This window comes from Musca domestica, unplaced genomic scaffold, assembly GCF_030504385.1.
Source record: "Musca domestica strain aabys unplaced genomic scaffold, Musca_domestica.polishedcontigs.V.1.1 15, whole genome shotgun sequence".
In the NCBI taxonomy this organism is placed as follows: Eukaryota; Metazoa; Arthropoda; class Insecta; order Diptera; family Muscidae; genus Musca; species Musca domestica.
In genome coordinates, this window is record NW_026712207.1 from 1,958,794 (window position 1) to 2,247,151 (window position 288,358).

General features: G+C 34.8%; 3 protein-coding genes across 5 annotated transcripts; 2 read left to right on the top strand and 1 right to left on the bottom strand.

Annotated features, from left to right (window-relative positions):
* Positions 1–6,949: 6,949 nt before the first annotated feature.
* On the top strand, positions 6,950–15,381 carry LOC101893101 (tryptophan 5-hydroxylase 1). Of its 2 annotated transcripts, XM_059119849.1 has the most exons (9): positions 6,950–7,222; positions 7,319–7,528; positions 11,950–12,100; positions 12,155–12,320; positions 12,399–12,449; positions 12,521–12,802; positions 14,275–14,401; positions 14,473–14,705; positions 14,778–15,381. In XM_059119849.1, exons 1-9 carry the CDS (start codon positions 7,097–7,099, stop codon positions 15,100–15,102), a joined length of 1,671 nt encoding a protein of 556 aa, XP_058975832.1. In that variant the 5' UTR covers positions 6,950–7,096; the 3' UTR covers positions 15,103–15,381. The 2 variants fall into 2 exon arrangements, with proteins under 2 accessions (XP_058975832.1, XP_058975831.1); XM_059119848.1 differs by having other exon boundaries at positions 6,950–7,528.
* Positions 15,382–18,225: 2,844 nt separating this feature from the next.
* LOC101892924 (uncharacterized) lies at positions 18,226–24,721 on the bottom strand. Its single transcript, XM_059119499.1, has 3 exons — positions 24,272–24,721; positions 24,098–24,184; positions 18,226–18,718 (listed from the first exon to the last, which is right to left on the bottom strand). The coding sequence occupies exons 2-3, from the start codon at positions 24,115–24,117 to the stop codon at positions 18,337–18,339; spliced, it is 402 nt and encodes a 133-aa protein (XP_058975482.1). The 5' UTR covers positions 24,118–24,184; positions 24,272–24,721; the 3' UTR covers positions 18,226–18,336.
* A 22,181-nt stretch (positions 24,722–46,902) lies between these two features.
* On the top strand, positions 46,903–160,716 carry LOC101899928 (protein bric-a-brac 2). Of its 2 annotated transcripts, none has more exons than XM_059119500.1 (5): positions 46,903–47,500; positions 66,318–68,479; positions 154,691–154,751; positions 154,999–155,429; positions 159,310–160,716. In XM_059119500.1, exons 2-5 carry the CDS (start codon positions 66,428–66,430, stop codon positions 160,366–160,368), a joined length of 3,603 nt encoding a protein of 1,200 aa, XP_058975483.1. In that variant the 5' UTR covers positions 46,903–47,500; positions 66,318–66,427; the 3' UTR covers positions 160,369–160,716. The 2 variants fall into 2 exon arrangements, with proteins under 2 accessions (XP_058975483.1, XP_058975484.1); XM_059119501.1 differs by having other exon boundaries at positions 155,002–155,429.
* Positions 160,717–288,358: the final 127,642 nt, after the last annotated feature.

Sequence of the window (288,358 nt, forward strand, 5' to 3'; positions counted from 1 at the left end):
TAATGAGCTGTCACTGGAATAATTTTAGCAGCTGTCCGACGTGTGGCTTAGTATTGACAGCAGTCTGAAGTTGGTTCCAGATTTTTCATCTCACCCAGTATATTACTGATAATACCTGTGTTTGATATTCGGCGGTTGTTTGGATATGCATCCTATAATTGTACGAAAAGTACTGAATGGCTGCAATCCTCACATTTGATATTTAGGTCAATGTTCGTATCAGCAATTGAGATATAGAGATGTGCACAAAAATTGCACGAAAAGTACTAAGTAGTAATAAATTTGATATTGGGTGTAGGAGCATAGCTAAAATCCTGAATCTTCATATGAATGTCACGGTTGGTGTCTACTATTGGAGATATGAAACGGTTTTGCAATAGAGTACTAAAATTATACGAAAGGTACTAAATTATACCAAAGGTACTATTTTTTTTTGCTTTTCTCTGACGAAGTAGCGGCCACATTCTAGTTTGTTATAGGACCAGTCATTAATCTCTTCCTACATTTCACACATAATTCAATACCCGCTAATAAAATATCGATACATCAACACTTACACATCGTCTTTCAGACGTCTCACGGCAATAAGACACAAAATACGGTCAATCAATTCAATTAAATTTATACGTGCCGCACACCGACATCCTGAGATAGACACAAAGGCAAAACACCCTCCTGCCGAAGGGCTCCACAAAAAAAAGAAATTCCGTAAATAAAAAGGATGGCCAAAGTTAAACGTTTGCCATTCATCTGAACAAACACCACTTGTTACTCAGTTGTTGCTTCGGTAGCTTCCTGAAACTTCACACTGGAAGTTACCTCCTTCCTTATGTCTGCCCATCCATCCGCCCCTTCGTCGGCCTACCACCCATTCCCATTCCCATGCTCACTGTCATTGCCATTGTCAGTTAACGACAGGCCATCAACGCTGCCACGCAGCTCTTTATCATCGCATTGTTAAATCAAATAAATCCTCTGGAGTGCAAACATAAATGGTTTGTTGTCCTTGTGGCTAATGTTGTTGTTGTTGTGTCTTTTATTGGAGGAGTTGTTGGTGTTGTTGTATTTATACAAATAACCGTTTTGCTATTCACTTTCAATCACTTAAAAACTAAGGAAAAAAGGAAGACGGCGACGGTAAACAGGACATGAGAACTACTTAGCTATTGTTCTCCGTAAACGCACGCAAGGCTTTAGCTTTTTGTCGGATTTTTTTCCTTCCACATTTTTGTCCAACGGTGCCAGGGAAAACTGGAAAAATGGAGATATTTTCCGTTTCAACTTGTTGACATTGAAATGATTTTGGGATGTTGGGAAATGATGTTGGGCAGGGCGTTTTGGGATATTTTGATGCGGTACACAAGGAGACCATGATAACTTCTTTTAGATAAACGTCTACAAATACTCCCTGCTTTCAACTAGTCGAAACTAGGCTTCTGACCTTTAACTCGTCTTAAATTGACTCTGGCTTAAGCTCCTCAAAAGTGAGACTCCCTGGCTTCAACTTGTCTAATGAGAGACAAAAGGTCACCTGCCTTCAGCTCGTCTGAAAATAGACTACTTCCCTTCAGCCCACTTAAAAATAGACTCCCAACCTTCAACTCGTCTAAAATAGACTCCCAGGCCTTCAGCTCGTCTAAAATATATTCCCTGCCTTCAGCTAATCTAGAATAGACTCCCTAACTTCTGTTCGTCGAAAATGAACGCCCTGCCATCAGATCGTCTAAAATATATGCCCTGCCCTGCCAACTCGTCTAAGATGGACTCCCTGCCTTCAGCTCGTCTAAAACAGGCTCCCTACCTTGAGCTCGCGTGAAAGAGAATTCCTGACCACAGCTCGTCTATAATAGACTCCCTGCTATCAGCTCGTCTAAAAGAGACTTTCTGCCGTCAGCTCGTCAAAACTAGACTCCTTGTCTGAAGCAGATCCTTTGACATCAACTCGTTTAAATCAGACCCCAGCTCGTCAAAAATGGACTCCCGGACTTCAGCTCGTTAAAAACAGACTTCCAAACCTCAGCTCCTCTAAAATGGACTACCGGTCTTCAGCTCGTCTAAAATAGATTTCCTGCCTTCAGCTAGTCTAAAATAGACTCTCCGCCTTCAGCTCTTTGAAATAGGACTGTCCGGCCTCAGCCCGTCATAAAAAGACTTCCTGCATTCAGATCGCCTAAAATAGACTATCTGCCTTCAGCTCGTCTAAAATATACTTCCTAACTTTAGCTCGACTCCTCCCTGACTTCAGTTCGTTTGAAATAGACTCCATGAAATCAGTTTGTCTAAAATAGGCTTCCTGCCTTCAGCTCGCCTAAAATATATTTCATGTCTTCCGATCGTCTAAACTTAACTCTCTTCCTGCAGCTCGTCCAAAACAGACTCCCTGATCTCAGCTCGTCTAAAACATACTATTTGACTTAAGCTCGTCTAAAATAGACTCCCTGTCTTCAGCTCGTCTAAAAGAGACTCCCTGCCTTCAGCCCGTCTAAAATTGACTCCCTGCCTTCAGCTCGTCTAAAATAGACTCCCTGCCTTCAGCTCGTCTATAATACACTCCCTGCCGTCAGCTCGTCTAAAATAGACTCCCTGCCTTCAGCTCGTCTAAAATATACTTCCTGCCTCTAGCTCGTCTAAAATAGACTCCCAGTCTTCAGATAGCCTAAGGTAGACTCCCTGCATTCAGCTCGTCTAAAATAGACTCCCTGCCTTCAGCTAGTCTAAAAATAGACTCCCCGCCTTCAGCTCTTCGAAATACTACTATCTATCGTTTAAAATAGATTCCCTGTCTTCAGATCGTCTAAAATAGACTCCATGCCTTCAGCTCGTCTAAAATATACTCCCTGCCTCTAGCTCGTCTAAAATAGACTCCCAGCCTTCAGATAGTCTAAAGAAGACTTCCTGCATTCAGCTCGTCTAAAATAGACTCCCTGCCTTTAGCTCGTCTGGAATAGACTTCAGCTAGTCTAAAAATAGACTCCAAGTCTTCAGCTCTTCGAAATACTACTATCCGGCTTCAGCTCGTCTAAAAGAGACTCCCTGCCTTCAGCTCGTCTAAAATAAACTACCTTCCTGCAGTTCGTCTAAAACAGACTATCTGAATTCAGATCGTCTAAAATAAATTCCCTGGCCTTCAGCTCGTCTAAAATAGACTCCCTGGCCTTCAGCTCGTCTAGAAAAGACACCATGCCTCCAGCTCGTCTAAAATAAACTCCCTTACCTTCAGCTCGTCACTTCAGCTTTTTCACAAAAGACTCCCTCCCTGCTTTTCAGCTCCTGTTTGGAGCTCGCCTAGAATCGACTTCCGGCCCTCAGTTTGTCTAAAATATAGTCCCTGGCTTCAGCTTTTTAGACTCGTCTATGGATTATTTTCAGCTCGTCTCCCTTTAGCTGGTCTCTATATTACCTTTTGACTTGTCCTTAGCTTTTGCTTTAACTCCTTTGATTTCAGCAAATCCACATGTTTAACACACATGCACATACTTATGTCTGTATGTTCGTAAATTAGCTGATTCTCATTCAGGTGTAACAGATAAAACAACAACTGATTAATATTCAATAGCTAGGATGTTTTTTTCACTTCTAAAGGACGAGGGCGACTTCAAATCAACTTAACACCATATTTCAATGTCTGTCCTGACAGAAGTAAATATTTAACAAATTTTTGGTTAACCTTTAATAGCTCTAAGGAAAAAACCTTTATGAAAAGTGCAGGAAATGCTTCTGGCCAGAGTTAAAATTTTCATAGACTATTTAATTTTTGCAAGAAATGGGGGTACTTGAATGTTTTCGATTTCCGCTCAAATCTCAATCCAAGGCATTCAACAAGTTTCATATCACTTCGCATCGGAAAACTTTCAAACCCGTATACTTAATTGTGTCACTTTTATTCTGAATGAGAGAAAAGTCACTTTCATGTCCTTCATTCAAATACAAAAGGACGAAGGGGAGGAAGAAGAAGAAGAAGAACAAAACAAATAGAAAACTTCACAAACTACTACTGGTCTATATATTTACATATGTGCATGTGGTTGTGTGTGTCCGTGCCTGAAGAAGAAAAGGAAATGATCCGCAACGGAGACCTGCAGCCGCAACTGTGTCTCTTTCGCTGACGTCACGCCAACAATCGAATCAAAGCACCGAAGTCAAGTTTTAAGGAGAGTCTGCTTTTTCCTGTTGATTTAGCCAATCAAACATGGTTTACACCCCCACTTCATCTTCCACCCACGCATTTAATGTGGAAGGCGGCGGCATTGTTGTTGGATGGTAAATGGCAGCGAGGCGTATGAGGTCGATGAAGAGAAAATATGTAGAGCAACAGTCAACAAGTGGTACTTTTTTGGTGGTTTGGTGTGTGAGCGTATGAGTATATTTTTTTTTTTTTTGAAAAATTTAACCCATTGAGGGACTTGCTGAAAAATAAAATATTTGTGCGGGCAAAATTCAAAAACTCAATTGTAGACGTCCTGAAGAAAGTTAAAAGGTCTTTGAAGAAAGTCCTAATGGGCAAACTGAACGGAGTCAATAGATGGATAGACAGTCTAGTTTCGTCTATTTTAGACGAGCTAAAGGCAGGGATTTTCTTTTAGACGAGCTGAGGGTAGGGGTCTATTTCAGAAGAATTGAAAGCAAGGAGTCTATTTTAGACGACCTTGAGGCAGGGAGTCTATTCTAGGCGAGCTGGAGCCATGTAGTTTATTTTAGGCGAGCAGGAGGCAGGTGGTCTTTTCTAGACGAGCTGAAGGCAGGGAGTCTATTTGAGACGAGCTGAAGACAGGGAGTCTATTTTAGACGATCAGAAGGCAGGGAGTATATTTTAGACGAGCTGGAGGCAGGGAGCCTCTTTTAGACGAGCTGAAGTCAGGGTGTCTATTTTAGACGAGCTGAAGGCAAGAAACGTGTCTATTTTGGACGAGTTGAAGGCAGGGAGTCGATTTTAGTTTCTATTAAGGCTAAGGAGTCTATTTTAGACGAGCTGAAAGTAGGGAGTCTCTTGATGACAAGCTGAAGGCAGGGAGTCTATTTTAGACGAGCTGTAGGCAGGGAATATCCTTTAGACGAGCTGATGGTAAGGACTCTATTTGGGACGAGCTGATGACAGGGAGTCTATTTTAGAAGAACTGAAGGCAGGGTGGCTTTTTTAGACGAGCTTAAAGCAGGGTGTCTATTTTAGACGAGCTGAGGGCAAGGAGTCTTTTCTAGACAAGCTGAAGGCAGGGAGTCTTTTATAGAAGAGCTGAAGGCAGAGAGTCCAATATAGACGAGCTCTAGGCAGGGAATCTCCTTTAGACGAGCTGATGACAAGGACTTTTTTGGACGAGTTGATGGCAGGAAGTATTTTCTAGACGAGCTGAAGGCAGGGAGTCTAGTTTATACGAGCTGAAGTCAGACAGAAGGTTTATTTTAGACCAGCTGAAGGTAGGTAGTCTATTTTGGGCTAGCTGAAGGCAGGGAGTCTATTTTAGACGAGCTAAAGGCAGGGAGTCTATTTTAGACGAGCTAAAGGCAGGGAGTCTATTTTAGACGAGCTGAAGGCAGGGTGTCTTTTATAGACGAGCTGCAGGCAGGGAATTTCCTTTAGACGAGCTGAAGGCAGGGTGGCTTTTTTAGACGAACTGAAGGTAGGGACTCTATTCTAGACGAGCTGAAGGCAGGAAGTCTATTTTAGACGAGCTGAAGGCCAGGGAGTCGATTCTAGACGAGCTGAAGGCAAGGGAGTCTATTTTAGACGAGCTAAAGGCAGAAAGGCTATTTTAGTCGAGCTGAAGGCAGGGAGTCCATTCTAGATGAGCTGAAGGCCGGAAGTCTATTTTAGACGAGCTGAAGGCAGGGAGTCCATTCCAGACGAGCTGAAGGCAGGGAGTCTGCTTTAGATGAACTGAAGGCGGGGAATCTGCTTTAGACGAGCTGAAGACAGGTAGCCTATTTTAGACGAGTTGAAGCCAAGAAGTCCAGTTTGGACGAGTGGAAGGCAGAGAGGCTATTTTAGACGAGCTGAAGGCAGGGAGTATATTTCAGAGGAGCTGAAAGCAGGGAGTCTATTTTAGACGAGCTGACGACAGGAAGTCTATTTTCGACAAGCTGGAGGCAGGGAGTCTCTTTTAGACGAGCTGAAGGCAGGGTGAATTTTTTAGACGAACTGACAGCAGGGTGCTCCTTTAGACGAGCTGACGGCAGGGAGTCTGTTTTAGACGAGCTGTAGATACGGAGTCTAGTTTGGAAGAGCGCATGGTAGGGAGTTTGTTATAGACGAGCTGAAGGCAGGAAATCTATTTTAGATCAGCGAAGGTCAAAAATTCTGTTTTCAGAAGGATAGGGATCTCTTAAAGGCATGCTGAGGATGGAAGCCAATTTTAGACTAGTTAAAGCATAACAGTTTATTTTAGACGAGTTGAGGGGTGGGCAGGGAGTCTAGTTTCGACTATCTGTATTCAGGGAGCTGACACGAGTCCTTATAGGCGAGTATAATAGAGTTTTTCCTAGGTGGCTTACTGGACGACCCGACGACCCTTATTGTACCACCCGAATGCAGTTGTTATGGGTCATTATGGACCTGCTTCTTAAACTATCCCTAAGCGATCCTGATTCATTAATCTTATCAATCAACGATAGAAATGAATGAATCATGACATGGAACTTGCAACAAGTGGCCCAAAAAAAAACCTACTCCTAACCAACACACACACATGCCATTAAACATATCCACAATACTGTGTCAGGGGGTGGGGATTCTATAACGCCAATGAATATTTATATATGTATGTGAGTACTCGTGTGTATGGGAAAGTTTAAATGCTAACGATAGATATATTGTAACAACTTATGTTATCTCAGCTTTATATGTGTGTCTGTGTATGTTTGAGTGTGTGTGTGTAGAATGAAGTTGTGTGATGCTCCAGCATGGGTATAAAAACCCAACAGGCTATGCAGGACTCTTTCAGTTCTTGTTGAAAAGTCGTGGCGAACGTTGTGGTGTTGTTTACGGTTGACGGTGGAAATCAGTGCCCAAAGAAGAAAAAAGAAATTTGAAAATAAAGTTTCCAAAAAAAATTGAATTAAAAGAAGAAAAAAAAAAATAAATAAAAATTTCAAAACCCCAAAAATGAGTGCATCCGGCAAAAGTCTATTGGGTCTCTGGCTCTATCGAAGTGGTGAACAGGAATGGGCTGTCAAACAGGGCAGTCCATTGCATGGACCACGCAATAAAAAAGATTCCATCGATAATCCTGTAAGTGATGCGAACAAAGATTTACAACCCGCTACAAAGATACAGTCCCGCAATGGCACTGATCGAAGTAACATTGTTGTCTTGTTACCTCCCCAGGAAAATCCTGGATTGCATAATAATAAATCGCTGATGAATGCCAATGAAAGTGCACCGCCACCACCATGTTCGCCCGGCGATCGAGTTTCGATCATTTTTACGCTGAAAAATCAAGTGGGAAATTTGGCCCGAGCTCTGCAGGTCTTTCAGGAGTTGGGCATAAATGTGCTGCATTTGGAATTATCGCCATTGGAGAATACCACCAATCAGGTAAGTGGGAAAACGGAGTGAAGTGGAAAAGGAGAGGAATTTCAAGAGATAAAATTGAGAAAATTGCTAAATTTGGTGTCTTGGGTGCTACACTTTTTTGTGAGTGCAATTTTTTTCCAGAGTCGGATATAAAAGCCGATAAAAAATCTGACAGATCATGTATAGGGATGTAGATATGGGGCACATTAATTTATAAATTTTAATTCTTTATTTAGGAAAAGAAAGGTCGTAAAGTAGTTAAAAAGAAAGGCGAAATTCTGCATTTCGCTTCTAGACCAAACTTACACTGTGAGTGTTTTTTAGAAGAGCTTATGTTGCGATTCTATCTCGACGAACGGAAAACAGATCTTAAAAATCTACTGAAGAGAATTTAATCTAGACTACATGAACGCTGAGATTCTCGTTTATGCGAAGTAAATTTTTGGAGTCTATTTTCAAAGTTGGGAGTTTATTTTTGAAGACCTTGAAGCTTGGAGTAAAATTTCTTTATGTTGGAAATTAAAAATGAGGATAAGAGAAAATATTCCGCATTTGCCTATAAATTTAGAATTTTTCATAAAATATTCTTAGAAGAAAAGCTGAAAATGAAATCTTGAACAATTATTCTGTTTAAGGATGCTAGGTTTTTATGTAACATATAGGAATTTCCCCAATACACAATCTTAATCCTAGGAGCACATTTTAGAGGAACAGAAAGCTAGGGCTCTACTATAGGTGGGTTGAATATTAGAGAGGCACTGAATGCAGGGTATCTATTGTCGACTACCTGTCAAATCGAAATCATTTTCGAACTCCTGAAGGTGGGGATTCACATTTGGAAAAAATAATTAAGCATCAGAGCATCAAAAATTAATTTTTCATTTGTTCAGAAATTTAAAATTTTTCATGATAATATTTCTGAAATAGAGAAGATAATTGAATCCTTGAAATACAAAATTAAGAAAATACTATAATTAGCTGACAGGATTTATCTTAAGGAATCTAGGATGGCAGGAAGTCCATTGTAAACGTTCTGGCGGCAGATTATCCCTTTCAGACGATGTAAAATTTGGGAGTCTATTGCCAAACAACTGAAGGATGATTGAGTTTCGCTAAGAGGGCATAGTGAAGTTTGTAACAGGACTTCTAGGCCTAGAGTCATGGATTTTCAATCAAGTCTTGGCCAGAGGTCGTAGATATTTTACGAAACTGTTTCAAGTACCTCTTGACCAAATGTCCTGGATGTTTGGGAACATATTATGGTTAAAAACATATATGGTCATTTTAAGAAAACTTTTTTAGAACTGCTGACCTTAAATCAAAAAAAAGTTTTTATAAGGTCCTCTAGGCCATAAATCGTGGATCTTTATGAGTTTTTTACAAGGCTTTCATCTCTGAATTTGCGGATTTTCTAAAAATGTTTCATGTGTTCCTCCTGACTAAAACTTGTGAAGTTTTTAAAAATATTTTTTACAAGGACCTCTCGACCAAAAAAAAGAGCAGGAACACTTTTTTCAAGGAACGCCTCTCAAATAATGTCTTGGCCTAAAATCGTGAATTTTGGACAAAAAAATATGATCTCAGAACCTTTTGACAATAAATCGGATGTTACCTTTTTTTTCCAAAACCTCTTGAGACAAAATTGTCAATTTTTAGGAAGGACCTCTAAAACGAATAGTTTTCAAGAATGGATTTTTTATTTATAAAAATTATTTTAAGGACTTGATACTTTAAGACAGTTTCTTTTCAAGGACATTCTTTCCAAATATAGTACATTTTTTATGACTTGGTCTTAAATCGTGAATTTTTGAAAAATAAAATATTCTTTACTTACCTTTTTACAATAGATCAAATATTATTTTTTTTAACCTGTTGAGCAAAAATAGTAAATTTTAAGGAAGGTCTTTTAAATCGCTTTTAAACTTTTAAAAGTGGGTTTTTAAATATAAGAATGATTTTTTAAGGACCTCCAGACCTGAAATTATTTTAAATTCCAAAAACTTCCTGAATAAAATTTTGTATTATAAGATTTTTTTCAGAATCTCCTCACTTAACTCATGGATATTTAAGAAAACTTTCTTGAAATAAAGACTTTTTAAAGAAACATTTTTTTAATATTGTTTTTCAAGCACCTTTTGGTTTAAAACTGTGAGTTTTTAAGGATATTAGTAAATTTTAGAAAAAAATTTTAGATACATCGTAAATATTTGAAAAAATATTCTCTAAGGAGCTTTTGGCAATTAATCGGATATTACATTTTTTTCCAAATATCTGAAGAAAAAATAGTCAATTTTAAGGAAGGACCTTTAAATACTAGTGTTTTAAGAATGATTTTTTTAATTATAAGAATTATTTTTAAGGACTTCCTGATCTGAAATCATGAATTTCAAAAAAAAAAAAAAAAAAAAGACAAGTCTCAAGGACTTCTTGAATAAAATCTTGTATTTTAAGAATTTTTTTGAGGTTATCCTGAACAAAATTCACGTATTTGTTTTTGCGATTTTTTAAAGATTTTTAAGCAAACTTTTTTCATTGACCTTTAGACCTAAAATCACGAATTTTTAAAGAAAAAAAATTTGAGATTGCTTTTCAAGGACCTTTTGACTAAAAATCATGGGAATTTTAAGGAGATTCGTTAATTTAAACAAAAAAACATCTTTAAAGACATCGTAAATGTTTGGAAAAAGATTCTCTAAAGACCTTTTGATAATAAATCGTATATTAAAAATTATTTTTTTTCCAAAACATTTGAAGCAAAAATCTTTGGTTTTTAGGAAGGGCCTCTAAATCGTGGAGTTTTAAAGAATGTATTTTTAAATGTAAGAATTTTTTAAGGACTTCCTGGCCTGAAATCGTGAATTAAAAAAAAGACAAATCCCAAGGTCTTCCTAAATAAAATCTTGTATATTTAAGAAATTTGTAATAATCTGCTGACCAAAATTCATGTTTTTTTTACGATTTTTCAAGGATTTTTAAGAAAACTTTTTTTCATGGGACTTTAGACCTGAAATCAAGAATTTTTAAAAAAACATTTTTGAGATCATTTTCTAAGCACCTCTTGACTAGAAATAGATATTCCTGAATTATTAGGAACCTTTTTTAAGTGACAAAGTATTGTGTTTTTTAGGAATATTGTTTTTCTTATTTTTTTATTTTTAGTGTTTAAGGAATTGTAGATTTATTATAATTTTGTTTCAATCAGGATTTTGTTTCAAGACCTCCTTATCAAAAATGGTGGTCTTCCAGGAATATTTTTTTTAATTTAATGCACTTTTTCCTTATTAAACAAAATTTGTCAGAAGACCATGAAAAAGACTTATCTCAAAATCATATGAAATTTTAGTGCTTCGATTTTATTACTCCATTTAACCCAAAAAAATCAAGAAAGAAATAATTGAAGGAACCAAAAAATCACGTTTACAATAAAAACATATAATTTAAAAAATATAGAAATCTCTCCTTAAAATTTCCAATACATAAAAAAAGATAACAAATACGTACATATTCCCGTTGGAATTATCGAATCAATGTAATTTTCATATGGAATTTATCGATTTCAGTTGTATTTCAAATTTGAAAATGTTGACTTAACATTTCAAAATTATGTTTTTCAAATTATTTTTATTTTATTTTTAAATTTAAGCTGTATTCATTTAAAACTCGGATTTTTCTATTATGGTTTGGATTTTTTTTTAATTAAAACTAGATTTATTCAAATTCGAATTCTTATTCAAATTTTTATACCCTCCACTATAAAAATGAGAGTATATTAACTTTGCCATTCCGTTTATAACATGCCTAAATATTCGTCGTAGACCCATAAAATTTATATATTCACGATCAGCATAAAGTCTAAGTCGATTTAACGATGTCCGTCTGCCTGTCTGTTGAAATCACGATACAACCCACATTATTTATTAGTGCTTCAACAATTTGTAACATTGTTGTTACAAAAAAAAAAGATTGTCTTAATGAAAATTTGAATCTAAAATTTAATATAAAAAATTTTTCTTGAAGTCAATATATGTGCTTTTTAAGAATAATTTCTAAAATATGTGTCGAAACTTAAAAAGAATTGAAATAGAAAGTGAAAAAAAAATTAAATTACAAAATCTGTGTTTTAAATTGCAAATGAAATTGATATAATGTCTATTGAAAAACGATTTTTTATAATAAAATTGAAAAATATTTTTTTTATAATAAATCGAAAATGAAATTAATTTAAACTGAGAAATGTTTCCATAGCGTAGCGGTAACCAAAGATTTCAGTTGTTTTAAAGGTCTTGGCCACATTTTCCGGACGAAGTGGTCTCAATGGAATGTTTTGAAATTTCTCCATGCTATGCCAAAATCTTAGGGAATTTGAAAAATATGTAACCATTCACTGAATATTTTTTATTAATATTTTTATACTCTACACTACATTACGATACATCTTTCAGGCCGATGTTGTGGTCGACGTTGAATGTGATCCGAAACGTTTGGACCAGGTGCTGCAGATGTTGAATCGTGAAGTGCATTCGGTAAATTTCACATCAGTGGACAAGAGTGCATTGGTTCGGGCGCCATCTTTGTCGGCATGCTCAAGCTTTGGTGGGTATTTAAATTCTTTTTTAAAGGATGTCTTTATGTAACCCCTTATTTCAGACTTTGGTGATATGATGTGGTTTCCTCGCAAAATTGCCGATTTGGACAAAGCCCAAAATGTGCTGATGTATGGTTCCGAATTGGATGCTGATCATCCTGGATTTAAGGATCCCGTCTATCGTAAACGTCGTGAGAAATTCTATTCGATTGCCATGAATTTTAAGCAGTAAGTGGGAGGGGAAAATTGTTGTGAAGGTTTTTAATTGTTTCTTTGTTTTTTTTGTAATTTTTTGTATATCCTAAGTGGCAATCCCATACCCAGAGTCCAGTATACTCCTGAGGAGGTCAAAACCTGGTAAGTTCATATTTTTTTTATCAAAAAAAGTTCCTTCATTTAGAAATGTTTTTTTTCTTCTCAAAATTAAGGGGTACCGTTTTCAATGAACTCCATCGTCTGTATGTGAAGTATGCGGTACCCGAATATATGGAAAATTGGCCAGAGTTGGTCAAATACTGCGGCTATCGTGAGGATAACATACCCCAATTGCAGGATGTTAGTACATATTTAAAGCGTAAGACTGGCTTCCAGTTGAGACCCGTGGCTGGTTATCTGTCGCCCAGGGATTTCCTGTCTGGCTTGGCTTTTCGCGTGTTCCATTGTACCCAGTATATAAGACATTCGTCGGATCCGTTCTACACACCAGAGCCGTGAGTATTGAGAGAAAACATTTTCACGCTTAAATATAGATCCACCTTAAAGAAAACCTTTGGTGTTCTTCATTAGGAAGACCAGGGTGACCTTCTCCGAATCAAAGACCATTATTGGTCCTCTTTTCCATAACCATTGGTGAACTTCTTCGCGGAATTGAAGACCGTTGGTGATTTTCTTCTCCGAATTGAAGATCCTTCTCTACGAATATTGGTGGTCCTCTTCTCCGAATCGAAGACCATTGGTGGTCTTCTTCTCCGAATATCATTGGTGATCCTTTATTCCGAATCGAAGATCACTGATGGTCCTTTTCTCCGAATCAAATACCATTGGTGGTCTCCTTTGTCTCGAAGACAAATGGTGTCTTCTTTACCGAAATCGAAGACAACTGGTGTACTTCTGCTCCGAATCGAAGACCATTGGTGATCTACTTCTCCGAATCGAAGACCATTGCTGGTTTTCTTTTCCGTATCTAAGATTATTGATGATCCTCTTCTCCGAATCGCAGACCATTGCTGGTCTTCTTTTCCGAATTGTAGGCCATTGGTGGTATTCTTCTCCGAATTGAAGACCATTGGTGATCTTCTTTTCCGAATCGGTCCTTCATATTTTTTCCGAAAATAATTACATATTCTCCGAATCGATGACCTTGGTGGTCTTTTTCTCCGAAAAGAAGGTTATATTCTCCGAATCGAAGACCTTTGGTGGCCATTGATTGTCTTCGTCTCCGAATCGAAGATCACTGGTGGTCTTCTTCTCCGAATAGAAGACCTTTGGCGGTCTTCATCTCAGAATCAAAGACTGTTAGTGGTCCTCTTCCCCAAATCAGGGACCATTGGTTGTATTCTTCTCCGAAAAGAAGACAACTGGCTGCCTTCTTTCCCAAATAGAAGACCATTTCTGATCTTCTACTCCAAATAGAAGGCCATTGGTGATCTTCTTCCCCAAATTGAAGACCATTGGTGTTCTCATTTTTCGAATTGAAGACCATTGGTGGTCTTCTTTTAATAAAGGACCAATGGTGGTCTTCTTCTCCGAATAGTAGATCACAGGTCTTTTTCTTCGAAAAGAAGACCACTGACCACTTGCTGACAATTGCTGGTTCTCATTTTCGAATCGAAGACAATTGCTGGTTCTCTTTTTCGAATCAAAAATTATCAGTGGTCTTCTTCTCCGAGTAGAAGACCATTGATGGTATTTTTTTCCGAATCGAAGACGATTGATGGTCTTGTTCTTTGAATCGAAGACCATTAGTGGCCTTCTTCTCCGAGTAGAAGACCCTGGGTTTTCCGAATAGAAGATCCTGGGACCGAATACACGACCATGGGCTTCTCCTCCGAATAAAATACCACTGTTTTTTTCTCCTAATGGAGGACTATGGGTCATCGTCTTCGAATAGAAGATTACGTGTCCTCTTCCCTCTTTTATATAAAATCCTGCAACTACGTTTAATAAATCTCCTCCTTCTCAGCGACTGTTGCCACGAACTGCTGGGTCACATGCCTCTTCTGGCCAATCCCAGTTTTGCCCAATTTTCCCAAGAAATTGGTTTGGCATCTTTGGGTGCCTCTGATGCGGATATTGAAAAGTTGGCCACGGTAGGTGTTGATTACCCCTCCCCCCCAAATATCATTCGTATTATTTGACATTCTACCCCCCTCTTTTGTAGCTCTATTTCTTCACCGTGGAATTTGGCCTGTGTCATCAAGCGGATAACTCTTTCAAAGTCTATGGAGCAGGTCTACTAAGCTCCGTGGCCGAACTGCAGCATGCCATTACAGCCAAGGAGAAGATAAAGAAATTCGACCCCGAGGTGACCTGCAAAGAGGAGTGTATCATCACATCCTATCAGAATGCCTACTATTATACGGATTCTTTTGAGGAGGCCAAGGAGAAAATGAGGTATGGGGAGTTTTTTTCTCTCAAAGAAAATTTTTCAATGAAGTTCTCTCTCTCTCTCTCTTTTTGTTACAGGGCCTTTGCTGAGAGCATTCAACGCCCATTTGGTGTGCGCTATAATCCCTATACCCAAAGCGTTGAGGTCCTGTCGAATGCCCAGAAAATCACCGCTGTGGTCAGTGAACTGAAGGGTGATTTGAGTATTGTCTGTTCGGCTTTGAGAAAAATCTCTGCCACCGATGAGACCCTGGATGTCGATAGTATTGCTAAAATGCTGCAGACCAGTTTGAATGTCAAAGGGGATCGTAGTCCCCAGAATGCCATAAGTCCTGATAACTCGGATACTTCACAACATTCGATAATTATGAATCCTTTGGAAGAGGAGCTCAATGAAAAATAAGTGGGAGATGATAATGAGTAAAACCTAAAACGTATTGAAATGTGAGACTACTTGGGACCAAGAATTAATAATTTTATGTATGTTTTTCCAAAACAAAAAATCGAAAATTTTAGATTCTCATCCTAGAAAAAATTAAAAAAATAATAAATATTTCTAAATGTTGTAAATTGCTTAACCAAAGACACACACACATACAAACTTATAAATGTTACAATTTATTCAAATGTATTATACCAAAATATATATATATTTACATACATACACAGACATACAAATATACATGGAATAAGAATTGAAAAACTTCAGTTTTATTTACTACTCCACAGGTGTTCCGGATATAGAGGACCTTCGCTAAGCTTGGAATGGAAAATATTGGAAATTGAAAAAAAATAGTTTCAATTATTTTTCCAATATTTTATGAAGTGTGAAAATAAAATTTGAGAGGCATTAGTGAAAATGCATCCTTGGCCTCCTCAAAGAAATCGGTATTAGAGTAGGCATTCTGATAGGATGTGATGATGCACTCCTCCTGGCACGTCACCTCGGGATCTAATTTCTTTATTTTCTTCTTGGCTGTAATGCCATGCTGCAGCTCGGCCACGGAGCTTAGCAGACCTGCTCCATAGACTTTGAAAGAGTTATCCGCTTGATGACACAGGCCAAATTCCACCGTGAAGAAATAGAGCTACAAGAGAGAGAGGTAGAATGTCAAATAATATGAATGATGTTTGGGGGGGAGGGGTAATCAATACCTACCGTGGCCAACTTTTCAATATCCGCATCAGAGGCACCCACAGATGCCAAACCGATTTCTTGGAAAAATTGGGCAAAACTGGAGAGGCATGTGACCCAGCAGTTCGTAACAACAGTCGCTAAGAAGGAGGAGATTTGTTAGAAATAGTTGCAAGATTTTATATAAAAGGCGGAAGAGGACAGGTTATCCTTTCTTCGAATAAGAAGAAGACCCATGGACTTCCGGTCGGAAAAAGAGATCAGTGGTCTCCAATTCGGAATTGAAGATATAGGGTCTTCTATTCGAAAAAGAAGACTCACGGTCTGCAATTCGGACAAGAAGAGCATCAATGGTCTTCTATGCGCAGAGAAGACTATCAATGGTCTTTGATTCGGAAAAGAATGCCAGCAAAAGTCTTCTATTCGGAGAAGAAGACTTGCAATGGTGTTCGATTAGGAGAAGAAGACCACCAATAGCCTACGATTCGGAAAAAACGCCACCAATGATCTTTGATTCGGATACGAAGACCGCCGTTAGCCTTCGATTCGGAGAAAAATACCATCAAAGGTCTTCGACTCAGAGAAGAAAAACGCAAAAGGTCTTCGATTCGGAAAAGAATACCACCAAAAGTCTTCTATTCGGAGAAGAAGACTACCACTGGTCTTCGATTCGAAAAAGAAGACCACCAATAGTCTTCGATTCGGAGAAGAAGATTACCAATGATCTTTAATTCGAAGAAAAGGACCATGAATGGTCATAGATTCGGAGTAAAAGACCGATGGTCTACTTTTCGGAGAAGAAGACCACGAATGGTCTTAGATTCGGAGAACCAATGGTCTTTTATTCGGAGAAGAAGAGGACAAGTCCACCATTGGTCTTCTATTCAGAGGAGAAGACCACCAATGGTCTTCAGTTCGAAGAAGAAGACCACCAACGGTCTTCGATTCGGAGAGCCAATGGTCTTCTATTCGGAGAAAAGGACCACCAATAATCTTCGACGCGGAAAAAGGACCACCAATGATTTTCGATTCGGAGAAGAGGCCTACCATTGAGCTGCAAAAGAGGGTTTCAAACAATACGAGTGATGTTTGGGGGGGAGGGGGTGTTTAATCAATACCTACCGTGGCCAACTTTTCAATATTAGCATCAGAGGCACCCAAAGATGCCAAACCAATTTCTTGGGAAAATTGGGCAAAGCTGGAGAGGCATGTGACCCAGAAGTTACTGGCAACAGTCGCTGAGAAGGAGGAGGTTTATTAGGGAAGAGGACCCACAAATACCACTTTTTAGACATATTCATGGAAAATGTGAAAAAAAAAATCATCAAAATAGCGAATAACGAGAGGTACCGCTATATGGGACTATATAAAAACGTGGACCTATACATACAATGTTTCGGCACCGGAGCTTGAGTCCATTATTATCCAAAAAATACCAATTTTTAATCAAATCGTCAACAAAATGTGGCGAAAATCATCCAAATACCGAATATCGGGAGGTACCGTTATATTGGAGCCAAAGCATGGACCTACACATACAATGTTTCGCCACACGAACTAGGACCCATTTTGAACCACAAATCCCAGTTTTCAGAGCAATCCGTGAAAAAAATGTGGCAAAAATCAACAAAATAGAGCATATCGGGAGGTACTGTTATATGGGGGCTATACCAAATCATGGACCCATACATGCAATGTTTCGCCACCGGAGCTGGGACTCATTATGACCAACAAATACCAATTTTTGGACAAATCCGTAAAAAAATGTGACAAAAAAATTAAAATACCGAATATCAGGAGTTACCATTATATGGGGACTATACGTGGACCGATATATCTCATTTTCAATACCCACCATCCTAGACACAATACAAATTGTTCTGCTAAATTTTGATGCTCTACGTCAAATAATGTGGGCTGTATCGTGATTTTAACAGACAGACGGACGGGCAGACAGACAGGCGGACATCGTTTAATCGACTTAGAATTTTATGCTGATTATGAATATATACATATTTTGGGGTCTACGACGAATATTTAGGGATGTTACAAACGGAATGACAAAATTAGTATACCCTCCTTTCCAAAGGTGAAGGATATAAAAATATATAATATTTCGAATACCAAAAATCGAGCATTTTTTAAAGCTTTTTCAAGAAATTAAACATTTTTTACAGAAACATTTTTTTAGGGAACAATTTTAAAATTTTTGATTTTTTTAAATCTTAAGAACCCTCTGCCAAAATCTTGCGTTTTATAAGTCCACTTTCTATTAATAAACCCTCTGATGGATAAAAACACATTTTCATTTCAGTTTTTCTTAAAAAACTCCTTTTCAAAAATTGTGTGTTTTATAAGTCCTACCCCATAATAGATTAAAACACATTCTCATTTAATTTCTCCTTATTTATGGCACATTTTTCTATTTTTCACTATTTTAAGCAATTATTTTCTATTAAAAAATTGTTTTATTTTAATTCTTAAAGCTATTATCTTCTCGATTCATTTATAAATAACATCACAGTCACTGTTGATAATAAATTTACGACAAATGAGATTTGTGGAAAAATCAATGACGTAACTGGGCAATGCCCACAAGCTGAAGTCGGGCAAGTGGGGGCGTATGCGCGTCTTGATGCGATCCACCATGTTGGTTAGGCTAAGTTTCGGTAACCATCCACCTCCACCTGATCCATTTGCACCTTTCTTCTCCACACTGGGTTTATCTTCAATGGCAAGACGTGATTTCTTTTTCGCTAACTGTTGCTGCTGTTGTTTCTCTTTCATTTCAACGCGTGGTGCGATTTGTATGGAGTCGACGGTTTCGCAAATATCGGCATTGCTCATCAGTATGCCGGCGGCCATGTAGATTAGTTTAAAGTATCTGGAGAAAAAGGAAAAGAGAGAGGAGAGAGATTACTAAAGTTGTATCATATAAAGGTGGAAATATATAGAACAGGGGGTGGCAGGGTTATTATAGGGGTATATGGAAATAATCTTTTAAAAATCTTTTCGTTATTTTTTAAAATTTTTTTTTCAAAAATATATATTTTTTTTAAAAATAGGGAAGATTTTATGAAAACCGACTTCAAGCACCTATTGTCCCAGAATCTTGAACTTTTTTAAAAAAATATTTTTTCAAAAATTTTAAGATATTTGATTTACATTGCCTGATAAGATATTCGTGAGAAGTCTTGGAAGTCAAGCATCGATCCAGGAGACCTCGTCTGGATTGTACGGGACTCATGCTAGGCCTATTTAATAAAAAAAGTCGTAAAGATAAAATTTTATGAAGGTCCATATATATAAAAGAGTAGTTAAATAAGTAAAATAGCTGTAAGTTCGGCCGGGCCGAACTTTGAGTACCCTCCACCATTTGAAACGAATTTGACAATTTTCAAAAAAAAAAAAAAATCCGTTAAAAATTCTGTTAAAATCTTAAAAATACCTAATTCTGCCGTCATATTAGAGTCTAAACGATGACGTGGACCTGCATAGGCAACTTTTGTCATAAGCCATTACAATATTCAAATGCGAAACTTGAAAAAAAAAATCAGTGAATAATGTAGCTAAATCACCAATATAGGTAGGTGCTATTATATGGGGGTTATACCAAAATAGGGACCTGCTCAGACACTTTTCTGTCATAGGCTTAAGTATCCATTTCGAACTTCAAATACCAAATTTGAAACAATGACGCTAAAATCATGGAAATACCGAATATCGGGAGGTACCGTTATATGTTGGACCTACATGGCCCATTTTAAATATCAAAAGTCCTCCAGACATAATATGCATTTGAGTAAAATTTTATCAACCTACTTCAATTCGTTCGAAAGCTAGAGTGATTTCTACAGACGGATAGCTAAATCGACATCGAATTTTATGCTGATCAATAATATATATACTTTGTGGGGTCTAAAATGTATATTTCGAGGTGTTACAAACGGAATGACAAACTTAGTTTACTCTCCTTACTATGGTGGAGGGTATAAAAATATATTCATATTTTACAAGAATTTCAAGAGATTTGATTTGAATCGCCTGCTGGGTTTTGGAAATCCGTACTAAAATGGGACGAAATTTTGAATAGGAATCGCTGATGCAGTGCAGGATAGATCTACCAAAGGATATTTGGATATTTGTACCAAATAGCTACTAAAAGTTTTAAAATGGTACTAAAAGTTATTTAATGGTACCATTTGGTATTATGTGAACGGATAGAGCTAAAAACTTCAAATTTGGTACTAAAAGGGTACGAAATTAGGAGAAGGAGCCACTGATGGAGTGCAGGATAGATGCATCAAAGGATATTTAGAAATTCGTACTAAAAGTTTACGACAAGTACTAAAATATACTAAAAATTTTATACTTGTATTGGACAAACGGTATGAACTATGAACTGACATTTAGAATGAGAGTCACTGATGGAGTGCAGAATAGATCTACCAAAGAATATTTGGAAATTTTTTACTAAAAAGTTATCAAAAGTTCTGAAATGGTACTAAACTTGTAAAATGGTACCATTTAGTATTATGTGAACGGATAGAGCTTTGGAATAAGTCATGGAGTGTAGGATAGATGTACCAAAGGGTATTTGGAAATTCGTACTAAAAGATTAAGAAAAGTACTAAAATGTACTAAAAATTGTATACTTTGTGTTGGACAAACGGTATGAATTATGAACTGAAATTTGGAATGAGAGTCACTGATGGAGTGCAGGAAAGATGTACCAAAGGGTTTTGGGAAATACGGAAATACGTAGTCAAAGATTACGAAAAGTTCGAAATAGGTAACATTTGGTATTATGTGAGCGGATAGAACTAAATACTTGAAATTTCGTATAAGAATCAAGTTTGGGAAAATACGTTTGATATATTACGGTGGTTTTGAAAATTTGTACTAATTATGCGAAATGTACTAAATGGTACAAAATTTGGAACAGTTTGGTTTAGGGTGAACGGGGGAAGCTGGAATATTGAAATGTTGTACTGGGGCCTCTGTTGGTGGTAGGTTTGTGATAAAGAGGTGGTGTGTAATACAAGTGTATGAAAAGTACAAAGTAGTACCATATTTGGTACAATTTGATATTGGGTGAGCAGATAGTTTTTGAATTCTGAAATTTGGCATAAAAATCGCTGTTTATGTGTTGGCTGGACATATGGAGGTGGTTTTGGAAGTGTGTATTATCATTGTACGAAAAGTACTAAATGGTACTAAATTTTGTCTTTGTTGAAGGGTTAGAGATAAAATTCTGAAATGTCATATTTATATTACTTATGGTATCTGTGTTTGAGATGTGGAGGTGGAAAATGGAAATGTATTCTATAGTTGATCAAAAAGTACTAAATTGTACTAAATTTGGTATTGGGTGAAGAAATAAAGCAGGTATCCTGAAATTTGTACTATAATTGTACGAAAAGTACTAAGTGGTTCTAAATTTGGTATTGGGTGGAGAGATAAAGCTGGAACCCCGATATTTGATATGGATGTCACTGTTTGGTGTTTGTTGTTAAGAGAAGGTACTAGTTTTAGATATCCCTACTTTAAATGTTCAAAAAGTACTAAGTGGTAGTAAATTTGGTATTGGGTAAAGGGAAAAAGCTGGAATGCCGAAATTTGGTATTAGGTCTCTTTTGGTATCTGGGTTTGAGAAATGGATGTTGTTTTCGAAATTCGTACTAAAAGTACCAAATAGTAACAAATCCCGAAATTTGGTTTTAATTCCCTGTTTGTATCTGGTATTGAGATATGGCGGTGGTATTGGAAATGTGTACTATTTTTTGTACGAAAAGTACTAAATTTGGTATTGGGTGAAGAAATTGATCAGGAGTCCTGAAATTTAAGATGGATGTTACTGTTGGTGTTTGTTGCTGAGAGAAGGTACTAGTTTTGAATATGTGTACTTTAATTGTTCGAAAAGTACTAAGTGGAACTAAATTTGTTATTGGGTAAAGGGATAAAGTTGGAATGCCGAAATTTGGTATTAGGTCACTTTTGGTATCTGGGTTTGAGAAATGGAAGTTGATTTGGAAATGTGAACTATAATTGTACGAAATAGTGCTAAATTTGGTATTGGGTGAAGAAATAGAGCTGGAATCGGAAATTTGATATTAGGCCTCTGTTGGTATCTGGAATTGAGATATGGAAGTGGTTCTGGATATGTGTACTAATAAATTAAATAGTACTAAATTTGGTATTGGGTGAAGAAATGGAGTTGGAATCTTGAAATTTGATATGGATGTCACTGTTGGTGTTTGTTGCTGAGAGAAGGTACCAGTTTTGGATATGCGTACTATAATTGTTCGAAAAGTACTAAGTGGTACTAAATTTGGTATTGGGTAAAGGAATAAAGCTGGAATGTCGAAATTTGGTATTAAGTCTCTGTTGGTATCTGGATTTGAGATATGGAAGTGGTTTTGGAAATGTGTACTATAGTACTAAAGTACTAAATAGTACTAAATTTGGTATTAGGTAAAGGGGTAGAGCTGGAATCTTGAAATTTGATATGGATGTCAGTGTTATTGTTGAGAGAAGATAATTGTTCGAAAAGTACTAATTGATACAGAGTTGGGTATTGGGTGAAGGGCTATATCTTAAACCGATAACTGTAGGTGTCTTGGATTGCGGAGTACTAAAATTATACAAAAAGAGCTTAATGGTATTCAGTAAATTTGGTATTCAGTAAATGTATAGAGCTGGATTCCAGAAATTTTAAAGTGAGGTCTCTGTTGGTATCTGGTTTTGAGATCTGCTGGTGTTTTCGCACTTGCGTGCAGTGATGGTTCGAAGTACTTTTCGTGCCCATTTGGTACGAATTTTCAAAAAAAAACCCCATCCTTATCAGTCACCTACGGAACAAGTCATATCGAAGACCTTTAGGTCCCCTTCTATACCCAAAAGGCTTCTATGCATCTGAAACCTCTGAAAATGTCTTGTATAGACCTTTGGAAGGTCTTCTAAGTTCACCACACCTTCTGGAAGGCCTTTAGTGCCTTGAATACTCACACTCAAACAACTTCTATTGGCAACAACTCTTTTTTTTTTGGTGGATTATTCTAAAATTTCGTAGATTATCGCTAGTTTTGAGATCTCGTGGTGTTTTTTGAAAATGGGTACTATGATTGTTCGAAGTACATTTCGTACCCATTTGGTACGAATTTTCAAAAAAAAGCCCAGCCTTATCACACGCCTACGGAACAAGAAATATGAAGGTCTACATATGGAAGACCTCTAGGACTTCTTCTATAGCCATAAGGCTTTTCTGATATCTTGTAAGCACACAAAGCCTCTTTTAGAGACCTTTTGAAGGTCTTCTAAAAGCAAAAGAACTTCTGGAAGGCCTTTAATGCCTTGAATACCTCTCCAACGACTTCTATTGGCAACAAATTTTATTTTCACTTTTTTTGGTGGATTAGTCTAAAATTTCGTAGATTATCGCACCATACGAAGATAGCTTCTGAAGGTCATCTACATATGGGAGATCTTTAGGTACTCTTCTATACCCAAGAGGCTTTTTTGAGGTCTCGTATGCACACAAAGCCTCTGAAAATGTATTTTATAGACATTTTAAAGGTCTACTAAATGCTAAAAGCTTCTGGAAGGTCTTCAAAGCATTAAAGACCTCTCTAACGACTTCTATTGGCAACAAATTTTACTTTTTTTGGTGTATTATTCTAAAATTTCGTAGATTATCACACCATACGAAAATAGCTTCTGAAGGTCATCTACACATATGGGAGATCTTTAGGTACTCTTCTGTACCCAAAAGGCTTCTTTAAGGTCTCGTATGCACACGAAGCCTCTGAAAATGTCATTTAAAGAACTTTTAAAGGTCTACTAAATGCAAAAGAGCTTCTGGAAGGTCATCAAAGCATTTAAGACCTCTCTAACGACTTCTATTGGCAACAAATTTTACTTTTTTGGTGGATTATTCTAAAATTTCGTAGATTATCGCACCATACGAAGATAGCTTCTGAAGGTCATCTACACATATGGGAGATCTTTAGATACTCTTCTATACCCAAAAGGCTTTTTTGAGGTCTCGTATGCACACAAAACCTTTAAAAATGTCTTTTAGAGACCTTTTAAAGGTCTTCTAAATGCAAAAGAGCTTCTGGAAGGTCTTCAAAGACCTCTCTAACGACTTCTATTGACAACAAATTCTACTTTTTTTGGTAGATTTTTCTAAAATTTCGTAGATTATCGCACCATACGAGATATGATTTTGTTGCTGTTGTCGTTATGTGCAGGCAATACTTACCGTACGGTACGTGACATCATGCTACTGTTGATAATTTGGACGGGACTTAGGTTATATTATTTGCATCAAGATTTATGAATTTTGAACCTAGAACAAAAAGAGATCAGCTGTCAATATATATTTTCAAACACATACACATACACCCATACAGGCAAAAGTTGAAAACACACATACCCAAGAAATTGTTGGACCAACTAAGTACGATCTCTTACAATTGAGGTAACTTAAAAATTTGTAATTAACAACAAATGTATGTTAATTTGTAATGATTTGAAATATTTTATTTTTTTATTTTTAGGAATTTTAAATTATATCACAGTCAGAAAAAATTGAATTCTTTTTAAATTAATTTTGTTCTCAGTTTCGATGTTGTTTAAATCCGTAATTCCTTTTCTTAGCCCTTGACTCTAGTCTGGCTTTTGTTTATGTGTGTCGCTCTTAAAAATATTAACAACAAAAATTTCAAAACTATTTTTTTCCAATTTCGTTGTTGTTACTACAATTTTGAATTTTGAACGGTACGATAACGCGTCGATTTCTAATAAAACCAACTGGCGATTAAGATTAGATTTTTATTTTGTGTTCTTTACTCTCTCGGCACCTGCAACAGACTAACGTTGCGACATTGGTCGCCACTCTCTACTTGTACCAAAAAAAACCAATTCTATCTGTGTTTTTTTTTTTTCGATTTTTGATAAGCATTGGTGGACCTAGCTTCAAATACATGTGCTTGTTGGGAATACACCAACATATACATAGCTACAGATTTGGAAATTCGATTTGATAGCAAAGGTATGTCGTGATGGTGTGTTATTTTTTTTTTTTCGTCTGAAGAGGCCAGAAGCGACCCTTGATCATGAGTAAGGCGTTGCATTTGAAATTTGTATTTTGTTGGAATTCGAAACTTAATTTACTCATGCTCATGGTAACATGAGATGGGGTTTATCTGTACTTGACATTTTTTTTTTTTTGGTTAGAAAATAAAAATATCAACATTTTTGATGGAAAATAAACAATGGACGACTAATCGACATAGCGATTAAGGATTATTTATCAAGCGATATTGGCTTTATGGTATTTTGTGTGGAAAATACCTAGGCAATTGCGTTCTTAGATTAGAAGACTCCCTGGAAAGCCTACTATATACTGAAGGCTGAAAAAATACGTTTTCCCAAAAAAAAAAAAAAAAAAAAAAAAAACAGTAAAAAAAGTCCAAAAGTCGGGCTTGGCCGACTTTATGATACCCTACACCACTTTGCTAATTTAGTAGGGCTCCGCATAACAATTTAAAGTTTCTATGGGAGAATTCAATCATACACGTTATGATTATAATTACGATTTAAAGTTCAAAGGACTAAATATGCCGAAGCATTTGTATCTTTTAAATTCGGATTTGAATTGCCCATTTGGTGCACAATTCATTTGAAATCAGATAAAAGTATATATGGGAGCTATATCCAAATCGGAACCGATCTCGATAAAATTTGGCAAAGATATTTCTGAGCTGTATTTGATATATTTCCCTGAATATCGTTGTTACGGAGTGCATAATACGGCTGTGGGTAACAAATATAACAAATCGGATGAACAGCATATATGGGAGCTATAGCTATATCTGAACTGATCTTCACCAAATTTGGCATACTAGCTTCTAGTCTCAATTCGGTCGTAAGTGCCAAATTCCATCCCATTTGGACAAATATTAGACGTTTGGTGGACAATAAAAGGTAAATCGGACGAAGTTATATATGGGAGCTATATCCAAATCTGAACCGATCTCGATAAAATTTAGCAAATGTATTTCTGAGCTGTATTTGATATATTTCTCCAAATATTGTTGTTACAGAGTGAATATTACGGCTGCGGAGGACAAAAATAACAAATCGGATGAACAATATATATGGGAGCTATAGCTATATCTGAACCGATTTCGATCAAATTTGACATACTTATTTTCAGGCCTAATTTGGTTGTATTTGTACAATTACATACTATTCTGTCTGATATTACACGTTTGGTGCACAATAAAAGGCAAATCGGACAAAGATATATATGGGAGCTATATCTAAATTTTGACCGATAATCTCCAATGTCAATAGGGTTCGTCCTTGGGCCAAACAAATGATTTGTGCAAAATTTCATCTGGATAGGGCAATAAATGCGAACTGTACTTTGTTTACAAAAATACATGGACAGACAGACGGACGGACATGCATAAATCGACTCAGAATGTGATTCTTTGCAGATCATCAAAAGGAACTATGGGTCTATCTCATTTCCTTTTGCCTGTTACAAACAAATGCACAAAGACATAATACCCTGACCACCTTGTGGTGTAGGGTATAAAGACTGCTCGGTAAGAGTAGAATGTGTTCGATTTTGAACGAATTTTGCTCCACCTTAAAAACGAGGAAAATATGCACACTCCTATTCGAGCGACATTGAAAAAAGTTGCTTTTCGATTTTTTTCTGCTCCCAGGAGTCCTCTCGCTCCAATTGAAATTAGCTTCACTCTTTGTAAAAATTCGAGCGAGTTTTTTTTAAGGTCTGGAGTCTCTATCTCTATTGGCTCTAGACGATGAGGGTAAAGACGACATCTATAGGAATTTATTGTTATTATTAAAATGGCGGGTTGTTGTATTAGCTATTGTATTATTGGCACAATTAAAATGATAAAGTGCGTTTTACAATCAATAGATGGCGCAGCGAAGGGAAATTTATTTTTACACCCTCCACTGTACGAATTGAAGGCTAAATTTTGCATTCATGCATAGTTTACCAGTAGGAAGGTTAAGTTCGTAAATGGGTCCTGTCGGTCCACGTTTTCGTATAGCCTCCATATTACGGTACCTCCCAATAGTCGGTATTGTGATGATTTTAGCGACATTTTTACCGAAATTGTTTCAAATTCTGTACAGGGTGAGATAAAAAACTGCAACAAAATCAAACGGCATAATTTTTACATTTTTTTAATTTTATTGAATAAAAGCAAAAATGTCGGAAATATCATTAAATTTTAGAATAAGTTTAGATTTGTTCGAATCTAAACTTCAAACGGCCAATGAACCGTCACACGCTGCCTGAATGTTGCTCTGCGGTATTTTGGTATTTTTTAGTGCCAACCTTGCTTTCCAAAATACTTTAGACACAATGTTCCAAAGGATTGGTATCCGGAGATTTTGGTGGCCATTGTGCGCTGGAAATGAAGCGTGGCGCGTGCTGAGTGCGATGGTACATATTAGAAAGTCCAAGGTCTCCGGTCAAAATGTTGACATGCCAAAGGCTTTAATACACCCTCCAGAATATTTTCGATTAATACGAGCGGAGAGCGACCACGCCATCACCATGGCCGGCGGTTGAGTTCTGGTGGCCAACCGAAGGTGCACATTTTCAGCTGACCTCTTTGGCAAGTAAACACGATCATTTTGTTTGTTTGTTTACAAACTTGTGGACAACGAATGTTTTCTCATCGGAGAAGACCAAATTCGGCAGTTCACAACTTTCGGCCAAGCGAAGCATCTTTTTTGCTATTTGAGTCTATTTTCTTTCTGTTGCGATGTAAGTTCTTGCATAGCGGCTTTACCCCGAGCTCATCTTTCAATCTCTAATGATAGCCACTTGTGCTTTTGTGCGCTGTAATAATTTTAACAGCTGTCGGCCGAGTGGCTTAGAAATGACAACAGTCTGAAGTTGGTTGCAGTTTTTTCATCTCATCCTGTATTACCAGTTTGCAATGGGTGCTACAATCTATGACGGATTTTTTTTTGAAACTTTTCACATTATGTTATATGATTAAATATTTTCAAAATAGCTTCCTTGCCCGAATTTTTTTTTTTTTTCTTAGTTTAAGGTATTTCCAATTATTCCATTTTTAATATTTGAATTTTGATTGACTTTTATTTATTAATTTTAACTTGGCAAACACGGATTTCCCCTTAAAACTATATTTTGTGTCAGTCACATCCACTGGCCATTTCAAGGATAACAGACACAACTAAATTCCTAATGAGCTTAAATGGAATGAACTCGAAAAAAAAAACACTAAAATAAAAAAGACCGAATGAAAACGCTAACATCACTTCTAAAATTAAACCCTTTACATATCCGTCATCTATATTTGTTATAATGCCTGGTTAGGGTTAAATGTTTGTTTGTCTGTTGTCCATTTAGCCAGCATCAAATTGTTGATAGTTGTCTACCTAATGTCAGCAGAGCAGACAGACGAAATGGTCTTCTTTTTTCATAACTTCAATCAAAATAAAAATTTCCTAATTTAGTTACACTTATCAAAAGAATAAAAGCATTCAGTCAAATAAAAAAAAAGAAAAAAATGACAAAAATATGGATAAAGCTCAGAGCAAAACAAGGACAAGTCCTTCAATTTAGAAACATAGGTTTGAAATACTGTAATATTGAAGATAGTTATAAAGGATTCAATAATTTCATTTAAAAAAATATATTAAAAAAAATAAATTTAAATATTAAAACACTGAAATGTCAATATTTAAGGAGTTATGGCCATTTTAAAATAATGAATAATTCATGCCTAGAAAAGTGATCACAAATAATAGCTAAAAACGCTGAAATGTCAATATTTAAGGAGTTATGGCCATTTTAAAATATTGAATAATTCATGCCAAGAAAATTGATCACAAATAATAGCTAAAAACGCTGAAATTGCAATATTTAAGGAGTTATGGCCATTTTAAAATATCGAATAATTCATGCTTAAAAAAGTGATCACAAATAATAGCTAAAAACGCTGAAATGTCAATATTTAAGGAGTTATGGCTATTTTAAAATATTGAATAATTCATGCCTAGAAAAGTGATCACAAATAATAGCTAAAAACGCTGAAATGTCAATATTTAAGGAGTTATGGCCATTTTAAAATATTGAATAATTCATGCTTAAAAAAGTGATAACAAATAATAGCTAAAAACGCTGAAATGTCAATATTTAAGGAGTTATGGCCATTTTAAAATATTGAATAATTCATGCCTAGAAAAGTGATCACAAATAATAGCTAAAAATGCTGAAATGTCAATATTTAAGGAGTTATGGCCATTTTAAAATATTGAATAATTCATGCCTAGAAAAGTGATCACAAATAATAGCTAAAAACGCTGAAATTTCAATATTTAAGGAGTTATGGCCATTTTAAAATATCGAATAATTCATGCTTAAAAAGGTGATCACAAATAATAGCTAAAAACGCTGAAATGTCAATATTTAAGGAGTTATGGCCATTTTAAAATATCGAATAATTCATGCCTAGAAAAGTGATCACAAATAATAGCTAAAAATGCTGAAATGTCAATATTTAAGGAGTTATGGCCATTTTAAAATATTGAATAATTCATGCCTAGAAAAGTGATCACAAATAATAGCTAAAAACGCTGAAATGTCAATATTTAAGGAGTTATGGCCATTTTAAAATATTGAATAATTCATGCTTAAAAAAGTGATAACAAATAATAGCTAAAAACGCTGAAATGTCAATATTTAAGGAGTTATGGCCATTTTAAAATATCGAATAATTCATGCCTAGAAAAGTGATCACAAATAATAGCTAAAAACGCTGAAATATCAATATTTAAGGAGTTATGGCCATCTTAAAATATTGAATAATTCATGCCTAGAAAAGTGATCACAAATAATAGCTAAAAACGCTGAAATGTCAATATTTAAGGAGTTATGGCCATTTTAAAATATTGAATAATTCATGCCTAGAAAAGTGATCACAAATAATAGCTAAAAACGCTGAAATGTCAATATTTAAGGAGTTATGGCCATTTTAAAATATTGAATAATTCATGCTTAAAAAAGTGATCACAAATAATAGCTAAAAACGCTGAAATGTCAATATTTAAGGAGTTATGGCAATTTTAAAACATTCAATAATTCATGCCTGGAAAAGTGATTAAAAATAATAGCTAAAAACGCTGAAATGTCAATATTTAAGGAGTTATGGCCATTTTAAAATATTGAATAATTCATGCTTAAAAAAGTGATCACAAATAATAGCTAAAAACGCTGAAATGTCAATATTTAAGGAGTTATGGCCGTTTTAAAATATTGAATAATTCATGCCCAGAAAAGTGATTAAAAATAATAGCTATAAACGCTGAAATGTCAATATTTAAGGAGTTATGGCCATTTTAAAATATTGAATAATTCATGCCTAGAGAAGTGATCACAAATAATAGCTAAAAACGCTGAAATGGTAATATTTAAGGAGTTATGGCCATTTTAAAATATTTAATAATTCATGCCCAAAAGAGTGATCACAAATAATAGCTAAAAACGCTGAAATGTCAATATTTAAGGAGTTATGGCCATTTTAAAATATTGAATAATTCATGGTTAAAAAAGTGATCACAAATAATAGCTAAAAACGCTGAAATGTCAATATTTAAGGAGTTATGGCCATTTATGGTTAAAAAAGTGATCACAAATAATAGCTAAAAACGCTGAAATGTCAATATTTAAGGAGTTATGGCAATTTTAAAATATTGAATATGTTATGGTTAAAAAAGTGATCACAAATAATAGCTAAAAACGCTGAAATGTCAATATTTAAGGAGTTATGGCCATTTTAAAATATTGAATAATTCATGCCTAGAAAAGTGATCACAAATAATAGCTAAAAACGCTGAAATGTCAATATTTCAGGAGTTATGGCCATTTTAAAATATTGAATAATTCATGCCTAGAAAAGTGATCACAAATAATAGCTAAAAACGCTGAAATGTCAATATTTAAGGAGTTATGGCAATTTTAAAATATTGAATATGTTATGGTTAAAAAAGTGATCACAAATAATAGCTAAAAACGCTGAAATGTCAATATTTAAGGAGTTATGGCCATTTTAAAATATTGAATAATTCATGCCTAGAAAAGTGATCACAAATAATAGCTAAAAACGCTGAAATGTCAATATTTCAGGAGTTATGGCCATTTTAAAATATTGAATATGTTATGGTTAAAAAAGTGATCACAAATAATAGCTAAAAGCGCTGAAATGTCAATATTTAAGGAGTTATGGCCATTTTAAAATATTGAATAATTCATGCCTAGAAAAGTGATCACAAATAATAGCTAAAAACGCTGAAATGTCAATATTTAAGGAGTTATGGCCATTTTAAAATATTGAATAATTCATGCCTAGAAAATTGATCACAAAGCTAAAAACGCTGAAATGTCAATATTTAAGGAGTTATGGCCATTTTAAAATATTGAATAATTCATGCCTAGAAAAGTGATCACAAATAATAGCTAAAAACGCTGAAATGTCAATATTGAAGGAGTTATGGCCATTTTAAAATATTGAATAATTCATGCCTAGAAAAGTGATCACAAATAATAGCTAAAAACGCTGAAATGTCAATATTGAAGGAGTTATGGCCATTTTAAAATATTGAATAATTCATGCCTAGAAAAGTGATCACAAATAATAGCTAAAAACGCTGAAATGTCAATATTTAAGGAGTTATGGCCATTTTAAAATATTGAATAATTCATGCCTAGAAAAGTGATCACAAATAATAGCTAAAAACGCTGAAATGTCAATATTTAAGGAGTTATGGCCATTTTAAAATATTGAATAATTCATGCCTAGAAAAGTGATCACAAATAATAGCTAAAAACGCTGAAATGTCAATATTTAAGGAGTTATGGCCATTTTAAAATATTGAATAATTTATGCTTAAAAAAGTGATCACAAATAATAGCTAAAAACGCTGAAATGTCAATACTTAAGGAGTTATGGCCATTCTAAAATATTGAATAATTCATGCCTACAAAAGTGATCACAAATAATAGCTAAAAACGCTGAAATTTCAATATTTAAGGAGTTATGGCCATTTTAAAATATTGAATAATTCATGCCTAGCAAAGTGATCACAAATTATAGCTAAAAACGCTGAAATGTCAATATTTAAGGAGTTATGGCCATTTTAAAATATTGAATAATTCATGCCTAGAAAAGTGATCACAAATAATAGCTAAAAACGCTGAAATGTCAATATTTAAGGAGTTATGGCCATTTTAAAATATTGAATATTTTATGGTTAAAAAAGTGATCACAAATAATAGCTAAAAATCCTGAAATGTCAATATTTAAGGAGTTATGGCCATTTTAAAATATTGAATAATTCATGCCTAGAAAAGTGATCACAAATAATAGCTAAAAGCGCTGAAATGTCTATATTTAAGGAGTTATGGCCATTTTAAAATATTGAATAATTCAAGCCGAGAAAAGTGATAACAAATAATTGCTAAAAACGCTGAAATGTCAATATTTAAGGAGTTATGGCCATTTTAAAATATTGAATAATTCATGCCTAGAAAATTGATCACAAAGCTAAAAACGCTGAAATGTCAATATTTAAGGAGTTATGGCCATTTTAAAATATTGAATAATTCATGCCTAGAAAAGTGATCACAAATAATAGCTAAAAACGCTGAAATGTCAATATTGAGGGAGTTATGGCCATTTTAAAATATTGAATAATTCATGCCTAGAAAAGTGATCACAAATAATAGCTAAAAACGCTGAAATGTCAATATTGAAGGAGTTATGGCCATTTTAAAATATTGAATAATTCATGCCTAGAAAAGTGATCACAAATAATAGCTAAAAACGCTGAAATGTCAATATTTAAGGAGTTATGGCCATTTTAAAATATTGAATAATTCATGCCTAGAAAAGTGATCACAAATAATAGCTAAAAACGCTGAAATGTCAATATTTAAGGAGTTATGGCCATTTTAAAATATTGAATAATTCATGCCTAGAAAAGTGATCACAAATAATAGCTAAAAACGCTGAAATGTCAATATTTAAGGAGTTATGGCCATTTTAAAATATTGAATAATTTATGCTTAAAAAAGTGATCACAAATAATAGCTAAAAACGCTGAAATGTCAATACTTAAGGAGTTATGGCCATTCTAAAATATTGAATAATTCATGCCTACAAAAGTGATCACAAATAATAGCTAAAAACGCTGAAATTTCAATATTTAAGGAGTTATGGCAATTTTAAAATATTGAATATGTTATGGTTAAAAAAGTGATCACAAATAATAGCTAAAAACGCTGAAATGTCAATATTTAAGGAGTTATGGCCATTTTAAAATATTGAATAATTCATGCCTAGAAAAGTGATCACAAATAATAGCTAAAAACGCTGAAATGTCAATATTTAAGGAGTTATGACAATTTTAAAATATTGAATATGTTATGGTTAAAAAAGTGATCACAAATAATAGCTAAAAACGCTGAAATGTCAATATTTAAGGAGTTATGGCCATTTTAAAATATTGAATAATTCATGCCTAGAAAAGTGATCACAAATAATAGCTAAAAACGCTGAAATGTCAATATTTCAGGAGTTATGGCCATTTTAAAATATTGAATAATTCATGCCTAGAAAAGTGATCACAAATAATAGCTAAAAACGCTGAAATGTCAATATTTAAGGAGTTATGGCCATTTTAAAATATTGAATAATTCATGCCTAGAAAAGTGATCACAAATAATAGCTAAAAACGCTGAAATGTCAATATTTAAGGAGTTATGGCCATTTTAAATATTGAATAATTTATGCCTAAAAAAGTGATCACAAATAATAGCTAAAAACGCTGAAATGTCAATATTTAAGAAGTTATGGCCATTTTAAAATATTCAATAATTCATGCCTAAAAAAAAGTGATCACAAATAATAGCTAAAAACGCTGAAATGTCAATATTTAAGGAGTTATGGCCATTTTAAAATATTGAATAATTCATGCCTAGAAAAGTGATCACAAATAATAGCTAAAAACGCTGAAATGTCAATATTTAAGGCCATTTTAAAATATTGAATAATTCATGCCTAGAAAAGTGATCACAAATAATAGCTAAAAACGCTGAAATGTCAATATTTAAGGAGTTATGGCCATTTTAAAATATTGAATAATTCATGCCTAGAAAAGTGATCACAAATAATAGCTAAGAACGCTGAAATGTCAATATTTAAGGAGTTATGGCCATTTTAAAATATTGAATAATTCATGCCTAGAAAAGTGATCACAAATAATAGCTAAAAACGCCGAAATGTCAATATTTAAGGAGTTATGGCCATTTTAAAATATTGAATTACTCATGACCACTAAAAGGACTCGGGTTTTAAAAAAGATAATAAGAAACTGCAAAGAAAAATAGTATCCGTTAATTTGTTAGCAACATCCGGTAATGATTTTCTATTCTCATTATTTTCCACAAATGAGAAAAATATACCCCCAGACCCCCTCCGCACCATGGCATTTTTGTGTGAAAGCGTTGTCCACATCCTGTCTTGCTTTTTCCTAAGTGTGTTTCCTTTATATAATTTTAACATTTTTTTTCCGATTCATCCATTTTTCGCTCTTGGTTTTCTTTTGATGGTTTTTTAGTTTTAACTCTTTCTTTAATACAAAGGCTGTGGGGAGAGGAGTGCAGGAAGAAGAAAAACAAACGTTGCGGATGTCCTTCGTTCGTTTGTTATTTCTTTGGTTTATTGTGGCCAGTGGTGGGTGGGTGATTGGAAGCAATCTGCTTGGTCGTTCGTGTACTTCCCCATCAGGACGAACATATTTTCTCAGAATGTTAGAGTTGTTGTTATTTTTTCTATCTTTCGTCCTTTCTTTATGGTCGAATTTCAATTTGTCCATTGTAGGTTGTGTGATGCAAATTTTCAAATGTCGCTATTCCCATTCCCCTGTTTTTTCTCGTCGTCTCTTTTTTTTCCTCCGCTGCTTTGTGTTTTTGTATTTTACCCATTAACGTTTCCTCGGAAGCCATTCTTTAGGCGGAAACAGTTTTCATTTCCCTTTTTGTGGCGAAATGAGAAGAGAGTTCGGGGAGGGTGGGGGTTAGCTGAAAGACGAACATTGAACTGTCACAAAAATTCAATTCTTAAGTGGCCAGGAAGGTTGGTTGGATGTTCAGTTCTTTTGTTTTGTTTTTTTTTTTTGCAGAATTTTGTCTTCACGTGGAGTTTCTTTGGTTTTAGCCGGTGTTTAAAAATTACGATATCTCTTTTAATGTTAATTACCAAACAATTTATTCAAAAGTACGGGAAAACATGCATTTTAGCTATGAAATATTTATACAAATGGAAAATAAGATATGTTCCAATATTCCGGTAATAAATTTCAATTTTTTTGATTTCGTATAAATGTCCAAAAGGTCGTCAGATGGTAGACAATAAAAAACAATAAAAAGAAAAGGATAACTAAAAATCGTTCAGAATAGAAGCCAAAAAAAAAAAAAAACAACAATATTAATATTTAGTTTTAATAAAAATTGAGATTATTAAAAAACACTACCTTATTTAGTGGATAGTTTAGAAGCGATAGATAAAGAAATCTTAATATCCATAGTAAAGAAAATAACGATAATTCCTATATTTGAAACAAAGCAAGTAACAAAGCTTTGAATACCCTCTTTATGAATTTGGACATTTTCATAACAAAAAAAAAAAATCAAATAAATAAATAATGTACGTTCGAAATACTGACCATTACAATATTCAAATACGAAAATTGAAACAATTTCGGTGAATATTATCATTAAAATCATCAAAATACGGACTATAGGGAGGTACCGTTATATGGAGGCTATACCAAAACGTGGAAGTATATACCTCAATGCCAAAAGTCCTGGAGATCAAACATACATCTCAGTAAAGTTTTATTAACTTTCTTCATTTCGTTCGGGAGCTAGAGTTAATTCTACAGACGAACGAACATCGAATTTTACGACATGGAATTTTATGCTGATCAAAAATATATTTCCTTTTTTGGGTCTAACATGTATATTTCGAGTTGTTACAAACAGAATGATAAACTTAATGTTCCCTCCATACTACGGTGGAGGGTATAATAAAAATTGTAGGTGGCGGACAAAAATCAACCATTTTCGACATTTTTACTACCAGTTGATTTATAAATTTGAAAAGTTATTTACGTTTTTTTACGTAAGGTTGTACACAGAGGTTGTTCTGTTGATGAACTGTAAGAATGTAAAAAGTTTTACTACGAGAATCGATTTTCCCTTTCAAAATATCGAAAAAATTTAAAAGAAAAGTAGATTGTGTAAGTTTTGAAACAGAGCAATTGATATATTGGAAATAAAGTCCGAACAAAAAATGGAACAAAAAATTATGTAACACCTCGAAATATTGATTATATATATGGATATTCCTATCTCACCGAGCTGAGTCGGTCTAGATATGTATGTCCGTCCGTCTGTATATCCATGTTAATTTGTAATAAAGCTACAGGTCGCAATTATGGCCCGATCCTCACGAAGCCTATTATTTTTGGAGATGATCGCAATACATTTAGCGGTTTCCTGATTTTGCAGATTTGGGGGCAGGCTTCCGTCTAAATGGTAACTTTTTACCATTTTTATATAGAGTTGGTGTACCAGTAGTCGACACTTTTAGAATTTTTCCATCTTTTATCATCTTGATGGGATTTTTTAATTATAACAACGTTAATTTATTCAGATTCGAAATTTTGTTAAGTTTTCGAAGTAATAAAAAAGTTTGAATCACTTTTTTTTAAAAATTTGTAAAATTTGCAATTTTATTGAAATAGTGTTTTGCCAGTAGTCGGCACCACGTTCCGACGGTCGGGATGACTTTATAGACGGCATATCTATTTTTAAAGCAAAAAATAATTTTAATTTTTACTTAGTAAAGCTAATTTGACATTGTTACTGTACATTTTAGTCCATATAACATAAATTAAATAAATAAGATGACAAGTCTCATATCCTTAAATCAGCAGATCTTCCATACTCATTTTTGAGAGACTTTAGTTTTTACATTGTCCTATTTCTGAATAAACTCTCAAAATTCCTTCAATTTACAATTAAAATTAATATATATTTTAAAATTTTTAATTTTTCCGACTTAATTTTTTGTGTACAAAAGTTGACATCATAAAAATTGCATAATTATTATAATTTTGCAATAATATTCTTATCTAAACAATTCATTTGACTGTTCTTTTAAGTTTTAAAAGAGATCCTGTTGAAAAATGGTTAATTTTAGCATAATTACGAGTCTTTTGAATTTGACGTCTCCACTATTTTTTGTATCCTCCACCATACATTGTAGACCCCACAAAGTATATATACTCTTGATCAGCATAAAATTCTATGTCGATTTAGCGATGTCCGTCCGTCTGTTGAAATCTCTCTAGCTCCCAAACGTAATGAAGTAGTTTGACAAAATCTTACTCAAATGTATATTATGTCTGCAGGACTTTTGGTATTGAAAATGGGCCATGTAGGTCCACGTTTTGGTATAGCCCCCATATAACGGTACCTCCCTATATTCGGTATTTTGATGATTTTAGCGACATTATTTACCGGAATTGTTTCAAATTTGGTATTTGAAGTTCGAAATGGATACTACAGCCTATGACAGGAGATTGTCTGTGCAGGTCGACGTCTTCGTACAGCCCCCATATAACGGTACCTCCCCATATTCAGTATTTTGATGATTTTAGCGACATTATTCACCGATGTTTTTTAAGTTTCGCATTTGAATATTGTAATGGCTTATGACAAAAGTTACCTCTGCAGGTCCATGTTATCGTATAGACCCTAATATAACGGCTATATTCGGTATTTTTCCAATTTTAACAGATTTTTTTTTTGTTTTTGAGAATTGTCGAATTCTCTCCATATGGTGGAGGGTATTCAAAGTTTGGCCTGGCCTGTTTACTTGTTGTTTTTTTATATGCATAGTCTCGTCGTGATGGTTGACCTTAACAGACAAAATTGTAACTTAATCATTGTAAATCATATTTTCTTAGCGACATTTTACATCAGGATAGCTGGCATTAGATTCGAACATATTATAAATTTCATTTTCCACTTAGTTATAAAATTTTTTATTTATTTGAGTTTGAATATAAACGAGTGGGAAATGTCAAAAGTAGGGCGGGGACAACTAAATACCAATATTCGTATTTAGCAGAGCTCCCGAATGAAGAAATGTTTATATTGGAAATTTGTGTGAAGTGATCATACCAGAGTAGTCACAATTTGGGAACTACATCAAACTCTTAATCGATTTTCAACCAATTTACACCTCTAGTATCAAATAACATTGTTGTATAGTGAATGATATGACTTCGATATGGATTATATTAGAAAATATTTATTAGAGCAATAGATATACCGGACAGAGATTCACCAAGTGGAAAATCGATTGATTATGAAGAATTTTATCCAATTTGGCCTTATATTTCATATATGGCGAACAATAATCGTAAAAACTGATGAAAATGTATTTCGAATATGGCAGAGGTATTTTCGAGCTGTATCAGATGTCCGGAACCAAATATCATTCTTGTGGAGTGCCTATTACGAATGTAAGGGACTTAAACACCAAATCGGATAAAATATATGTGGGAGTTGTAGCTATATCTGAACCGATTTTCACCTAATTTTATGTACTTGCTTCTAGACTTTATTGGCAAAAATTCATGGACAGACAGGTGGACGGACGGACTGACATGTATACATTGACTTAGAAAGTGATTCTATGAAGATCCTCAAAAGTAACTATGGGTCTATCTCGCTTCCTCCTCCATGTTACAAAAAAATGCAAAAATACATAATAACCTTACCACTATGTGGTGTAGGGTATAAACATGCAGACTGCTGGGACATGCCGAACTTAGGCGCACTTAACATATTTTACATGGTAAAGTTAATTGTTCGCTAGTTGAAGCCCTTGGTTTTAAATGGATTCTGTGAACGTTTCTGTATATGAAAGTGGAAAGTGTTCTAAAACCATATCTTTAATCGGGAGCTATATAAAAACATCTACAGTTTTCTAAAGTTGGTTGGTATAATTACATGTTGTTTATACTAAAACATGGACCGATGCTTCCAATTTCTGATCCCGACCTACTTAGAAACCGGTAGGTTAAGTTTCGGGCACTTCTGTTGGAAAATTTGCCTAAAAACTACACTTAGCGTAAAATTAGGGTAGAAGTACCCCTAATAGAAATATACCGACTAACAGAACCATTCGATTTTTTTCGATCTACAGTACCATTCGATTTTTGGAATATTAAAGGTTTTAGCTACATCTCTTAACTGAAACGGTTGTTATTTGAAATTAGCAATTTTAAGGGGTTAGAGTTCCTCTTGACCAAAAAATTTGAAATATCAACAATGACATATAGCATCTATAAAACGATTCCTATACAGAAATACCACAATATGCGGAGACGTACGTGGACATACTTTTCCAAAAAATGTGATTTTTTCCTTGCAAAATAAATAATAAAAAAACGGTAAAAAGTAGCAATTTCAGAGGGGCTCCAACGTCCCTGGTAATATGGCAACTATAGCCAATATAGAAAAATTTTACAGTTTATAATAAAGTAATGTGGAATCTATACGGATTTTAAAAGGTAGAATTAAAAAAATACAGTATGTGCCTCTATACCATATGCGTGCGAATCGAATCAAAATTTCGAGATATAAAACGGATTGACAAATTAATTTCATAGAGTGGAATGTATTTAATCATTGAATTTTGACATCAATTGGTTAAAAACAAAGCTTTTTTAAAATCCTCTTCTTCCTTTTTTCTTCCTATTTGCATTATATTTCTTCCCCTTTAATTTCCGTTTCCTTTTTAACTATTCTTAAAAAATTATCAGTAGGTATATGGTACAAAGCAATTAAAAAACTGGTGATGATAATGGTAGCAAAGTGCGTATAATTGAGTTAACTCTTTTATTTATCGTTCCTTGTTTATTTTTTCGTTTATTTTCCTATGCTCTCCATCATCCTTAACTTGAGAAATGCGTCAGTTTATTTAATTACTTAACATTAAATATATATAAAAAAAATAAAATAACAACAACCATTTATATGCACCAAATACTAGAAGTATATAATTCAAATGTGTTGGGCTACCAACTACCAATGACAAACAAGTGGGCTGGAACCTTACAGAAAAATGTGACACCAAAAATATGTGTGTTTGTGTGAATGTGTATTGCACGATCTAAAAATACGAATGAATATTTTTGTGTGTAGGCTCCCCACAAGTTAGAGACATACAGCCACTCACATAGTTACAGCCAACCTAGGCGTTTTTATAAAATATAACAAATATATATATATAGAAATGGCATAGCTCAAAGTGTGTGTGTGTGCGTGAGTATTCTACATTTATTTATTATTGTATACATACCTACATACTAACATCATATAATATAAAGCTCTTTTATTCTATGCTCTGTGGCCTTGAGGGTGTGTGGTGTAGAGATTTTGTTGCTAGTTCTGCCTATATTTTTTCCCTACAAATGTGGCTGGGTGTGTGTGGGGCAGTGTTGTTTTTTTTTTCCTACCATTTTTGTAAGTATGAATCACGTGGTAAGTACGTGTGTGTATGCCTTCGTTGAGACAACAACATTTGCATGCGTTCAAAGAGTCGTTTATCCAACCAAACACTCAGCTGAGTAATACATTTGCTCTTTCCATTCGTTTTTTCCTTTGCACACACGAGTTCGTGTGAGTGTTGCCCATTAACTGTCCCATACACGACGACTCCCAACGAGGCCCCCTATAACACACAAACGCACACACACACAAACAATACTCAACTCAGAGAAGTGGAGAAGAAAAAACGAACAACACACACAAAATGTGGCTCCACCTCTCGTGTGACGTCACAGCAAATTATATTGCCTTAACATTGGTTGTTTTTGTTGTTAGCTGTTGGCTTAGTTGTTTGAGAAAGGGAAAATATTGTTGGTGTTTTTTAGCCGCTCACTTACTCATGCCACCCATTAAGCTCTCCTAATTTGCAAAAACCCCAGAGTGGGGCAAACGAAAAAAAATGGAAAATTTCAAGAGAACCAAAGTAACTCTTTTGCTCTTTCATCTGGCCCATATACAGAGAGATTGGACACTAACTTGAAAGAGTTAAGAGAAATTCCTTTACAAGGCAAAAGAGTAAGAAAACCCCCCTCCCCCTCATAATAACTACATCAAACCATGATAAAATGGGTTGTAAAATTTCCAACAAAAAATAAATGGTAAAACAAAAACAACTAAAAAGACGACAAGCTACTCCAACCAAAGGCGAACACAACTGGTATGGCGTGTGTAAAGAAAGAAGGCGGAGCTTCTTCACATTGTGCGGATGGATATTCTTTAGAAATATTCCTTTGACACGACATGATTATGCATAGGGAAGAAGGAAGAGGCAGAACAAAAAAGAAACAGGAGGATTGTTAGGCAGGAAAACATTGGCCAGATGCCTATTCTCATAGGCCTGGAAATACATAATGCAAGCACACTCACACATACACATATGAAAATGTGTATGCACACTCGTACACACATTTATTTGTTATTGTTGCCATCAAGAAACTAAGCCCAAGCAAGCTTCGGCACCCATTAATTCATTTGTCAATAGGCAGGACATGCATGCAAAGACACTGTGGGGGAAGGTGGTTGACTGTGAAATGTCCCGTTTTTTTGCCCGCCTTGCAAACTCTTAAGCTTTATTTGATGCGCAAAATTTACGCAGAAAAAAAACTATTTGGAGAGTCATTTCATTTTTGTGTTTTTTTTTTCTTCTTTGCAACTTCATGCATGTCTTATCGATGTTATTTTGTGCTGTGCGGAGTTTTTTTTGCGTAGCTGTTTTTGTATACGCTCAGGAATTGATAAGAAAAACAAATATTAAAACATGTTCATGTTTTAGATGAGGCAATAAATTGATTGAATTTGAATGGATGTGGGGAAGATTTTTTTAGTTTGCCATATATCTTAGCATTATTTGTTTGTAAATCTTAAAAATAGCAAAAATTAGTAGTGTATGCGTTGTTTCATCGTAGGTTCCTAAGAATACTTTAAAAGTAAGGAGCAATGTAAAAATATTTATTTATTTATTTCTTTATTTATTTATTTTTTTTTTGAAAAATTGAAACATTAATATAGATCCTATATATAACAATATGTAATTAAAAATTGCTAAAAGAAAACAAATCGCTCTTGAACGGGGGATAGATATGTCTTGTGAAAATCGTTGAACTCAGGGACGCATGCCTGGCCTGAATGCCTCTTCGGCATTGAATCTATAGGACAAATTATACACCTACAACTTGAAATTTTATGATTTTTATAAAACAGGTCCTTTGGGATCCGATAAAATGACAACAAATCACTCTTTTTTAAGCAATTATCATAATAATAATATTTTCTTCTGGTTTTTCGTTTGGCTTGAAGTCAGAATTTAAAAATAAAAAAAAAAAACGGAGGAATTTTTTTTTATTTTCATATAAATAAACAAAATAAATAATAATAGTAATAATAAATATTAAATACAAATAATAATAATAATAATAATAATAATAATAATAATAATAATAATAATAATAATAATAATAATAATAATAATAATAATAATAATTATTATTATTATGATAATAATAATAATAATTATAATAATATTATTAATAAAAAAATAAAGATAATACTATTTGTAACAATAATAATAAATATTAAATGCAAATAACAACAAGGATAATGTTAACAATAATAATATCGTTAATTATAATAATAATAATAACAATAATAATAATAATAATAATAATAATAATAATAATAATAATAATAATAATAATAATAATAATAATAATAATAATAATAATAATAATAATAATAATAATAATAATAACAATAATAATAATAATAATAATAATAATAATAATAATAATAATAATAATAATAATAATAATAATAATAATAATAATAAGCACAATAATAATAATAATAATAATAACAATAATAACTATAATAATAATAATAAGCATAATATTACCAACAATAATATTGTTAATAAAAATAATAAGAATATTATTTATAATAATAATAACAATTATAATAATATAAATGACACTCATTAAAAATAATGGAATAATAATTAAAATAAAGTAAAAATAATGATAAAAAAACAATAATAATTATGGTAATAATAATAAGAAGAGGAAGAGTAAAAACAATATAGACAATTATAACAACAATTAAAACACATACTTCTATTATTCCCTAAGAAGGGCAGAAATCTTCCAATTTTTTTATCGCATGCGATTTTTTCATTTTTTTTAAGTATACAATTTGTAATATATTTTCATCTTACAACACAGGATGGGGGTTTTATATACAGATTGCAATTATCGTCCGATCCTCACGAAAATTTTCACAAGGGTAGGGTTAGTCTCAGAAGGGCTAGGCCTATTGTTTTCAAAGATGTCCGCAATATATTTAGGGATGGAAATGGACCAACAACTAAAAATATTCCTGATTTTCAGCCGTTACAAAGGTCACAAAAAGAAACCAAAAGACACGGAATTTCGCATGAAGTTAGAGTTAAGGACAGCGGGTTGAATGGGCCACTACTTTTGTGTGAAAAATATCAACATTTCCGAAATGCTGAAAATAACTTACAGGCGTTATCCAAAATATACAAAAATCATATAGATGAGTCTAATTTAGAGATACAGAAGCGCCTCTTGATCGAAAAATATTTAGGGGTTCAAATGAACCGAAAACAGAAAAAAATCCTGATCACACAATTGAAGCAAATCGACACTCCTGAAAAGAGAATTAAATACCGGGAAGAAATCTAGAATTTTGGATGATCATTGGATTATATTTAGTTGTAAAATGGACCACAACCACTAACAGCAGGACGGAGTGTGTAAATATTGGGCAAATGTCCCTGGTCAAAATGCTAAGGGTAATATCTGGGCAGTGTTCTATGACATAATTTCAAAAGCGAAATCTTCCAAAATGGATTTGAATATAAAGGGGCTTCTAACATATTGTAGTGTTGTAGGGTATCACATGGTCGGTCCCTCACGACTATTTTTAATTTTTTAAATAGAAACAAAACATAGCAACACAAATATATTCTTCCATACTATTTTATCAATGGATTTTTCTGAAAAATGTTCTTGTTATGATTTTTTTAGCACGAAAACCTGAAAATTATTTTGAAAATAGTTATTTGTTGTTGCAAAATGGTCAGGCTTATCGCTTTATTGTTGTTTTTATAAAAACAACGTTTGTTTATTAGTGGAGAACGATGTTAATGTTTACCAGGGGGTAAGGCATAGAATACCTAGGTTTCGGAAAGAGCCACCAATCCTCATCAGTTCCCTTGTTTTTTTTTGTCTGGGATATTCTCCCCAGAAGTTATTTTAAAAATAACTTCTATGACAAAAAACATTTTTTACCAAAATTTCATAAATTTTTTAAATTGAAGACAAACTTGCGAAAAGTAGATGGAAAAACAATGATTTTCGTAGCATCGAGTTAATAGTCTAATACGACATAAATTTGAATTCATTCAACAATTCAATGTATTACTCATTTAATTCTTTAAAAATTCGCTGTAATAACAATTTTAGACAACATTCGATTAAAAAAATATGTAAAATATGGTGAATAATGCTATTTTAATTTTAATTAATGCTATTTTCTCAAAAAGTCACATTTTTTTGCGGTTTTTGGGCTAGTGGAGGCATTTAACCGTGCGAATCGTAAAGTACCTGAGAATGGTGGGCGCTAACATGAGATAATATCCAACTTGTTTTGCCCAAAATGCAACAACTTGATTTGAATGTCATAAAACAGCACACATAACAATGGTGTTATTGGAAGGCAAGTTTCGTGAAATTTTAATTTCAGATCGGGAAGCGGTCAATTGGCCGCCAAAAAATTGCGATTTAACGTCTTTAAGCTCATGTCTATGCATACGAGCACTCTTCAGTTGACGCATCGAAAAACAACATTTCAAAATTTTTTTATGAGATGCCGGCAGAAGTGTTAGAAAGCATCAGCCCAAAGTTTGACTGGACGGATGGACATTTTGAGGCGCATTTACGGTTAACATTTAAATGAAATAATCTTCAGACAATAAATTATAAGGACCACAATTTAAAAGTCACCCTTTATAAGTTCACACGGTAAGGTCGGTTGTTGTGTGCTTTAAATGTCAAATTACAATGTTTAAAACAAAATTATACAATAAAAATTCTCAAGGTACAATTATTTCAAACCAGGATATGCAGCTCTGAATTGTAACTTGAACTTACCCTGTCAAATTTAACAGCATAGAAGACAAGTTCCCATCCCAACTTTGAAAAAAAAAATTAATATATGATTGCACAGGATTACCTTGGACATTCTACTACGAATTTTCCTTTTTTGACCAAAATGGAAGTTTACAAACTTGAAGTGTAAAATGTGTGAACTAAATAATTTTTTAAGAGATACACTCGGAAAGGCTGTTAGTGGGCAGAAAAGACTAAGATCTGAATTCGCTTTCTTTTTGACCCTATCTAATTGTCCTTGCCCAAAACTTTATTTCACACTGACGCTGTAATCAGCTTCCTTATTTTGGACCATACAAGTATTCATATTTCATTTTTCATTCCAAAAATCGTTTCATCTTTTCGCAAAAAAGTATTTAGAAGTAAAAATAGTTTTAAAAATACTAAAATCGCTTTATTTTTAAATTATTTTATTTTTTAAATATGTTATCCAATACATAGATTCAAAGCTGAAATATTGTAAGCATTTAAAAACAAAATACTGTTAAAATATGATATAGGGTGGGTGTTCCAGTACATACCATAAAAATGATATTTTTAAATTATTTTATTTTAAACAAAATGTACATAATTGTCTAAGCTGAATACTTACGACATCTATTATGATACATTTTATTCGAATACCTAATTCACCAAGAATCTAAAATATAGGTGCAATGTGTTATAGTTCAAACACAGTATTAAAACACAATTACAAACAAATGACTTCATAAGGAAATCATTTAACCAAATGAATATCAATAAATACCTCTACAAATGGATTTTCTCATGTGCATTTCCGTAGCATTTCATTACCTGCTGAAAATGAAAACCTATCACTTTAACAGTGACTAATTAATATAATATCCGCTTGGTTACTAATGTTATTTTATCTGCCATCAAGACACGCCCCCATTTGCTATGGCTTTAATGCAGCAGCAAGACATTAGCCTCAAAACTATCATGAAATGATAGACACGATCGAAATCTCACAATTGATCGCAAGAAAAATAAAATAAAAAAAAAAACAATAATAAAAAATAGAGCTACATTTGATTATCAAGCAGTTATTATTAGTTTGTGTTCTCTTTAAATAAATTACTCTTCTCTTTTGTCAGGTGTTTGTCGAAGAGAAAATTCCATGGCCGATGTTGTGTTTCACATTCCACAATGTAACGCGCAATGGAATTGGGAACAAAAACGGGAAACAGGAACCAAACAAAAACATTCACTTGTTCAATTCAAACAACAACGATGAAATTCTTGCACCCTCCCCCATGATGATGATGAGGCTGATGGTGACGACGATGATGAAAGAAAATATTAAACAAAACAAAGTCTGTGTGAAAAAAACCATTCTCATCATCAGCCTCTCCTGCTGCATTCTCGTTGTGTGAAGAAAACTAACAACAACAATATTGTTGGTGCATATCACGTTTGCCAACCCATACATCAAAAGAAATGTGTTATGTTATGATTTTCTCCGGCCGTACGTGAGTGGCCGTGAGAGAGAGTGGTGTGCCTCCGCACTGAGGGAGAGCGAGAGTCCACCTTACGTTTGCAGAGTCGTTAATGTGTACATCGACGTCGCTGCTTAGCAGCACAGCAAGAACACACGGTGTTGTGTTGACCACAATCGAGTTTCATTCATGGCACACAACGTCAGTTCACATTCAACCGTCGTCTCCGTCGTGTGTAACAACAGTTTTGTTTTGTAAGACTGTGTTGTGTGTCAAATCAAATGGCTGGGTACTGTGTGTAAATTAAGCCGCCTGCCACACACAGAGCTCTCGTTGTAGCGCAACCAACCAAGAAAGCAAAGAAAAAATAAAAACAACAAAGTAACGCGAGTGCAAGTGCAGTTAATGTTGAGTTCTTTTTTTTTGTATTTAATTAATAACTAAATTAAATGAATTAAAAATAAATAAACAACAAGAGGAAGAAAGAAAAAAAAAAAAACAAACAAAAACTGAAAACAAACAATTTGTGAAGAAAATTAAATTTCAAAAGAAAATTGTGAAAAAGAAAAATTCGTGTTTGTGGAGAAAGAAATATAAAGAAGAAAAACAAAACGGATTGTTATGAAAAAAATAATAATTTTTTGAAAAAGAAAAACTGGGTGATTTTTTGGAAAAATTTGTGTTTAAAAAAAAACTGAAAAAGTCAAAACAATTGAAAATAAAAAAAAAATAAAACATTTACGCAGTGGAAAATCATAAACAAAAGAGTGAGTGTTGAAAAATTAATTATTTAAATATATTTTAATAAAAAAAAAAACAAATTATGAAATTATTGAAATTCAAAGCAAAACATTTGATTTTAAGTGCCAAAATTGCATTAATTTTTAATATTAATTTAAAAATTTTCATAATTTGAAATGTGAGGCCCTCGAATAGGATTAAATATAAATTAAATATATAAATAAATAAAAAATTACAAAAATTCGTATAATGACATATATGATATACGTTGCCTCATGTGACAAAGCAGCAGGCGCCAAATATTGTTGTTTGGCTCCCAGGGAACCCCAGACATCCATACCAAACTGTTCTGATTTGTAAATGTTCAATTGGAAATTTCATAGTTTTTGTTGTGGAACCCCTATATAATTTTCGATATTAAATGTGAAAAATGTTTTCACCTGTGGCGCCCAACGAAAATAAATTCAATATTTTTTTTTGAATTATTTTAAAATTTCATATTCATTTTTAAAACCTCAAGTTTCCATTAAAATTGTAATAATCTGTCATATGTCATTTTCAATATTTAATATGAAAATATTTTTTTTAGCTGTGGTGTCAAATTTTAATTATTTTGAAATATTTTCAAACTAATACAGTTATATCAAGTAGCTCCAGTTTTGTCCCACAGGACCCTAGTTTATATTCAAACACAAATTTCCGCATTAGCCCTGTGAACCTCCTAAAAATATTCCAATATTCAAGAAAACAAGTGATATTTTGACCTGTGGCGCCCAATGTAAATATTTTCTATACCAGAGTTTATTTATTTAAATTGGTTTAAATTAAAATATTCATCTATAAGGCCCTGTTTTCGAAGAATGGGTAGCCTCAAATGTCTTTGCTTGGTCCCAGAAGACCCCAAACACCACACAAAAGTGACATGATCTCAAATATTCAAATGAAAAGGTGATAATATGCCCTATAGAACCCATCAAAAGTTCCAACATATACTTTGAAAAACTATATTTTGTTCAGTGGCGCCCAAGTGGGTGGCCTCAAATGTGTTTGCTAAGGTCCAGAACACCCCCGACTCCAAACAAAACTATCACAATCTCGAATATTCAATTAAAGTATTGATAATTTGCCATATCGAAACCCTTGAAAAGTTTAAATTAATGTACGAAAAAATCATTTTGATATGTGGCGCCCAACAAAAATTATTTCAAAATGAAATTTATAAAACTATAAAAAAATATTTTTTATTAAAAAATAAATGAAATTCAAATGTATTTTGACATGTGGCGCCCAATAAACATTATTTCAAAACAAAACTTTTTATTATCAAAATTATATAGTTCCAATTGTCTCTTATTAAAAACTTGGGTACTCCAATAATCCTCGGTCATCCCAGTAGAATTTCAGGTTTCTGAGAATTTTGTCTGAAAATGTAATATTCGAATCAAAATTTTATACTCGACATTTTCGATTCGTCTGTGGCGCCCAACAAAATTATTTCCATGTCAAATTTGGGGTGCCAAATGCATTCACAAAATAAAAATAAATAATAATAATAAAATGATATTGACTTTTGACGCCCAGCAAAATTGTTTATAAAATATATTTTTGTGGCGCCCAACAAAATTGTTTATAAAAACTATTTTTCACCTGTGATCGGCCGCCAAAATTATTATTTAAATTAAAAATTTCAATTATTTAAATTAAAAATTTTTAAAAGTAAAATTCAAATGCCCAATGTTCCTAGGGTACACTAGCCATCAAAAATTATTATTTCGAAATTAAAATTAAATATTTAATTTTAAGAGATATGTTCGGAAGTCCCTCTATGTTGTTTCATAGTCCCAAGGGTCCCCTGACTTCTTTATATATATAAATATTTTTTTAGTTTGACCTTTAGTCTTTATTATTTCGAATACAGTATTGACTTTTGTATAAGTTGCGCCCAACATGAATAATTATTATTTTTTTTTTTAAGTTTTTAAGTTTTTTCTTGAATATTGTGTAAGTTTTAACTTATGCAAAGCTGGCTTAATAATGAAAATCAATAAAAACAAACAAAACAAAAAATAATAATAAAATTGTCATTATTATCAAAAAAATAAAATAATAATAGCAAGTGGCGCCCAATAGAACAATTTCATGTTTTCCATTTTTTTACAAAATTTCTTTCTAAAAAACTAAATTTCGTTTTACATACAGCGCAGCTATTATTACGATTTTCTGTTCTTAATCAAGTCGTGCTGATTGAAGAAGTGGCGCCCAATATGTTTTTTGTTGAAGTATTAAATTATATTATGATGACTTGTGGCGGCCAAAGGGAATAATTTGGAATTTTCCAATTTTATTCGGTAAATTAATTGTTTTACAAAAATGTCTAAATTTTACAAACAAATCAGTTATTTATAACAAATTAAAAATATGTACACAATTTTTTATATTAATTTTAAATATATATTAAATTATGCTATTTTTATTTTTTTAAGAATCAAAGCTGTCGTAATTAATAGAAATTAAATTTTCATGGGAAATTATAAAAATGTTTTTTGGCGCCCCATCGAGTTTTTAATTTTTTTATGAAATTCTCGTTCTTATAAAACAAAAATTATTCAATTTTTAATTTAAAAAATTATTTAATTACCAGTGTGTGTCGCTAAAATCATGAAAATACCGAATATCGGGAGGTACAGTTATATGGGGGCTATACGAAAACGTGGACCGCCATACCCCATTTACGAACTTAACCTGCCTCTCATTCTTAACCTGTTCTCATTTATGCTCCTACTAATTTTTAAATATGGAAAACAAATTAATTTCGATTTGGAAATAATTCCAGCAGAAAACTATACCGACGTTTCATATATTTTTTTAACATTAAAATTTCATAATTTTTTTGAAATATTTTGTCAATTTTTTTTTTGATTTTTTCCCGATTTTTATTTAATTTCCATTTTTTTCTAAAAATTCCCTTTAAGAAATAATTAAAAAAAAAATTAAAAAATATTTTGCTTCCTTTTCACCGTATTATTAATTAATAATGAAACAGTGGTTTTAAATGTGTCTGTGTGTATGAAAGTAGTAAAATTTCATAATTTTTATTTATTTTTTTAACTTTATTTTTTTTGGATTTTTTGAAATATTTTGTAAATTTTTTTCCAATATTTTTTTTTTGATTTTTTCCATTTTTTTCCTAAAAATTCCCTTTAAGAAAATGTTTCTTGGCGTTACTCTAATAATTAAAATATATTTTGCTTCCTTTTCACCGTGTATTAATGAATAATGAAACTGTATTAATGAATAATGAAAATGTGTCTGTGTGTATGAAAGTAGTAAAATTTCATAATATTTATTTCTTTTTTAATTTAATTTTTTTTTGAATTTCTTGAAATTTTTTTCTTCAAGTTTTTTTTTTTGAATTTTTTCCCTATATTTTCAATTTCTATTTTTTTCAAAAAATTCCCTTTAAGAAAATGTTCCTTAGTCTTTTTCTAATAATTAAAAAATATTTTGCTTCCTTTTTAGGTTTTTTAATTTTTTTATTTTTTGGATTTCTTGAAATATTTTGTCATTTCTTTGAATTTTTTCTTTAATTTTTCCCGATTTTTTTTTTCAATTTCCATTTCTTCTAAAAATTCCCTTTAAGAAAATGTTCCTTGGTCTTTCTCTAATAATTAAAAAATATTTTGCTTTCATAATTTTTATTTCTTTTTTAATTTTATTTTTATACCCTACAACACTATGTGTTGGGGGTATTATAAGTTTGATTGGGCCAAAAATTATGTAACACCACGAAATATTGATTTCCCACATAGGAAAGTATATATGGATCTTCCTATCTCGCCGAGCTGAGTCGATCTAGCTATGTATGTCCGTCCGTCCGTCTGTCCGTCTGTCCGTCTGTCCGTCTGTCCATGTTAATTTGTAATCACTCTACAGGTCGCAATTATGGCCCGATCCTCACGAAATTTAAAATGTAGGTGGGGTTAATGTCAGAATAGAACCCTATTTCTTTTGAGGATGATCGCATAATATTTAGGGGTTGAAATGGACCAAAAACTGGAAAATTTTCTGATTTTGTTGTTGCTCTACAGGTCACAATTATAGACCAATCGAAGCGAAAGTTAGCATAGGGCTAGAGCTTTTTGCTGGGCATAAGCCTTCCAATTTTGATGGTCATCGGGTAACATTTAGTGGTTGAAATAGACCAAAGCATTTGTGATAAATAAAAGTCAAATTTTCCATTAAACCGCGAATATTTTTAATCCCGGCGAAATCACAAATAGACGAACAGGTCAATTCTGACCGTTACGTAGATGCCGATAGTAAAAATATTGGATATATATAGCGAAATATATACAATGTATATATACCAAGGAAGGGGATGTTAGCTAGAATGCTTATATCTCCAGAATGGCTGGAACGATTTTGACAAATGTTGTCTATTCAGAATGCCTTATTGGCATAAAAGTATAAAATCTAAAAAAATCGCATAAAAAGATACCAATAATGATGTTAATATAGATTTTGTAGTATTTTGTGACATTTTTTTCTTTTTTTCATATTTTTTATCGCATGCGATTTTTTCAATTTGACTTATAATATTCAAGTTTAAATTTTGTAATATTTTTTCACCTTACAACACAGGTTGGGGTTATTATATACAGATTGCAATTATTGTCCGATCCTCACGAAAATTGTCATAAGGGTAGTTTTAGGCTCAGAATTGCTAGGCCTGTTGTTTTCAAAGATGCCCGCAATATATTTAGGGTTTTAATGGACCAGCAACAATTAAAAATTTTCCTTATCGCACAATTGAAACCAATCGACACGAAATTTTGCATGAGAAGAGAGTAAAGGACAGGGAAGAAGTGTAGCATTTTGGATGACCATCGGATTATATTTAACTGTTACTAACAGGACGACGGTTTGCGTAAGTATTGGGCATATGTCCCTAGTCAAAAAGGTCTATGACACAATTTCAAAAGCGAAATCTTCCATAATGGATTTGGACATAAGGGGACTTCTACCATTATGTAGTGTTGTAGGGTATCACATGGTCGGCCCCGCACGACTATAGCCTTTGCTTACTTGTTTTTTTTTGGATTTTTTGAAATATTTTGTCAATCTTTTTTTTTAATTTTTCCCCATTTTTTTTTATTTTCCATTTTTTCTAAAAACTGCTTTAAGAAAATGTTCCTTGGCATTTCTCTAATAATTAAAAATATTTTGCTTCCTTTTCACCGTGTTATTAATTAATAATGAAATAGTGGTTTAAATGTGTCTGTGTGTGTATGAACGTGTCTGTGAATGTTTTCCTTTCTCTCTCTCCGTGTGTGTTTGTGTGTTTCCCCCCACAATTATTCCCTCTCATCATCCCTCCTTCTCGGCAAAACAAAATAAAACAAATAACAACAACAACAGCAATAACAATAAAAGTTCCTTTAAGAATTCTACCAGCAAATGTGCGAAAAACTGGAGGCCAGAACCAGAGAAACGCGAAACGCGAAACGAGAAGAAATAAATTGTTGTTCACATAATGAAAATTTAATTTCTCCTGTACGAAAAATCGATTTTAATGTATAAAACTCGGAAAAGACACCATCACCTCCAGCAGACCCCCAGCCCTCCTTCTGCCATGTCTTGGGTTGTGGTGTCAAGCTGAAAAAAAAAAACTTTTATTTTTATACTGTAAAATTCAGCTTCAGCAGTTATACATAAATTGTAATTTATTAATTTATAACACTACTCTGCCATGTGGGGGTGGGTGGGGGTGAGAGTGTGGGTGTGGGTGTATGATCCTTGCCACCCAGTCAGCCAGCCAGCCAGCAAACCATTCCAACACACAAACATCCACAAAATATACGATGGCGCCCAACGTAGGGCCCTTTTAACGCCACACTCTCACACTCGCCCGTTGGCTTAAAATTTATAAACTTTTGCCATTACCAACTCAATGCCGCCTTGTGTGCTCTCTCTGCCCAAGAAGTTGATGACAAACAACTGGGATCGACAAACACACACACACATGCCGCGACCGTTTGCCCACAATGCCCCCACACCACATTACACCACCCTAATGCCCACCGCCCGCCCGTCACCTTCTTCGTCTTAACATAACTCCAGTTATCAATTGAAGTATAACGATGTGCCCACAATGTGTAAATAAATGTGGGTGGCAATAAATATAATATGTATGTGTATATGTAAGAAATACCCGCACCACAATAAATATAAATATAAACTAAGATGTTAAGTGCGTGTCGTGTTCCCTCTGCTCTCTCGCGATGTGGAGGTTAGAGTGTGGTGTTTTTTGGTTGTCTTTGTTCCAGGAAGAATAAAGTTTTAGAAGTCATTGCCGCCCTCCCATACTACGGCTCTTCGGAGCTTCCTTAAGTGTGGCTAATTTGGTGATTTTGGATATTTCTGGATTAGGTTTTGTTTTCTTAATTTAGAGATTAGGCAATATTTTCCCTCAGAAATGTAGAATCAATCTAATAATAATCTTCATAATCTCTTCAATTATTTGAAAGACCACATTTAAATTTAGAAACATTTTAGGATAATTTGAATAACTCGACAGATAGCTAAGGGAAATTTAGGCATAATTTTCTAAGATATACTCAAAAAGAATTCAAAAATCTTGATTCATTTTTTGGGTCTTGAGATAGCCGCGTAAAAGACTTTCAGATTTCTAATTATTTTTATTATTTCAATTATTTTTTTTTCAAAAACTCTCATATTGGCATGCAAAGAAAATTTGAATTAAATATTATTTTTTTTTATAAAATATAAGATGTTGCAATAATTGGCGCCCAACGTAAATTATTATTTTTTTTAAATTCACTTTTTTGAATCATGCAGGAAAAAGTGTTTGGACCACGGAAACCAAGCTGTCTTCGTTATTAAAAATTAAAAAAAAAGAACATAACTTTCAATATTTTATAAATGACCAGTGGCGTCAAAATAAAATAAAATAAAATATTTAATTTCAAGAGTTATATTTGGAAGGCACCCATTTTGTTTCATGGTGCCAAGGGTGCCTTGTCTTTATGTCTTTGTGCATTTGTTTGTAACATGGAGAAGGAGGCGAGATAGACCCATAGTTACTTTTGAGGATTTCCATAGAATCACTTTCTGAGTTGATTTATGTGTGTCAGTCCGTCTGTCCGTCTGTCCATGTATTCTTGTGAACAAAATGCAGGTCGCATATGATATCCGATTGAGATGAAATTTTCCAAACAACATTTGTCTGGCCCAAGGACGAACCCTATTGAAATAATCGGTAAAAAATTTAGATATAGCTCCCATATATATTATCGTCCGATTTGCCTTTTATTGTTCACCAAACGTGTAATATCAGGCCGAATAGTATGGAATTTTGCACATACAACCAAATTAGGCCTGAAAATAAGTATGCCAAATTTGATCGAAATCGGTTCAGATATAGCTATAACTCCCATATATATTGTTCATCCGATTTGTTATTTTTGTCCTTCGCAGCCGTAATATGCACTCTGTAACAACAATGTTTGGGGAAATACATCAAATTCAGCTCAGAAATACCTATGCTAAATTTTATCGAGATCGGTTCAGATTTGGATATAGCTCCCATATATAACTTCGTCCGATTTACCCTTTATTGTGCACAAAACGTTTAATATTTGCTCAAATGGGATGGAATTTGGCACATACGACCGAATTGAATCTAGAAAGTTTTATGCCAATTTTGGTGAAGATCGGTTCAGATATAGCTATAGCTCCCTTATATATTTTTCATCCGATTTGTTATATTTGTTACCCACAACCGTAGTACGCACTCCGTAGCAACGATATTCAGGGAAATATATCAAATATAGCTCAGAAATATCTTTGCCAAATTTTATCGAGATCGGTTCAGATTTGGATATAGCTCCCATATATATCTTTATCTGATTTTAAATTAATTTTGCACCAAATGGGCAATACAAGTCCGAATTTAAAAGACACAAATGCTTCGGCATATTTAGTCCTTTGAACTTTAAATTATTCTTATAATCTTAGCGTGTATGATTCAATTCTCCCATAAAAACTTTTAATTGTTATGTGGAGCTCTACTAAATTAGCAAAGTGGTGTAGGGTATCATAAAGTCGTCCCCCGCCCGACTATAGGACTTTCCTTACTGGTTTAGTTTATTTCTGAGGGAGTTGGGGAAGGCCCGTTTTGTCTTTGCCCATATCCTATGACTTGGCTCATTTTTGATTATGTCGATGATGAGGTCAAAAAAATATCCAAAGGTATTGAAAAAATATCATTGCCAAATTAATTGTATGTTCACATTTTTATATGGCCCCATATAGCTGTATCGTCAGATTTAAGGTGTTTTTGGCTGTTTTAGTCATATTTTCAACAAAATGTTCTGTAAATTGGCCGTTTGAGTTCCCTGTATGTGCGAAATATATTTGCAAAGAACTGTTCATAGAGATCCAAGTTTGGGTGTAGTCCCCATACAACTGGATCCCCGATTTTGATAATTTTTGTTAAATTTTTCAACGGAATTGTATGAAATTTGGTATTTGGATTTGGAAGTGGATACTACCTTTACCGACATAAAATTGCTTACATACGAGTAGTAGGTCTACGCCCTTGTATAGCCCCATACAACGGCACCTCCCTATTTTGATGATTCTAGCTACATTTTTCAAAAGAAAACTTGGTATTTGGTGTTCGTAATAAGCTCCTTCTATAGCCCCCTATAACTGTATAACACATGATCGTCGGAATTTCGAATATTTTAGCGGAATTTTTTAACGCTCCACAAATTCCTTCCATATTGTGAAGGAATTAGTTGTTTTTTACGTGATTGTTTTTCTTTCGAATTCGGGTACAAAACTCGCAGGATCCTTCTTTTTTGGTCGCATGACACTTGATGAAGAACCAACCAATGCTCGGCGACATGTAAACAATATTTTCAAATGCAATATCCGACGGAGTATTCACATCTTCTCGATTCTTCAGATGCAACAGTCAATCAATTGGTGAATAATTTTTTTTCAGAATAAACTAATGTTCAAAATTAATAAAACCATTAAATATGGTTTGGAAATTCGTCACATGCGTGAACTGTTTTCACTGATCTACGCTATAAATACCTGATGAGCTGCCTAAATAAAGTCGAAACGCATGGCTGCCAGGTGTCTCTCCTGCTTTTTCTTCAATGAAGATTTCAAATCATTACAAAAATTTCAAAACAAAAATAAATTTGATTTTTGAGAATTCAAGTGAGGATATTTGCTCGGTTCTGATGTAGTTTTTGGAACAGCATCGAGTTGAGAATTGCAATTATATGCTATCCAAATATTTTTCAATGGTCTCTACTGTGTGTGCTGAGAGAATAGCATTTGCAGAGAACATGTGTAAGGACATTTGATGAGCAAAATAATAAAAAAAATTCTTAGAAAAAAAAAATTAAAATTACTTTCTTGTGTTGAATTTGTACTTATTTAATTAATAAAATTAATATTTATATTTAATTAATAAAATTAAAAAAAAAATTAAAAAAAATAAAAATTAGAAAAAAATTATTTAATTAATAAAATTTAAGAAAAACAACTAAAAAAACAATTAAGTTCGACCGAGCCGAATTTTTAATACCCTCTAGCATTTGGAAGGAATTTAAAAAAATTTCCAAAAAAATCCGGAAATATACGAGGACTTGGACTGCATAAGTAATTTTTGTCACAGGCTGTAGTACTTATTACAAACTTCGATACGAAATTTAAAAAAAATCGGGCGAATGATGTCGCTAAAAACATCAAAACACTGAATATGCGGAGGAACCGTTATGTGGGGGCTATACGAAGACATAGACCTGCAATTCCGGTGAAGAATGTCGCAAAAATCCTGGGAATACCGAATATCTCCTGGGATTAGCGCTATATGGGTGCAATACTAAAACGTAGATCTATACAGACAGGTCTCTTCCAGGGTGTAAAGTACTGAGTGGAAACTCCAGGTGTGGATTTTCAGATTACTCCATTGAAAAATGTAGCTAAAATCATTTAAATACCCAATATGGGGGGGCGGGCACCATTGCATGGAGGCTATGAGATTTCGTGAACCTATATAGGCAATTCTCTTTCAGGGGGTAAAGTATTCACAGGGAACTACTTGCGTAGAATTTCACACAATGCCATTGAAAAAAGTAGTTAAAAAATATCAAAATACCGAAAATCGGGGGTACCGTTATTAAGCGACTATACGATATCGTGGACCGATACAGCCCATCTTCGAATTTGATCTGCCTGCAGATCTAGCGTTATTACAACAAATGGACGGTCATACCTAAATCGTCTTTAGGTTATATATATACTTTGTTGGGTCTAAAACTATTATTTCGATGAATTACAAACGGAATGACGAACTTAATATACTCTGCATACTTCGTTTCGGATATAGCTGGCATATACCTATATAGAGCGCAGCTTCGAAAAAAGGTGCACGGGCGAACTCGAAAAAAGTACGCAGACAATCAAAAGAGAGCACACATGCAGCCTTTTTCGTCTAAGACTGGGGCGCCGGGAGGTCGATGAGAAAATTTACTTCTTTTGATTAATAACTTAAGTAATGGCTAAGCTATCACGATTTTCATTTGGGAGATCGATAGAATCTTTTGAAAAGTTTCTTCTTGAGCAATACAAATTAAAGAGTCTATTCCACTTGGATCCAATGCTGAACAGTGTTGAGGAACCTTTTGTGTTTTTTTTTTTGGAATTGATCTGGGAGAGAGACATGCATAACCGATTGTTTGCAAAGAGGTCGCCAGAGGTCTGGACATGTTCAAGCTTATTTTATACATACATTTTTTTTGAAAACTCTGAGTGAAACCTTTTATTAAGTTCTACATATATTCTAATGAAAATTTGATTGAAAAATATTAAGTGAGATTCGTCGAACGAATTTTTGAGTTATGCCTCTCTTTAGGTAAATAAGCGACCTGTTCTATTATGTAGTTATTCTTATCCTGTGCTTTGTAATTGGGCGCCACTTTTATTCGTGACAATTGCAGGATAACTTCGTCACATTCGTGATCCTACTATAGGGGCTCTCGACCTTATATAAATTGTTCTGTTAATTCCCCTGCCGGTGTTGAAAATTTGAATCGAAACTCCTTTTCTCACAAATAAAATTTCCCAAAAAAAGCAATACCGTTAAAATACTTTATTTCAAATAAATAATGAAATTTATTTCTGGAATGAATGAATGCATAAAAAAATAAATCAATTAAAAATATGGAATATTTCCAAATCCCAACCGATATGGAATTTTTGTTAAATTTATTTATGAGCATTTAAATCAGGTGTTAAAAATAAATTAAAAAAAAAAAAATAAAAAAGAAGAAAAAAAACGCACATAAAAGAAAGGTGGGCTGCTTTCTTCCGGAAAATAAATTCTCAGAATGTATGGATGTGTAATCGGGTATTAAATAGGAGGGCGAAATCTTAAAATAATAAAAAAAATAATTGGGCGCCAATTTGTTGTTCAAAATAAATTTTTGGGAAAAGTAGGTTGACTTGCAAGGATGAGAAGGGAGTTGGCATCATTGTTTTCTTTTTGGGAGGAAAGTTTAATTTTTTAAATTATTTTATAAATAGTGTCTTAGTGTTTGTGGTCGACTTGCTGGTATGTGTGTGTGTGTGTGTGTGCGAGTCGCCTGGTGTTTTTGGTTTCTTTTGTTTTTATTTGAGTCTTCTTAAACTTAAGAAAATTAATAAAAGGACTAGTAAGGCAAAAGCAAATGAGAGTGAGAAGTAGGTGGAGAGAAGAGAAGAAGGGAGGGGGGTGGTACATTAAGATGTTGGAAAAATCCCCCCATACTTTGGGCCACTGCTAAAACTAAGCAAGACGATTTCCAAGGAATCGAAGAACAAGAAGAAGCACCACCATTCTCTCTTCCAAAGCTGCCAGTAAATGCTGCCGCTGCACTACTTAATGTCGACACTTGTGTAATTTATGATGTACAGCATTAAACATTAATAACAAAAAAATAAATATTTCACAAAACTTTATGTTGAATTCAACGAACACACAGTTACACACACAGAGACACACACATACTCCGAGGCAGCGCCAAACCAAAACACTCAAGTACAAAAATATACATACAGGGTGAGATGAAAAAAAACTGCAATCAACTTCAGACTGGCTGTTATTTCTAAGCTACTCGTCCGACAGCGGTTAAAATTATTCCAGTGACAGCTGATTATGTTGTTTACAAGCGTACCAAAGCATTCCGGTGAGAATTTTCCAGGAAAAAAGTTATTCGGGACGGAATTCAATCGTGATAGTGTGATTTCTTTATATTTGGCTGGAGAAACCCACAAGTGGCTATCGTTAGAGCACTCCAGCATTTAAATGTGAAAAAATCTTTTGTGACTCGCACCATCGCCGTGATACTGGTAGCTTAGCCAGTAGCCCGACGTCATGGAAGTGGACGGAAGAAAACATCAAAACATCAACAGAAATGCTTCGAAAAGTAAAGAAGCGACTTGATCGAAACCCGCATCGCAGTCCGGGCCGAAAAATGGCTCGTGAGCTAAACATATCTCAATATTCCATTTGGCAAATAATGAAAAAAGAGCTCGGGGTAAAGCCAATGAAATTCCAAAAAGTGCAAGAACTTACACCGCATCGGAAAGAAAATAGACCCAAAAGAGCTAAAGAGTTGCTTCGCTTGGCCGAAAGTGGTGAACTGCCGAATTTGAAATTTGGGTTTCTCCGATGAGAAAACATTCGTTGTCCAGCAGTTTGTAAACAACAACAACAAAATGATCGAGTTTACTTGCCAAAGAGGTCAGCTGAAAATTTAAATATTCGGTTGGCCACCAGAACTCAAGCGCCATGGTTGTTGTTTTTGTAGCAGTGGTACATGCAAGTGTTTGCGTTCTAGCTCCAGGTTTAGAAATTCGGCTACTTTAATGGACTGTAGCCAGAGATCTTCTGGAGTGAGTTGGGTAGGTTTGGCTGTGCAATTAAAGAGGTGCAGCCGGGCAGGCGTCACGCACATCTTCATCAATTCGTGCCCAATACGAATTTAGACAACTACACCATTCTGAATATAATTGCGCCAAAAGTACCCTGGTTTGTCTAGGCAACTGACGTTCTTCAGCTGCAATGAGTGGGGGGGGGAAGGGTGGACTCCGAAGACGGCATTTTTATAACTGCTAATAGCATCCGCGACTGCATCGGTATGAATGCCACTCAGACCTGCCTGATAGGCTTCTTGATCCAGATGTTCTCACTTGTAGCATTGGACCTCTCTCTGTAGATCGTGTATGTCCTTCCTGACACGCCTGGGTGGGAGAGATTTATCCACCATATGACGGTTGGAATAACTCTCACGGTAACACCCAAGCAGGTACTGCAACGAAAGCAGGGAAGGACTTTGGTCTCTTCAGGTAGATGGTCCACTGGTGTCACGAGAAGGCACCCTGTCGCAGTTCTCAGGGCAGCGTTCTGGCAGGTCTGGATATGCTTCAACAGCGTAGCACTAGTATTCGCACCCATGGTGATGATGTGTGCCGCTATAATAGCCGATGGTCGTTCTCCGCTCGTATTAATCGACCGTGGCATCACAATAAATGCCGAATATTATCGCGAAAATATTCTGGATGGTGTATTTAAACCTTGGGCACGCAAACATTTTGGCCGCAAACCTTGGACATTCCAACAGGACTCAGCACGCGCCACCCAAGAATGGTTACAAAATGAGGTTCCTCGCTTCACTTTCAGCGCACAATGGACACCAAAATCTCCGGATACCAATCCGTTGGACTATTGTGATGGTGTTGGCACGCCATAAAAGCCGATGGTTGCTCTCCGCTCGTATTAATCGACCGTGACATCAGAATAAATGCCGAATATTATCGCGAAAAATATTCTGGAGGATGTACTAAAGCCTTGGGCACGCAAACATTTTGGCCGCAGATCTTGGACATTCCAACAGGACTCAGCACGCGCCACCCAAGAATGGTTAGAAAATGAGGTTCCTAGCTTCATTTCCAGCTCACAATGGCCACCAAAATCTCCGGATACCAATCCGTTGAACCATTGTGTCTAGAGTTTTTTGGAAAGCAAGGATGGCACTAAAAATACCAAAGTGTCGATCGCCTCAAGCAAGCGTTTCGCCAGGAATGGGCCAAAATACCGCAGGGAAACATTCGGGTAGCGTGTGACGGTTTCATTGGTCGTTTGAAGGCCATCGCACTCAGCACGCGCCACCCAAGAATAGTTACAAAATGAGGTGCCGTGCTTCATTTCCAGCGCAGAATGGCCACCAAGATCTCCGGATACCAATCCGTTGGTGTATTGTGTCTGGAGTATTTTGGAAAGCAAGGTTGGCACAAAAAAAAAAAAAAAAATACCAAAGTGTCGATCAACTCAAGCTTCGCCGGGAATGGACCAAATTCCGCAGAGCAACATTCGGGTAGCGTATGGCGATTTCATTGGCCGTTTGGAGGCCATAATTCGTGCCAAAGGTGATCAATTCGAAGAAATCTAAATTTATTCTAAAGTTTGATGCTATTTCCGAATTTTTTGTTTTCATTCAATAAAATTAAGCCAGTTACAAGCAGTAAGTTCTGCCGGACCGAACTTTGAATACCCTCCACCATTTGGAACGAAATTGGGGTCTATACGACGTGGACCCACATAGGAATTGTTTGTCATAAGCCATTACCATATTCAAATTCGAAACTAGAAATAAACCTTGAATAATGTAGCTAAAATCATCAAAATATCGTATATAGGGAGGTACCGTTATATCGGAGCTGCGCGAAGACCTGGACCAGCATAGACAATTTTCTGTCACAGGCTATAGCAACTATCACGAACGTCAAATACGACATATAAAAAAATTTCGGTGGGTATTGCACCTAAACTCATCAAAAGTACCGAATATAGGGAGGTGGTACTGATATATGGGGCCTATACGAAGACCTCGACCTGCAGAGACAATTTTCTGTCACAGACTGTAGTTCCCATTACGAACTCTAAATACGTAAGTTGAAACAATTCCGGTGTATAATGACGCTAAAATCATCAAAATACCGAATTTTGGGAGATACCGTTATATGAGGGCTATACGAAGACGTGGACCTGCACAGATAATTTTCTGTCATAGGCTGAAGTATTCGTTACGAACTTCAAATACCAAATTTGAAACAATTCCGGTGAATAATGTCGCTAAAATCGCCATCAAAATACTGAATATCGGGAGGTACCGTTATATGGGGTCTATATGAAAACGTAGACCTACATGGGCCATTTACGAACTTATCCTGCCTACTGGAAAAATAAACAGGTGTGCAAAATTTTAGCCTTCTATCTCAATTCGTTCGAAATATAGCGTGATTACAACAGACAGACAGACGGAGAGACGGACATGGCTAAATCGACTTAGAATTTTACGCTGATCAAGAATATATATACTTTGTTGGGTCTGACATGAGTATTTCGAGGAGTTACAAAGGGAATGACAAGTTATGACCTTCACAGACAATCTTCCGCCAAAGGCTGTAGTATCCATTACGAACTTCAAATACCAAATTTGAAACAATTCCACCTCCATAGTATAGTGGAGGGTATAAAAATGTAAAAATTATGGCGTTTGACTTTGTTGCAGTTGTTTCATCTCACCCTGTACATACAGAAAACAACAACAGCGAAAGGAGCGAAAGAGCGACGGCGTAATGTTCACTGGGAAACCACAGAATTCTGGCAGCACGTAAATGAAGCATGCCACACGCTTTTGCTGTTGCTGCCACAGAGTCACTGCTGGCTGTTCGGTTTCTGCAACGTACGGTACGCTTCGTACGTTCCTACGTTCATTCACTTAGGAGCAGAGTATAAATTTTGTCGATGGCTGATGCCAATGTTCTTGTTTATGAGTTCTCTGAGTGTGTGTGTGTGTGTGTGTGCTGTACTGAGCTGTGTCTCTGTCTCTGTGTGTGAGTGGCCGCGTATTGTGAAACGAACGCACATTGAAAACCGAATAAAAAAGAAATAAATTTAATTAAATTAAATAAATTATTAAAATGCATAAATTTCTTACGCAAGGCGTAAGCTTTTGTGTGTGCGTGCGTGTGTGTGTGTGAGTGAGCATTTTTTTTTTTTTGTGAATGTTCAAAAGCGCGCGTGTATTCATAAATTTATTATTTATGAGACGACAGAAGGAGGAAGGCATTGCTGCCGTCGCTCTTCGTTTCTGTTCTGTTTTTTTGTTGGTATGGATTGTTTGTTGTCGCTTGGGTTGGCTGGTATGAGTTGTCGGGCCACAGAGCCTTCCAAACAACCCACTTCTGGCTTTTTGGTTCACTACAACCAGCAATTATTCGATGGATAATTATTTACTTTAGTTACTCTCGACAAAGATGGCCAGTTGGTTGGACAGACTATCACCTCGTCGTCTGGCGTTTCGTCATTTATTTATTCAAACTGTCATTTATCCTTTGCTGTTTGAAGCCGTCGCTCGCTCACTTACTCACTCTCTGGCCTGCCTCATTTACATTTTAATAATAAGCGCCAACAATCATCAGCGAACATTTTCCTCTGAAGTTAGCAACAAAAAAATTTTTTTGGGAGAGCAAGTGGTGAGTGGAGTGTGAGAGGATGCTCCCTGGCAGCGAGCGTTGGAGTGCGTGTGATAGGGTGGGTTTTTTTTGACATAATTAATTATTTAAAATAAATATAACTAAATAAGAGAAATCATAAAATATTTCGCTCTTGTTTCGAAAATTTGCCACAAGGCAAGGAGGGAAATTAAAGGACAAAGAATAATTTTGGAATTTTGATTTGCCTTTGTTTGGAAATGACCAGAAGACAAGGACAATTAAAGGCAGCAGAAACAGGACCTGGAGAGGGATGGAGAATTTTCTCACAAGATCTCTTAAAAAAGCAAATCATTTTCGAAAAGTAATGAAAACTGTAATTGGGCGCCACTATTATTTTGGGGCTAGACAAAAATTGACATTTTTAATCCGAACAAGTAAAAAAGCTGTAATTTCGGCAGGGGTGAATTTTGAATACCTTCCACCATTTGAAACAATTTTGGGTAATTTTCAAAAAAAAAAAAAAAATAAATAAATAAATAAATAAAAAAAAAATAAAATAAAAATAAAAAAATAAATAAATAGTTAAATAAAATAAAAAATAAATAAATAAATAAATAAAATAAAATATAAAATAAAATTAAAATAATAATTAAAATAAAAAAAATAAAATAAAAATAAAAAAAAATAAAAATAAATAAATAAAAAAATTAATAAAATAAATTCAAAAAAATTAAATTAAATTCCGTCTGTAAAAATCCTTAAAATACCGAATTTAGCCGTTATATTAGGGCCTATACGACGAAGTGGGCCTGCATAGGCATATTTTGTCATAAGCCATTAGAATATTCAAATGCGAAACTTAAAAAAAATAGATAAAATCGTATATCGGGAGGTACCATTATATGGCTGCTATTCGAAGACGTGGACCTGCACAGACAATTTTCTGTTTTAGGTTCTACTATCCGTTACGAACTTCAAATACCAAAATTGAACCAATTCCGGTGAATAATGTCGCTAAAATCATCAAAATATTGAATATCGTGTGACACCGTTATATGGGGGCTATACGAAAACGTGGAACGGCACAGACAATTTTCTGTCTTAGGCTGTAGTAGCCGTTACGAACTTTAAATACCAAATTTGAAACAATTCCGGTGAAAAATGTCGCCAAAAGTCATCAAAATACCGAATTTCGGGAGGTACCGTTATATGGGAGCTATACGAAGACGTGGACCTGCACAGAAAAATTTCTGTCATAGGCTGTAGTATCCATTACGAACTTCAAATACCAAATTTAAAACGATTCCGGTGAATAATTTCGCTAAAATCATCAAAGTACCGAATATAAGGGGGTAGCGTCAAATGGGGGCTATACGAAGACGTGGACCTGCAGAGGCAATTTTCTGTCATCGGATGTAGTATCCATTCCGAACTTCAAATACCAAATTTGAAAAAGATCTGGCGAATAATTCCACTAAAATCATCAAAATACCGAAAATGGGGAGGTTACGTTATATGGGGGCTATACGAAGACGTGGACCTGAATAAACAATTTTCTGTCCTAGGCTTAAGTATTCACTACGAACTTCAAATACTAAATTTGAACAAATTGCGGTGAATAATGTCGCTAAAATCATCAAAGTACCGAAAATGGGGTGGTGCCGTTATATGGTGGCTATACGAAGACGTGGGCCTGCATAGACAATTTTCTGTCCTAGGCTTTAGTATCCATTACGAAATTCAAATACCAAATTTGAAACGACTCCGGTGAATAATGTCGCTAAAATCATCAAAATACCGAATATCGGGAGGTACGTTATATGGGGGCTATACGAAGACGTTGACCTGCACAGACAAATTTCTGTCTTAGGCTGTAGTATTCATTGCGAATTGCAAATACCAAATTTGAAACAATTCCGGTGAATAATGTCGCTGTTGTGTGTTTTTTTTTCAAATTCCGATCTTTTGTGGGGGAGGTACCAGAAAAAGTGAACCGATAGGGCCCATCTTCGAAGTCGATATAAGTTCGACAAAAATATTATGATGTTTCAAGTTTGGGCAAAATCAGATACTCCCTTGGAGAGTTATCGTGCGCACAACCAGCCAGACAGACAGACGGACGAATGGACGGACATCGCTAAATCAACTCCAAATGTCCCGAAACGAATTTCATGGCACTTCTAATTTTTATAACTATTTTTTTTTTCATTTTTACGTCTACATCGGTCTAATATCGAATACCTTCCTTTTTATTTTCAGAATTCAAAGCATCTACTCCCTATTCTATCCCACTAAATGACCTCCCATAAAATGCCCCCTGGCAAATTGGGAATAGAAAACTGAGATATATAACCCCACCCAATAAAAGGATGGATTTTACAAAAGATATTTTAGATTTTACCCTAAAAGTAGAACGTGGCGAAATGGATCTCGGTGAGAGTACGAAACCCATGATGCCAGAGGCAAATGATTTCAATATGTTCAGTGAGCCGTCTAACTGTCCAGAACAACAGCAAGTAGAAGAACAACAAGCGCAGGCTACACAATCAGAGACAAATGATAAAACAAATACAAAAACAACAACTACAAATGAAACAGAAACCACAACAGCAACAACAACAATGAAAACTCCTCCCGAAGTAATGGCAAAACCCACAACACCCCAACTAATTGAGAGTGTGGCCACACAGGAGAGCAGTGTTAAGCCAACCATGAGTGGTGATATATCACCCCCACCCAGACCCCTGACTTCCAGTGAGGTGGTGGGTTTCACAAATGCAATTGAGGATCCTGAAATGCAACTGGATGCCACGGTGGCATTGAACAAATCACGATCATTGCCAGCCTCTCCCAACCACTTGGCCCCTACCCACTTAGGGGAGCTGTTTGGTTTTGCAGCCATGAAGTCATTGGATGCTCCCACCACCAAAATTCCCGATACCCTTGAGGAGAGGCTGCTCACAAACCTAATACCCAAAGTATTGCCCAAGGCTGCAAGCAAAGCCTTGCCAGAACCTGGCCGCAACAATCAACAATTCTGCCTGCGCTGGAATAACTATCAAAGCAACCTGACCAATGTCTTCGATGAGCTGCTGCAAAATGAATCATTTGTGGATGTCACCCTGGCCTGTGAGGGCCACTCCATAAAGGCCCATAAAATGATTTTATCCGCCTGTTCGCCATATTTCCAAGCCTTGTTCTATGACAACCCCTGTCAACATCCCATTGTCATTATGCGTGATGTGCGATGGCAGGAGCTTAAGGCCTTGATGGAGTTCATGTACAAGGGTGAGATAAATGTTAGTCAGGATCAAATCAATCCTCTACTAAAGGTGGCCGAAATGTTGAAAATTCGAGGTTTGGCCGAGGTTAGCAGTACGCAGGGAATGGGTTCCCAGGTATTGCCCGGACATCGTCCCATGTATCAGGAGGATGAAGAGGAGGAGGAGGAGCAGGACGACGATGAGGGAAATAATAATGATGATCAGGATGCTTCGCCGAATGCCAAGCGAAGAAAAATCCAGGTGTCACAGAGAATGGCCACAGCACCTGTGGAAGAAGTTATGAATATGGCGGAGCAGAGAATGCGTAAACGTTCTCGCGATGGTTTTTTTGTGCAGGATGGTAGGATGACACCCAAGAGTCCGGGGAATAATAATAATAACAATAATACACGAAATCTAGGGGATTTATCTGGGCCACAGCTAAAGGACAAGGAAAGTTGTGGGGTTTCACCACCCGTCAATCCCGGCTCTATAACCACTTCGACCATTGTACGCAATCCCTTTGCTTCCCCCAATCCTTTGGGCACCACAACGCCCCTGGATGATACAACAGCCTTAAATGCATCTTCCTCCTCCACCTCCTCCTGCAGAGAGGGAGCGGGCTCAGCTTCTGGCTCCCACTTAAATTCAGCTCAAACTGCGTCCCCCTCCATTGCTGCTTCCTCCAACACAAATCCCGTAGCCTTACAGTATCGTCCATCAGGCGAGCGTAGCTGTTCCCCGCCCCTGATGACCCCCACACATGTTGGCAGTAGATCTGCCAGTGTTGGTGGTAACACCGCCACACCCTCCTCCTTGCCCTCGCCCTCAAGTAATTCCTCGGGACCACCACCACCGCCGCCCATTTCAATACATCCCCATCCGGCAGCAGCTGCAGTGGCCGCTGCCGCCCTGGCAAATCCTCATCATCCGCATCACCATGCCGCCGCAGCGGCTCAACAATTGGCCGCCCAACATCAGCAACTGCAGGCCGCTGCCCATTCCCATGCCATGGCCAGTGCCTTGGGGGCCTCATTGGCAGCGGCAGCAGCAGGAGCTTCCACAACAGCCAGTAATCCCGCAGGAGCCAGTTCTTCACATCACGATGATATGGAAATTAAACCGGAAATAGCCGAAATGATAAGAGAAGAGGAGAGGGTAAGTCTTGAAAGAAATAAAATATTTTTAAAATTATCTATGAATTGCCAGTTTAACTGTTATACGACTTTCAATTATCTCCGGCAGTTAGCCAACTTATTTAAATCACAGCGTTTAAATAATATTTAATAATGTTAGCGTGGTAGATATTATTATTATTATTATTTTTTTTTGCTATTTGTTTTTCTCGTCGCCTTCGTTTTCTATTTTTTTTTTCTTTAATAATTTAAACAAATATTTACCCAAAGTTGATGATTGTTGCATGTTGTTCTCCAGTCTTCATAGCTAGAGTGAAGTGAAGTGATTTAGACGAAGTTGTCTGGCGTCGCTCAAATGTGTGGATTCCCCACACACACATATACATGTCGTTGTGTGTGTGTTTCTGAACTTATTAGCCTATTAGAGAAACAAACTGAGAGACAGACATACAATGACTGCTTTAAGTAATTTTGTCATTAACTTGAAATTATTACCACATACTCCCTCCCTCTCTAACGCAGTCCCTGCATGCTACAATGCTAACTAACGACACCGGCATGGAAACTCCAAAGCGTAACGCATTTATTGCCACGCCAAAAGTGGGGTGCCTTAACGATTGTTTTTTTTTTTCTAAAATGTAGTCATATTAACAGACCTACAACCATAAAAAGTTATAAAGAAATAATGTTAGAAAAATATATGTGTGTGTTTTTTTCTGTGAAAATTGTTAAACAATTTATAAAACTACAATGGATTAATTGACGGAAGACAATAAACAAATAAGCATTGTAATTAAAGCTGGATGGGACTTGACCTAGGATTCAGTATTAAGATGACTTGAATATTAATACATATGTGACCTGATATGGGTCTACTTCCCACAGAATACATATTGGAGGACTTCCAATGATTGGAAATATTTAAAAATGAGTTTTTTGCTTTGTATAACAGTTATAGAAAACTGTTATACACAGTTCAAACTGTTATACATGACTCGTAGATCGAATACGTGTCCAAAATACACTTTCCTCTTTTGTATAACAGTTATAGGAAACTGTTATACACAGTTAAAACTGTTATAAAGACCTCTCATTTAACCCGCCAATGAGATGTATTGTGAAAAGTGTGGTTTTTAGTGGGTATAACAGTTATGGAAAACTGTTATACACAATTCAAACTGTTATACATATATGCATCATAACTTGGATACGTGTCCAAAATACGCTTTCCTCTTTTGTATAACAGTTACAGGAAACTGTTATAACGACATCTCAATTAACTCATTGATTGGAAATATTAGAAAGGTGTGGTTTTTAGTGTGTATAACAGTTATGGAAAACTGTTATACACAGTTCAAACTGCTATATATGCGTCATACCTTGAATATGTGTTCAAAATAAGCTTTCCTCCTTTGTATAATAGTTATAGAAAACTGGTATACACAGTTAAAACTGTTATAACGAACTCTCATTTAACCCGCCGATTGGAAATATGTGAAAGGTGTGGTTTTTAGTTTGTATAACAGTTATAGAAAACTGTTATACACAGCTCAAACTGTTATACATGACTCGTAGATCGAATACATGTAAAAATACATTTTCCTCCTTTGTATAACAGTTATAGAAAACTGTTATACACAGTTAAAACTGTTGTAACGACCTCTAATTTAATCCGCCGATTGGAAATATGTGAAAGGTGTGGTTTTTAGTTTGTATAACACTTATATGAAACTGTTATATCCAATTCCAACTGTTATATATGCAACATAGATAAAATATGTGCCGAAAATAATTTTTCTTATTTTGTATAACAGTTATGGGAAAAAATTCTCTACATTTAAAACTGTTATATAGACTGCTCGTTTTACTCGTTGTTGTTCGCTAACAAATATATACGATTCCAACACTGTATAACAGTTATAAATACTAGTTTAATGACAGAAATGTTGGAAAACTATATTTTTAATGCGTATAACAGTTATGGGAAACTGTTATACACAGTCAAATATGTTATGAACGACTTCGTACCCACTGTAGTATTTCCCTTCCTTTATGACCAGAATGTTACAGTGACTTGTAATGGCGTGACATGTCAGTTTTAAATCGGATTTTTCGAGGAAGAGAGGGAAAAACTTTGTTCCCCGTCTTCCGAAGTTTTGGTTACATTATCTGTAAAAGGCCTTTGTATAACAGTTTGAAGTCCCATAATTTTTAGTGCCACCAATTTCTCTCGCTAAATAATACGAAAAAACTTCATTTTACAGCATTATAACGCTTTAAATCAATGTATAACAGTTTGCCGAAAGTGTTATACTTAGTGAAAATTCTTAATATTTCACGTACAATAACGAAACCTAATTTTTTCGACATTTATTTTTAATTTTTAACGATGTATAACAGTTTGTTATAACTGTTATACTGGATTCAATTTATCAATTTTCATTTGTAATGAAGGTTGGTCCTATTTTAGTGGATTTTTACAAATTTTAACGATGTATAACAGTTTGTTATAACTGTTATACTAGATTAAATCAAACAATTTTCATTTTTAATGAAAGTTGGTCCTATTTTGGTGGATATTTAAAAGTTTCTGAGGTCGAATAACAGTTTTTCATAACTGTTATACAAAGTAAATTTGTTATTTTTCATTAAAATAGGTACTTTTTTTGTGATTAAGATTTTTATTATATTCGATTTTTGTTTTTTATATTCAATATTTCTTGTTTCTGATCCCATGCAATATATAACTCTCCAAATTACTATTCCACCAATCACAATAGTTTTTGAATCAAGTTTAAGGTGTTTGCTTGTCTGCCCCTCATTGTAGAATACAGATGTAGACTCAGAGATTTACTCACACATATCTATTTTATTTCCTTTTCATATTCAGATCATTCAAAAATCTCCACATTAAACCACAATTTGACTCCGCCTTCTCTTTTTCAAAACACAGCTACACGTTTATCAAATTAGAATGCACTTCGATTGAGAGATACATCAAGGTTTCAAACTAAAATATTATTGTGAAATACATTTGTTGCTTTTTGTGAAAAGACAATAAAAATTTGCATTGAAAGACAAAACACAAAAAAACAATTTGTTTTTTATTATTTTATGATAATTTCTAATGCATTTTTGTTTTGAATGGATTATTAGAAATAATTTATTGATTAATTAAATGCGCTGTTTACACAACAAGTGTTGAAATATTTTATATGTGGATGCGTAATTAAATAAAATGTATTTATACAATTAAATAAAAAATTATTTACATTTATTTATTGAAAGAAATTAAAACAATACAGCGGAAACTATCTAGAAATTGTTTATCTTCTATACGAACATCATATCCATTTTATAACAGTTTCTATGCCAGCATTACACTTAATTGAAGTGTTATACCTTGAGAAATCACATTATATTGGTGTATAGTCTCTATACTTCGTTTTTAGTAGTTTTAATGAGTGTATAACAGTTTTTCGCAACTGTTATACACTGTGAAATTGCAGAATATTTGAAATTTAGTTGCATAATGGCTGTTATTAGGAAATTTTTGAACTTAAAATTTTAACCTTCTACAATCATGTATAACAGTTTGTCGTAACTGTTATACAGTTTTTAATTGAAAAAATGTTAATAAATTTTAAATTATACCACAAAACTTCATCGTCTAACACTTTTAGTGAGCATATAACAGTTTGCTATAACTGTTATAGTCTATAAAATCCTCATATATTTTAAATTTTTTTATACATATTAGATAATACCACAAAACTACGTCGTCTAACACTTCTAGTGAGTGTATAACAGTTTTTCACAACTGTTATACTCGGAAAAATCCTAATATATTTGATATATAATTATATAATGTATTTTCTAGACCCGAAATTTTAACCTTCCACAACCATGTATAACAGTTTGTCGTAACTGTTATACCGTTTTTAATTGAAAAAATGTTCACAAATATTATATAATACAACAAAATTTCATAGTCTTATACTTGTAGGGAGTGTATAACAGTTTTTCACAACTGTTATACACGGTAAAATCCTAGTATATTGATATTTAATTGCATAATGTCTGTTCTAGCAAACTTTAGCCTTACATATCCATGTATAACAGTTTGCTTTAAATTTTAACTGCAAATTTTTCACCTTTGACCCGAAATTTTAACTGTTATACCGTTTTTAATTGAAAAAATGTTCATAAATGTTATATAATACCACAAAATCTCGTCGACACTTTTAGTGAGTGTATAACAGTTTTTTACAACTGTTATACGCGGCAATATCCTAGAATATATAATATTTAATTACACAATGTGTGTTTTTGACAGTTTTTGGGCTTTTACAAACATGTATAACAGTTTATTATAACTGTTATACTGTTATAAAATGAAAATAAATTGATAAATAATTAAAAATATTATATAAAACCCCAAAACGGCGTCATTTAACACTTTTAGCGAGTGTATAACAGTTTTTCACAACTGTTATACACGTTAAAATCTTAGGATATTTGGTATTTAATTAAATAATCTCTGTGCTACCAAACTTTAACCTTTTGTAACCATGTTAATACCACAAAACTTGGTCGTCTAACACTTTTAGTGAGTGTATAACAGTTTTTCACAACTGTTATACTCGGAAAAATCCTAATATATTTGATATTTAATTACATAATTTCTGACCTAGGAAAATTTAAGCTTTTATGACCATGTATAACAGTTTTCTATAACTGTTATACTGGTTCAAATTGAACAAATTTCAAAATTTCGGATAATGTCATAAAGTGTCACATGGATGTATGAGGTAAGAAGCCATATAAAGATGGGGGTTTTAAAAAATCGGTCATAATTATGCTTAAATCCGCTACATCTGGTAGCCTCTATAATCTCAAAAAAATTCAACAATGTATTTTTACAAAATATATTCCCATTCCTGCCTCCCATTCCATAGAAAGCCAGAAACACTTTGTCTGGCAAGTTTCTTCTCTGCGAACTCATACACCAAACGTCAAACCGAATGCCAAGTGTTTTCCCAACAACAAAAAATGAGCCAACAACCATCTCGGGCAAAAACGACAAGAAGAAAAATCATTGAATAATTTTTCTTACGACACTCTCAACCCAGAACACACACACACTGGGACACACACACATTTCCTTCTCTATGCCATTCTGAAATCCCAGTATTGTATGACAGACGAACTTTTGCGAATTATTTTGTGTGTAGTAAGTAAGTACGTGCGATTGTACGGAATTCACAATTTACGTACGTACGTCTCTTACGATATCCACATTGTCTTGTGGTTGAGACGATGACGTTCTCGTTCGTCTTGGACATGAATGAATGAGTGAATGAATTTTGCTTTTTTGGCGAGGAACGGTGATGACGCCGATAAAGCTCCGATGATGATGATGTCGTTTTGAAGATGACAACAACGCATCGTCGTTGTCGTTGACTTCAAACGGCGATGACACTACAATAATTTCGGGTTGGCATGGCCCCTTCCCCATTTAGCCAGAAAGTCATCAGCGTTGGCAAAGTTTTTCATTCACAAAACCAAAACAAAAAAATTTTTAGTGGACGCATGAATGGATCACTTGGTGCTTGACTGGCTGGCTAGCTGGCTGGCTAGCTGGCTAGGTCAGTAAAGCCACGCGCGCGTAATTTTGTAGTCAATTGTATAGTGGAGGGTGCCTTGGTAATATCCCACACTTATTTTCGGGGGGAAACCAATGTGTGGAATGCCGATTTTCATCAACTAGAGGTGTGATGAGTTTATTTTTGAGAAAGTATTTTCAAATCGAAATTCAAATTGGGATTTGGGAAATTCAAAGGCGAAAGCGGCCCACGTGCCTTCAATGAGAGCAATTCTCTTCACACTCTCAATCAGACCCATAGAAAAACAATGTAATCAGAGAGCATGAAATTTGGGAGTACAAAGAGCTACTCTCAGCCATGCCTTGCTTTAGATAAGAGCTGAGCCAAATAATTTAAAGAGATTTTTTAGAGAAAATTAAAATTGAATTTTTCATTTGAAAAAAAAAAAAACAAAATCCAATTTATTTGAAATTTTTACACCCTCCACCGTAGTATGGAGGGTATATTAAGTTTGTTATTCCGTTTGTAACACCTCGAAATAAAAAATTTAGACCCCACAAGGTATATATAATCTTGATCGGCATATAATTCTATGTCGATTTAGCGATGACCCTCCGTCTGTGTGTCTGCCCGCCCGTCTGTGGAAATCACTCTAGCTTCCGAACGAAATGAAGTAGGTTGATAAAATTTTACTCAAATGTATATTATGTCTGAATGAAGTAGGTTGATAAAATTTTACTCAAATGTGTATTATGTCTGCAGGACTTTTGGTATTGAAAATGGACCATATAGGTCCACGTTTTCGTATAGCCCCCATTTAACGGTACCTCCCGATATTCGGTATTTTGGTGATTTAAGCGACATTATACATCGGAATTGTTTCAAATTTGTTGTTTGAAGTTCGTAATGGATACTACAGCCTAAGACAGAAAATTGTCTGTGCAGGTCCACGTCTTCGTATATAACGGTACCTCCCGATATTCGGTATTTTGATGATTTTAGAGACATTATTCACTGGAAATGTAACAACTTTGGTATTTGAAGTTCGTAATGGATACTACAGCCTATAACAGAAAATTATCTGTGTAGGTCCACGTCTTCGTATAGCCTTCATTTAAGGGTATCTCCCGAAATTCGGTATTTTGATAATTTTAGCGATATTATTCACGGGAATTGTTTCAAATTTTGTATTTGAAGTTCGTAATGGATACTACAGCCTGTGACAGAAAATTGTCTGTGCAGGTCTACGTCTTCGTATAGCCCCCATATAATGGTACCTCCCTATATTCGGTATTTTGATTATTTTATCGACATTGTTTACCGGAATCGTTTCAAACTTCGTAATAATAGTTCGAATTGGGTACTACAGCCTATGACAGAAAATTGTCTGTGCAGGTCCACGTCTTCGTATATAACGGTACCTCCCGATATTCGGTATTTTGATGATTTTAGCGACATTATTCACTGGAAATGTAACAACTTTGGTATTTGAAGTTCGTAATGGATACTACAGCCTATAACAGAAAATTATCTGTGTAGGTCCACGTCTTCGTATAGCCTTCATTTAAGGGTAACTCCCGATATTCGATATTTTTATGATTTAAGCGACATCATTATTCACCGGAATTGTTTCAAATTTGGTATTTGAAGTTCGTAATGGATACTTCAGCCTATGACAGAAAAATGTTTTTGCAGGCCTACGTCTTCGTATAGCCCCCATATAATGGTACCTCCCTATATTCGGTATTTTGATTATTTTATCGACATTGTTTACCGGAATCGTTTCAAACTTCGTAATAATAGTTCGAATTGGGTACTACAGCCTATGACAGAAAATTGTCTGTGCAGGTCCACGTCTTCGCATAGCCCCCATATGACGGTACCTCCCTATATCCGGTATTTTTAAGATTTTAAAAGAATTTTTAAAATATTTTATTGTTTTGAAAATTTCCGAATTTGTTCCAAATGGTGGAGAGTATTGTTATTGAAGCTAGTTTTTTTTTTAAATAAATGAATAATTCGTAGACATTAATTTGATGATTGTTTACCAAATACTAAGAGAAATTGGCCGCTTGCTCAGCATTGCTAATCTAATTTCGTGGGATTTTTATTTTTCAAATTTTAAATGTATTAAATTTATATTTAAACTGAGGTAAAATTACCGGTGAGAGAGTTAAGAAAAAATAGAGTCCCCACTCTTCTCAGTATCCTCTCGTATATCAAAACTGGAAATTACGGTAGTTATAATTGCCTAATGTAAATTGGAATTTTAGATCTAATTTCTAGGAAATCTTATTTTTCACCTGAATATTATTGAAAAAATAAAATAAAAAAATTGCTAAGCAAGCAGATTCTTGAAAGTTACGGAACGCATCAATTATGTTTGTATCTTTCCATTTTTATGAAGCACATTCAAGTTTGCTAAACTACCCCCTCTTCCCTTTGGCCGCCATTCTTAATAACTTATTAAATAAATTACCATAAAAATAATTAAATTTTCTCAATCCATTCCCGAACAACAATTGTTATCATTTCAAAATTCTTGAAATTTCCTGAAGGCTTGTAATTATTTCCAATATTCTTTTCCATTATATATTTTTTCGTTTTGTTGTTGTTGTAGCGGCACAACAATGAGGGTTGTTATTATTAAGCAAATCATGCATATGTAATAATAACTTCGAATTGCACAGTGGCGGGAAACGACACACAGTAATAAGAATAATAATAATAATAATAATAATAATAATAATAATAATAATAATAATAATAATAATAATAATAATAATAATAATAATAATAATAACAAGTAAGCAAAGGCTACAGTCGAGCGGGGCCGACCGTTGAATACCCTACAACACTATAATAAACGATACAGTTTATATAGGCGAGATACTCGAAAGAATTCCACAAGATATTGTGACAAATAATAAAAGAAAACCATCAGGTTTCGTTCTCTAATTTTCGAATAATAGCAACTTAAACTAATTTGCTCATTTCCAATTTATTGGAAGATGTTGCACGTAAATGGTCTTCCTAGATCTGGAACCAATATTTCCCAAAGACCTCTCAGAAGTGGCAAAATATTAACATTTATTATTGGTTTTTGACTGAAACGCATCTATATGAGATACAGACATTTGACTATATTCTTCAACGAAATCGGCGTTAACGAAATAGTCAAAAGTGCGTCTTTCCTGTATTTGTGAATTCTCCAAAAAGTCACTGGAATGGACATTTTCGTATTTTGTCTAAAAAAGTTGGCAAACTATTTCACACATTGAATATTTTTGGATGGCCATCCAAAACTGCTTGGCTTTTGAAATGTCCGGTAACCCCCATTCAAATGTGCGTGAGGATCGGGCGATAATTACGACCTGCAGACAATTTTGCAGTTTTTTGGTCCATTTCAACCCCAAAATATATGGCGATCATCTCCAAAAAGAGTACGTTTCTATTCCGACCCTCATCTTATCTCCATGCAAAATTTCGTAAGGATCGGGCCATAAATGCGATCTGTATATGATATCCTGATATCCTAACTACTTAGTTTTGTTAGCTGTAGAAATATTACCAAATGTTTAATTCAAAATGAAAATATGCCAAAAATATGACAAAATTGAAAAAATATGAGAAAATTTTACAAAATCAATATTTTCATCTTTAGAGAGATATTTTTATGAGATTTTTTTAGACGTTTTTTCTTTCCTGCCAAAAGGCCATTCTAAATTAATGAGAACTGTCGAAATCAGTTCAGCCGTTCTCACATATAAGAGATTTTTCAAGCATATCTTCTTTGATAAACATATATATCGCACATATTTTGCTATATATCCGTTTTGTTGGATGTTAACATCAATGTAGAGATCAGAAGTAACCTTGTCATTGCTTTGTGGTTTCGCCGGGATTTAAAATATTCGCGGTTTAATGAAAAATTTTGAATTTTTTCAACACAAAAGATATGGTCTATTTTACCCGCTAAATATTATCCGAAGGCCACCCAAATTGGCAGGCTTCTTCCCCGCCCTAAACTCTAGCTACATGCGAAATTCCGCGTCGATTGGTCTATAATTGCGACCTGTATAGCTACTGCAAAATCCGACAATTTTTCAGTATTTGGTCCATTTCAACCCCTAAACATTCGGCGATCATCTCCAAAAGAAATAGGGTTCTATTCTGACCTCAGTCCCACCTCCATTCTAAAGTTCGTGAAGATCGGGCCATAATTGCGACCTGTGGAGTGATTACAAATTAACATGGACAGACGGACAGACGGACAGACGGACAGACGGACGGACGGACATACATAGCTAGATCGACTCAGCTCGGCGAGCTAGGAAGATCCATATATACTTTCCTATGTGGGAAATCAATATTTCGAGGTGTTACATAATTTTTGGGCCAATCAAACTTATAATACCCTCAACACATAGTGTTGTAGGGTATAATAATAATAATAATAATAAAATAATAATAATAATAATAATAATAATAATAATAATAATAATAATAATAATAATAATAATAGTAATAATAATAATGATAATAATATAATAATAATATAATAATAATAATAATAATAATAATAATAATAATAATAATAATATAATAATAATAATAATAATAATAATAATAATAATAATAATAATAATAATAATAATAATAATAATAATAATAATAATAATAATAATAATAATAATAATAATAATAATAATAATAATAATAATAATAATAATAATAATAATAATAATAATAATAATAATAATAATAATAATAATAATAATAATAATAATAATAATAATAATAATAATAATAATAATAATAATAATAATAATAATAATAATATAATAATAATAATAATAATAATAATAATAATAATAATAATAATAATAATAATAATAATAATAATAATAATAATAATAATAATAATAATAATAATAATAATAATAATAATAATAGTAATAATAATAATAATAATAATATTAATATTAATAATAATATTAATAATAATAATAATAATAATAATAATAATAATAATAATAATAATAATAATAATAATAATAATAATAATAATAATAATAATAATTATAATAATAATAATAATAATAATAATAATAATAATAATAATAATAATAATAATAATAATAATAATAATAATAATAATAATAATTATAATTATAATAATTAAGAAAGTTTGTAAAAATTCAAAATATTTAATTTTATGTTCTGAAAAAATCATAAAAATGCCTAGTATTTCTCAGAGAAAAATACTAATAATTAACACTTAAAGAATCGATATGAAATCTGTCGTTTTTTAAAATGTTTATTTTTCTCTGGTTTCCAAACACTGTCCATCTCATCTCACTTATCCAACCAGCCAGCTAGCCTGCCAATAAACGAAACAGCAATGACTCTACAACTTTTTGATTCCGTACCGAAAGAGATTAAAGATATTCCGATAAATATTCAAAATAAAAAAATACTCACACTCTCTCCCGCTCCCATTCTCCCTTAAAGTAAAGCAACAACAGCGGTGCTCAAAACCGTGTTCTAGAACATGAACAGAAAAAAGAGATAATTTAAGAGAAAATTAAAATTCTGTTTTTTTTTATATTTTACGATTCAATTTAATTATTTTTAACATGAATGTTTGCCTAAATAATTTATAAAGCAAATGGATAAAAAATATTTGTATAAATAATGACTTAACACTGTTTTCTTCATGATTTAAATAAGCAAAGAGAAATTTGACTGAAAAGAGATATTTCTTTTTGAGCACCCCTGCAACAACATACAGTTGAACCCTGTGCAACATCAATGTTGTGTGCATGGCCACATACACACACACCTCACATAAAGTAAGAATACCATCGACCAACAAAAACACAACGAAAACAAAAACGAACGTAGAGAAATTATAAATAAATATTTATAATAAATACAAATTATGTCTGTGCACAAATAAAATATTTTCCACAAGCCCTCATGGAGGGGGGGAGGATATAAGAAAAACAAGAAAAACGCATGGAACACACAGGCACTAGCATATGCACGCATAAAACAGACACCACCATTCTTATTATTTTTATGATTACGATTTATGAGTTGTTGTTCTTTGCCCATTTACAATACTTTTTTTTTGTTTGTTTGGTAATGTTGAGGATGATGATGTCGATGAAGTCAAGCTACCTACAATGGGAACCAAGGAGAAAGGGAAGGGCCTCTTGTGCCCTTTCTTATGAAAAAAAAACTTTATATACGTTTCTAAAGAAAAAAATACAAAATAATTAACCAAATTAAAAAAAAATCTATTAAATTTTGAAAAAAATGTGCTTTGAAATTTCCTAAAAAACATCGAGTGTGCCTCAGGACAATTTTATTAAAAAATTACGATTATTCAAAAAAAGATTCATAAAATTTCCCTAAAAGCATCGAGGGTTCCTCAGGATAATTTTATTAAAAATTCACGATTATTCAAAATCTGAACAGACATTTGAAGGAGTTTTTTCAAATATAGAAAGGAGCTCCTAAGGAAAAGTGTTAAAAGCATTATCCTCAAAAAAAAAAAAAAAAAAAAAAAAAAAAAAAACATAAATAAATAAAAATAAAAACCCAGGAGGGTTCCTAAAAAATTGTTAAAAATAATTTTCATTGCCTTTAAAAAACGTTTAAGTTTTGGATTAGTGACCAGAGAGTTTATGAGGGAAAAACACTCAATTCTACAATTATTGACCAGGGAGGAACCCTTATAGAAAATCCATTAAAAATCCTCGAATGTCCTTCACAAAAATTTCACAATTATCGTCCAGGCAGTCACAAAGTGGAAAAACCAATAGTTATCCTAATTATTCTTAGATTTATGTACTTAAATCAGCTATGAGCAGCCTCGAACGAAAAAGTATCAACAAAGCATACGTGTTCTCACTCGATTCGTATTTGCCATTGATTTCGCAGGGCAAGAGAGTCTCTTACCACTATTAATACATATATTGAGAGTGAGGCTGACTTAAATCATCAACTATTGCCAGAGAATCACTCAACTAAAATTCTTACAAATCCAGATCGGAGATCCTCTCAAAAAATTCATTTAAAAATTCATGATTATTGTTCGGAGAGGCCCTCAGAAAAATTTCATTAAAAAATTCACGATTATTGTTCGGAGAGGCCCTCAGAAAAATTTCATTTAAAAATCAACGATTATTATTCGGAGAGGCCCTCAGAAATTTTTCATTTAAAAATCAACCATTATTACTCGGAGAGCCTCTCAAAAGTTTTATTTAAATATCCACAATTATTTTTTGGAGAGGCCCTCAGAAAATTTTCATTTAAAAATCAACGATTATTACTCGGATAGCCTCTCAAAAATTTAATTTAAAAATCCACGATTATTACTCGGAGAGCCTCCCAAAAAATTTCATTTAAAAACCTCTCAACAGTACCATTTAAAAATCCACGATTATTATTCGGGGAGCCTTTTAAAAAAAGTCGTTTAAAATCCTCTCAAAAAATAATTTAAAAATCCATAATTATTCTTCGGGGAGCTTTTAAAAAATTCATTTAAAATTCTCTTAAAAAATTAATTTATAAATCCACGATTATTATTCGGGGAGCCTTTTAGAAGAAGTCGTTTAAAATCCTCTCAAAAAATTTATTTAAAAATCCACAATATTTCTTCGGGGAGCCTCTCAAAAAAGTTCATTCAAAAATCCACGATTATTCTTCGGGGAGCCTCTCAAAAATTTCATTTAAAAAACCACGATTATTCTTCGAGGAGCCTCTCAGAAATGTCATTTAAAAATCCACGATTATTACACGGAGGACTCTCAAAAAAGTCCAAGATTATTACTCGGAGAACTTTACAAAAGGTTTTAGTTAAAAACCTACGGTTATTATTCGGAAAGCCTATCAAAAAAAAAAAAAAAACTCATTTAAAAATTCATGATTATAGCTCGGAGAGCCTCTCAAAAATGCCATTTAAAAATCCACGATTATTATTCGGAGAGCCTCTCAAAAATTTCATTTAATATTGTTACTATTGTTACTCTCAAAATAATTAATTTAAAAATCCACGATTTTTACTCGGAGAGTCCCTAGCAAAAATTATTTAAAAAAATCCACGATTATTACAAGGAGAGCATCTCTTTCATTAAAAAATGGAAAAATGTTGTTCGGGAAAAAATTAATTTTGAATTCAGGAATATTTCCCAAAATGTTTTCTAAGAAATTAGCCCTTAAAAAATCTTCATAAAACATAAAGGATTATTACTCTGAGAGGTCTTAAATACATATGATTGCTCTTCTAATATTGGTTCCAAAAATTCAAAAAAAAAAAAAAATCATTGTTTCTTTATGAGATCGCCTTAATTCAAAAAAAATTCTGTAAAAATCTCATCTCTTTTTTTTTCAAATGGTCTTCCAAAATCTTGGCATTTATTTTCTAATCGAAAGATTTTTTACCCTCTATGTAGGGCACATAAAATTCGACCCAATCCAATTTCCTTGCCGATATTTGCTTCATCTCTAGCGATCTCTAGCGATCTCCACAATTCCACAACCATCAATATTAAGAGACAAAGTGGCAGCATAAAAAACGTTAAACGCACTCGGGTAAACAAACCAACAAAACACACAACAGCTGGACAGACAAGGCAGATAGAAGTTAAAACCAGATACATTCATCCACATAAACGAACATGGATGGCTACATATAAACATCGAACCATACAACAATTCGAAACGTCATACAATTCGATGAATTTATGCCGGCCGCGTTATACAAACATATTTTATAATAATAAGTCTCAATTCTAGAACACCACAAAAAAAAAAAAAAACATAAGCGTATGAACATACATTTGTGTGTAGGTATGTATGTACGTATGAGTTGTTGGTGTATGTGCATGTGGCTGTGTGTTAAATGTAATTTATTATATTTAATGTTGCCTTTTCTTAATGGTTATTATTATTTATTTTTATTTATTGTATTTTTTTGTTTCTTTTTCTTCTTCTACTTCTTCTGATATTTATTTATTGTTATGTTTTTGTTGTTTTGTTCTCATATCGTTTGTGTAGTTATTTTTTTCTTCTTCTCTGTAGTATTTATTCATCTGGCTTAGTTTTTGTTTTTAAATTGTAGCCTAGTTGCTGTTGTTTTTATTTGACTTCTTATAATCTCCCCATATAAAAAAAGACAGCGTAACAAGAACAACAACACGGCTATTATAACTCGGTTTTTCTCTGTGGTGTTAACAAAGATCACAGTCATTATACAAACAACAACAATGGACAACGACACCAACTAAAAACCCACTACTCTCTCTTGCTCTCGTCTGCTGCCTTACCCCTTGTGCTCAGGTATTTGAGCAATAAAGGTGCAGCATCTCAAGATTACTGTGCCGGTGTTTTTATTTAATTTTCTCCACTATTTCATAGCAGAGCGAGAGTCCCCACCACCACATCTCTCTCGTTGACGGTAGGGAAGATGTTGTTTGTGTATGGCCTTCGTTGAATGGGGGTGTGTGTGGAGTTCGGGTTTTGTTTTGTTATTGTTTATGTTCTTAAGCCCTTTTGGCTTGTCTCTTCTACGTGAGGTTAGTTCAATTAGTTGTTGCTGGTTATTCTCACGTACATACACCGAAACACACACACGCACTCACGCAATGTATGGCAAAGACCACACGGATCTGTGTGCATCTGTTAGTAAGGTAAACATTTAATTTTCTTATTTAAATAAAACAAAAAGAAATAAATGAAATAAAAAAACATAGAAATTATTATTTATTTATTTTAAAGGTGAGAATAATCAAATAGTGAGACAGAGTGAGAGAGGTGAAATGAGGTCAATTTGTTGAGAAATATGTGTGGAGTTTGCATTACTAATGGCATCGATAATGTGTGTGGGTATAATTTCATTTCTCTAGACATGGTGGTACGGAGAGCATCTATGGTGGGATTTTTTTTATGAATTTTAAAGAGATGCAGTACTAGTGAGGTTTTAATGAATTATTTGAGGGCCTTATGAAGTAATTAATAATGGTGGGTATTAATGAATTTCTGGAGACATAGAGACATATCAGAGAAATTCTAAATATTAAATATTTTGTGAGAATCTGCCTTTAAAAATTATTTTTGAGGAGTTCCTGGAGATATTGAGTGTCTTTAAGAAAGTTTACTTTTTATACCCTCCACCAGAGTATGAAGTCATTCTGTTTGTAAATCCTCGAAATACTTATATTAGACCCCACAAAGCATCCGCCTGTCCATGGAAATCACTCTAGCCTCCCAACGAAATGAAGTAGTATGACAGAATTTTACTCAGATATGTTACGGGTCTGCAGGACTTTTCGTATTAAAAATGGGGTATATAGGTTTTATATTCTCAGCCATATGGCTAGAGAGCGTATTTATCATTTGACACGGCCAAAACGTGCCTCATCGAAATAACGGTTTTAGACCCTAGGTCTCTTGGGACCAAATCCGTCTCAGAAAATTTGGAGCGATTCTCTGATTTAGTCCAAACTTGATACACCGTAATATTATTATCAAAGGAGTTCGGGGATGGGCAATATCGGTCCACTCCTTCTGGTACATCCCTCACAAATGGTCGAAATTTAAAAAACAAAAAAATATTTTACTGCACAGAAAGAGAAAGGATAATCCGATGTTGCTCCAACTTTGCAAATCCTAATATTTGGAACAGTTTTAGGTCAGGTGCGAAAATGGAAAATATCGGTCCACTCCATCAAGTACCTCCCCCACAAGGGACAAAATTTTGAATAATTATATATCTTATAAAATGTGATGTAAGAGTCGGATTGTCACACATCACAATATTTTCTGCTGTGGAGGTGGGATATATCGGTCCACTCGTTCTGGTACCTCAGGAACTCAGAAAACGCGATATTAACATCCGATTCCACTCAGACTTGGCACATCTCAATATTTCCATCAACACAAGATCTATTATAAAGGTGGTAGAGATCGGACCATTCCTTCTGGTACCTCCCCCACAAAGGGTCAAAGTTTTGAGTAACCAAAACGATTATAAAATTCGAAATAAACATCCTGTTCGCTTCATATCCCATTATTTCTTCTAAGATAAGACCTGCTGTGAAGATGGGATATATCGGTCCACTCCTTCTGGTACCTCCCTCACAATGGGTCAAAACGCGAAATTAACATCCGATTCCATTCAGACCTTTTTTTTTGGTGTTTTTGTCACATTTTCAAATCGGATTTTCTGTAAGTTGGGAGCATGTGTTCCCAGAAACATCCTCGCAGAGAACTGCAGACACAGGTCCAGGTTTTGGTATAGACCCCATATAACTGAACCTCCAGAGATTCGGTATTTTGGTGATCTGTATCACAGTTTTCGTCGGGATTGTTTTAAATTTGATATTTGGAGTTCGAAATAGATACTACCTCCCGTACAGATCCACGTGTTCGTATAGCCCACATGTAACTCCGAATTTTCGGTATTTTGATTATTTCAATTACATTATCTCAAAATTATCTCAAACTTGGTACTTGGGGGTCGTTATAGGCACCTTGTTCTCAGGAAGATAATTGGCTCTGGCGACCACGTTTTCTTATAGTCCTATATAACCGTAACACCAGATATTTGGCATTTTTGAAGGTTTTTCTTTTACATTTTGCAATTTTTTTCAAAAAAAAATGGAGGGCATCAAAAATTCGGTCTGGCCGAACATCGCTGCTTATTTTTTTGTTAATTATAAAAAAATTAAGAGTTTTTTTGTAGTTCGGATGCTGCTGCGATTCTGGTCATCCCATCCGTTCCAAACATTTTTTTTCTCTTTTTAAATTTCCACAAACAAATTAAACTTCAAACCACCTACCCATCCCACCATACCATTCTTATTAGGGGGGCAAATCAAACACCCTGTCATCCCCTTTGGACCACCCATTCTGTTACACACTTTTACTGCTGTGTGTTTATATTATATCTTGATTAGCGCTAATTTATATATGTGTAATATTTTTCCATGGAACACATTTTATTTACCTCCCCCCACCTCTCCCATCTTTTGAATTGAAAACAGACAAAGAGCGAAAAAAACACCACTGCCAAACGCATAACTTTGCCTCATTTGGTAATGGGAGCCCAGAATGTTTGAAGAAGTTGCAGAAATATCTTCTCTTCGCTTTTCCAACAGCATCATTTAGAGCTATTCAACCCGGACAACTTTCTTATTTCAAACAGAAAACTAATAAAAAGGACGAAAGTTTTATTGGTTTTGTTTTTGTTGGGTTTTTTTTTGCTGGTGCTGGTTAGACGAAGGATTTTTCCTGTATTCATACAGACAGATATTTTGGCGTAATGGTGGTGGTAGTTGTTTGTAGGGATGTCGGGTTTTATTGTGGTGGGAAATGAGGGGATTTTTTTTTGAGTTATTTTTGTGCTCTTTGGATTGAAATTTTTGAGACATTTTTGGAATGAATTTAGAGACACTTCAGGAAGCTATTATTGTGGGCAGCAGTTGGAGATATCTTAACGGGTTTTTCCAGAGGCTTCAAAACTTTGGTGTTTTTTGAAGGTCCATTAATAAGAAGTTCATCAGTATCTATAATCGTTGACTTTCCACAATTTTCGCCAGCTTCTCAAATATGGAGTTATAATCGTGGGGTTTTAATCAAATTTTTGAAGGTCTTTTAGATAGATATATAGAATCGGCGGATTTTTAAGGTTCTTTAGACTGAAATTTTTGTTAGGCTTCAAGAGAAGCAACCTTAAAATTTTTAATAATTGTTTAATAGCTTTCAGTTTTCTTGATATTTTTGAGGAACTTCTGAATAAGTTTAAGGGACTTTAGGATCACAAATTGTGCGATTTAAGCGATTTTTAAGTGGAAGCGATTTTTTGGGCCTTTAGACAGACATTTTTGGGGGATTTAAAGAGCAGCATCCACAGGATTTTTAATATTTTTTGATGAATCTCAGCCTTATGTTTTGATTTTTGAGGGATTTCTAGAATGACTTTGAAGGACTTCAGGAAAACCAATGGTGATTATTTTATCGATTTTTTGGCCACTCGTAAGGATTACTAATCGTAGGGTTTTTAAATATTTTTGGACTTCTTGAATGATATTTTTTCAGGAGCTTATAGCGATCTTTTAATACTTTTGAGAGGGAATTCAGGGATAGTAAGTTTGGGTTTATTATATTTTCTTTGAGGGAAATCAGAAACGAATTTCTAGGAAATTTATTTATTGAGGTTTACTCTTTGGTAAGACTCTTGGAAGAATTTGTGGGGCATCAGGAAAAATTTTTTGTGAAATATCTCCATGGCCTACAGGCTTACATTTGAGAAGTTACCGATGATCGTGTTTTTTTGTGTTTAATTTTTAGGGACTTCACGAATGATTTTTAAGAGACTCCAGGGAACCGATATGTCGGAGAAAGCAAAAAAGGAGCCTTTTAGAGATTTTAGGTCTTGAGGATTATCAATTGTTTTTTTAAATAATTTTTGAGTAACTTTTTGAAAAAAAAAATTAAGGAACTTTTAGGTCACTTATAGCGATTTTTTTAAATAATTTTGTGAGGGTCTTCTGGGGTAGTGATTGTGGGTTATATTAAATATTTTTACTTTTTTTGAGGTACATCAGGAACGACTTTCTGAGGAATTAATTTTATCTTTTGTAGGACTCCAGGAAGAATTTGAAGGGCATCACCTAAGAATTTTTGAAAAAGATCTCCATGGCCTTCAAGCTGATATTTTGTTGATATTTTTCTGAGGAAGTTCTGGAATGAATTTTAAGTGGCTTCAGAGGCACCAATTGTGTTTTTTAGCGATTTTTCCAAAGGAGCATAAGGTGGGGCATAAAGAAAGAATGTTTGACCTTCAGGCGGACATTTAAGAAGGGATAATAGATTATTAATTTATTTCAAGGGCACCAATTGTGAAAATTTCTTACTAATTTTTCTGAGAGGTTAAATCAACTTTTTGCAGGACTCGTTTGAGGATCATTAAGATCACATATTGAGATCTTTCAATAATTTCGTGAGAGGTTTCAGGACAACGAGGGCCAGGGTAAGGGCCCAGGGCGATCGAGCCTCCTCCGAAGTGGAAATATTTTTAGATATTATTAGAGATGTTTGCTTAAAAATCTCCCTTTTTGTCGGCTGGGCAGTTACCCTCTCCCTGGAATGGTATTGAAATGCATTTCTGGCTACGTTTGTGCTTCAGGGGTAGTGCTAGTAGGCTTATATATTTTTATTATTTTTCCTGAATTTTTGGGTAATTTATTTTGGGAAGATTAACACATTCGTGGGGCTACAGAAAAAAATATATGAGGCTTCAGTAGGTAACTTCATAATTTTTGAGAACCGAATTTTTGGGGGGTCCTTTGATCCAATAATTGCAATGGCTTACAATATATTTTTTTAAAGTTTCAGGGGTTAAACATAATTGAGTTTTTATACCCTCCACCATACATAGTATGGAGGGTGTATTAAGTTCGTCATTCCGTTTGTAAATCATCGAAATAATACTTTTTAGACCTGATTTAGCAAACTTCCATAATCGGAACCTCCCTATTCACCGGAATTGTTTCAAATTTCGTATTTGAAGTTCGAACTAGGTACTACGGCCTGTGACATTGTCTATGCATGTCCACGTCTTCGTATAACCCCCATATAACGGTACCCCCCGATATTCGGTATATTGATGATTGTAGCGACATTATTCACTGGAATTGCTTCAAATTTGGTATATGAAGTTCGAAATGGAGTCGACAGCCTATAACAGAAAATTGTCTATGCATGTCCACGTCTTCTTACAACACCCATATAACGGTACCTCCCGATATTCGGTATTTTCATGATTTTGGCGACATTATTCACTGGAATTCTTTCAAATTTGGTATTTGAAGTTCGTAACAGATGCTACAGCCTATGACAAAAAACTGTCTGTGCGGGTCCACGTCTTCGTATAACCTCCATTTAGCGGTACCTCCTGATATTCGGTATTTTGATGATTTCAGCGACATTATTCACCGGAATTGTTTCAAATTTGATGTATGAAATTCGTAATGAATACTACAGCCTAAGACAGAAAATTGTCTGTGTAGGTCTATGTCTTCGTATATCCCCCATATTACGGTACCTCCCGATATTCGGTATTTTGATGATTTTAGCGACATTATTTACCGCAGTTTTTTATCTAAGTTTCGCATTTCAATATTGTAATGGTTTATGAAAAAAGTTGCCTATGCAGGTCCATGTCGTCGTATAGACACTAATATAACGGATTTTTAAGGGATTTTATTTTTTTTTTTTTTTTTTTTTTTGAAAATTTCTTAATTCGTTCCAAATGGTGGGGGTATTCCGGCCGAACTTTCTAATTTTTTACTTGTTTCTAAATACTTTTTGGGGTCTTCAGAGGCAATAATACCACTATTATAAATATTTTTTGGGAATAGTTTCATTAAGGGTTTCCGTATCAATGACACTTGGCTTTAATTGTGGGATTTTACACAAATGTTTGTGGGTTTTTACTTAAGTCATAGCAGGTCAATAATCAAGCAATTTTCAATTAATTTTCTTTTAATAAAATTTTGTGATTTTTTTATTTAATCGTATGAGGACAATAATAAGCATTTTTTTAAGGATTTTCTGTAGAAAAATTTTCAAGGCAATATATTTAAGGCAAGGCAAGACAATATATTTAATTAATTTTTTTGAGGGCCTTGGGAAGCATTATCTGAAATTATGAAAAATTACAGATTTTCATTTACTACCCTCTAATCGTTAACTAGTTCTGTTATATATGCCTTAAAGAGATTAACATTTTAATCACCAAAAAAATTCCCATTTATATAAATGTACCAATAACATGGAGAGGAATATATTTCCAATATCGCTACACTTATTATTCTTAAAATATATAATTTACGGCCTTATTTTTGTTACACTCGATTATCACCCCAAAAAGCTTTTAGTTGCCCACATACTTTGTTTCGCATTAAGTAGAGATATTTATTTTTTTTTTATTAATTTAATGAATTTGTTGTTGTAAACGTAGATGTGTGAGGGGTAGTAAATCTATATCTCAAAAAAGAAAAAAAAAATTGCCTAATCATCGTTATTGATATGCAATCTAATATCACCTTCAACTGGCTGTTAGAACTGACTTTCAAGTTATATTTGGCATTTAATAATTAGTTTTATTAATTGTCGTTATTTTAGTTGTTAGCTTTTTTATTGTTATTTTTTAGTTCTTGACGCTTGTAGATTTCTTGGGTGATATCATTTTATTACCAACTTATTTGTTATTAGTTTTCATTGTTTTAATTTTTTTTATTAGAAAACACAAAAAGAGGCTACCATAAAACCAACCAACATTTGTAAATTTATATATTTGCATTAGATAATATTTTATTGCTTAGCCGCCTTGCCCTTAATGGAAGCCTAAACTTAAAGTGTGTCCCAATAACCCCTAGGCAACCATGATTGTGGTTGTTAAGAAGCTCTCTCTCTCTCTCTCTCTCTGCCTCTCTCTCTCCCTCTTGTTGGTGGATTTTTATCGACAAATGTAGATTTTAGATTTTATATGTTATTATTAATGATTTTATTAGCGTCTGAATAATTTCGGGTTTTTATTACCTACCGGGGGAGGGGAAGTGAAGTGCCCTGAAAAGCCAGACAAAATTGCCACTTGATTGGCAATGAAGCCAAAAGAAGAAATCTTCTGACCAGGCCACCTTGTTTGGGAAATTTGTTAATTAATCTTATCGTAATTTTTATAAATAATTGTTTTTTATACCCTCCATCATAGTATGGAGGGTATATTAATGTTTGTCATTCCGTTCCCCACAAAGTATATATATTCTTGATCAGCATAAAATTCTATGTCGATTTAGTGATGTCCGTCTATCCGTCTGCCCGTCTGTGGAAATCACTCTAGCTTCCGAACGAATTGAAGAAGATTGATAAAATTTTACTCAAATATATATTATGTCTGCAGGACTTTTGGTATTGAAAATAGGCCATGTAGGTCCACGTTTTCTTATAGCCCCCATATAACGGTACCTCCCGATATTCGGTATTTAGATGATTTTAGCGACATTATTCACCGGAACTATTTCAAATTTGGTATTTGAAGTTTGTAATGGATACTACAGCCTAAGACAGAAAATTGTCTGTGCAGGTCCACGTCTTCGTATAGCCCACATATAACGGTATCTTCCGATATTCGGCATATTGATGAGTTTTGGCGAAATTATTTACCGGAATTGTTTCAAATTTGGTATTTAAAGTTCGTAATAGAAACTACAGCACAAAACAGAAAATGGACCATGTAGGTCTACGTCTTCGTATAGCGCCCATATAACGGTACCTCCCTTTTTTCGGTATTTTGATGATTTTAGCGACATTATTTACGGTAATTGTTTCAAATTTGGTATTTGAGGTTCATTATGGGTGCTACAGCCTATGACAGAAAATGAGTCATGTAGGTCTACGTCTTCGTATAGCGTCCATATAACGGTACCTCCCGATATTCGGTATTTTGATGATGTTAGCGACATTATTTACAGGAATTGTTTCAAATTTCGCATTTGAAGTTCGTATAGAATACTACAGCCTATGACAGAAAATTGTCTGTGCAGGTCCACGTCTTGTATAACCCCCATATAACGGTACCCCCTGATATTCGGAATTTTAATGATTTTAGCGACATTATTTACAGGAATTGTTTCAAATTTGGTATGTGAAGTTCGTAATGGATACTACAGCCTAAGACAGAAAATTGTCTGAGCAGGTCCACGTCTTCGCAAAGCCCCCATATAACGGTACCTCCCGATATTCGGTATTTTGATGATTTTAGCGACATTATTCATCGGAATTGTTTCAAATTTCGCATTTGAAGTTCGTAATGGATGCTACAGCCTATTACAAGAGATTATCCGTGCAGGTCCACGTTTTATAACCCCCATGGTACCTCCTTTTTTCGGTTTTTTGGTGATTTAAGCACCATTATTCACCGAAATTGTTTCAAATTTCGCATTTGAAATTCGTAATGGATACTACAGCCTATGACAGAAAATTGTCTGTGCAGGTCCATGTTTTATACCCCCATGATACCTCCCTATATTCGGTATTTTGATGATTTTAGTTACATTATAAACATATTTTTTTTAAGTTTTGCATTTGAATACTGTAATAGCTTGTGGCAAAAGTTGCCTCTGCAGTTCCCCAACGTCTAATATACGGCTACATTCGGTATTTTTAAGATTTTAACAGAATTTTTAACGGATTTTATTTTTATTTTATTTTTTTAAATATTGCCAAATTTGTGCCAAATGGTGGAGGGTATTTAAAGTTCCGTCCGGCCGAACTTACAGCTTTTTTACTTGTTTTTTCTTGGTTTCTTTCTTGTTTATAATAAGTTTATATTCTTAGCCCGAGTCATAAATATTCCCTCCCCCCTCCCACCATCAAAAACTGATATCTCGCCCATTAGATTTGTTTGTGTAATATATATATAATAATAATGTATTTTTTTATAACTATTATTTTTTTATTGTTATTACTATATAACGCGGCTGATAATAATCTTGATGATTATGACATTAGGCGATAATATTTATTTTTTGTTTTTATTATTTTTAGCTATCGTCAAATAGGTATATGTTTTTCAATTAGATTTAATAAATATACCAAATGATTAACACGTGTTGCTAATAAATAATCAATGTCGATCTGCAAGACATTTAGATGGGGGATTTGCCAAGCAGGGGGTAGGCATTTCAAATGGAAACGAATTTACGGAGGTTTATTACGATTTTCACTTCAACCATTAAAAAATCTTAAAAACTTCATTTATTTTGAAATTTTCCGCAGATGAAAAATGATGAAAGAAAACTTGGAGAGTCTCTTTTAGAAACCCTAAAAAATTGCTCTTGGAACCTCTCTTTAAAAAGCAGGAGCCATAGCACAGGTTGTGCTATGGAAGCCCTTTAAAATATTTCTCAAAGATGTTGACGTTTACAGGATGAGATAAAAATAAACTGCAACAAAGTCAAACGCCATAATTTTTATGGCCTATGGCCCGAATGTTGCTCTGCGGTATTATGGCCCATTCCAGGCGAAGCGCTTGCATGAGGTGATCGACACTTTGGAACTTTTTAGTGCCAACCTTGCTTTCCAAAATACTCCAGACACAAAAGTCCAACGGATTGATATCCAGAGATTTTGGTGGCCATTGTGCGCTGGAAATGAAGCGAGGAACCTCATTTTGTAACCATTCTTGGGTGGGGCGTGCTGAGTGCGATGGTTCTGAGTCAAATGGGAATGTCCAACAGGCCTGCCCAGGGCTTTAATACACCCTCCAGAATATTTTCTCGATAATATTCGGCATTTATTCTGATGCCACGGTCGATTAATACGAGCGGAGAGCGACCATCGGCTGTTATGGCGGCCCACCCCATAACCATGGCCGGCGCTTGAGTTCTGGTGGCCAACTGAAGGTGCACAATTTCAGCTGACCTTTTTGACAAGTAAACACGATCATTTTGTTTTTTTATAAACTGCAGGACAACGAATATTTTCTCATGGGAGACGGAGAAAACCAAATTCGGCAGTTCACCACTTTCGTTCGACCAAGCGAAACAACTCTTTAGCTCTTTTGAGTCTATTTTCTTTCTGTTGCGGCGGTGTTAGTTCTTGCACTTTTTGGAATTTTATTGACATTACCCCGAGCTCATTTATCAATATTTGCCGGAATATGGAATATTGCGATATGTTCAGCTCACGAGCCATTTTTCGGCCCGGACTGCGACGCGGGCTTCGATCAAATCGCTTCTTTACTTTTCGAACCATTTCTGCTGATGTTGCGGGTTTCTTCCTTCAACTTCCTTGACGTTGCTACTGGCTACGCTACCAGTATCACGTAATCGGTAACGAGCGATGGTACGAGACACAAAAGATTTTTTTTCACATTTAAATGCTGGAGTTCTCTAACGATAGCCACTTGTGGTTTTTCAGCCAAATATAGAGAAATTGCATCGTTGCGCTTGAATAACTTTTTTTACTGGAAAATTGTCACCAAAATGCTTTTGAAAGCTTGTAAACAATTTCATGAGCTATTAGTGGAATGATTTTAACAGCTTTCGGACGAGTGGCTTAGAAATGACAGCAGTCTGATGTTGGTTACAGTTTTTTCGTCTCCCAGGACAAGGTCTTCCATGTTCCAAATACCATTTAAAGTTATTCTATAACGATAAGACATTATATAGGGTCCTCTGCAGGTCTTCTGTAGCCAGAAGTCCTCTCACGGTTTTTTTAATGTCGAAAAATCCTTTGAAGTCCTTCCTCAAAACGAACAACATTTGCAGTGAATTTATTAGAAACCCTCCTCACATATGTGTTCATGAGTGAATGCCTATTCCACTACCCCTTCCCCTCCCTTGCCCACAAAGAAAGCTCATGTAAAACTCCCCTTCTTCCCTTCACTTCCCTTCCACTTGCACCACTCATATGGTCAAATGGGGCATTTAGTTGAAATCATTGAGCCTTGCAACTTCAGACAAAGCGCAAAAGCTTTTGCCATAAATAGTAGCACTTGTTCGAAACTCGGCACAAAAAGCTACAAAAATTCTAAGGCATTTCGCAAAACGTTAAGTGTATCCGCTTCTCGGTGTAATGGAAATAGAATGGGAGGCAAAAAAGCATATCATCGAAGTTTTTCCGCAAAATTACATTTGCATAAAAACACAATTAGCGGCAATGGCACCAGCAGCAGCACCATCGCCACTTTAAGGAGACAACTGAAGAGCACTGCAGGGATTGAAGGATGGTTGGATGGATGGATGGGTCGGTCGGTTATTCAGAGGCAGTCATCCAACCAACAACATTTACCACTGATCAAAGTTGTAGCAGCTACCGAAGCAGCAGCAGCAGCAGTAAAAGGATGACTAAACTACATTCCAATGTTGCAACAACAACAAAATGTATGCGGTTAGCTTGTATGCAGGTGCAGGGTGATTGTATCTGCAATATAGCATTGGTGAGGAGATGGGGTTTGAGTGTGCATCCATTGCCTTTAGTGTGGAGGGTGGCCAGTTGCATCCTTTGCGAGAGAGACAGATAATAAGAGGTGGGAGGAATCCTAGCAGAAATATAAAAAGCATTTGATAACCTTAATTTCACTTTTCCTCAACGTTTGGCTGAATTCCTTTTTGTGTCGTAGTTATTGCGAATGTGTGTGTGTGAAGTGCGGACGGAGAATGGTGTTGGATAATTGTCGTTGAACAACTAGACCGAAAGCAAAAGTAAAAGACACTAGGCAAGCGAAGAAGAAGGAAGGAAGTCAACTAGCATTACATGGCTTGTGGTGTTGAGTGATAATCACTCATACCACGCTCCAAATGTTGGATGGAAGATAAATAATAATTACGGGTGTTGCCATTTTTGGGGATTTTCAAGAAAAATAATTGGTCGGAATTTTTTTTCGGGTGTTAAAGTTTTTCAAGATTTTCGCTTAGAAATCAGCAAATAATAATTATGGGTGTTGCCATATTGATCAATAATGGTAATTCTGATTCTGACATTTTTATTTAAAACATTTGACCAAAATGTTGTAATTGGTCGGTAATTTTGTAACGTATTATTTGAATATATTCAATAATCCTCCTGAAAGCCTATATAGTTTATAACGTTAGGCGGAAAATAACGTTATTCTTGGTAATGGCATTGCCACTTTGATTTTTTTCTTTCATTAAAAATTGGTTGGAAAATTTTTAATGGTTTATTTTTTTAGCATTTTTTTATTATGTATGTAGCAATTTTGAGTTTTCGAAACAATAGGTTGGACATTTTTGACGAAAAATTTTGGTCAGAAAATTTTGGTCGAAAATTTTTGGTCGAAAATTTTTGTCGATTTATTCAGGTTGTTTGGAGTTATCTTTTAGTATCCCAACATCAATAATTATTTATGTGGCAATTTTTGGATATTGCAAATAATTTTTAATCAACAATTTTTTGGTCGGAAAATGTTGAGTTTTTTGAAAAAAAAATTTGGTTGGATATTTTGATCGATTTATTGAAGTTTTTCGATGTTTCTTTTAAAATTCAATAAACAATAATTTTGTATGTTGCCATTTTAGACTCTTAGAAACAATAAGTCAGATATTTTAAGTCAGAATTTTTGGTCCCAAATTTTGGGTCGGTAATTTTTGGTCGAAATGATATTTTTTTTTTTGAAATTTTATTATACCTTTTGGGGTTTATTGCCTTATGATAAACTTATTTTTTCTGTTGTTGAATTTTTGAGCTTATCAAAAAAAAATTGGTCGGAAATTTTGGTCGATTTGAGAAAATTCTTGGATTTGGTTTTTTAATTTGGCCAGCCAAAAGTATTTTTTGTTGTCAATTTGTGTATTTTTGGAACACTTATTGGGATATTTTTTTTTCATCCATAAATTTTTAGTCAATAAATTTCGGTCGGATTTTTTTTTTGAAATTTAACATTTTTTTTTGGTCGGATTTTTTACTTTTAAATTTGGCAGATTTTTTATAAGTAAGCCATACGATATTCACACTGATTGCTAGTGTCATTGCCATTTTGGTCCCATTAGAAAAAAATATGTTGCCATTTGAAAATTTGAACAGTTTTGGTCCAAAAAAATTGTTCAGAAATTTTTGGTAGAAAAATGTGGTCAGAAATTTCCGGTGGAAACATTTGTTCGTATTATAATTTTTCTTTGACATTTGACGGTTATTGTAAGTTTTACAATTTTGGACTTGTAAATTTATTGTTGATGTTGTGTAATTTTGAAGATATCTGAAAAAATTGTCGGAAATTTTTAGTCGTTTTTTTTTCTTTTGAAATTTTATCATTAATACTTACGTTGGACTTATAAATGTATGTTTTATATATTGTTGCAAATTTGGCCTAATCAGAAAATGAAAAATGGTCGGAAATTTTGGCCGCTTTATTTACGTTTTTCGATTTTCCTTTTGAAGTTCGGCCAACATATAACGATAAGTAAGTTTTTTATGTGTTATTTTATGTTATCTGGAAGAAAGATTTTTATCCTAAAACTATTAGTCACAATTTTTTGGACGAAAAATTTTGGTAGGATTTTTTTTTTTCAAAATTTGTTAGCTTTTATAATTATTGCCGTTTCGAGCATATATATAAATTTGATATACGTACTTGTTGTTAGTGCTGTTGGCATTTTGAGTTTATTAGAAAAAACAAATTGGTCGGAAGTTTTGGTCCGTCTGGATTTTTCATTCATTCAGAATTGTAGTTATGTGTGTTGCTATTATGTATATTTTTCCGAAATAAATGGTGGGGCAATTTTGGTCAAAAATTGGGTCAAATCGATTTTTTTTTTGTCAAAAATTTGGTCGCATTTTTTTTTTGGTCAAAAAATTGGTCGAAATTTTTTGGATGTGATTTTTATGTTTTTTAATTTATTTTTGTTTTTTGAAAATCGACTGCAACTTTAAAATTTACATTGTGGGCTTATATTTTTGGTCAAAAATTTGGTCGAAATTTTTTTTGGTCAAAAATTTGTTCGATTTTTTTTGGTCAAAAATGTGGTGGAATTTTTTTTATCAAAAATTTGGTCGAAATTTTTTGTTGGGGATATATTTTGATTTTTTTTTTTTGAAAATCGACTGCAACTTTAAAATTAACATTGTGGGCTTATATATTTGGTCAAAAATTTGGTAGAATTTTTGTGGTCAAAAATTTAGTCGACATTTTCTTTTATCAAAAATTTGGTTGTAATTTTTTGTTGGGGATATTTTTTTTTTTTTTTTTTTTTTTGATTTTTTGAAAATCGACTGTAACTTTAAAATTAACATTGTGGGCTTATATTGGTCAATTGGTCCGTCTTTTGCCTGCTAAATTGCCACCTAGTATTTATACTTAGTCCCAAATCCCTTGCTTAATTTCTAATTACCATACCTTTTGGCCATTTCTCTTCCAGAACCAACACTTGATCAAATAGTTACCAATATTTTATTTATTTAAATATTTTCCATCTTTTTCTCTCTTTTCCATTTTCTATCTCCGCCACATTGTCCCTGGCCAATTCAAAAGCCATAACTTGGCCATAACTCCATTAGTGGCTGACGCTTTCAAATATTAACCGTTATATTCACATAACCTCATTTGTTATTCCACAAGAATATAACACATATGTATGTAAATATTAAAAAGAGAAAAAAAAATAATAATAATACTCATCATAATGATGTCAAATATATGTTAGTTGCATACAACGTCTGTTACAACCTCAAGCTACGGTTGTGGCAACAAACAGACATCCTCCAACCAACCGACCGACCAACCAGCCAGCCATCCATCCACAGTTTGGTCACAGTTTAAATAAGAATGGAAAGTAATTATTTGTATTTTATTGTTTACCATACTAAGATGAAAAACGCTTAAGACAATCGAAAATGGAAAAGCGCGGGGAGAGGGAGAGGAGGCAAGAGAAAGATAGCGAAAACTATGAAAACGCAAATATTCATATTCGTAATATATGCATGCTAAGAGTACGTCGACTTGTGCAGCGAAAGAAGTCAAAAGCAAATGGCCAGATGCAATAAAACAACGACGACGATATACTAACCAGTATTAGAGGAGAGAGGGTATTTTTGCAAAGAGTGGTGACAATTTGGCGTTTTTCAACTCTTAAGAAATGTTGATGTGGGAAACGAAATTAAAGTATATTTAAAAAAGAATAGTAATGCCAACTTATTTTCAGTAAATTTTCATATTTTTTTTTATCAAATTAATAAAACAGTGTTGACAACAATTTAGCGTTTTTTTAGTTCTTAGAACATTTGATGAGGGAAAGGGAGTTTACGGATATTTGGAAAAAAGAAAAATGATGCCAATTTTTCAGTAAATTTCCTTATATTTTAATAAATTAAAAAAAAAACAGTATTGACAACAATTTAGCGTTTTTCAATTCTTCAAACATTTAATGAGGCAAAGCAAGTTAATGGATATTTGGAAAAAAGAAAAATGATGCCAAACTTTTTTTATAGGAAATTTTTATATTTCTAAATCAAACTAATAAAACAGTGTTGACAACTATGCGTTTATTTTTTGGATTCATTGATCTTTTGTTATGAAACAAGAGAGGAAAAACATTTTAAGGAAATTTTAGTTAAAATATCAAATGTCGAAAAAATTGGAATTTTTGCAAAGAGTGTTGTTAATTTAGCGTTTTTGACATTGTAAGATAAAAGGGAATCCTTTAGAAGACACTTTGAAAAAGAAGCATTTGCTTGCTTTTTTAATATAAATTTTCGTGTTTTTCTACCAAATGATTATAACAGTGATGCCAACGCAGCGATTATTGTATGAGTGTTTTAAGTGTTTGTTTTAAAACCATAAACAAAAAGTTTTCCTTAGGTAAGTTTTGGTTAAAATTCTACAATCACAAAATAGGGAAAATTTTTCCAAAGAATGTTGTCAATTTGGCGTTTTTATGACATTTCAGATTTTACAGTTTGGGAAAATCCCATATAGAAGATAATTATCTTATGATAAAAATAAAGCAGAAGAACTTATTAATTTTTTATTGGAAATGTTATTTTTTTACAAAATAAGTAAAACAGTGTTGTCAATTCAGCGATTTTTGTATGAGTATTTTAAGAGCCATAAACCATAATTTTTATTAGGCGATTTTTAGTTAAAATACTTAAATTAAAAATAAAAGAAAATTTCCAAAAAAAAAAAATGTTGTCAATTTGGCGTTTTTATGTCGTTTCACCATTTTCGAATGTAGACAAGAGAAATTCCATTAGTAAATGCTGTGAAAACGGATAATCTGATAACTATTTTTAAGGAATTTTCAATTTTTCTACCAAAAAATATAAAAGTGTTGCCTACTTTGCGCTTATTGTATGGGTATTTTGATAATTTTATCAACAATTTTCTTTAAGTTAATTTTAATTAAAAAACTTCAATCACAAAGTAGGAGATATTTTTCCCAAGAATGTTGTCAATTTGGCGTTTTTATGGCTTTTCAGATTTCACAAAATGGGAAAATTCCATAGAATACTGAAAAAAGCGGAAGAATATGCTAACTTTTTATTTGATTTGTTCAAGCTTTTTTTATAAAATGAGTAAATCAGTGTTGTCAACTCAGCGATTACTGTATGGGTATTTTGAGTGTTTGTTTAAAAAAAATGACAAAAAGTTTTCTTTACGTAATTTTTAGTTAAAATACATAATTACAAAGTAGTAGAATTTTTTCAAAGAATGTTGTCAATTAAGCGTTTTTTACTGTTTTAAGAATGTAGACATGAAATAATCCTTTGGAAAATACTCTAAAAAGCTGGGAAAATTTCACGTTTTCTTCCAATAAGTATAAAAGTGTTGCCTACTAGGCGGTTTATTTTGTGGGTATTTTGATACGATTTTGTTTTTAAACAATATATAACAATTTTCTAGATAGATAACAATTCAGTTACAAAATAAGAGAAGTTTTTGCAAGGGTGTTATCAATTTGGCGATTTCTAAAAATGGATCTAAAATTATGGATGAAGTTTCTTTACGAGGAAGTATTATAGAGTAGTAATAATTTTTGCAAGAGTGCTGTCAATTTGGTGATTTTTTTTAGTATCTCCGATCACACAATCTCAAACCTGCAAAAATCCGTTAAAATATACTTTGAAAAAAAAAAAACAATTTCCCTGCGAACTTTTTAGATGTTATTTGTCACATAACGAAAACAGTGTTGCCCATTCAGCGATTATATTATATGAATTTTAATAATTTGGTCCATATATAAGAAAAATGTTTTCTTTAGGAACATTTATGTTGAAATATTTCAATTAAATAATAGAGGACATTTTTCCAAAGAATGTTGCCAATTTAGCGTTTTTTAACCTTTCAGCTATTACGAATGTGAATACGAGAAATTAAAAAAGAGAGACCTGTTAAATTTTCACCATCATAATTACAATTTTTTGCAAGTGAAGTAAAGCAGTGTCGCCTATTTAGCGTTTTTTTATAAAGAAGAATGAATGAAATGTTTTTTTTTCCAAAATTTTTGTTATTTTATTACTGCGAAGTTCGAAGTTCCATTTTTTCAGAGTGACCTTTTAGCGTTTTCTTTACTTGGTATATATTTAAAACGTTTTTATAATATTAAGACCTTGTTAAAAGATACTTTCAAGAAATTGTAGATCTCCTAACTTTCAAGAAATTATGGATCTGCTAACTTTTTACAGTCCATATTCATGTTTTTGGCATAGTAATTTCAACAGGGTTGCCCTTTTTAGCGATTTTGTAATTTGGACGACTTTGGAAAAAAAATTATAGTTCGTATCTATGAGAAATGTTAGTAGAATATTAAAAAAAAAAAAAACATACAACAGACTTTAAACACTGCGGTCGTTTTGGCGTTTTTTTTTTGCTTTTGGATTTAATTAGAATATTTTAGTTCGGATTTTGACACGAGGAACGTAAAATAATTCTTACGTGCACTTTGATAAACATTTTTCAAAAACAGTAGCCAATTTAGGTGGAAATACTTGAATAAATAAAACAATATAAAGTACAGGCTCCTTCTTCTTCTCCCTGGTGCTTGTTTTCTGATTTAAGCCGTGTTGCTGTTTTGGCGTTTTTTTTTTAACTCAGCTGAAATTAAAATCGCAGCATAGGCAAGTTTACGTTACGATTTGGAAAAGATTTTTTAGTAGAAAATATTCATTTAGAGACCTGCACCCCGAACTTTTTACGAAGCGTACAATTCTAGACAATTAAGCCACGTTAGACGTTAACGAAGTTATTTATTTCGAAAAGTGTACCACACTGGCGAAACCAAAACAAACGATTCCAAGGAAATTCATGCAACATAATTTTGCAACATCAACCCTCCCCTCCTCCTCTTACATTTTTGCTGTGGCTTATTTATTTTATTTCTTTTTCCATTTTTTTTGTTGCTGCTAACCCATCAAATATTTACGAATGTTTTCTATGTGGCAAAGTTTTTTAATTACATATACAAACTGGGCGCATAGACCGATAGACAAAACGCCAGACATACCGACATTATTCGCCAAACGACGACGATGACAATAAAGACGACGATGATGACGACAACGACAACAACAGCAACTTTTCTATGAGGAAAACTTTACCCACTAATTACCTAGTCCACAGTCACAACAAAAGTGCAAATAGTTGTTTAGCTTTTTTTCCGCTGCGTCTTCTTTGTCTTCTTTTTCCCCTTTTTTTGCTATTGCTTTCTATGCAACAATATAAAAATAACAATAACAACAGCAACAATGTTTAGCAAAAAAATAAAATAAATTGTTATAGTGTCTGCGCGCTATAACATTTTATTTATTTATTTGTTTGCATTTGTTATTTCACAAACCTTGTCCCCCAAACCGAACCGCCGCCTCTCCTTGGCCATAACTTTTTCAACTTGGACGTGCCATCATTTTTTTTTACAATATTTGCCCTGTTGCTTTGTCTTGACATCAAAAGTTTGCAAGCTGACGGCAGTTCAATGGGTTGCTTTGTTGTAATCGAATGCAATAATTTGGAATTTATTGGGATCTAAGATGGGGTTTGTTGGAGGATATGGAAATAAGAGGTGAGATTTTTTTTGTAGACTGATATATGGTGTCCTTGGGGTTCCAAATATCCTTTGTATCCAGTTTAGAAATATCTAAGGAAAATCATGAAGAATAAAATATATATATATAAAATATTATAGGTGTTACGGGGCTCCCCTTGGACTTGAGGCAGAGAAACATTAATTTCCATAAAAAAAACTTCGACAGATATAATCGTCATATATGCAATTTTGAATTTTTTGCTTCTAAAGAACTGATCAACGTGAGGGGATTCTCAAGTGTAAAGAACGCTTTTGTGCAGCTCTCAAGGACGAAGATTGCTTTTAGAACCAATACTGTCTCCTTAGGACCAATATTGCCATATTCAAGGATTTTGAAAGTCCTCTGAAGCAAATGAAGATCTCAGACGCTTATTTGGTGCTCAGGAGCAAAAAAAAAAAAAAAAAAAAAAAATTAAAGAACATCCAAAGTCCTAAAGGGCATGTGAAATTACAATGCAGTTTTCAAAGATCGAGGTTTTATTGGTCTCAAACATAGGCCAACGTGGCATATATGGACTCTCATATCCTGCCAAAGACATTAGAAAGCAATTTGAGATATAAAAAGTCCTTTTGAGATATGAGTAGTTTTTTGGTCTAAAGAAGCATAATCTAGGTCCCCAGGCCATATGATATCCTGACGGGCATATTAAGTATATTTGAAGTTCTCAAGGACCCTAGAAGTCATAAAGGATATATGTAGTTGTGAGCGACAGATATTTATTTTGATTTCAAATATCGTTTTCAGTGACGAATAATGCCTATCATATCTTGTTTTGACCTTCATATCCTCATAGAACATATGTGGCATATGAAGTAATCGGGTTTCCCCACGGCCATGTAAAGTAAAATTCTCAGAGGCATATTAGGTTCTCAGAACGCAAAATAAAGTTACTGAGGACATATGAAGTCCTCATTGGGGTATATGAAGTTCTAAAATTTATTTGATGTTCCCAGAGGCGTATGAAGTCCTCCTCTCAGAAGGCAAGATAAATTCACTTAGGACATATGAAGTCCTCATTGATGTATATGAAGTTCACATAAAGTTCTCAGATGCATTTGATGGTCCCAGAGACATATGAAGTCCTCAGTCCTTTGAGAGTAAAGAAAGGACTCAGGGATATGTAAAATCCTCGGAGACATATGAAACCTCGGAAGAACAAATAATGTCCTTAAGGACATATGAAGTCCTGAATGGGATATTTAAAATTTACAAGAAGTTCTCAAAAGCATTTGATGGTCCCAGAGACATATGAAGTCCTCAGTCCTTTGGAAGTAAAGAAAGTCCTGAGGAACATATGTAGTCCTTAGGGGCATATAAAGTATTCATGCAGTATATCAATGCCTCTGAGACCTATGAAGCCCTCAGAGATGTCCACAGGAACAAATGCATATAAATGCCTTAGAGCCATGTAAAATCCTCAGAGATATATAAAGGACAAATCATGTCTTCAGAAGGCAAAATAAAGTCTTCAAGGACATATGAAGTCCTTATCGGGATATTTAAAGTTCACAAGAATTTAGCACAAGTATTTTCAGTTCCCAGAGATAGTCCTTTAGGGCTAAAGAAAGTCCTCAGGGGTATATGAAGTCTTTAGTGGCATATAAGGTCATCAGGGGTATATCAAACTTATCAGAGCTCTCAGAGAGACATATAAATCCGCAGGGAGAAAGCCATATAAGAGCCTCAGGTTCATGTAAAATCCTCAGAGACATATGACGTCCTCAGAGGGCCAAATAAAGTATTTAAAGACATGTGGAGTCCCTACAGTGATATATGAATGTCTCAAAGACATACGAAGTCCTGCGGTATATATGAAGCCTAGCGAGACATATGAAGTTTTAAGTCATTTGAAGTCTTTAGTGGCCTATGAAATCATCTCAAATGCATTTGAGACAGTACGTCCTCAGAGACATATTAAATCCTTTGGGATATGTGAAGTTCCCAGAAGGTGATAGCTTTTCTGGAAGGTTTTTAAGAAAATATTTTGTCTCAAGGGGCTAATTTAGACCTTAGAGACGAATATAGTTTTTCAAAGCAAAGACAAAATCTTTGAAAGTTCTCTAAGGCAAAATGCGGACTTTCATGCAGCTGCGAATCCATGAGATGGTGCTCTTAAAGAAATTTAACAAAGGCGCCCAAGGTTTGTTACTTTTTGAAACAGATGAAATTCAAAGCCCTGGACAAGATCTGACATGCTTTCTACAAATTGTAATAAGGGCTGCATTAAATCCTCTGGGATATATAAGGTTCCTAGGAAGTGATTGCCTTTCTGGAAGATTTGCAAGAACATATGTAGTCTCATGGGGCTAATTAAGCATTTAGAGACGAATATAGTTTTCTAAATGATAGAAAAAATTCTTTGGATGTCCTCGAGCCTAGATAGAGTCCTTGAAAAGTAGTAAATAACGAAAAACGGACTGGGGACTTTTAAATACCTGTGGGGACTTTAATACTCCAGAGGAAATTTAAGGAAGGCGCTCAAGCTTAGTAGCTTTTTGATGCAAATGAGAATCAAAACCTTGGACAAGATTTGAGATGCTTGCTACAAATTGTCAAAAACTTCATTAGGGACGTATTGAATCCTCTGGGATATGTGAGGTTTCCAGGAATTATTGGCCTTTCTGGAAGCTTTTGATGAATTTAGAAGTTAGAGACGAATATATTTTTATAATTGACAGAAATCCTTTGGAAGACATCGGCGTTAGATAGAGTCCTTGGGAAGCTAGTTATTTCGAAAGGGTACTTTCAAATTTCTGTAGGTACTTAAAAACACTATGATGGTACTCTAGAAGAAGTTTAGGGAAGGCGCCGACAGTAAGTGCTTATCGAGAATTTTTGTGGACCGACAATGGTTCTCGAGACAGATTAAATTCAAAGCCTTGGGAGAGATCTTAGCAGCTTTCTACAAATTGTCAAAAAACCAGTTAAAAAGTCCTCTGGAATAACAGAGTTATCTGCAGAAGATAATTTTCCGTCGACAGATTTTTTTTTTGGAATTTAGGAGATATCGGCTAAAAATAAAGAAAATAATTTTTCAGTTGACAAATTTTTTTTTTTGGAATTCAAGAGATATTGGCTAGAGATCACTAAGTAGTTATATTTTGGGAAATACCAGCAGATTTAGGAAATTTAGGAGATATCGGCTAAAAATAAAGAAGATCATTTTTCAGTTGACAAATATTTTTTTGGAATTTAAGAGATATCGGCTAGAGATCACCAAGTACTTTTTTTTAGGGAAATACTAGCAGAGACTGGTAATATTCTGTAGAAACAAATGGTTTCACCTGATTTTCGAATTTTAAATTAAAAGAGATTTTTTTCTAGATTAATTTCAAAGGCCCTACTGAGGCCTGAACATTGCATTGGGGGTATTCTCTGCTTCGTGGCATTCCTTTAAAGCTACATACCTTCTTAATTTAATGCACTTCTTGTTCGACATTCATTGTGTGTCAATTGGTAAATGTCAAAATATATGTAACAAGCGACATCAATGGACAGCGTTTTGTTTCCTATTTTTTTTTTCAAAATGACAGATCACATTTAAAAAAAAAAAATAATAAAAAACATATTCATAAATAAAAAATAAGTATCCCCCTCTCCCCACACCTCCTTTGCTACCTTAACATGCATTTCATAAAAAAAAACTATCCATACATTATTACCCAACGAACTTCTTCTTCTCCGCCAGTCTTGCTGAGCAAAAGATCCATAGCTTTGTGGCTGATTGATTTTTTTCTTGTTGTTGTCGTTATTAGACAAACGTCGGTTGGCGGTGGTGTGGGGTTGGTTATAAATTTCATCAATCGTAAATCAATTCAGATTGCCTTCAATTCCAAGAATTATAATGAATAAATTGTAGGTACAAACATACAATGATGTATGTATGTCAGTCACTCACTGCGAGAGAGGAAGAGAGAGAAGTAGGAGGAGAAGCCGAAGACAACAAATAAATAAATAAATGAACATTAAAATGAAAAACGTAGAGAAAAAAAATTATAGTTTTAATTACTATGACGTGTAGAATGCTGTTTTTGTTGTTGTAATTATTGTGGTTGTTGTTGTTGTTTTATTATTTATAATTTTACTACAATGTCATTACTTTTAAAAAGCGGACCTGTAAACGACGTTCGGCTATGCCATAAATATTCATTACACACATACAAGCTTGGCTACAAATACATCCAAGAGGTTAGACAGTGTTTTGAGAATTTGAAGAAAAAATGTAGGCCACTTCTTTGTCTTGGATTTCAAATATTGACCAGCTGAAATAAGGGGATGTCTGAAGTATGAAGAGAAGCGGCTGCTTATTTCGGATTTTATGATTTTTTTTGGTTATTCAAAACTTTGTCCATTTGTAGAGGAGGTACCAGAAGGAATGTTACGATCTCTACCATCTTAATAACAAATCGTGTGTTGATGGCTGATATATGGTGTCCTTGGGGTTCCAAATATCCTTCGTATCCAGTTTAGAAATTTCTTAAGAAAATCGTGAAGAAAAAAAAATATATATAAAATATTATGGGTATTAAGGGGCTTCCTATGGACTTGAGGCAGAGAAACATTAATCTCCGAGAAAACTTCGACAGACATAATCGTCAGGAACTATATAAGAAATTTTGAATTTTTTGCTTTTAAAGAATTGATCAAAGTGAGGCGATTCTCAAGTGTAAAGAACACTTTTGTGCAGCTCTCAAGGACGAAGATTGGTTTTAGAGTCAATACAATTCCTTGGAACCAATATTGACACATTCACAGATTTTGAAAGTCCTCCGAAGACCTCAGACGCTTATTACGTCCTCAGGAGCAAAAAAAAAAAAAAAAAAAAAGGACGTCTTAAAATTCTAAAGGGCATGTGAAGTTCCAATGCAGCTCTCAAGGATCGAGGTATTATTGATGTCAAACATATACCAAAGAGGCATATATTGATTCTCATATCCTGCCAAGGACATAAGAAGATAATTTGGGATAGAAGAAGTCCTTTTGGGGTAGGAAAAGTTTTTTTTGGTCTAATGAAGCCCTCAGGGATTTTAAAACTTTCAAAGTCCTTTATAAGTCCTAGTATGGTCACCAAGGACATATGATATCCTGACGGGCAATCTCCACCACTTTTGTAACAGATTTTGTGTTGATGGAAATATGTAGGGGTGTCAAGTCTGAATGGAATCGGGTGTTAATTTCGCGTTTTCTGGGCTTCATGAATATTCAAAATTTTGACCCTTTGTGGAGGAGGTACCAGAAGGAATGGTCCGACCTCTACCTTATTTATAACAGATCTTGTGTTGATAGAAATATTGCGATACACCAAGTCTGAATGGAATCGGATAATAATTTTGCGTTTTATGAGGTTAATGAATATTCAAAATTTCGACCTTTTGTGGGGGAGGTACCAGAAGGAGTGGACCGATATATTTCATCTTCATAGTAGATCTTGTGGTAGTAAAAATAATAGGATGTGTGAAATATGAAGAGAACCAGATGCTTATTTCGGATTTTATGATCGTTTTGATTATTCAAAATTTTCACCCTTTGTGGGGGAGGTACCAGAAGGAATGGTCCGATCTCTACCACATTTATAGCAGATCTTGTGTTGATAGAAATATTGCGATACACCAAGTCTGAATGGAATCGGATAATAATTTTGCGTTTTATGAGGTTCTTGGATATTCAAAATTTTGACACTTTTGTGGGGGAGGTACCAGAAGGAGTTGGCCGATATATTCCATCTTCACACCAGACCTTAGGCTAATAAAAATATTGTGGATATTGAGGACAATCGGAACCTTACATCTCATTTTATAAAAGTTTTAATTATTCAAAATTTTAACCCTTTGTGGGGGAGGTACTTGATGGAGTGGACCGATATTGTATATTTTCACACCTGACCTAACACTGATGCAAATATTAGGATTTGCAAATTTGGAGCAAAAGAGGATAATCCTTTCTCTTTCTGTGCAGCAAAATATTTTGTTTGAAAAGTTCGACATTTTGTTGGGAGAGGTACCAGAAGGAGAGGACTGATATTGTCCATCTCCGAACTCGTTCGAACTTTGATAATAATATTACCATGTACCAAGTTTGGATCAAATCGAATACTCCCTTCGAGAGTTATCGTGCGCACTAACCAGGCCGACAGACGATCGGACGGACATCGCTAGATCGACTCCAAATGTCCTGAAACGAATTTGGTTTAAGGAGACCTAGGCTCTAAAACCGTTATTTCGATGAGGCAGGTTTTGGTCGTGTCAAATGATATATACCCTCGCTAGCCGTATACAAGCCCTAAAGGTCTTCTATTGAAAATAGAAGTTCCCAAAGCCTTCTATTGAAAATAGAAGTTCCCAAGGCCTTCTATTGAAAATAGAAGTTCCCAAGGCCTTCTATTGAAAATAGAAGCCCTCAAGGCCTTCTATTGAAAATAGAAGCCCTCAAGGACTTCTGTTGAAAATAGAAGCCCTCAAGGACTTCTGTTGAACATAGAAGCCCTAAAGGACTTCCATTGAAAATAGAAGCCCTAAAGGACTTCCATTGAAAATAGAAGCGCTCACGGCCTTCTTTGGAAAATGGAAGCCCTCAAGGCCTTCTCTTGAAAATAGAAGTCCTAAAGGCCTTCTATTGAAAATAGGAGCCCTCAAGGCCTTCTATAGATAAATGAAGCCATCAAGGCCTTCCATTAAAAATAGAATCCCCCCAGGCCTTCTATTGAAATAGAAGTCCTCAAGGTTTTCCATTGAAAATAGAAGCTCTGAAGGCCTTCTATTGAAAATAGAAGCTCTGAAGGCCTTCTATTGAAAATAGAAGCCCTCAAGGCCTTCTATTGGAAAAAGAAGCCCTTAACGTCTTCTATTGAAAATAGAAGCCTCCAAGGCCTTATATGGAAAAAAGAAGACCTCAAGGCCTTCTGTTGGAAAAGAAGCCCTCAATGACTTCTATTGAAAATAGAGAAGCCCTCAAGGCCTTCTATCGGAAAAAAGAAGCCCTCAAGACCTTATATTGGAAAAATAAAGCCCTCAAGGCCTTCTATTGAAAAAAAGAAGCCCCTAAGGCCTTCTATTGAAATTTCCAAATTTTTTCGTTCTCGTCATTGAGTTCTGAATATTCCAGTTTGGTTTACCCTGTCCCTGTCTGGCTGTGGATTAACCTAAGAAAGACATCACAATTGTATCTATTGAGTATTTGAAATCTTTGGTAGAGATCGAGAGGAGCAACGTCATATCAAAAGATTGAATGAGACTCACCATATATACCGTGCCGTACCGTACCGTACCTCTGAGCGGCAAATTACAAAGCATCTTCTCGATTAAAACAAATACAAATACGGGAGGGAGAGGAAAAGAAGCTGTAAGAGAGAGAGAAAAAATCCCATACAGCATGTAGATTATTATTAATAAAGAAAAAGTGATCAAGAAACAGATGAAGAAGGGGAAGAGGGTAACGAGGCTGTTCAAAGGGTAAACATAAAAAATACATTGTGCGTAATTAATAGTATTTATTTTTAATTCATATTTTTATTACACCATCAGCCAGCCAGCGATACACACCGACAGACATTCAAACATCCAATGGAAGATTTCATTTTCTAGTTTTAATGGCATCGCCGTTGTTGTACGGCCCCTCTCTCTCCCCCCTCCGCTTGGTTTGTTAATACTTGAGGATATATAATTTGTTTATACAATTTTTAGAATTTAGCCGAACAGCAATAGCAACAACAACACCACTTGTGTCGGTCTTTCTAATGTCTAATTCAATGAGTGTTTGTTTTGTTGCACATGTGTGGAGAATACACACACACACATATATACATATGTGTGTGTGCGTGCGATTGCTTGTATATCTGGTAAATAATATTCAAGCCAACAAATCATTATGCCAAAGCAAATAATTTGGTATTGGTGAGGTGATTGAACCGCCTTTTGCAGGGTATTCCTTAGCCATGTTACCAATACCACCAGCAGCAACTCATGCAGGTTTGATGCACCACACCACATATAGGCAGATGTGTGAAAGTGCGGAGCAGCAATAATAATTGCAAGGGGAAACAGTTGCTTTTTTGTTGTTGTTGTTTTTTTTTTTTTTTTTTTTGGAAGACAGTGGAATTGAGGACCAAAAAATGGTGGTTGCCTCTCAAGAAACCCTCATTCATTTTGAGGAAGGGATATAAAAATCGCCTATCGATCCAATATGGGAAATTCGAATTTTTCGATTTTCAAATCATTTTCATACCAACCAAACAACCAACCAACCCTCCACCATAATATGAAGGGTATATTAAGTTTGTAACACCTCGAAATATACATGTTAGACCCCACAAGGTATATAATTTTACTCAAATGTGTATTATGTATGCAGGACTTTTGGTATTGAAAATGGGCCATGTAGGTTCACGTCTTCGAATAGCCCCCATATAATGGTACCTGCCGATATTCGATATTTTGATGATTTTAGCGACATTATTTACTGGAATTGTTTCAAATTTGGTATTTGAAGTTCGTAATAGATACTACAGCACAAAACAGAAAATGAGAAATGTAGGTCCACGTCTTCGTATAGCCCCCATATAACGGTACCTCCCGATATTCGGTATTTTGATGATTTTAGCGACATTATTTACCGGAATTGTTTCAAATTTGGTATTTGAAACTCGTAATGGATACTACATCCTAAGACTTCTAATGAGATTTGTAGGCCCACGCCTTCGTATAGCCCCCATATAACGGTACCTTCCGATATTCGATATTTTGATGATTTTAGCGACATTATTCACCGGAAATATTTCAAATTTGGTATTTGAAGTTCGTAATAGATACTACAGCATAAAACAGAAAATAAGCCATGTAGGTCCACCCCTTCGTTTAGCCCCTATATAACGGTACCTCCCAATATTCGGTATTTTGATGATTTTAGCGACATTATTTACCGAAATTGTTTCCCTTTTGGTATTTGAAGTTCGTAATGGATACTACATCCTAAGACTGCTAATGAGATTTGTAGGTCCACGTCTTCGTATAGCCCCCATATAACGGTACCTTCCGTTACTCGGTATTTTGATGATTTTAGCGACATTATTTACCGGTATTATTTTAAATTTGGTATTTGAAGTTCGTAATGGATACTACAGCCTATAACAGAAAATTGTCTGTGCAGGTCAACGTCTTCGTATAGCCTCCATATAGCGGTACCTCCTAATATTCGGTATTTTGACGATTTTAACGACATTATTTACCGGACAAATATGCAGGAGAAATGGGTTGTGCCTGAAATCGAAGCCCTCACTATACTCTCAGCACCATGACCACAGAGGGTATATATCATTTGATACGGCCAAAACGTGTCTTGTCGAAAGAACGGTTTTAGACAGAAGGTCTCTTTGGACCACATCCGTTTCAAGACATTTGGAGTCGACTTGGAGATGTTCGCCCATCTGTCTCTGTGTCTGGCTGGCTAGCTGCGCACGAGAACTCTCGAAGGGTTATCCGAATTGGTCCAAATTTGGTACATTGTAAAATTATTGTCAAAATTAGATCGAGTTCGGAGATGGGCAATTTCGGTGCACTCCTTGTAGTACCTCCCCCATAAAAGGTCGAAATTTTCAAAAAAAAAAAAAAAAAAAAAAAAAAATATATATATATATATATATATATATTTATTTATATATATATATATATATATATATATATATATATATATATTTTACTGCACAGAAAGAGAAAGGATATTCCGATTTTGCTCCAACTTTGCAAATTCAGTGCTAGGTCAGGTGTGAAAATTGACAATATCCGCCCACTCTATGAAGTACCTTCCCCACAAGGGGTCAAAATTTGGAATAATTATAACTATTATAAAATGTGATGTAAGAGTCCGATTGTCTTCAAATTTTGCACATCACAATATTTTTATTAACCCAAGGTCTGGTGTGAAGATGAAATATATTGGCCCACTCCTTCTGGTACCTTCCCCACAGAAAGTCAAAATTTTGAAAACCCATGAAGCTCATAAAACGCAAAATTAGTATCCGATTCCATTCAAACTTGGTACACCTCAATATTTCCATCAACACAAGATCTGCTTTAAGATGGTAGAGATCGGACCATTCCTTCTGAAACCTCCCCCACAAAGAAGCAAAATTTTGAATAAACGAGACGATTATAAATTCTGAAATAAGAATCCGATTTCCTCATATTTTTCAAATCCCATTATTTCCACCAGCACAAGCTCTGCCGTAAAGCTGGGATACATCGGTCCATTCCTTCTGGTACCTCCCCCACAAACGGTCAACATTTTGAATATCCATGAAGCTCATAAAATGCGACATTAACATCCGTTTCTCTTCAGACTTGGCACATCTCAATATTTCTATCAACACAAGATCTGTTATAAAGATGGTAGAGATCGGACCATTCCTTCTGGTACCTCCCCCACAAAGGGTCAAAGTTTTGAATAACCAAAAGGATCATATGATCCGAAATAAGCATCCAGCTCTCTTCATATTTTACATATCCCATTATTTTCACCAGCACAAGCTCTGCCGTAAAAATGGGATACATCGGTCCAATCCTTCTGGTATTAATTCCGAATATCATTATTTTTTCAATTTTTAAAAAATATTTTTTTTCTCATTTTTGTTTTAATAAATAAATTTTTATTAAAAAAAATTGTTATCCTCCAAAAAGTTCCCACTGTCTCTCTCTCTCTTTGCACATCAAGTCCGATCATCATTATCGCTTGGCATTAATTGTGATTTTTTTTGTTTTGCCTCGGATTCTTGCTCTCCGCCATTTCTGTTTCATTTTCATTATTTTTATTATTAAAAATGTATCTGCCGACGATAAATGCGGTAATTTATGAAAACAAATCAAATAAAAAAGAAACAAAATTATGATGAGCAGAGAAATGAGAAACATGCACACACGCAGGCACACCAAGCTGATTAACTCGATAAGAAGAAGTAGAGGGAAAAACGAAATCATATACACAATTGGTCGGTCGTTTGGTCATATATGAAAATTGTTCTTTTTCGTGAAATCTTAAGATTTACATCTGGATAGGATAATGTAAAAATGTATGCGGAACAAAGAAGAATTGATGATGATATATTGGGATGGAGTGGGCATTTGGGAGCGAGGATTTTAAGAAATTGAAGGTGATCCTTGGAATTTTTTTTGAAAAAAAAGAATCAAGGAAGGTTTCGAATGAATTTCATGGACCAGATATGGCTAGAGGTGGAAAGCTATTTGGCCAAAAAATTGGAAAAAAATACTTAATATTTCAAATCTTTTTCAAAAAAAAAAAAAAAAAAAAAAAAAAAAAAAAGAATCATGGAGTGTGATCCGTAAACGTCATTGTTTTTCAAAAGAAGTGGAAATGCAGAAATCCTCTGGAATTTTTATTTTTAAAAAACTGATGAAGGATAGTCCTAAATAAATTTATTGGACAGGATATGGTTTCAGTTGGAGATCAAATTGGCAAAAAATGTAGAAAAAATATGGATAACAAACTTTTTTTAGAAGAAGTTAGCAGTCGGATGTATACCCTCAGCAGATGTATACCCTCAGCCAATGTTGGATTATTTATATATTTTTTGACCTCTGTTAGAATTATTTAAATTGTTGACCCTATATGGGGTAGGCTCCAAAGCAATGGACCAATACTGTCCATTTCGTATCGGACCTAAATAAATATGATATAAATATTGCCACGTGCCAGGTTTGGACTATATTGAGTACTTCCTTCACTTTATTTGAGATATGTGATAATTTTTAGGAAATGTTTAAATGTGCGTGTGTGGTACCAGATATAGTCGACCGAAGTATTCAATTTTCATACTTCATCAAATACAGATAAAAATATTGATTTGAACAAAATTACAAGAAAATCGAACAATTACAGGAAGAGATGAAAAAAACTGCAACCAACTTCAGACCGCTGTCATTTCTAAGCCACTCATCCAACAGCTGTTAAAATTATGCCAGTGACAGCTCATTATATTGTTTACAAGCCTAGAAAAGCATTTTGGTGAGAATTTTTCAGAGAATAGATTATTCGTGATGGAATTCAAGCGTGATAGTGTGATTTCTTTAAATTTGGCTGGAAAATCACAAGTGGCTATAGTTAGAGTACTCCAGCATTTAAATGTGAATAAATCTTTTGGGTCTCGTACCATGATACTGGGAGCGTAGCCATGTAGCGACATCAAGGAAGTGGACGGAAGAAAACAGCACCATCAGCAGAAATAGTTCGAAAGGTAAAGAAGCGACTTGATCGAAACCCGCCTCGCATTGACCGAAAAATGGCTCGTGAGCTGATCATATCGCAATATTCCATTCGGCAATTATTGAAAACTGAGCTCGGGGCAAAGCCATTGAAATTCCAAAAATTGCAAGAACTTACACCGCAACAGAAGGAAAATATACTCAAAAGAGCTAAAGAGTTGCTTCGCTTGGCCGAAAGTGGTAAACTGCCGAATTTGGAATTGGTTTTCTCCAATGAGAAATCATTCGTTGTCCAGCAGTTTGTAAACAAACAAACGAACAAATGATCATGTTTACTTGCTAAGGAGGTCAGCTGAAAATATGCACCTTCGGTTGGCCACCAGAACTCAAGCGCCGGCCATGGTGATGGTGTGGGCTGCTATAACAGCCGATGGTCGCTCTCCTTGGACTTTTGTGTATGGATGTTGTGGGCCGCCATAACATGTAACTGCCGAGGGTCGCTCTCCGCTCGTATTAATCGACCATGGTATCAGAATAAATGCCGAATATTATCGCCGCAAACCTTAGACATTCCAACAGGATTAAACACCATCGCACTCCACCCAAGATTGGTTACAAAATGAGGTTCCTCGCTTCATTTCGAGCGCACAATGACCACCAAAATCTCCGGATACCAATCCGTTGGACTATTGTGTCTGGAGTATTTTGGAAAGCAAGGTTGGCACTAAAAAATACCAAAGTTACGATCACATCAAGCAATCGCTTCGCCGGGAATTGACCAAAATACCGCAGAGCAAGATTCAGGCAGCGTGTAACCGTTTCATTGGCCGTTTGAAGGCCGTAATTCGTGCCAAAGGTGACCAATTCGAACAAATCTAAACTTATTCTAAAAGTTGATGTTATTTCCGACATTTTTTACTTTGAGGGGACATGTTGAAACCTTTTAAATATTTTTTAGAGAATCCAGGAAAAATGTAGATCCTTTGGTTACAAATTTTTCCGGAATATATAAGGCTTGAGAAATTTTAAAAAAGCCTTAATTATTTTCTGAGGATTATGGACTGTAATGTATACATGCCGCGGACCTTAGTTGAAGTAAAAATGAGGGAAAATGCAGGATTTTTTTTTTTTGAAAAAAAAAAATGATTTTCAACGACTGTAGCCTGTTATTGCCACTGTACTAAGAGGACTACATTTGGAATATAAAATTAATTTTTTTGTAGACAATTTTTGCAGGACTCTTATAGATTTAAAATTTTTTTGTTTGAAAAATTATAAAGATTACGAAAATATTTTGATTCTTTGAATCTTGAAAAAAATGATTTTCAACGACTGTAACCTGTTATTGCCACTGTACAAAGAGATCTAAATTTGGAATATGAAAATTAATTTTTTTATAGACAATTTTTCCACGACTCTTGTAGAATAACATTTTTTTGTTTGAAAAATTATGAAGATTACGAAAATATTTTGAATCTTTTGGAAATTAACTTTAGAAAGGTGGATCAAGGCCTTTCCTTGAATCTAGACTTTGGGATAAAGGGAAAAAGGCAAGAATATAAAAAAATTAATAAGAGTTGTTATCAATGATGTTGAAGGACATTTTTCGTAAGGAAATGTATTGGCCTTGATAAAAGGAAAAAAATTGTCCAATTTTTTGACAAAAATTGTGATCCTTCGAAAGTGTGTTTTTTTTTTTTTTGAAAAAATTGAATCAGGAACTGTCATCTATTAATTCCTTTTGCTTTACAAAACAATCTTCCCCAATGTTTTTTTCTCCTGTAATAAATTTATGTTAATTCCCATATGTCTTACCAAAATGAGCCAAGATGATTCTGGGGAAGAAAAAAAAAACAAAAGACGGAAAAAAGGAAGAAGATTCAATCGTCGAAAAGAATTTAAACGAAAACAAACAACATTCTTATTTAAACACAATGAGATTGTTGTTTACTCTTTCATTTCTCTTTGAAGTTTGGGTCCGCACACCGTCGTCGTCATCGTAGGCATCGTCATCATCATCGCCGTCAATGCAAGAGCAATTGAGTCTGTGCGGCACTTGGCGGTGCGTCAGTTATAGACCAGGCAATGACTGCCAGCCAGCCTGCCTCAATTGCCCCTGCTGGTCTTTCCACAAGCCACCAGCCAGCCAGCCAGCCAGCCATCCATCTCCATTTATCCATTTATAACAAATATACAACAAAATGACGAAGAGACCCAAGCAATTCTTTGCCTTGTATTTATTTATTTCATTATTTTTATTTCTTTGCACACACAGACATACACAGGCAACATTTTATTACTTTACGAATTTTAACACATCTGTTCGAATGCATTAAAATGTGTAATTTATAAAAAAAAGAAAAACAAAAAATCAACAAAAAAAGACAGCGTTCGCACACACCAGGAGAATGGTTGTGCAGGCTGCCTGCCTGCCTGTCCGTCCCTAGAAACTCCAAATGATCTTTCAGCGCCGAGATGTGAACCCAGCAAATGAAGATGCATTTCTTTGTCTTTGTTGTTGATGACGATGAGGATGATTTCTATCTTTTTGTTTGAATTATTGTTGTATTTTTACAAGGGAATGCAGAATACTGCAGCCCATCTATCTAGCCATTTAGCCCAGGCATCCAGCCCAGCCATCGATACATACATCCATCAATATTTATTAGTTTATTACAAGGAAACGAAGTTTTGCTGTTTGTTTGTCAAGAAATACCAAAAACTCCAAGGGCAAAGAGAAGGTGTGGGTTTTGAAGAGAGGAAGTGCAATATTGTGGCGACCAAGACGATGATGATGATGAAGACGACGACAACGACGACAAAACGTTTGGACTATAGCATCAATAAATAATTAATGTTTAAACTCAATCAATATAAACAGAGAGAGGGAGAGACGCAGATGCATACGTAAACATACATAAAAATTGATAAAATTACTTCCTCAAAATACTCCACATTCATATTTTTGCTGGCATTCTAAGAGTGGGAAGCTTGACTCAGGAAAATAGGGTACAGCTCCAAGATAAATTTTTGACCAGTTTTCTCCTAGTAGACCAGAATTTCTTCTTATAGAAGACCACAGGGTCTTCTCTCGGAAGACCAAGGATATCCTTATAGAAGTCCAGAAGGACTTCTCATAGAAGACCGGAAGGTCTTCTCACAGAAGACCAGAAACTCTTCTCACAGAAGATCAAAAGGTCGTCCCATAGAAGGCAAGAAGGTCTTCTCATAGAAGACCAGAAGCTCTTCTCATGGAAGTCCAGAAGGTCTTCCCATAGAAGACAAGAAGGTCTTCCCATAGAAGGCCAGAAGGCCTTCTTATAGAAAACCAAAATGTTCTCACAGAAGACCAGAGGGTCTTCTCATACTGGAAGACCAGAAGGACTTCTCATAGAAGACCAGAAGGTCTTCTCCTAGAAGACCAGAAGGTCTTCTCCCAGAAGACCAGAAGGTCTGCTCGTGGAAGACCAGAAGGTCTATTCATAGAAGACAAGAAGGTCTTCTCACAGAAGACCAGAAGGACTACTCATAGAAGACCGGAAGAGCTTCTCATAGACGACCATAACGTCTTCTCATAGAATACCAGAAGGTCTTCTCATATAAGACCAGCAAGTTTTCTCATAGAAGACCAGAAGGTCTTCTTCGCATAGAAGACCAGAAGGTCTTCTTCGCATAGAAGACCAGAAGGTCTTCTTCGCATAGAAGACCAGAAGGTCTTCTTCGCATAGAAGACCAGAAGGTCTTCTACCCATAGAAGACGAGAAGGTCTTCTTCGCATAGAAGACCAGAAGGTCTTCTTCGCATAGAAGACCAGAAGGTCTTCTTCGCATAGAAGACCAGAAGGTCTTCTTCGCATAGAAGACCAGAAGGTCTTCTACCCATAGAAGACGAGAAGGTCTTCTACCCATAGAAGACGAGAAGGTCTTCTACCCATAGAAGACGAGAAGGTCTTCTTCTCATAGAAGACCAGAAGGTCTTCTTCTCATAGAAGACCAGAAGGTCTTCTTCTCACAGAAGACCAGAAGGTCTTCTTCTCACAGAAGACCAGAAGGTCTTCTTTTCATAGAAGACGAGAAGGTCTTCTTCTCATGGAAGACCAAAAGGTTTTCTTCTCATGGAAGACCAAAAGGTCATCTTCTCATGGCAGACCAGAAGGTCTTCTTCTCATAGAAGACCAGAAGGTCTTCTTTTCAAAGAAGACCAGAAGGTCTTCTCATAGAAGACCCGAAGGTCTTCTTATAGATGACCAGAAGAAGTTGTTCTCATAGAAGACCAGAAGGTCTTCTTCGCATAGAAGACCAGAATTTCTTCTTCGCATAGAAGACCAGTAGGTCTTCTTCGCATAGAAGACCAGAAGGTCTTCTACCCATAGAAGACGAGAAGGTCTTCTTCGCATAGAAGACCAGAAGGTCTTCTTTAATCGCATAGAAGACCAGAAGGTCTTCTTTAATCGCATAGAAGACCAGAAGGTCTTCTTTAATCGCATAGAAGACCAGAAGGTCTTCTTTAATCGCATAGAAGACCAGAAGGTCTTCTTCGCATAGAAGACCAGAAGGTCTTCTTCGCATAGAAGACCAGAAGGTCTTCTTTAATCGCATAGAAGACCAGAAGGTCTTCTTCGCATAGAAGACCAGAAGGTCTTCTTCGCATAGAAGACCAGAAGGTCTTCTTCGCATAGAAGACCAGAAGGTCTTCTTCGCATAGAAGACCAGAAGGTCTTCTTTAATCGCATAGAAGACCAGAAGGTCTTCTTTAATCGCATAGAAGACCAGAAGGTCTTCTTCGCATAGAAGACCAGAAGGTCTTCTTCGCATAGAAGACCAGAAGGTCTTCTTCGCATAGAAGACCAGAAGGTCTTCTTCGCATAGAAGACCAGATGGTCTTCTCATTGAAGATCAAAGGGACTTTCTATAGAAGACCAGAAGGTCTACTTATAGGAGATCTTCTCATAGAGGACAAAAGGTCTTCTCATAGAGGACCAGAAGGTCTTTTCAAGAAGATCAAAAGGTCGTCTGCAGAAATCCCGAAGGTCTTCTCATTGAGGACCAGAAGGTCTTCTCATTGAGGATCAGAAGGTCTTCTCATCTAATAGAAATCCTGAAGGTCTGGCCTTCTTATAGAAGTCCTGAAGGTCTGGCCTTCTCATAGAAGATCTGAAGGTCTGGCCTTTTTAGAGAATTCCAGAAGGTTTGGTATTTTCAGAGAAGACCAGGGCTTCTGGTCTTTTCATAGAATGAGACTTTTTTATAATAAGGGGGTTTCAAAATAGCCTTTGGGCGACCTCTTTAATTCCCAATCACTCCACACCCCTTTCAAAAATTAAAAAAAAAAAAACTGAAAAACCCAACTACAACCCTTTTTCTATTATTTTTTTCCAACATATTTAATAAAAAAATCACCATGCCTTTAATTAGAATTACATGTGTAGAGGGTAAGGTTAACCCCCAACCCTTCCCTCCAACCCTATTGAAAATAAGCAAACAACAACAGAAGAACTTTAATATTAACGCCTTCATTTGTAATTAGAACTTTGTCTTAATTACTCATTAATACAACAACAAATAAACTTACAACTAAAAAAATTAAAACAAAAAACAATACAAAAACATTTTATAATAACAATGAAGACGTAGTTACACAAAGAAGAAGGAGAACGGCAGGAAGAAGGAGAAGAAAAAAATTATAATTATTGTTGAGAAACACAATGAAATTAAATGTAATGAAATGAAAAAAAAAAACGAAATTAAAAAAAAACTACAACAACAAACAACTAATTTATAATACGAATAATAATAAATATTGAATAGTTGAGTGGCATGGATGAATGGATGGAGGTATGCTTGGAAGGGGTGACGACATGATTAAAGGGTTAACATTAGACTTGCCTTCATAGAAAATTCCACTGTGTGGGAAAACTAGAGCACTCATTTAATTAATTTAATTAATACATTTTATAATTATATTGTAGAGAATGTGATTATTAAAAAGTACTTCGATATTAAATACACTTTATTTTCAAACTGGAAATTTTAATGAATTTGAATTTATTTTTAAAAAACAAAAAAAATGAATTTATAATGAATATTGAAATTTCAAAACAAAATTTGTCCATTCGAAGATAACTCTATTTTTAAGTGCCTTCTTGGTCGGGCTTCTACAGGGATTTAGAGATAAAATTCTATTCTACAGATAGAAGGCCTCTAATTGGACTTCCATATATATGAGGTCTCCGATTTCAAGATTTCCCAAAACATTTTTTCCAAAATTTTTAATTGGTCCTCCTAAAGGCTTTCTAGAAATAGAATAACCCGTGGACGTACCTTAAGGTAGAAGATGCCTTCATAATACAAACGGCTATACTGAAGACCTTCTATAGATAGTAGAATTTTTAAGAAACTTTTGTCTATAGAAGGTCTTCTATCTAAAGAAGAATTTCATAAAGCCTTTCATTTCTCGAAGAGTTTTTTTTAAGTGTTTTGAAGATCTTCTATGTTTAAGACATGTTGTGAAGTTATTCTTAACTTCGAAAGGCTTTAGGGGGTCTTCTGTGTATACAAAACCTTCAAAAGATTTTCCATGTGTAGAATAGCTTTAGAAGGTAGGCATGGAACTCCTTGCAAAGAATTTTTATATGTAGAAGACCATAAAGGGGATCTTCTGTATAAAATACATTTAGGAAATCTTTTAGGGATGGAAGTCTTCTAGTGGGTTTTTTTAGGAATGACCCTTTGATCTTGTATTGACAGAAGACCCTTGGAAGTTCTGCTATACAAAGAAGGCCTTAAAGAGGTTTCCATGGATGGAAAATTCTTAGGAGATCTATTGATAGACCTTCCTTTAGAAGGACTTCTCAATTTAGAAATCAGGACCTTTAGAGATCTCTTATAAGTTCGTACCAGTCTACTTAAAATATATACCACTGAGGATATCTCCATACGTAGAAAGCCTGCTAAAGTTTATCTAGATATGAAGAACAAATAGAGTTGTGAGTCGAAACTGGGGCTAAGAAATGTTCTCTAGTTCGAGCGAATTTCACTCTCTAAACGAATTCGACAGAGAGAGACAGAGCACTTCTGCGAGCAGAAAACAAGTAATCCAGTGTACTCAGCTTTTTATCGAACATGAATAAGATACGAATAAGAAGGAGTATTAGGAGTAAAATACATTCGAAATAGGGAGCCAAATGGCGAAATTCGGTTGAATGTGACAAAAATTCTATTCAATTTGGGCTGATGTTACAAATATGGTGAATAATAACCGAGAAAGCCGATGAAAATATATATGGAAGCTATATCCAAATCCCAACCGATCTCCGAATCTGAAGCTATAGTAATATCTGAAAGGATTTTCAAGGAATTTGAAGGACTTGCTTCTGTTCCGAATTCGGTCGTACCTGCCAAAATTCACTCCATTTGGGCTGATATTAGCCATTTGGTGAAAAATAAACCTGGAATTCGATAAAGATATTTATGGAAGCTTAACATCCAAATCTGAACCGATCTCTACAAATTTTGGCAGAGGTATTTCTAAGCTCTATAAGATATCTGCTACCAAATATCATTGTTGTGAAGTGCATTTTCGTAATATGAAGGTCTTAAACAACTCATAGGATAAATCATATATATGTGGAGCTATAGCTATATCTGAACTGATTTTCAACAAATTAGAAGGACTTGCTTCTAGGCTGAATGCGGTCGTACGAACCAAAATTCAATCCATTTGGGCTGATAGAGGTCATTTGATGCACTAGGAACCTGATATCGGATAAAGATATTTATGGGAGCTTCATATCGAAATCTGAACCGATCTCCATAAAATTTGTCAGAAGATTTTCTGAGCTATATCTGATAACTGGTAGCAAATATTACGAGTGTGAGGGACCTATACTTCAAATACATATATATAAACTGATTTTCACAAAATTTGAAGGACTTGCTTCTGAGCTGAATTCGGTCGTACGTGTCGAAATCCCCTCCATTTTGGCTGTTATTAACCATTTGGTGCATTAGAAACCTGAAATCGGGTAAAGATATCTATGGGAGTTTCGTATCCAAATCTCAAGCGATCTCGATAAAATTTGGCTAAGGGTTTCCTGATCTCTATAAGATATTTTATATTACAAATGTGTGGGACTTGAACACCAAATCGGATGAAATATCCGGGAGCTATAGATATATCTGAACTGATTTCCAACAAATTTATAGTACTTGTTTCTAGGCTGAATTCCGTCGGATGTGCCGAAATACAAAATGACGAATATTACACATTTGGTGCACTATGAAATTGAAATCGGGCGAAGATATGTGTGCAAGCTATATCTAAATTTGGTTCAATTATCACCAATTCCCATAGGGTTCTTTCTTGGGCCAAACAAATTATGTATGTCGATTTAGCGATGTCCGTCCATCTGTCAGTCTCTCCGTCTGTGGAAATCGCTCTAGCTTCCGAACGAAATGAAGTAGATTGATAAAATTTTACTTAAATGTATTTTATGTCTGCAGAACTTTTGGTACTGAAAATGGGCCATGTAGGTCCACGTTTTGGTATAGCCCCCATATGTACCTCCCGATATTCGGTATTTTGATGATTTTTGCGACTTTTTTCACCGGAATAGTTTCAAATTTGGTATTTGAAGTTCGTAATGAATAATACAGCCTAAGACAGAAAATTGTGTGTGCAGGCCCACGTCTTCGTATAGCCCCCAAATAACGGTACCTCCCGATATTCGGTATTTTTTAATGATTTTAGCGACATAATTCACCGGAATTGTTTCAAATTTGGTATTTAAAGTTCTTAATAGATACTACAGCCAAAGACAGAAAATTGTCTGTGCAGGTCCATGTCTTCGTATGGCCCCCATATAAAGGTACCTCCCGATATTTGGTATTTTGATTTTATCGACATTATAACCGATTTTTTTTAAATTTCGCATTTGAATATTGAAATGGCTTATGACAAATGTTACCTAAGCAGGTTCATGTCGTCGTATAGACCCTAATATAATAACTACATTTGGTATTTTAAAAAGGATTTTATTGTTTTTAAAAATTGCCAAATTCGTTCCAAATGGTATACAGCTTTTTTACTTGTTTTTTCTCAAATTGGCTTTTCAGGTCATCATGTCCTTGTCTAATTTTCATAACTCATTTTTAGTAAAATTTGAAATAAAAAAAAATAATTTTAATTGAATGCATATTAAAATGAATTTCAAGATTAATGGCCCAAACAACTTCAAAATTATTATGAGAATTCGAACAAATAAAATTGAAAGAGAAAAAAAAAAAAACAATAAAAGAAAATCGAAACATATGTAAGCGTGTAACTATGTGTTGATGTCTGTCTACTCATACTTTTTTTATTTTATGTATGAATAAACATAATTGTTTTCATTTCGTACTTCCTGTCAAAGGGTAGAGGAGAAAAAAAAACAACTACAAGAAAAATATTTTAATTAAAACCGCCTTCAGTTTCAACAGCGAACGAACATCAAAGTAATAACAGCACATAGTTGCAATCGAACAAAGTCGAACGAACAGACATTTGTTTTCTATTTCTGAACCTCTCCACTTAAGTTGTTGTTGCTTGCAAGTAATGAAGTTGTTGTTGTTGTTGCGTTGTTGCTGTTGTTGCTATTGTGCTGTATTACAAATCCAAGGAAAAACACGCACTGTCATCATGACGGCTGTGTTGTGTTTTTTCCTCTCCCTCTCTCTCTCTCTCTCTCTCTCTGTGTCTCTCGGTGAAGGAAAACTAACGAAAAGTTGTAATTACAACAATTGTAACATAGACCGAGTTTTAAAGAAAGAAAAACAACACATAATTAGACATACATATATTACCTTACACAAACCCACACACACACGCATGCGGCAACAAACAATAGAAATAAAACACAAAAAACAACAGCAAATATATTTATTAACAACAAAAAAACATTAATTAAATGTATTGTATTTGCTATGAACAGCAACAATTACACATACATACAGACACACACATACATGCATATTGCATGTACATGTGGTGGATAAATTGGCATAAAGTAACTACTAGGCCGATCTGACTGACACACACCACACCGCCCGCTCACTCACCACCATTTCAGCCAGCCAAACTGCCAGCCGGCAAACGGCAAGTAAACAAATAATAACATTTGCTACGAATAATTTTTATTATTTTAATGCAGTACAACAATGTGTATAATTAAAATAAAACACAAAAAATTAACTCCAACATACAGACATACACACACACACACACCTACATACGTGCACACATGTTGTGTGGCATGAATGTGTCTAAAATTTCAAGAAAATTTGTATGTTTTTGGGACAGACACAAAGTAATGGGAAAAACAGACATAAATACAAGGCAGAGGTTATGAGAGGGGAATAATGTGATGACATGAGTCAGTCAGTCACCAGTCATTTGGCCTCAAATCAGCGATTGGGGGCGTAATACACGTGGTTTGTAGATCATAAAGGTTTAGGGGATGAGATGGGAATTTCTTTCGAATTTGGGTGGTAGGGTATGTATGGGTCCATAAATGGACCCACCACAAGGTGGTCAGGGTATTATGTCTTTGTGCATTTGTTTGTAACAGGCAAAAGGAAACGAGATAGACCCCTAGTTCCTTTTGATGATCTGCATAGAATCACATTCTGAGTCGATTTATGCATGTCTATCCGTTCGTCCGCCTGTCCATGTATTTTTGTGAACAAAGTACAGTTCGCATTTATTACCCGATCCAGATGAAATTTTGGCACAAATCATTTGTTTGGCCCAAGGACGAAACCTATTGAAATTGAAGATAATCGGTAAAAATGTAGATATAGCTCCCATATATATCTTCGTCCGATTTGCTTTAATTGTGCACCAAACGTGTAATAGCAGCCCGAATAGTATGGAATTCTGCACATACAACCAAATTAGGCCTGAAAATAAGTATGCCAAATTTATTCGAAATCGGTTCAGATATAGCTATAGTTCCCATATATATTTTTCATCCGATTTGTTATATTTGTCCTCCGCAGCCGTAATATGCAATCTGTACAAACAATATTTGGGGAAATATATCAAGTACAGCTCAGAAATACATTTGCTAAATTTTAACGAGATCGGTTCAGATTTGGATATAGCTCCCATATATAACTTCGTCCGATTTGCCTTTTATTGTGCACCAAACGTCTAATATTTGCCCAAATATGATGAAATTTGGCACTTACAACCGAATTGAGTCTAGAAGTTAGTATGTCAAATTTGGTGAAGATCGGTTCAGATATAGCTACAGCTCCCATATATACTGTTCATCCGATTTGTTTTATTTGTTACCCACAGCCGTAATATGCACTCCGTAACAACAATATTTTGAGGAAAAATATCAAATACAGCTCAGAAATACCTTTGCTAAATTTTATCGAGATCGGTTCAGATTTGGATATAGCTCCCATATATAACTTCGTCCGATTTACCTTTTAATATTTGTCCAAACGTCTAATATTTGTCCAAATGGGATGGAATTTGGCACTTACGACCGAATTGAGTCTAGAAGCTAGTATGTCAAATTTGATCGAAATCGGTTCACATATAGCTATAGGTCCCATATATATTTTTCATCCGATTTGTTATATTTGATACCTACAGCCGTAATATGCACTCTGTAACAACAACATTTGGGGAAATATATCAAATACAGCTCAGAAATACATTTGCTAAATTTTAACGAGATCGGTTAAGATTTGGATATAGCTCCCATATATAACTTCGTCCGATTTGCTTTTTATTGTGCACCAAACGTGTAATATCAGCCCGAATAGTATGGAATTTTGCACATACTACCAAATTAGGCCTGAAAATAAATATGCCAAATTTATTCGAAATAGGTTCAGATATAGCTATAGTTCCCATATATATTTTTCATCCGATTTGTTATATTTGTCCTCCGCAGCCGTAGTATGCACTCTGTAACAACAATATTTGGGGAAATATATTAAATACAGCTCAGAAATACATTTGCTAAATTTTAACGAGATCGGTTCAGATTTGGATATAACTCCCATATATAACTTCGTCCGATTTACCTTTTATTGTGCACCAAACGTCTAATATTTGTCCAAATGGGTTGGAATTTGGCACTTACAACCGAATTGAGTCTAGAAGTTAGTATGTCAAATTTGGTGAAGATCGGTTCAGATATAGCTATAGCTCCCATATATATTTTTCATCCGATTTGTTTTATTTGTCCTCCGCAGCCTAATATTCACTCTGTAACAACAATATTAGGGGAAATATAACAAATGCAGCTCAGAAATATCTTTGTCAAATTTTATCGAGATCGGTTCAGATTTGGATATAGCTCCCATATATAACTTCGTCCGATTTTCCTTTTATTGTGCACCAAACGTCTAATATTTGTCCAAATGGGTTGGAATATGGCACTTACGACTGAATTGAGTCTAGAAGTTAGTATGCCAAATTTGATCGAAATCGGTTCAGACATAGCTATAGCTCCCATATCAATTTTTCATCCGATTTGTTACCCACAGCCGTAATATGCACTCTGTAACAACAATATTTGGGAAAATATAGCAAATGCATCTCAGTAATACCTTTGCTAAATTTTATCGAGATCGGTTGAGATTTGGATATAGCTCCCATATATAACTTCGTCCGATTTACCTTTTATTGTGCACCAAACGTCTAATATTTGTCCAAATAGAATGGAATTTTGCACTTACGACCGAATTGAATCTAGAAGCTAGTATGTAAAATTTGGTGAAGATCGGTTCAGATATAGCTATTGCTCCCTTATATACTTTTCATCCGATTTGTTATATTTGATACCCACAGCCGTAATATGCACTCCGTAACAAAAATATTTTAGGAAATATAGCAAATGCAGCTCGGAAATACATTTGCTAAATTTTATCGAGATCGGTTCAGATTTGGATATAACTCCCATATATAACTTCGTCCGATTTACCTTTTATTGTGCACCAAACGTCTAATATTTGTCCAAATGGGTTGGAATTTGGCACTTACGACCGAATTGAATCTAGAAGCTAGTATGCCAAATTTGATCGAAATCGGTTCAGATATAGCTATTGCTCCCTTATATACTTTTCATCGGATTTGTTATATTTGTCCTCCGCAGCCGTAATATGCACTCTGTAACAACAATATTTGGGGAAATATAGCAAATGCAGCTCAGTAATACCTTTGCTAAATTTTATCGAGATCGGTTCAGATTTGGATATAGCCATATATATTTTTATCCCATTTCAAATTAATTGTCCACCAAATTTTTAATTCCGAATTTAAAAGATACAAATGCTTCGGCATATTTAGTCCTTTGAACTTTAAATTACAATTATAATCATAGCGTGTACGATTGGATTCTCCCATAAAAATTTTTAATTGTTATGCGGAGCTCTACTAAATTAACAAAGTGGTGTTGGGTATCATAAAGTCGGCCCCGCCCGACTTTAAGACTTTCTTTACTGGCTTTCTTTGAAAAATTGGAACTTTTGCTGTCATATTCTGCTAATTATGGTAAAATACTTAACCCATCGAACAATGAAGACAAGGTAGGGCATACAATCACCTGGATATAATTTTTTTAACCTTCACCATGCATAGTATGGAGGATATATTAAGTTCCTCATTCCGTTTGTAACTAATCACGCTAGAGACAAAACGAATTAAGATAGGAAGCTAACATTTTGCACAGATCAGACTTTTGTCTGCAGGCAGATCAAGCTTGAAAATGGGTTTTATCGGCCACGATATCGTATAGCCCCCATATAACGGCACGTCCCGATATTCGGTATTTTGACGATTTAAGCGACATAGGAAGCTACAAATTAGCACAGATAAGACTTTTGACTGCAGGCAGGTCAAGTTTGAAGATGGTCTATATCGGTCCACGATATCGTATAGCCACCATGTAACGATACCTCCGATATTCGGTATTTCGATCCTGAATATCATGTCTGTCGTCCGGAGGAATTTGGAAACATCTCTCTCCCTTACTCTCTCATAACTCTAAAATGGGGTGTGGAAGAATTCCCCAAATGAATCACACTTCTAATGACCTCTCGAGCCTAGAACCGCTTCTACTTCGAACATTTGTCAACGATTTGTATTCAGACTCGCAACATGTTCGTCGACCTCTTGGAGGTGTCATTAATTTGGTTGACTGTTGCTCGTGTGTATTATTTTTTTTTGGATAGCTGCAAATGTTGTTACAGAAGCTATCACCCATACTTCGAACCCAAATATTTATACCCTCCTCCCCCACTCCCACTCCGGCAAGCAGGTATATCTTGATTAAACATTTATTTGTTGTTATTGGCAAGCTGCTGGCAGCCGAAAAGGGGAGCAAATGAAACGAAACAAAACCAAAAAACCAAAAAAAAAAAAAAAAACAATAAAAGTTGTAACAATAAATCGGTACACGTGCGTTCTGATTTGTATATTCTTTCTCCATCGTCGTTGTTGTCTGTTATTTTTTTATTATTATTATTCATTTTTATATATTTTTTTCTCCTGATTTGCTGCTTTGGAATTGTTGTCGTTGTAGCCGTCGCCGTCGCCGTTGTCGATGCCGTTGGTGTTTCGGCGTTAATTTTTGTTTCTTCCTCGCTTGAATACTTGATTTGATTATTGAGGCTTTACTGGCTTTTTTCGGGGTTTACTCTATTGGCTCTGCTTGGAGTTGTTGTAGCTGCTGCGTATCTCTGTGTGAATGACAAACTTTTTTCTTTTTTTTTTTGGCTTTTTTGTTGGGTGTTAAACGCAAAATAGGTGTAGAAGCTTTTCTGTTGTTGTTTTTATTTTATTTAAAATAAATTTTGGCAAGACACAAACCGCAGATGGAGACAGCGACGTAAAAGAAGTGGAGGAGAAAAAAAAAACTGTTTATGACTTGGTTAATTTATTGTTTGCATTAATAATTCATTTATTTAAATATTAACAAAAATATTAAAAATAGAAAAAAAAAAACGCCAAACAACAACAAAACGTAACACGAGCAAACAATAAATGGAGTTCAAGCCAAAGGGGGAATATGGGGCAGTTATTATTTTACGATGTTTAAAAAATCAAAAAAAAAAAAAAAAAAAAAAAAAACAAAATTCGAAATGGAAATTAAAAAAAAAAATCGGGGAAGAAAAACTTAGCTTCCACAAAGTTTTCTATAGAAAAACTTAGATTCTACAAAGTTTTTTATAGAAAAACTTAGATTCCACAAAGTTTTCTATAGAAAAATCTTGGTTTCCACAAAGTTTTCTATAGAAAAACTTAGTTTCCACAAAGTTTTCTATAGAATACTTAGTTTCCAAAAAATTTTCTATGGAAAAACTTACCATCCACAAAGTTTTCTGTAGATAAACTTACCTTCCACAAAGTTTTCTACAGAAAAAAAACTTAGTTTCCACAAAGTTCTCTATAGAAATACTTAGTTCCATTAAAGTTTTCAATAGAAAAACTTAGTTTCCACAAAGTTTTCTATAGAAAAACTTAGTTTCCACAAAGTTTTCTATAGAAGAACTTAGTTTCCACAAAGTTTTCTATAGAAAAACTTAGTTTCCACAAAGTTTTCTATAGAAAAACTTAGTTTCCGCAAAGTTTTCTATAGAAAAAAATAGTGTACACAAAGTTTTCTATAGAAAAACTTCGTTTCCACAAAGTTTTCTATAGAAAAACGTAGTTCCCACAAAGTTTTCTATGGAAAAACATACATCCCACAAAGTTTTCTAAAGATAAACTTATATTCCACAAAGTTCTCCATAAAAAAACTTACCTTTCACAAATTTTCTATTGGAAAAATTACCTTTCACAAAGTTTTCTATAGAAAAACTTGTCTTCCACAAAGTTTTCTATAGAAAAACTATTCTTCCACACATTTTTCTCTAGAAAAACTTAGTTTCCACAAAGTTTCCTATAGAAATACTTAGTTCCCACAAAGTTTTCTATAGAAATACTTAGTTCCCACAAAGTTTTCTATAGAAAAACTTAGTTTCCACAAAGTTTTCTATTGGCAAACTTAGTTTCCACAAAGTTTTCTATTGGCAAACTTAGTTTCCACGAAGCTTTCTATAGAAGCACTTGGTTTTCACAAAGTTTTCTATTAGAATACTTAGTTTCCACAAAGTTTTCTGTAGAAAAACTTGGTTTCCACAAAGTTTTCTATAGGAAAACTTAGTTTCCACAATGTTTTCTATAGGAAAGCTTAGGTTCCACACATTTTTCTATAGAGAATCTTAGTTTGCAGAAAATTTTCTATATAAAAACTTAGTTTCCACACATTTTCTACAGAAAAACTTAGCTTCCACAAAGTTTTCTGTAGAAAAACTTAGCTTCCACAAAGTTTTCTGTAGAAAAACTTGGCTTCCACACATTTTTCTATAGAGAATCTTAGTTTGCAGAAAGTTTTGTGTAGAAAAACTTAACTTCCACACAGTTTTCTATAAAGAAACTTAGCTTCCACACATTTTTCTATAGAAAAACTTAGCTTCCGCACATTTTTCTATAGAAAAAAATACCTTCTACAAATTTTTTTGTTAACATAAGTTACTCTAAAATTTCTCTATTATCTCAATTCCCGCTTAAATAAATAACACCAACAAAAACCTATTCAAATATCCAACGGTGTTCTAAGGCCAATGATATTGAATGGCATTTACGCTTGTTTATCAATCTTAAACTCGCTTTCATTAGCATCGCTAAGGCACCAAGATGAGGGAGGGCTATTTCGAATGGTCTACACGTGTCATTAAAAATGCAAACAAAAAAATGTAAATAAATTTTTAAATAAATTCTGAATTTATTTTTAAAAGAAAAGCGTACAGAAATCAGCTTCAGTGCGGAATCCAAGACATAAAGGTGTCAGTGCTGCTGGGGTGGTGTAAGTAATCAAAATAAATGCTATTTATAAAGTCACAGAAAGAGGAAGAGCGAGAGAGGGAAGAGTGCGCTGATTCATTACAAGCCCCAGTGACGTGTGACTCTTTGGGGGGAAATACATTTTGAAAATTTGAGCCGGTTTTTTGTTTTCGCCAAGAGAGGAAAATTTTTTTATTTTGTAATTAGAAATAAATCATTAAAATTAATAAATTTTCAGCAATCAGGAAACATTTAGATGTTTAATAGGGTGGTTAGAGTTTTTTGCGCTTTACATATTTCCCATGAAATATATATTTAACGAAATTTCTTGCGGGTTTGCTAGTATTTCTTGTTTGGCGTTTTTATGATTATTAATTAGTGACATTTGTATTGTCATTTGAATTCGTTACTTTTTTGTTTTTGTTGTGTTTTTGTATTTTTATAACATTTGCTTAAAGCTTAACTTATTAATTAATTTATGCAGACACGTTTTACTTTTATTATGTCAATTTGCCAGATACTCTCATTCACAGGCGCACATACATACGCACATACAGCAATGTCAATGAAATTGGGAGCGCACACACGCCGAGGGGAGAAATGCCATAAACGAATTTGTGATCAACATTTGTTTACAAAGCAAAACATCTAAGTGTTTTGTTGTTGCTGTTTGACCGGCAAAAAGTTTTGGCTTATGGGCCTTCACATTAGTGCGTCACAAATTAGAGATTTTCGGTTTCAAACACTTCTCAAACAACTTTTTAGTTTTCACGAAGTTTTCTATACAAAAACTTGGTTTCCACAAAGTTTTCTATAGAAAAACATAGTTCCCACAAAGTTTTCTATACGGAAACTTAGTTCCCACAAAGTTTTCTATACGGAAACTTAGTTCCCACAAAGTTTTCTATACGGAAACTTAGTTTCCACAAAGTTTTCGATACAAAAACTTACTTTCCACAAAGTTTTCGATACAAAAATTTAGTTTCCACAAAGTTTTCGATACGAAAATTTTGCTTCCACAAAGTTTTTTATACAAATACTTAGTTTCCATAAAGTTTTCCATAGGAACACTCAATTTATACAAAATGTTCCATAGAAAACTTGGTTTCCACAAAGTTTTCTGCGAAAAAACGTAGTATCCGCAAAGATTTCTATAGAAAAACTTGGTTTCCACAAAGTTTTCTATACGAAAACTTAGTTTCAACAAAGTTTTCTATACGAAAACTTAGATTCCACAAAGTTTTCTATAGAAAAACCTGGTCTCCACAAAGTTTTTTTTTATAGAAAAACTTAGTTCCCACAGAGTTTTCTATAGAAAAAAAACTTAGTTCCCACAGAGTTTTCAACAGAAAAACTTAGTTTCCACAAAGTCTTCTATAGAAAAACTTAGTCTCGACAAATTTTTGTATAGAGAAACGTAGATTCCCCAATAATTTCTTTAGACGTACTAAAATTCCACAAAGTTTTCTATAGAAAAACTTAGATTCCACAATTTTTTCTATAAAAAAACTTAGTTTCCACAAAGTTTTCTATTGGAAAACTTAGTTTCCACAAAGCGTTTTATAAGAAAACTTATTTTCCACAAAGTTTTTATAGGAAAACTTAGATTCCACAAAGTTTTCTATAGGAAAACTTAGATTCCACAAAGTTTTCTTTAAAATACGTAGGTTCCACAAAGTTTTCTAGAGAAAAACTTGTCTTCCACAAAATTTTCTGTAGAAAAACTTGTCTTCCACAAAGTTTTCTGTAGAAAAACTTGTCATCAATCAAAGTTTTCTATAGAAAAACTTGTCTTCCACAAAATTTCCACAAAGAAAAATCTGGTTTGTACAAAGTTTTCTATGGAAAAACATAGCTTCCACAAAGTATTCTAAAGAAAATCTCAGTTTCCACAAAATTTTCTGTAAAAAACTTAGATTCCACAAAGTTTTCTACAGATAAACTCAGCTTCCACAAAGTTTTCTATAAAACTTGACTTCCACAAAGTTTTCTATAGAAAAACCTGTCATCAATCAGAGTTTTCTATAGAAAAACTTGTCATCAATCAAAGTTTTCTATAGAAAAACTTGTCTTCCATAAAATTTCCACAAAGAAAAATCTGGTTTGTACAAAATTTTCTATGGAAAAACATAGCTTCCACAAAGTATTCTAAAGAAAAGCTCAGTTTCCACAAAATTTTCTGTAAAAAACTTAGATTCCACAAAGTTTTCTACAGATAAACTCAGCTTCCACAAAGTTTTCTATAAAACTTGACTTCCACAAAGTTTTCTATAGAAAAATTTGACTTCCACAAAGTTTTCTATAGAAAAATTGTCTTTCACAAAGTTTTCTATAGAAAAAATTCTTTCCACAAAGTTTTCTATTGAAAAACTTAGTTTCCACAGACATTTCCACAAAAAACTTAGTTTCCACAAAGTTTTCTATAGAAAAACTTAGTTTCCACAAAGTTTCCTATAGAAAAACTTAGATTCCACAAAGTTTTCTATAGAAAAACCTTATCTTCCACAAAGTTTTCTAAAGAAAAAGTTGTCTTCCACAAAGTTTTCTATAGAAAACCCTACTATCCACAAAGTTTTCTATAGAAAAACTTAGTTTCAACAAAGTTTTCTATAGAAAAACATGTCTTCCACAAAGTTTTCTATAGAAAAACTTGTCTTCCACAAAGTTTTCTATAGAAAACCTTGTCTTCCACAAAGCTTTCTATAGAAAAATCTAGTTTCCACAAATTTTTCTATAGAAAAACATAGTTTCCACAAATTTTTCTATAGAAAAACTTAGTTTCCACAAAGTTTTCCAGAGAAAAACTTAGTTCTCGCAAAGTTTTCTATTGAAAAACTTGGTTTCAAAAAGGTTTTCAATAGAAAAACTTAGTCTCCACAAAGTTTTCCATAGAAAAAATTAGTTTCCACAAAATTCTTTTCATAAGCATCGCATTTTCTATTCAGAAAAATATGAATTTCAAAAATTTTGCGTATGTCCAGGTTGGGCGCCATTCTAACCCCATTGCTTTCCTCGAGGCCATTACTTTCTTACTTACTTAACAGATTGCAATTTGTCATCTACACATATTATTGTTTAGTTTACCCCCAGATCGCATCGGAATGTTGACAAAAAATGTAGCTATAGTTTGTTTTTTATCTCACTGCCAGTTATGCATTTTAAATTTAATCCTTGAGGGACGCATGGGTTGGGGATGGGAAGGGGGTGCAACGAATGCTGGGTCTCATGGCTCAGGTGGATGGATGGATGAATGGATGGTGGCATGTCGTGGATGCTGCCTGGGCCAGGACATATACAAATGTATGCCCTTCTTTGGCACGGTGTTTTTGCTGTTTTAAAATGCAGTGGAGAAAATTGCAACGCTTGCAACATTAGATTGCAACGCACTTAGACAATGCTCCACTTGTGTGCGTTGTTGTCGCTGTCGTCGTCATTTTGTCGTTCAATGTGTGTAAGTGCCGTGGTGACATGAATGGTCGTGGTGGCATTCAACAACGATGACAGGAGGCAAGTAAATGGTTGGCTGTCAGAGGCAAAGAGAACTTTGGCAATACCACCCTCTCCTCCCTGCCTTCTGCCCTGTTCCCCCACCTAAAACTGGGGTAGTGCAATTGCTACTATTACTCCTCAACGTTCTGGCCAAATGATGAATAGTGCAATCTGCATGCATGCAGGCCCAACCAGAGAACGGTCAGGACCACACATTTTAACATACGCAGGACGGAACAACAACAACAAAAACGACATTTAAGAGAAAGAGACACAAGAAACATTTACATCCAAGTAATTATTCACTGTAGACTGAGGCTGACGCGATGTGAGACGTGGCTATCCCCCAACCACCTATCCATCCATTTGCCACCGCTCTCGCTCCTTTGTTGCTGCTGCCACTGTTGTTGATGTTTGCAAAGAAGAAATATGGCCAGATTATTTGAAATGCAGAATAACCCTCGAAATAATATTTAATATTTAGAGAGGAATAAATATTAAATGAGTGTGTTACTTAGGACATTGCAAAGGTGTATGTCGTTTGGCGCAGAGCACGGTGTGGATGTTGCATGCAAGCTTGGAGTACAGTGGGGCAAAATGAAAAAAATTAGAAAACTTTGTAGAAGCTAAGTTTTTTTATAGAAAACTTTGTGGAAACTAAGTTCTTCTATAGAATACTTTGTGGAAACTAAGTTCTTCTATAGAATACTTTGTGGAAACTAATTTTTTCTATAGAAAACTTTGTGGAAACTGAGTTTTTCTAAAGAAAAATTTGTGGAGACCAAGTTTTTCTATAGAAAACTTTGTGAAGACTAAGTTTTTCTATAGAAAACTTTGTGAAGACTAAGTTTTTCTATAGAAAACTTTGTGAAGACTAAGTTTTTCTATAGAAGACTTTGTGGAAGCTAAGGTTTTCTATATAAGACTTTATGGAAACTAAATTTTTCTATAGAAAACTTTGTGGAGACTAAGTGTTTCTATAGAAAACTTTGTGGAGACTAAGTTTTTCTATAGAAAACTTTGTGGAGACTAAGTTTTTCTATAGAAAACTTTGTGGAGACTAAGTTTTTCTATAGAAAACTTTGTGGAGACTAAGTTTTTCTATAGAACACTTTGTGGAGACTAAGTTTTTCTATAGAAAACTTTGTGGAGACTAAGTTTTTCTATAGAAAACTTTGTGGAGACTAAGTTTTTCTATAGAAAACTTTGTGGAGACTAAGTTTTTCTATAGAAAACTTTGTGGAGACTAAGTTTTTCTATAGAAAACTTTGTGGAGACTAAGTTTTTCTATAGAAAACTTTGTGGAGACTAAGTTTTTCTATAGAAAACTTTGTGGAAACTAGGTTTTTCTATAGAAAACTTTGTGGAGACCAAGTTTTTCTATAGAAAACTTTGCGGAGACCAAGTTTTTCTATAGAAAACTTTTCGGAGACCAAGTTTTTCTATAGAAAACTTTGTGAGGACCAAGTTTTTCTATAGAAAACTTTGTGGAGACCAAGTTTTTCTATAGAAAACTTTGTGGAGACCAAGTTTTTCTATAGAAAACTTTGTGGAGACCAGGTTTTTCTATAGAAAACTTTGTGGAGACCAAGTTTTTCTATAGAAAACTTTGTGGAGACCAAGTTTTTCTATAGACAACTTTGTGGAGATCAGGTTTTTCTATAGAAAACTTTATGGAGACCAAGTTTTTCTATAGAAAACTTTGTGGAGACCAAGTTTTTCTATAGAAAACTTTGTGGAAACATAGTTTTTCCATAGAAAATTTGGGGAGACCAAGTTTTTCTATAGAAAACTTTGTGGAAACTAAATTTTTCTATAGAAAACTTTGTGGAAGGTAAGGTTTTCTATAGAAAACTTTGTGGGGACTGAGTTTTTCTGTAGAAAACTTTGTGGAAGGTAAGGTTGTCTATAGAAAACTTTGTGGGGACTGAGTTTTTCTGTAGAAAACTTTGTGGAAGGCAAGTTTTTCTATAGAAAACTTTGTGGAAGGCAAGTTTTTCTATAGAAAATTTTGTGGAAGGTAAGTTTTTCTATAGAAAACTTTGTGGAACATAAGTTTTTTTAAAGAAAACTTTGTGGAACATAAGTTTTTTTTAAAGAAAACTTTGTGGAAACCAAGTGTTTCTATAGAAAGCTTTGTGGAAACTAAGTTTTTCTACAGACAACTTTGTGGAGACTAAGTTTTTCTATAGAAAACTTTGTGGAAACTAAGTTTTTCTATAGAAAACTTTCTGGAAGCTAAGTTTTTCTATGGAAAAATTTGTGGAAGCTAAGTTTTTCTATAGAAAATTTTGTGGAGACCAAGTTTTTCTATAGAAAACTTGGTGGAAGCTAAGTTTTTCTATAAAAAACTTTATGAAGACCAAGTTTTTTTTTCTGAAAACTTTGTAGAGGCCAAGTTTTTCTACAGAAAACTTTGTGGAACTGGAAATTGCCCACTGTGCCTCAGTTTTTTGGCTTGACATAAGAACATGTTTTGTTTTTTTCTCTCATTCATTAAATGTTTTCTTTCGCATGAATCCGAAACAATTGTATGAATGCACCAGCAATGGTCATACACACACACTCATTGAAAAGTGAATGCGAAGTAAACACAAAATGATTTGGGGTCCAAGCAATTTGCACAGACCTCGGCTAGGCTAATATAAATTTTGTTCTACAGACTGTGGAAATGGTTGGGTGGCTGGTTGGATGGTTAGTGTAGGTCGTTTTTCTTTGACTGCGTAAATGCATGTCAACAGAAACACACACACACACATATAGATGCATTCTCGGAAAATAAATGCAACCGAATCCACGCTGGGCTTAGGCCATTTGTCCAAAAGTATTCATCGTCTTTATCACTTTATGTGTGAGTCCTTTACACATACCATTCACCAGGAACAACAACAACAAAAAGGAGAAAAAACAAATGTTAAGAGATCTTCTTCTATTTTATTTAATTTTTCTAGCTTCTCCTCAGACACACACACAGCAGCAGCAATGAGTTGCAACTCATTGAAAGCAGCAGCTAACGGACCTTCTGTGTTAATATGGCCCATGTAGCCCCCAGGCTGTGCTGCCGTTACTTTGTCCCCAATATGTTAGGAAAAAAGCAACAAAAAACAAACAACAGTAAACTGTAAAATAAAATCTGGGTGGTTGGTGGGTGGCAGTGTGAGGGGGCGGGGGAGAGAGGTTGACCGGTGTAGATATTCGTACCTGGATATTTAACCGAAATTCTTATAAAATATTCAAAGTCCATGTAATTTCTTATTTAAAATGCCATTAAATTTTTTTGTTTATTTGAATGACTAACCATGCTCACACACACACACACCCGCAAACACTCCCCCACACACATATTGGTATGTGTGCAAGTATTTGTAAATTGCATAGTATTCTTCTCAAAAAGCTCTACAAAGGTAAACACAAATCATTCATGAGCCAGCTATGGGTATAACTTAGTCCGAATGCACATTTGAATCTAAACAGGACTCTGGTCTATTGATTACTATTCCACACACAAATAACAACAACAAATAAATTTACAACAAAAATAGACAATATGAGAGAGAAAAAAAAAACGAAGGGAAACGAATGTAAACTATGGACGGGTACGGCTATTCGGAGTCCACAAAACGACCAGCAATAAAAATTGTGAATAGCCTGCTGCTGGCCTTTTGTTGTGTTACCAACAAATATTTTTCTCTATTTATTTTGCATAGAATCTAGTTAAGGCTTTTTACAGCTCCATTGAGATCCATTTCTGTCGGGGGGTGTAAGGGGTTATATTAGATAATTATATTTTGGAGATAATTGTGAGGATTGCCATTTTTAAAATTTGAATGAAAGCCATTTGGCTGAGATATACTGCAATGGAAGATACTGAGGAATATGGGCTTAGTAATTTTCTACATTTTTTCCATGGAACTGATCGATAGAAAACTTTGTGGAAACTAAGTTTTTCTATAGAAACCTTTGTGGAAACTAAGTTTTTCTGTAGAAAACTTTGTGGAAACTAAGTTTTTCTGTAGAAAACTTTGTGGAAGACAAGTTTTTGTATAGAAAATTTTTGTGGAAGCTAAGTTTTCGTATATAAAATTTAGTGGAAACTAAGGTTTTCTATAGAAAACTTTGTGGAGACCAAGTTTTTCTATAGAAAACTTTGTGGATACCAAGTTTATCTATAGAAAACTTTGTGGAGACCAAGTTTTTCTATAGAAAACTTTGTGGAGAACAAGTTTTTCTATAGAAAACTTTGTGGAGAACAAGTTTTTCTATAGAAAACTTTGTAAAAACCAAGATTTTCTATAGAAAACTTTGTGGAAAGCAAGTTTTTTTATAGAAACATTTGTGGGAACTAAGTTTTTTATAGAAAACTTTGTGTAAAGCAAGTTTTTCTATAGAAATCTTTGTGGAAAGCAAATTTTTCTTTAGAAAACTTTGTGGAAACTAAGTTTTCGTATAGAAAACTTTGTGGAAAGCATGTTTTCCTATAGAAAACTTTGTGGAAGGCAAGTTTTTCTATAGAAAACTTTGTGAAAAGCAAGTTTTTTTTTATAGAAACATTTGTGGGAACTAAGTTTTTTTATAGAAAACTTTGTGGAAAGCAAGTTTTTCTATAGAAATCTTTGTGGAAAGCAAATTTTTCTTTAGAAAACTTTGTGGAAACTAAGTTTTCGTATAGAAAACTTTGTGGAAACTAAGTTTTCGTATAGAAAACTTTGTGGAAACTAAGTTTTCGTATAGAAAACTTTGTGGAAACTAAGTTTTCGTATAGAAAACTTTGTGGAAACTAAGTTTTTCTGTAGAAAACTTTGTGGAAACTAAATTTTTCTGTAGAAAACTTTGTGGAAACTAAGTTTTTCTGTAGAAAACTTTGTGGAAACTAAGTTTTTCTGTAGAAAACTTTGTGGAAACTAAGTTTTTCTATAGAAAACTTTGTGGAAGACAAGTTTTTCTGTAGAAAACTTTGTGGAAACTAAGTTTTTCTGTAGAAAACTTTGTGGAAACTAAGTTTTTCTGTAGAAAACTTTGTGGAAACTAAGTTTTTCTATAGAAAACTTTGTGGAAACTAAGTTTTTTATAGAAAACTTTGTGGAGACCAAGTTTTTCTATAGAAAACTTTGTGGAGACCAAGTTTTTCTATAGAAAACTTTGTGGAGACCAAGTTTTTCTATAGAAAACTTTGTGGAGACCAAGTTTTTCTATAGAAAAATTTGTGGAAACCAAGTTTTTCTCTAGAAAAATTTGTGGAAACCAAGTTTTTCTATAGAAAACTTTGTGGAGACCAAGTTTTTCTATAGAAAAATTTGTGGAAACCAAGTTTTTCTATAGCAAACTTTGTGAAATCCATTTTATCTACGTTTATATGTGTATAATTCTGTTGATTTAGCCTTACCTCTTAGAGGGGATACATAAATTACCTACTAATTACCTCAATTACCTGTCTTCTTCGTCCTCATCCATTAAGGTGTGCCTTGGACGGATTTATGCATTGCACTGCACATATCATTAAAATGTAATCCAATATTGTCTCCCGTCGTTTAGCCACAGATGACTCACAACGATATTAGTTTTCATTTTGTAATTATTTAAAAAAAGAAGATCCTTTTGTTTTGTTTTAATTAATTTAATTTTTATGAAATGAATTCAGACCTCTCTCTACCCTCAGTATGACCTCATGGCGAACAATGGTTTGGATAATTGAATTTTACCTAGTCTTCGAGGTATATTTCAGACACACGCTTCGAACAAATAAAGGAGAAAAAGGACCTCAAACCCTGCCCCGCAAATTCTTAAGTAAAATTTTCCAACAGCTTCTTCACAAAACAAGTACCCCTGCCCTTCCACACCAGCCAGCGGTGGATAGTGTTGGCGACGTTGTGATATATTATGATTGTTGTTTTTGTTGTTTCTGCTGTATTACCCTTCGAATTACTTGTATTTAAATTGTAATCTGCCATTAGTCATGGTGTTATTTTTCCTGGTCGCCCATTCCAATGCAGGTGGGGTTAACAATAATTTATGAACAGACACTCGACACTTGACATCCCCCCATCACAATTCCGCCCCACCTCTTGGCCATGGCTTCCAACTCCAGGCCCCTTTTGCTGGATGAGGGTATCGCGAGCTCTCGCAAAAAAAAAAAGAATTTTTGCAAACACACCCCATTCATATAATAATTTATTTAATTAACTTTTTTTGTTTGCTGTTGTTGCTGTTGTTTTTCTTGCCGTTCATTCTTTCTTCGTGTGCTGTTTTTGTTGTTGCTGTTGCTGCAGCTAGAAATTTTCTATAAAATTTATTGATTTTTTTTTTCGAATTATTCTTTAGACGTGAGTGAATTGAACTCGTCGACATGCATCTGTGTGTGTGCGTGTGTGTATGTGGGCACATGATGTCGTTGCATGTGTATGGGTGTGTGTGTGTGTGCAATTCTTTCCTTCATTTGGTATTACTTTTTGGGTTTGATTGTAATAAAATATAGATTTCCTCTGCCCGTGTTCTATTTCTTGTTTTTCTGCTGCTTCTTCTTCTTCTTCTGTTGGATTTTGTTGTTGCTGCTGCTATTTTTCTTTGCTCCTTCATTTCGCTGTGAAGAGACTGCAAGTCGGGGCGCAACAACTTTGGTTTGGTTAAAACGCTAGTCGTCGCTCTGCCAGGCGTCTAATGCAATTTTAATTTTGCCACCACCACCATCAGAACTACAACAACAAGAACAACAAACAACAGTATTTGAAACACTCAGGGAAAAATTGGAGAATTAAAATTATGAAAACTCCAATGAAGGGATAATTGGGTCGATACTGGAATGAATAACAAGATTTTAGGGAAACGAATTTGGAAAAATTCGACTGGAAAATTGTACCTTTCACAATTTATTCTTCAGTATTAAGAAAACTTACCGTCCACAACTTTTTCAATGGAGGAAAAAATACATTCCACAATTTTTTCTATATAGAAAAACTTGCCTTCCACACATTTTCCTATATAAAACAACTTAACTTCTACAAATTTTTCTATAGGGAAACTTTGTTTCCATAAAGTTTTCTATAGGGAAACTGAGTTTCCACAAAGTTTTCTATAGGATAACTTAGTTGGCAAAAAAAAAAACATTCCACAATTTTTTTCTATATAGAAAAACTTACCTTCCACACATTTTTCTATATAGAAAAACTTGCCTTCCACACATTTTTCTATATAGAAAAACTTGGCTTCCACACATTTTTCTATATACAAAAACTTGCCTTCCACACATTTTTCTATATAGAAAAACTTAGTTTCCACAAAGTTTTCTATAGAAAAACTTAGTTTCCACAAAGTTTTCTATAGAAAAACTTAGTTTCCACAAAGTTTTCTATAGAAAAACTTAGTTTCCACAAAGTTTTCTATAGAAAAACTTGTTCTCCACAAAGTTTTCTATAGAAAAACTTGGTCTCCACAAAGTTTTCTATGGAAAAACTAAGTTTCCATATAGTTTTCTATAGGAAAACTTAGTTTCCACAAAGTTTTCTATAGAAAGACTTATATTCCACATTTTATTCTATAGAAAAAATTAGCTTCTAAAAGTTTTCTAAAGAAAAACTTCGTTTTCACAAAGTTTTCTGTAGAAAAACTTAGTTTCCACAAAGTTTTCTATAGAAAAACTTAGTTTCCACAAAGTTTTATACATGAGAATTTAGTTTCCACCAAGTTTCCTATAAAAAATATAGTTTCCGCAAAGTTTTCTACAATATAACTTAGTTTCCACAGAGTTTTCAATGGGGAAACATAGTTTCCACAAAGTTTTCTATAGAAAAACTTGTATTCCACAAAGTTTTCTATAGAAAAACTTGTTTTCCACAAAGTTTTCTATGGAAAAACATAGCTTTCACAAACTTTTCTGTAGAAAAACTTGTCTTCCATAAAGTTTTCTATAGAAAAACTTATCTTCCACAAAGTTTTCTATAGGAGAACTTAGTTTCCCCAAATATTTCTATAGGAAAACTTTATTTCCACAACGTTTTCTATAGAAAAACTTGTGTTCCACAAAGTTTTCTATGGAAAAACTTGTGTTCCACAAAGTTTTCTATAGAAAAACTTGTGTTCCACAAAGTTTTCTATAGAAAAACTTGTGTTCCACAAAGTTTTCTATAGAATAATTTGTCACCCGCAAAGTTTTCTATAGAAAAACTCGTCTTCCACAAAGTTTTTTATAAAAAACTTAATTTAGTTAGAAAACCTTAGCTTCCGCAAAGTTTTTCTATAGAAAAACTTGTGTTCCACCAACTTTTCTATAGAAAAACTTGGTTTCCACAAACTTTTCTATAGAAATACTCGGTTTCCACAAAGTTTTCTATAGAAAAACTTGGTTTCCACAAACTTTTCTATAGAAAAACTTAGATTCCACAAAATTTTCTATATGAAAAACTTAGTTTCCATAAAGTTTTCTATGGAAAAACTTGTGTTCCACAAAGTTCTCTATCGAAAGTCTTGTCTTCCAAAATATTTTCTATAGAAAATGTTTTCTATAGGAAAACTTAATTTCGACAGGGGTTTCTATACGAAAACTTAATTTCCACAAAGTTTTTTATAGAAAAACTTGGTTTCCACAAAGTTTTTTATAGAAAAACTTGGTTTCCACAAAGTTTTCTATAGAAAAACTTGGTTTCCACAAAGTTTTCTATAGGAAACTTAATTTCCACAAAGTTTTCTATAGAAAAACTTGGTTTCCACAAAGTTTTCTATAGAAAAACTTGGTTTCCACAAAGTTTTCTATAGAAAAACTTGGTTTCCACAAAGTTTTCTATAGAAAAACTTGGTTTCCACAAAGTTTTCTATAGAAAAACTTGGTTTCCACAAAGTTTTCTATAGAAAAACTTGGTTTCAACAAAGTTTTCTATAGAAAAACTTGTCTTCCACAAAGTTATCTATAGAAAAACTTGTCTTCCACAAAGTTTTCTATAGAAAAACTTGTCTTCCACAAAGTTTTCTATAGAAAAACTTGTCTTCCACAAAGTTTTCTATAGAAAAACTTGTCTTCCACAAAGTTTTCTATAGAAAAACTTGTCTTCCACAAAGTTTTCTATAGAAAAACTTGTCTTCCACAAAGTTTTCTATAGAAAAACTTAGTTTCCACAAAGTTTTCTATAGAGAAACTTAGTTTCCACAAAGTTTTCTATAGAAAAACTTACCTTCCACACACTTTTCTATATAGAAAAACTTACCTTCTACACATTTTTCAATAGAAAAACTTAGTTTCCACAAAGTTTTCTATAGAAAATCTTATCTTCCACAAAGTTTTCTATAGAAAATCTTGTCTTCCACAAAGTTTTCTATAGAAAATCTTGTCTTCCACAAAGTTTTCTATAGAAAATCTTGTCTTCCACAAAGTTTTCTATAGAAAAACTTAGTTTCCACATAGTTTTCTATAGAAAAACTTAGTTTCCACATAGTTTTCTATACGAAAACCTAGTTTCCACAAAGTTTTCTATAGAAAAACTTAGATTCCACAAAGTTTTATATAAAAAAACTTGGTCTCCACAAAGTTTTCTATAGAAAAACTTAGTTTCCACAAAATTTTCTGTAGAAAAACTTGGATTCCACAAAGTTTTCTATAGAAAATCTTGTCTTCCGCAAAGTTTCCCATAGGAAAAAACTCACTCCCTTTGTTGGGTGTAAAATTCCTTGGCTTGCGGAATCAATTCAACTTTTCAAAATTTATATGACCATACTCTATCTATCTACATATGGTGTTGTGAGTCGCATACAGATACACACACACATACTCTCATTCCCCTTAGATATATGGCTTCTAAGGCATACACAGATACACACACAATCTTCGATACAAACATACAGAGACATATAAAATATAACACTTTATTTATAATTCATTCTCGTATTCACTGTTTCCGCCATTCTGTTACTTTAGTTAACAATTTAAGTGCAAGCACGGGCATGTACACACACAGCGAGATATGAGACTAACTAAGGCGATGACAGTGGCGGGCGAAAGTGTGGAGCCCAAAAAATTATTGAGGAAAAAAATTTAATTAAAAATTAAAAAAATGGATTTTTTTTAAAAAAAAAAAAACATAATTTCAAGATTTTTGGAGGGTTTGATTTTGTTTTTTTTTTTGGGTTAGAGTGAATTGCTGTCTACTTTTGCCTCCCAGTGTATGTCATAGTTTGCGCTTACATATATAATTTTATTTGGCCATTGGTATATATTTTAAAAATTCCTTTTAATGTTCGGAATATTCTAAGAAAATTGCAAGGAAAAGGAAGAAACAGCACAACATTCATGGTGCCACAAGTTTCTGCCATAGCGAATCGTCATCATCATCATCATGGCAGTGAGGGAGGGTGATGATGATGGTGTCAGTGTTGGAAAGGGTAACCACATAACAACCTTTTCGAAAACTGTTAAAAATTAATAAATTTACAACAATATTTTGATTGAGTCAGGGGAGGAGGAGGGGTGGGTGGCAGGTTACGGTACTCAATCATAGTGGTGTTATTCGTGGAATTTTTCCGTAGGAATTTATGGGGAGAATATGTAAAAAATTCTTGAGGAAGCCTAAATGTATGCTTTATAAAAAGGGGGTTCCTGGAGGTAGATAATTTGAACGAATGGGAAACTTATATTTAATTCGTGGCATAAGTAATATTTCAGACTCCCTCTGAGTCTCCAGGAATAGTCCAGAGAGGATGGTCTGATCTCCGACCGACTTAGCGGGGCAGTTGAAATTATCACCTATAAATTATTTCAATATCTTATTTCCGATAAGGATCTCTGGTGCCAACTACAAATATCCGTTTTATCATTTTTACTCCCAAGGCATCCCAGCAAACCTCTTGGCAGCTATGCCAATTTTTTCAGCTCCATTTCCCGATATAATCTTCTCAGGCAAACATAATTTGCAGTTAAAGGTTATTTCCATGTTTAGCCAGTTATTAAATAATTTTTTTTTTAAATCCTTTTTTTTTTGTTGTAATGGATGCCCTTAAGTGCCTTAGTGGCCTGCCAATGAGACTTAGATGATGAATACATCATGCATAGAATATTGCCACTGGTAAAACATTAAAATCCATACAAGAGGAGGAAGGAGGGAAAGAGAGGGAGGAAGGGAGCAAAAGGCAGAACAAGAGATATAAATAAATGAAATTCATAGCCAGAACTGGTGGCATTTCCCAGGACAGCCTTAGCTTAGTAGGTTATAAGCTAACAAGAAGAAAATGGGGAAACACGGCAGAACAACCTCTAAAAAGCGCAACAACGGCAACTTTTTTCCATGCATGCATGTTCAAAATTTCGAATTGATGTGCCCGGCTCATGTAGTTGGTGTCCAGTCAAGCGGCTGGCTGGCCGCTCAACGATCATTGTAATGATGGATATATGACGTTAACCTCACTCAATGGCGGCCGAGATGCAAAAGAAACATTCATAATAAATGAATGAATGAATGGCCAGGCAGTCGGAGCCATAGACAACATCAAGGAACCCCAAGGTCCAAAATGCAATGCGAACAACAACAAAAAACGAAAATAAGAATCATGATGTTCTCTCTGGCCATGTGAAAGACGTGGAAGAAACAAAATGAAAATTATGTTTGGGGCGTTATAAACTTATCGGCCAAATAAATAAGAGTAAATAACAGTCGTATGCACATAACAGCATGTAGGTACATATGTATGTACCACCAGTAGCAAATAACATAAAGGGTTAGGTTCGGCAAGCAGGTTATAATTTAGTTTAAACCCTCTAAGAGGCCTAAAAAAGACAATAAAACAAAAAAAACTCAAACGAAAAGCGTTGGATGATGGTCAGTAGCAAAGGAGGGCACAGTGGGCAGAAGTAAGGACATTTTTCTTCGAAGACTACTATCCGAAGGTTTTATTCATAGAAGAGTTGTATGTCTTCTCATAGAAGACCTATAGGTCTTCTCATAGAAGAGCTATAGGTCTTCTCATAGAAGAGCTATAGGTCTTCTCATAGAAGAGCTATAGGTCTTCTCCTAGAAGAGCTATAGGTCTTCTCATTGAAGAGCTATAGGTCTTCTCATAGAAGAGCTATAGGCCTTCTCAGAGAAGAGCCACAGGTCTTCTCAGAGAAGAGCTATAGGTCTTCTCACAGAAGAGCTATAGGTCTCTTCTCTTAGAAGAGTTATAGGTCTCTTCTCATAGAAGAGCTATAGGTCTCTTCTCATAGAAAAGCTATAGGTCTTCTCATAGAAGAGCTTAAGGTCTTCTCATAGAAGAGCTTAAGGTCTTCTCATAGAAGAGCTTAAGGTCTTCTCATAGAAGAGCTTAAGGTCTTCTCATAGAAGAGCTTAAGGTCTTCTCATAGAAGAGCTTAAGGTCTTCTCATAGAAGAGCTTAAGGTCTTCTCATAGGAGAGCTTAAGGTCTTCTCATAGAAGAGCTTAAGGTCTTCTCATAGTAGCGCTTAAGGTCTTCTCACAAGGTCTTCTCTGGGAAGAAAGAAAGCCAATGGGTCTTCACAGAGAAGGCCAAAAGGTTTTCTCAGAGAAGGTCAGAAGGTCTTCTCACATAAGGCCAGCAGGACTTCTCACAGAGGGCCAGAAGATCTTCTCATAGAAGGCCAGAAGGTCTTCTCACAAAAGGCCAAAAGGTCTTTTCACAGAATGCCAGAAGGTCTTGGAAAAGAAGGCCAGAAGGTCTTGGCATAGAAGACCAGAAGGTCTTCTCATGGAAGACCTGAAGATCTTCGCATTGGAGGCTAAAAGGTCTTCGCACAGAAGGCCAGAAGATATTCCCACATATGGCCAGCAGGTCTTCGCATAGAAGGCCAGAAGGTCTTCCCATAGAAGCCCAGAAGGTTTTCTCATAGAAGCCCAGGAAGTATTCTCATAGAAGGCCAGAAGGTCTTCTCAGAGGAGTTCAAAGTGACTTCCCAGATAAGGCCGGTGGGTCTTCTCAGAGAAGATCAAAGTGACTTCCCAGATAAGGCCGGTGGGTCTTCTCAGAGAAGGCCAGAAGGTCTGCTCGTAGAAGGCCAAATGATATTCTTAGAAAAAGGCGATAGGTCTTCTCACAGAAGGCCAGAAGGTCTTCTCACTGAAGGCCAGAAGGTCCTCTCACAGAAAGCCAGAAGGCCTTCTCATAGAAAGCCAGCAGGTCTTCTCACAGAAGGTCAGAAGGTCTTTTCATAGAAGGCCAGAAGGTCTTCTCACAGAAGGCCAGAAGGTCTGCTCACAGAAGGCCAGAAGGTCTGCTCACAGAAGGCCAGAAGGTATGCTCACAGAAGGCCAGAAGGTCTTCTCACAGAAGGCCAGAAGGTCTTCTCAGATAAGGTCAGAAGGTCTTTTCATAGAAGGCCGAGAGGTCTTCTCATAGAAGGCCGAGAGGTCTTCTCATAGAAGGCCGAGAAGTCTTCTCATAGAAGGCCGAGAGGTCTTCTCATAGAAGGCCGAGAGGTCTTCTCATAGAAGGCCGAGAGGTCTTCTCATAGAAGGCCGAGAAGTCTTCTCATAGAAGGCCGAGAGGTCTTCTCATAGAAGGCCGGCAGGTCTTCTCATAGAAGGCCGGCAGGTCTTCTCATAGAAGGCCGGCAGGTCTTCTCATAGAAGACCAGAAGGTCTTCTCATAGAAGGCCGACAGGTCTTCTCATAGAAGGCCGGCAGGTCTTCTCATAGAAGGCCGGCAGGTCTTCTCATAGAAGGCCGGCAGGTCTTCTCATAGAAGGCCGGCAGGTCTTCTCATAGAAGGCCGGCAGGTCTTCTCATAGAAGGCCGGCAGGTCTTCTCATAGAGAGCCGGCAGGTCTTCTCATAGAAGGCCGGCAGGTCTTCTCATAGAAGACCAGAAGGTCTTCTCATAGAAGACCAGAAGGTCTTCTCATAGAAGACCAGAAGGTCTTCTCATAGAAGACCAGAAGGTCTTCTCATAGAAGACCAGAAGGTCTTCTCATAGAAGACCAGAAGGTCTTCTCATAGAAGACCAGAAGGTCTTCTCATAGAAGACCAGAAGGTCTTCTCATAGAAGACCAGAAGGTCTTCTCATAGAAGACCAGAAGGTCTTCTCATAGAAGACCAGAAGGTCTTCTCATAGAAGACCAGAAGGTCTTCTCATAGGAGGCCAGAATCTCCATATTTTGAATATTATCGTACCACTGTGTTCTCCCATTGCCCTCTTGAAGTGCTGGGGACGGGGGTAGCAAATTGCTTGAGCTTTTTTTGCACGTTTGCACATGTGAGCTTTGTTGCTTTTACTATCCATACGAAGGAATAGAAGAACTTCTATACCTCGGCTACATGCATGCTAAGGTAAAGGCCATAAAGTATATGAATAATTGATATGAAAAATAAATGAAAAATATCAAAAAAAAAAAAAAAGTCGGAAGCATTTTTATAGTTTCGTGTTTGCGCAACAACAGCAGCAACAACAACCACAACAACATCGGCAAGAGTTCAAGCAGCAGGAGCAGCAACAGCAGCAATAATAATAATAACAGCACAAGCAATAACATTGCAACAAACTAAACAAAAACAACAACTAAGCAAGACTATCATGCCATACGGTACGTACGTCAGTCAGTCAGTTGGGTTAGTCAGCGAGCCAGTTAGCTGGCCATGTCAGTACTGTGGTGGGTACTTTTTCCTTCTTCTTGGCCAACACCATACAGCCCAGCCCCCCATTTAGTTGTTGGGTTTTTTTTTTGTTTTTCTTGTTGTTGTTGTTTGAAGTCTTCACATCACCATCAACGCCAACACCACCGCCAATAACAGCAAATAGTTTTGCGAGTCCACTAAAATTTATTGTTGTAGAGTAAAGGGGGCTTGGCTTGATGAGTGACGACGACTGGAAGGTACTGTTGCTGTTGTCGTTGTTGCGGCTGCTGTTATTTTTGTTGTCACGTTCATGGGTTGGTCGCTTGATTTTTTTGTGCTCCTGGTGCTAAATGATGGCAAAGTTGGCGTTGGTATTGGTTACCACTCACCAGCAGTCGTCGCCAGCCACCAGTCACATGACTGAACATTGATGGCCAAGATGGACTACCTTTTGGTTGCCCTTTTTTTTTGTTTGTTGTGGATGTTGTTGCTGTTGTTTATGTTAATGAACATTTATTTTCCATGTATCCGACTGGCCGTAAAGATAGAAACAATGAAAAAAAAAGAAGGGAAGAATGAAATTCCGAGAATTTTGTGTGCTGTCAAGTGACGGGGTTTTAAGTTGTTGGCGATTTTTTTTTTATCCGTCGAGGTGTTGTGGGAAAAAATTGTCACAAAAAGGCAATAGAGCGAATTATAAATTTGGCAAATTTGATTAGAATATTTTTTAATTGGGAAATAATTCGCTTGATGAACCATGGATGACTAAAGAGAGGGAGAGAATGTGGGCGGTCACCACTGCAACAGAGGAAAGGTATGAGAGCTCAAACTTGTAAAAAGAACAAAACTATAAATATACCCTTAGCCATTGTTCGATTATTTAAATATATTTTGACTTCTGTTATGATTATTTAAATTGTTGAACCTCTGTCGAGTAGGTTCCGAAGGAGTGGGCCCTTTCGTATTGGACCTACATAAATATGATTTAAATATTGCGACGTGCCGTGGTTTGGACTATATTGGGTACTTCCTTCACTTAATGTGAGATATGTGATACTTTTTAAAAATTTTGAATTAAAATATTGAATATTGTGACGCTTCGTGGGTGAGGTACCAGAAAGGGGTTCGCAGATATATATCATCTGCACACCAGATCATGTTTTAGCAAAAATTTTTGTCTGTGTGAAATTTGAAGAGAGTTGGATGCAAAGTTCGATTTCTTTGAGGGCTTTGTTTTTTAAATTCTCCAACCGTTTGTGGGGTGCCAGAAGAAATGGTCCGATCCCTCCCATCCTTATAACAATTCCTGTATTGATGGTAATATTGAGCTGTAACAAGTCTAAATTGAATTGAAAGTTAATTTCCCATTTTTTTAGCTTCACGGATATTCAACTTTTTGACCCTTTGTGAGGGAGGGTCCATCCATCTTCACAGAAGATTTTGTGTTAGTATAAATGATGGGATGTGTGAAATTTGAGGAGAATTAGATGCTGTTTTCTTATTTTATCATCGTTTTGGTTACAGTTTCAAATTTTATATTTTCTACAGCTTCAGACAGCTCCGAAATGTAGCAAATCTCCAAAAACCCAAAAATCCTCCATCAGATGTCAGGCATATAATTTGAGAGTGACCTCTAAATGTCCACTATTGAATTTCAAGACTATAGCTTCAGATAAGCCTCAAGCAGCCCACGAATATATATCGTAGGAATACAGTTTGACAAGTTCGTAATTACAGGTCAGGATAAGTCATCAGGGAGGCCTTAATAACCCCACGAAAAATGGCTAGAACTGCATCAAAACAGTCCACTGAAAGAAGCAAAAGTTCGTGCTTCAAATGAGCATCAGTCTTGGATTATGTATCAGGATTGCACTTTCATAGAGGCTTACAACTGCCCACAATCAGAGGTTACCGGTCAGGAGGTTATAGCTTCAGAAATGCCTTAATAAATCCACTGTAAGAGGCCATGACTAAACATGTAGACAATTACTAGTCAGCATTCCATTTTTGGAGATGTTTCAAATAGTGTCAAAATATCTCAGATTAAGGCTTAAGAATGTCCTTAAAAATCACCGATAATTCCACGATATTCAAGTTTGAGAGTTTGAGGTTTCAAAAAAATGCAGGTTACTACTTCAGAAAATTCTTCTGTCGGGATTCTGTCGGGATGACATTTTAGAGGTTTTCTATAGCCAGAAGACCTTTGAGAAGTCTTATACGGCCAGATGACCTTTTAGAGGCCTTCTATGGCCAGAAGACCTCTCGGAGGTCTCTTATGACCAGAAGACTTTTAAGAGGTCTTTTATGACCAGGAAACCTTTTAGAGGTATCCTATGATCAGAGGACCTTTTAACAATGTCTATGATAAGGATACTTTTTAGAGGCGTTCTATGACCAAAATACCCTTCAAGAGTTCTTCTATGACCACAAGACTTTTTAGGGGTCTTCTATGACCAGAAGGCCTTTTAAAGATGTCTATGATAAGGAGACTTTTTAGAGGCATTCTACCTTTCAGAGGTCTGCTATGACCACAAGACTTTTCAGGGGCCTTCTATGACTAGAATGCCTTTTGAATACCTTCTATGCCAAAATGACAATTTAGAGGTCTCCTGTGGCCAGCAGACCTTTTACAGGTTTTCTATGACCAGAAGATCTTTTAGAGGTCTTCCATGACCAGAAGGTTTTACAAGTTTTCTATGACAATTAAGAGGTCTCCTTTGGCCAGCAGAACTTTTACATATTTTCTGTGACCGGAAGATCTTTTAGAGTTCTTCCATGGCCAGAAGAAGTTAGAGGTCTTCTATGACAACTTTTGGAGGCCTTCTATGACCAGAAGGACGTTAAGAGGTCTTCTATGACCAGATAACTTTTAGAGGTATTTTATGACCAGAAGATCCATTAGAGGACTGGTAGACATTTTTTTTATGACCAGAGGGTCTTTTAGAGGACTTCTATGACCAGAAGGCCTTTTAGAGGACTTCTATACCAGAACATCTTTCAGACGACTTCTATGACCATTTTCTCCATTTGAAAATATGATCGCATTTCCTGATATTCATCAAAAGACCACAAATGAGGTAATCAGCACCCTTTAATAATGTTGGAGCAAAGCTTCGGGAAGGTAACCTTGAAATATAGGATGACAGATTCAGACAACTAACAAATATTCATCAGCATTTGGGATAGCCCTAAAAAACAAAAGAAAAAGATCAGACGTCCCGATTATTGTACTAGACATTCCTTGGAAAATACAATTGAAGATAATTAGTCCTGCGGAAAATCCTGTTTTAAAGCTTCAGACTGGTTGCAAAATATCTAGGGATCAGCAAGTCCTCTTAAAACCATAATCGTTTTTTTTTAAAAATTCACAATTCGATTCGATTATAGATCAGCTATTCCTTGTTTTAACTTTCGTATCCGCAGGTCAGATATTCCTTCTTAAATATCTGCGATTAGAAATCCAATTGTCATTCTGAAAAATCCACGATTAAGGGTCAAATAGTCATTCTGCAAAATGCACGATCAGAGGTCCTTGTTTAAAATTCGTAATAAGGAGTAAATAGTTTTTGTTAAAAAATAGCGACAAAAGGTCCTAAAGTCCTTCTTAAAAAATCACAATTAGAGGTCAGTTAGTCCATATTAAGAATCCGTAGTACCTAGTCAAAAATTACTGTCCAGGTCGACGTTCAAAGGTCATATAGTCCTTGTTAAAAAATCCACGTTTAGAAGCTGGATGGTTTTTATTACACCCCTATATTCATATTCAAATATCCCGTCTTAAAAAATCCACGAATGGCGGTCAGATAATAAAATCCTCGTTGAAGGTCAGATAGTCCTTATACAAAATTCACGCTGAGATTTGTTATAGTCCTCAATAAAATAGACGATTGAGGGTCAGATTGTTTTTGACATCCGAGATTAGAGATCAAATAGTTCTTGGCCAAAATTCACGTCTAGAGGCCAGATATTACTCCTTAAAATATTCAAGTTGAAGGTCAAGTAGTCCTTGTTAAAAATCCATGATTAGGGGTCGAAAAGTCATCCTGAAAAAAACCAAAACTATGAGTCTGAAAGTCCTCTTTAAAAAAGTACTGTCTAGGTCGGCTAAAAAAATCCACCTCTAGAAGCTGGATGGCTTTTATTACAAACCCGTCTTAAATCCATGAATGGAGGTCAGATAATAAAATCCTCGTTGAAGGTCAGATAATCCTTATACAAAATTCACGCTGAGATTTTGTCCTCATTGAAATAGACGATAGAGGGTTAGATTATTTTTGACATCCGAGATTAGAGATCAGATAGTTCTTGGTAAAAATTCACGATTAGAGGTCAGATATTACTTCTTAAAATATGCAAGTCAAGTAGTGTTTTTTTAAAAATCTATGATTAGAGGTCGAAAAGTCCTCCTGAAAAAACCAAAATTATGAGCCTGAAAGTCCTCTTTAAAAATATGCTATTAAAAGGCTAATAGTCCTTGACGACTATAGGTACTAAATACTATTTTTAAGGACCTTTCCGCATTTAGCTCTGCTGATATTTTTAGAAAATATACTTCGATACCATAAATGCAACTCAGAAAGCCTTTCAAATCTCTGACTTCTTGCTTGTAGTTGCTCATTGTTATTTGCACCTCAAAACAATTATCCTTGCATTTGTTAGTATTTGTTTTGCAATGAATTTGCAAATGACTTCATTTTGTGAGGGTGTCATAATTTCTAAACCTAAATGGCCCCATATCCTTAAGAATACTTTTACTCTATTTTCATCAAATTTATTATTATTAGCCTTAAGAGAAACAGAGAGAGAGAGAGAGAGGGAGAGAGAATAAATCCTTAACTTAAAATATGTACATTTTATATTAATGACAATTCTCTTTTGTCCTTTTTTTTGCAGGCAAAAATGATTGAAAGCGGACATCCTTGGATGGCTGGGGCCACAACGTCTTCGGTAACTGGTAAGTAGGCTAGTTTTCTTGGTGTTTGCACATTTTATTATTTGTCCAACCAAAAAAAAAAAAAAAAAAAGAAGGAAGGAAAGGACAAAGGATTTGCATGCAAATGGATTATTGTAATCATTTGTTTTAACAGAAAGATAGTCATTTGGCTGTTTTTGCTTATTCTCCCCACAATATGTATGGTAACAAAATGTTTCCATTTCCTTTTCTCCCTTTACATTTTTTTTGCCTTCCATTCCGGCCTTAGCAGATAGCTATCAATATCAATTGCAATCCATGTGGCAAAAATGTTGGAATACTAATCAGCAGAACCTGGTGCAACAATTGAGATTTCGTGAGCGCGGCCCATTAAAATCTTGGCGTCCGGAGGCCATGGCCGAAGCCATATTCAGTGTACTGAAGGAGGGTTTATCGCTGTCACAGGCTGCCCGGAAATACGATATACCATATCCAACGTTTGTCCTGTACGCCAATCGTGTCCACAATATGTTGGGCCCCTCGCTGGACGGTGGCACCGATCCCCGACCGAAGGCCCGTGGCCGCCCGCAGCGTATACTGTTGGGCATGTGGCCGGAGGAGTTGATACGTTCCGTTATCAAAGCTGTGGTATTTCGTGATTATCGTGAAATCAAAGAGGAGATGGGTGGTTTGCCGTTTGCCAACGGACAGGCTCATGCGGTAGGTATTTCTTAAAGTTTAAGATTTTTTTTTTTAGCTGATGTGAGAGAAAGGTGGAGGTATATGAAGACATTAAATGTTTTAACTGTAACATAGCAGGGTCATAATTCTTTTAGGTTGAATATAGTTTAAATCTTCGATTTGGGGAAATATATTTCTTAAAACTCCAATATTTGAAGTTAAAGAGTCCTTTATCCAAGATTGAAGGTCAAAAAAGTCAAAATATCCCTGAAGTGTCCTGGATTAAATTCAAATCGTCCTTTCTAAATTTCAGAATCATAACTTTAGTCCATTTTTGAAAAGTTGTGATTGGAGGCCTGGTGGTCCTCCTCATAAGTCCATGTAAGTGCTTCTTTTAAAAGAGCTATGATTAGAGGCCTGGTAATCTTTTTTGAAAATTCACAATTAGAAGCCAAATAGTTCGTTCTGAAAATATTAGGCTAGATTCTGAAAATGCTTACAAAAATTAGAAGTTAAATCGAACTTCTTCAAAATTCATGATTGGAGATCTGATATTTTTTCTTCTTAAAAACCCACTAATAGAGACCAAATGGCCGTTTTCTAAAATTTAGAAGCCGAATTGTCCTGTTGGGCGTTGGTATGAATAAAACCACAACAATTTAATTTTTTTTTAGTTTAATGTTTAATTTCCAAAAGACAAAATAGAACTTCCTAGAAAAAGTAAAAATTATTTTTTTGTCACCAAATACAAAAACTGAAAGTCAAGGCTAACTTGACGAAAAAAGAAAAATACAAAATCAAAGATGACTTGATCACATAAAAATAATATTTTTAAAGTAAATTATTATTGAGTACTTTCCGGCCGCCACAGTCCTTCTTCAAAATCCATTATCAACGTTTAAAGAACCCAAAGTCCTTCCAAAAAATCAATAATTGGAGCTAAAAAGGAGTCCTTTATAAAATCTATTTTTGGAAGACAAAGATTAATGATCTGACAGCTTTTCTTTTTTCTTGCTATTAGGGGCCATGTGATCCTCCCTTATAATCCACGATTAGAAGTCAAAAACCTACGTTTGGAGATCATATATTTCTTAAAAAGTTCTTTGAAAAATCTGCGTTTAAAGGACAGAAGGTCCTTCCATAAAAAAAATATCAAAAATTATAGCATATATACTCTTTTTCACAAATTCCGAAATTAGGAGACAGAAGGTCCTTCTTAAAAAATCTGCGTTTAAAGGACAGAAGGTCCTTCTATAAAAAATAATCAAAAATTATAGACTATATACTCTTTTTCACAAATTCCTTCTTAAAAATCGCCTTTTTTGGATAAAAAGTCTCTATAAAGTCTAAACTATTTGGGTACAAAATGTCCTTCTAAAAATCCAATACTAGGGGACCAAATGTCCTCCTAAAAGATCTAAAAATTTTAGAAAAAAGATCCTTCAGCAGAGGACTAAAGGACCTTCTAAAGAAATTCACAATAAGCGGCAGAAGATACTTCTTAACAAAATCATCGATTCGGAAGTAAAGGGTCCTTCCAAAAAATCCACAACTGTGATGAAGGAGGTACTCGTAAAAAATCGCGATTTGAAAAATAAGTTCCTTTGAACAAATCCATATTTAGGGTACATAATGTCCTTCCACAAAAGGTCCTTCAATAAATCAATGATCAGGAGACAATAGGTCGCTCCTAAAAATCCACGAATAAAAGTGGTTAATACATTAAAAAAGTCTGCGATGAGGTTACAGAAGGTCCCGAAGAAAGTCCAAGATAAGGGGATGGAATATCCTTCACAAAAATTCCCAATCGTCCTATCAACAATTACATAATGAGTAGAGAACTACAATAAAGTGCAAAAAACCTTCTAAAAAATCATCGATTCGGGAACGGATGGTCCTTCGAGAGGACAAAGGGTCCTTCGATCAGGAGATAGAAGGTCCTTCTAAAAAAGTTGACTTCTAAAAATGATGTTCTATGAAATCCTTGATTACAAAAAATCAACGATTGGAGTACACAAGAGCCTTCTTAAGAATCCACAATGAGGGTGCTGAAGATCCTTCCGGTAAATTCACAATTATGGGAAAGTTCTTCTAAAAATCGTTAATGAGATTGAAGATCGTTCCAAATGTTAGGCGACTTAAGAACCTTCTCTGAAATCCATGATTAGAAGCTACATCGTCCTCACAAAAAATCTACAATTGGAGTACACAAGAGCCTTTTTAAGAATCCACAATGAGGGTGCTGAAGGTCCTTTCAAAAAATTCAAGGTTAGGAGACTGAAGGACGTTCTATGAAATCCTTAATTTGAAGCTACATCGTCCTAAGAAAAAATCCACGATTGGGGTACACAAGAGCCTTTATAAGAATCCACAATGAGAGTGTCGAAGGTCTTTCCGATGAATTCACAATTATGAGACAGAAAGTTCTTTTAAAAACCGATTAGGAAATAGAAGGTCCTTCCAAAAAAATTCAAGGTTTGGGGACTATGATATCCTATGAAATTTGAGGCTACATCGTCCTTACAAAAAAATCCACGATTGGAGTACACAAGAGCCTTTTTAAGAATCTACAATGAGAGTGCAGAAGGTCCTTCCGATAACTTCGCAATTAGAAGACAGGATGTCCTTCTAAAAATCGAGGATTAAGGTACAGAAGTTACATTTAAAGAATACTGGATGAAAGGGCAGATGCTATTTCCGAAAAATCCGGGATCAACAGCCAGACAGTCCACAGTTAGGGAACAGGATGTCCTCGAAAAAATTCAATTTGAGGGTCCTTTTAAAATCCAAGATTAGTGGTATTACATACCTTTCTAAAAATCCAGATGGTTCTCAAAAATTGCAAATAGAGCCCCTTTTTTCGAAAAGAATCGACAATTATGGATCTTGTAGTCCTTATAAAGAAATATGAACCTTCAGGAGGTATATGGGTAGGAGATTTACAACTGGTTTTCTGTTGATAGTAGATTTTACAAATGGTCTTCTTTTATGAGGAGGCCAACGGAATGGAATCGAAGGTCATTTGAAAGGACATTCTTTGGCCAAAGACCCTTCCCTTAAAGGACCTCCAGCCTTCAGAGCGTCAATCTATAGCCAAAATCTTCTATAGACAAAATATTCTTTAAAAACCCTTCTTTAGACAGAATATTCTTCAAAAGTGCTGCTATAAATTGAATAGAAAAGGTCCTTTTATACTCAGAAAATCCTTCAAAATGCCTCTTTGGACATAAACACATCAATGGGCCTTCGATGGACAAGATACCCTTCAAATGTCCTTCTATATCAAGAGCATCCTTCAAAATCCCTCTTTTAGACAAAATACCCTTCAAGGAGGTCTCCTTTTCTTAAACCCCTTAAAAAGCCGTCGTTAGATAGATTATCCCTTAAAAGTCGTGATATAAAGAGAAGAACCTTCAAAGGTCATTTTAAACTCAGAAAATCCTTTAAAGGATATAGATAGATTAAAGGACCTACGATAGGCAAGAGACCCATCAAATGTCCTTGTATCTCTCCCCAAAGGGGTTTTCTTTCGGTGGAACATCCTCCAAAGTGTCTTCTATGGAAAAAAAAACACTATTTAAAGGCTTCAAAGGCAGAAGACCCTTTAAATGAACTTCTGGAGGCAGAACAAAATTCAAGGATCCCGAATATCCTTGAAATGACCTTGTTAAAACGAGCTTCTTAGAACAGAGATTTTTCAAAGGCCTTCAGTTGTCTGGTGTCGTTTGAAGATCATTTCAATAGGTTTCAGTTCAAATTCTGCAGACCCTGATTTCAAAATAATTTGGTTTGATATACCTCGGCCCTCTTTGTCTCTCACATTTTTCCAATGTTGTTCGAAATCAAATTTCTAATTTATTTCTTCCCTCCCATCTCTGTTTTTCCCCCTTCTTTTTCCATACTATTCGTATCTCTCTAGGCCGCCTTGTTCGGTGCCTCTCCAGGTGCAGGATCAGCTGCCTCGGCTGCCAATGGCTATCACAGTGCTGCCAAATTGGCAGCACAATCTGCCGCTGCAATGGGTGGCCATCAAGACTCGCCGAGTCCGCTGTCATCGATGACGGAGAATTTGCGACGCCAAATATTGTCACAACAACAACAATCACCCATTAATCCAGCTATGAATATCTACAAAGCTCCAGCCTATGTACAGCGATCCGAGATTGAAGATCCCATGATGGCGGCTGGTAAGCAACACTCAGCCAGTGGGGCTGGAGTTGCTGGCAGTGCGGCAGGTGTTGCTGGAGATCGACGTGGTTCTGAGAATTTACCCGATTTAAGTGCTTTAGGTTTGATGGGTCTGCCCGGCATGAATGTCATACCCACAGCTGGGGGAACGGGTTCAGGTTCCAGTGGCCGCTCCAATCATATGCATTCGAATGCGGCAGCTGCGGCCTTTAGCCGTGATTTGGAAAGGGAGCGGGAACGGGAGCGTAATCGTGAAAGAGAAAGGGAGCATCGTGAACGAGAGAGGGAGCGGGAACGGGAGAGGGAAAGAGAACGTGAGCGTGAACGAGAATTAAAGGAGGCCATGCAGGCCCGCCAGTATTGCAATCAATCACGAGGCTCTGCCTCGGGTGCTTCATCCGCAGCCGATATGCAGAAATCCGGTGGCAGCATCTCACCTTATACCCATCAGCATATGAAAAATAACAAGGACCAAATGGCTGTAAACTATGCCTATAACAAACGCTTCCTGGAAAATTTACCACCCGGTATTGATTTTGAGGCCATTGCCAATGGTTTGCTGCAAAAATCCTCAGCAGCAGCAGCTGCAGCAGCGGCGGCGGCAGCCTCCTCAACGGCCGCAAATAAAAGTCCGCGTTTTGAGGATTTTTTCCCCGGACCCGATATGAGTGAGCTGATAGCCAATGCTGAGGCCTCATCGGCCAGTGCACAATTTCCCGCCCAACGTGAGTACAATTTGATGAAAATCAAATTGGAACAGCAGCCGACAGAGGTGCAGCATGAAGATTGAAATACCCATACCAGCAGCAGCAACAACAACAATGTCTATGTGGCTGATGAACCTTGGAAAGGATCTCTGTAAGAGATGGATATGAAGATGTGAAAATTTTTAAATGTTGTTTTTAATAATTTTTTTATTTAATTTTTAAATTTATTTTATAAAAAGAAAAAACAAATCATATGACTGCTATTTATATACATACATAGGTACATAAATACATATATATACATAGAAATAATAAAAATAAATAATTAATTAAATATAAATATTTTAAAATACAAAATACAATAAAATTGCTTATAAGGCAGACACCAACACATACGCATACATACATAACTACCCAACGTTGTAGATGTAAGCATTTCTAATTAAGATATTTAAAAATATTTAAAAAAAAATTATATATTTCAAATTTTAAGTCAAAATTTCCGATGGAAAACGCTTATAACGAACTTACGGTTATAGGAAACTACGATTTATAAAAATTTATTTATTTTTCACACCCCAAAATGTTATAAAATTTGTATATAAATAATCCAAAATTATTTTCCCAGCGAAGTTCGTTATAAACGTTTTCGATTGTAGATTTAAAAAATTGTCCAGACCCTTCTTGCCCCTCCCCCAGAACATGATCCTATATTTTATTTTGTAAATATTCATACACCCACATAAGTCTAAATTAAGAGATATTTCTTTATCTCATAGTATTCCTTTTTTCATATAATTTTAATAGATGATTTTTTACAAATATACAGGGTGGCATCAAAATTAATGCACAAATCTTAAAGAATTACTTAAATATTTTTTTTTAAATAATTTACTTGAATAAATATTTTATAATTTTACTTTTTGTTCAATTTATTACATATTCATTTTAATAGATAATTTTGCAGATATACAGGGTGGCACAAAAGTGAATCTACAAATTTAAAACAATTTAAGAAGATTTAAATTGTTGTTAATCTTTTCCAATTTATTACATATTCATCGTCAATATATACTTAATAAAAAAAAAAAACAAAGAAAAAAAACAGGGTGGTTCAAAAGTCAATATACAAATTTTGAAAAAAAAAACAAAGAATGATCTGGAATAGAAACTTTTTTTATACCCTCCACCATACTATGGAGGGTATATTAACTTTGTCATTCCGTTTGTAATTCCTCGAAGTACTCATGCCAGACCCAACAAAGAATATTCTTGATCAGCGAAAAATTCAAAGTCGATTTAGATGCTTGCCTGTCCGTCTGTTTGTCCGTCTGTCTGTTGCAATCACGCTATCTCTCGAACAAATTGAGATAGAAGGCTAAAATTTTGTACACATATTTATTTTTTCAGTAGGCAGGTTAAGTTCGGAAATGGGCCGTGTAGGTCCACATTTTCATATATACCCCATATAACGGTACCTCCTGATATTCGGTATTTTAATGATTTTAGCGACATTATTCACCGGAATTGTTTCAAATTTGGTATTTGAAGTTCGTAGAGGATACTACAGCCTAAGACAGAAAATTATCTGTGCAGGACCACGTCTTCATATAGCCCCCATATAACGGCCCCTCCCGATATTCAGTATTTTGATTATTTTAGCGACATTATTCACCGAAATTGTTTCAAATTTGGTATTTGAAGTTCGAAATGGATACTACAGCCTAAGACAGAAAATTGTCTGTGCAGGTCCACGTCTTCGTATAGCCCCCATACATCTGTACCTCTCTATATTCGGTATTTTGAATAGTTTAGGTACAAAACCCTCCAAAATTGTTTGAGATGTCGTATTTGAAGTTTGTAATGGATGCTACAGCCTGTGAAAGAAAATTGTCTATGCTGGTGCAGGTCTTTGCACAGCTCCGATATAATGGCACCTCCCTATATACGATATTTTGATGATTTTAGCTACACTATTCACCGTTTATTTCAAGTTTCGAAATTGAATATGGTAATGGCCTATGGCAAACAATGCCTATATAGGTCCACGTCGTATAGACACCAATATAACGGCTATATTCGGTAGTTTTAAAAATTTCACAGAATTTTTAAGGGATTTTATTTTTTGAAATTTTTCAAATTCTTTCGGCCCGGGCGAACTTACTACTATTTAACTTGTTTTTATTTTTTATGTTCTCTAATTTATAATAAATAAATAAACATTCATATATTCAGGGTGCGATAAAAAAAAAAAACTGCAACAAAGTCAAACGCCATAATTTTTTTTTTTTTCAAATTTTCTTGAATGAAAGCAAAAAATTTCGGAAATAGCATCAAATTTTAGAATAAGTTTAGATTTGTTCGAATTGGTCACCTTTGACACTAATTATGGCCTTCAAACGGCCAATGAAACCGTCACACGTTGCCCGAATGTTGCTCTGCGGTATTTTCTCCCATTTCCACCAGAATATTTCCGTAATAATATTCGGCATTTATTCTGAAGCCACGGTCGATTAATACGAGCGGAGAGCCACCATAGGCAGTTATATGTTATGGCGGCCCACACCATCCAGACATAATAGTCCAACGGATTGGTATCCGAAGATTTTGGTGGCCATTGTGCGCTGGAAATGAGGCGAGAAACCTCATTTTGTAACCATTCTTGGGTGGCGCGTGCTGAGTGCGATGGTAGTGATGATGGAGTGCTGTTGGAATGTCCAAGGTCTGCGACCAAAATGTTTGCGTGTCCAAGGCTTTCGTACACCCTCCAAAATATTTTCGCGATAATATTCGGCATTTATTCTGACGGTCGACTAATATGAGCGAAGAGCGACTATTATGGCGTCCCACACCATCACCATGGCCGGCGCTTGAGTTCTGGTTCTGGCCAACCGAAGGTACACATTTTCAGCTGACCTCTTTGGCAAGTAAAACCGATAATTTTGTTTGTTCACTGGTGGTGCTGCTTGACAACGAATGTTTTCTTATTGGGAAAACCAAATTCCAAATTCGGCAGTTCACCACTTTCGGCCGAAGCGAAGCAACTTTTTAGCTCTTTTTAGTCTATTTTCTTTCTGTTGCGTTGTAAGTTCTTGTACTTTTTGAAATTTCAATGGCTTTACCCCGAGCTAATTTTTCAATATTTTCCGTATGGAATATTGCGATATGTTCAGCTCACGAGACATTTTTCGGCCACTGAGACACGAATTTCGATCAAGTCGCTTCTTTACTTTTCGAAATATTTCTGCTGATGTTACTGTTTTCTTCCGTCCACTTCCTTGGCGTCGCTACTGGCTACGATCCCAGTATCACGGTAACTACCGATGGTACGAGACACAAAAGATTTATTCACATTTAAATGCTGGAATGCTCTAACGATAGCCAGTTGTGGTTTTCTCCAGCCAAATATAAGGAAATCACACTATCACGCTGGAATTCCATCACGAATAACTTTTTTTGGAAAATTCTCAGCAAAATGCTTTTGTTCCCTTGTAAACAATATAATGAGCTGTCACTGGAATAATTTTAACAGCTGGCGGACGAGTGGCTTAGAAATGACTGCAGTCTGAAGTTGGTTGCAGTTTCTTTTTCATCTCAATCTGTAAAGGAGATTAAAAAAAAAATTAAAAAAAAGATAATTTTGAATTTTTTTTATTTTTGTATTATTTCCAATTTATATAGTTTAAGTTTTTATCTTCCTCCACCATATTTTTTGTTTTTGTTTCACCCTGTATAATTTTCTTTTCCTTCTTCTATTTATTTGTTATTCCCACTTTAATTGCCCATTTGTTTGTTTATTACCTTATAAATAATAATTATTTTTAATTAAGTTCACTTTTTTTCTCTTTCGCTCTCCATATGATTCACTTGTATTAGCATTGATTTGAATTGAATCTTGAGTTTCAATTTCTATTTCATATTTTTTTTATTTTCTATTCTTGTTTTGGAATACTTTTTTAAATCTATGAGTTGATGATGCAGTTTGCTGACGTCTATGTTCGTTGATGATGACGATGATGATAGAGGGTGAAAGCTTTCCATGAGGTAAGAATGATATAAGTTTTATTAGAAAAAATAATGCGAATAAATTGAGAAATTAATATGCCATAATAAATAGCATGCAGAAAGGCTGCAGGCATAGACGGTTGCTCATGTAAAGGTGAGGCTAGAAAAGTCCCCCTTTGGTGTGAATAATTTTCAAAGGTCTTACAGCTATTAAAAATACAGAGGAAAGGTTGGAAAAACATTTGGAGTGTCCTTTTGCCGGTATAGAAGGCCTATAAAACAGCCGTCTTGATGTGGTTTGGTGATTTGTGCCGCTTCCCCCAAATGGCTTCACGATTTTTGGTCAGAAAACCCATGAAAAAGTTAAATTAAAAACCCCACAATTGGTGCTCAGAAAGTTATTGAAAAGAACGCTTAAAAAGCACAATTGTTGGTCAGAAGGTCTTTGAAAAAATTGCCCTAAAAAATTCAGGAGTGTTGGCCATTAGACTCTTCAAAATTTGTTTTACAAATCCACTCAGACTGTTGCGTATTAAGAACCCTTCGAAAAAGTTCCCAAAAAAAAGTGACGATTGTTGATCAGAAAATTTTTTAGGTCACATTTGTTTGAAAAAAATCAATTTAAAAAAAATAATTCACTAATGTTTGTCAGAGAGTCCTACAAATAATTTAAAAAAAACCGTCGAGAAGATACTTGAGTAAATTTTTTAAAAAAAAAAAACCGGGAGTATACCAAAGACCTTTTAAAATTCGTTTTAAAAAATCCACGATTTTCGCTCTTTATGTCCTTGAACAAGAATTCTTACAAAAATCCACTAATGTCGGTCTTAAGGTCCTTGAACAAAACTCACTTAAAAATCACAGTTTTTGGTCAGAAAGGTCTTCTTTAAAAAATGCATCAAAATATTCACAAAAGTTGGTCAGAAAGTCCTTAAATCCTTTTTCCTTTTTTTTTTAATCTAACTTTTGAGGTCGACGACCGTTGAAGTATTATACGACGGATGGTAAACAGGTCTCTGAGAAAATTGCTTTAAAAGTTCACGTTTCACGAACCAGGATTTTTGGTCAGAAGCCCCACGAAAAAGTAACCTTAAAAATCCTCGAATGTCGATAAGAAGGTCCTTGAATAAGAATTCTCATAAAATCCACGATTTCTGATCAGACGAAAAAAAAAGCACTTGAAAAAAGTGTCCTTAAAAATCCTCGTATGTCGGTCAGAAGGCCTTTTAACGAATATTCTTAAAAATCTTCGGTTGTTGGTTAAAAAAAGTTCGTGTCCTTTGAAAAATTAGGAACGTAGGTAGTTAAATCAATTAAATAACCACAGGAAAGTTCCCATTTTGGTCAAAAGATTCTTAGAGCTTCTTTAAAAATCCTAAAAAGATTCTAAAAAGTCCACAGAGTTCACTAATGTTTGTCAGAGAGTCCTACAAATAATTTAAAAAAAAAAACTTCGAGAAGGTCCTTGAGCAAATTTTCTTAAAAAACCCAAGAGTATTTTGGTGCAACGACCTTTCCAAATTTATTATAAACAAATCTACGTTCGCCGGTCTTAATGTCCTTGAACAAAAATTAAAAAAAAAATCACAATTGTCGCTCTTAAGGTTCTTAAACAAAAATCGCTTAAAAATCCACGGTTGTTGGTCTTTAAAAAATGCATAAAAAATAGTTCGAAGGCTCTTGAACAAAAAATCTTAAAAAATCAACTGTTATTGGTCAAAAGGTCTATAAATTCTCAGATTCTTAAAGTTTCTTTAAAAATTCTTAAAAAAATCTAAAAAAAATACCCAGTTGTTGGGCTATGCAGGTCCGGAATTATTTAAAATTTTGTATTTGAAAAAGTTACCTTAAAAAATCCTCGATTGTCGGTAAGAAGGTCCTTGAACAAGAATTCTCAAAAAATCCACAATTTCTGATCAGACGGCCCTTGAAAAAAGTTTCCTTAAAAAATTCTCATATGTCGGTAAGAAGGTCTTTAGACGAAAATTCTTAAAAATCTTCGGCTGTTGGTTAAAAAATTCATGTCCTTTGAAAAAATAGGATCATAGATAGGTAAATCTATTAAAAATTTCAAGAAAAATTCCCAGATTCTTTAAAAATCCTTAAAAAGTTCTAAAAAAATACCCAGTTGTTGAGCTATGCAGGTCCACGTCTTCGTATAGCCCCCATATAACTGTAACCCCCGATATTCGGTATTTTGACGATTTTAGAGACATTATTTACCGGAACTATTTCAAATTTGGTATTTGAAGTTCGTAATGAATGCTACAGCCTACGACAAAAAATTGTCTGTGCACGCCCACGTCTTCGTATAGCCCCCATATAACGGTAACCCCTTATATTCGGTATTTTGATGATTTTAGAGACATTATTTACCGGAATTATTTCAAATTTTGTATTTGAAGTTCGCAAGGCTGTAGTATGCCTATGCCAGAAAAATGTTTGTGCAGGTCCACATTTTATAACTCACATGGTACCTCCCTATATTCGGTATTTTGATGACTTTGGCTACATTATAAACAGATTTTTTTCAAGTTTCACATTTGAATATTTTAATGGCTCATGACAAAAGTTGTCTATGCAGGTCCACGTCGTCGTATGAACCCTAATATACGGCTATATTCGGTATTTTTAAGATTTTAACAGAATTTTTAACGGATTTTATTTTTTTTTTTTTAAATTGCCAAATTTGTACCAAATGGGTATTCAAAGTTCGGCCCGGCCGTACTTACAGCTTTTTTACTTGTTCTGCATGGCATCAACTCATAGACTATTGGTATCTAGGCTTAAATATTTTTTTTTATTTTTTAGAATTTTTTAGTTAATTGAGATATTGTCGAAATCGATAGCAATTTAGTATTGTATTTTTATATTTTAATTATTAAAAAAATATTAAAAAAATCCCTCCTAAATATTATGAAGTATTTCCACACACATACATACAAGCTCCGCCCCCCCTTGAATCCACATGGATTCTTTATGTAAATAGCAAACAAAAAACTTAAAAACAGAACTTGTACAAATTATAGATTGTAAGCCTTAATATTTTTTCTAGAGTTTAGGTAAATCTTCCCCCAAAAATGTTGTAGCTCCTCCTCCCCCTCCCCCTACTACCATTAACATGTGACACCATTTTATATAAGTAATTTTAAAGCATTATTATTATTAATATTAATAATATGATTAATTATTATTACTATTATATCAATTAATATTAGGAACTATGATGATAATGATCATTATCATCATTATCATTATGAGAATAATTATTATTATTAAAATTATGATTACAATTTATGATAACAAACAATTTTACAATTAGATTGTGTAAAACAAATAAATAAGTATTCACACACACATGTATACATAATAAAGTATATTCACACATACACACACACATATATATATGGTAACATATAATATAATAAAACTAATTGTATATGAATGGTTTGTTCTCTTAAGCAACAAGAAAACTAAGAGAAAAATGAAAGAAATGTGCAACAAAAATAAAGATATATTTATAACAAAGAAACAACAATAAAAAACCACTTGCAAACAAAATAATAGCAATTAAAAAAAACAACAAATTACATAACTTATAGCAACAACAACAACAATACATGCATACAAATATATATCTGTGTAATAGTATTTAATTTTAAATAAATGGAAGAAAAAAAAAACAACAAAAACAATAGCAACAAATAATTACATATATGTGTGAAGTGCTCTTTTGCAAGCAAATGACATTGCCAGTGTGTGACGTCATTTCGCCGACACAGCAACAACAACAGCCAGCGTAGATAGAAACCACCAACAACAGAGGCAACCACAGCACTTTCTGCAACAAAAAAAAAAAAACAAAAACCCATTGTAATATGAAATATAAAAAACAACAACATGGCATACAATAGCAACAAACCAACAACAGTAACAACAATAAGCAACCACAAAACAATTACATTATAAATGTGTGAATAAATAAAAAATAAAAAAACAACAATTTTCAGTTCAGAAAAAAAATAAAAAAATATAAAAGCCACTGTCTTTTTATTTGTTTCAAGGAAATGGGAAATGTCTTGATCGAAGGGCGGAAAATAAGGAAGGTAAGTAAAAAACCAGAGGAAATCTTATAAAGGCTTATTAGGGAGCTGATGAGTTTATTTAGGCCAAGTCTTTCATGGTTAACTATTCGGGAATATAAAAGACAGAAAGCTTTCCATTTCGGGTACCATTGCGAAAGAAAAGAATATTTTTCTTTAAAAATTGTCTAAAAAAAAAAAAAAAAATAATAATAATAATAAATTAATAATAAATATATAAATAATAATAATAGTAAATAAAAATACGGAATATCGGAAGAAGATGCGGTCATATATGGGCTGTGCTAAAACTTGTACTTATATACATAATTATATCCTTCAACACTATGTATTAGCTGTTTGATTGGGCCAAAAATTATGTAACATATCTCTAATATGGATCCTCCTATTTCGCAGGGCTTAGTCAATATAACTATGAGGGTCCATCCGTCTGTCCATGTTTGTTTGTACTCACGCTACGGGTCGCATTTAGAACTGATCCTCACAAAATTTTGCATGTATTTCAGGTAAGGGTCAGAACAGAAGCCTAATGTTTTCGGAGATTTTATTTAGGTATTGAAATGGCACAAAAAAAACAGACACAATTTAAAAAGCTGTAAGTTCGGCCGGGCCGAACTCTGAGTAACCTCCACCATTTGCTACAAATTTGAAAATTATCAATAAAAATAAAATCCATTAAAAATTCTGTTAAAATCTTGAAAATAACGAATGTAGCCGTATATTAGGGTCTATACGACGACGTGGACTTGCATATGCAACTTCTGTCATAAGCTTGCACAGACAATTTTCTGGTATGGGCTGTAGTATTCATTACGATCTTCAAACACCAAATTTGAAACAATTCCGGTAAAAAATGTCGCTAAAATCATCAAAAAAAAATAAAATTTTATCAACTTACTTCATTTCGTTCGGAAGCTAGATTTATTTCTACAGACGGACAGACATTGATAAATCGACATAGAATTTTATGCTGATCAAGAATATATATACTTTGTGGGGCCTAAATGTATATTTCGAGGTGTTACAAATGGAATGGCAAACTTAATATACCCTCCATACTATGGTGGAGGGAATAAAAATCATTCCATTTTTAACCCCAAATATCGGTAAGTATAAACCAAACAATTAAAAAAGCAGTATGTTCGGCCAGGTCAACATTTGAATACCCTTCATCATTTGCAACGAATTTGGAAATTTTCAAAAAATAAAATTCCGTTAAATACTTAGACAAGTTAAAAAGCAGTAAGTTCGGCCGGGTCGAACTCTCCACTCCACCATTTGGAACGAATTTGGGAATTTTCAAAAAAAAAAAAAATCCGTTAAAAATTCTGTTAAAATTCTGTTTCAAAAATACCTAATGTAGCCGTTATATTGGGGTCTATACGAAGTGGACCTTCATAGGCTTTGTTTGTCATAAGCCATTACCATATTCAAATTCGAAATAAACGGTGAATAATGTAGCTAAAATCATGAAAATACCGTATATAGGGCGGTAACGTTATATCGGCGATATACGAAGACCTGGACCTGCATAGACAATTTTCTGTCACAGGCTGTAGAGCCTATTAGGAACTTCAAATACGAAATTTCAAAACATTTTGGGTGAAAATTGTACGTAAAATTGTCAAAATGCGGAATATAGGGAAGTACTGATATATGGGGGCCAATACAAAGACCAGGTCCAGGTCTAGACACAGGCAATTTTCCGACACATTTTCCGTCAGAGGCTGTAGAATCCATTACGAACTTCAAATACGACATATCAAACAATTTCGGTGAGTATTGTACCTAAATTCGTCAAAATACCGAATATAGAGAGGCACTTATATATTGAGCCTATACGAAGACGTGGACCTGCGTAGACAATTTTCTGTCACAGGCTGTAGAACCTATTAGGAACTTCAAATACGAATTTCAAACAATACCGAATATAGGGAGGTAATGCTATATGGGGCCTACAAGAAGACCTGTGCCTACATATACAATTTTCTGGCATGGACTGTAGTTCCTATTACGAACTCTAAATACAAAACTTTCAACAGCTCTGGTGAATAATGTCGCTGAATTCATCAAAATACAGAATATTGGGAGGTACTGTTATATGGAGGCTATACGTAATTTTCTGCATACAAAATTTTTTGTCATAGGCTGTAGTTCCCATTTCGTAGTCTACGATCATAGCAAATATCATTGTTGTGGATTGCATATTACGTATGTGGGGGACTCAGAGCCCCAAATCGGATGCAACATACGTATGGGAGCTATAGCTACATCTAAACTGATTTCCACCAACATTTGAATTACTTCTTTCTAGTTTGAAACAATAGGCTGATATAAGATATTAGGTGCACAATAAACCTAATATCGGATACAGATATATATGTGAGCTATATCTAAATATGAACCCATTTTCACCTAATTGCATACACTTGCTTCTAGACTGAATACGATCGGATGTACCATGTGGGTGAGGCGAAAGTTACCAAAATAGTGAATATATGAGGATTTAATCCTTTTTTGAATAAATCTCGCTTTAAACGGGGTCGTAACAAGTCGAAATATTCCATAAAATTATCTGCCAAAAAAGACACAAAAATGTAAATGTTCCATCAACGCCATGAATTCATGAATATTTATTCAAAAATCGTACTTTATTTGAATTTATGCAAAATTATCCTACAAAACATCATTTTAGGAGGACAGCAAAATTTCATTATTTTCATTTTTATAGGGTGATTTTTTAGCTATTATTGGCAACATTGGTTTAAACGGTTCACGCACGCAGTTTGGACTATCAAACTCTATCAAATTTCAAAGTTCAGGTCCCGGCTCAGTGTAACAAAAATGCATGCTATTTATACCCTACAACACTATATGTTAAGGGTATTATAGGTTTGATTGGCACAAAAATATATGTAACATCTCGAAATATTGGTCTGCAACATAGGAAACTATAAATGGATCTTCCCATCTCGCCGAGCTGAGTCGATCTAGCTATGTATGTCCGTCCGTCCATCTGTACATGTTAATAGAAGCCTACTGCTTTTGGAGATGATCGCAAAAAGTGCGCAATTATAGACCAATCGACGCGGAAGTTAGCATGGGCTAGAGATTAGGGCTGGCCAGAAGCCTTCCAATTTGGATGGTAATCTTGTTATATGTCAATGACAAGTACCAGATTGTAATTTTTTTTTTTAAGGGAGAACTTTTTTGATCACTGGTATTTGCCATTGGAATTTGGCATACGAACAGCTACATCCAATAAAAAAAATTTAGTAACATTTATTACGCATATCCAAAACAATCTACATCTCTTCATCCTAGATACCAACAGTGACTTCAACTCAAAACCACCAACTTACATCGAACCCATTTCAAAAGATAGATTCTAATACCAAATTTCAAAATTTTACTACACTATCCAAATTTAGTGCATTCTAATACTTTTGGTATACGTTTTTTTAGAATTTCGAAAAATCCTTTAGTTTGTGTAACTTACGAACATCAAAGACTATCACTCCAAATTTCAGATTTCCAGCTTTATTCATACCCAATTACCAAAGTTAAAACTATTTAGTACTTTTTAGTACGTATTTTCAAATCCACAGCCATGTATCCTCCAAATCGAACAAAAGGTGCCAAATTTTAGTCTCTCATCCCAATTCCTTACCTAAATACCAAATTTTGTACTTTTAAACCACCTCTAAATCCTGACCCTACACACCAACAGTGATTCTAATGCAAAATTGCATATTTCAAGCACCATCCGTTGACGCAATACGAAATTTAGTACGAATTAGTACCTTTGGTACTAATTACTTATTTATAACCCCAAGTCTTTAGCCTAACCCAACCCACCATCAGACACCCCAATGCCAACATATAAAATTTCCAGACCAATCCGTTCAACCAAAAAAAAAAAAATTGTACCGAATTTAGGACCATTTAGTACACATAATTACGAATTTCCAAAGCTTCCTACATACCCAAATCCAACTATCCGACAGTAATCCAAATTCCAAAGTTCAGCATTCCATCCTTAATAGGTTCGTCTAAATACAAATTTAGTACCATATAGTACAGATAAGTACGAATTTCAAAAAAAAAAAAACTTCCTACATATCCCAATCCTAAACTACAACAGTAACTTTAATTCCAAATTTCAGAATTCAAGCTCTACCGTTTCACCCAAAGCGAAAGTTAGTACATTTTAGTACATATAAGTACAAATTTCCAAAACTTCCTACATAACCCAAACATACACTCTAACAGTAATCTTAATTCCAAATTTCAGGGTTTCAGGAGTTCACCCAAATCGAAATTGTTCAAAATTGAGTACAATTGTGTACCTTTCGAAAACTTCCTCTATATTCCAACCCTACACTCCGCCAGTATTGTTAATTACAAATTTCAGCATTCCTGCTCCATTCGTTCCTTCAAATTCAAATTGTACCATATTTAGTACCGTTTAGTAATTTTCGTATACATGAGCGCACGCTTTTAAAACTACGTCGGCTCTACTTCTCAACATTGATACCCATTACGAATTTCAAGTTTCAAGCTCAAGCCGTTCACATGATACGAAATGGTACGAAATGTAGCACATTTTAGTACTTTCGTAAAATGGCAGTGCGAATTTTTATCAGTGACCCTCGTTCGAAATCCAAGGGTTCTAGCTATATTGCTTCCTCAAATACAAAGTATACCATATTTGGTACCTTTTGATACTTTTCGTACCATTCTAGTACGAATTTTCAAAATCCCAGCCTTATCTGAACCCTTCAGACAAAAAGTGACCATCACCTAAAATTTCAAGATTGTAGCTTCAACCGTTTTCGTAAATGACTTTCCGGCCTTCAGCAAGAATGTTTTAGGTCTTCTAAGGGAAGACCTTGGTGTCATAAAAAGATCTAAGGTCTTTCGGATTTTCAGTTAAAAGCCCCTATGTTCTCCTGTGAGACGATTTTTGTAAAATTCAGGTCTGAAGATCGCCTGCTTTCTATAAAAGAAGATCTTCAGCTCTTTCGCTACAAGACATTCCTCTCTTTATGGGAAAATCTTCAGCTCTCAAGGGGACAGCCCATAGTCTACTCTATGCGTTAAAGTTCAGCTCATTTGTGGGGTTAGCAGATTATAGGGATTCCCGATAGGACTTTTGCTCTTCTCTTGAAAGAAAACAAATGTTATCTTACATGACAATACTTTTTGCTCTTCAGCGAGTCTCTGAGTAGTCCTTCTGTGAGAAGACCTACTGCTCTCTCGGAAAAAAATGAATTCTTAAAAAAAACGTTTAAGAGTAGAACTATGAGAACACTTTCGGTACTTCCGTAAGAAGATCTTTGGTTCTTTTTTATATGACATTCTGTGAAAAATTGTTCATTGTTTGTCGGTAATAATACCTCTTCTTTTTCTCAGCTCTCTTCAGCTTTTCTACCAAAGGTCTTTCTGTGAGTTCAGTTCTGCTATGTGATGACTTGGTTCTCTTCTATGAGAAGAGCGTCTGGTTCTCTATGAGAAGGACTTGTATTCTTCATTGAGAAGTCCTTCAATTCCTCCAGGAGGGAAGCTTCGTTCCTTCCATGAAGAGATATGTTGATAAGACGACTTCATTCTTAAAAAAAATTATTTGAGTCTAAGAAGCAGAATATTTTCTTTCCAAGATTTCCACATTTTTTACACCCTCACCTCGTATGCATTCCATAAAAAAAGGACACCAGCAACCGGAAGTAATCCTTTTCTCTACAAAATATTAACTTGTTGATGGTAGGATATTGTCTCTCTGTCCCTGTCTCTCGGCTGAGCTCATCATTAATTACTGGGTAATGGAGTTATAGAAGATTAGCACCATATTAAAGTGAAGGATTTGTGATGACAAAACCTTTTGTTTCGGCCACATTTTATTATCTCTGCGGTTGGTTGGGTGCCCACAACAACAGCAACAACAACAACAATCCTCAGCAAGTTTTGCAAAATATTTGCGGCTGGCTGCAAAGGACACAAGTCATGGCAAAAAACACCAGCCAACCCAAAAGGCGAGAGCAACAAGTGAGAAACTTTTTGGACAAAAGGATACATGGGATAAAAGCTGTAACAATTCCGAAAACAAAAGGATGAGCTGGTCGATGTTTTGTTCGGTTCTGTTCTGTTCAGTTTTGTTTCAATTGATGTTGTCGGCAAAAAAAGGATACTCTTGGCAAATAAGTTACGGAAGCTCTGATTTACTCCTGCTCTAGTATATTTTATTTCTCTCCCCTGCTCCTTGCTTTGGTGTTAAGTGTCCGTTCGTCCCTTGTTTGGGTCTAACGAAGTGGCATTATTGTTATTCGCTTTTGTTTTGTTTGCTTTCCGTCCATGTTTTTGTTGTAGAGAATTAAGCAAAAATAATAAAGATAACCCGGCCCATCCGCCTAGGATGTAGAGACAGCCACTTGTTGTTGTTGGTGTTGTGGCTGATGTTTGGTGGAAGTGTTAGAATGCCACAAGTGTTGCTGTTGATGTTGGCTATCTCCAATGTTTCGCTTGCCATCAACTCCGCTAAACGATGTCGTTTAAATTTCTTTGTTCTTCAAGCTGCCGCTGAATGAGTTAATCGCTCGTGAAGTCATTGTTTACAGCTCCGTTTGACTTTGGCCGAAGGAGGGAATTAAAAAAAGTGGATTCATTTAAGATAGAGGCAAAAAAAGTAGAAATACCTGTCTCTGTGTGTTGAGGTCACTGCGATTGTTAATCAACACTTGAAATTTGGGTAAGCTTTCGAAATTATCTGGATCTTGTTTAACTTGGCAAGGAGATCTTTTTTACAATTGTGGAACAATTGAAAACGGAAATATTTGTAAGCGGAATTAAAGATATGTTGACCTTGAAGAACATTTTTGGAAATGAAAGAAAATATTGGCGTAAGATCTACTATTCACCACCAGCTTCAAAAGAAACTCTGGGAGAAGACCTTTCGGTCTTCTATGAGAAGAGGCCTATTGGTCTCCTATAAGAAGAAGACTATAGGGGAAGAAGACCCTCTTGTCTTCAATAAGAAGATCTTTTGGTCTTTTATGAGAAGACCCGTTGGACTTTGGACTAGGAGTAGATTTCCCGGAGAACATTTCTAGGAGAAGACCTTCTGGTCTTCCAGGAGATGACCTTCGGGTCTTCTATGAGAAGACCTTCGGGTCTTCTAGGAAAAGACCTTCGGGTCTTCTAAGAGAAGACCGTCGGGTCTTCTAGGAGAAGACTTTCTGGTCTTCTATGAGAAGACCTCCTGGTCTTCTAGGAGAAGACCTTCAGCTCTTCTATGAGAAGACCTTCAGCTCTTCTATGAGAAGACCTTCAGCTCTTCTATGAGAAGACCTTCAGCTCTTCTATGAGAAGACCTTCAGCTCTTCTATGAGAAGACCTTCAGCTCTTCTATGAGAAGACCTTCAGCTCTTCTATGAGAAGACCTTCAGCTCTTCTATGAGAAGACCTTCAGCTCTTCTATGAGAAGACCTTCAGCTCTTCTATGAGAAGACCTTCAGCTCTTCTATGAGAAGACCTTCAGCTCTTCTATGAGAAGACCTTCAGCTCTTCTATGAGAAGACCTTCAGCTCTTCTATGAGAAGACCTTCAGCTCTTCTATGAGGAAGACCTTCAGCTCTTCTATGAGAAGACCTTCAGCTCTTCTATGAGAAGACCTTCAGCTCTTCTATGAGAAGACCTTCAGCTCTTCTATGAGAAGACCTTCAGCTCTTCTATGAGAAGACCTTCAGCTCTTCTATGAGAAGACCTTCAGCTCTTCTATGAGAAGACCTTCAGCTCTTCTATGAGAAGACCTTCAGCTCTTCTATGAGAAGACCTTCAGCTCTTCTATGAGAAGACCTTCAGCTCTTCTATGAGAAGACCTTCAGCTCTTCTATGAGAAGACCTTCAGCTCTTCTATGAGAAGACCTTCAGCTCTTCTATGAGAAGACCTTCAGCTCTTCTATGAGAAGACCTTCAGCTCTTCTATGAGAAGACCTTCAGCTTTCTATGAGAAGACCTTCAGCTCTTCTATGAGAAGACCTTCAGCTCTTCTATGAGAAGACCTTCAGCTCTTCTATGAGAAGACCTTCAGCTCTTCTATGAGAAGACCTTCAGCTCTTCTATGAGAAGACCTTCAGCTCTTCTATGAGAAGACCTTCAGCTCTTCTAATGAGAAGACCTTCAGCTCTTCTATGAGAAGACTTCAGCTCTTCTATGAGAAGACCTTCAGCTCTTCTATGAGAAGACCTTCAGCTCTTCTATGAGAAGACCTTCAGCTCTTCTATGAGAAGACCTTCAGCTCTTCTCATGAGAAGACCTTCAGCTCTTCTCTATGAGAAGACCTTCAGCTCTTCTATGAATAGACCTTCATCTCTTCTATGAGAAGACCTTCAGCTCTTCTATGAGAAGACTCAGCTCTTCTATGAGAAGACCTTCAGCTCTTCTATGAGAAGACCTTCAGCTCTTCTATGAGAAGACCTCAGCTCTTCTATGAGAAGACCTTCAGCCTCTTCTATGAGAAGACCTTCAGCTCTTCTATGAGAAGACCTTCAAGCTCTTCTATGAGAAGACCTTCAGCTCTTCTATGAGAAGACTTCAGCTCTTCTATGAGAAGACCTTCAGCTCTTCTATGAGAAGACCTTCAGCTCTTCTATGAGAAGACCTTCAGCTCTTCTATGAGAAGACCTTCAGCTCTTCTATGAGAAGACCTTCAGCTCTTCTATGAGAAGACCTTCAGCTCTTCTATGAGAAGACCTTCAGCTCTTCTATGAGAAGACCTTCAGCTCTTCTATGAGAAGACCTTCAGCTCTTCTATGAGAAGACCTTCAGCTCTTCTATGAGAAGACCTTCAGCTCTTCTATGAGAAGACCTTCAGCTCTTCTATGAGAAGACCTTCAGCTCTTCTATGAGAAGACCTTCAGCTCTTCTATGAGAAGACCTTCAGCTCTTCTATGAGAAGACCTTCAGCTCTTCTATGAGAAGACCTTCAGCTCTTCTATGAGAAGACCTTCAGCTCTTCTATGAGAAGACCTTCAGCTCTTCTATGAGAAGACCTTTCAGCTCTTCTATGAGAAGACCTTCAGCTCTTCTATGAGAAGACCTTCAGCTCTTCTATGAGAAGACCTTCAGCTCTTCTATGAGAAGACCTTCAGCTCTTCTATGAGAAGACCTTCAGCTCTCTATGAGAAGACCTTCAGCTCTTCTATGAGAAGACCTTCAGCTCTTCTATGAGAGAGACCTTCAGCTCTTCTATGAGAAGACCTTCAGCTCTTCTATGAGAAGACCTTCAGCTCTTCTATGAGAAGACCTTCAGCTCTTCTATGAGAAACCTTCAGCTCTTCTATGAGAAGACCTTCCTCTTCTATGAGAAGACCTTCACTCTTCTATGAGAAGACCTTCAGCTCTTCTATGAGAAGACCTTCAGCTCTTCTATGAGAAGACCTTCAGCTCTTCTATGAGAAGACCTTCAGCTCTTCTATGAGAAGACCTTCAGCTCTTCTATGAGAAGACCTTCAGCTCTTCTATGAGAAGACCTTCAGCTCTTCTATGAGAAGACCTTTCAGCTCTTCTATGAGAAGACCTTCAGACTCTTCTATGAGAAGACCTTCAGCTCTTCTATGAGAAGACCTTCAGCTCTTCTATGAGAAGACCTTCAGCTCTTCTATGAGAAACCTTCAGCTCTTCTATGAGAAGACCTTCAGCTCTTCTATGAGAGACCTTCAGCTCTTCTATGAGAAACCTTCAGCTCTTCTATGAGAAGACCTTCATCTCTTCTATGAGAAGACCTTCAGCTCTTCTATGAAAGACCTTCAGCTCTTCTATGAGAAGACCTTCAGCTCTTCTATGAGAAAGACCTTCAGCTCTTCTATGAGAAGACCTTCAGCTCTTCTATGAGAAGACCTTCTCTGGTCTTCTATGAGAAGACCTTCAGCTCTTCCAGAAGAAGACCTTCTCTGGTCTTCTATGAGAAGACCATCTTCTGGTCTTCTATGAGAAGACCATCTTCTGGTCTTCTATGAGAAGACCATCTTCTGGTCCTTCTATGAGAGACCATCTTCTGGTCTTCTATGAGAGAAGACCATCTTCTGGTCTTCTATGAGGAGACCATCTTCTGGTCTTCTATGAGAAGACCATCTTCTGGTCTTCTATGAGAAGACCATCTTCTGGTCTTCTATGAGAAGACCATCTTCTGGTCTTCTATGAGAAGACCACCTCTGGTCTTCTATGAGAAGACCACCTCTGGTCTTCTATGAGAAGACCATCTTCAGGTCTTCTATGAGAAGACCATCTTCTGGTCTTCTATGAGAAGACCACCTCTGGTCTTCTATGAGAATACCTTCTGGTCTTCTATGAGAAGACTTACTGGTCTTCTATGAGAAGACCTACTGGTCTTCTATGAGAAGACCTACTGGTCTTCCAGGAGAGAACCTTTTGGTCTTCTATGAGAAGACCATCTTCTGGTCTTCGATGAGAAGATCATCTTCTGGTCTTCTATGAGAAGACCATCTTCTGGTCTTCTATGAGAAGACCATCTTCTGGTCTTCTATGAGAAGACCATCTTCTGGTCTTCTATGAGAAGACCATCTTCTGGTCTTCTATGAGAAGACCTTCTTCTGGTCTTCTATGAGAAGACCTTCTTCTGGTCTTCTATGAGAAGACCTTCTTCTGGTCTTCTATGAGAAGACCTTCTTCTGGTCTTCTATGAGAAGACCTTCTTCTGGTCTTCTATGAGAAGACCCTTCTGGTCTTCTATGAGAAGACCTTCAGCTCTTCTATGAGAAGACCTTCAGCTCTTCTATGAGAAGACCTTCAGCTCTTCTGTGAGAAGACCATCTGGTCTTCTATGAGAAGACCTTCTCGTCTTCTATGAGAAGACCTTCTGGTCTTCTAGGAGAAGACTTACAGCTGTTCTTTGAGAAGATTTTCAGCTCTTCTATGAGAAGACCCTTCTGGTCTTCTATGAGAATACCATCTTCTGGTCTTCTATGAGAAGACCATCTTCTGGTCTTCTATGAGAAGACCTTCTTCTGGTCTTCTATGAGAAGACCTTCTTCTGGTCTTCTATGAAAAGACTTTCTTCTGGTCATCTATGAGAAGACCTTCTGTTCTTCTATGAGAAGACCTTCTGGTCTTCTATGAGAAGACCTTCTGGTCTTCTATGAGAAGACCTTCTGGTCTTCTATGAGAAGACCTTCTGGTCTTCTATGAGAAGACCTTCTGGTCTTCTATGAGAAGACCTTCTGGTCATCTATGAGAAGACCTTCTGGTCTTCTATGAGAAGACCTTCTGGTCTTCTATGAGAAGACCTTCTGGTCTTCTATGAGAAGACCTTCTGGTCTTCTATGAGAAGACCTTCTGGTCTTCTATGAGAAGACCTTCAGCTCTTCTATGAGAAGACCTTCTGGTCTTCTATGAGAAGTCCTTCTGGTCTTCTATGAGAAGATCTTCTGGTCTTCTATGAGAAGATCTTCTGGTCTTCTATTAGAATACCTTCTGGTCTTCTATGAGAAGACCTTCTGGTCTTCTATGAGAAAACCTTCTGGTCTTCTATGAGAAGACCTTCTGGTCTTTTGGGAGAAGACCCTTCTGGTCTTCTATGAGAAGATCTTCTGGTCTTCTATGAGAAGACCTTCTGGTCTTTTATGAAAAGGCCTTCTGGTCTTCTAGGAGGAGACCTTCTGGTCTTCTATTAAAATACCTTCTGGTCTTCTATGAGAAGACCTTCTGGTCTTCTATGAGAAGACCCTTTGGTCTTCTGTGAGAAGACCCTTTGGTCTTCTATGAGAAGACCCTTTGGTCTTCTATGAGTAGACCTTCTGGTATTCTAGGAGAACACCTTCTTGTCTTCTAGGAGAATACCTACTTGTCTTCCAGAAGAAGACCTTCTTGTATTTTATGAGAAGACCTGGTTGTCTTCTATGAGAAGACCTGGTTGTCTTCTATGAGAAGACGGATAGACGTTTCTCCCATCTCCTCTTTGAGGCTCCTCGTTTTTTTTTGTTGCCACTCTCTTTATATTGTTATAGTTTACATTTACCATGTAATTGTCCCATGTACCATGTAAATTGTCAACATGAAATGTCTTAATTTGCTGTTGAAAATCTATTAATCTCTGGCGGAAAGTAGTGGATCATTGGCATTGTCCCACAATGTCCGCAAAACTAAAATCACGAGGAACTAGAAGAAGAGTAGGAGGAGGAGGAAAACATAATTCTAGGAAGCACTTTGATGCTATTGATGAAGTTGTTGGCTGGTCAGCTATTCGGGTGGTTGTCAGTTGATAGCTTAGATGGTTGGTTGGAGGAGCGGTCGGTCTGTCGGTCAAATGATTGTTACTTGTCCTCCAGCTTGTTGTGGTGAAATATGGTACAAAATGTCAAAGAAACTGACACCGACAGCGGAGCCAACTCAAGAGGAGCTGTAGAAAGAACGAGGAGAGTGAGAGATTAAAGTTAAAATAGTTGGTTACCATTCTCAAATGGAACAACAGCCAATGCTAAGGCATTGCCATTTCAAGAACAATATAAGGATTCGGATTCGGATGCTGATGATGATGACAACGATTACCATTACCCCCGTAATCCGAGCGGTTAACAAGAGGCCAACTAGTTGAATCCAGTTGGCAGCAGTAGAAGTTCTCTGTTCTCTCTGTTCCAATTGCTTATGGTGTTGTTGTTGATTCACTATCGTGGTTGGTAATCTTGACAATCATTTGTTGCTTCTTTTGTGGTTGGTTTGTTGTGTCCTCCATTGTCCTTTCAAATATGGATTGTGGTGGTGTTGGTCTGTCTCCGAGACATGTAGACAGATACTCGGACAGAGGGACGGACGGACATACAAAGGCGTTACAAATTAGCAGATGAAATAGATACGGAAGAACATGAAAGTCCTTGTCTGTTGTTGTTGCTGCTCTGCAAGTCCTTGTCATCATCAACAATGACCTTGCCAAATGCCAAAAGACGACCAAGACATGGAGTTGAAACAACATAAACGACATTGCTAAGGTTAAGGATGCCCTTACCAAGAGAGGGAAAGTGGGAGAGAGAGGGAGTGGAAGAGGAAAAATGTTTGTTAATTGTTTGTCGTCTTCTGCCACTGGCCAAAGGTCGACAGGATACAAGGATATTCCTGGCAAGTATGTGTTTTTTTGTTTTTTTCCTTTCTGCTAGAAATCTCACACATATAAATTATGTGTGAAGCACAAACACACACACAATTGCTGGGAGTTGTGATTATGAACTCCTTAGTCACCTACTTGGCTTAAGTGTTGTTAAGAAGGTTAGCAGAAGGGAACGGCTAAGTTTGAAAAGAGACTAAGTCATTTTGGAAAGAAAACTAATTAGAAATTTGCTGACAATAATGAACCCTTAACTCTTGAATTATTTAAAAAACGGTGCAATTTTTTATCTTTTCAAATAAAATATATTGTTTATAATGAAAAAAATCACGATATATTCTGTGTATTCGGAAATTATGCCCACGAAAATTTCCTTACAAAATTTATATTTTTTGTGAAAAAAGTTATTGAAAAGTTATTGAAAAAGTTTTAAAATCCAAGAATTTCTAGAAGAATGTCTTTGTGAGAATCCAAGTTTTTGTAGAAAGGACGTTTTTAAAATGTTTTTAGAAATTCACGCTATAGGCTGGGACACCCTAAACCTTTTAAAAGGGTTACATTTTATGAGGTATTTTTGGCAAGAAATTCTTAAAAATTCCTACATTTATGTTAAGGGGGACCATAAAAAAAAAAACATTGATGAAAATGGAAGACAAATATTTCTTGAATATGCTTTTTAAAAATACATAACTTTTTCATCCGGATTCTCTTCAAAATTCATGATTTGTGGGCAGGAGGTTCTTGATTTTTTTATTGGGCAATAAAAAAATATAAAAATTAAAGATTAATTTGAAAAAACATTTTCCTAAGAAATATATGATTAGGATGTTCCTAAATGAATTTTATGAACAAGTAAAAAAACATTAAGTTCGGCCGGGCCAAACTTTTAATACCCTCCACCTTAGGGTAAAATAAACATTAGAAGAAATGTGGCAAAAACCATTAAAATGCCGATTATGGGGAGGTACCGTAATATGGGGGCTACACCAAAACGTGGACCTATAATTACAATGTTTCGCCACACGAACTAGGACCCATTATGGCCCACAAATACCAATTTTTAGACAAATCAGTGAAAAAATGTGGCAAAAACCATCAAAATACCGAATATCGGGAGGTACATTTATATGGGGGCTATATCAAATAATGGACCCATCCATGCAATGTTTCGCTACCGAAGCTGGAACCAATTATGACCAACAAATACCAAATTTCAGACAAATCCGTGAAAAAAATGTGGCAAAAATCATCAAATTACCGAATATCGGGAGGTCCCGTTATATAGGGGCTATACTAAAACGTGGACCTATAATTACAATGTTTCGCCACACGAACTAGGACCCATTATGGCCCACAAATACCAATTTTTAGACAAATCAGTGAAAAAATGTGGCAAAAACCATCAAAATACCGAATATCGGGAGGTACCTTTATATGGGGGCTATATCAAATAATGGACCCATCCATGCAATGTTTCGCCACCGGAGTTGTAACCCATTATGACCAACAAATACCGATTTTCAGACAAATCCGTGAAAAAATGTTGCAAAAATCATCAAATTACCGAATATCTGGAGGTACCGTTATATGGGGGCTATACCAAATTTTGGACCCATACATGCAATGTTTTGCCACACGCTCAGGGACCTGCTATGACCTACAAATACCAATTTTAAGACAAATCCGTGAAAAAACGTGGCATAAATCATCAAAATACCGAATATCGGGAGGTACCGTTATATGGGGACTATACCAGAACGTGGACCGATATATCTCATTTTCAATACTAACCATCCTAGACACAATGCAAATAGCTCTGCTAAATTTTGGAGCTCTACGTCAAATAATGTGGGCTGTATCGTGATTTCAACAGACAGACAGACAGACAGACAGACGGACATCGTTAAATCGACTTAAAATTTTATGCTGATTATGAATATATATACTTTATGGGGTCTAAGACGAATATTTAAGGATGTTACAAACGGAATGACAAAGTTAATATACCCTCCTTTCCAAGGTGGAGGGTATAAAAATCAATGTCAGATTTGTCAGGAGTACATTCTTAGAAAATTTTAGTGCGCAGTTCTTTTAAAAAACGATTTTGTCCAGAATTTCATTTCATTTGATGTATTCGATTTTTTAAACGTTCAATATTTTATTAAGAGCTCCATAAATTTTCGCCAACCTACTCACTTGGTTAAAATCTGCTCATTTAGAGGTTTTCGGAAAAAGTATGACTAATTATCTTTTTAATAGCTAAGCACGTACTAAAAAAAAAAATTATAAAAAATAAGTTTGGTGAGAAGACCTTGAATTATTTTGCCTTAAACAATTTTGCTTCAGAGGTACTGCTTTATTTTGTACAGGACATTTTGAAAATGTCCTTCAAAATTAACAATTATACAAACAAAGTGCTTGAACATTTTCTCTTAAAAAACCCACGATGTTAGGTCGAAAAAGTTTAAACGATTTTAATGATTTGTGGTCGAGAGGTCCCTAGAGATCTTAAAGATGATCAGGAATAAATTAAATTAGTTTCTTTAAAAATTCAAGAATTTTGTCAGGATGACCAAACAATGTCTTTAAAAATCCATGACTTTAATAATAACCAGCAAGGAAAAATCAAAAGCCGATACCCTACACCAGTCTGATACCCTACACCACTATGTATATTTAGTAAAGCACCTGTAGTTTTTATTTGAAGTAGATCATACCACCTATCAACAGTTGGTTTTAGAGTAGTTATAGTTTGGTTTCAGAGAGAATTGATATTGGAGGCTTATCCAATTCTGAATCGAATTTTACTAAATTTGACGGAGACATTTTTATCTTTTTTATACCAAATAACATTGATATAGAGTGCATGACATCACCTCGAGCAGTATATTAAAAATATATATCAGAGCCGAGTTTAGCCATTGTTTGCACAATAAACCTAAAATCGGATTAAGGATATATATGGGAGCTCTATTCAAATCATAGCTGATGTCGATGAAATTAGGCAAAGCTATTTTCGAGCTCTATAAGATATGTGGTACCAAATATTAATGTTGTCGAATGCTTATTACAAATGTGAGGGACTTTAAGACCAAATCGCATTAAACATATATATAGGAGCTAAAGCTATATCTGAACCGATTTTCACCAAATTTGAAGTACTCACTTCTAGACTGATTCGATCAGTTCTGCCAAAATTCAGGACATTTGGACTGATATTGGCCACTTGGTGCACAATTAATTTGAAGATATATATGGGAGCTATATCTAAATTTGAACCGATTCTCACCAATCATCTTATCTCAATCAGATAATAAATACGACGTGTATGTAATTTCACAAGAATACCTGGACGAACGGACGAATTGACATGCATAAATCGACTCAGAAAGTGTTTATATGAATATCCTCAAAAGAAACTGTGGACCACTATGTGGTGTAGGGTATAACAATTCTGGTTTATCGGACTGATAGCCCTTATAAATTCTTTTTTACGCCATCCCAGAATATTTGTTAGTTGGTCCCAAGAAATATTCGACGTTTATTGGTGGAATGGTCATTGAAGGAATATTTGTGGAGAATCAAGGTTTATTGGTCTAATGGCCTTGAAAAAATATTCTTCAAAATATACACTTTATTTGTCTGAGGGTCCTTGATCCTTTTTTTTTCTGAGTGTTCTTGAAAAAATATTCAATAAAAAATCCTCGATTATAGATCAGTTGATCCTTGATAAAATCGTCATTAAAAATCCACGATTTTTGGCATATTGATCCTAGAATAATAATAATTTTACTAATAAAAATACTTTTTTGTCACGAGGTCCCTAAAGGAAATTGTTCTTTAAAAATCCTGGCCAGTGTTACCTAAAAAAATCACAAATATTCTGAATTTTATAAAAAAAAAATATTTTTGGTCAGAAGCCTTAAAAATACTTCTACAAGAATTATAAACTATTTTTGGTGAGAAGGAGTACCTCAAATATTCAAAATGTTTTTACCCAGAAGATGCGGTTAAAAATCCATAGTTTCCTTATGAAAATTGCCTAAAATAATACATTCAGAAAGTCCTTTAAAAAAATCGTGAAATATCCACGGTTATTAGTTAATTTTCCCAGTTAAAAAATCCAGGATTTTTGTCCACGGAAATTTTATCCTAATATAATAATGTACGATTTTTGGCCAAGATGTACTTTAAAAAATATTCTTAAAACATTCGCGATTTTAATTAGGAGGTCTGGTTTTTTTTAATTCCTCAATTTTGTCAGAAAGCCATAAATATAATTTTTTTAAAAATTCAAGTTTTTTTGTCAGAACATCTTTAAAAAAAAAAATTATTGATACATTTTGGTCAGGAATCCAAGAAAAAGAACTAAAAAAGACACATTTTTAAAAGGTTCCTAAAATATTAATCCTGATTTTAATCAGGAGTCCTTTAAAATGCAAATGAATCCAACATTTTTCCTGTAAGTCCTTACAATTTTATTCAGAAAATTTATAATTTTTGATTGGAATAGAGACTTATGAACGCATTTTGGTCAGGAGCCCTTGAAAAAGATTTAAAGGTTCCAAAATTTCAATTTCTGATTTTTGATCAGGAGTCCTTGAAGATGCAAAGAAATCCAATATTTTCCCCGCAAGTACTTACAAGACATTTCTTTTAGAAAATTTATGACTTTCGCTTGGGAGGTCTATGAAGGATACTCAACAATGTTTTTCAAAACGTTCTCAAAACTTAATTCTTAATATTTATGATTCAGCAGGTCCTTGAACGAAATTATTTAAAAATCCGAGATACGCATTCAAGAGGATAAAAGAATTATTTCGACGATTTTTGGTCACGATACTTTCACTAAATATCGTGACCAAAAATCGTCGAAATGTTTCGATAAAGAGTCCTTAAAAAATGTTTTAAAAAATCCTATATTTTTATTGTAGACCCTTAAAAGTAATTAATAAAAAAACACCTAATTTTTTTATTAAAAAAATGTATGATTATGAAGGCTTATGAAGGAAAATCCACAATGTTTGTCAAAATATTCTCAAAAATAAGTTCTTAGAATTTAGGATTTTTTAGGAGGCCATAGAACGAAATTTTTAGAAAAAAATAATTTCTACGATTTTTGATTTTTCTGCGATTTGACATTTAGTTAGATTGTCCTTGAAAAAAAAAATATTATTTTTTTCGATATAGAATCCTTTAAAAAATGTTTCATCCCGTTTTTAACTGGAGGTCTTTAAAAGTTATTTATTAAAAAACACAGGATCCCAATTTGGTCTGGACGTCCTTGAAAATTTTTTCTTCAAAAATCTACAACTTTAATCAGTTGTTTTTTTTTAAATGTTTTCCTCAATTTTTTAATAAATTCAATATTTTTTCCAAAAGTTTTTTTTTTTTAAAAAACGTTTTTTAATAAATTCAATTTTTTTTTTTTTGAGAAAAATTTGGTTTCGTATCCAAAATTCTTGAGAGGCACACCCTGAAACCGCTGAAAGCCTTTTAAAAATATTAGTGTCAAATCTTGATTTAGCCGGGAATTTCCTGTAAATTAAGTTATGTTTATCCCTTATTTACAATCCTTTCACAATTATACATCGGGAATTTCCTCAGTATATTTTATAGAGAATTTCTGGCCATTTTAAATAGTGGACTTTTACATGATTTCTGAGGAAGATCCTTTGCCTATGAAAGCCTATGAGAAAAATTAAGTATAGCCAGGAAGTACCTGAAAATAAATGTATTCAAAAAAATCTACGATTTTATAGTCAGACCTGTAAAAGGTCTTTTGTTTGAAAGGACTTCAGCTTCAGGACTATTTCTACCATATTGGTCCTTTTCATAGAATACCTTTGGTAGGCCTCCATTTCACAGAATACCGTTTAAAAGTATCCAATTCATAGTAGGTCTTTTGAAGTTCTCTTAGCCACAGCAGACCTTTTTGATATTTATTTCTCATTTAACACCTAATCATCTTTCAAAATCACTGGCATCTTTTCTCAGCAGCAGAAAAAAAAAAACAATTTTCCTTGCCACCCAAAAAGACACATGCCGGCGTCTGTACCTTCCACCGGACACTCCGAAGACTAACCGAAAACGACAAGGTCGTTGAGTGTAAGTATTTGTTGAAAGAAAACAATGGCTTCGACAATCAACAGCTTAACGCCCCAGAACAGTGATATGTCGGCATGGAACATGGCTGAATGGTCCAACTACTAAACGAACGAAGGAAGGCAAGAACGTTCGAATGAATGAATGAATGGCCAGACAGAAGTGCCATAGGACACACACACTTACAAACACCCAGAGAGACAATCACCAGGCCCCCAAGTGTTATTTCGCCCAGTTAAGGAAGCAAAGAAACATTTGCGACTTGTGTAGACACTTGGCCAAAGTGAGACATCGGTCTGAACAGCAACATCTCCAGAATCTCGGTAACGGCAAAAACCAACCAGCAACGACATCATTATCAAGGTCATCCAAAAGCCAAATGAAGTAAAAGTCGAAAAGGAAATTCACAGACACAGAGGGAGACAGATACTCACACACATACACAGAGAGAAACACACGGACATGGCAGCAGCCGGCAAATGGTTGCCTGGACGGACAGACAGACAACAAGAAGGGAAACCAAATGAATGTTAAGTATTCATGCTAAACACTTGAGTAACAACAACAGCAACAACAACAAAAACAACGACGATGACGACGTTTGTGAGAAGCAGGAACAGCAGCATCCTCAACGACATGATGTTGTCGTAACACCAAGTGGCTTCAACGGCAGCAGCAAGGGTAGAGAGAGAACCAGAAAGGGCACCCACAATGAACCGTATTCCTGCAATGAGCAAAAGGACACACTGTGGAAGGTACGGTTGCAAGGTGGGTTGACACACATTTCTTCCAAAAAGGACCTCACTGCCAATGTCAGAGAAAGAGAAATGTAAATCCATTTCTTTTTCAAAATTTTCGGTCAACCATAAATCCATGAGCAACCCTCTTTACGGAAAATACTCCAACTTAAGGATGCTAGGAAGAGTTACTCCAACCCTCAAACGCTACCCAAAGTACCCACTGTGTATCAGTGCCGGTGAAGTCCTTGTGCATGCGGATGTGTGTAACTTGCAAGTGTTCGGAAATCTTTCTTTTGAGAATATTTTGTGTGGTTGTGCCTGTGTGTTCGAATCACAGCACTTCATTCAATTGTCTGTCCCAGTTTGAGGAGTATTTCCGCAAGTGTGTGTGTGTTCCTTTCCATCAACCCCAAAATGCAGTTACTCCAAAAGGGAAATGCCACATAAACTTATATTGGCAGCATGCAAATTTTGGGCACCTTGTGCATCCATAAAAGTAAGACATTCTACAGACACACACCCGGATACATACTCTTCCTTGTATTGAGGATATTTGTGCAAGGCACTTGAATGCATGGCAGACTGTGTAGCAGTCGCAAGGTCTTCTGGTCAAATTGTCTTTAGGACGATGATAGAGAAAATAATCTTAACAAGGACGAATTCCGAAACATGTTTATTGATACTTCAATCAGTGATTATGTGTGTGAACATATGTCACAAGGCACACATACATACATACAGAAGGATATATGTGGAGTGGGAAGTTTTTTTCAAGGACCAAATAAACGTGGATTTTTTAAAGAATATTTTTTCAAGGACCAGAATAAACGTGGATTTTTTAAAGAATATTTTTTCAAGTACCAAATAAATGTGGATTTTTTAAAGAATATTTTTCAAGGACCAAATAAACATGGACTTTTTTATAAAAATATTTTTTCAAGGACCTAATATACCTGGATTTTTTCAAAGAATATTTTATCAAGGACCAGAATAAACGTGGATTTTTTAAAGAATATTTTTTCAAGCAACAAATAAACGTGGATTTTTTAAAGAATATTTTTTCAAGCAACAAATAAACGTGGATTTTTTAAAGAATATTTTTTCAAGCAACAAATAAACGTGGATTTTTTAAAGAATATTTGTTCAAGTAGCAAATAAACGTGGATTTTTTAAAAAAAAATATTTTTTCAAGGACCAAATAAACGGGGATTTTTTAAAGAATATTTGTTCAAGTAGCAAATAAACGTGGATTTTTTAAAAAAAAATATTTTTTCAAGGACCAAATAAACGTGGATTTTTTAAAGAATATTTTTTCAAGCAAAAGATAAACGTAGATTTTTAAAAAAAATATTTTTTCAAGCAAAAGATAAACGTAGATTTTTAAAAAAAATATTTTTTCAAGCAAAAGATAAACGTAGATTTTTAAAAAAAATATTTTTTCAAGCAAAAGATAAACGTAGATTTTTAAAAAAAAATATTTTTTCAAGCAAAAGATAAACGTAGATTTTTAAAAAAAATATTTTTTCAAGCAAAAGATAAACGTAGATTTTTAAAAAAAAATATTTTTTCAAAGAATATATATTTTTTTTTTGAAGGACCATCAGACCAAAAAACGTAGATTTTTCAAATAATATTTTCTCGAGGTCTATCAGACCCAAGGCCAAAATAAGAATTTCCAAGAACCAAGAGACCAAAAATCGTTGTTTTTTTAAAGAATATTTTTCAAAGGCCAATAGACTAGTGGTCGTGATTTTTAAGAATTATTTTCGAAGATCCAATTTGAATGTTTTTAAGAGAACATTTGCCGGGACTCCGAACCAGAAATCGTATACTTTAAATAACATTTTTACATTATTCTATGGACCGCCAGTTTAGAAATTAATAATTTAAAAGCAAATGCATGAATTTTGTAATCAAAAATTGGGAATTTTTCAAGAACCTCTTGACCGAAATCGTGAGGGAAGAAAATGTAAAGACCCCTTGACCTTGAATTGAAATGTGGCTTTTTTAAGATTTTTTATTGTGGCCAAAAAATTTTTTAAAGAATATTTTTTCAAGGACAAGAATAAACGTGGATTTTAAAAAGAATATTTTTTCAAGGACTAGAATAATCGTAGATTTTTTAAAGAATATTTTTTCAAGGACAAAATAAACGTGAATTTTTTAAAGAATATTTTTTTTAAGAAATTTATAAACGTGGACTTTTTTAAAGAATATTTGTTTAAGAAATTTATAAACGTGGATTTTTTAAAGAATATTTTTTTAAGAAATTAATAAACGTGGATTTTTTAAAGAATATTTTTTTAAGAAATTTATAAACATGGATTTTTATTAAAGAATATTTTTTAAGAAATTTATAAACGTGGATTTTTAAAAAATATTTGTTTAAGAAATTTATAAACGTGGATTTTTTTAAAGAATATTTTTTAAAGAAATAATAAACGTGGATTTTTTTAAAGAACATTTTTTAAGGGAATAATAAACGTGGATTTAATGAAGAATATATTTTTAAGGAAATAATAAACGTGGATTTAATAAAGAATATATTTTTAAGGAAATAATAAACGTGGATTTAATAAAGAATATATTTTTAAGGAAATAATAAACGCGGACTAAAAAAATTAAGGAAATAATAAACGTCAATTTTTTAAAGAATATTTTTTTAACGGGTGTCCGCCCGTCCGTCAATACACCTCCCCAACAGAAGGTCGAAATTTTGAAAAAAAAATCACAGAAAAAGAAAGGATAATCCGATTTTGCTTTGCAAATCCTAATATTTGCATCAGTGCTAGGTAATGTGGTAAATATCGGTCCACTCCATCAAGTACCACCCGCACATGGGTCAAAATTTTGAATATTTTTAACTCTTTTAAATTGTGATGTAAGAGTCCGATTGTCTTTAAATTTCACACATCACAATATCTTTATTAACCCAAGGCCAGGTATGAAGATGGAATATACCGGTCCCACTTTTATTAACCCACTATCTGGTGTGAAGGTGGGATATATCGGTTCACTCCTTCTGGTACATTCCCCACAAACAGTCATCATTTTGAATACCCATGAAGCTCATAAAAATAAAAATAATTAACATCCGATTCCATTCAGACTTGACACATCTCAGTATTTCCATCAATACAAGATCTTTTATAAAGGTGGTAGAGATCGGCCTATTCCTTCTGGTACCTCCTCCACAAAGGGTCAACGTTTTGAATAAACAAAACGATTATAAAATCAGAAATAAGCATTCGGTTCTTTTCAAATTACACACATCAAAAAATTTTGAAATTAGCCAAGTTCCGGTGTAATATGGAATATATCGGTCTACTCCTTACGATACCTCCCCAACATTTTGAGTAACCATGAAGCCCATTCAGACTTGGCACATCTTAATATTTCCATCAAAATTTCTTCTGGGACCTCCCTACATTGGTTTGAATATTTTGAAAAACAAAACGCTCACAGACAGCGGAATAATTAGGTCGGCTTTATGTGGCACCTCACGCACTTAAAATGATCACATAACTCATATGCAAAAAGTAAAGGAAGTAACCAATATAGTCCAAACCTGGCAGAGTAAAGCCTTTCTCTATTTAGAATAACTCTAATTTTTCAAACTAGAGTACTCGTGAGCATTCTCCCATATAACAATAGAGTGGGAAGTAAACTTCTAGTAAATCTCAAACTCTTCAAGCTAAGTGGATCAAATCGCAGCTCTGATTTTTTTCAAATGTTATATATCCAGACCAGAATCCATATGCGGATATTGTGAAGATTTTGGATACACTTTTGCAAAGAGTATGCTATTAAATCTCCATTTTTAATAACTACATCTTGAAATAATAACATCTTCTTTGATAATTTTCCCAATGCAATAGGGTGTCCTGATTCCAGGTTTTCATTTGTTTTCCACTGGAAATCGTCGGCATTTTGGCTAATTGTGACCGGCTTCAGTTCCAATTAAAATACACAAGTCTATTTAACAATATTTTACCACATACACACCTCATCCCTCTCTTTTCCTTTCCACCAACAAAAATTCCTCAACATCTGAACTCTGCCCGGAAACCTTTGGAAATTTTTGCCAAAATGTTCTTAAAAGGTCATCCACACCCGGCCATGATGCTAAGTATTTATTATAACACTCTTGGCTTTCTAGTAGGTTAAACATATGATTGTCTACAATAATAACAAAGGCAACAACAACAACAACACCAAAGTCTGCTACGAATCCTATGCCTCAGCCAAAGCTGATGATGTTCAACTCAATTGTGGCAATTGTGTGGCATTTTGGGTTCATAATGTTGTGCCTTCCTTTTGGTATCTCAAATCGTCAGAAACTGTGGGCAAGTGTGTTTATGTAGGTATGTGTGTGTGTGTATAAATGTGTGTGGGTGTGTTGTTGCAAGGATGTGTGCATTTGGGTTCTTTGAATTGTTTGCCAATATGTGAACTTGAAGTCTTGTCTGCTGGTGTTTCTTCATCGTCGTCATCTTCTTCCTTATTCTTACCAGTGACTGACGACTCCTTTCTCTCGGTTGCCTGCCAACTGGAATGGTTTGGTTGGGATAGAGAGAGAGAGAGTGTGTGTGTGAGTATAAGAGGATATGCATTGTGATTCAAGAAGGACCATAGATGGCATTAAACGTCCTTGTCGTTATGAGACACTCACACACACACACATTCGTATGCCAGGATATTATGTGAAATTGTCTAGCATATTTGCTTTTGAATACTCTCTCTTCCTCTCCCTCTACCTCTCTCTCTCACTCATTCTCTGAACTCTTGGGGGTCTTCTTCACATGGGAGTAGTTGACTGGAATTGTTCGGTAGTTGTTAGATGTGCTGCAATTGCAGTTCCTTTAATTCCTCAACGAGTTGGGGGAATTCCTTTTGGCATCTCCTGGGAAGCAAGGAGGGTAAACGAAATTTCTGCTGTGCCATATCTTGCCTTTTGAGAAATTACAGATAATTTTTACCAACATGCAATGCATACAGACACACACACACACATTTCCCACACACAGACATCTGGTGAAAGTGAAAGCCTGAGTGCAGCTGTGCAAGAGAATTCCATGGGTGAGTCTGATTGTAAGACCACCGGATATGGAGGCATAAACCACAGCACAAAACTTGGGGTGGCCAAACTGAGGAGCTGATATTTGTGTTAAGATGTTGTTGGCTCCTTTGTTGAACTCCTTTCCGGCCAGGACTATGAGTGTGTGGGATTCGGTTTTTTTGTGTGTGAGTTCTGGCCAGACCTGTGTAAAGATGAAGAAGCATGGGCATACATACATATATATATGGCAAGGACTTGCATTCTCTGCTGCCATATGTGTGCCGAGATAAGTCAGAGATGTTTGGGTGTGTATGTATGTATATGGGAGTATGTGTGTGTGTCTGGAATTGTGCCTTATTTCTGTCTCTACATAAGATGCACCCAAGGACATACAACCATTCGACATGATTATGCTGGCAGGATGGTGGTTCGTTGGTTGGGTTGCTGACTTCTCCCGCCTGGGCTAGGATTGGAGAAGGCCCAGACACACATCTTTTGGGGAAAGAAGTATGTAAATGTGTCTTCTCGTGTGTCTACGAAAGTCGATGACGATCGTCTGGCACCAAACAATGCCAAGACAAGGGAATTCCTCAAGGTTACTGGCACAGATTTTCCAGCCAGACAACAATTTCGAAGGAGTCAACTCAAGGCAAATGCCGAATGGTATGGCTAAGATGGTGGTGGTGTGGCTTGAATCCGGAAGATGTGTCGAGTGTGTGTGTGGGTGGGTGGTGCTATTGGCTTTTTGTGTTATTTGGACATGAGGGTAAGCAACAAGTCGGTGTCTATATGACTTGCTAGCTTCTTGGTCTTGGTCTTTGGCCATGTGCGTAGCTGGGTGTCAGTGTGCGTGTGTGTGTGTGTGTGTGGCAGGTTAATAAGTATGCCAGCAGACATTTGTAGTAGCAGTGAATCATCTTGTGATTGCTCTTCCTTTCTTCTGTTGCTGCTACGAATTCTTATTCACGCACACTTTTGTTGGCAGGATTTGCATAGTATTTTGCCAATTACATAAGAAAATGCTACGTCATCAGTGTTAGCATTTCAATTGTGCGTATCCCAAGTGTAAATGTGAATGTGGGTGGGTGAGGTGTGTTTTACGTATACAAAATAATGAATGAATGAATTTTCAGGCTCATTTTCGGGTCATTGATTTCTAAGATGCCTTCATTCATCCTGCATCCTGCAATTATTCCTAGAGCATATAGAGTCAAGTTACTGTAATGGGTTTGGGTCGTATGGAGATTTTCTGTTTTTCAAATTTATTAAAAAAAAACTTGTTATCTGTGCATTATTGAATATCGATACTCCGATACTGAATCCTTTTTAAAATGAGGGAGTGAAAAAAAATGCCAGAACAGATGATGTATATTGTATTTATCTGTTTGTAGACACAAGAGCTTTATTAATAATGAGAACACCAAACGACAACATTTAGAGAGAAGTTAAAAAAATATCTAAAATCGATTATTTCGTTGGTGGTATTTTTGTAAAGCCCAGGAAATCTGAAAAAAAGAAAAATTAAGAAAAAAATGTATATTTATTCCTATGATAGGAAAGCGATTTCTACAGTGAAAAAATCCTTGAGAATTATAAAAATTGTTATCTACATGACAAAATAATAGAAATATGAAAATATACAGAATTTATAGATAAAAATCCGTTAAGAAATATTCTTAAAAAAATAACCAAAAACCTTTAAGATCCCACAAACTATATTTATTCTAGCTTTCGTACGAAATAAAGATGATAAATTTGTACTCACATTTGGTATTGAAAATAGGTCGACGTTTTCATATAGTCCTTATATAACTTTACAGGTGAAAAATCATCTTAGAAGTACCTAAAAAGATTGTGGTTTCTGGTCTGGTCCAAACTTCCTTTTTCCTTTAAAACTAAATGTCTTGTCTAAAAATCTCTTAAAAGCAATGACTTCTAGAAATTTTCTTAAACGTTTTTTCAAGATGTCAGGCAGTTAAAATCTACGATTTCCAGTCCAAAATAGTTCTTCCAAATATTCTCGACTACTGGTCCAAAAATCATTTTATTAGAATACTTTTCGAAATGACCCAAAAATCTATTTCTAAAAAAAAAGAAATAATGTTAAATTAATTAATCTTTAAAAATAACTTTTTAAATTCCACGATTTCCCAATGTTCTGCTGTAAAAACTCTTCAAATATTATTCTTAAAAAAAAATGAACGAATTGTGGTCTGTTGGAATAAAACATAGATAATGTATTTCTGGTTTAAAAAACTTAAATAAATATCATAAATATTTTTTTAACCATATCTTCTGGTCTTACAATCTTTTTAAAAGTTTTGTTTTGTGGTATTCAAGAAGGAACAATAAAAAATTGTTTCTGTTTTGAAAACTATAATGATATATTAAAAAATACAAATTCAAGATTTCCAAGATTCCTTGTCGAAGCAATCGTATTAGAAAAAATCTGAAAAAACACATGGCTTCTTGTCTAGAATTCCTCTTAAAAAAGTTTCGAAGTTCTCGATATTTTGTCTTAAAAAATGATTAAGAAACTTTGTTTAAAAATCGATTTTGGCTTAAAAATCTAAAATCATCAAAATACCGAATATAGGGAGGTATCGTTATATGGGGCTATACGAAGACGTGGACCTGCATAGACAATTTTCTGTCTTAGGGTGTAGTATCCATTTTGAATTTCAAATACCAAATTTGAAACAATGCCGGTGAAAAATGTCCCTAAAATCATCAAAATACCGAATATAGGGAGGTATCGTTATATGGGGGCTATATGAAAACGTGGACCTACATGGCCCATTTACGAACTTAACCTGCCTACTGGAAAAATAAACATGTGTGCAAAATTTTAGCCATCTATCTCAATTCATTCGAAAGATAACGTGATTACAACAGACAGACAGACGGACAGACAGACTGACAGACAGACAGACAGACGGACATCGCTAAATCGACTTAGAATTTTACGCTGATCAAGAATATATATACTTTGTTGGGTCTGACATGAGTATTTCGAGGAGTTACAAACGGAATGACAAAGTTAATATACCCTCCATAGTATGGTGGAGGGTATAAAAATTAAAAAAAGCACATCTGCATAAAAGTCCTTTAAGAAATATTTAAAAAAAATCACTGAGCCTTCAAGAAACATATATATAAAAAATCCTCAATTTTAAAACTTAAAAAATCATGATCTAATTAGCTCCTGCTCTAAAAATCCTTTAAGATGTGTTCCTTAGAATCCCTTTTAAAAACGTTTTTCAAAAAAAATTGATTTCCAGTCTATAGATCCATAAAAATACTTCTAAAAGTCCAATATTTCACGTTTAAGAATATTCTTCAAAATATCATAAATTATGGTCAGCAAAAAAACCTACTCTTAAACTGCAAAAAGAATTTTTTTTAGCCCAAAAGCCAAAAAAAAAATAATAAATAAATAAAATGAAAATAAATACGATTTCTGGTCTACAAATCATTTTAGAAATGTTCCGAAAATACACTATTTTACAACTATTTCTGGTTTAAAATCCTTAAAAATACTATAAATACTGAAAATAGTACTGTTGATTTAAAAGTCCTTCAGAGAGCATTTTTAAAATTTCACAAATAATTTAAAAAATTTAATTTTTTTATACCCTTAGGCATATAGCTACGGAGCGTATATATAATTTGATACAGGCGAAAAAAGTGCCTCATCGAAATAACGAAATAGACCCTAGGATCCTTAGACGAAATTCGCCTGATACGCACTATAACCCTCGAAAAGAGTATCTTATTTGATCCAAACTTAGTACATCGTAGTATCATTTTCAAACTTAGATCGAATTCGTAGTTGGGCAATATCGGTCCACTGCTTCTGAAAATTTCCCCACAAAAGGTCGGAATTTTCAAAAAATATTTGAATACACAGATAATCCGATTTGGCTTCAACTTAAAAATCCTATTATTTGCATATGTGCTAGGCCAGGTGAAAGAATTGACTATCGGCCACTCCTTCAAGTACATCCTCCACAAAGGGTCAACATTCTCAATAATCACAACTTTCATGAAACACGAAATAAGTGTTTGATTGTTTTACAATTTCGCACACTTCAATATTTTTGCCGACTCCACATCTGTGTGAAGATAGGATAGGATGGATTACATATGCTGTTACCTCCTCCACGACGGGTCATTTTTCTTAGCATATCGATGATGTATAATTGCTCTTAAAATGATTTATCTAAAAGAAGTAAGCAAAGGCCGACCATGTGATACCCAACAACACTATAATATGTTGAAAGACCTTTAGGTCCAAATCGTTCTCCAACAGGATTTCAATTAAAAGAGCTATTATAGTTAATAATAAACTATAATATATTTAAAATTGTAATTTTTACTAACGGCCAAAGTTGGTACGCTGTAGAATACCATGCTTATAGCCTTGCAGAGACAAAAATTCGATTTTCATAAAGACTTCAGAAAGCTCTAGACAATAGAGAAACGTATTTAAAAAAAATATTCTAAAGGAACTCCACAATTGCTGGTCTATAAATAGCTGAAGTAAGCGATCTTAAAAAAATAACAAGTTCTGGTCTATAAAATCTGGAAATCGTATTTTTAAAAGAATTTAAGAGATATTATTAAAAATATTTGAGATATTAGAAAAAATCCAAAAATTCTGGTTTAAAATCGTTCAACAAATGTTCTTAAAAAAATCAATGATGTCTTGCCTTAAAATTATTTAAGAAATTTTTTGAAAAAAAAAAAATCCATGATTTCTTGACTGAATTGTTTACCAGAAAATCTGTTAAGAAGTCCTCGAAATTTTTTTAAAGTGCTCTAGGAAATATTCCTATATTTTTAAATTAAAAACAAATTATTTTAGTTTATAAAGTTTAGTTGGTATATAAAAATTCTAGAAGTAGTATTCAGGTCAAAAATGTACGATATTTGGTCTAAATTGAAAAAAAATATATATTTTTTTTAAATTCCAAACAGTATTTGAGATATATAAAGAAAAGATTTTTTTGAAAAATTCTGAGAGAATTGTAATTTTCAAATTTCCGCATAAATTAAAGTTGTACTAAATTGTATTCGGTTTGTGCTCATATGAACCGTTAAAAATTTTTTGACATCTCTCCAAATAAAAAAAAAACGATAATTTTGAAAGCATGCCAGGAGTGCATTTTTCGAATTTCGAAAAAAAGTGCTGTACTCATTTGTTCGATATCCCTTAGAAAATTCGAAAAAAGATCATATCGAAATTATGCCAGAATTGCAATTTTTAAATTTCGAAGAACTAACAGTTGTGCTGGATGATGCTGGGTGATATATTTGAATTTTATAAAAAAATTATAGAGATTTTTACTGAGAAACACAGTTTTTTTTTTCAAATTGTCATATCCCGAAAACGGTTGAAGATATTCAGAACAAGTTAAAAAGTATCAGTCTGTTTTGCCACAGATGTATACCCTCAACCAATTTTCGACTATTAAAATGTATTTTGGCTTCTGTTATGAATATTCAAATTGTTTACCCTTCTACGAGGTTCCGAAAGATTGGGCCAGTTTTGTCCATTTCGTATCGGACCTAAATAAATACGATATAAATATTGCGACGTGTCAGGTTTGGACTATATTGGTTACCTTGTGCGTGAGGTATCGGATAGAGTAGAACGAAGTATTCCATTTTCTTACATCATCTAATACATATAAAAATATCGCTATCTTATTTCGCAAGTTATGACAGATATAAGTATTGAATATTGTTCAGAAGGTTCCAGAAGGGGAAGGGGGCAGATATATATCATCTTCACAATAGATCTTGTTTCAACAAAAAATGTTTGTATATGTGACAGAGAGTTGGATGCTTATTTCGCTTTCTTCGAGCGTTTCGGTTTTCAAATTCTTGAACCCTATGTGGGGGAGGTAACAAAAGAAGAAATGGTCCGATCTCTACTATCTATATATGTATTCAAAATTTTGACCATTTGTGTGGGATGTTGCCTATTTTCGCACCTGACCTCCACTGATACAAATATTAGGATTTGCAAAGTTTGCAGAAAAATATTTTCCTTGAAAATTTCGACCTTTTGGATTTAGTCGAAAGAAACCTAGGATCAAAAAAGATGAGGCATGATATATACCCTCTCTAGGCACATGACAGAGGGTATAAAAAAATAAACGACACAAGCTAGCTCAGCACAGAACCACTGTTAATTCTTCGAAATTCGAAAATTGCAATTCTCTCAGTTTTTTGTGAAAAAAAAAAAAATGTTCGAAATTATCGTTTCTTTCGAATTTGGTGAGAGACGGTATAAATGAGCTCAAACTGAGTACAATCCAGCACAACTTTAATTTTTTTCGAAATTCAAAAATTGCAATTCGCTCAGATTTTTTCGAAAAATTTTTTTTTCGATTATCTATGATATTTTTCCGAATTTCGAAAAAAAAACTGAACACAAACCTAGTACAATTCGACATAACTTTCCTTTTATCGAAATTCGAAAATTGCAATTCCAACGGACACCACATGTTTATTGGTCATGAAATCCTTATTAGATACTCTCAAATAACTCACATTCAGGTCCGAAAATCCCTCCAAAACAGTTTTAAAGAAAATCCATGACTTCTCTTTTTAAAAATCTATTAAAACTAGGCTCCTAAAGAAAAGTCTGATTTGTCACAGAAAAAGTCCAAGCTTTCACGTCCTCTGATATTTTATTGAATACCTCATATCTTTAACCCAAAAAAATACATCTGCCAAATTTGCTATAAATCATTATTGCTCCAAACGGTGTAAGGCATTACATAATCGACCCCAATTCTTGGCTTCTTGAGTTTTAAACCTTCCCATAAATCAATTACAGCCATAATAATAATTCAAAAATGTCGCTTAGTGTAATAAATATTTATGCGTTGTTGTTATTATTATTACTTTTTTTAATTTTTTCGATTTGCTTCATAAACCGCTTAAGACGTGGCGTTATCGATATTTTTGTAATAACAACAGCAACAACTACACCGGCAACCTGAGCACACATCATAAACAACGTCTGCTACGGAAGAACAACAAAAAAAAAAAAACAACAGCAAAATAGAAATAATAATAATTCCAATATTTAATCCAAATGGATGTTTAAATTATGGATGGGGGAGGGGGGGGAGGGTGTAACTTTGAATGGGAAAAGGGGAGGGGGTGTACCCTCTAAACTACAATTGCATGTTGTAAAAATAGAATGCAAAACGAACTGAAAAAAAATAATACGATGCGACAACGTTAACATATAGAAATGACAAGAACAACAGGAACGTATGCTACTGCTACATGTGGCAGTATCAGAAAAAAACATCAACAACTACAACAAAAATATATATTTTAATTAAAAATTCAATTTTAATCAATGCATTAGCAAAAATGTCTCGCTGCTGTTGCTGCTGCTTTTCCTAGCTCTCAGCCAGGTGAGAGGTATGGTGGAGAGCGGGGAGAGGGAGGATGGGAGGGAGAGAGAGAGGAAAAAAGGCACTGGCAACAACGCCAAGGATATCATCGTTGTGTTTTTTGATATTAGAACCGGCAGGACCACGATGTTCAGCCAGACGACGATGTCATTGGCGATGACGACAACGACATTGAACAGAACAGAACACATCACTGGCAATCAGGCCAAAGCGTTAGGAGCAAAAGATACTTGAAACCTGTGTTCCCGGGGCTTCTTCCATTACTCTGGCGAATATTGAATATCGGAAAAACACCAGCAGCCAAAGCAAAGCAATAACATCTAAGCTTAAATCGAACCCTTTCTCTCTCCCTATCTTTGCATTCAATGCATTAGCAACGTCACCGGCATCACTTCCCCCACCAATGCCATCATTGGTATTGGCATCAGCCTCAGCCTGGGCATCGTAGTCGTCGTCCTCGTCATCATCATTTCGATGTTTGAAGTACTATTCAGCAAAAGCAATAATTTTCATTTTTTTCCAAAGCCCTTGCTGCCCCATAGCCCCTTGGTCCATGCATGTGTGTGATAGGAAAGGGGAGGATGGTGGAGGAGGACAACAATACACCAGAATGCCGGCTGCTCCGGATAAGAAAAAAATCTATGGAATCACCATATTCTAATACAATTTTGTTTGTTTGTTGTACAATGACTATGTATGCAAGCTCTCCCTACCCTCGCCTGTCCTCTCCCACATCTCCTCTCTCTTGGCTCCCCTCTCATACATGTGTGTATACATTATATTCATTCTGTAATCTCCTGCACTTGAAATCATCCATGTTGGGGGGTAAAAAATGGCTTACACCAAGAAAACGGGTTGTAGGAGTAGCGGAGGAGGCCAGTATGGGTGTTGAGTGTGATTGAATTTAAGTTTTACTCTCTGGCATGGAGAATGGCTTGGAACACACTCACACACACAACATATCCTAAGCACACATAGCTCACATGCATTGGCAACTATGAGATGGAGGAGGAGGAGGGTAGTGGTGTTAGCGGAGGGCCTTACCTCTTTTCCAATTTTGTTGTTTTTCCAGCTTTTCCTTCTTCTTTTTTTTTGGTATGGAAACTTGAAAACGTTGATAACTCCGCCTATTTTCAAACGTAAGTTATTCGTCGTCGTCATCATCGACGACGACGAACTTTGAAAAACACATAATGGAACTGATGTCTATGGGTCCTCCGCCGTCGTATGCTGGGCTACGATGGTCTTTGCGATGGCTACGACTGCAATGGCAACATGAAATTGCAGGCAACCAGTGAGCCATTCAGCCACATTGCCAGACAGCAGGTATAGAGCACACACACACACACATCTAGACACACACACACACACACACATTAGAGGAATTGGTTAGGAAGATAACGAGTCACCCAAAAACTTGTAGAAATCGAAACTAGCCAGCCACCTTGTGCAATGGCAACCCAAAAAACTAAAGAGATATGAGAAGATGGATTTTTCATCGCACACATAAGCTGCAGGATGGATGGACTCCGGACGCCACACATCCTTAACGCCACACACACATACACACCCACCCACCCACTCACTCACATGACAATACAGAATTCGATTGAATTTAATACGAATATTGTTTTTTCTTCTCTTCTCTTCGCTTCGCTCTCCTTTCCAAATGCAAGCAACTCAGGCAGGCCAACCAGGCCCAATGTGTACTTCGAATGAAGAACAATTTTCGTTTGCCGTCGTAGCCATCCATCCATAGTCCACAGACATGGCCTGTAAATGCAAAACTTCATTGACAACAGAGAAGGCCACAGGATTTGCAAAAAAGGAAAAAGCTCCATCCCCTTCCACACCCCCATTCTCACAATGAGTGCACGATGATAATGGTAATGTGGCTGGTTTTCTTGCAATGCCTTCAATGGAGGATGTGTGGTTCAGGGTGTGCGTATGTGTGTGTTTGTTGGGGGTGCTGATGACTTTGATACTTGGAAAAATTCAAATTTCTAATACCAAATGGACAGTGGTATTTTCGAAAGGTGTATTCAATAATTTTTTTTTTAAAAACAATCCTCATCCTCATTGTTTTAGATCTCGTTTAGATTTATTTTTCAAGATCTTCATTTATGCTTTGATAGTCCTTAAATATATAAATTTCTAAAATTCCAGTTTTGTTTTCACGAAAGTCCTTCAGATGCATTCCTTAAAAATCTATGTTTTTTTTAACTCCACTTTTCAGCGTCATTTCCCCGAAATCCTTCAAAACTGTTTCTAAAAGTCCAAGCTCATTCAAATGAAAATTATTTAAATACATCTCAGGTGATTTCATTTAAATCTTTCAAAAAATATTTTTAAAAATCGCATGTCATTAACTGATCGAGTTCGGAGATGGGCAATATCGGTCCACTCCTTCTGGTACCTCCCCCCAAAAACAAACATATTTGCTAACACAAGATCTGTTGTGAAGATGCTATATTTCTGCGAATCCCTTCTGGTACCTCACCCACAAAGGGATACAATTTTCAATACTTTTATCTGTCATAAATTGCGAAACAACTCAGCGATTCTTTACAACTTGCTATATCTAAATATATGTCTCTTAATCAGAATCCTGAGATGAATATGGAATTTAAGATTTCCCATAAATTGAATATAAATGTTCGATTTTCTTATATATTCATAATAATATTTATATCATATTTATTTAGGTCCGATATGAAATGGACAATATTGACCCATTCTTTCAAAACCTCCATAGAGGGTCAAGAGTATGAAAATTCATAACAGATGTCAAAATATTTTTCAATAATCGAACATTGGCTGAGGGTATTCATCTGTCGGCAAAACCGACCGATACTTTTTTGTTTTTTTTTTTTTTTTTTTAAATTCCAGTGTAATCCTCGGATGGATTTTTTTTGGGTACTTAACCCCCTGGAAGAGAATTGTCTATATAGCCATATATCCCCCATATAGCCGTTCCTCCCGATATTCGGTATTTTGGTGATTGTAGAGACATTCTTCAATGGCATTGTCTGAAAATCCACACAAGGAATTTCTTTTGAGTACTTAACCCGCTGGAAGAGAATTGTCGGTATAGGTCAACGATATATTATAGCCCATACAACGGTAACCCCGATATTCGGTATTTTGACGATATTTTTTTGAAATTTCGTATTTAAAGTTCGTAATAGGTACTAAAGCCTATGAAAACAAGTAAGCAAAGGCAATAGTCGTGCGGGGCCGACCATGTGATACCCTACAACACTACAATATGTTCGAAGTCCCCTTATATCCAAATCCATTTTGGACGATTTCGTTTTTGAAATAATGTCAAAGAGCCCCGCACAGAGGTTACCCTTAGTTTTTTGATCAGGAGAAGTTGGCCAATATTTACGCACTCCGTAGTGTTGTTAAGTATTCAAAACAATTTCACACGAACGTTGTGGTCTATTTTACAGCTAAATAAAATCCAATGATCATCCAAAATGCTAGACTTCTTCCCTGTCCTTAACTCTCTTCTGATGCGAAATTCCGTGTCGATTAGTTTTCAATTGTAGCCTATAGAGCGACTACAAAATTAAAAAAAAAAATTAAATCCATAAATTAGTCCATTTGCACCTCTAAATGTACACCTTAAGAACAATAGGCTTTAATTCCGGCCCTAAACCTACCCCCATGCCAAATTTCGTGAGGATCGGACGATAATTGCTATATGCATGTAATACCCTCAAACGTAGTGTTGGGGGTGTAAAAATTTAGAAAATTTACAATTCAAAATTGTAAGTCAAATTGAAAAAATCGCATGCGATAAAAAATATGACAAAAAATGAAAAAATTCGACAAAAGATATTCATTTTTTATTGGTATATTTTTCCGCGATTTTCTTAGATTTTATCGTTTTGTAGCAAGAGCCCATTCCGAATTGATGGGAATTGTGAAAATCGGCCCAGCGGTTCTTGATTTATAAGCAGAATAAATAAGATCAATTCATTTACATATATATATTGTACCTATTCTGCTATATATCCGATTTCTTGGCTATTAGCATCACTGTAATGGTCAGAAGTGATCTTTTAATGTATTTTTGATTTGGCTGGGATTGAAAATATTCGCGTTTTGGTGGACATTTTCCTATTTTCTTACATAAAAGTTTGGGTCTATTTTACCCGCTAATTATTGTCCGATGACCTAACCTAAACTCTAACTCCGTGTGAATTTTCGCGTCGATTGGTTCATAATTGTGGCCTACAGAGCAACTGCAAATATCGTGCGATCATCTCCAAAAACAATAGGGTTCTATTCTGACCATAACCCCACCTCCATGTTAAATTTCGTGAGGATCTGTTCATAATTGCGACCTGTAGCTTGATTACAAATTAACATGGACAGACGGACAGACGCACGGACGGACATACATAACTAGATCGACTCAGCTCGGCGAGATAGGGAGATCCATATATACTTTCCTATGTGGGAAACTAATATTTCGAGGTGTTACATAATTTTTGGGCCAATCAAACTTATAATACCCCCAACACATAGTGTTGTAGGGTATACAAATTGCGCACTCAGGTTCACGTCTTCGTAGAGTCCTCATATAATAATTCCTCCCGATATTCGGTATTTTGATTTTGATTTTAGGGACATTAGTCACCAGAATTGTTTCAAATTTAGTTTTTGAAGCTCGTAATGGGTATAACAAGCTATTACGGAAAATTGCGTATATAGGTACATGTCCACGGTTTTCCTTTGTTATTTATTTCTTGGAAAATATGTCAGAAATTTTCATGAAAATCGAAAACATGCTAAAGTTTGCAGTCGATTCTTCTTCGTAAAATATTCTTGAAAGATTTAGGCGATTTTACTTAAACTTCTACAACAAATATTCTTGAAATAGAAATCAATTAATAAAAAATTCTTTTTAAAAAATGTTTAAAAAATTCCGTGTTCTTAAAGTTTTAAAAGTTCTCAAAGTCCTTTAAAATTTGGTCTTAATAATGGAAGGTCATTCATCCTGCTCAAAAACCCTTTTACGAGACCCGAATGATTCCTCTAAAAGTCCTTCAAAATTTACTCTTAAAAATTCATGTTTTTCTCCGATAGTCCTTGAAAAATATTTTAACAAATCTCAAGTTATTTCTCAAAAAAAAAAAATAAATAAATAAAAATAAATAAATAAATAAATAAATAAAAATATAAATAAATAAATAAATTTTTTTCGGTTATTCTATCATTATCTAAAAAGATTTTAAAACAATTATAAGAATTACAGGGAATTCCTTCCTTTTCCTTCAAAAAAAAAAAAAAAATAAAATAAAATAAATAAATAAAAATCATTCATTCATCACAAAGTCCTTCGAAGAAAAATGTAAAAAAAAACTCGGGTTACTCTCTCAAAATCATTAAAGAAGTCAAAGTGTGTGCCTCGTTTCTCTGTAGTCCCTGAGAATTATATACAAAATACTCTAATATCTTCAATAAAAAAAATATATCTCTAGAAGTACTCTAAAATTAAAAATCCTCGCCTTTTCGTCTGCATATCTTGTGAAAAAGTCTGAAAAAATTATACGGAAAATTCCTGCATTTCCTTCCTATCTACTGAAGTCCTTGCGAAAGTATCCATTAATTGTTATGGGAAATGTTAAGGCAAATCCTCTTGTATAATAGTTCTAAGAAGAAAAATATTCAATATTCTTTGAGAAAATATTAAAAAATGGCATGGAAAATACTCGCAAAAATTTGTACCAGATTAAAAAAAATATTTTTTAAAAATCTGCATCTCGAGAAAAAAATTTTGCCTGTAAAAGTCTGAGGAAAAAATTAAAAATCCATGACTTTTTATCTGATAAAGAAATATAAAAAAATCAGATATAAGTGATTGAAACATAGTTTTAAAAATCAACTCCTTTTCCTACGAAGTCCCTGGAAAAACACTCACAAAACTTGTCATAAAAACATAAGAAAATATTCTTAAAAATCCATTCTTTTTCCTATGAAGTCCTTGAAAAATAACCCCCTAAAACTTCCTTCAAATCCACCCATTTTCGTCTGATTTCCTTTAAAATTATCTTTAAAATTTTTAATAAAAATGAAGCTAAAATCTATGCTTCTAGTCTGAAGTTCCCTTAAAATTGTCCCGCAAATATTCCAAAAAAATGCATTGAGCTGAAAATATTTTAGAAAAATGTTTGCCTTTTGCTCTAATAGTTCTTACCTAAAAAATTATTCTGAAAAGGCTCGAAAAATATTTTTAAAAATCCGTTCCTTTGTAAAACCTATTTTAAAAATTAATGTTATTGTTTTGCTAGGGGTTGCTCTAACTGGAAATTCTCCTTGTTTTTCCTCAAAAAGTAGATTAAAATGTATTTCCTAAAATCCCACATTTGCTCCTCAAAATATACATCAAATGACGAAAAGTCCTTAAGAAGTAAGTTCTACAAAAATTTAATGTATTGCTACAATCCCGGACTAACTCCAAGAAAATTCTTTCAAAATGTCTTTGAGATAAAGGTTTTCCAAAAAGTAATCCTTAAACCCCACGTTTACTTCAAGTCCGTTAAATTGACTCCAAGAGCACCTTGGAAAGTTGAAAAATATATTCAAAAATCCAACATTTATTCCTCGAAAAGTACTTCAAAATATAACTCTTTATCCTCCTTGAAAGTACTCTTACAAACTCATGCTTCCTACTTGAAAAATACTTGAAAAAATACCCCAAAGGCACAATTTGGAAATTTTAAAAAGTACGCCAAACATCCACTTTAATTACTAAAAACGTACTTCAAAAAAAAAAAAAAAAAAGAAACTTCTAAAACCCAGAATTCGTTTTAATTTAAAAAGTTCTTCAAGAATGTTTTCCTAAAATCCTAGGTTTATTCATTTTTACTCTCCTAAAGTACTTCAAGAAGGTATTCATAAAATCCCATTCTTTCTACCAAAAAAGTATTTTTAAAACCCCATATAAGCGCGTTGAATATAGCTTCCAAAAAACGCCTAAAACAAAACCATAGTCCTCAATGAATGCTTCACAATTTTTCATAATTTTTTTTTTTTTAAATAATAATCCTAATTTTTTACTAACAAACCCCATGTTTTTTCAACGAAAAATCCTCAGGAAGTAACTCAGATAATATGTCCAAAGATCTAATAGTCCTTGAAAAATACTCTCAAAAATCCTCGCTTATTACTCAGGAGGATTTCGAGACATCTTTCATTAAAGATCTTTCAATCTATTCCCTCGAAGCTTATCCATATTTAACCAAATTCTTCTTCAGAACCACAGTTCCTCAATATTCATTACACCTTCAAGTTCGTCTGTTGGCACACACATACACAATGTAATGCATATGCCTGTGGATGGAGTGCGTGTCGGTTTGTTTGCATGCGAGTGTGTGTGTGTATGTGTGCAAGGAATAATGCCGGGGTCTGGGAAGATTTCTGAAGCATCAATAATAGCCACCCAGTTAGAAACACAGTAGCTGTCGTAATGCAATACAAAAACGATGAAACTTCATTTCTTCAAAAGAAAGTCGAAGTCAGGAGTGGCTGGACCACCACAGAAAACCGAAAAAAAAGCAGCAAAATGAGGAAAACGGCAACAGCAGCATAACCATCGGTACACCATCGTCGTTAGTCGGTAAGCAACGAAATGTGAAACAACAAAATAAGGAACAGTTCTACGTTAAGGCCAAAGAGACACTGAGAGAATGAGGGATTTCAAAGGGAGGACCCAATAGTTTATCTAGGAAAAGATCTATTCCGTTTTTAGGATAAGAGCTCTTCTATGAGAACATCTCTCCTCTGTGAGAACACCTATAGCTCTTCCAGGAGAAGACCTATAGCTCTTCTAGGAGATGACCCATAGCTCTTCTATGAGAAGACCTATAGCTCTTCTAGGAGATGACCCATAGCTCTTCTATGAGAAGACCTATAGCTCTTCTAGGAGATGACCCATAGCTCTTCTATGAGAAGACCTATAGCTCTTCTATGAGAAGACCTATAGCTCTTCTATGAGAAGACCTATAGCTCTTCTATGAGAAGACCTATAGCTCTTCTATGAGAAGACCTATAGCTCTTCTATGAGAAGACCTATAGCTCTTCTATGAGAAGACCTATAGCTCTTCTATGAGAAGACCTAGAGCTCTTCTATGAGAAGACCTATAGCTCTTCTATGAGAAGACCTATAGCTTTTCTAGGAGAAGACCTATAGCTCTTCTATGAGAAGACCTATAGCTCTTCTGGGATAAGACCTATAACTCTTCTGGGAGAAGACCTATAGCTTTTCTAGGAGAAGACCTATAGCTTTTCTAGGAGAAGACCTATAGCTCTTCTATGAGAAGATCTACAGCTCTTCTGGGAGAAAATCTACAGCTCTTCTGGGAGAAGACCTACAGCTCTTCTATGAGAAGATCTACAGCTCTTCTAGGAGAAGACCCATAGCTCTTCTAGGAGAAGACCTACAGCTCTTCTAGAAGAAGACCTACAGCTCTTCTAGAAGAAGACCTAGAGCTCTTCTGGGAGAAGACCTAGAGCTCTTCTGGGAGAAGACCTAGAGCACTTCTATGAGAAGACCTATAGCTCTTCTGGGAGAAGACCTATAGCTCTTCTGGGAGAAGATCTATAGCTCTTCTGGGAGAAGACCTATAGCTCTTCTGGGAGAATACATATAGCTCTTCTGGGAGAAGACCTATAGCTCTTCTGGCAGAAGACATATAGCTCTTCTAGGAGAAGACCTATAGCTCTTCTATGAGAAGACCTATAGCTCTTCTATGAGAAGACCTATAGCTCTTCTATGAGAAGACCTATAGCTTTTCTAGGAGAAGACCTATAGCTTTTCTAGGAGAAGACCTATAGCTTTTCTAGGAGAAGACCTATAGCTCTTCTATGAGAAGACCTATAGCTCTTCTGGGATAAGACCTATAGCTCTTCTGGGAGAAGACCTATAGCTTTTCTAGGAGAAGACCTATAGCTTTTCTAGGAGAAGACCTATAGCTCTTCTGGGAGAAGACCTATAGCTCTTCTGGGAGAAGACCTATAGCTCTTCTGGGAGGAGACCTATAGCTCTTCTGGGAGAAGACCTATAGCTCTTCTGGGAGAAGACCTATAGCTCTTCTGGGAGAAGACCTATAGCTCTTCTGGGAGAAGACCTATAGCTCTTCTGGGAGAAGACCTATATCTCTTCTGGGAGAAGACCTATATCTCTTCTGGGAGAAGACCTTCTGGGAGAAGACCATGAGAAGACCTATAGCTCTTCTATGAGAAGACCTATAGCTCTTCTAGGAGAAGACCTATAGCTCTTCTAGGAGAAGACCTATAGCTCTTCTAGGAGAAGACGTATAGCTCTTCTATGAGAAGACCTATAGCTCTTCTATGAGAAGACCTATAGCTTTTCTAGGAGAAGACCTATAACTTTTCTAGGAGAAGACCTATAGCTTTTCTAGGAGAAGACCTATAGCTCTTCTATGAGAAGACCTATAGCTCTTCTGGGAGAAAACCTATAGCTTTTCTAGGAGAAGACCTATAGCTCTTCTGGGAGAAGACCTATAGCTCTTCTGGGAGAAGACCTATAGCTCTTCTGGGAGGAGACCTATAGCTCTTCTGGGAGAAGACCTATAGCTCTTCTGGGAGAAGACCTATAGCTCTTCTGGGAGAAGACCTATAGCTCTTCTGGGAGAAGACCTATAGCTCTTCTGGGAGAAGACCTATAGCTCTTCTGGGAGAATACCTATAGCTCTTCTGGGAGAAGACCTATAGTTCTTCTGGGAGAAGACCTATATCTCTTCTGGGAGAAGACCTTCTGGGAGAAGACCATGAGAAGACCTATAGCTCTTCTATGAGAAGACCTATAGCTCTTCTAGGAGAAGACCTATAGCTCTTCTATGAGAAGACCTATAGCTCTTCCAGGAGAAGACCTATAGCTCTTCTAGGAGAAGACCTATAGCTCTTCTAGGAGAAGACCTATAGCTCTTCTAGGAGAAGACCTATAGCTCTTCTTCTAGGAGAAGGCCTACAGCTCTTCTAGGAGAAGAAGACCTATAGCTCTTCTATGGGGAGACCTATAGCTCTTCTAAGAGAAGACCTGTAGCTCTTCTAAGAGAAGACCTATGGCTCTTCTATGAGAAGAAGACCTATAGCTCTTCTATGAGAGAAGACCTATAGCTCTTCTGTGAGAAGACCTATAGCTCTTCTAGGACAAGATCTATAGTTCTTCTAGGAGAAGACCTATAGCTTTTCTATGAAAAGAAGACCTATAGCTCTTCTATGAGAAAAGACCTATAGCTCTTCTATGAGAGAAGACCTATAGTTCTTCTATGAGAGAAGACCTATAGCTCTTCTATGAGAGAAGACCTATAGCTCTTCTATGAGAGAAGACCTATAGCTCTTCTAGGAGAAGACCTATAGCTCTTCTAGGAGAAGACCTATAGCTCTTCAAGGAGAAGACCTATAGCTCTTCTAGGAGAAGACCTATAGCTCTTCTAGGAGAAGACCTATAGCTCTTCTAGGAGAAGACCTATAGCTCTTCTAGGAGAAGACCTATAGCTCTTCTGGGAGAAGACCTATAGCTCTTCTATGAGAAGACGTATAGCTCTTCTATGAGAAGACCTATAGCTCTTCTAGGAGAATACCTATAGCTCTTCTATGAGAAGACCTATAGCTCTTCTTTTAGAAGTCCTATAGATCTTCGTTTTTTCCCTGTGTATTTCCTGGCCATGCTGTTCATGTGATGATAAAAGTAAAATTACCCATAAAAAATCGAATTTTCTGAAGTTTGATTGGAGGCACACATTGCTCATCATCATGTGGACAAACTCACACACACACACACGTGCAGACATATAAACAAACCTCCTAGCATAGATTCATTGATTCATATTCTGCTGCCATGGATATTTGTAGGCAAAAATTTTGTTTCTTTGGTCATCAATTTCGATGCCGATGTTGTTGTGGTTGTTGTTTTTGTTTGCAACGAAGTTCACAAACATATAAACATAATTACGCACACACACACTCACACATATTTACATATCGACAAACAAATCATCTCTGGGATATGTAGTCAATGCTTGATCCTTATATGGAGCAAAGGGTTCGCCGCCGCCACCGCCGCCGCCACCTTCTCAAGATTTCAGAGGAGGCTCAAAATACATGCGGCGAGATATGTCTGTGTATGTGTGTGTGACAACATGTATTCTTGCAACAGCAACAACAATGGCAACTTGGCGGAACACATAACGTTCGGCAAATCTTACATGCACGGCCAGCAATGCGTTACTTCAAATACAAGGCGATGCCACAAAAAAAAATCAATTCCTAGAACAATGGGCCTAAAGTCGAAAACCGAAAAACAAACACAGCAACAACAACAGACAGCGCTGGGAGAACAACTCCCAATCAAGTTGGCCAGGCTGTGACGTCCAGGCAAAAAAAAAGAAAAATGGAATACACAGCAAGTTTGCCGGAAGACCTCTTTCCAATTGTCTTTCCCAGCCGAAGTTGGGGGGAGGTTTGGAGGCCTGTGTAAACATAACGATTGGGTCCAGCTATAACAAGCATTGGCGCATTTTCTAAAGATTCCATGTTCCTGTTCCTCAAAACTAAACAAACAGGATGACTGGAGGTACATTGAAGGATTTGCTTTGCTTCTTTTTTTCGTCACAGGTCTCAGTGCACGTAGGCCTGTAACTAAGGGTGCCACCTAGCTGGCTCCCACCATTGGTCGCATCTAACACAACACATGGTACTGCAGTACTGCTAGGCCGGGGCATCCATGATGGACCTTGGTTAGCAACGCGTTAAAGAAACATCAGCCATTGTTGGATGGATGGATGGATGGCTGAATGACTGACTGGTCGGCTGCCCGTTTGGCTGCTGTTAATGAAGCTGGATGCTTGAATGCCTGTTACCCGCTTTGGCTGGTGTTTGTTGCGAGACATATATTCGTCACAAATCAAAAGGAAACAAAACGAAACGAAAAAACCCACCAACAGCAGCAACAACATCGAAGCTAACTATTGCAAATATTCGTGGCCAGTTGTAGGTAGCTCCATTGTCTGTTGGAATAGAAACCAAATCTGGAAGAAGAACAGGAACAAAACCGAAACAAAAGAATTGCAACAAACAGTGTTTGTCCACCAGCCAAACTAGCTTTGAACGGAACATGGGGTTGAGAAATGGGAAGGAGGGGGAAGGAGAAGGTGGGCGATGGAAGGGAATAGATGGATGATGACTCCAACATTCATTTGTTCGCATTGCCGTCACAAATAACAAAATCAATCAGACGTTTTCTATACTCATTGACTTATTCAAAGGATGTGTACGGGGGGAGAATTCTTGGGAGGTTCATGGGGTGTCCATGTGGTACCTATGTGAGGGAGTAGAAATGCATATGCATTTAAAATTGCCTTGAGTTAAATATAAAATTGATAAAATATATTTTTCATTTATTTAAAAAAAAACAAATTGTTAAAATGGCCAAATTTATTAAAAAAAAATTGAAAATCAAAATCCAAAAAAAGTCCTAATTTTATGCCGTTTATCGCATCCAAACATGTGTCCAAAAAATATATCCAGTGGGCTCTCCCGATCACATTGGAGGTCCATCTAACTCCTTTTTCTATTAGGAATTTTTCTTAAATATCAGGATTTTTTTGTATTGGGTTCTTGCAAAAGGCCTCAGAAAATTGACGATTTTCGGTCAGAAGGCTGTTGAAAAAATATATGAATACCCCACGAATTTTTTTCTTTCGAAATGTTTTTGGATAATCCAAGCCATACTTGAAAATATATTCTTAAAAATTTTATTTTCTTTACTGGAAACTTCAAGACAATTTTAAAAATTCTATAATTTTTTTTAATTTTCCCTTTACAGGTCCTTAAAAAATACTAATACGTTTTTTTATAGCCCCCATATAACGGTACCTCCCTATTTTCGGCATTTTTATAATTTCAGCTACATTATTCAACGGAATTATTTAAAATTTCGTATTTGAAGTTCAGTCTATTACAGGCAATTGTCTATGCAGGTTTGGGTCTTCGTATTTCTCCAAAAATTACGGTAACTCCCAATATTCGGTATTTTCAAGATTTTAACAGAATTTTTAACGGATTCAATTTTTATTCCCTACACCACAAGGTGGTCAGGGTATTATGTCTTTGTTCATTTGTTTGTAACAGGCAAAAGGAAACGAGATGGACCCATAGTTCCTTTAGACGATCTGCATAGAATCACATTTTGAGTCGATTTATGCATGTCCGTCTGTCCGTCTGTCCATGTATTCTTGTGAACAAAATGCAGGTCGGATTTATTATTCGATTGAGATGAAATTTTGCACAAATCATTTGTTTGGCCCAAGGACGAACCCTATTGAAATTGGAGATAATCGGTCAAAATTTAGATACATCTCCCATATATATCTTCGTCCGATTTGCCTTTTATTGTGCACCAAACGTGTAATATCAGCCCGAATAGTATCGAATTGTGCACATACATACAAATTAGGCCTGAAAATAAGTATGCCAAATTTGATCGAAATCGGTTCAGATATAGCTATAGATCCCATATATATTGTTCATCCGATTTGTTATTTTTGTCCTCCGCAGCCGTAATATGCACTCTGTAACAACAATATTTGTGGAAATATATCAAATACTGCTAAGAAATAAATTTGCTAAATTTTATCGAGATCGGTTCAGATTTGAATATAGCTCCCATATATAAATTCTTTCGATTTACCTTTTATTGTGCACCAAACGTCTAATGTTTTGTCCAAATGAGATGGAATTCGGCATTTACGACCGAAATGAGTCTAGAAGCTAGTATGTCAAATTTGGTGAATATCGGTTCAGATATAGCTATAGCTCCCATATATATTGTTCATCCGATTTGTTATATTTGTTACCCAAAGCCGTAATATGAACTCCGTAACAACGATATTCAGGGAAATATATGAAATACAGCTCAGAAATATATTTGCCAAATTTTATCGAGATCGGTTCAGCTTTGGATATAGCTCCCATATATATATCTTTATCGGATTTCAAATTAATTTTGCACCAAATGGGCAATACGAGTCCGAATTTAAAAGATACAAGTGCTTCGGCATATTTAGTCCTCTGAACTTTAAGTTATAATTATAATCATAGCGCGTATGATTGAATTCTCCCATAAAAACTTTTAAATGTTGTGTGGAGCTCTACTAAATTAACAAAGTGGTGTAGGGTATTGTAAAGTCGGCCCCGCCTGACTTTAGAACATTCTTTACTGGTTTTTAACTTGTTTAATTTATTTTTTTTTTCAACGAGCATCCGACCCATACGCTTGGATTTTTCAATTTATTTTTATACCCTCCACAATAAATAGTGTGGAGGGTATATTATGTTCGTCATTCCGTTTATAACTCATCGAAATAATAATTACAAGAAAATAATAACAACAAGACCTAACATATTCCTGATCACCATAAAATCCTGAGACGATTTAGCCCTGTCCATCTGTCCGTCTGTTGTAATCAAGATAGAGTCAAATCGAATAAAGTAGGAAGCTAAAATTTTGCACAGATCAGTCTTTTGTCTGCAGGCAGGTCAAGTTCGAAGATGGGCTACATCAGTCCACGATATCGTATAGCCCCCATTTAATGGTGCGCCCCTATATTCGGTATTTTGATGATTTTCGCCACATGTTCCAATGGAATTGTCTGAAATTTCACACAAGGAGTTCCTTGTGTGAACTTTATCCTTTGGAAGAGAATTATCTATATAGGTCCACGATATCGTATAGCCCCCATATAAAGGTACCCCTCGATTATGATTTTAATTTTTCATCATTTTTCAACGGTATTGTCTGAAAATTCCCACAAGGAGTTCCTTGTGAGTACTTTATCGCCCAGATGGGAATTATCTATATAGGTCTACGTTTTGGTATAGCCCCCATAGAACGGCACCTGCCGATATTCGGTATTTTGAGGATTTTTGTCACATTTTTCCACGAATTTGTCTAAAAATTTCTATTTGTAGATTATATTGGGTTCTGGCTCGTATGGCGATACATTTTTTGTATAGGTCTACGTTTTGGTATAGCCCCCATATAACTGTACCCCTCAATATTCAGTATTTTGATGATTTTAGCCACTTTTTTGAATGGAATTGCCTGAAATTCTACACAAGGAGTTCTTTCTGAGTACTTTACCCCCTGATATAGAATTGTCTATGTATGTCCACAATATCGTATATCCCCCATATATCGACACCTTCCGATATTCGGTATTTTTAAGATTTTAACAGAATTTTTAATTGTTTTTTTTTTTTATTTTCTAACTCGTCCCAAATGGTGAAGGGAATTCAAATGTTTGAATTACCATTGGTTTCATAGGCATGGATGTTTTTAAGAGAATGCTACAGCTTTTATAAAAAATGTCATTGGAAAAAAGGATTGGATAGATGAACATACGTATCTACAGATACATATGAAACTATAATACAGTGCTGCAAACCACAAGTCGATTTGAGTGGGTTCGGTTCAGGGTTATGTGTAAATACATGAAATGACTTTTAAAACGCAATTCATTTGGGAGAAGGAAATTTCGGAAAAATTCTTAAAAAAGTGAATACATTATTTTAGGAATTCCATTTGTTTTTATGAAATTTTGATAAAAAATTAAATTTTGTTGCCATGTAAGGATTTCATGGCAACATGATTTTTTTTTTCGAAATACTACGATTTTAAGTTAGGAGATATTTGAGAAAAAATCTTAAAAAAATACGTAATTTATTTTTTGTTAAAATGTCTTAAAAATTCTAAATATTTACAGTTCTTTGCCAATTAATCCTTGAAAAATATTCCTACAAATATTAGGATTTTTATTTACAAAAAAATTGTAAAATTTAAATATTTTTGGAAGGTAATCTTTGAAAAATATTCCTACAAATATTATAATTTTTTATTTAAAACAATCTTAAATGTAAATGTTGTTGGCAGGGAATATTTAAAAACATTTTACAAAAATTTCCACTATATTTTGTCAAGAAGTCCTTACATCCTATACTTCCAAATTTTATGTGATGTAAAACCAGGTATTTATAAAAATGACCGAATTATAAACTTGGAAAGAATTATTAAAAAATAGTTAATTTCTTAAAAGTTCAACAATCGTTGACTTGGAAAATAGATATAAATCCACAATAAACAAAATATTCTAAAAATTCTGGATTTTCGGTCAGAAGGTCCTTGAAACATATTGGTTAAAAAAGCCCAATTTTGTATGGAGAACCTTTAAGAATATTCATATAAAAATCTACGATTTGAAGTTCCTAAATAAAAAACATATTTTTTAAACACATAGCTTTGCATCGAGGAATTTAAAAAATTCAAGGGTTTTCTTAAAAATCCAAGATATGTTTTCAAGGTAAAAAATTCCACAATATTAACGATTTTCGTTCAGGAGGTTCTTGAAACAAGTGTATTAAAAGTGTAAGATTTCTTTTACTTTTGTAAAGGATTGCTTATAATATAATCCTAAAAATGCCAATATTTTTGCCAAACAATCCTTGGTAATATATTCTTGCAAATTTTAAAATTTTTTATTAGTTTTTGTAAATTTTTAAAAATTCCGTAAATTTTGATTATTTTTTAAATTTCCATTATTTTTCAATAGGAAATTTTACAAAAATAAAAATCCATGTTTATTTTTTATCAGGTGATCCTTGAAACAGTTCCTGAGAACATTAAAAAAATTTAAAATCTACTCTTGTTTGGTACGGAATATTTGACAAAGGATTTAAAAAAATCCATGCCGATTTTTAATTAGGAACTTTGAAAATATAAATCATTAAAAAATACTATTTAAAAAATTGCTTTTCGGCCTAAAAGGTAAAATTCTGAAAATTCTTTTAAGGAGGTTCTTAAACAAATTTGTAAAAAAACTTTATTTGTAAGAAGGTCTTTGAAAATATTCGTTATAAATTCGAAGGTTTCTTTAAAAATTTAAAAAATCCACTTAATGCAATGGAATTCTTAAAAATTTATTTTTAAAAAATTTACAAGCATTTTGGATAAAACTAAAAAAACACACATTTTTGGTCCTTACACATTTTTAAAACTTCCACTAGTTTTGACTGGAAAATTTAGAAAAATCCAATATTTTTTATCAGGTGGTCCTTGAAAGAATTCTCACAAATCTTTCATTTTCTGTCACGAGGTCTTAGATCCTTGATTTTTTTTTTTTTTTTCAAAATATCAACATGTTAAGCTAGGAGGTTAAAGAAAACAAAAACATATAAGGAGCTGACAAATCTATCTATAGACGTTCCCTATATTGGATTTTCTGTCCTTCAAACTACATACTTTCCTTTAGGAAATTACCTCCATCACTCTCTCTCCCCCTCCCATTTCCTCATCCCGAAAATCAATCAGCCATGTCGAAACAATTAATTCTAGTCGCTGTCTTCGCCGAATGTTATAAAACATTTCCAAATCATTTGATGCAACATCGAAATCCTTGGCATTCTCTCCATTAAATTTATGGTTACCTGAGAGAACGATCAGAGGTGTTATTTAACGGCCAAGCAAACGGCTTCTTTTGCCGGTGCTGCTATGGAATCTTTTCGCATTCCAATGCAACAACAATAATTTTTTCCCCAAAGTCAACAACAACAAAAACATAGGTAAATTGAAAGCGTCATTGCAAATAGAATACCAATCACAGACCTTTCACAAGCCTACCGTTGAAAAATTGAGATTTTTTTCCTTAATAACAAAATTGTCGAAGGAAAATATGAGGTTCGGAAAAACGCAAACACTTTCAGGTGGAGGGTTGCCAAGAAGGAGCAAAAAATTGACAGAATAAAACGAAGAAGTCGACTCAATAGTAGATCTAGAGAAGGAAAAATAAGAGGTTCTGAAGGTCTTCTACCCATAGAATTTCTTAAGAAGCTCTTCCAGTTACAGAAGAGATTTAGAATCACTTCTAGTCATAGACGAACTACTGAAGATCTTCTAGTCATTCAGAAGGTCTTCTAGCTATAGAAGACCTTCAGAAGCTCTTCTAGCCATAGGAGAGCTTGAGAAGTTCTTCTAGCCACAGGAGAGCTTGAGAAGCTCTTCGAACCATAGATGACTTGAGAAGGTCTTCTAGCCATAGAAGAACTTGAGAATGTCTTCTAGCCATAGAATAGTTTCAGAAGGTCTTCTAGCCATAGACAAGCTTCAGAAGGTCTACCAGCCATAGAAAAGCTAGAGAAGGCCCTTAGAATGTCTTCTAGCCATAGAAGACCTTCAAAAGGTCTTTTAGCCATAGAAGAGCTTCAGAAGCTCTTCTAGCAATAGAAGAGCTTGAGAAGCCCTCCTAGTCAAGAAAAGTTTGAGAAGCTCTGCTAGTCATAGAAGAGTTTGATATGCTCTCCTAGTCATGGAAGAGCTTGAGAAGCTTCGGAAGGTCTTCTAGCCAGACAAAAGCCGCAGAAGATCTTCTAGTCATAGAATAGCTAGAGAAGCTCTCTTGGCCAAAGAAGAGTTTGAGAAGATCTTCTAGTCATAGTATAGCTAGAAAAGCTCTCTTGGCCATATAAGAGCTTGAGAAGCTCTTCTAGTCATAGCAGGGCTTGAGAAGCTGTTCTAGCCATAGAAGAGCTTGAGAAGCTCTTTTAGCCATAGAAGAGCTTGAAAAGCTCTTCTAGTCATAGAAGAGCTTGAGAAGCTCTTCTAGTCATAGAGTTTGAAGCTCTTCCAGTCATAGAAGAGCTTGAGAAGCTCTTCTAGTCATAGAATAGCTAGAGAAGCTCTCTTGGCCATAGAAGAGCTTGAGAAGCTCTTCTAGTCATAAAAGAGCTTGATAAGCTCTTTTAGTCATAGAAGAGCTTGAGAAGCTCTTCTAGTCATAGAAGAGCTTGAGAAGCTATTCTAGCCATGGAAGAGCCTGAGAAGTTTTTCTAGTCATAGAAGAGCTTGAGAAGCTCTTGTAGTCATAGAAGAGCTGTAGAAGCTCTTCTAGTCATAGAAGAGCTGTAGAGGCTCTTCTAGTCATAGCAGAGCTGTAGAAGCTCTTCTAGTCACAGAAGAGCTGAAGAAGCTCTTATAATCATAGAAGAGCTTGAGAAGCTCTTCTAGTCATACAAGAGCTTGAGAAGCTCTTTTAGTCATGGAAGACATTGGAAAGGCCTTCTGGTCATAGAAGAGCTTGAGAAGCTCTTCTAGTCATAGAAGAGCTTGAGAAGCTCTTCTAGTCATAGAAGAGCTTGAGAAGCTCTTCTAGTCATAGAAGAGCTTGAGAAGCTCTTCTAATCATAGAAGAGCTTGAGAAGCCCTTCTAGTCATAGAAGAGCTTGAGAAGCTCTTCTAGTCATAGAAGAGCTTGAGAAGCTCTTCTAGCCATAGACGATCCTGAGAAGCTTTACCTGCGATAAATATAACTAGAAAGCCCCCTGAAGTCCTTTCATGACTAGAATACCTTCTGAAGCTCTCCCAAGAAGAGCTTTAGGGAGTATTCTAAGGATAGGAGAGCTTCAAAAATGTCCAAAAATGGCAACCTTGTTCATCCCCATTCCTTACTCTCGGAAAAAATTCTGGAATTCGAACGAAACTATCATGGCTGAAAGTTAGTCTAGGATTTATGGCATTGACGGCCATGGCCATAGTCTTATTCTTTCCCACACCCAAAAACGGAAAAAAGACGGACTGGGTGGACAATAGTTTATGCAATTTTATGGCAGCCAGCCTATAAGAAGTTTAATGTTGACTGCCGGTGGACAAAATAGAAAAATCTGCGCCTTTCACTAACTCGTGGCGGTTGTAGTTGTCGTGGACGCCATACAGGCAGGAATCTCGTGTGCAAAAAGGGGGTATGGCATCATGGAGCCGCAAATGGTGGTAGTTGGCGTTATGGCATTGTTGCGACAAAGAAAAAAGGGACGCAAAAAGGACTCTTAGTTACGCATGCAAATGCCTTCGCCATTTGTTTGTTGTTGTTGTCGTTGTTGCTGCAGTTGTTGTTAGTGATGGTGGTGGAGTATCCTCAACCGGCACCATTGACCATCAACACTTTAAGGACTGTGGCAAAACTAGCCATGCTGTTGGCTTGCCTGCCCACCTCTTTGCCATTACCATTGCCATGTGGGCATTGTGGGATTTACTAACCAAAAATGGTCATCGGTGCGAGCAGAACGCCAGCCTGGAACTTTTAGCCAGCCAATGCTCTGGCCAATGACTGAAGAAGTTGTGTGCATTTGTCTGTGCATTCTTAGCCGGGGCAATGCAAAGTTTTCTCGCAAATAGCCATGGGAGGCATTTGGTGTCCACCATGCGAAGAATATCTTTGGTCGAGGCTGATGTTGTTGCTGCTGGAGTTCCTTGTTTTTTGTCGCAGCTATTGTTGTTGTTGTTTTTGAGAGAGTGTTATTTATTGTCTATTTTTCTATGCAAAATGTGACCAAACGACCGGCCGACGCAGCGAACGACCGATGCCATGAAAAGACATCAAAGATAGCGATGGAGCCGCCGTCGTCGTCGTCAGCCATCGTTTTGTTGTTGGAGGCCCATAAGAGCATTAGTTGTTAAACGCATAAAAACCGCCGTTGTTTTTTTTTTTTTTTCGATGTTGTTTTCCCAGGCATAGGCCTGGCATTTACGGCCATGGCCATATAGAGAAGACCCCCACATAGATATATGGAAAGGGAGGGGTTGGAGGGAGAGATCATGCTCTGATGCTTAGGCCTCTACACCAGCAAGTTTCTCAGTCAACGTCTCTCTTAGTATTTTTTTCTTTTTAGCTGGACGCACATATTTCACGGTCCTCCAAATCCTTGGAGAAGGAAATAGAGGTGCCACACACACACTCTCACAAACAACGAATCGCACATTATGTGCAAAATCGGCCTATGTACTTTGACGGTGCAAAGATACGCCGTTGTATTCTTAAAAAAAAAAACCGGGAGTCCAATGCTAGTTGCCTTTGGTGTTTCATCTTGGCTGCGGATGCGGGTCCCGACTGGAATGGGCAGTGTTTTCTTTGTTTCCGCATTAACGATGCAGCAGTAGCAGCAACAGCAGCCAATTTGCATATATGTGGATGGATAGCCATTCGAATGAATAGATGGATGGCTACACGGGTGTGTGTGTGTGGCGCAGGATTGGCGGTGTAGTGACCATATCCATGGCTAATACCTCTACAACTTTTAGCTGGCCATAGTTGGCAATTAAAAAAAACCAGAACCAGAGAATGCATCGAAATCCAATATCTTTGGCGAATGATAAAACAATAATAAAATTAAGAGAAAAAATTAATGGATTTTAAAATGGGAATTTATTAGAATTGAAATGAAGGATACCGAAGGCGAGTATATAGGGTGAAATAAAAAAAACTGCAACAAAGTCAAACGACATAATTTTTAAATTTTTTTTAAGTTTTGTTGAATGAAAGCAAAATATATCGGAAATGGCATAAAATTTTAGAATAAGTTTAGATTTGTTCGAACTAGTCACCTTTGACACGAATTATGGCCTTCAAACGGCCAATGAAACCTTCACAGGCTGCCTGAATGTTGCTCTGCGGTATTTTGGCCCATTCCCGGCGACGGCCTTGCTTGAGATGATCGACACTTTTGGTCTTTCTTAGTGCCTACCTTGCTTTCCAGAATACTCCAGACACAATAGTCCAATGGATTGGTATCCGGAGATTTTGGAGGCCATCGGGCATTGGAAATGAAGCGAGGGACCTCATTTTGTAACTATTCTTGGGTGGTGTGGTGGTGAGTGCGATAATGCTGAGTCCTGTTGGAATGTCCAATGTCTGCGGTCAAAATGTTGGCGTGCCCAGGGCTTTAAAACACCCTCCAGAATATTTTCGCAATAATATTCGGCATTTATTCTGATGCCACGGTCAACTAATACGAGCCGAGAGTAAACATCGGCTGTTATGGCGGCCCACACCATCACCATGGCCGGCGGTTGAGTACTGGTGGCCAACCGAAGGTGCACATTTTCAACTGACCTCTTTGGCAAGTAAACACTATCATTGTGCGCTTTTTTTCTTTACAAACTGCTAGACAACGAGTGGTTTCTCATCGGAGAAAACCAAATTCCAAATTCGGCAGTTCACCACTTTTGGCCAAGCGAATCGAAGCAACTCATTACCTCTTGATCGGCATAAAATTCTATGTCGATTTAGCAATGTCCATCCGTCTGTCAGTCTGTGGAAATCACTCTAGCTTCCGAACGAAATGAAGTAGGTTAATAAAATTTTACACAAATGTGTATTATGTCTGCAGGATTTTTGCATTGAAAATGGGCCATGTAGGTCCACGTCTTCGTATAGGCCCCATATAATGGTACTTCCCGATATGCGGTATTTCGATGATTCTAGCGACATTTTTTTACCGGAATTGTTTCAAAATTAATATTCAAAGTTCGTAATAGATGCTACGACTTGGGACAGAATATGGGCCATGTAAGTTCCTATAGCCCCCATATAAGGGTACCTCCCAATATTCGATATTTTGATGATTTTAGCGTCTTTATTCACCAAATTTTTTTCAAATTACGCATTTAGAGTTCGTAATGGAAACTACAGTCTGTGACAGAAAATTGTCTATGCAGGTCCAGGTCTTCGTATAGTCCCCATATAATGGTACTCCCCGATATTCGGTATTTTGACGATTTTAGGTACAATACCCATCGAAATTGTTTGAGATGTGGTATTTAAAGTTCGAAATGGTTGCTACAGCCTGTGTCAGATAATTGTCTATGCAGGTGCAGGTCTTCGCACAGCTCCGATATAACGGTATCTCTCTATATATGATATTTTGACGATTTTAGCTACATTATTCTCTGTTTATTTCAAGTTTCGAATTTGAATATTGTAATAGCTTGTGACAAAAGTTGCCTATGCAGGTCCACGTCGTCGTATAGGCTCTAATATACGGCTACATTAGGTATTTTCAACATTTTAACAGAATTTTTAACGTTTTTTATTATTTTGAAAATCATTTAATTTTTACCAAATGGTGGAGGATATTCAATGTTCGGCCCGGCCGAACTTACAGCTTTTTTACTTGTTAAGATTTTAACAGAATTTTTTATCAGATTTTTTTTTTTTTTGAAAATTTCAAAATTCGACCCAGCCGAACTTTTTTTTTACTTGTTATTCAGTTCTCTTTGAGGGATGTCCTTAAATCGCTTGCGATTCCTCTTCTTGTAAAACACATACAAATTTCTTGCAATCTGCATTTGTATCTGCCTCTTGAGCGATACTGACTTTCCGACTAATGACCACAGATTTAAATAATAATTTAAAAGTAAAATAGTAATTTCAAAACATTCATATGTGCAAATTAAACTGATGGCCACTCATTTCAAACATCCTACCTTTTGAAAGAGAATTCATTTTCTCGATACGACTTCTCACAGAATTCTGATGTTCCCACAAAAATGTTGCCGGAGAATTAGCAAAAAACAATAACAATTCAAGAAAAAATTACAATAAATGAGCAAAAAACCCTTTACGATTTGTATAAAAAAAAAAACGAAAAAAAAAAAAAAACAAAACGAAAAATTAAAGATAAAAATACGAGAAGAAGAGAAAAGCCAGCCGAACAGCTACAATTATATTGGCAACAAACGAAAAATAAGAAATAAATAAAAACGAATTGTAAACTGATGAGCAGCAATACGCTTTTTGGCCATCATTGATTGGTGGGAGGGAAGGGAGTTCCAAACATTGCCGGCCACCACACCACAATTATGGCCTAAGAGTTTATATTAAAGTTATCAGGCTTCTGCACCTATCTCGTGATCACTGCGACTGGCTGGATGTCTGTCCGTCCGTCCGTCTATCTGTCTCTTCTCAAAATTTTCATATTCAAAATAAAGAACGAAGTAGTAGCAAAGATATCAAGAACAATTTAGCACAACATTCACATGCTCCGATGGATGACTGACTGGCTGGCTGGTTGGCAGGCTGTCTCGATGGCTACAATAAACGAACATTATAATAATTTGCCAAGTAGGATATGATTAAAGGCTACTGCTTTGCACACCACTCCTTGGGCTTGGTTGGCAGATACGCTCAGTCGTCGATACTCCGTTTTTCGGCCTGCAAGAAAGTTTTAGAGGGGAGGAGATGTTGGATAGCGATATTATTGCAGATTCGAAAACCAAAAAACGCTTGCAACCTCGAGTTAAAAAATATTATGAAAAATGCTTTTATACAAAATTCCCATTCCGCCAAAAAAAAAAAAAAAAAAAAAAAAAAAAACGTAAAAAACCGATTGCAAATCTTTCAAGTTCAAGGCATATTCCGGGCAAATAACTACAATTTGGTTTAAAACCGATTCATGCCTTAAAACAACAAGAGCTTGCAAAAATGCATTTCTTGCGTTTCCACTGGCTGGGTAATTTTTCGATGTCTGCATTGCCAGAATGTGGAGAAGCGTCAAGGAAGATTCTGCTTTCGGGGGCCGTCAGCAAAAACAGTAGCTCATAATTCCAGACGTATCCACATTATCATGTGACCCCTAAAACCATAAAAAAAAATATTTTATAAAAAATAAGCTAATATTCGATATGCCACAAATAATGATGGCAGGAGCACAGTGGGTTCGGAGAGTAAGAATCTATAGAAATAAAAGAGAAAAGTAATTGACTGACTGACGGATTGACTGACTGACTTAACGATTCAGTAAAGCACAGACGAAATACCTGAAGCTAGAATCTTGAAATTTTGGGTGATGGTCACTTTTGGTCCGAAGGGGTCAGAAAATTATGGTTTCTGGGAAATTTGTACTAGAACAGTATGAAAAGTACTTAAAGGTACTAAATATCGTACCCCTTATATTTGATAAATAGTAGAGCTTGAATTCTTAAATTTGCAGAACTGATAGACCGTATGATAGATATGTATATGGGAGCTATAGCTATATCTGAATTGATTTCTCCGAATACGATGTATCTGCTTCTAGTCTGAATTGGGTCGGATATGCCAAAATTCAGGTCATATGGAAAGATGTTGGCCATTTGGTACATAATAAACCTGAAATCGGTTAAAGATATATATGGGACCTATATCCAAATCTGAACCCATCTTCATGAAACTTGATAGAGGTATTTCCAAGCTCTATATCTTCTAGACTGAATTCGGTCGGATGTACCAAAATTCACGACTTTTTGACAGATATTGGTCATTTCGTGCGTAATTGACCCGAAATCGGTTGAAGATATGCATGGAACCTATATCCAAATCTGAACCGATCTTTGTAAAATTTGGCAGAGGTATTTTCGAGCTCTATAAGATATCTGGTACCAAATATCATTGTTGTCAAATGCATATTACGAATGTGAGGGACTTAAACACCAAATCGGATGAAACTATAGCTATATATGAACCGATTTCTCCGAAACCGATGTACTTGCTTCTAGACAGAATTCGGTCGGACATGCCAAAATTATGCATGGGAGCTACAGTTATATCTGAACCGATTTTCTCCCGAATTAATGTACTTGCTTCTAGTCATAATTCGGTCGGATATGCCAAAATTCAGGTCATTTGCAGAGATATCGGCCATTTGGTGCACAATTAAGCCAAAATACTTTGAGGATATATATGGGAGCTGTCTTGAACTATCTGAACCGATCTTGGCAGAATTTGATACACTTATTTCGGAGCTGTATATGATATTTGGTACCAAATATCGAATTCATATTACGCATGTGAAAGACTTAAAATCCCAAATCGGAAGAAACATGTTTGTGAGAGCTATAGCTATATCTGAACCGATTTTCAAACAAAATTTGAAAGTACTGGTTAATAGGATGAATTCAGTCGTAATTGCCAAAATTCAGCCCATTTAGGCTGATATTAGCCATTCGGTGTACAATAAACCTGATATCGGATAAAGATATATATGGGAGCTATATCCTAAACTGATCTCGATAAAAATTGACAGAGGTGGTTTTGAGTTGTATCTGATGTCTGCTACCGAATATCATTCTTCTGGAGTGCATATTACGCATGTGAGAGATTTAAACCCCAAGTCGGATGAAACATATATATGGGAGCTATAGCTATATCTGAACCGAAATTTGATTTATTTGCTTGTAGACTTAACTCGGGGGGATAGAGGTCATCTTCTTCTTATATTAGCCATTTGGCGCTCAATTAACCCGAAATCGGTTGAACATATATAGGAGCTGTATCTAAATCTGATCCGATTATCAACAATTTCAATAGGGTTCTTCTTTGGGCCAAACAAATATTGTTCGGACGGACGGACTGACATGCAAAAATCAACTCAGAAAGTGATTCTATGAAGATCCTCAAAAGTAAATATGGGTCTATCTCGCTTCCTTCTCCATGTTACAAACAAATGCACAAAGACATAATACCCGTACCACTATACGGTGTAGGGTATAAAGACATTTGTATCGGCGCTTTGAAATTTTTCACTGCAAAGTAACCTAGGCAAATCCGCCCCTATTCCACATGTTTGGAAATTTTCTTATTAAGATTTATTAGAATCCCTGCATTGCAAAGAGCAAAAAAGACCACTTTTATGACTTGCCTGAGGGTTTCTTGGAAAATAATCCTCCTGTTTTTGGCTGTAATATTGCCGAAGACTTTAGTCTTCGCCTAGTCTTCTGCGATATTACTGATATCAAGTAAAAAAGCAGCAAAGTTCGGTCGAACCCAACTTTTAATATCCTCTACAATTTTGAAGGATTTTGAAAAAGAATCCGTCGAAAAATACCACTTTAATGAAACCCATTATATGGGGCTATACGAAAACGTGGACCTACATAAGCATATTTTGCCATTGGTTGTATACCGATTCCGAACATCAAATACGAAATTTTGAAACAAAAAAATAAAAATACGAATCGTTGAATAATGTCGCTAATATGATCAAATTTGTAACAATTCCGCTGCAATATGAAGAGGTACCGTTATATGGGGGATATACATATCGTGGACTAATATGGACAATTCCAATTTTATTCCAGGAGGTAGAGTACTCAGAGGAAACTCCTTGGGTGGATTTTGAAACGATTCCAATGAAAAATTGGCTTAAATCATGAAAGTTCCGAATATTGAGAGGTATCGTTATATTGGGGATGTACGATATCGGGGACCTATATAGACATTACTCCTCCAGCAGGTAAAATACTCAGAAGGAACTCCTGGTGTGAATTTTGAGACAGTTCCATTGAAAAATTTCGCTAAATTCATGGAAATACCGAATATAGGGAAGTGCCGACATATGGGAAATATACGGATCTATATAGACAATTCTCTTACAGACATTAAGGTACCCACAAAGGAGTCCTTGAGTAGAATTTCAGATTGAAAAATATGGGTAAAATCAATAAAATATCTGGGGGGTACCGTTATATGGGGGCTATACGATATAGTGGATAGATATAGCCCATCTTCGAACTTGACCTACCTGTACAGAATGATCTGTGCAAAATTTTAGCTTCCTATCTTAATTCGTGGACAGGGCTAAATCGTCTAGATTTTTACTCCGATCAAGAATACGTGAACTTTGTTAGGCCTAAAATTCGTAGGCCTGGACGGAATAGTAAACATTTGCTATGTGGGTTGTCGCTTAATCGGAGACAATCGCGTAAACAGTTCGATGTTCGGATATGTTCGAGCTGTAAACGGTTTGGGAGTAACTAATTGGAGTTCCTTTGGCTCGAAAATATTTTAGATGCCGTTGGCTCGGAGGCAATCGGATTGTTTATTTTCCGCTTTAGAGTAGACGGATTGCTGTCGGAGGTCCGATTGTTTTGATTGATCGGGGAAGCGAAAATGCAGTCTGCTATAGGAGTTCCTTTCGGCAATTTATTCAATGTAAGTGGGCAAAGTGCATAGAACTGATTTTGCAAATGGGAAATATTCGTGTTGTCGTCAGCTTAGATGTAATCAGGATGCTGTTGCCATTGATGGTTTCGAGATATTGTCGGCTTTGAAATATTCAGATTGCCTTGGCTCGAATGTATTAGGATTTCTGTAGGTATAGATAGTGGAGAATGTATAGTGGAGAATGATAAGCGCAGTGTGCTTGCCAAAAGTTTGGAACAGCGGTAAGAGCGTTAAGCTTCCGAAGAGCGTGGATAGTACTTAGACCAGGGAGCTAAGAACGTACAATGCACAAAGCGTGGAGCATAAGAAGCTCGGGGAGCTTACTTGCGCAATGAGTTTTCTAAGCGCTTAAAGCTTGATATGAGTGGGTAGATTCCCAAGAGAAGGTAACAGACTTAAAGCGTAAAATTTCCAAAGATCATGTAGATCGATAAGAGCGTGGGGTTTGTTGAGAACGAGGAGCTGCCTATTAGAATGAAGCTCGCTAAAATCATGATGTTTTCTGAGACAGTGGTGTTACTATGAGCCTGTAGCTTGATGTTAGCAGGGAGATTTTTCATGCTTGGGATTGTGAACTGAAACTGTTCACATGAACTTGGAATTCCCAGTAAGTGTGAGTCATTAACTCGCATTGATTACGTCCCTGCCCTTTGTACACACCGCCCGTCGCTACTACGGAGCTTGGTATGATCGTAATATTTGTGAAGAGCGTGACGTGAAGAGTTTTCAGCTACTTAAGAGCAAGGGGCGTACAAGGATCAGAAAACTTGAAAGGTAATTATAGCGTGTGGTTTCCAAAGAGCATGGGGCGCAGATATGAGCTTGGAGCTTGCTAAGGACATAAATCTTGCTAAGAACAGGAAGCTCTTTAAAACCGCGGAGATTTCAAAGCTGGGGGCGTGCCTGCGAACAAACCACACGTCATACTTTATTGAGTAGAGTTGTTCAGTTGATGATCGGGAATTCGACGTTTAGCATATCTCAAAGGCAAGAGTGTGAACGACTCGTGGATAAACGGGAACTATATTGTAGCGATGTCGGGTTGTTCACGATTGGTACTCGGGTGAAGTTTGATCAGCCTACGATTCGTAGATACTCGTGGGTGACCATCGGATGTTGACTAGTGGGGAAGATCAGGAATTGGTGTTCGAGTGACGCTGGCGTTCGGGAATGTTGATGAATTGAGGGCAATCGGGAAATTGTGCATGGTCGCCAGATGTTGATCGGTGCGGGAGATCAGCAATTAAGATGTTTGTGTTCGGGTGACGTTCGTGTTCGGACTGTTGACGTTTTGAAGGTAATCGGGAACTTATGTTCGCCGCATGTTTACGGTTTGAAGATTATCAGGAATAACTAGTTTGGTGCTCTTAGTGAGGTCGGCGTTAGGGATGTTGCCGATTTAGAGGTAATCGGGAACTTCAGTAAATGATCATGATAAGAGGTGACAAATCAGGGTTTGTTATGTAAGTGGTTGGGATATGGATGTCTAGGTCTGCGGAGACCCGTTGGGGAATCATTATGGGACGGCAGTTCACTGTGGAGATACTCGAGAGCATTGTCCAGGTCTTCCAAGATGGATTGGGATTCGTTCGGGTTCGGCAGCTCACTGAGGATATGCTGATGCCGATGTCTAGGACTTTTCAGATGGATCAGGACTCGTTCGAGTTCGGCAGACGATGTCTAGGACTTTCCAAACGGATCGAAAGTCCTTCGGGTTCGGCAGCTCACTGTGGTTATGTTCGGTTTTAGCTATTTGGGTCATATACAATCTTTGAGCTATGATACGGAATAGATGTAACTCCTACGGAACATTGAGCCAAAGCTCCTGCGGAAGAGCGAGTCGAAACAGCTGCGGAAGAATGAGCCGAAGCTCTTATGTAAACCGACCATTCAACTTTATGAGGGCCAGTTTGGGAAAAGCAATTCCTAACTAATGATTTTGTTAGTCGGAGGGCGGAAAATGGTTCAGAAAATCACTAACTACCCTTCGGCAAGCTCACTGCAGTAGAAAGTATGTCTCATCTTAACCCACATCGAACACTATATGAGACAGGCATTACCAAGTGCATGAGAATTATTTGCCTTATACTGCTTTCTCGCATCGTATCAATTTTTCCTGAAAATTTCGTAATAAGAAAAATGTATAATTACTTTAAATCTCTCCGGCCGTTTTTAGGTTTTCCTGCTTTTTTAAATCTGATATGAAATACAAAACTCTTAAAACGAATATTTTGGAATCGTCTCCCGCATTCCACTGTGCTAATACCTAGCTATTTAAAACAGCAACAAATTATTCTTGTCTGCAACTTATTCTTAGCGATATTGTATCGTCTAAGTCAATGCAACGATCTGCTTGCAATTTGTAAACTAAACGCTTGGCTTTCGACTCCATCCAGCGACGGCTTCTTATCGAAAGTTTGCATGTCTGCTAACACTCTCCTTCACCTCACGATATAACTTATTTTCCGGTGTGAGGGGAAATAAAGTTCGGGTTGTACATCATTTTAATACTGTGCTGACTGACTAACCGACTAAACGCCGACCGTCTGACAGGAGGCAGGGCAATGCGGCCATATAGTTATCTGGCAGCGGCCATTTCATGTTGCCAAACAAGCTCGTCATGCAGCTTCTGTTGTACGCAGTAATTTGACATGGTCAACAAAGGCAACGTTGCAGTCTTTTGGCTTGGAGCGTTGGCTACCTGTTGTTGTTGGCTGGCTAAAAGCTACCGATATTTCTGCCTCATCATTTTGGTGTATAGATTAAAGAAAACACAACATGATATTCATCCATACCTTCTACATATATTTCAATCGATCTTAGGCTGTCTACAGATATTCCATATCTCTCCCATCGACCATTCAATTATTCACGTGCAGCCAACGATCGATCGAATGAACAAATCGTGTGCTCGAAACCAACCAAACCGCAAACAACAAAAAATGAAGATGTATCTCCGGCCCAAACTGTTTATTAACATTAATTTTGAGCCTTTTTTTTGCTCAAGTCCAAATGGTAACGATCGGCGCATTTTGCAGCTTTCAATTTACAAATGAGGGCAAAAACAGAAAGACTTTGAGGCGTCTCTCAAATTTTTGCAAGCTTCCAATGCTAAAATGTAGGAAGGTATTGTGGCAGCTTCGTGGATAATAGAGACGAAACAAAAACCGAAAGTTGATGACCTTTGAGGAATAGGTGTGAGTGTGTGTGTTTTTGTTAAATTATAGCAATTAAATTTTAATGAAATAAATTACAAAGTAATACACAAATAAATAAAAAAATACAATTTCAACAAATACACAAAGTATATGAAAAAAATTGTAACCCAGCTGAGACATGAGATACGATTGAGAATTTACGCCAAGTGACCAATAAATGCGGATTCTTTGGGAGACTATGTTTTAAGGACCACCAAACCAATAAATGTGGATTTTTTAAAAAATATTTTTTAAGCAACAAACAAACGTGGATTTTTAAAAAAATATTTTTTCAAGCAAAAAATAAACGTGGGTTTTTTAAAAAAATATTTTTTTCAGGCAAAAAATAAACGTGGATTTTATTAAAACATATTTTTTTAAGCAACAAATAAAAGTGGAATTTTTACAGAATATTTTTTCAAGGACCAAATAAACGTGGATTTTTTAAAAAATATTTTTACAAGCAACAAATAAACGTGGATTTTTTAAAAAAAATATTTTTCAAGCAACAAATAAAAGTGGATTTTTTTAAAAAAAAAATATTTTTCAAGCAACAAATAAAAGTGGATTTTTAAACAATATTTTTTCCTAGGACCCAATAAATGTGGATTTAAAAAAAAAATTAAGCTACAAATAAACGTGGATTTTTTAAAGAATTTTTTTTCAAGCAACAAATAAATGTGTATTTAAAAAAAAAATTTCAAGCTACAAATAAACGTGGATTTTTTAAAAAATATTTTTTCAAGCAACAAATAAACGTGGATTTTTTAAACAATATTTTTTCCAAGGACCCAATAAATGTGGATTTTTTTAAAAAAATATTTTTTCAAGCTACAAATAAACGTGGTTTTTTTAAAAAAATATTTTCTCAAGCAACAAATAAACGTGGATTTCTTTAAAAAATATTTTTTCAAGCAACAAATAAAACGTGAATTTTTTTTACACATATTTTTTCAAGCAACAAATAAACGTAGATTTTTTTACAAATATTTTTTAAAGCAACAAATAAACATGGGTTTTTTAAAAAATATTTTTTCAAGCAACAAATAAACGTGGATTTTTTAAAGAATATTTTTTCAAGCAACAAATAAACGTGGATTTTTTAAAGAATATTTTTTCAAGCTACAAATAAACGTGGATTTTTTAAAAAATATTTTTTCAAGCAACAAATAAACGTGGATTTTTTAAAAAATATTTTTTCAAACACCCAATAAACGTGGATTTTTTAAAAAATATTTTTTCTAACACCCAATAAACGTGGATTTTTTAAAAAATATTTTTTCAAAGACCCAATAAACGTGGATTTCTTAAAAAAAATATTTTTTCAAACACCCAATAAACGTGGATTTTTTAAAAAATATTTTTTCTAACACCCAATAAACGTGGATTTTTTAAAAAATATTTTTTCAAAGACCCAATAAACGTGGATTTCTTAAAAAAAATATTTTTTCAAAGACCCAATAAACGTGGATTTCTTAAAAAAAATATTTTTTCAAGCAACAAAAAAAATGGATTTTTATTTTTTCAAGCAACAAATAAACGTTGATTTTTTAAAAAATATTTTTTCAAAGTCCCAATAAACGTGGATTTTTTAAAAAATATTTTTTCAAAGACCCAATAAACGTGAATTTTTTAAAAAATATTTTTTCAAAGACCCAATAAACGTGGATTTTTTAAAAAATATTTTTCAAAGACCCAATAAACGTGGATTTTTTAAAAAATATTTTTTCAAAGACCCAAAAAACGTGGATTTTTTAAAAACTATTTTTTTCAAAGACCCAATAAACGTGGATTTTAAAAAAAAAATATTTTTTCAAAGACCCAATAAACGTGGATTTTAAAAAAAAAATATTTTTTCAAAGACCCAATAAACGTGGATTTTTTAAAGAATATTTTTTCAAGGTCCAAATAAACGTGGATTTTTTAAAGAATATTTTTTCAAGGTCCAAATAAACGTGGATTTTTAAAAAAATATCTTTTCAAGCAACAAATAATCGTGGATATTTTAAAAAATATTTTTTCCAAACACGCAATAAACGTGGATTTTTTAAAAAATATTTTTTCAAAAACCCAATAAACGTGTATTTTTAAAAAATATTTTTTCAAATACCCAAAAAAACGTGGATTTTTTAAAAACTATTTTTTTCAAAGACCCAATAAACGTGGATTCTTAAAAAAAAAAAAAAAAATTTCAAATACCCAAAAAGCGTGGATTTTTTAAAAACTATTTTTTTCAAAGACCCAATAAACGTGGATTTTTTAAAAAAAATATTTTTTCAAAGACCCAATAAACGTGGATTTAAAAAAAAATATTTTTTCAAAGACCCAATAAACGTGAATTTTTAAAATTTTTTTTTTTTCAAAGACCCGAAAAACGTGGATTTTAAAAAAAAAATATTTTTCTCAAGGACCCAATAAACGGCGATTTTTTTAAAAAAATATTTTTCTCGAGGACCCAATAAACGGCGATTTTTTTAAAAAAATATTTTTCTCAAAGAACAAATAAACGTGTTTTTTTTTTTTTTAAACATTTTTTTAAGGACCCGATAAACGTCGATTTTTAAAAAAAAAATATTTTTCTCAAGGACCCAATAAACGTGGATTTTTTAACAAATATTTTTTAACAACCAAATAAGCGTGGATTTAAAATAATATTTTCTTCGAAGACAAAGAAAACGTGGATTTAACAAAAATATTTTTTTCAAGCAACAAATAAACATGGATTTTCTTAAAAAATACTTTTTCGAGGACAAAATAGACTTGGATTTTTAAAACAACATTTTTTTTAATTAGGTCCTTGACGTGGATTTTTTAAAGAATATTTTTTCAGGGACCTTCAAACCAAAAAATGTGGATTTAAAAAAAAGGGACCTTCAGACCAATAAACGTGGATTTTTAAAGAATATTTTTTCAGGGACCTTCAGACCAATAAACTTGGATTTTTAAAGAGTGTTTTTTCAGGAACCTTCAGACAAATAAACGTGGATTTTTTAAAGAACATTTTTGAAGGACCTTCAGACCAAAAAAACATGGATTTTTTAAAAAATATTTTTTTCAGGGACCAAATAAAGGTGGATTTTTAAAGAATGTTTTTCAGGGACCTTCAGACTAATAAACTTGAATTTTTTTAAGAATTTTTTTTGGGACCTTCAGAACAAAAAAAAAAAAGATTTTTTAAAGAATTTTTTTCAGACACCTTCAGACCAAAAAAAAAAAGATTTTTTAAAGAATATTTTTTCAGGGACCTTCAGACCAAAAAACGTGGATTTTTTAAAGAATATTCTTTTAGGGACCAAATAAAGATGGATTTTTTAAATAATATTTTTTACAAGCAACAAATAAACGTGGATTTATTAAAGAATATTTTTTCAAGGACCAAATAAACTTCAATTTTTTAAAAAATACTTTTTTCAAGGACCCAATAAACTTGGATTTTTTAAAAAATATTTTTTGAGGGTTTTTAAAAACATACTCTTTAAAAAATCCACGTTTATTTGTCTGAGGGTCCTTAAAACCATACTCTTTAAATTGGTCTTTTGGTCCTTGGGCAAAATATTCTTTAAAAAATCCACGTTTATTGGTCTTTTGGTCCTTGGGCAAAATATTCTTTAAAAAATCCACGTTTATTGGTCTTTTGGTCCTTGGGCAAAATATTCTTTAAAAAATCCACGTTTATTGGTCTTTTGGTCCTTGGGCAAAATATTCTTTAAAAAATCCACGTTTATTGGTCTTTTGGTCCTTGGGCAAAATATTCTTTAAAAAATCCACGTTTATTGGTCTTTTGGTCCTTGGGCAAAATATTCTTTAAAAAATCCACGTTTATTGGTCCGAAGGTCCCTGAAAAAATATTTTTTAAAAAATCCACGTTTATTGGTCTGAGAGTCCTTGAAAAATATTTTTTAAAAAATCCACGTTTATTGGTCCGAAGGTCCCTGAAAAAATATTTTTTAAAAAATCCACGTTTATTGGTCTGAGAGTCCTTGAAAAATATTTTTTAAAAAATCCACGTTTATTGGTCCGAAGGTCCCTGAAAAAATATTTTTTAAAAAATCCACGTTTATTGGTCTGAGAGTCCTTGAAAAATATTTTTTAAAAAATCCACGTTTATTGGTCCGAAGGTCCCTGAAAAAATATTTTTTAAAAAATCCACGTTTATTGGTCTGAGAGTCCTTGAAAAAATAATCTTAAAAAAATCAACGTTTATTGGTCTGAAGGTCCTTGGGCAAAATATTCTTTAAAAAATATTTTTTAAAAACACTTTGTTCCTTTGGTCCTTATAGAAATTAATTTTTGAAAATCCATGTTTATTTGGTCCTTGAAAATTTTTCTTAAAAAATCTTTGTTTATTTGGACTTTGAAAAAATATCCTTTAACAAATCCACGAATTCCATAATCTTCAATCGTTCTCATATCCTTTAGTTTGAGAAACGCGTAGCGACACATTTGCCATCATCAATAACGTCGTTAAATTTTCTTTCCTCGCCCGAAAAAAACCAGCAACAACAACATTCAGAATATAATCAACGGCCTCATAATGTCCAAACATGTAAATTCTCTTCTAGTACTTCATCTGCAATATTATCATTGCCTTAGGTGGCCGTGGAGCCTAGATGGAGGCATTAAGAGAGAGAGAGAGGGGGGGAGATGTTGGCCAGAAAGTGAATCACTTACAGGAAATGAACAAGAACATGCCAGCCGTTGATGAGTGTGAGAGTGAGCGTGAGGAGAGAATGAGAGCATAAGGTGGCGAACAATTTGCACTTGCATGCATAATGCAATTTAATATGTTACACAGCATAAGCAGAACAAGAAGAAGCAGCAGGAGCAGCTGAAGAAATAGGCAAAGGGTCTGTTTGTCTGTCAGACGGTCGGTTGGTCGGTCGGTCTTAACCGGCCATCTATCCATCCATCCATCCATCCATCTGCATCTACTCATCGTTTACGTCGTGGTCGTCGTTCATAGTCGCCATCGTCGTTATCCTTGTTGCCGACCATCAGTCCATCGGCCGGTCGCTCATCTATTTCCGCTGAATTTTTATGTGTAGCTCTGTATACGCAATGCAAGTCCGTGTCTTTGTGTGCGTGCGTGTCCGCCTGAATATTTTCCTTATGCATTAGACCATTCTATTCTACCCCCCAAAATTTTTGTGTGCGTGTGTGTGTGAATGTGAGAGCAGACATTACCCTGTGTGTGTGTGCGAGTAAAATGGGTGCCTATTCGGAAATTTGACTACATCTCTAATCCCCAAACAAATGCCTCCCTAGAACATCATCTCCCTAACTCTTTATTCACTTTCTCATGGCAGGCTCTCTCTTTGGCTCACTCTCCCTTTCTCACTCTCACCCATGCTCTGGCTCTCTCACCGCCATTTAGTTGGTTTGCGAATTACAACATCATAGGCGAGCAAATGATTTTTAGCAAAAGGAACGTGTCTACTCGATGGCTCTTATGCTGAGGCTCCATATTTCTGGAGTAACAAACAACCGTTACAGACACCCATGCCTATGCATGTGTGTGTGTGAGTCCTCTACGCACTGTCGATGCATCGTCGTTGCCGTCGTTTGGTTTGGTTGGGTTTGCTTTGCTTTGGTCTAGGCTCAACTTGGTCTAATAAATGATGGTGCCATTATTTTGCGTTTGCGAACCGAATGAAGCCTTTTTGAGTTGTCAGGAGGTTTTAGTTTTACAAAAATTGTTCAAATGTTCCTCAGTCGTATGTGTGTGTGTGTGTGTGTACGAATATGTTCGTTTGTGCGTATGTGAAATATCGAGGCCCTGGGCAACTTAAAATGTATACGCATCGTTGTACCAACGATGTTTGGTACCCCTCGTTGCCTGAGAACGTTGCCTTGTCTAGTGGCCACCACCACTACTCTCGAATATGTGTGATTTATTTTTAATTGAAATTCTAGAATGCGTGCAAAACAGCAAGCGGGCAATGAGTGCGTGTGTCGGTGTGTGTACTAAGCATATAAGCAGAATTAAAACAATAGAACAAACATGGCCAGCACCCAAACTCCCCCGGCTTGGACCATCACCACCACCACATAGTGGCCCATGGTGTATTGGCCGTTGTGAATTTGAGGCCTACTTCGAATGCGTTTATAGCTGAAATAAAATTGAGGAAATCTACACACACACACACACACACACACACACCAAAAACTGTTGTTGTATTTTCTTGCAGCTTGAGATCCACTTTCAGTTGAACTTCTCTTCTCGGACACCTCTGCATTCAGCATAGCATTCAGTATTTTACACACACACACACCTATATACTATTGCACACACACACATCCCGATCCTTGTTTTTTTGCACGGGAAGCCTCCGACGAATATTGGCGAAAAACAAAACTCATTTTTCGGGGCACCCAGAATCATAGAGGAACACATCCAACCAATCGTAGAAAAATTGATGTGTGCCGTTTTGTTGTTGCAGTTTGGCCGAACACGTTCATCTAAATTTAAATTGCGTTTTGTTTGGTCTTGATTATGCATTACCCACATACGTACATATAAACATATATATATATATATATTTGTAGATATGAGTGCATGTAGTGGTGTATATGTTTGTGCATGTTCGGTGAGTGGAAATGTGCGTAGGCCCAAGACAAAGTGTGTATCCTAATGACGCTGATGGTGATAATGATGGTTGCCACGAATTTCGAAAATGGCACAGTGTTTTGAGGCGATCAGATGTCAGCAGTTTTTGAAGGAAATAGAGAAAAGCTAGACTTTATTACAATATAGCAAAATTAGTTCGGCAGCGCCGCGAATTGTCATCACAGCTACTATTTTTTGTGAGATGGAAATCAATTGGGAATCAAGAATGTAAATACTAACTTTATACTATGCTCTTATAAAAAATAGTGTGAGAGTACCAAATTCCACAATATCAAAAAGTTCTCGCTGTTCCGCCGCAGCTTCGGCTCGCTGTTTCGAATTATAGACAAACATAGGTAGTTAAAACCCGTAACGATAGCTAGAATAGTTACCTAGCCATTGTAGACGACGGGAATAGCTAAGACCGAAAATACCCACAGTGAGCTGCTGAACCAGAACGATCCATCTACAGACATAGACATATGTTGCCGAACCTTCCCTCAGCGAGCTGCCAAACCCAAACGAATTTCAATCCGGCTACGAAGACCTGGACAGCTGCTCCCGAGTATCTCCACAGTGAACTGAACCTTCTACACCACAAGTCCCCAATACGCCTCCGAAGACCTGCACATCCCAACAACCTACCTCGCAAATTTTTCACTGCTTGTTAGCTCGACGAGGTTTCCGCTTACATTCAAATCGTCAACATCACTAAATCATAATGCCTGGCTACCTGCAATCCGTCGGCAACCGACGACCATAAGTTCCCGATTATATTTAAATCGTCAGCATTCCCGAACACTAGCGTCACCCAGACAACATCGTAATTCCTGATATCCTGCACCAATCTAGTCACACTTTACATCAACCGTCCGGGTACCATATATCGTCAAGTCCATCATTTACCTCGCCCATAATAGGTCAACATTTGAAATAATTATTACTCTTATAAAAAAGTGAAATGAAAATCCGATTGTTTTCTAATATCAAACATCTCAATATTTCTATCAACCTAAGATCCACTACAAAAATGACCGGATCGCTCCTTCTAGTACCAAAAAATTCAAAATTCTATTTTTTTTTTTGTTAATAGGAGCTATATTAGAGTCCTTAACTCCCTGACTTTATAATGGAAGATATTCCTATATTTGAAGTGCCACTAATGAAAAAGAAGTTTTGAAGATACTCTCGATACACAGGACTTGATGTGGCATGGAGTAAATGATACTGCGTACTCCTGAAAAGTTAGAATATGTGAATGTGTCAGGCTTCAGTACAATTTGGAAAATTAAAGATTACTAATCGATTTAGATGTATTCTCGAATTTGAGTAAAGCGTGAAACCCGCTTGAATTCGAGCTAGAGTTATTCTGCCATAAAAAATGTATATCCAATTATTCATGCCACTGGAGTACTAAGGAGTGGGAGCAAACTTCGCAAAATTCGTACTTTTCGTGCACTCCTGCTTGTGCAAAACTCAGTTCAAAATATTCAAAACTAAGAAAATCTACTTTGGTTCATTATTACTCTGAATAAAATTTCAAGGTTTCACAACTAAAGCGAACCAAGTCAAAAAAATCAAATAAAGTGTTCGTTATATAACTAAATATAGTTAACTTAAGCAATTAATTTCCCACTAGTTTCGGAGTTTTATTTTAAGTCATGTCTTGGTTTGGCGGCTGGCAGCTGCGGGTGCTTCTATTGTAATTGACAATCATTGTGATTTTTAGGAAAATAAAATAAATTGATTTAAAAAAAAAATAAATTAATGTTAACAGGAATAAAGGAAAATTTATGGTTTCAACTGTGGTAGAAATAAGAAGGTATGGGTGGTATATTACGTTTGCAATTCCGTTTGTAACACCTCGAAATATACATTTTAGAACCCATAATATATTCTTGATCAGCATAAAATTCCATGTCGATTTAGAGAGGTACGTCCGGTTGTCCATCTGTTCGTCTGTGGAAATCACTGTAGCATCCGAACGAAATGATAAATTTACTAATTTATGTCTGCAGGACTTTTGGTATTTAAAATGGGTCATGTAGGTCCACATCTACGTATAGCCCCCATATAACGGTACCTCCCGATATGCGGTACTATTACCGGAACTATTTCAAATTTAGTATTTGAAGTTCGTGATGAATACTACATCCTATGACTGCAAATTGTCTGTGCAGGTTCACGTCTTCGTTTAGCCCCTAATATACGGCTACATTCGGTATTTTTAAGATTTTAACAGAATTTTTAATGGATTTTAATTTTTTGAAAATTGCCAAATTTGTACCAAATGGTGGAAGGTATTCAAAGTTTGGCCCGGCCTTACTTACAGCTTTTTTACTTGTTTTTTTTTTCAAAGTTATGCATTTGACAACATCTCATTGTCAAAATGTATATTTATAAATCCATTGTACATACAAATCAGAGATGGGAACCTGCTTTCTAGGCAGGGAAATTTGACAGAGTAAATGCAGAGACGGATATGCTTCTACCATGGTTTCAACAAGGTAAACAGCAACAGGGTAAACAGAGTTTCCATATACGGCGACATTGGCACTAATTTCAGCATTTTTTATTTTTCATGACTTGGTTCGGTATAGCAGTGAGCCCTCCATATATGAAGGAACACGTCTTCATATAGCCCCCATGTACAAGTTCGGCCGAAAATAGCTGCTTTTTCACTTGCTTTTTTATACCCTACACCACAAAGTGGTCAGGGTATTATGTCTTTGTGCATTTGTTTGAAATAGGCAAAAGGAAACGAGATAGACCAATAGTTCCTTTTGATAATCTGCATAGAATCACATTCTGAGTCGATTTATGCATGTCCGTCCGTCCGCCCGTCTGTCCATGTATTTTTGTAAACAAAGTACAGTTCGCATTTATTACCCGATCTATATGAAATGTTGCACAAATCATTTGTTTGGCCCAAGGTCAAAATTTAGATATAGCTCCCATATATATCTTCGTCCGATTTGTCTTTTATTGTGCACCTAACGTGTAATATCAGCCCGACTAGTATGGAATTTTGCACATACAACATACAAATTAGACCTGAAAATAAGTATGCCAAATTTGGTCGAAATTGGTTCAGATATAGCTATAGCTCCCATATATATATTGTTCATCCGATTTGTTATTTTAGTCCTCCGCAGCCGTAATATACACTCTGTAATAACAATATTTGGGGAAATATATCAAATACAGCTCAGAAATATCTTTGCTAAATTTTGTCGAGATCGGTTCAGATTAGGATGTAGCTCCCATATATATCTTCGTCCGATTCACCTTTTATTGTGCACCTAACGTGTAATATCAGCCCGACTAGTATGGAATTTTGCACATACAACATACAAATTAGACCTGAAAATAAGTATGCCAAATTTGGTCGAAATTGGTTCAGATATAGCTATAGCTCCCATATATATATTGTTCATCCGATTTGTTATTTTAGTCCTCCGCAGCCGTAATATACACTCTGTAATAACAATATTTGGGGAAATATATCAAATACAGCTCAGAAATATCTTTGCTAAATTTTGTCGAGATCGGTTCAGATTAGGATGTAGCTCCCATATATAACTTTGTCCGATTCACCTTTTATTGTGCACCAAACGTCTAATATTTGTCCAAATGGTATGGAATTTGACACTTACGACCGAATTGAGTCTAGAAGCTAGTATGTCCAATTTGGTGAAGATCGGTTTATATATAGCTATAGCTTCCATATATATTGTTCATCCGATTTATTATATTTATTACCCACAGCCGTAATATGCACTCCGTAACAACGATATTCAGGGAAATATATGAAATACAGCTCAGAAATATCTTTGCCAAATTTTATCAAGATCGGTTGAGATTTGGATATAGCTCCCATATATATCTTTATCCGATTTCAAGTTAATTCTGCACCACACGGGCAATACAAGTCCGAATTTAAAAGATACATATGCTTCGGCATATTTAGTCCCTTGAACTTTAAATTACAATTATAATCATAGCGTGTATGATTGAATTCTCCCATAGAAACTTTTAATTGTTATGTGGGGGTAGGGTATCATAAAGTCGGCCCTGTCCGTCTTTAAGACTTTCTTTACTGGATATGGTTTTTTCGTTTGAGAGATTTTCTACAGGACGAAAACTTTTTCTCATACAGAAATAATGTCTCAATTGGTACGACCCCGCTCTAAGGGCCTTCAATATATTGACCATATTTTTTCTCGCAAAAATATAAATGGAACCACTGTACTGCATCCAAACTATTGTGTATTCAAAAATGTTGTTGTAAAATTTTCCGGACTTCCACTCAACATACTTGCCGATGTATGGAATTAATTTGTATTTTCAAAAATTTCCCTCGAATGTGGAAACACAATTGTTTAGGCCTACAAAGAAAGTTACCATGGAAAATTCGAACAAATAAAGTCGGAAAGATATATAACAGCCTCGTTTGGCGAAACAACTCTGAAGAGAATAATTTTTAAATATTAAAAGGATATCAATTGAATTTCCATTAATTTCCTTCAAAAAGAAATTCAGATTAACAACACCTAGATAATAGTTTTTCTTCCTTAAAATCTCCGGAGCTGAATACATTTCAATTTTATCTCGAAGGTGTCCATCAAATGCCGCCAATAATTAATTAATTCTCTTAGCACCCAACACTAAAACTGTCAAAGCCATCTTTCATACTAATGGCCAGGCAGGGCCAGGCCAGGTGGGGTGGTGTGGTTGGTTACCTATGGACCAAAAGTGCGTAAGAGCCATTTGCAAGAAATGAAAGGAAGAATACCTTATCCTTTTTAGGGACACAGCATTGGAAGTAGCAATGGCACACTCTGAGGACCGGCAAATGGGTTGGCATTTTTTTTCCTAGGGAAGCTAACCATGTATATGTGTGTGTATATAAAGCAGCCCTTTGTGGTGGTAGTAGAAATGGTATTGGTGATGCTGTACAAAAACCACCACACACACTCACAGAGGAGATAAATGGACGATGGGCACATCAACGGAAATCGACAAGAGCAACAAAAAAAAAAAAAAAAAAAAAACGCAACGATATCTGCCCTGTCATCCCGAAAGCACCAATGGCCAGTCGTGAACAAAAAAAGCCACATAACCAACAACGACCACGAACACTACGCCAATGACGACGCTGTGTCTAATGGCGAACGAAAGATGGAAATTGTACGTTTTCGTTTTGTCGGAGCTTGGAAACTATTCGCCTTAATCCCCAAGATGTGCTTTTTGTTCACTTTGAAGTTTTTGCATGGACAAAAAATCGCACACACACACACACGACGAGAACGACGACACTGAAACTACGATGAGGACGATGCATGAATCCTTTTTTTCTAAACGGAAAAATACACACATGCTTTTCTCGGGTAGGATTCGAAGGACCAAAGCAGCAATGTGGAGTGTGTATGTGTGTGTGTCCCACACAGCATGCGTATGTATTTCCGTCTACGTATGAGTGTGTGTGTGTGTGTGTGTGAGCGAATGTTCACAAGCGAAAAACGAATGAGCCAGGCCCAGCATGTACAAGATATCATAGCCACCAGAATTCTTAGTTACATACAGAGGCACGCATTTCCTGGAATATAGGTGAGTAGAAAAATCCATGACTTGCAAGGGTTGCCAATCAGAGGATATGTTTTTGGGACAATCGCCAATCATCAGCAGGATGCTCTTTTCTGTCCATAGAAGTTCTATAAAATAATTCCTTCGAATTGTGAGCCTCTGAGGGGTCTTTGGAAGACCTCTGAAAGGTATTCTGTCTATGAAGAACCCTCTAAAAAATCCCCCCTCTGGAAGGCATCTAAAATGACTTCTTTATACGGCGAACCTTTAAGACTTATTTTATACAAAGAATATCTTTGAAAGCTCTTTTATCGACATAAGTCCACTGGAATACTTTCTCTCAATGAAAGAGTTTTTAAAGATCTGTTGTCAATAAGAGATCTTCGAAAGCTCTCCTACAGAGTATTCAAAAGCTATTTTTGCTGTGTAGAAGACTTCTTCAAAGGTTTTCGGGCTTTCGCAAATCGTTCGTCTATAAAAAAATATGAAAGGCTCTTTGGCCTTTAAATTACTTTCGAAAGATTCTTTCTGTTGGTATAAGACCTTCGAAAACTCTTAAGTTTGTGGAAGTGCTTCGAAAGCTCTTTTGCCTTAATAAAACCTTCAATGACCTACCTTATTTTTCTCCACACGTTTAAGACTTGGAAGGTCTTTTTTATAGAAAACTTTTTTAAAAGTCTGTCTTCTTTCTTTCTTCTTCTGTCTCTGGAAGAACGTCAGAGCTTCTCAAATTATCAGATCTTAAATTTCCAAAAGCTCTCCTGACGTATATAACACTTATAGACTGCCTATAGAAAACCATCAAATAATCTGTGTATGGAAGATCTTTGATAGCTTTGCCGACTTTTTTCGTCCGTAGATGAAGTTCTTCTGCATATAGAAGACTTTCAAAAGCTCTTCTGTCATTATAAGGAATTCAAAAGAATTTTTGTCTTTATAAACCCTTCTAAAAGTCTTCTCTGCGAAGATCTGCGAAAGCTTTGCTTACTTTCTCCGTCCACAGAAGACCTACAAAGCTCTTCTGTATATAGAGGTATTCAAAAGCTCTTCTGCCCCCGTAATTAGTTTAAAATAATTTCTTAAAACAATTTCCTTCTGAAAGTCCTTTATCTACAGAAGACCATTGGAAGCTCTTATATCTGTGAAAGCATTTTGTAAGCTTTCTAACTTAAGAACACCTTCAAATGGTCTTACGTCTACAGATACCCGTTAAAACGTCTTCACATATAAACGATCTTGAAAAGCTTGTTTGGATAAATAAGTTTTTGAAACTTATGGAAAGTCTCCGATTTTTAGTCCTTGGTCTCTTTTTTGTACAGTGTAACTTTTAAAGTTCTTGTGTGTAGAAGATATTCTAAAGCTCATCTGGATTTGGAAAACTTTCACAAAATCTTCTTCAAAATAAGTCCGTGAAAACTCTACGAAAGCTAGTCCGTCTATTGGATACCTACAAAAGCTCTCCTGTCACGATAAACAGTCGAAAAGTTTTTTTGTCTACAGAAAGTTTTTTGAACCTTCGAAATTTATTTTGTCTGGAGAAGACCTTCAAATATTTTTCTGTTCACAAAATAATATAAATATATATATAAAATATAATATAAAAGCAGCAGCTCGTTTGCCTCAAGGAAAAGTCTTGGAAGAGTCTTCTATTTATAAAAGACCATCAAATAGTGTTCGGTGTATAGGAGTTCTTCTAAAGGTCTTCAGTCAATAGAAGTCTTTTAAAAGCTCTTTCATTGTCATAAGAAGTCCAAGAAATTTTCTAGCTACAAAAACACTTCTGAGAGTCTTCAGGATATTTGAAAAAGCTCTTATGTCTACAGAAGATCTGCAAAGGCTCTTATGTATGTGAAAGACCTTCAAAAGCTCTTTTGCCTTTGTGAAACTTTTAAAGGGTCTTTTATTTGCAGAAGTCATTTAAAAGGTCTTCTGTCTAATCAGGACTTTCAAAAGCTCTTCTATAAAAACTCAACAAGATATTGCATATGGAAAATATTTAGAAGTCATGCATCTATAGCAGATCTTCAAAAGCTTTCATGTCCCTTGACGAAATTCGAAAGCGGTTCTGCCCCTAGAATAATATGGAAGTGTTTTGCGTATTTAGAAAAGTATCAGAAGGGCTTCTCTATGCAGGAGAGCTTTCCAATGTATTTTGTATATCAAAAACCTCGGAAAGATCTTATTTCTATAGAAGACTTTTGAAAGGCATTTTTTCTGCCGAAAACTTCTGTAAGATGACTATGAAAACTCCGTGAAAGCTTTTCGGGCCGTAGAAGGCCCCTTAAAGGATATAGAGACCTTTGAATAGTGACCTGCCTATACGAGACCCTTGAAAGCTCTTTTGAATATTGGAGACCTACAAAAGCTCTTCTGTCATGATAAACAATCTCAAAGGCTTTCTGCAATAGAAAATGTTCTGAACCTTCAAAAGTTATTCTGTCTGGAGAAGACTTTCACAAAAACTTTTATTTCCAAAATAAATTAAAGCGTTTTTCAACACTTCCTTCTGCGTCTTCTTCTGCAAGTGAAGGACCTTATGAGGATTTTTTTGGTATCGATTGGTAGCAGACTCTCAAAAGCGATTATGTCATTAGATGAACTTCAAAGCTCTTCTGCCCTTAGAAAGACTTGGAAATGTATTGCGTCTTTATAAAAACATCCGTGTGTATGTTGTATACCGAAGACCTCGGAAGGACCTTATTTCTACAAAAGTCTTCTGAAATGATTTTTTTTCTACTGAAGATTTCCGTAACGTATTTTGCCTCCGTGAAAGCTCTTCGGGTTACAGTAGACCCCTTAAAAGACTTCTGGCTCTAGAAGACCTCCAAAAAGAGATCTATGAAAGGCCTTCTGGTTATTGGAGACCCATGAAAACTCTTCTATTACGATAAACATGGAAAAAGGTTTTCTGTCTTCAGATAGTTTTCTGAACCTTCTAAAGTTATTTTTGTCCCTAGAAGTCCTTCAAAAAATCGGTTGTTTCCAAAATAACTTAAACAGTTTCTCTCTCTCTCGAAAATACTTTCAACAGTTCGTCTGCCTCGAGGAAACCTTGGAAAAGTCTTCTATCTATGAAAGAAATTTAGAAGAACTTCTGCCAGTGGAAGGCCTAATCATGATTTTTTATAGTATCAATTTATAGCGGACGTTTAAAAGCTCTTATGTTAGTAAATGAATGTTGAAAGCTCTTCTGCCCTTAGGAAAACTTGGAAATGTCCGAATAGTTTTCTCTCTGCACAAGAGTTTTCAAATGATATTTTGTAAACTGAAGACCTCGGAAAGATCTTATTTCAACAGGAGCCATTTGAAGGGCATTTTCCTTTACAGAAGATTTCTGAAAAACAATTTCTTCTAGAGAAAATTTTCGTTAGGTATTTTGCCTATGGGAACTTCAGGAAAGCTCTTCTGGCTCTAGAAGCCCTCTAATAAATTTTAAAAGTTTTTTTTCTAAGACTTCTGAAATTAATTTTCTCTCCCAAATACCTCCGAAAGGTATTGTGTCTATAGGAAATCTGTGAAAGTTCTTCTGACTATAGAGGACCTTTGAACACTTTCGAAAGGGATTTTTATCTAAAGAAGACTTCGAAATTATTTTTCTTTACCGAAGACTTCCGTAAGGTCTTTTGTCTGTGGGAATCCCGTGAAAACTCTTCTGGCTCTCAAAGACCTCTGAACACTTTTTAAAGGCATTTTTCTCTAAAGAAGACCTCTGAAATGAATTTTCTATACCAAAGAAATTCGTAAAGTATTTTTCCTATGGGAACTCCTTAAAAGCTCTTTGGGTTACAGAAGGTTCTTAAAAACTCTTTTTCCTCTAGAAGATCTCTGAAAAGTCTCTTGCGTATAGGGGGCCTTAAAAAGCCATTCAGAAGACGGAAGACTTTTGAAAGGCATTTTCTCTAAAAAAAGACTTCTGAAATTAATTTTTCAACACAGAAGACCTCCATACGGTATTTTGCTTATGGAAACTCCATGAAAGCTCTTCGGGCAAGAGAAGGTCCCTTAAAAGTCTTCTGGCTCTAGAAGACCTCTGAAAAGTCTGCTGCCTATAAAAGACCTTCGAAAGACTTTCTTTTTATAAAAGACCTCTGAAAGGTCGAGTACCCACTTCTGAAACTATTTTTTTCTACAGAAAACTTCGACAAGATATTTTGGCTGTGAGAACCCTCTAAAAGGTGTTATTTCTACAGAAGACTTTTGAAAGGCATTTTTGAAGGCTCTCCACAGAAGACCTCCTTACGGTATTTTGCTTATGGGAACTCCATGAGAGCTCTTCGGGCTACAGAAGGTGCCTGAAGCTTAGGAAACATCTGAAAAGTCTACTGACTATTGGGGATCTTGAAAAGCCATTCTTTTTATGTATTTTATTTGAACTCCTTAAATGCTCTTTGGGTTACAGAAGGTTTCTAAAAACTCTTTTCTCTCTAGAAGATCTCTGAAAAGTCTCCTGAAGTCCCACGGAAAAAGCCTGATCTACATAAGAAGACTTCTGAAATTAATTTTCTCTACAGAAGACTTCCATTAGGTATTTTGCCTATGGGAACTCCGTGAAAGCTCTTCGAGAAGAAGGCCCGTCAAGAGTCTTCTAGATGTAGAAGACCTCTGAAAAGTCTGCTGCCTATAAAAGACCTTCGAAAGCACTTCTGTTTATAAAAGATCTCTGAAAGGTCTAGTACCCACTTCTGAAACTATTTTTTTAAAAAGAAGACTTCCGTCAGATATTTTGGCTATGGGAACCCCATGAATGGCCTTATTTCTACAGAAGATTTTGCTCATGGGAACTCCATGAAAGCTCTTTGGTCAAGAGAAGGTCCCTTAAAAGTCTTCTGACTGTAGAAGACCTCTGAAAAGTCTCCTACCTATAAGAGACCTTCGAAAGACCTTCTTTTTATAAAAGACCTCTGAAAGGTAGAGTACCCACCTCTGAAACTTATTTTTTTTAAGAAAACTTCCGTAAGAATTTTTTCCTATGAACACCGTGAAAGGCCTTATTTCTACAGAAGACATTTGAACGACCTTTTTCTCTAGAAAAGACCTCTGAAAATAATTTTTCACCACAGAAGACCTCCATATGGTATTTTGCTTATGGATACTCCATGAGAGCTCTTCGGGCTAAAGAAGTTTCCTGAAAGCTCTTCAGGCTCTAGAAGGCCTCTGAAAAGTCTTCCGGCTATAGGAGGTCTTGAAAAGCCATTATTTTTATGGAACACCTCTGAACTTCCGAATGCCTATAGAATTCTCTGTACTTATGGCCATTGGAAGACCTCTGACAGTTATTTTGTGTATTGAAGACTTCTAAAAAATCCTCCGCCTCTGGAAGGCATCTGAAAGGACTTCTTTATACGGGGAACCTTTAGGATCTTGAAAAGCCCTTCTTTTTATGGAACACCTCCGAACTTCCGAAAGCCTATAGAATTCTCTTTATTTTTTGGGCAACCCTATACATTTCACCGGACTCGCGCCTTTTGCCTCTGTGTGTGTATGCCCCTTGGAACATAGAAAGCATGAAAAACGCACACTCCGTCAAATAGTTTTTGTTGCTAAAAATTCAACTACTTTTGCGTAGGTCCTTTAGACGTGTTACGAATGTAGAAAATAGAGAGTGTATACACACACACACACACATTCGTTGGGATTCTTGGTGCTTCGAGTGGGATTCGAGCATCAATATGGGTGTGTGTGTGCGTGTGTGTAACTGGACATTTTACGAATTGAAATATATATATGTATGTATGTATATACATATGATGGCCAGTACTCACCATAGATACATTTGCAATAGATGTATATGTTTGCATACATATACATATATATTTCAAATTCACACACACACCAACACACACACACATTCGCCCAGCAACGCATAAATTGACATAACAACTAACACTTATATAACAACGTCCAGGATGCTGGATAAAAGCAAATGGCTGGCAGCCTGCGAATCGTAGGAAAAAAGCGAGGAAATTTCAACGGAAAATATAGAGAATCGAGACAGACCAATGCTTGGCTGGGTACATAAGAATAAGGGACGTTGGTGTTGTTGCTGTTGCTGTTCCGGCTGCGAATATTTTTTTTTCGCAATTTTATGCTTGATGTTGTTGCTGTTATTGTCACTATAACGACAGCCTAATATTAAAGGCGGAGTAGAAATAAAGAAAAAAAAAAACGCTGGACATTTCTTTTGCGAGGTATAGGAACAAATGGCGGCAGGGTATCAGAGGATGAGGGGGAGAGGGGGAGAGGAGGAAGAGGAACAGCTAGGGAATCTAATGAATTGAATACATGCAGAATATAACGCCAAAGGATATGAAAAGACGTACACATACATTTGCACACACATATACGCAGAAATACATTAACGACTTACATGGACATGTATTTATAGGCACTCATACATACATACATATGAATATATATGCATGTGTGTGTGCATGTATGCATTTGTACATGAATTAATGCAATATGTAGATGGCAGATTTCTTAGTCGCACCATCTCAGCGGCTCAGGGTGTGCGTGTGTGTGTGTGTGTGTGTGTCCACGATGCAGTTGTTTCGCCACCATCGTCATCATCGCCATTGCCCGTCTGTCCAATTTGAAGAATTGCAATCGAATTCATCGAAGTAGAAATCGCGAAAGGAAATTTGAATACTTTTTGATTGTTAGCTGTGTTGCCCTTTTTTTTGGTCTTGTTGTTGTTGTTTTTGTATGGAACCAATAAGGAATATGCTAAACCAATTAGACGGCATAGAATGCGTCTTTCGCAGGACGAATGATTGATGAGATACAGTTTTTTTCTATGAAAAAATTTAATTGAGAAAATGCAATCTTTGATTACAAATGGTTCCGTAAGCTATGCTAATATTGGGAGAGACGTGGACCCAGTGATGACAATTTTGACATGTCATATGTACTACCCTCTGAAAACGTTAAAAGGTCAAATGTCTGTAAAATTCGGTATAAGAAGCAGATCTTGTATTAGTAGACGTAATGCGATGTGTGAAATATGAAGATGACCTGATGACCTGATGATGCTTATTTCATATTTTATATTATTGGGGGAGGTACCAAAACGAATGGTTGTATCTCTACCATCTTTATAACCGATCTTGTGTTTATGGACTCGGATGTTAATTTCACGTCAAAATGTTGACATTTTTGTGGGGGGGAGGTACCAGAAGGGGTGAACCGATACATTCTGTCTTAACAGCAGATCTTGTGTTAGTAGAAAAAAGTGGGATGTGTGAAATATGAAGAGAGTAGGGGATACTTATTTCGGAATTTATAATCGTTTTTGTTATTCAAAACATTGATCATGTGTGGAGGAGGTACCAGAAAAAATGGTCCGATCTCTACCATCTTTATAACACATCTTATGTTAATGGAAATATCGAGATGTGCCAAGTCTGAATGGAATCAGTTGCAAATTTCGCATTTTATGAGAGCCATAATCATTCAACATTTTAACCCGTTGGGGGGAGGTACCAGAGGGAGTGGTCTGACATAATCCATCTTCACACCAGATCTTGTGTTGGTAGACATATTTAGATATGCTAAGTTTGTAAATAATCCGGTGCTGCTTCCTCTTTCTAAGAACTTCATGATTATTTAAAATGTTGACCCTTTGTGGGGGAGGTACCAGAAGGAGTGGACCCATATATTTCATCTTCACACAAGACCTAAAAAAATATTGTGATGTGCGTAATTTGAAGACAATCCGTCTTTTACATCACATTTTATAAGAGTTATAATTATTCAAAATGCTGACCCTTTGTGGGGGAGGTACTTGATGTAGTGGGCCGATATTGTCCATTTTCTCCCCTGACCTAAAACTGACGCAAATATAAGGATTTGTAAAGTTGAAGCAAAATCGGATTATCGTTTCTCTTTCTGTGCAGAAAATATATGTTTTGAAAATTTCGATCTTTTGTGGGGGAGGAACCAGAAGAAGTGGACCGATATTGCCCATCTTCGAACTCGATCAAAGTTTGAAAAAATGTAACAATGTACCAAGTTTGGACCAAATCGGATATTTCTTTCGAGAATTATTGTGCGCACCAACCAGCCAGACATACTAAAGGACGAACGGACGAACATCATTAGATCGACTCCAAATGTTCTGAAATGGATTTAGTCTAAAGAGACCTAGGATCTAAAACCGTTATTTCGATGAGGCACGTTTTGGCCGTATCAAATGATACATACCCTCTGTAGTCATATGACTGAAGTTACAAAAAAATATTCTTTAAAAAATCCACGTTAATTGGTCTGTTGGTCCTAAAAATAAATTTCTTTAAAAAATCCACGTTTATTTGGTCTGTTGGTCCTTGAAAAAATTTTCTTTAAAAAACCCACGCTTATTGATCAGATGATCCTTGAAAAAAAAAATTCTTTAAGAAATCCACGCTTATTGATCAGATGATCCTTGAAAAAAAAATCTTTAAAAAATCCACGCTTATTGATCAGATGATCCTTGAAAAAAAATCTTTAAAAAATCCACGCATATTGATCAGATGATCCTTGACAAAAAAATTCTTTAAAAAATCCACGTTTATTGATCAGAGATTCCTTGAAAATATTCTTTAAAAAATCCACGTTTATTGGTCTTTTGGTCCTTAAAAAAATATTCTTTAAAAAATCCACGTTTATTGGTCTTTTGGTCCTTGAAAAAATATTCTTTAAAACATCCACGTTTATTGGTCTTTTGGTCCTTGAAAAAATATTCTTTAAAAATCCACGTTTATTGGTCTTTTGGTCCTTGAAAAAATATTCTTTAAAAAATCCACGTTTATTGGTCTTTTGGTCCTTGAAGAAATATTCTTTAAAAAATCCACGTTTATTGGTCTTTTGGTCCTTGAAAAAATATTCTTTAAAAAATCCACGTTTATTGGTCTTTTGGTCCTTGAAAAAATATTCTTTAAAAAATCCACGTTTATTGGTCTTTTGGTCCTTGAAAAAATATTCTTTAAAAAATCCACGTTTATTGGTCTTTTGGTCCTTGAAAAAATATTCTTTAAAAAATCCACGTTTATTGGTCTTTTGGTCCTTGAAAAAATATTCTTTAAAAAACCCACGCTTATTGATCAGATGATCCTTGAAAAAAAAATTCTTTAAGAAATCCACGCTTATTGATCAGATGATCCTTGAAAAAAAAATCTTTAAAAAATCCACGCTTATTGATCAGATGATCCTTGAAAAAAAATCTTTAAAAAATCCACGCATATTGATCAGATGATCCTTGACAAAAAAAATTCTTTAAAAAATCCACGTTTATTGATCAGAGATTCCTTGAAAATATTCTTTAAAAAATCCACGTTTATTGGTCTTTTGGTCCTTAAAAAAATATTCTTTAAAAAATCCACGTTTATTGGTCTTTTGGTCCTTGAAAAAATATTCTTTAAAACATCCACGTTTATTGGTCTTTTGGTCCTTGAAAAAATATTCTTTAAAAAATCCACGTTTATTGGTCTTTTGGTCCTTGAAAAAATATTCTTTAAAAAATCCACGTTTATTGGTCTTTTGGTCCTTGAAGAAATATTCTTTAAAAAATCCACGTTTATTGGTCTTTTGGTCCTTGAAAAAATATTCTTTAAAAAATCCACGTTTATTGGTCTTTTGGTCCTTGAAAAAATATTCTTTAAAAAATCCACGTTTATTGGTCTTTTGGTCCTTGAAAAAATATTCTTTAAAAAATCCACGTTTATTGGTCTTTTGGTCCTTGAAAAAATATTCTTTAAAAAACCCACGCTTATTGATCAGATGATCCTTGAAAAAAAAAATTCTTTAAGAAATCCACGCTTATTGATCAGATGATCCTTGAAAAAAAAAATCTTTAAAAAATCCACGCTTATTGATCAGATGATCCTTGAAAAAAAATCTTTAAAAAATCCACGCATATTGATCAGATGATCCTTGACAAAAAAATTCTTTAAAAAATCCACGTTTATTGATCAGAGATTCCTTGAAAATATTCTTTAAAAAATCCACGTTTATTGGTCTTTTGGTCCTTAAAAAATATTCTTTAAAAAATCCACGTTTATTGGTCTTTTGGTCCTTGAAAAAATATTCTTTAAAAAATCCACGTTTATTGGTCTTTTGGTCCTTGAAAAAATATTCTTTAAAAAAATCCACGTTTATTGGTCTTTTGGTCCTTGAAAAAATATTCTTTAAAAAATCCACGTTTATTGGTCTTTTGGTCCTTGAAAAAATATTCTTTAAAAAACCCACGCTTATTGATCAGATGATCCTTGAAAAAAAAAAATTCTTTAAGAAATCCACGCTTATTGATCAGATGATCCTTGAAAAAAAAATCTTTAAAAAATCCACGCTTATTGATCAGATGATCCTTGAAAAAAAATCTTTAAAAAATCCACGCATATTGATCAGATGATCCTTGACAAAAAAATTCTTTAAAAATCCACGTTTATTGATCAGAGATTCCTTGAAAATATTCTTTAAAAAATCCACGTTTATTGGTCTTTTGGTCCTTAAAAAAATATTCTTTAAAAAATCCACGTTTATTGGTCTTTTGGTCCTTGAAAAAATATTCTTTAAAACATCCACGTTTATTGGTCTTTTGGTCCTTGAAAAAATATTCTTTAAAAAATCCACGTTTATTGGTCTTTTGGTCCTTGAAAAAATATTCTTTAAAAAATCCACGTTTATTGGTCTTTTGGTCCTTGAAGAAATATTCTTTAAAAAATCCACGTTTATTGGTCTTTTGGTCCTTGAAAAAAATATTCTTTAAAAAATCCACGTTTATGGGTCTTTGGTCCTTGAAAAAATATTCTTTAAAAAATCCACGTTATTGGTCTTTTGGTCCTTGAAAAAATATTCTTTAAAAAATCCACGTTTATTGGTCTTTTGGTCCTTGAAAAAATATTCTTTAAAAAATCCACGGTTATTGGTCTTTTGGTCCTTGAAAAAATATTCTTTAAAAAAATCCACGTTTATTGGTCTTTTGGTCCTTGAAAAAATATTCTTTAAAAAATCCACGTTTATTGGTCTTTTGGTCCTTGAAAAAATATTCTTTAAAAAATCCACGTTTATTGGTCTTTTGGTCCTTGAAAAAATATTCTTTAAAAAATCCACGCCTTTTTATTGTCTTTTGGTCCTTGAAAAAATATTCTTTAAAAAATCCACGTCTATTGGTCTTTTGGTCCTTGAAAAAATATTCTTTAAAAAAATCCACGTTTATTGGTCTTTTGGTCCTTGAAAAATTATTCTTTAAAAAAATCCACGTTTATTTGGTCCTTGAAAAATATTCTTTAAAAAATCCACGTTTATTGGTCTTTTGGTCCTTGAAAAAATATTCTTTAAAAAATCCACGTTTATTGGTCTTTTGGTCCTTGAAAAAATATTCTTTAAAAAATCCACGTTTATTGGTCTTTTGGTCCTTGAAAAAATATTCTTTAAAAATCCACGTTTATTGGTCTTTTGGTCCTTGAAAAAATATTCTTTAAAAAATCCACGTTTATTGGTCTTTGGTCCTTGAAAAAATATTCTTTAAAAAATCCACGTTTATTGGTCTTTTGGTCCTTGAAGAAATATTCTTTAAAAAATCCACGTTTATTGGTCTTTTGGTCCTTGAAAAAATATTCTTTAAAAAATCCACGTTTATTGGTCTTTGGTCCTTGAAAAATATTCTTTAAAAAATCCACGTTTATTGGTCTTTTGGTCCTTGAAGAAATATTCTTTAAAAAATCCACGTTTATTGGTCTTTTGGTCCTTGAAAAAATATTCTTTAAAAAATCCACGTTTATTGGTCTTTTGGTCCTTGAAAAAATATTCTTTAAAAAATCCACGTTTATTAGTCTTTTGGTCCTTGAAGAAATATTCTTTAAAAAATCCACGTTTATTGGTCTTTTGGTCCTTGAAAAAATATTCTTTAAAAAATCCACGTTAATTGGTCTGTTGGTCCTAAAAATAAAATTCTTTAAAAAATCCACGTTTATTTGGTCGGTTGGTCCTTGAAAAAATATTCTTTAAAAAACCCACGCTTATTGATCAACTGATCCATGAAAAAAAAATTCTTTAAAAAATCCACGTTTATTTGGTCGGTTGGTCCTTGAAAAAATATTCTTTAAAAAACCCACGCTTATTGATCAAATGATCCATGAAAAAAAAATTCTTTAAAAAACCCACGCTTATTGATCAAATGATCCATGAAAAAAAAATTCTTTAAAAAATCCACGCTTATTGATCAGATGATCCTTGAAAAAAAAAAATCTTTAAGAAATCCACGCTTATTGATCAGATGATCCTTGAAAAAAAAAATTCTTTAAGAAATCCACGCTTATTGATCAGATGATCCTTGAAAAAAAATCTTTAAAAAATCCACGCATATTGATCAGATGATCCTTGACAAAAAAATTCTTTCAAAAATCCACGTTATTGATCAGAGATTCCTTGAAAATATTCTTTAAAAAATCCACGTTTATTGGTCTTTGGTCCTTGAAAAAATATTCTTTAAAAAATCCACGTTTATTGGTCTTTTGGTCCTTGAAAAAATATTCTTTAAAAAATCCACGTTTATTGGTCTTTTGGTCCTTGAAAAAATATTCTTTAAAAAATCCACGTTTATTGGTCTTTTGGTCCTTGAAAAAATATTCTTTAAAAAATCCACGTTTATTGGTCTTTTGGTCCTTGAAAAAATATTCTTTAAAAAATCCACGTTTATTGGTCTTTTGGTCCTTGAAAAAATATTCTTTAAAAAATCCACGTTTATTGGTCTTTTGGTCCTTGAAGAAATATTCTTTAAAAAATCCACGTTTATTGGTCTTTTGGTCCTTGAAAAAATATTCTTTAAAAAATCCACGTTTATTGGTCTTTTGGTCCTTGAAAAAATATTCTTTAAAAAATCCACGTTTATTGGTCTTTTGGTCCTTGAAAAAATATTCTTTAAAAAATCCACGTTTATTGGTCTTTTGGTCCTTGAAAAAATATTCTTTAAAAAATCCACGTTTATTGGTCTTTTGGTCCTTGAAAAAATATTCTTTAAAAAATCCACGTTTATTGGTCTTTTGGTCCTTGAAAAAATATTCTTTAAAAAATCCACGTTTATTGGTCTTTTGGTCCTTGAAAAATATTCTTTAAAAAATCCACGTTTATTGGTCTTTTGGTCCTTGAAAAAATATTCTTTAAAAAATCCACGTTTATTGGTCTTTTGGTCCTTGAAAAAATATTCTTTAAAAAATCCACGTTTATTGGTCTTTTGGTCCTTGAAAAAATATTCTTTAAAAAATCCACGTTTATTGGTCTTTTGGTCCTTGAAGAAATATTCTTTAAAAAATCCACGTTATTGGTCTTTTGGTCCTTGAAAAAATATTCTTAAAAAATCCACGTTTATTGGTCTTTTGGTCCTTGAAAAAATATTCTTTAAAAAATCCACGTTTATTGGTCTTTTGGTCCTTGAAAAAATATTCTTTAAAAAATCCACGTTTATTGGTCTTTTGGTCCTTGAAAAAATATTCTTTAAAAAATCCACGTTTATTGGTCTTTTGGTCCTTGAAGAAATATTCTTTAAAAAATCCACGTTTATTGGTCTTTTGGTCCTTGAAAAAATATTCTTTAAAAAATCCACGTTTATTGGTCTTTTGGTCCTTGAAAAAATATTCTTTAAAAAATCCACGTTTATTGGTCTTTTGGTCCTTGAAAAAATATTCTTTAAAAAATCCACGTTTATTGGTCTTTTGGTCCTTGAAAAAATATTCTTTAAAAAATCCACGTTTATTGGTCTTTTGGTCCTTGAAGAAAATATTCTTTAAAAATCCACGTTTATTGGTCTTTTGGTCCTTGAAAAAATATTCTTTAAAAAATCCACGTTTATTGGTCTTTTGGTCCTTGAAAAAATATTCTTTAAAAAATCCACGTTTATTGGTCTTTTGGTCCTTGAAAAAATATTCTTTAAAAAATCCACGTTTATTGGTCTTTTGGTCCTTGAAAAAATATTCTTTAAAAAATCCACGTTTATTGGTCTTTTGGTCCTTGAAAAATATTCTTTAAAAAATCCACGTTTATTGGTCTTTTGGTCCTTGAAAAATATTCTTTAAAAATCCACGTTTATTGGTCTTTGGTCCTTGAAAAATATTCTTTAAAAATCCACGTTTATTGGTCTTTGGTCCTTGAAAAATATCTTTAAAAAATCCACGTTTATTGGTCTTTTGGTCCTTGAAAAAATATTCTTTAAAAAATCCACGTTTATTGGTCTTTTGGTCCTTGAAAAATATTCTTTAAAAATCCACGTTTATTGGTCTTTTGGTCCTTGAAAAAATATTCTTTAAAAAATCCACGTTTATGGTCTTTTGGTCCTTGAAAAAATATTCTTTAAAAAATCCACGTTTATTGGTCTTTTGGTCCTTGAAAAAATATTCTTTAAAAAATCCACGTTTATTGGTCTTTTGGTCCTTGAAAAAATATTCTTTAAAAAATCCACGTTTATTGGTCTTTTGGTCCTTGAAAAAATATTCTTTAAAAAATCCACGTTTATTGGTCTTTTGGTCCTTGAAAAAATATTCTTTAAAAAATCCACGTTTATTGGTCTTTTGGTCCTTGAAAAATATTCTTTAAAAAATCCACGTTATTGGTCTTTTGGTCCTTGAAAAAATATTCTTTAAAAAATCCACGTTTATTGGTCTTTTGGTCCTTGAAAAAATATTCTTTAAAAAATCCACGTTTATTGGTCTTTTGGTCCTTGAAAAAAATATTCTTTAAAAAATCCACGGTTTATTGGTCTTTGGTCCTTGAAAAAATATTCTTTAAAAAATCCACGTTTATTGGTCTTTTGGTCCTTGAAGAAATATTCTTTAAAAAATCCACGTTTATTGGTCTTTTGGTCCTTGAAAAAATATTCTTTAAAAATCCACGTTTATTGGTCTTTTGGTCCTTGAAGAAATATCTTAAAAAATCCACGTTTATTGGTCTTTTGGTCCTTGAAAATATATCTTTAAAAAATCCACGTTTTATTATTGGTCTTTTGGTCCTTGAAAAAATATTCTTTATAAAAATCCACGTTTATTGGTCTTTTGTCCTTGAAAAAATATTCTTTAAAAAATCCACGTTTATTGGTCTTTTGGTCCTTGAAAAAATATTTCTTTAAAAAATCCACGTTTATTGGTCTTTTGGTCCTTGAAAAAATATTCTTTAAAAAATCCACGTTTATTGGTCTTTTGGTCCTTGAAAAAAATATTCTTTAAAAAATCCACGTTTATTGGTCTTTTGGTCCTTGAAAAAATATTCTTAAAAAATCCACGTTTATTGGTCTTTTGGTCCTTGAAAAAATATTCTTTAAAAAATCCACGTTTATTGGTCTTTTGGTCCTTGAAAAAATATTCTTTAAAAAATCCACGTTTATTGGTCTTTTGGTCCTTGAAAAAATATTCTTTAAAAAATCCACGTTTATTGGTCTTTTGGTCCTTGAAAAATATTCTTTAAAAATCCACGTTTATTTGGTCGGTTGGTCCTTGAAAAAATATTCTTTAAAAAACCCACGCTTATTGATTCAAATGATCCATGAAAAAAAAATTCTTTAAAAAACCCACGCTATTGATCAAATGATCCATGAAAAAAAATTCTTTAAAAAATCCACGCTTATTGATCAGATGATCCTTGAAAAAAAAAAAATCTTTAAGAAATCCACGCTTATTGATCAGATGATCCTTGAAAAAAAAAATTCTTTAAGAAATCCACGCTTATTGATCAGATGATCCTTGAAAAAAAATCTTTAAAAATCCACGCATATTGATCAGATGATCCTTGACAAAAAAATTCTTTCAAAAATCCACGTTTATTGATCAGAGATTCCTTGAAAATATTCTTTAAAAAATCCACGTTTATTGGTCTTTTGGTCCTTGAAAAAATATTCTTTAAAAAATCCACGTTTATTGGTCTTTTGGTCCTTGAAAAAATATTCTTTAAAAAATCCACGTTTATTGGTCTTTTGGTCCTTGAAAAAATATTCTTTAAAAAATCCACGTTTATTGGTCTTTTGGTCCTTGAAAAAATATTCTTTAAAAAATCCACGTTTATTGGTCTTTTGGTCCTTGAAAAAATATTCTTTAAAAAATCCACGTTTATTGGTCTTTTGGTCCTTGAAAAAATATTCTTTAAAAAATCCACGTTTATTGGTCTTTTGGTCCTTGAAAAAATATTCTTTAAAAAATCCACGTTTATTGGTCTTTTGGTCCTTGAAGAAATATTCTTTAAAAAATCCACGTTTATTGGTCTTTTGGTCCTTGAAAAAATATTCTTTAAAAATCCACGTTTATTGGTCTTTTGGTCCTTGAAAAAATATTCTTTAAAAAATCCACGTTTATTGGTCTTTTGGTCCTTGAAAAAATATTCTTTAAAAAATCCACGTTTATTGGTCTTTTGGTCCTTGAAAAAATATTCTTTAAAAAATCCACGTTTATTGGTCTTTTGGTCCTTGAAAAATATTCTTTAAAAAATCCACGTTTATTGGTCTTTTGGGTCCTTGAAAAAATATTCTTTAAAAAATCCACGTTTATTGGTCTTTTGGTCCTTGAAAAAATATTCTTTAAAAAATCCACGTTTATTGGTCTTTTGGTCCTTGAAAAAATATTCTTTAAAAAATCCACGTTTATTGGTCTTTTGGTCCTTGAAAAAATATTCTTTAAAAAATCCACGTTTATTGGTCTTTTGGTCCTTGAAAAATATCTTTAAAAAATCCACGTTTATTGGTCTTTTGGTCCTTGAAAAAATATTCTTTAAAAATCCACGTTTATTGGTCTTTTGGTCCTTGAAGAAATATTCTTTAAAAAATCCACGTTTATTGGTCTTTTGGTCCTTGAAAAAATATTCTTTAAAAAATCCACGTTTATTGGTCTTTTGGTCCTTGAAAAAATATTCTTTAAAAATCCACGTTTATTGGTCTTTTGGTCCTTGAAAAAATATTCTTTAAAAAATCCACGTTTATTGGTCTTTTGGTCCTTGAAAAAATATTCTTTAAAAAATCCACGTTTATTGGTCTTTTGGTCCTTGAAAAAATATTCTTTAAAAAATCCACGTTTATTGGTCTTTTGGTCCTTGAAGAAATATTCTTTAAAAAATCCACGTTTATTGGTCTTTTGGTCCTTGAAAAATATTCTTTAAAAAATCCACGTTTATTGGTCTTTTGGTCCTTGAAAAAATATTCTTTAAAAAATCCACGTTTATTGGTCTTTGGTCCTTGAAAAAATATTCTTTAAAAAATCCACGTTAATTGGTCTGTTGGTCCTAAAAATAAAATTCTTTAAAAAATCCACGTTTATTTGGTCGGTTGGTCCTTGAAAAATATTCTTTAAAAAACCCACGCTTATTGATCAACTGATCCATGAAAAAAAATTCTTTAAAAAATCCACGTTTATTTGGTCGGTTGGTCCTTGAAAAAATATTCTTTAAAAAACCCACGCTTATTGATCAAATGATCCATGAAAAAAAAATTCTTTAAAAAACCCACGCTTATTGATCAAATGATCCATGAAAAAAAAAATTCTTTAAAAAATCCACGCTTATTGATCAGATGATCCTTGAAAAAAAAAAATCTTTAAGAAATCCACGCTTATTGATCAGATGATCCTTGAAAAAAAAAATTCTTTAAGAAATCCACGCTTATTGATCAGATGATCCTTGAAAAAAATCTTTAAAAAATCCACGCATATTGATCAGATGATCCTTGACAAAAAAATTCTTTCAAAAATCCACGTTTATTGATCAGAGATTCCTTGAAATATTCTTAAAAAATCCACGTTTATTGGTCTTTTGGTCCTTGAAAAAATATTCTTTAAAAAATCCACGTTTATTGGTCTTTTGGTCCTTGAAAAAATATTCTTTAAAAAATCCACGTTTATTGGTCTTTTGGTCCTTGAAAAAAATTCTTTAAAAAATCCACGTTTATTGGTCTTTTGGTCCTTGAAAAAATATTCTTTAAAAAATCCACGTTTATTGGTCTTTTGGTCCTTGAAAAAATATTCTTTAAAAAATCCACGTTTATTGGTCTTTTGGTCCTTGAAAAAATATTCTTTAAAAATCCACGTTTATTGGTCTTTTGGTCCTTGAAAAAATATTCTTTAAAAAATCCACGTTTATTGGTCTTTTGGTCCTTGAAAAAAATATTCTTTAAAAAATCCCCGTTTATTGGTCTTTTGGTCCTTGAAAAAATATTCTTTAAAAAATCCACGTTTATTGGTCTTTTGGTCCTTGAAAAAATATTCTTTAAAAAATCCACGTTTATTGGTCTTTTGGTCCTTGAAAAAATATTCTTTAAAAAATCCACGTTTATTGGTCTTTTGGTCCTTGAAAAATACTCTTTAAAAAATCCACGTTTATTGGTCTTTTGGTCCTTGAAAAAATGTTCTTTAAAAAATCCACGTTTATTGGTCTTTTGGTCCTTGAAAAAATGTTCTTTAAAAAATCCACGTTTATTTGGTCCTTGAAAGAATAATCTTTAGAAAATCCTCGTTTGTTTAGTCCTTGAGAAAATATTCTTTAAAAAATCCACGTTTATTTGGTCCTTGAGAAAATATTCTTTAAAAAATCCACGTTTATTTAGTCCTTGAGAAAATATTCTTTAAAAATCCTCGTTTATTTGGTCTTTGAGAAAATATTCTTTAAAAAATCCACGTTTATTTGGTCCTTGAAAAAATATCGTTTAAAAAATCCTCGTTTATTTGGTCCTTAAAAAAATATTCTTTAAAAAATCCACGTTTATTTGGTCCTTGAAAAAATATTCTTTAAAAAATCCACGTTTATTTGGTCCTTGAAAAAATATTCTTTAAAAAATGCACGTTTATTGGTCTATAGGTCCTTGAATAAATATTTTTTTAAAATATCTTTATTTTTATTTCCCACTGTGCATATTTCATACAAAAATTGTTGAATAAATTAGTTTTTTTTATAGTTTAACTGTCTGCTTATCTGACAATTTGTCTAGCTGCAGTCTTCAAAGCAATGAACTAAAACAGCAACAACAACAACAAAAATAATCACTCCACTCAAGCGAGCTCTACAAGTTTCAATTAGAAAATCAATAGATCAATAAATTGATCAGCAGTTAGTCAACAACAATCGGTTGGTTGTGTTCGGATTGGTGGAGGTGTTGGCGGAGGTGCTGATGGCGGTGGTGGCTTTTATGATATTCCGCCCATACAAATTAATTGTCTATTTTGTACTTGTCAACTGAAGTGTCTGTTTGTTTATTTAGTGTAACATACAAATTTATTTAGTTTATCAATTCAGGAGGGGGTGAGAGAGGGAGAGAAAAAGGCGGGTGAATTGTTAATGCCGCCAATCGGTGATAAGTTGTGATGGGAAATGGGGAGGGTATGGTTTTGAAATAAACAAAACATGGTTTAATTATGATTTTTCTTTATGCTAAGATATAATAATTTTCAATGAGTCTAAAGGGTAGGGAGGGGGTGGAGGGGAGGGGAGGGCTTTGGATACTGAAGTCATTAAATACCAATTTCTTTTTAAATGGTTTGCTAACTGTTCTCGGGTAGTTTATGCTGGCTGTCCACATTTTGGCCAATATTTCCATATCAATTACCTGGTCGGAATGATGAGAAAGAAAGACCTGTCACTCGGTCTGTCTGCCTTTCTGTCTGTTTGTCTTGTTATCTCAAACTTGACCAGCTCATTAGCTGCAGTTGTTTGCCTTTGTCCATATCTGCGCTTATGTTTCCTCGCTGTTCTTATCTAAAACGTTTATTCAATGTGGCGGCCTGCCTGCCGGCCTATGTGTGTTAGTGTGAGTGCGCATGTCTGTGTGAATTTGTTTTTTCTTTAATTATAAAAAATTCAATTTATAGACATTTATTTTGTCGCATTTCTGACATGTTTATTAAAACTTATGTTAATTTCCATATTAATACCGATTTAATCGAAGCGAATTGCCGTGACGCTTGTCCAACATGACCATGGACGACATACGGCCCGGTTGTGAGTGCAACAATGTTGCAACATTGTTGCAGGTTGTTGTTTTTTTAATGTGTTGTGGCAAAGTGTTTCGGCTGGGGTACCATGGCTGGTGCGGCTGCTGCATCTCGCAACGGTTTCTTGGTCATTGCTTTGTTTTGCATATCCTGTCCGTTAATGTTGTTGTTACTTCTTTTATTTTTTCTCGCGAAAGCATTCCCATTGCCAAGTTCTTCGGGCTTGAAATTCTCAATAAACTATTTAAAATAATACTTATGAAAATGTTAAACAAATCAAATTGTTTATTTGTGTCTACCGATCATAACTGCCTCCTGCACTCACTCCAGGCAATGACTCGTCATTGTTGTGGTTGTTGTTTGACGACGTTCAGCTGCCATGGCATGTAGCCCACCATCAGCTCATTACCTCTAAAAAAATTCGCACAACTCGGCAAGGAATTGCTGGTGTTTTCTGCAAAGCTGCATCTGTAGAGGAGAACTGGATCTTATGTTCCGCCCGCAGTGTTGAACAACTCATTAAATGCAACATTGTTGCAGTACAAATTCGATATTAACATATTATTAAATTACAACAACAAATACAACAAAATATTTTTAATCCACAAAAACGGACATTTTCGTTTTCTAGGTTGACTTAATTGCCATGTGGCATGACATAATTGGATATTCCTGTTGTGACACCTTTGACGGAAAAGCACAGGCTAATGGAAAGATGTTTTGGCAAAAGTGAAGTATCAAAGGTATATTTTTTTAAGTATTTTTTTCAAAGATCTAATAAATTTGAATTTTTAAAAATATTTTTCAAAGGACCAAATAAACGAGGATTGGATTTTTTAAAGAACATTCTTTCAAGGACCAAAAGCGAAATAATCGTGGATTTTTAAAGAATATTTTTTCAAGGACCATCAGACCAATAAACGTGGATTTTTCAAAGAATATTTTTTCAAGGACCAAAAAATTGTGGATTTTTTAAAGAATATTTTTTCAAGGACCATCAGACCAATAAACGTGGATTTTTCAAAGAATATTTTTTCAAGGACCAAAAAATTGTGGATTTTTTAAAGAATATTTTTTCAAGGACCAAAAAATCGTGGATTTTTTAAAGAATATTTTCTCAAGGACCAAGGGACCAATAAACGTGGATTTTTTAAATATTTTTTTAAGGACCAAAAGACTAATAAACATGGATTTTTCAAAGAATATTTTTTCAAGGACCAAATACTCTTGGATTTTTTAAAAAATATTTTTTCAAGGACCAACAGACCAACAGACGTGGATTTTTTAAAAGATATTTTTTCAAGGACCAACTGACCAATAAACGTGGATTTTTTAAAAAAAAATATTTTATCAAGGACCACCAGACCAAAAATCGTGGATTTTTTAAATAATATTTTTTTAAGGACCAACAGACCAAAAAACGTGGATTTTTTAAGGAATTTTTCCAAGGACCAATAGACCAATAAACGTGGATTTTTTAAAGAATATTTTTTCAAGGACCTTTAGACCAATAAACGTGGTCTTTTTAAAGAATATTTTTTCAAGGACCTTTAGACCAATAAACGTGGTCTTTTTAAAGAATATTTTTTCAAGGACCTTTAGACCAATAAACGTGGTCTTTTTAAAGAATATTTTTTCAAGGACCTTTAGACCAATAAACGTGGATTTTTTAAAAAATATTTTTTCAAGTAGCAAATAAACGTGGATTTTTTAAAAAATATTTTTTCAAGCAACAAATAAACGTTGATTTTTAAAAAAAAATATTTTTTCAAGCAACAAATAAACGTGGATTTTTTAAAAAATATTTTTTCAAGCAACAAATAAACGTGGATTTTTTAAAAAATATTTTTTCAAGCAACAAATAAACGTGGATTTTTTAAAAAATATTTTTTCAAGCAACAAATAAACGTGGATTTTTTAAAAAAAATTTCAAGCAACAAATAAACGTGGATTTTTTAAAAAAAAATTTCAAGCAACAAATAAACGTGGATTTTTTAAAAAATATTTTTTCAAGCAACAAATAAACGTGGATTTTTTAAAAAATATTTTTTCAAGCAACAAATAAACGTGGATTTTTTAAAAATATTTTTTCAAGCAACAAATAAACGTGGATTTTTAAAAAAAATTTCAAGCAACAAATAAACGTGGATTTTTTAAAAAAAAATTTCAAGCAACAAATAAACGTGGATTTTTTAAAAAAAAATTTCAAGCAACAAATAAACGTGGATTTTTTAAAAAAAAATTTCAAGCAACAAATAAACGTGGATTTTTTAAAAAAAATTTCAAGCAACAAATAAACGTGGATTTTTTAAAAAAAATTTCAAGCAACAAATAAACGTGGATTTTTTAAAAAAAAATTTCAAGCAACAAATAAACGTGGATTTTTTAAAAAAAAATTTCAAGCAACAAATAAACGTGGATTTTTTAAAAAATATTTTTTCAAGCAACAAATAAACGTGGATTTTTTAAAAAATATTTTTTCAAGCAACAAATAAACGTGGATTTTTTAAAAAATATTTTTTCAAGCAACAAATAAACGTGGATTTTTTAAAGAATATTTTTTCCAAGGACCAAATAAACGTGGATTTTTTTAAAGAATATTTTTTCCAAGGACCAAATAAACGTGGATTTATTAAAGAATATTTTTTCCAAGGACCAAATAAACGTGGATTTTTTAAAGAATATTTTTTCCAAGGACCAAATAAACGTGGATTTTTTAAAGAATATTTTTTCCAAGGACCAAATAAACGTGGATTTTTTAAAGAATATTTTTTCCAAAGGTCCAAATAAATGTGGATTTGTTAAAGAATATTTTTTCCAAGGACCAAATAAACGTGGATTTTTTAAAGAATATTTTTTCCAAGGACCAAATAAACGTGGATTTTTTAAAGAATATTTTTTCCAAGGACCAAATAAACGTGGATTTTTTAAAGAATATTTTTTCCAAGGACCAAATAAACGTGGATTTTTTAAAGAATATTTTTTCCAAGGATCAAATAAACGTGGATTTTTTAAAGAATATTTTTTCCAAGGATCAAATAAACGTGGATTTTTTAAAGAATATTTTTTCCAAGGACCAAATAAACGTGGATTTTTTAAAAAATATTTTTTCAAGCAACAAATAAACGTGGATTTTTTAAAAAATATTTTTTCAAAAACTAATATTGTTTTCCATTTTCTTGTACAAATCAATAATTTGTTAACTGAGTCACCCCATCCTCCTGGCAATTTCTAATTAGCGTTTACTTCAAAACTATTCAAACCGTAATCGAACAAATCATCGCCAAGTGTTTGTGCACTTCCCTACGATAAAGATAATTGGTAATTTTAATGTTGTAGAATTACTTCAAAAGAATAGGCAACAAAATGCGAAGAAGCTATTGATAGGTGATATCCGTCCTCATCATCATCATCGGCAGTCGTGGTTGTCTTACCATCCAAGACCTTATTTTCCATAGAAATGTTAAGGTATTTTAATTACAAATTGTTTTATTTTATGTCATTGATAAGTTTAAAAAAAGACGAAAAAAAATGAACAAATAATTATTTAAACAAATACCCAATGGAGATGGAGGAGGGCGTAAGGTGTGCGGAAATAATACAACTTCGTTATCATGGAATAAAAATGAAAAAAAAAATAAAAAAAAATGGAAAACATCATCAAATAACGAAAGGGAATAGAATATCAGCGGCAATAGAAATCAATTTTGAATTACGAAATGTTAAATAACGTCGACAAAAAAATTAATAAGCGATAACATGGCGAACATGCCACCATAAAATAATAACAACAACAACAAAACTTATCTTGATAAAGAAAAAGTCAATAGCAAAAACACAGAGAACCCACCGGGAACAACTTCATCTTCCAACGCATGAACCCGACTACTTTGGTAGCCCTTGCTATGCTGCTTCATCTAGACCCGTACCCTTTGCTGGTCAACAACAACACCGCAACACCATTGATCTTCAACTTTGTATTGCTTCCGACTCCATCGATTTGTTTACATTTCGGTTTTTGTTTCGATCACCAAGTCATCGCAACAATAACATCATCAACATCTGCTGCACCATCGTCATTAGGACGATGCAACCGATGGACGGTAGGCGGCAGCCTGCCCTACACAAAGGGAATGAAATAAAATGGGGAAACGAATAAAATAAAAATGGGCAAGAACAGAAACAATCAAATTAATACAAAAAATATTAAAAAGGTGGTGTGGGGGATGGGAAAGGGGGGAAGACGAAGTTAAAAATATTTTGATTTGTAAACACATTGATGATCGGGTTCATTATTGATTTTTGTCTTACACTCAGGACTCGGAGGGTGGATTTTGGGCAAAGTATAAGAAAAATAGATTTTCAAGCTAAAATACCATCCATTCTTTTATTTTGTTGGTTATTAAAAATATAATATAAAATATATTTAATTTGTAAATTATAAAAAAAAATTAAGCCCAAGTCTAGAGCTATCTTGTTCCTTAAAAAAAAATCTTCAAATGGGTACAGGGTTATTAATCGGAGAAACAGAGGAAAAAATATTTAAAATATCCACGATTTTAGGTCGGATTGTACTTGAAAAATATTATTTGAGACCACCATTATTGATCAAATGGTCTTTGTCCCGTAAAATTTCTTTCGATATTTCTTACCAGTTTCGAAAGTATGCCAGAATTGCAATTTTCTTATTTCGAAAAATTAATAGTTGTGCTAACTTGTGCCATTTATCATACCCTCTACCTTGGAAAGGAGGTTATATATACTTTGTCATTCCGTTTGTAACATCCCTAAATAATCCTCGTAGACCCCATAAAGTATATTCATAATCAGCATAAAATTCTAAGTCGATTTAAAGATGTCCGTCTGTCTGTTGAAATCACGATACAGTCAACATTATTTGAGGTAGACCTTCAACATTTGGCAGAACAATGTGTAATGTGTCTAGGACGGTTGTTATTGAAAATGAGATGTATCGGTCCTCTTTTTGGTATAGCCGCCATATAACGGTACCTCCCGATATTCGGTATTTTGATGATTTTTGCCATATTTTTTCCACGGATTTGTCTAAAAATTGTATATGTAGGTCAGAATAGGTTCTAGTCTCACAGGCGAAACATTGCATGTATAGGTCCACGTTTTCGTATAGCCCACATATAACGGCACCTCCCGATATTCGGTATTTTGATGATTTTCGCCACATATTTCACGCATTTGTCTAAAAATTGGTATTTGCAGGTCAACTCGTGTGCCGAAACATTTTATGTACTGGTCCACGTTTTGGCATAGCCCCCATATAGCGATACCCATCGATATTCGGTATTTTTATAATCCTAGTCATATTTACGAACATAATTGTCTCAAGTTTGGTATTTTAGAACATTTGATAGATGACAATCCTTGAAGTATAAAATTGTCCACAGAGGTTCCCGTTTTGATATGGCCCCATATAAGGGCCTCATTGATTTTATGGGTTTTGACAAGTTTAACTGCATTATCCAAATGGTCTTATTGGTATATAAAGTTTAAAGTGAAACACATATAAATTCAGATAATTTATATAAAAATATTTGCGTCAGTGCCAGGTCAGGTGCGCAAATAGACAATATCAGTCCACTCCATCAAATACCTCCCCCAGAAAGGGTAAAAAATTTGAATAATTACATTTTGACGTTTGTAGCCAAATTTGTCAATGAAATTGTCTGAAAATCCACAAAAGGAGTTCCTTCTGCGTATTTTACCCTGGAAGAGTGTTGTCTATATAGGTGCATGTATACCCACCATATAACGGTACCTCCATATATCCTATGATGATTTTAGCTAAATTTTCCAATGAAATTGTCTGGAAATCCATACTAGAAGTTCTTTCTAAGCACTTTTCCCCTTAGAAGATAAATGTCGACATGGGTCTACGATATCGTATAGCCCACATACAACGGTACCCTTCGATATTCGATAATTTGACGATTTTAGGAAAATTATTCCCAGGAGTTATTTCAAATTTCGTATTCGATAATCTTAAAGGGTATAACAACCTATGGCAAACAATTTCGTATGCAGGTGCATTTCTTCGCATAGCCCCCATATGACGGTACCTCCCGATACTCGGTATTTTGATGATTTTAGTGACATTATTCACCAGAATTGTAAAAAATTTAGTGCGACGGTGTTTAAGCCGGACCCGAATTTCCGGGTCAATGGTCTGGGTATCCGAGTCCGTTTCCCAAGATAAAATTACTTTCTCAGCATCAGGATAGAAACACCTTTCGGGTCAAATATACGGGCATCCGGGTCCCTCCCCCCAAGTAAAACAAATTTCCGGGAATTCGGGTATAAATATCTACTTCGGGAAAACGTTTAAAAAAAACCAAGAGTTTTTACTAGAGTCATTATCTGATTTTACACCACCAGGTGTCCAGGGTATTATGACTTTGTGCATTTGTTTGTAACAGGCTAAAAGGACACGAGATAGACCCATACAGGGTTGCCCATATTCGACGGACCCATTCCAATCGACGAGGCTTGTCCGCAGGCAACATTATTTGCGTCAATTGAATTTTGTACGGGAACAAATGCAAATCAATGCGAATAATCCGTTGTAAAGTGGATCGAGCCATGCCCAACTGCTGAGAACGGCGTGTTTGGGATGTTCTTGGGGACCTCTCAACACTGGCTCGTACGGCAGCGATATTCTCGGTCGATCGCCTTGGTCGACTTTTATATGGCCTCTTCGGATTAGAAAGAGCCTTAGCAGTCGAAAATTGTTCGTATAAACGCTTAATAGTGTTCTTAGAAGGCGCACTTCTCACATTTTTTAACGTTTTAAAAGCACGTTGAGTTTTCACAATTGACTTTTTCTGTTGAATGTAAATTTCAACTATTTCAGAGCTCTCGCGTGATGTGTATTGGTTCATGGTAAAAATCTGCTTGGACTGACGCTTCAAACGCGGTATTTCATTAAGCGACGTGACATCTCTGTCAAAAGTTATGGCGTTCCCAGATGGGTCCGTCGAATATGGGCAACCCTGTAGTTCCTTTTGATGATCTGCATAGAATCGTCGATTTTTGCATGTCTGTCCATGTATTTTTGTGGACAAAGTACAGTTCGCATTTATTACCCGATCCAAATGAAATTTTACACAACTCATTTATTTGGCCCAAGGACGAACCCTATTGCAATTGGTAAAAATCGGTCTAAATTTAGATATAGCTCCCATATATATCTTCATCCGATTTTAGGTTTCTTGTGCATTAAATGGCTAATATCAGTGAAAATGTGGTGAATTTTACTGCATCCGAGCAAATTCGGCCTACAAGCATGTGCTTCAAATTTGGTGAAAATCGGTTCAGATATAGCTATAGCTCCCATACATATGTTTCATCCGATTTTGATGTTTAAGTCCTTAACATTCGTTATATGCACTCGACAACACTGATATTTAGCACCAGATATCAGATACAGCCTAGCAATTTATAGATCAAATTTTATCAAGATCGGTTTAGATTTGGATATAGCTCCCATATATATTTATCCGATTTTAGGTTTCTTGTGCATCAAATGGCTAAATGGTTAATTTCAGCCCAAACTGAGTGAAATGTTGCACTTCCAAGCGAATTCATTCAAGAAGTTAATACATAAAAATTGGTGAAAATCGCTTCAGATATAGCTATAGCTCCCATATATATGTTTCATCCGATTTTGGTGTATAAGTCCCTCACATTCGCAATATATACCCCATAAAAATGATATTTGGTACCAGATATTAGATTCAGCCTGGCAATACATGATTCAAATTTTATCAAGATCGGATCAGATTTGGATATAGCTTCCCAATATATTTTCGTCCGATTTTAGGTTTTTTGTGCACCAAATGGCTAATATTAATCCAAATAGATTTTCGCACTTCAACCGAATTTAGCATAGGAGCAAGAATTTCAAATTTGCTCCCATATATATGTTTTACCCGATTTGGTGTTTAAATCTCCAACTTTCGGAATATGCACGCTACCATAATCATATTTTGTACCAGATATCTCCTAGAGCTCAGAAATGCCCAATATAAACCTTTATTTTACAAGAGCTATACTAAATATGCATAGTGGTGTAGGGTATAATATAGTCGTCCCCGCCCGACTTTTCAGTTTTCTTACGTTTTTTTTTTTTTTTTTTACGGTTACTCCCACAAAACTTGGAATCATCAAAAAATATTTCAATTAAAATCGAATGGAGTTCAAATTTGGTTTGTGGTAAAATTTAGATAAAACTGAAATATATTTAAAATCTTCTGACCAACACATGGTGTATTTTCTTATAATTTTTTTTTTAATATTTTAAAATATTTAAAATTTTTCAAAATTATTATGGCAAAAACAATGAATTCTTAAAAAATATTCAATGTCAAACTATACCTTTTTTTTCATCGGGGTAGTGAGCTGAGGGTGTATAACTCACATCAAACCGATTGAATGCTTCTAACTATTTGATTTTAATTCCCCTCGTCTGTAAAGCTAGGCTACAGTGTCCGAAAAGATGTCTTTCACAGTTCTGCTCTGCTTCACTCATCGCCAGACCAAAAAAGGAAAAAAACCTTAATATCAGACATTGTAACTGTTTTGAGAAGTTTTTTCTCTGTGCCTTTTGATGCTTCAGACAATAGCTAGGTCCAATAACACCAATACACTCTCAGTAATCAGAAAAAAGGCAACAGCAGCAACAACATACTTTCACATAAAATTCAAGCACACACACACACACACAACATTGCGACGAAAGCAAGTTGAACGAAGTGCCTGACTCCGACTCCGGACTCTCTTCTGCAACTCTTTGGGCAGCAATAAAAAATTATAGTTAATGTATAAACATTTAATGGCGACTCGTTTATTACAAATTTTATTTCAATTTATATTTTTAATGCCATTAATGCAACAATGTTGCCACAAAAAACCCGGCAAATGTTTGCATGCATGTGTGAGTGAGTGTGAGTGCGTGTGTGAATTGGATGATGGGCCACAAAACTCCACAGCTGAATTGTGGAAGTAAATTGGAGTGTCGTGGAGGAAAAAGGGCAAGGGGGGTAAGGAGTGGCTATTATAGTGTTTGCATTAAATACTAATTCTAGACTTGGTGGCCAAAAACGAATGGCCACAGAATCACAAATGCATTTCCATTAACCAGTAAAGAAAATCGGTCGGGGCCGACTTCATGATACCCTACAAATATAACAAATCGGATGAACAATATATATGGGAGCTATAACTATATCTGAACCGATTTCGATTAAATTTGACATACTAGCATCTAGACCAAATTCGGTCTTATGTGCCAAATTCCATCCCATTTGGACAAATATTAGAGGTTTGGTGCACAATAAAAGGTAAATCGGACGAAGTCATATGTGGGAGCTATATCCAAATCTGAACCGATCTCGATAAAATTTGGCAAAAATATTTCTCAGCTGTATTTGATATATTTCCCTGAATATCGTTGTTACGGAGTGCATATTACGACTGTGGGTAACAAATATAACAAATCGGATGAACCGTGTATATGGGAACTATAGCTATATCTGAACCGATCTTCACCAAATTTGACATACAAGCTTCTAGACTCAATTCGGCCGTAAATGCCAAATTTCATCCCATTTGGACAAATATTAGACGTTTGGTGCACAATAAAAGGTAAATCGGACGAAGTTATGTATGGGAGCTATATCCACATCGGAACCGATCTCGATAAAATTTAGCAAATGTATTTCTGAGCTATATTTAATATACATGTCCCCAAATATAGCTGTTACAGAGTGCATATTACGGCTGCGGAGGACAAAAATAACAAATCGGATGAACAATATATATATGGAAGCTATAGCTATATCTGAACCGATTTCGATCAAATTTGACATACTTAGTTGCAGGCCTGATTTGGTTGTATGTGCAAAATTTCATACTATTCGGCCTGATATTACACGTTTGGTGCACAATAAAAGGTAAATCGGACGAAGTTATATATGGGAGCTATATCCGAATCTGAACCGATCTCGATAAAATTTGGCAAAAATATTTTTGAGCTGTATTTAATATATTTCCCTGAATATCGTTATTACGGGGTGCATATTACGGCTGTGGGTAACATATATAACAAATCGGATGAAGAGTATAAATGGGAGCTATAGCTATATCTGAACCGATGTCGATCAAATTTGGCATACTTATTTTCAGGCCTAATTTGGTCGTAAGTGCCATATTTCATCCCATTTGGGCAAATATTAGACGTTTGGTGCTCAATAAAAGATAAATCGGACGAAGTTATATATGGGAGCTATATCCAAATCGGAACCGATCTCGATAACATTTAGCAAATGTATTTCTGAGCTGTATTTGATATATTTCCCTGAATATTGTTGTTGCAGAGTGCATATTACGTGGCTGCGGAGGACAAAAATAACAAATCGGATGAACAATATATATATGGGTGCTATAGCTATATCTGAACCGATTTCGATCAAATTGGGCATGCTCATTTTCAGGCCTAATTTGGTTGTATGTGCACAATTCCATCCCATTTGGACAAATATCAGACGTTTGGTGCACAATAAAACGTAAATCGGACGAAGTTATATATGGGAGCTATATCCAAATCTGAACCGATCTCGATAAAATTTAGCAAATGTATATCTGACCTGTATTTGATATATTGCCCTGAATATTGTTGTTACAGAGTGCATATTACGTGGCTGCGGAGGACAAAAATAACAAATCGGATGAACAATATATATGGGAGCTATAGTTAAATCTGAACCGATTTCGATCAAATTTGGCATACTCATTTTCAGGCCTAATTTGGTTGCGTGTGCAAAATTCCATACTATTCGGACTGATATTACACGTTTGGTGCACAATAAATGGCAAATCGGACGAAGTTATATATGGGAGCTATATCTAAATTTTTACCGATTATCTTAAATTTCAATAGGGTTCGTCCTTGGGCCAAACAAATGATTTGTGCAAAATTTCATCTGGGTATGGCAAGAAATACGAACTGTACTTTGTTTACAAAAATACGTCTGTCCATGTATTTTGGACGGACTGACATGCATAAATCGACTCCGAATGTGATTCTATGCAGATCATTAAAGGGAACTATGGGTCTATCTCGGCTCCTTTTGCCTGTTACAAACAAATGCACAAAGACATAATACCCTGACCACCTTGTGGTGTAGGGTATAACAATTGCCGCTCCTCCTGCCTCCCCCTCCCCTTGGGGTCTTGGGTTTGGGCAATAAAAAATATTTTGTTGTGCATATTTTCTTTTTTTTATAATTCTTGGTAATAAAAACATCGGCAACAGCAAAAATATATTTTGCAGGGTGTAAAAAAAAGTTGTGAAAATTTTTCCTTAGTTTCCAAAAAGGTAACTGACCTGCTGGTCACTCTAGTCAAGATCATAGCCCCGATGATCTTGATTGCTGCCTTGACAGACATAGAAACAGCCAACATGTCTGTCATTAAATAACTAAGTTCGATTGCCATTTCATGACACTTTCATACAAAGTAAAGTCCACATGGCAGAAAAAAAACTGATATCTGACGTAGTTCGGATATCTCGTTAGCTCGTTTCACACTTCGTCGCTCTAGCAGCCGTTGTTGTTGATGTCGATGTTTTTTTTTTTTGTTATATTTTTATGACACCTCATTATCCTTATCAACAGCATTGCTCTGATAGCTCCTAAAACTTGTTCGAGCTATTTCGAAATGTTATTTTATCACCCGTCTCGACCTGTTGACTTTGCGTCGGAATGGATTTTGTTTGGTGTGGAATGGGATTCTAATCGATTAATCGCATATTTTGTACGATCACTTAATTACACAATTAATGACAATTGATACGATTTTTGTAGTTTGAAATTTTGAAAGAAAAAAAAAAATTTGATATGAAATAGTTGGTGGAGGGCAATTGATTGCATGGCAGACAGATACCATAGGGCAAGAGAAACAAGTTAAAAAGCAGTAAGTTCGACCGGGCCGAAATTTGAATACCCTCCACCATTTGGAACGCATTTGGAAATTTTCAAAAAACAAAATCCTTAAAAAATTCTGTTAAAATTTTAAAAATACCGAATATAGCCCTTATATTGGAGTCTATACGACGTGGACCTAAATAAACGTGGATGAAATAAACGGTGAATAGTGTAGCTAAAATCATCAAAATATCGTATAATGGGACGTACCGTTATATCGGGGCTGCGCGAGGATCTGGATCGGCTTAGAAAATTTCGGTGGGTATTGTACCTAAACTCGTCAAAAAACCGAATATTGGGAGATACTGATATATGGGGCCTACACGAAGACCTGGACCTGCACAGACAATTTTCGGTCATAAGCTGTAGTATCCGTTACGAACTTCAAATATCAAATTTGAAACAATTCCGATGAATAATGAATATCGAGGGGTATCGTTATATGGGGGCTATACGAAGACGTGGACCTGCACAGACAATTTTCTGTCTTAGGATGTAGTATTCATTACGAACTTCAAATACCAAAATTGAAACAATTCCGGTAAAAAGTGTCGCTAAAATCATCCAAATACCGAATATCGGTTGGTAACGTTATATTGGGGGCTATACGAAGACGTGGACCTACACGGCCCATTTTCTGTTTTATGCTGTAGTATCTATTACGAACTTCAAATAACAAATTTGAAATAATTCCGGTAGATAATGTCGCTAAAATCATCAAAATACCGCATAGCGGGAGGAACCGTTATATGGGGGCTATACCAAAAGGGGCTATACCATTTTCAATACCAAAAGTCCTGCAGACATAATACACATTTGAGTAAAATTTTATCAACCTACTTCATTTCTTTCGGAAGCTAGAGCGATTTCCACAGACGGACAGACGGATAGACGGACAGACGGATAGACGGACGGACATTTATAAATAGACATAGAATGTTATGCTGATTAAGAATTATACTTTATGGGGTCTAAAATGTATATTTCGAGGTGTTACAAACGGAATAACAAACTTAATATACCCTCCATACTATGGTGGAGGGTATAAAAATAGGGGGCAAGATCCCCCCTCTTCCACAATTTTGGAAATGTTCGAATTAAGATTCCTTGGTATCCGTGCATTTTAGGAATATATTGTCTTCGGCAATATAGCAGATCAAAATACGAGGAATATTTCTGCCGAAGGTTTTAACCCTCAAGCGAGCCAATAAGGGGGTCTTTTTGGTCCTTTTTTTAAAATATGCTTAAAAACTTTAAACGGGATCCTAGCAAATCAAAATTTTCTACAGAATTATTTCTCATAAAATTCTACTATAGGTCCTAGATGACGTTAAGAGTCTAAATCCAGATTTAGGCTGTGAAAACTTCCAAATATGTTTGAGGGTATTTGGTTTTGTAGATCAGACGCTTATTTCGCTTTCTTTGAGCGTTTGATTTTTCAAAATACGGCGGGGGAGGTACTAGTAGGATTGGCCCGATCTCTACCAATCTTTAAAACAGATCTTGTGTTTTTTTTTTTTTTTGGAAATATTGAGATGTCCCAAGTCTGGATGGAATTGAATGTTTATTTCGTGTTTTAAGAGGTTCATGGATATTCAAAATTTTGACCCTTTGTAGGGGAGGTACCAGAAGGAGTAGACCGATATATTCCACCGTCTCAGCAGATCTTGCGTTAGAAGAAATAATGGGATGTGTGAAATATAAAGAGAACAGTATGCTTATTTCGGATTTTATTATTGTTTTGGTTATTCAAAATATTGACCCGTTGTGGGGGAGGTACCAGAAGGAGTGGTCTGATATATTTCATATTAATACAAGATTATGTGTTGATAGAAATATTGTGATGTTTGAAATTTAAAGAGAGTCGGATATATATTTTGCCAATTAGAAGAGATACAATTACTCAACATTTTAACCATTTGTGGGGGTGGTACCAGATGGAGTGGACCGATATATTTTATCTTCACACCAGGCGTTTGGTTTACAAAAATATTGGGATGTGTAAAATTTTAAGACAACCGGAATCTTACATCACATTTTATAAGAGTTATAATTATCAAAATTTTGACCCTTTGGGGGGGGGGGGGGGTTGTAGGTACTTGATATAGTGAACCGATATTGTCCATTTTCACACCGGACCTAGCACTGACGTAAATTTTAGGATTTGCAAAGAGACGTAGCAAAATCGGATAATCGTTTCTCTTTCTGTGCAGAAAATATATTTTTTGAAAATTTCGACCTTTTGTGGGGGAGGTATCAGAAGGAGAAGAACGATATATTCCATCTTCGCACCAGACATTGGGTTAATAAAAAATATTGGGATGTGTGAACTTTGAAGACAATCGGACTCTTATATCATATTTTGTGGGGGAGGTTCTTGATGGAGTGGACGGATATTTTTAATTTTCACACCTGACCTAGCACTGACGCAAATATTAGGATTTGCAAAGTTGGAGCAAAATCGGATAATCGTTTCTGTTTCTGTGCAGTAAATTATTTTCTTTGTTGACATTTTGTGGGGGAGGTGCCAAAAGGAGTAGACCGATATATTCCATCTTAACAACAGACCGTGGGTTAATAAAAATATTGGGATATATAAAATTTTAAGACAATCGGAATCTTAAATCATATTTTATAAGAGTTATAATTATTCAAAATATTTACCCTTTGTGAGGGAGGTATGGAGTGGACCGATATTGTCTATTTTCGCACCTGACGCAAATATTGGGATTTGCAAAGTTGGAGCAAAATCAGTTTATCCTTTCTCTTTCTGTGAAGTAAAATATTTTGTCAACATTTCGACCCCCTATGGGGAGGTACTTGAGGGAGTGGACCGATATTGCCCAAATCCGAACTCAATCTAAATTTGATAATAATATTACAATGTCCCAATTTTGAACCAAATTGGATACTCCCTTTAAGAATTATCGTGCGCACCAGGCATGCAGACAGGCAGGCAGACGGACGGACATCGCTAGATCGGCTCCAAATGCCTTGAAACGAATTTGGTCCAAAGAGACCTAGGGTCTACAACCTTAATGTCGATTAGGTACGTTTTGGACGTATCAAATGATATATACCCTCTGTAGCCATATGACTGGAGGTATAAAAATCCATTAAAACTTCTATTAAAATCTTCAAAATACCGAATACAGGGAGTTACCGTTTATGGGAGCTATACGAAGACGTAGACCTATATGGCTCATTTTCCGTCTTAGAATGTAGTATCCATTACGAATTTCAAATACTAAATTTGAAATAGTTCCAGCAAATAGTGTCGCTATAATCATCAAAATACCCAATATAGGGAGGTACCATGGTGGTTATAAAACGTGGATCTGCACACACAATTTTTCTGTCATAGGCTGTAATATCCATTACGAACTTCAAATACCAAAATTGAAACAATTCCGGAGAATAATGTCACTTAAATCACCAAAATACCGAAACAAGGGAGGTACAGTTATATGGGGGCTATACGAAGACGTGGACCTGCATAGACAATTTTTTGTCATAGGATGTAGTATCCATTACGAACTTCAAATACCAAAATTGAGACAATTCCGGAGAATAATGTCGCAAAAATCACCAAAATACCGAATATCGGAAGGTACCATTATATGGGGGCTATACCAAAACGTGGATCTACATGGCCCATTTTCAATACCTAAAGTCCTGCAGACATAACATGCATTTAAATAAAATTTTATCAGTTTACTTCAATTCGTTCGGAAGCTAGAGTGAATTCCACCGACGGACAGACCGTCAGACGACTTCGACATAGAATATAATGCTGATCAAGAATATATACACTTGGTGGGGTCTAAAATGTATATTTCGAGGTGTTACAAACGGAATGCCAAACTCCATACCATGGAGGGTATAAAAATTTTACAACGTTTTTCCAAAAAATTAAAAAATTCCGAAATTAATTGATCCATCCCCATACATATTTTGAAATCAATCGGCAGTTATAATTTTTGCCATTGACAACTTGTTAACAACTTGCCAAAATTACTCAGACGTTTTGAAAACCACACTATTTGTGGCTATTAGTTTTGCCACATTTATTTATTTTTTTTTCTCACCGAAAAGCCAAACCATAAATTGAGATTTAATTTTTTTATAACTTATCGACTCTTTATAAATGTCCAAACAAATATTCATATATTTGTCTACATTTGCGCAGGCGTCCATTGCACCATAAATATTCTGCAAAATATACAAATTGCCATTTTTTTAACATTCGATTTGAAATAAATGCTGCAACAAGAATATTTGTTTACAAAAAATGCAATTTTTAAAAGCACCAAACACACACACTCTCATTGGCAACCAGCCAGCCAACCATCCAGTCATACAAATGAAGTAGGAAGTGATTTGTTGTAAGTTGTTGGTGTTGTTGTTGCTTTTGTTGTTGCCATTATTGCATCTAAAGATGTTGATATTATTGATGTGCCTGCCCTCCCAATGTAAATAGAAATTAAAACACAAAGATTTCTTCTTCGTTAGCTTGGGGTGGATGGAATGGGTGTTCGTACGTTGCGGATCGAATATCTTTGTTTTTTTGGGGCCATTTCACAATTTTTTTTTTGGTGTTTTTATTTATTTTATGAAAATTTCTTTTTCATTTCAATAAAACAAACAAACAAACGATCGTGCCAGTCGAAAACGTCAAAGATCAAAGGCGAAAAATTGAGATCAATAAAAAGTGCATTAAAATGCCGACACCATCAGAGCCGACTGAAACGGAAGGCAGTGGATGGAGTGTTTTGGAAGTTGGGAGTTCTTGTCTGGGATGGATGGAATAAATTCGTATTTTTGGAAGGGAACTGAATTATGAATTTTTAATGATGTTGGAAATAATAGCTCCTATTATACCCTCCACCATATATTAAGTTTGCCATTCCGTTTGTAACACCTCGAAAAATACATTTTAGACCCCACAAAGTATATATATATTCTTGATCAGCATAAAATTCTATGTCGATTTAGCAATGACCGCCCATCTGTCCGTCCGTCTGTGGAAATCACTCTAGTTTCCGAACGAATTGAAGCAGATTGATAAAATTTTATTTAAATATATTTTATGTCTGCAGGTCTTTTGGTATTGAAAATGGGCCATGTAGATCCACGTTTTGGTATAGCCCCCATATAACGATACCTCCCTATATTCGTTAGTTTGATGATTTCAGCGACATTATTCTCCGGAAATGTTTCAAATTTGGTATTTAAAGTTCGTAATGGGAACTACCGCCTAAGACAGAAAATTTTCTGTGCATCTCCATGTCTTTGTATAGCTCCCATATAACGGTACCTCCCGATATTCGGTACTTTGATGAATTTAGCGACATTATTCACCGGAATTGTTTCAAATTTGCTGTTTGAAGTTCGTATTGAATACTACAGCCTAAGATATAAAATTGTCTGTGCAGGTCCAAGACTTCGTATAGCCCCCATATAACGACACCTCTCTTTTTGTGGGTCTTTATTACAGATCTTGTGTCGATAGAAATATTGAGATGTGCCAAGTCTGAATAGAGTCGCATACTAATTTCGTGTTTTATAAGCTTCATGGATATGCAACATTTTGACCCTTTGTGGGGGAGGTACCAGAAGGAATAGACCGATATTGCCATATGCGAACTCGATCTAAGTTTCACAAATGTATTACGATATACCACGTTTGGACCAAATCGGAAACACTTCTCTTGAAGAGCCCAGCCAAACAGACAGACGGACCTGTAATTCTCTAACCGTTTGGAATACTCCATTTTGTGATCTGAGTAATCGGATTAGCCAACCAAAGAAAAAATATTTTTCCGAAACTATATTTAACAAGCTAGAAACATATGATTATGGCCGAGCCGAATTTTTAATACCATACACCATTTTTAGGGAACTTAAAAAATTAAAAAAAAAAATGATAGAAAAATATGTCTCAAATTAAACCTTCCTTCATAGGTTGTAGTACCCATTACGAACTTCATATACAAAATTTGATAAAATTCCGGTACAAAATATAGCTAAAATAATCAAAATTCCGAGGAGGTACCGTTATATGAGGGTTATTCGAAAACGTGGACCGGCTTGACTAATTTACGTAGTTTACCTGCCAATTGGCAAAATACACATGTGTAAAAAATTTGGGCCTTCCATCTTAATTTGTTCCGAAAATAGGAAGATTACAATAGACAGCGGATTTACGCTGGTGAATAATATATATACTTTGTTGGGTCTGACATGAATATTTTGAGGAGTTACAAACGGTATGACAAAGTTAATATACCCTCCATTTTATGGTGGAGGATATAAAACACATTCCCCTAAAAAATTTAGAAGTTTTACTAACCTAGAGTTGCTTCCGATTTCAATTAAGTTTGGAAGGTTCTAATCACAATTCTCGTCCTAGTTGGCTGCAATTTGATATTTCGCTGGCTGCAAAAATATTTTCGCTAAAAACGGTTTAAGGCGAGTGTATGACTTGAAAATGCCCTCATGATAATTTATATCCTTCTGGGAATTATAAATGTCCTAGCCACATATTCCAACTGTATGGACAACATATTTTTGGGGATAGAAAAATATTTTGGAAAAGGACATTTATTCCAGTAATTGTTTATAATATATAAAAAAACAATGTCGTCGGAGCTCGGTAAATAAATTTAAATCAAGTAAAAAAACTTATAGGCCGAACTTTGAATACCTTCCACCATTTGGAATAAATTTGGTAATTTTCAAAAAAATTAAAATCCGTTAAAAATTCTGTTAAAATCTTAAAAAAAAAAAACTGAATGTAACCGTATATTAGGGTCTATACGAAGACGTGGACCTGTAAAGGCAACTTTTGTCATAAGCTTTTACAATTTTCAAATGTGAAACTAGAAAAAAATTCTGTTTATAATGCATCTAAAATCATCAAAATGCCGAATGTGGGGAGGTACTATGGGAGTTATAAAGCCTAGACCTGCAGAGAAAATTTTCTGTCATAGGCTGTAGTATCCATTATGGAATTCAATTACAAAATTTGAAATAATTCCGGTAAATAATGTCGCTAAAATCATCAAAATACCAAATACTGTTATATGAGGGCTATACGAAGCAGACAATTTTCCCTCATATGATGTAGTATTCATTACGAACTTCAAATGGGAAATATGAAGCAATTCCGGTAAATAATTTTGGTAAAATCGTCAAAATACCGAATATCGGAAGGTACCGCTATATGGGGCCAATACAAAGACATGGACCTACATGGTCCATTTTCTGTCTTAGGATGTAATATCTATTACGAACTTCAAATACCAAATTTGAAAGAATTCCGGTGAATAATATCACCTAAAATCATCCAAATACCGAATATAGGGAAGTACCGTTATATGAGGGCTATACCAAAACGTGGACCTACATGGCCCATTTTCAATACCAAAAGTCCTACAGACATAACATACATTTGAGTAAAATGTTATCAATCTACTTCAATTCATTCGGAAGCTAGAGTGATTTCCACAGACGGACGGACATCGCTAAATCGACATAGAATTTTATGCTTTGTGGGGTCTAAAATGTATATTTCGAGGTGTTACAAACGGGTATAAAAGTCCGAGGGTATAAAAATCAGAGGCCAGAGTTCATTAATTTCTCATTTCTTAATTCACGCTTTTAATACATTTCAAATATCTTCTAATTCAGATGTCTGCAAAAAAACATTAAAACAACATAGAAACCGGATCTGCAAAAAAATTCTCAAAACAACTTTTCTATGCAAATGTGAAATTTTAAATCCGTGGTAATAATTTTCATTGGTGTTGAAAACTAAGACAATATCGGAATTTACGCATCTATCAAGAGGAGGATTTGTTACGCAGAGCGTAGGCGGCTGAGCTATCAACTCCTCTCCCCCAAATGGAACTCTCTCTCTCTCTCTCTCTCTTTCTCATACCCCAGCACGCACAAAAAAATATAACTCAGTTTTTAAGTATGCACCACATAGCAGGCCCCCATTTTTCCCTCCTCGCCCCTTTCCACTCCCCCAACCTCTCACGCCCATCCACGATAGATAGACACAACAATATCCGCATCAGATTATACTACATGTATAACTCTTACGATGTTACCACACTCCCTGCAGGCTTAGCTAGTTTTCCGAGATTCCCTCGTTTCCAGACTGCCGTTGCAGGCTCGTTGCAAGTAAACGACGCAACATCAGTGAAAGACTATCCACAAGTTTCGCTCAATATAATCAGTTGGCTGTAATGGCAGCGGCAACAGCAACGACAACGGTCGATTGCAACCATGCAGACCAGAGTCAAAAAAATACACACACACACACATCATGATGCATACACATACATGTGTATATATGTGTGTTCGAATGGAGAAATATTTAGCTATATTTTGCTAGTTTTTCCATTCTAGTAGTTGTTGGGTGCCTGCAAGTATGTATGTATGTATGTATGTGTGGACGTTTGTTTGTATGCATTTTATGGTCTACAATTGCAAATGTATTTTTCTATAGTCCGGTGCTTGATTTCCTGCGTTTGCCACAGTCATCATCTATGTTTCCTTTTGGGGCACAGGCCAACAGTGGTTGTGAAGTGCAAATAGATCGAAATAGGACTTCAAAAGATATTCCCTGTCGATGTGAGGCCAGAAGGTCTCTCAGAAAATCATAAAAATATTTCTGAAACCAAGGAAAAAGAGATCAGAAGATACAACAGAATTCGTTCTGAAATGACTCCGCGATATGAGCGAGGGAAGTCCTCCAAAAATCCGCGATATAAGCGATTTTTTTTTTTTAATTTTCTCTTGTCTAAAGTTGGGAAATTCAATCGGAAACCTTTCATAAAAATTCACGAAAAAGGCCGGAAAACATTCTTAACAATCCAGAAGAAGTATCCTCGATCCCATAAGGTTCGTAAAAAATACTTGTAACAACCACACTATTACGAAAGCTCTATGGTTCTTTAGAAAATTTTCTTAAAAACTCCACGGTATGGTGAGAAAAGGACCTCCAGAAAATTTCCATAAAAATACCAGGATATGGGATCAGTGGATCCTTCAGGAAATATATTTTTAATATTTTACTGATCGGATATCGTTCATCTCAAGTCAAAGGAGACCAGCCTGAGGTCCTCAAAAGATAGCATTTAAAACTCCACGTTCCTCCACAAAATCTTCTTTCCGAATATATTTCAAAATCAATGATCTGAAGTCTGAAGGTCCTTCAGAAAACATTTCAAAAAATCCACGATCTGAGGCTAGTCCTCCTCAGCAAACTTCAATCTTTCGGATAATATACTTTAAAACTCACTAAAGTAGGTTTTAGAAAATATCCTTAAACATGCATGTTAATTTGTTCAGGAAGTATCCTTAAAGTCCTCGAACATACTCCTAAAAACCGACGTTCGGAAAATATCCTCCTTTAAAATATATCCTTAAAAAAACACGTTTTAGTTCACAATATAAAATATCACATAAACCCATTGAAAATATTTTTAAAAATTCTCCTATATATTATTTAAAGTCCTCTCTTTTTACTCCACGATTATAAATCAAAAAATCCTTTAAAACTCCACGATTACAGATCAAAGAAACCTATAAAAAGGTAAGTTTATGCTTATTCCCTCCTTTGGAATATATCCTGAAAAAGTCAACTTTTATTTTTACTGTTGTAAATAGCCTTGAAGCTCAAGGTTATTTGCCCGCTAAGTCCATCAGAAAAGAGTAAGGAATTATTACTCAGGTTTATTTTCAGATTGTCGTTTAAAACATACCATTAAAAACCCTGGATACTTTTCAGATTATCCTTAGATATATCCTTTAGAAAATGTGCTAAATTCTCTAAAATTTTTGCTCAAATGAACCGTAAAAAACTTAAAATATCTCGACGTTTATTTCCTAGATAGCCCTTTATAAAACTTAAAAAAGTCTTGACAGTTCTTAATAAAAATTTCCTTACAATTTTCAGGAGATGAAGTCAGCTACTCCTTTAAGAAATGTCCTTCAAAATTTCAAATTCAGAAAACTCCACGTTGAAAAATATCCTAAAAAATTTCAAATTTAGAAAATATCCTTAAAATCTTCGAGTTTAGGAAATATTCTTACAAGCTGCTTATTGGGAAAACATTTAAAAAAAAATTTAAAAAAAAAACTTTAAAAAAATGACTTGAAAATCCATTTCAAGAAAAAGTTAGAAAAAACTCATCGTTGAGAAAACCTCTTCAGAAGCTCGGCGCTTAGAATATATTCTTAAAAGATCTACATTTAGAAAATACCCCATAAAACTGAACGTTTGAAAAATATCCTTAAAAACTTCACTTTTAAAAAATGTCTTTTAAATTTCGATATTGAAAACATATCCCAAAAAATACCAAGCCTAGAAAAAATCCACAAAAACTTCATCCTTAAAAAAATGTCCTTAAAAACTCCATTGATAAAAAGTATCCTTAGAAAGTCTACTTTAAAAAAATACCTTTAAGACTCTATGTTAAGGAAGCTTAAGTTGCGAAAAATATTCTTAGGAACTCTTCGTTTAGAGAATATCCTCAGCAAACCCACAGGGTAAAAAACATACTTAAAAGCTCCAACACATAAAATATCCTTAAAATCCGAGCTTTAAAAATGTCCTTAAAAACTAGACTTTTAAAAAATGTCCTTCAAATTTCGATATTAAAATATTTTTATAAAAATTACAAGTTTAGAAAACATCCTTCAAAACTACATAATTTAAAAATTTCCTTTATAACTCCATTGTCAAAAAGTGTCCTTAAAAGGTCTACTTTAAAAAAATTAACTTTTTAGTACTTCGTTAAGAAAATATTGTTATAAAGTTAACATTGCAGAAAATATCTTTAAAAGTCCTTAGATTAGAAAATATCCGAAAAAAAGGTACACGTTTAGAAAATATATTTAATAAGTCTCTGTTTACAAAATGTCCTTAAAAATTCCATATTTTAAAATATCCGTAAAATTACAGTTTAAAAAATCTTCTCAAAAACTCCACTTTTAGAAAATGTTTTCAAAGATTGACACTGAACAAATATCCCTAAGAGTTCCAAGTTTTGGAAATTTAAAATATCCTTTAAAACTCTGTAAAAAAAACTGTAAGAAACACTCCTTAAGAACTGTACTTAAAAATACCTTTAAGAAAATATTTTCATAGAGCTTACTTTGCGAAAAATATCCTTAGAAACTCTTCGATTAGGAAATATCCCAAAAAACTCCAAGTTTAGAAATTATCCTCAGACTTCTTAAAATCTCGACATTGAGAAAATGTTCCTTTAAATCCCCCGCCTAATATACAGGTTGCAACAAAATCAAACGCCATAATTTTTACATTTTTTTTAATTTTATTGAATGAAAGCCAAAAATGTCGGAATTACTTTAAAATTGTATAATAAGTTTAGATTTGTTCGAATTGGTCACCTTTGGCACGAATTACGACCTTCAAACGGCCAATGAAACCGTCACACGCTGCCCAATTGTTGCTCCGCGGTATTTTGGCCCATTCCCGGCGAAGCGCTTGCTTGGGGTGATCGACACTTTGGTATTTTTTAGTGCCAACCTTGCTTTCCAAAATACTCCAGACTCAATAGTCTAACGGATTTGTATCTGGAGATTTTGGTTGCAATTGTTAGCAGGAAATGAAGCGAGGATCCTCATCTTGTAAACATTCTTGGGTGGCGCGTGCTGAGTGCGATGGTGCGTGCGGAGTCCTGTTGGAAGGTCTAAGGTCTGCGGCCAAAATGTTTGCGTGCCCAAGGTGTTACTACACCCTCCAGAATATTTTTGGGATAATATTCGTCATTTATTCTGATGCCACGGTCGATTAATACGAGCGGTGAGTGACCATCGGCTGTTATGGCGGCCCACACCATCACCATGACCGGCGCTTTAGTTCTGGTGACCACACACAGCGAAGGGGCACATTTTCAGCTGACCTCTTTGGCAAGTAGAAGTAACAAGCGAAGTAATTGTTTAGCTCTTTTGAGTCTATTTTCTTTCAGTTGCGGTCTAAGTTCTTGCACTTTTTGGAATTTCAACGGCTTTACCCCGAGGCCCGAGCTCATTTTTCAATATTTTTCCAATCCATTTTTCTGCCACTGCGACGCGGGTTTTGGTCAAGTCGCTGGTACGAAATGGTACGAGACACAAAAGATTTATTCACATTTAAATGCTGGAGTGCTCTAACGATAGCCACTAGTGGCAAAAAGCTTTTGTACGCTTGTAAACAATATAATGAGCTAATTCAGTGGAATAATTTTTTTCAGCTGTCGGACGAGTGGCTTGGAAATGACAGCAGTTTCGAGTTGGTTGCAGTTTTTTCATCTCACCC

What these genes read in the sequence shown, in the direction of transcription:
- LOC101893101 (XM_059119848.1), top strand. Translation starts at nt 7,097, where the DNA reads ATGAGTGCATCCGGCAAAAGTCTATTGGGTCTCTGGCTCTATCGAAGT. An exon ending in GTCGGCATGCTCAAGCTTTG is followed by an intron (nt 12,101 to 12,154) that starts GTGGGTATTTAA and finishes CCCTTATTTCAG; the next exon opens with ACTTTGGTGATATGATGTGG. An exon ending in CCTGAGGAGGTCAAAACCTG is followed by an intron (nt 12,450 to 12,520) that starts GTAAGTTCATAT and finishes CTCAAAATTAAG; the next exon opens with GGGTACCGTTTTCAATGAAC.
- LOC101892924 (XM_059119499.1), bottom strand. Translation starts at nt 24,117, where the DNA reads ATGATGTCACGTACCGTACG. An exon ending in ATGATGTCACGTACCGTACG is followed by an intron (nt 18,719 to 24,097) that starts GTAAGTATTGCC and finishes CTTTTTCTCCAG; the next exon opens with ATACTTTAAACTAATCTACA.
- LOC101899928 (XM_059119500.1), top strand. Translation starts at nt 66,428, where the DNA reads ATGGATTTTACAAAAGATATTTTAGATTTTACCCTAAAAGTAGAACGT. An exon ending in CACAACGTCTTCGGTAACTG is followed by an intron (nt 154,752 to 154,998) that starts GTAAGTAGGCTA and finishes TTCCGGCCTTAG; the next exon opens with CAGATAGCTATCAATATCAA. An exon ending in CCAACGGACAGGCTCATGCG is followed by an intron (nt 155,430 to 159,309) that starts GTAGGTATTTCT and finishes GTATCTCTCTAG; the next exon opens with GCCGCCTTGTTCGGTGCCTC.